The following is a 287,218-nucleotide window of genomic DNA, read 5'->3' as shown; positions in this document are numbered from 1 at the left end:
AATCCCTTACACCTATACCTGTCCTCATTTATCAAGCTTGCTTTCGCTGCCACCACAAAAGGCTTGCGTGTCCTCCACACATCACCGAGCACAAACAATAAGATGTTTGCCCGAGTTGTTTTCCAAGAATTTGGAGTCAGTTGTGTCTGGTTCAGGCTCCAGCCAGTTAAGGCTGGTTGGGTCCACCAAGCCTCCCACTGGGCAAGCACGAGTGTCCGCCTGGTAACCTTTGAGACATCGGAGCCCAAAAGGCTACCTTCAGAATCTGCTAACTGCTCCATCTGCTGAACAAGTGTCCTGTGGAAAAGCCCGCAGCTTAGTCAAGACCTGCTCAGAACAACAGTGAAACTCACCTTTTATTTCCCATCACCTTTCCCCTTTCCCCATGCCTCAGATCACGCTGCATCCTTACCCTGTGAATACCCCAGCCCTTCACCTTTGGGAAGGTAGAGTTCAAACGGGGTTGTTCTCCCTTTTCATGTCCTGGGGCTTGGCCCAAAGCAGAGGGAGCAAAAAGTAAACCTCAGGGAGAGAAACCAAGGCCAATCTCCAGGGCAGCGAACAGGGGAGTAGGTCACAAACATGGACTGTGGCCTGAGGCCTGCCGCCCTCTGCCCCTGAATCCTGCATCCCACAGGACCAGGCCCACAAGCTGACCTTGAACAGCCCGCTCTTACTCAATCTCTTGACTTTACAGCGGAGGATGGTCTTGTCCTCGGAGTTGGGTGGAAACCTATAGGTCACGAGGCAGAAAGTGGTTCCCGGTGCTTGTGCGAATGAGCAAAAACAAGTTTTGAGACCTCCAAAAGTTTCTGAAAAACTTTGAAAAGGATCTGAAGTTTTGGAAGCTGTGTTTTTAAAGGGTCCCCCTGTGGCTGTGGCCAGATCTTGGCCTCCAGCTTGAGTCCCGAGCTCCCCTGGGGCTTGAGAATGGGGCAGGAGGTGACCATGCTGGGGCCCTCCCCAGGGCGAGAGAGCCTGCCCCTGCAGGGGGGCGAAGTCCAGGGTCCTCTGCCCTCAGCTGTTCCCACCCCCACCTCAGCCCTCCCACTGGGGGAGTTTCTGACCTTTTCTCCTACGTCATCACTGTTTCTACCCTCGGTCTCTCCAGGGCACTACCGCCCCATCTTTCCCTCCTGGGACTCTGGTCAAGCCCACCTCTCCTGTGGCCTCCACCAGTCTTCAATACAATGAAAGGCTTGGGCACATGGATATCTCCAGGGGCCGGGTCATTTAGAACCACCGTCACAATTCTCTGGGTTTTTTGTACCATTCGCTACCTGCTGTTCTTTACTCCACACATTCTGCACTCAGTAAATGTATTTTAAAGGCCATGATTATAAGTGGAAAACCAGCTTTCCTCACTATAAATAAGAGGAAACAGTAACAATCAGCGTCCTGAAAGCAAAACACCAGGAGTAAGTCCTGCCCGGGACACTCCCCCTCAGAGGGGGAGGCCAACTCTCTCCTCAGCTACCTCTGCCAGGTTAGGTCCTCACACCACCTCGGGCACCATCAGGCCCAAACTTTGGTCAGCAATGGACTTCCTTTCAGATCTACCAGTTTAGGACTCCCCTGGAGGTTCAGGGGTTAAGACTCCGTGCTTCCACTGCAGGGGGCACCGGTTCAATCCCTGGTTGGGGAACTAATATCCTGAACGTGGAGCAGCCAAAAAATTAACAAAACAAAAAAAAAAAGCAAAGAACAGAACTGCTGGCTTAATTGTTTTTCTGTTTCTTTCTCTCCTCTCTTTCCCCCATAAAAATCATAACGTACATGTAAAGTACAATCCTCTGGTCTGAAAGTATGTGCTGAAAAAGTCTATTTTTTTTCTTTTTTCGCCAGCACCAACCCACAGAGCAAGACACCAGCATTGTCTGGGGAGCGATAATGGCTGTGTTTCCAACATCCCTGCCCACTGGCCCTGACAGATACCGCAATGGTTCCTGCCAGGAAATTCCCTGCCGCGTGGAAAACCCAGAGGAGGAAGCAGAGCCCCATGGACCTCTCAGGCTCCACCCAGAGCTGCAGGAGTAAAACAAGCCCATCATCTCGGGCTCGGGGATCCACAGGGACCTGGGAGCCTGTGACAAGACACACACACCACCAGGCCTCATGCGGCCGCCTCTGTGCCTGTTCTACCAGGTCCGAGGTGGTTTGGACCCTGTGTACCACTTGATAGAGCCCTCAGGGGAAAAGTGTTACCACCTCCATTTTGCAAACAAGAAAATCAGGGCTAAGATCTAACTTGAGGTCAGCACCAAGGTCAGCTTCTCTCCTTCCAAGGCCGCTGGTAAAGTGAGCCTGGGCATCTGGGGGGAGATCCTAGCACCCCCGGCCCACCCGCCAATCCACGGTCTTCCCTGGGCTCTTCTCCTGGTGATTGGGCTCCTCGTCCAGCCTTCTTTCCCCTCGAGGACCGTGACCCCCGTCATCGACTGGGCCACCGCCCCAGAAGGCAGCTGAGCCCTGGCTACAGGGCTGGGTCCTCATGTCAAGGATCACCTACCACCCAACCCCCATGCTGGGGCAACGGGGCTCAGACTCGGAGTGGGGGATGGGTGAAGACCCCCCAGACTTGGGCAGGGTCTCCACTGTGCTCTTTCCCAGCCTTCTCCGAGACCAGGTGGACTCAGGACGACTGGCCCATCGTCCTTATAAGCAGCAGGCAGAGCGAGCGAGGCTCAGGTCAGAACCTGAGTCCCACCCGACCCCAGGCTCTCACCCCCAGGGCCTGGGACCCTCCTCCTTCCTCCCCTGCTGGCCTTGCAGTAGAGGGTCTTGGAGAACCTCACATCAATGCTTCCCAACTCTTCTCCCCCCAGGACCCCTGTTATTCCCCAAATGGTGTTCTCACCGAACAAACCACAAGTGCTGCATCATGTGTTTTCCACATGTGGTCAGGGATGGGCGGCCACTCGGACGCACGCCCAGGCAGCAGGAAAACCTCACTGATTCCACCCTCAGGAGCTTGGGGGCCTCAACACACATTTGTGAGCAACTGCTGGACACTCGCAACACCCACCACCCACGTGGTCTTCAAAGCCCACAACGCTGAGAGTCCCACTGAAACGTCCTGTCCAGCTATCTCTGCCTCCAGCAGGATGAGTCCCCCATCTTTGGCCGGGGGGGCGGGGCAGTGCTCCAGTGGGCAGCCCCCTCTTCCAGCTCTCATCTATGCCCGGGTTTGTCCCCAGAACAAGGAGCTTTCAAAGTGGGCACTCTCTTGCATCACCAGAGCTGGACAGCACTCTGCCTGGAAATATGTTGTAAGGAGGGAAGGATGAGAAGATGAAGGAAGGAATCTGAGCTTCAGCAAGAGCCCAGCTCTCTGGGGGAGAACTGGCTCCTGTTTGCACACTTGGGGCGGCTCCGTCTCCTCCTGGGGCTCCTGTGACTGCCCCCTCCTGTCCTCAGACCCATGGCAGTGTGCGGCTCAAGGAAACGCTGTGGAAGGAATGAGTGAGCAAGTGAGCATCATCGGCACCCACGTGGGTACCCACCGCTCTGGATGCAGGAAAACTCAGTTTGCCGAGAGCACCTGCAACCCCCTCCCCAGATCTGACTTCCATCTGGGTCCCAGGTCAGCCAGGCAGAAAGACCGGGGCTCCAGGCTTGGCTTTGGGGAGCAAAGCAGGCGTGGGGGCTGCAAGTTGCCCAGGAGAGCACCATCAGCTCCCAGAGTGACTCAGACCTGACGTGGGCAACAGCGGCCTCCAGCCTGGGCCACGCTCACCACCCCAATTCTCCCAGTGCACCGCCCCCTGCCCAGCGGGGCAGAGGAGGCCTGGGCCGGGGACACTAGGCAGAACCGTGGCTTTGGGGGCAAATACGTGCTTCATTCTCTTCTCACCTTCTCACCTCAGCCACCAAGCACCTGCGTGCATGAAGCAGAGGGCCAAGCCAGGGACCCCAGAACATCAAGGACCCCTGGACCAACTGTGGGTTCAGAACATTGGGAGGGGCCACACGTGACCTTTTCCGAAGCTCTCCAGGCATTTTAATTGGCAGCCAACACTCAGAATCATGGCTTATAGTACACTCTGCTATCTTTAAGATGGATAACCAGCAAGGACCTGCTTACAGCACAGGGAACTCTCCTCAGTGTTAGGTAGCAGCCTGGATGGGAGGGGAGTTTGGGGGAGAATGGATACACGTGTATGTATGGCTGAGTCCCTCTCTGTTCACCTGTGACTATCACAACATTGTTAACTGGCTGTTCTCCAATACAAAATAAAAAGTTTAAATTAAAAAATAATTTTTTGCCCTTTGCCCTTACTAGACATGGCGCTGGCCAGCGTGTTGGAGAGGCCGCTACCGGTGAACCAGCGCGGGTTTTTTGGACTCGGGGGTCGTGCGGATCTGCTGGACCTGGGTCCAGGCAGTCCCAGCGATGGGCTGAGCCTGGCCGCGCCCAGCTGGGGTGTCCCAGAGGAGCCGAGAATTGAAATGCTTCATGGAACCACCACCCTGGCCTTCAAGTTTCGCCACGGAGTCATTGTTGCAGCAGATTCCCGGGCCACAGCCGGTGCCTACATCGCCTCCCAGACAGTAAAGAAGGTGATAGAGATCAATCCCTACCTGCTGGGCACCATGGCTGGGGGTGCAGCGGATTGCAGCTTCTGGGAGCGGCTGTTGGCTCGGCAATGTAGAATCTATGAGCTTCGGAACAAGGAACGCATCTCCGTTGCAGCTGCCTCCAAGCTGCTTGCCAACATGGTGTATCAGTATAAAGGCATGGGGCTGTCCATGGGCACCATGATCTGTGGCTGGGATAAGAGAGGCCCTGGCCTCTACTACGTGGACAGTGAAGGAAACCGGATTTCGGGGGCCACCTTCTCTGTAGGTTCTGGCTCTGTATATGCTTATGGGGTCATGGATCGGGGTTACTCCTATGACCTGGAGGTGGAGGAGGCCTATGATCTGGCCCGTCGAGCCATCTACCAAGCCACCTACAGAGATGCCTACTCAGGAGGTTCAGTCAACCTCTACCATGTCAGGGAGGATGGCTGGATCCGGGTCTCCAGTGACAATGTCGCTGATCTACATGACAAGTATAGTGGATCTACCCGCTGAAGGAGGATGGATGTGGCTGCTTGCATTTCTTGGGGGTGACTGTTGTTGGTAATAGGGTACAGTTCCCCATCCTCTAGTGGAGGGGATCCCCAGTTGTATCAATCACATTTTCTTTAATCTCTGGTGCATTGACCTCCATGTGTTACCAGCTGTTAATGAGCTACTGCAGAGGTAATTATTGGTTTTACTTTCTTGAATGTTAACATGACACTACTCGACCTCAAAAAAAAAAATAATAATAATAATAATTTTTTTGTGTGCAATAAAGTTTTATTAAAGTATAAAGGAGATAGAGAAAGCTTCTGACATAGACATCAGAAGGGGGAAGAAAGAGTACTCGCTTGCTAGTGTTAGCATATAAAAGGAATCATGGCTTATAGCAAAGGCAGGCTCCGGCTGGACCGACAGGGGTGACGTGGAAAGTTCCTGCCGTACCCTGGGGCGGGGACATCTAGGCGGGAAAGAGACCCAAGTGCCAGAGATAACAAACAGTTGCAGGTGAGCAAGAAGGAGCTTGCAGAGGCACGGGCCCTTTCCCAGGTTGTGGTAATGTGGAGCGGAGCATGGGAGGAGCAGATGAGGTCATCTGTGCTTGGGCGATGCCAGGAAGGAGGAGGCAGGCCCTGGCTTCTCAGATGTAGGGCTGTGCCTTCTGGACTGTGACCACCTAGCAGAATCTGGGTGATGGGGCCGTGTTCATGACCCCAAAGCACAGAACCTGGACGGGGTGACAGAGCAAATGGGGCTGGATAATTAATCTAGAGTGTTCCTGAGGACCTGGAGCACAGCTGAATCTGTTGAAAACCTGCTCTTCCCAACTTTGCAGGGGAAGAGAAGAGCATCGATCTGAAGTCTTATCAGCTGGAACCAGAGGACTGACATCCGGATTGTCATCTGTCCTGCCAGTTACCTGCCCTGGAATCTCCTACTTCCCTCCTCCACCGAGTGATGGTTAATTCTGTGTGCCATCTTGGTGGGGCTAAGAGATGCCCCAAGAGCTGGAGGAGATGTTTCTGGGTGCAGCTGGGAAGGGTGTGTACAGTAGTGATGGGAATTTGACCTGGTTCAGCAGATTTCCCTCCCCAGTGGCAGGGGGCGAGGGGGGTGCATCACCCAATCCATTGAGGGTCCAAGCAGAATGAAAGGCAGGGGAAGGGCGAGTTCACTCCCTGCTTTGAGCCAAGACCTCCATCTTCCCCCTGCCCTTGGACAGGGGTCTCCTGGTTTGAGCCTCCAGGCTGACATCAGGGTGTACCCCGTCAGCCCCCTGAAGCCCAGCCTTCAGGTTTGGACTGAACTCTCCTGGGCCTCCACCCACAGGGAGCAGGTCCTAGGGCTTTGCCTCCATAATGCGTGAGCCAGTTCCCATAACAAACCTCCCTGTGTCTCTACAGACCCTGTTGTTGTGTTCAGTTGCTCACGTGTGTCCGACTCTTTGTGACCCTATGGAATGCAGCACACCAGGCTCCCCGGTCCTTCACAGACACAACTTAGTGACTGAACAAAAACAAAAAGCATAATTCATTAAAATTAATACTTTGAAGGATTTGGGGGAATTTTTGCTTTAGTTGTGTGTCCCACTCTTTGTGACCCCAATGGACTGCAGCATACCAGGCTCCCCTGTCCTTCACAGACATGACTTACTGACTGAACAACAACAAAAAGCATAATTCATTAAAATTATTACCTCGAAGAATTTGGGGGAATTTTTGCTTTAGTTGAAATTAGTTTTGTTTTCACCAAAGTGGTTTCACCCCAGCCAGTTCCCATAGATGTGTCAGTTTAGCTCTGCTCAGCCAAATGTCAGTTTGAATGAAACGTGTGACTCACATTTCAGACATGAGCAATTATCAAATACTTAAAACGTATGCAAAATATCACTTTGATGGAGGCAGTTAACAAATCTGTAAATTGAAAGGAGTATTGAAGCAACAGTCTGTTTTGAAAATCTATTGGAGAGAAACCCACCCCATCCATCTACAGTTCTTAAGGCCAAGGGTTTAGCTACTCCATCTTCATAGGAATCAGTTCCCTTCCCCAATATACTAAAAAAGAAAGAAAAACCCAGAGACCACTCATCTCTGTCAGGTTATGGTTCAATGTTGATGTGAACTGACAGCAACAAAACCAATTTTCAAGCCACAAACTAAAAACTAAAATATCCAACTGAACAAAGAAAACTTCAGAGAAATATTTAGAAACTGCTCAGAGCATCTTATCCAATGTGAATCTCTAATCCTTACTGTTCTTAGAGATAATTGTTTGGTAAATTGGGGATGAACAGCAAATTGACAGTTTGCAGAACTAGTCTTAGCAAGTAGACTTTCATAAAAATGGCTTTTGGAGGCCCAGGTTTCCTGATGTGACCTAGAGCCAGGACCTTCCACCTGGCTCTGCAGTTCCCCTGGGGTCTAGACTGGGTGGGGCTGCTTCTGAAGGGGTTGGGTAAGCTGGGGTCCCCACTCCAAGGTCATTCAGGCCCCCTGGAGTCTATGTGAAGCCGTTTCTGTAGCCCCTGCAGTGTCAGGTGGAAGAAGAAAGTCACTCAAACGCAGGCCCACAGCTTCGAGAGGCTGGTCCAGCCTTGGTCCCCACCAGCCCACCCAGCAGACCCCGCCCAGGCCTACTTCCTCCAGGGGCGGGGCTGCCAGGAATCTCCATGGAAATCAGCTGTGCGCGTGGAACCCTGAAGTCCCTCCAGGTCCTTCTCTCATCAGAGCCCTGAAACAAGTCACTTCCTCTCCCAGACTCATGATTCCCTCTCTGTTCCCCAGGGCAACAGATGAAGAGAAACTGCTGCGGCTTTCTTCTTGTCTTGCGGCCCCAGCAAGCCCTTTTCAGCAACAGCTCAGCAGAGATGAGCCTCAAAGTTCTCACACCAGCCAGAGGCTGCTGGTGGCTTCATCTCTCTCTTTCCCTCTGAGAGCTCTAACCATCCATGAACTGCTTGCATTATTCTCAGTATAACATCTTTACACACACAGATATGGAGAGTAAAATAGCTTCCATGTATTAGCATCCTGGGCTTGCCCAGTGACTCAGCAGTTAAGAATCTGTCTGCCAACACAGAAGATGCAGGAGACCCGGGTTCAATCCCTGGGTGGGGAAGATCTCCTGGAGGAGAGCATGGCAACCCACTCCAGTATTCTTGCCTAGAGAATCCCTTGGACAGAGGGAGGGCTACAGCCCACAGGGTCACAGAGTCAGACACAACTGAAGTGACTAAACACACATGTACATTAGCATCCTAGCACCAGCCAGCCTAGGGAACTAAGTGCTTCCGGGTTCCCTCCTCCCTCTCCTCCTCTTTCCTCCCCACCCTTCTCCTCCTCCCCTCCTCCCCCGCAGTCCTGGAGTCTGCTCTTCCCAGGTATGAGCCTCATGCTTCTTCAAAGTCAGAAGAATTGTTTTTTTCTTTCTTTTTTTTTTTTTAAGGGAAGAAGGTCAGTTTTATGTGCCACAGGCTGGAGATGTTCTTCTCAAAGGTTGGGGCCTCACAGGACAGTAAGATGTCAAAATTAACATGGGATTCCCCATGTTTCAAAGGAAGTACGTGAAAGGGATAAAAAAAAAATCTGCCATCAGAGTCATTTCGTTAAAGAAAGGACATTTGAACTATAGAAAGAGCATATTCTCAGAACTTTAAAAACTAAATACATCAAGTTCATCCAAAACATCTTTATTTTCCTTGTTTCCACGCAGAGCCTGGAGCCCCTTGCCCTGGACCAACTTGGCATTTAGGAATCTCTCATTTAGAAACTCATCTTCTGTGACCTGCATCCCTAAGAGGATGGGGACTTTCTGGGGGGGGTCCACCCCCATCCTGGATGCCCCACTCCTGAGATCTCGGGAGGGGGGATCAGCCTCCGCCCCCTTCCTCATCTTCCTCTTATCTCCACCAGAAGCCACACCCGCTCACGCCCTGGGAAATCTCAGGGACCAGAGCTCCTGCCTCTCTTCTCTGTCTTCCTCCCCACTCTAGCCCAGGCCTGAGCAGGGGATTGCAGAGAGACCCCGAGGACAGGGCTAGGATGGACCGTGCAGCAGGTGTGATGTCACGGGGCCCCAGTGACCCACTGAAAATATCCCCAAGTGGGAATACTTCATCGGTGCTACAGCACACCCCGATGGCCTGGCCCCACCCCCTCTGCACGGGTACATTGCTCTGTCATTCACCCTCGAACAGGAAGAGAGGAGAGTAAAGGGCTGGGCAGGTATTTTGCAATAACCCCCCAGGTAGGCGGACTCTGTCTATCCCCGCCCTGCACTGAGAACCTCTGCCTTGGCTCTGGCCAGGATGGTTTTTAGAAACCTCACGGCAACACTGCAAAGATCCAAGTTCCGATGGCACCTCAGCGTGACCTCAGAGGGTGGAAGGGGGGCTGCTCCTCCCATCTCTGACTTCTGGCCTCTCCCCAGCTCCTCTGTGGGCACACGCACACCCAGGGAGCTGCTTCAGAGCCCCAACCCCAAAAGACCCCAAAGGGCTGGAGCTGAAGGGTTTAGGGGCATCTTCCTCCCTGAGCCATGTCTTTCTAGGATCTGATGGGAAACACCCCCCACCCCTCAAGTGTGACCCCCTCCCATTACCCCACCTCAGCATCTCTGGTCCTTCCCACTTCTTGACCATCCCGCCCTCCTTCACGTAAGGCAGGGCTGGTCCTCCAGGGCTCCTAACTTGGCTCTAGAATTCCCCATATCTCAAATGCAGGACATACACACATACACACACACACACACACACACAGTTTTCTTTCAGCTGGCTACATGCAAAGCACAATAAACATCACCAGTGGGGCAGGCGTGTCCCAGCCCTGGTCTGGACTCTGGCCCTAGGTTCTGATGGGAGCTCAGGCAGGCACTCGAGTCCCATCTGCCCCATCCCACCCATAGTGCTCCCCCCACCCTCCTCAACCATGGGCATCAAAGAGGGGCCTCCTGGAGTCCTAGGGTCCCCCACTAGGGCTGAGTGGAATGGGGAGAGGCTCAAGAGAACCCCACATGCCCCCGCTGGGGCCCTTCAACGACCCCACCCAACCCCCACCCTCCCCAGCCCACCTCTACCCCCATTCAAGCACAGCCGTACACCTTGGAGCTCACATCCCTTTATTCCAACCAGCGCATCGCTTTGGGTCTCCTCACAACAGCTCTGCAAGGTAGGGAGCACCCCCGTCTCTCAAGCACTCTCTGTCTGGCTGGGCAGATCAGACCCCAGGCCATGGGGAAGCCCCTCCCGCCTACCACCGACTGTCCCCACATGGAAGCAGGGCCTGACCCAGCAGTGGGACCAGAGTCAGGCGGAGGCAGGGGGTAGCAGAGCAGGCAGGGGGCGGGGGGCCTCAGTTCTGGGTGAGGATGCGCACAAACTCCTTGTAGTTCACCCGGCCATCTTGGTCCACGTCCGCCTCCCGGATCATGGCATCCAGCTCGTCCTGAGACATCTTCTCCTCCAGCTGGGACGTGGCCTGCCTGAGCTCATCCACGCTGATGTAGCCATCGTTGTCCTGGTCTAAGGCATGGAAGATTTCCCGCAGGCCCTCCTCCGTGGCCGAGGTCTGAAGCTCTGAGGCCATGGCTCCCAGGAACTCCTGGAAGCTGATGACGCCGTTGTTGTCCGTGTCCAGCTGGGCAATGATCCCCTTCAGCTCAGCCTCTGATGGCTTCAGTCCCAGCTCCTGCATCACGGTGCCCAGATCCTGCACATTGATGGTGCCGTCCTTGTCCTTGTCGAATCTGTCGAAGGCCTGCTTGAACTCCGCCACCTGCTCTTCGGACAGCTTTTCTGCCATGTTGCTCACACCTGCTACGGAGCTTGCCAGCTCGCTGTCAACCTGCTCGAGGGGTTCACGTCAGAGCTGGGACCAGCTCGGGACCAAGGCTGTGTGTGTCTGAGAACACAGCTCAGGCAGCAGCCTTGCCACTGCTGGGAACCCCCTCCTTTTCTGTGCATCCCAGCAAAGGGAGGAGGACTCTCCCCACCCACCCCACATCCCGGGGCGAGATCCTCCTCCCAGGGAGGGACAGCAGACTGCAGACAGACGAGAAATGCAGGAACTGGAGAGGCGGGCCCGCCCCAGGAGAGGCTGCAGAGAACCAACGTGGCCAGGCCTCGCCCACCCCAGCAGCAGAGCACAGTGCCCATGGCACTCTCACAGTCCAGCCAAGCTCAAGATGGGGGGCTCAAGACAACTTCTCCAAATTTAGAGACTGGCATGGGGAGGGGAGAGGAGCCTCCTACAGCCCTGAGGACCAGGAGGGCTGTGGCCAGTGTTCCTGTTCTCTCTGGGGCTGTCCAGCCCCCATCCTGCAGGGTGGGCTGTGGTGGTAGAGCTGAGTGGGATTCTCCCAGAATGCACTGTGGGCATCATCACTCTTCAGTCCATGGTGGCCGGCAGGTCCTCAGGTGGGGACGCATCTGCCTGCCTTTGGCTTGGAGAAAGGCGGACCTGGGGCGGGCAGAGCCTGCTGCAAGTACTGCTGAGATTCGTTTATGAAGTGAATGTTCGAAGTGTGATTTCAGAGGCGAGAGGAAGCCTCCAGTATCCCACAAGTTCCTCTCCTCTAGCTCCCCTCTAGCTTCTCTGATTCTGTCCCAAGTCCCGGGTTCTCTACAGAGACCCCAGGAAGGTGGGGACCCTTCACTTATAACTCCAGAGGGGTCCTGCCTGAGAGAGTTGGGCTGGATCGGGCAGCCCCCAAAGATGCCAGGGGCGGGAGGATGTAGAAGGGGTTGGCTGAAGCTGTGTACTTGGTCTGCCTCATGGTTTTATTAAGTCAGCCCTAAGCATGGGGTCGCAAAGAGTCGGACACGATTGAGCGACTGAACTGAACTGAACTGAAGCAGAAAAAGTCCCGGGCTGCATGGTCTTATCTGTTTCATCTCTGCCCACTGCTCTGAAGCAGAGTTTAGACCAAGACCTCAGGCCCTGGGGACCATACCCAAGTCCTTATCCCTGAGATCCAAGGCTGTAAAGGGACATTTGCCCTGGGGCCCCCATGGTAACTTTCTCAAGCAAATTCCCTCAAGATCCCTATAAATCCCCTGACTTGCCCCAGCTATGCCTCCAGGGGAGGAGCAGACTGCTTCTGTCTTCCTGAGAAATTAGTAAATTCCACTCCTTCTGGTTCAGCCCATCAGACAGCATTCTGTCCTTCCCTAGAGGGCAGCTGGGCAAATACCTCTCCACCTCTTAGCCCTGCACATCCACCCCCAGCCACCCTGAGTCCAGGGGACCCAGATGCAGAAAGAGACGGGAAACCTTCTGGTTGCCCAACTCCTCACATGAAGGGTTTCCCTGGTAACTCAGTAGTAAGGAACTCGCCTGCCAAGGCAGGAGACACAAGAGACCAGGACTCAGTCCCTGGGTCAGGAAGATCCACTGGAGGAGAAAGGGCAACCCATCCCAACATTCTTGCCTGGAGAATCCCATGGTCAGAGGAGCCTGGTGGGCTATAGTTCATGGGACTGCAAAGAGTCAAACACGACTGAGCGCACACAGACATCATGAAGACGATCACTATCTCATCTCAGAGCAGAAGATTGCAGAGGCCAATACATAATGAGCAATCAATTTCTCAATGAAACTGACGACTGTCTTGGGTGGAGGGTGTGGATTCTCCTGGGAGACCAGCTTCATAAGCCAGGTGGGGAGGGTGGGGCCGCTGGTTACTGGGACCAGCCCAGCTCCCTTGCTTATTTTTAAAGAATATTTGAAGATATAAATCTATGCTTTAAATTTCCTTTTCTTCTCATCTCGTTTACTCTCATCGCTGATTCTGCACTGTAAGTGGAAAGCTTTGCAGATACTGTCAGGAGACTTGAACTCTGGGTTCTAATTCCATCCTTGATTTGGGGACTTAATTTGTGTGTCTGTATCTTCAGCTATGAGATAGGATAATAAGTCCCTGTATCTGATCAGCCCTCTTAGGATCAAAGCTTGAAGCTTCTTTGATCAACGGAAGGTGCTGTTATTCCATGACCACCTTGTGTTTTTTTGTTGTTGTTTTTTTTTTAGTTTTTTTAAACTTTCTATTTTGTATTGGGGTATATAACCAGTTAACAACAATGTTTTGAGAGTTTCAGGTGAATAACGACGGTACTCAGCCATACATATCCACCTTGTGTTTTGTTGTTGTTCGGTCACACAGTCATACCTGACTCTGCAACCCCATGGACTGCAGCACGCCAGGCTTCCTTGTCCTTCACTATCTCCTGGAGTTTGCTCAAACTCATGTTCATTGAGTGGGTGATGCCATCCAACCATCTCATCCTCTGTCGTCCCCTTCTCCTCCTGCCTTCAATCTTTTTCATCATCAGGGTCTTTTCCAATGAGTCCAGCTCTTTGCATCAGGTGGTCAAAGTATTGGAGCGTCAGTTTCAGCATCAGTCCTTCCGATGAATATTCAGAGTTGATTTCTTTCAGGATTAACTGGTTTGATCTCCTTGAAATCAAAGGGATTCTCAAGAGTCTTCTCTAACACCAATTGATTCAAAAATATCAATTCTTTGGTGCTTAGCCTTCTTTATGGTCCAACTCTCACAGCCATACATGAAAAACTGGAAAAACCATAGCTCTGACTATGCAGTCCTCATGTTTGCATTTGGTGAGAACCAACACTTCTAGAAGTATTCACTGGAAGAGGATCCTGCTCTCAAGGCCAGTGGGTAAGGGGACAAGGATGGCCGCCTGGGAGGCTGGGGGCTGAGGATGAGGAGACAGGGGCTGCCACACCCTGGGCTGCCCTCAGGCACAGGAGGAGGGAGGAGGGGCTACAGACCCAGCAGGGACGCCATAGTCCCCACAGGGGCGCAGGATGGGGTGCCTGCTGCTCGGAGGGGTGCTCGGTCTGCAGAGGAAGGAGAGCCTGGAGCAGAGGGAAGGGGGAGGCAGAGGAGACTCCAGCAGGTGGACCAGCAAGCCTGCCCTCCAGAGCCTCGTCCACTCCTGCCCCCGACCTCTGTCTCCCAGGGACACTTGACTTCTCCCAACCCCGGTCCTATAGGAGGAAAGGTGATGGAGAAGGCTGGGACAGGAAGGGAACCTCTTCCAGGCTGGCCAGGTGAGTCCTGAGGCCCTCGGGGCAGGGAACCCGCATACTCAGTAGCCATAAGTGTGTGTGTGCGTGCATGCGCGTGCAAATGTATATGGCTGAGTGTGCGGGGGAGGTGTACAAAGCCAGGTCGGGGGTGGCTCCACTTCCCAGGGACCGGACACGGCGCCCCGCTGCTGTCTGGGTTCTGTGAGCAAAACACCAGGAACCTGCAGGACGGGTCTTGAGGCTCCTCTGCCTCCCAGACCTGCAGGGACCTGCCTGTCCGTCCGCCTGAGCCAGTCTCCCCGGGAACAGCCCTGCCCCGATCTTACCCAGGATACCCACTCCAAAAAGAGGGAAAAGACACTGTTTAGGGGTCACTGCTGCCCACAAGGCAATCCCCGCCCTCTGGCTCCAGCCTGCTGCCCCCACTGGGGCCCCACTGGGCCCCCACCCTGAACACAATGCTTCCACTTAGGCCACACGGCAGGGGATTGTCCACAGGTTTGGGTCCGGGCAGCAGGGGGTGTGGGGCTGGCCTCCCCACCAGCCTGGGGTGGGTGACTTCACCTCCCCAGCTCCAGGGGCCTCCCTTTAAAGGAGACGACACAGTGCCGGCTTTATGGGGTGTCGGGGATGTCAGGGTGACACGAGCAGACAGGAGGCAGTCGCTTAGAGCCTGGCATACAGAAGGCACTCAATAATAGGAACTGTGCTGTCCCTCGCTGCCCCATTACCCAAGTGCAGCTCTCCACCTGGCACCTCCACGCTTCCTCCCAGCATTTGCTTCCAGGCCAAAGGAAAGCATCCTTGAAGGGGACCAGGGTGGCTGTTCTAAGGTCTCAGAAAGTCTTAATCTGAACTAAACAGTTGGGCTCCCAGGTGCGGGGGACAGTATCTGTCCCACTTCACTCCTAGTGCTTCTATTGTTTGCTGTTCCTAGTAGCCCTCACGGGGCCAGTGCTCCTGGTGGAGGAGTGGATTCGCTGGATGAGCATATTCTACAGGACATGATCAGAGGCTGGAGGCCAACTTTCCAGGTCTCTGTTGCAGCAGATGTGTGATTCTGAGCCTGCCAGGGGGTGGACATCACATCACGTGTTTGCGTCTGATTGGTCTGCGCCCACAACTCTTTGCCAGACGGAGCTGCTGGGTTTTCAGGGCCCACAACTCCCCTGCACAGGGCAGGCTGGCAGGACTGTCCTCTCCCCTCTTTAGGGGAACTTGGCAGGACGCATGTCATGCTCCACTCACTGTCCATGCACACGCCTGACCCGATAACAGTGGACTTGTCTTCCAGCATTTTCTGTAAGAAGTGCTTCCATCGAGTGCTTCCAGAGGGCTGAGACTTATCCCAGGACACCGGGATAGGCACTTATCCTGGGAAAGGCGCTTTCACTTTACCATCCCAGGAGGAAATCTTCCTAAGGTCTCACATGTTTTATTTCCCATCACTGTAGAACTGGCTGGAACGTCCCTCCGGTGGTCAGAGGAGATGAGTGTGGCCATCAGCTATGTTGCAACGCCCTACTGCCCACTGGGACTCCGGCAGGGGTGCTAGCCACTTGATACACGGTCCTGGCTTGCTGTTTTTCTGGTTGGCCCTCCCCACTTTCCGCCTAGGGTCCCACGGCATCCTCTCCATCTCTGTTGGAGATCACTTGAGGAAGAGCCCGGAGTTGCCTGCAGCACGGTGGGCCTGACAAAGCAGAAGATGGGGGGCTTCCCTGGTGTTTCAGTGGTGAAGACTCTACCTGCCAATGCAGGAGACATGGGTTCAATCCCTGATCCAGGAGGATCCCATGTGCTGCGCAGCAACTAAGCCCGTGTGCCATAACTACTGAGTGTGTGCTCTCGAGCCCGGGAGCCGCAACTACTGAGCCCAAGTGCCCTAGAGCCCCTGCTCCACACTAGAGAAGACACAACTGGAAAGTAGCCTCCCCGCTCAGCAGCTAGAGAAAAACCTACACAGCAATGAAGACTTGGTGCTGTAAAAAATAAATCCTTCTTTTTAAAAAAAGAAGATGGGGACCCAGTCCCGAGCAGGGGGCACTCGTCTCCCTGTGCTTGTCTGGGGAACGCTGGCCAAGCCGAGCAGGGGTGCTGGTTTAGACCAGGTCAGGGCTGACGCCTGGGGAGTGGGGGCAGCTCTGCTCCAGCCACACAAGCACACAGCACAACCTGGCAGGTCACCTCTTGCCCGTGGCCAGGATGGCTCAGCCCGGGGCCCAGGATCTGGGTCAGCGTCCCTGCCCACCTCCTCCCTCATCACGGGATCCCGGAAGCCCTTTCTCTGCCACCAGAGCTGGGGTCTCACTTTCCCACAATCCCGTCCAGCCAACCAAGATTCCTAGAAACAGAATCTGTCTCTCAGACTGCTTCCTTCTTCAGGGAAATTGTTCTTTCCTGCTCTGGAGTCTCTGACAGACCCGTTGTCACCGGTCAACGGTGAGGAAGCATGTTTCTGTTCTCTTCTGCACCTGATTCCATATGGCCCCGGGACTCTGGCTGCCCTCAGCAATGGGCTGATGCGAACCTTTTACATCTGTGGTCAGCAGGGGTGGCAGCCCCAGCTTCACCCTGTCTCCAGCTGTCCCTCCACACCTGCCAGCACCTACTTGCCTGACCCAGTAAAGCCACGCCCACACCTGTGCCCCCCCCCCCGTTTACCTGGGGGAGAGGGTGATAGTCTTCCTCACACCTGTGCTCCTGTGTGCCAGGTGCCTTGAGAAGGGCTCTGAGGGTGACCTCATCTCATCCTCGCTGTTCACTCCTGCTCCCAGATGAAGCAACTGAGGCTCAAGAGAAGTCACAAAACGGGGTCATGGACAAGCCAGGGTTTTGGATCTGGGCTTGCCAGACCGTGAAGCCCGAGCCCTTCTACCTCTGATGGCATCCGTCCAGAGCGGAGCGCAGAGCGGCCAGCTAGCCCAGGCGCCAGGAGGACCGCATCTCTCCTCTGTCTGTGCTTACAGTGCTGATTCTGCCGGCATCTCATTAGTGAAAACAGACGTTCCGGTTCTCAGCCCCATCTCTCCCAAGAACTCAGTCCAGGCACGAAGCCTTTGGCCTGGGCGAGGAAGTAGAGGGTGGAGGGGATGGAGGAGGTGGGATGTCAGACCCTGAGGTGCTCTTACCCCTCCTTTCTCCTCGCCCAGGGTGGAGGGGGCGCACGGGGGACTTTCTGCTGGTGCTCTCAGAGCTGGGACTGCACTGATTCTCCCTAGGGTGCTAGGAGGTTGAAGTCACAAGCCCTTCCCCCACCTCATCCCCCCCACCACACAGGCCACGTCTGGCACCAAGGCCCCCCACTGTCTTCTCTCCATTTCACTCCGTCTTTCGCTCCAGGAGACTTGAGTTCTGTCCCAATGGGGCCTCCATCCAGCCACATGGCCTCGAGCAGAGCCTTCGTCATCCATTCAACAGACGCCCGTTGCCAGGTCTGGGCTTGACCTTGAGAGCCTCCAGTGACCAGACACTCTCCCCATCTCCAGAGGGGCTGAGGCTTGCAAGAGGGCCCCTCAGAGGCCAGAAACACCCTTGGGTCTATTCTCCAAGAACAACCGTCCTGGGAGGCACAGAGAGGACTCGCCCCGGAGCCAGGGGACCCTCCTATGAGGCACATTTTTGTCCCTCGCTCACCAGTTGCACAGTCCTGGGTAACCACTTACGTTTGATGGGTTACCAGGTCTGGATAATGAGGGCATTGCACTGGGTGGTGGCTTTCAGAATTTCATTAGCAGTGGAGCCATATTTCAAATGAAGCCTTATTGGTCTGAGAGAGAGCAGTTCATGTTCATTGAGCTCTTATGTTCCAGCTGCTCTCTGACCCTTCCAAGCATGAATGCAAGGTGCTCTGGGCCTCACTGCGATCAGTTGACAGGTGAGGCCCGGGAGTCAGGAGAGTCTGACTTGTCAAACATGAGTGAAGTGGCTAAAAGCAGGCTTTCCTGGTTGGTGGGGGGAAAGGAAGGAAGCAGAGTAGCTCCCGTTGGCTTCCTCCTGCTCCCTCGGCATCTCTGGAAGGACTTCTGCAGAGTCCAAGTGTCTCCAAGAGCAAGGTCAAATCCAGGGGATGAACGACCTTAAAGGGAGCTAAACTACTTTTCTCTTCCGATGCCCTGTCCAGGTACCAGGCTCACGCCCCAAGCCTCCTGCTTCAACCACACCTCACTTGCTCACCAGCGGGCACAAGTGTCCACCCATAGATGCTTGAACTTGCACGACACACGTTTTCCTGTGTTAAACGCAAAGGTTTTCATCACCACCATAAACTTTGGGCTTCCCAGGTGGTTCAGGGGTAAAGAATCCACCTGCCAAAGTAGGAGAGACAGGAGATGTGGGTTAAATACCTGAGGTTGGGAAGCTCCCCTGCAGGAGAAAATGGCAACCCACTCCAGTATTCCTGCCTGGAGAATCCCATGGACAGAGGAGCCTGGGAGGGCTACAGTAGGGTCGAAAAGAGTCGGAATTGACCAAGTGACTGACAACGCACCCCATAAACTTCAAAGGCTTAGAACTTGGAACCAACACCTTTCTTGCCTCTTAGTGAGTCCCAGACCCTCGGGGGAAAACAGCTTGTTCTCTTAAACATAATTACCACACCCCGGTGGTGACGAGGGCTCAACGGAACAGACGGGCCTCCTTAGCCACTTATCAAGTGCATCTCAGTATCAAAAGATCCGTAGCATGGAGTTCTGGCCCCTCAGCAACATTAGTCCCTGTAATACTTTGTCCATTTTTTCTCAAACCATCAAATGCAAGTTTGAAAGGGGGACAGTCACACACATTAGCCCTGCCCACACCCAGCCTGCTCTCCACTGGCCTCCACCCCAAGGCCAGCCTGGAACCCCTTCGCCAGCCCACAGCAGAGAGGAGGCAGTAAGTGACTGCGGGGTGAGCTACTTGGGAAAAGTTACCAAGTCCACAGGAATCACAGAAACCATCATTTCCCCAGGAAAGCAGGCAGTCCAAGAAGAGACTTTGTCTTGTTTGGCTACTTTTTCGTGAGCTGTAGCACTGATGTGTTTTGGTTTGGGTGACGGTTTAATCCTGAGTTAACCAAAGTGACTCTCAGCAATTAAACACAGGCCTCTATACGTTAGGGCCTAGACAGCATATCAAAGAGCAGAGACATCACTTTGCCAACAAAGGGCCATAATAGTCTAAGCTATGATTTTTTCAGTAGTCATGTACAGATGTGAGAGTTGGACCATAAAGAAGGCTGACCACTGAAGAATTGAAGCTTTTGAATTGCGGTGTTGGAGAACACTCTTGAGAGTCCCTCAGACTGCAAGGAGATCAAACCAGTTAATCCTAAAGGAAATCAACTCTGGAAAAACTGATGCTGAAGCTGAAACTCCAATACTTTGGCCACCTGATGTGAAGGGCTGACTCATTGGAAAAGACCCTGATGCTTGGAAAGATTGAGGGCGGGAGGAGAAGAGGGTGACAGAGGATGATATGGTTGGATGGCATCACCAATTCAATGGACATGAGTTTGAGCAAACTCCAGGAAACAGTGAAGCACAGGGAAGCCTGGAGTGCTGCAGTCCATAGGGTCAAAGAGTCGGACACGACCAACTGACTGAACAATATGTCACCTCGGATGTGAAAGCAGGTTGAGGCCCGCAGAGACACTGTGGGTGCAGGTAAGCTGCTGAGGAGCTGGAGGGATTAGAGGCAGGGGGGCGCCCGGGGGGGCACCCTCCAGTCCACCATGGAGGTAGACTTATAGACCAGCGACCTGGAGAAAGCAGCAGGACCTGCCTGGAGGACACGGCGGCCCAGGAAGACACAGGGAACCCTCAGAGCAACCTGAGCGCTGGGCTTCCTCCACACTCGGTGGACTTCATTCCGCAGGTGAGGCCTCAGATCATAAACACGAATCACCCCGGTAGCCTATGACCCGGAGCAGGAGGCGGGAAGCAGCGCCCATGTCCTGGAGGGTGACGCACCTGGCTGCTTATCAGGTTTTAATTAAACACTGCACAGCTCTGATCCAGATCAATGGTCGCCTCCCTGAACTGAAGGCACAGCCCAGGACAGGCCTGGAGGAGTCCTGATGACTCACACAAGACCAAGACCGAGCAAACATCCTTCCCAAGCTGGTCAGGCTCCAGGCTGCAACTGTCTTCAGAGGGAGGTGAGAAAGGACATCCCAGACCCCCACAGGTTCCCACAGAAGGCCCCCCAACTAGCTGCAAAGACCCTTTCCTGGCAACAAGAGCGACTAAGAAAGTGTTGCTTTTCCCACGGTCTCAGAAAGTTGAGCAAAGATGTGCTTATGTCACTGGTTCCTCCCAGACTTGGAAAGCAAGAAGCCCCAGAAAGCACTAGTCCAGACCACGTGCTTGGTAGAGGCTACTTGCTGTCCCTAGATGGGATTGAACTCAACTCTCGGTATCCCACAACCACATCCTGTGTTTGTCTGTGTCAGTGTTGTTACTTTTAGACTGTGAACTGCAAATATCCCACAACAACAGTGCATGCTGCGTGCTCTCTGCAAACCCAGGCATGTCTGCTCATTTCTAGGAGACTGAGTGATGGAAAGTCACAGGTAGGAACTTGACCTGTGGAGACCAAACACCCCAGAGACAGCCCGAGACGGGGACAGCCCTACACTGACCCTTGGACGCGTGTACTGGAACCGAGGAGACTCTGAGGGGCTGTTGGTCCTAAAGCCACAAGGGGAGAAGGTGGAGGCTCTACCCCAGGTCCTGGGACCACACTCCCCTTCCCAGGACTCTCCCTCACCTCTGTCCTGAGCCTCCCTGCTCCTCCTGCCTGGTCTTGCTGGGTTCACACCCAGACATTTGGCCTGCAGGAGAGAAGTCCTCCCTCCCCAGATCTGCCGGCCCGCATCACCCTGACTATGCTCGGGCCTCTCTATGAAGCCAGGCCAGCATTTCGCAATAAAGACCGAGTCGGATCAAAGTGCCCCAGGTGACCAGATGGCTTGCAGGGAGCTGGGAGATGAGTCTGTCCTCCTGAGGCCAGAACAGCAGGAATGCTGTGTGGGCGGGAGTGGACCTTTCTAGTAGTGCGGGGATGTGAAGCCGCAGAGAAGCCAGGGGTGTGAAGGCCAGAGAGTGGAAACCTCAGCAGCTGCTCCCAGGGATCAACACAGAGGTCACCCGCCCCCACGGAGCCACATGGCAAACCTGTGAACAGTGAGAAGAGATGACAGACCACACACATGGGTGAAGCGGGCACCTGGGCGGGTGCACCTGGGGGCACCCCATGGGGTCTGACCCAGAGGGAAGGGCTGGAAGGGATAACACAGGTCCAGGCCTCCCTCAGGTGGAAGAAGTCTGCCCAAGTGATGACCCGGCCCTCCACTCATTCAGCAAATGACATCTCCCGAGTGCAAGGCCCATCCTGTCGTGGAGGGCTTCTGTCTGGCTCTGTGTCAGTCACTTCTGTCGTGCCTGACTCTTTGTGACCCCATGGACTGTAGCCCCCCAGGCTCCTCTGTCCCTGGGCTTCTCCAGGCAAGAATACTGGAGTGGGTTGCCATTCCCTACTCCAGGGGATCTTCCCAACCGGGCTCTCCTGCGTTGTAGGCAGATTCTTTACTATCTGAGCCACCAGTGCTGGTCGTGGGGGAGATCAGAAACAGCCTTGAGACTTCCCAATACTTAGATCCTCTTCTAAAGGAATTGGTGGTGATATTGATGAACGTGGGGGCTTCCCCGGTGGCACTAGTGGTAAAGAATCCGCCCGCCAATGCAGGAGACACAAGAGGCCTTTATAATTTTTTTAAACTCTGCATAAAGTGATTCAACATTCAGAAGATCTGCAGAACTCAGTAAGCTAGTAGTTTCCAATTGGCTGACGCATGGCATTACCGAATCACAAGCCGGTGAAAGATCACTCAGAGCACAGGAGCAACCAGCGGATTTCAAGGGAACAGGATGAAAGTTCATTGACATGGTTTCCGAGTCCATACCACAGTGAAGGTTTAAGAAGCTACCACCTGTCAATTTTTGATGTGGTATCCAAGAAGAAGAACCACAGTTCTCTGTAAGGGTCATTGAACGTTCTCTCTTTGCCAGGTGTGCATATCATGTGAAGCTGAATTATCATATACTTCAAATCAAAACACCTGCCCACAGACCGAGTCCAGAAGCAGACAAGCTTTTATAAAGCCAGGCAAAATTATGGCAAAAATCTGGCAAAAAGACAGATTTGCAAAATTATGTTTTTTAGGTACTGTGATTCTTATTTTTTGTTTTGGAAATGTAATCATTTTTTTATGTTGTCGTTTACTTGCTAAGTTATGTCTTACTGTTTTCGACCCCATGGACTACATGCAGCCCACCAGGCTCCTCCGTCCATGGGATTTCCCAGGCATACTGGAGTGGGTTGCCATTTCCTTCTCCAGGGGATCTTTCTGACTCAGGGATCAAGCCCGCATCTCCTGTGTTGGCAGGTAGATTCTTTACTGTTGAGCCACCAGGGAAGCCCCTAATTATTTTTTATAAAATGACGCTATTTTTGTTTTTTCATTTCTTTTTTGCCTGTTTGCAGGGCAGGAATAGAGAGGCAGACATAAAGAATGGACTTGTGGACACAGGGTGGGAAGGGAAGGGTGGGATGAATTGGGAGAGTAGGCTCTGACATACACACACTACCACGCATAAAACAGATACTTATAGGAAGCTACTGTAAAACACAGGGAGCTCAGCTCGGTACTCTGTGACAAACCAGAGGGGTAGGATGAGGAGCGGTGGGGTGGGAGGGAGGCTCAAGGGGGAGGGGACACGTATATACTTACAGCTGATTCACAGGGTTATACCGCAGACACTAAAGCAATATTGTAAAACAATTACACTCTAGCAGAAAAAATTAAATAAAATTCTACATTCCTTACAAAAAGTTATGAATACATAAAATACATTTACATATATTAAGATTTTATTAGTTCTCATTTCAAACGCAGGAAATATTGATAGACATTTTTAAAGGCCCTTTACAGTCTCCAGTAATTCTTAAATGTATAAATGGGACTGAAGACCACAAATAGATTCTGCAGGGAAGGGAATCTCTGCCCTGAGGTCACAAGGGGAAAAACACACAGCTCAGGAAATTAAAAACATTCCCTCTGTCATAGTTTCCTAACCAGCAGGTTGCAACAATTCAGTCATCACAGTACTGTGTTCTGGGAGTCAGGCACAACTCTAAACCCTTACTGAGCTCCCTTTCAACTTGCTTTATGAAGAGTCCACGTAGGCTCTGATCCAGAAACCTGCAGACTCCTGCTGGCCACTTACCCCTTGCAGGTGAGGAGGGCGGGACACAGAATATAGCAGCCCATCCACCGGACAGTGTCAGGCACATGTGGCCCAGGCACGCTGGCCCGTGGTCCCCCCCGAAACACCGTGTCAGCTCCACACCCACGGCCAGCGCTTCTCCTGACCCTGCCCTCGTGGTCTTTCATGGACACATCCTCCCAATGTATGATGTTGTGGGGACACACATTCTGGCTATAGCACTTAGTTTATCAAGTCTTTCTTTCACAGGTCATCATCTAAACCCAACCCAAACTCCCAAGGAGGAGAGGGCCCGGGGCTGGTGGTTTTACTGAGTGTGGAAGGTATGAAGACTGGAGGGGGAGGAGTGGGAACTAGGCGAGTCCAATAGGCAAGCCCAGAACTCATCCCTCTCGAGGCTGTCCACCCGCCTCTCTGGAGCTGGTCTGCGGCTCCAGCCAGTGGGGATGAGGGTCTGGCCATTCCCAGAGCTGCTGCATCAGTGCAACCAGCTGGCCAACCTGCTGCCTGGTTCTGGACTCCTGTTCCAACAGGACCTGGGCTCCAGGCAACCACAGGGTGGGGAGCGTGCAAGGGGAGGGACAACCCAGCTGCTTTTAAGTGCCGGTGAAAGCTGGGGCCAGAACGCCAGCCGTGGGCTCATGCACCACCGCCACCTCCATGTGCTCTCAGCCACCTCTCCACACGCCTGGCCACCTCCACGTGCACAAGGCCATCTCCACGCACACACGGCCACCTCCCTGCAGGCCTGGCCACCTCCACACTCACAGCCACCTCCCGGCAATGGTCGTGGCCGAGCAACTGAGCAAGCAGCAAGTGGCTGAGTTCTAGGGGGCCTTCTCCCTGTTTCACCCAGACGGCAACAGCACCATCCCCATGCAGGAGCTCGGCACCATCCTGTGGTCACTGGGCCCAAACCCCACCCAGGCCAAGCTCCGGAAAGTGGTGGGTGAGCTGGACTGTGACAGCAGGGGCCCTATGGGCTTCCCCGAGCTCCTGGGCCTGATGGCCTGGAAGGTGAAGGCTGGGGACGGCGAGGACCACATCTGGGAGGCCTTCCGCGTCTTTAACAAGGACAGCAAGGTTCTGGTCAGCACAACTGAGTGGTGGCATGTGATAACCCAGCTGGGCAAGAAGCTGAACAACCAGGAGGTGGAGGAGATGATCCAGGCAGTGCACGTGGACGCAGATGGGCAGGTGAACTGTGAGGAGTTTGTGCACCTGCTGGTCTCGAGTGAGGCCGCTCTCCCAGCCCACCCCTGCCCGGATGTCCTGTCTGTTACCCCCGTCTCTCCAGGCACTGCTCCTTCTCCAGCTGGCTGACCGATCCAGGTTTCCGCCCTGACTCCCTTTCCTGGCTCCTGCCCACCTCCCCACCCTCTCCTCGTTCAGGATGACCCAGGCCACTCCCAAGACCAGCAAACCTCAAATGCTCAGTGCCTCAGGAGCAGACAGTTGAGGGGGGCCCTGGGTAGGGGTCAGAGGAAGACAGTCACAACCACACGTCCCCGGGGAGGGCCCTCCGCCCAGGACCCCTAACCAGCACCCCCATCCATCCACTCTGATTCAGGAGGAGGGGGTGGCCCAGGCCCTGGGCGAGGGTGCTGACCGGGGCTGACGACCAGGTTCCGGCCTCCCTTCCCCACGCACCCCCTGGTTCCTTTCTGTCTCCGCCAAACCATGGTGATTCATCTCTTGAAGCCAGGAGTCAGTTCCAATGGGTTTATATTTACCTTATTGGAAGGAAATTTTAATGAAAGGGAGAAAGGCTGCAGGGGAATAAAGAAGACACTTGCATTCCTGCCCTGTTTCTTTTTCCCTGGTTCAGACAGAAATGATCCTTGTTAGCTCTAAGAGGCAGCAATCTCTCTTTTTGTGCCTTTTGGAAATGTGATGAAATCTTGTACTGGTGGGCAGAGCAAAGAGAGGGCTCTCAGCAAGGTGAATCTTGAATTTTTATTTCAAATAAAATGGCTGAGTTGGCAGCAAAAGGTGGTTAGAAATCCACATAGAGCTCTAAGATCTGAGCGGATTACAGGGTGGAAGGAACACTGGTCTGTGTCCTTGGTTTCCCTGCATTTACTTCCCTGCTGGGAAGTGTAGAGTGAAGACTCCAGCACTGGAGAGGCCCCCGTGATGCCAGAGCAGTAAGAGACGTGCCTCCTGCATTAAACCCTGGCTCCCAGAGGCATCAGATGACCCTGAGGCCAAGGGGCTTGTCAGAGACAACATCAGTGTTTCAAGGGGTGGACGCTACCCCAGGGCCCATCAGGAAGGGCTGCCAGCCCTGGGAAGTCACAGAGCCGCTGGGCCATCTCCATGAGTCCTTTCCCGACACTCTCCCCACATGCACGGGTCCTCATATGTAGAGCAGAGCACACAGGCTCTGGGCCTGGTCAGACTGGCATTTCTGGCCTTCTGGTGGTTGTTGCTGCCCCCACCAACTGGGCCAAGTCACTCGTCCTCCCTGTGGGGACAGCTGAACTCTGCACCAGGTCCCCCTGTGAGCACACGGCCTGCACAGTAACTCACAGCCGCCCTACAAGAAGCCACCCTTCATCGCTTCCCCGTCTACAGAGGAGGAAGCCGAGACACTGAGAGCTTAAGAAAGCAGCTGAAAGGGCAGAGCTGGGAGCAGAGGCACGTCTGTGCCCCCGACCTCACTCCCGCCCTCCCCACCCATCGCCCCCGGGGCCTCCACGTGACCGTGCCTCCTCCAGCACTTGTGAGGATATCATCTTCTTAACACGCCTGGCATGCAGTAGGTGCTTAGTAAATGGCAGCTACCATTGTTATCATCCTTCCAGCCCCAACACTGCATGTCCACCCCTCGAAACTGTCCAAGGGGAAGAGTTGGAGCCTGGAACGGGAAGTGGTCCAGGCAGGACAACCACAGAGCCCCCTTCATGCAGGAAGGGGAGCTAGGGCTCTGACCATGGGGTCTCTTGGGCTCAGCCGCCTCCCGCCTCAACAGCCAGGGGTGGCTGAGCACCAGCAGGCACAGACTTGGGAACAAGCCCGTAAGAGAGGATGGCACATCCAGATGCCACAGATGCAGTGCCCGCAATGCCGTGGGCAGAGCCCAGTGCCCATCACCTCAGAGGCTCATTTGGGCACCAGGCCCCCCCCTGCCAAAAGAAGCAGTGACATCCCCCCCAGGGGCCTTGTGCCTTCCATGGCACATGCCCTCAGCACTGTTGGAGGAAGAGAAGCGGGGTGAGTGAGGGTCCCAAGTCTCCTTGCCCAGTCCACGGGTCTGCAGGCGCCAGCGTGGAGCTGGCTGGGGAGCTGGCATTCAGTGCCCCCCATCCTATGGGGTGCCCTGAAGTACAGGGGTTGTGTGCCTGCCCGCACCTCAGCTGGAAGGGCTGGGGTATTTCTGTGCCTGCATTTAACAGGTTTTAGAGCCCTTCGTGGAGACCCATGGGGCCAGGGCAGGAACGTGGCTGGTGTTGGAAAGACCTCCTGGTCCTCCCATGGGTGTGCTGGTGATGCCCAGAGGCTGGGCGGCAGTTGAGGGGTCCAGACAGGCTGGAACCACTGCCCCGTCCCCAGAGACAGCAGAGCCCTTCTGTTTTCATCTCACCTCTCATAACCTTGAGCCTCGGGGAACCAGCACACATGGGTTGGTGATGCATGGGCCTCCCTTCTGCCAGCAGGTGCGAATCCGGCATCAAGGTCGAGGGGGATTGTGCCTCGCTGGGTTTTGCCTTTTGACACAATGTTTAAAAATGTTTTCCACGGTCCTGTCTCATTCCAGGAGGATCATTGGCCAACTTGGCTGCCTGCTGGCCACTCTCCCCAACTACCAGGGTCAGAACAGGGATGCTGGCCAGAGGGGCACACAGAGGGTGGTGCTGTCTGAGGCTGGGGGTCCCCTGCCCTGGCTGGTGGGTCCACGCTGCAGTGGCCAAAAGTCCCTCATGATGGCTCACAGGTCGGGACCCCTTACGGCACCCACCTGCACGCAGGGCACTGACCACTCCCATTCTGAGTCTCGCCAAGGACTCGGGCTCCTGGACCACACCCACATCTGTCTTCAGTCTCCCCGCCCCCATCTTCTTTTCCCTCCTCCCTCCCCACAGCTCCAGGACCTGTCCTGTCCCCAGACACCCAGGTATTCATTTCACTAGTAAAATGCAGTCACCATATTTGTCAGGCGTGGGTCCCTGGCCTCGTTGAGTAGGGTGGGGTGGTGAGGGGTCCAGAGCATCAGAAAGGAGGCCCCAAGCCTTCCTGGATGGGAGGGAGGCCCCGGAGACGTGAGCGAGGAGCCCAGGCGTGTGGACCAGCCCGTGCTTCCAGAAAAGACGTGGAGCAGCCCCTCCACACCCTCGTTCCCTTTTCCTTTGGATCACTGAATAACTGCACTTACACCACCTCCCTTCATCCCCAAAAAGGTGCTTTCTGCTGCAGCTCAGAACATTCCATCCATCCTTAGGGAAGGAATTTATAAATATTACCTCGGCTTTCATGGGCTTTCAGCAGGCCGGTCATAAATCAGCGCTGGGCTCCTGGACCTCCCAGGCTATATAAAGCTTCTCCTCTGCCTCCTGTTTCCAATTTTAAATCAAACGCAGCCCAGCCCCGCCGGCTCCTGGGGATCCTTGTAGATTCCAAGGGCCCTTCAAAGGCGCCCCAAACTGGCTGGCTAAAAATGACTCCATTGTTCCACTAGAGAAATTTGAAATTAAAACTCACGTGTAGGGTGGAGACTGCCCATGATGAATATGAATGGGGAATACGAGGTGTGTTTCTCCACCAGAAAACAAAGCAAAAAAAAAAAAAAAAACACCTATCTCTGAGAAAGATCTGGGCCCAACTCACCTGCTAACCTCCCCACCATCTTCTTTGCTTCTATAGCAACTGGGGTCTCTCGGACAGGTGCCTGGGCCCGCCCAGAGAGGGGAAGCAAGTGGTCAGAGGCCTCCCTTGGCCTTCCGACCAGATGCCAGGAGCTGGGGACCTCCTTCTAAGTACAGGGGACAGAAATGTCAGGGGCTGGTCCTGGGAGATGCACTTGAGTTAATCCGGAAAGGCTGGGAGGGTGTCCATGCCCAAAGGAGACAGCGCCCATGCGGACAATCAATCAGTGAAGGAGTTTCACATGGTTCCCTCAACACCTTCTCAAGGCTTCCAATCTTTCTAGCAGCTTTGGAGTTTCCAGGGAGGGGAAGGAGCCAGGCACTCGGTTCAGAAGGAAGGAAGCATCCAGAAGCTACGTGTTAGACTTGAAGAATCCTAGGTCTGCACACCACCTCGGGAGTCATCTGGGCTAGTTTCCCATCCAGAATGAAAGGCCCAGACCTGACAGTGTCTGGAGAGAGGGCTGGTTTGCATCTCCTTGAACGTGTCCATGAGAGAGTTCCAGGCCAGTTGGCCAACAGTCGGATAATTCTTATCCTTAGAAAGTGTTTCCTTACATGGGTCTGAAATGTGCATTTCTTCCTTCTGCCTACATCCTGGGCAAAGAGGGCACAGCAGCCCACTCCAGTATTCTTGCCTGGAGAAACCCATGGATAGAGCAGCCCGATGGGCTGCAGTCTACAGGGCCTCAAAGAGTCAGACATGACTGAATCGATTTATCGTGTGCGCACACATACCCTGCATGGACCCCAGAGCCCTGCTTTCTCTGTCAGTTCTCTGCATAGCTGTGGAGTCCATCACTTCTGCCCTTCACCCTCTCATCTGCAAAGCACCTCTCACTCCCTGCAGGATCTGTGTGATGCGTGTTCAGGCCACCACACCCCTTGACACACTTCAGCTTTTCAAAGTCCTTCTTGGTGATGCATCACTGGACCCCAGGGATGACCAGCAATGACCAATGCCAATGAGAGTGGGGCCATATCCCCCTGTGCTAAATAGTGATGGTGGTTTAGTCACTCAGTCATGTCCAACTCTTTGCGACCCCATGGATTGTAGCCCACCAGGCTCTTCTGTCCATGGGGATTTTCCAGGCAAGAATACTGGAGTGGGTTGCCATGCCCCCCTCCAGGGGATCTTCCAGACCCAGAGGTCAACCCCGGGTCTCCTGTGCTGAAAACAGCATCTCTGAAAATAAAGCTCAGGGACCACACCGGACTTGTGTGCAAATGATATGCTGCTCATTCATCTAGCGTTGTTGACTGTGTGCATGCCTGTGCCTGTGTGTACGTGCTAGGCTTCAGGGGACACAGAGATGATTAAGACTCGGGACCTCATGATGGATGAAGGAAAGATAAGCAAGCAAGTGGTTACAAGACAGTGCCTGGGAGGTGGCGGGGGGGAAGTGGGTGAGTGGAGGAGGAGATGCCTTGCCGTCCAGCAAGTGGGGGGTGGGGTGCAGAGGGGAAGGCAGACAGGCAGTGGGATGAGGCAGGTGGGCAGGACTGGCTTGGCCATTCCTAGGTGTCGGGAACAGCATGGGAACAGACACAGAGGCACAAAGGAGCGACCACCTCCTGTCCATCCTTCTTATCAGATGCTCAGTCCTCCAGGAAGCCTGTCTTTCCAATCCCTGACTTCCAGGCTGGGTCAGATCTCTTCTGATCTGGGAGCTTCTTTCCCCAGAAAGCACCACTGAAACTCACAGTACTGAATGGGGGAGATGACTACCCTAAAGGTATCGGTCCCCGGGGATAGGAGAGAACCCAGACATGAATGACCCCACTTCCTTGCTCCCTCAGTGGGGGTCACTGGACAGGCCAGGGGACTGCCCTCAGGCCGCATCCTCAGTCCCCCCTTCCACAGTGGGTTGGAAGCCCCAGAATTTCTCCTTGGGCCATCTCAGCTAGGGCAATAGACCTGATTGGAAAAGAAGTGCTAACAGCCCAGAAAGTGTGATCAGCCTGGGGTCTCCCTTCAGCAACAGCACCACCAAAAGAGAGAAAGAAAATACCCCAAAAGGATTGGATTAAGGTCTTTCAATTCAGAAAGGGGTGGGAGGGGCAGTTAGGGGGCTTCCTTGGTGGCTGAGGGGTAAAGACTCTGCCTGCCAGTGCAGGAGACATGGGCTCGATCCATGGGGTCCTGGAGGATCCCACACGTCGCAGAGCAACCAAGCCCATGGGCCACAACTACTGAGCCTGTGCCCTGGAGCCCGGAACCTGCAACTTGAGAGTAGCCCCTGGTCTCTGCAGCTAGAGAAAAGCCTTCACAGCAATGAAGGCCCAGCATAGCCAAAAATAAAAAATAAGATTATTTTTTAAAAAAAGAAAGAAAGAAAGGGGGGAGGCTAGGTAGAAGCTGGTAAAGAGATGGTCTTCTAGGACCTCCCTGGTATTCCAGTGGTTAAGACTCCACGTTTCCACTGTAGGGAACCTGAGTTCGATCCCTGGTCGGGGAACTAAGACCCCACAAACCTCACAGTGTGGCCAAAAAAAAAAAAAAAAAAAAGATGATCTTCCTTTCCAGGAAGAATTGAGCCACAAGAAATGATTTTAAACATCCTCAGGGAACATTTTGATCTGGGTGAATCGGAGTTTCACAATAGCAGATTCTGAGAGGCCTACAGAAGACCCCAAAAGAGAAAATACACCAGTTCAGGATCACCACCTACATGGGAAGGGGGGCCCCATCCCTGTACCCCAAGAAGCCCCTCTAGCAGGCTCTGCAACAGGGGGTGGAGAGCAGAAGCCTGAAGCTATTCATGAGAGCATTTCTAAGACATCCCAAGAGAGACCAGCTGCATTTCCAAGAACCAGACTCTCCAAATAAAAATCTGGGTCCAAAGTCCTCTACGTAATTTTAAAAGTGGATTTTTGGTCCTTGGATCTGTAGTCTTTGCGGCCTTACCCAAGCCTCAGATTCTGCACAGTCACAGCTTCAAAAAATAATACCGTGTTCCCAGCGGGAATGCTCCGGGGCTGGAGAAGGACTCTTTGTAACCCAAAACCTGTGAGGAAACTTCAGTTCTGGTGCCAAGGCAAGGTCTCCACTGAAAGGGAACAAAAACAGGCAGGGAGGTTTTGCAACAAGCAAGTCCTGTGTTTAAAAAACTGCAGGGAATCAGGAGACTCCAAAGAACCAGATAAAAGCAAGATTTCTTTAACCTAGAACCTAGGGACTTCAAGGAGAATGAAATTAGGTGTTGGAATCTGGTCCTGTCAACATTCTCATGTCTAATCTCCATCAACCTGCTGGAAGGAGGGTGGTAGGAGGGGGACAGGACAGGTCCCTCATCCAGAACCACGTTGTCCTATAGATAAAGCTTCACTCACAGTGCCTGGAGAAGGAACTTTTTGTTCAGTCACCAAGTCATGTCCAACTCTTCGAGACCCCATAGACTGCAGCACACCAGGCTTCCCTGTCCTTTGCCATCTCCCAGAGCTTGCTCAAACTCATTTCTGTTGAGTCGGTGATGACATCCAACCATCTCATCCTATGTTGCCCCCTTCTCCTCCTGCCTTCAATCTTCCCCAGCATCAGGGTCTTTTCGAATGAGTCAGCTCTTCACATCAGGTGGCCGAAGTATTGGAGTTTCAGCAATAGTTCCTCCCAATGAATATTCAGGGTTGATTTCCTTCAGGGTTGGCTGGTATGATCTCCTTGCTGTCCAAGGAACTCTCAAAAGTCTGGAGAAGGAACTATCAAATACTGATTTCAGTGTATGTTTCATTCATTCATTTATAAATCTTACATCTATTTGTTGACTGCCTGCTCCGTGCCCGGCACTATGTTGTTTACTAGAAATGAGAAACACCTGCCTTCATGTAGCTACTGTTTAGCTAAAGCACCCACAGGTGGGCTGCAGAACTAAACCCTCTCTAGGACCAGAGACCCTGTGTCCCCCAGGGGATGTGGCTGCACCACACCCACACAAGCTACGTCACCATGTGTGTCCCTGACAGACAAGAACCTCAGTATCGATTAGGCCTTGAGAGGAACCAAATCCTTACTGTGTTACATCTGATAGTTGCAAGAATTTTTTGCAGCCAAGCCTCAGGCTCCATAAATGTGGAGCTTCATTTCTGTTCACTGCTCCGTCCTCCCAGAGCCCTGGCATCACTGGCGTCCTTCGTGTGGCTATAGGACCACAGGCCTCTGGTGGGAGGTGCGTCCCCGAGGCCGATGTCTATACCAGGACATGTGTGGATGGTGTAACTGTACACGGAGTGACCGCAACCTGCCTAAGTCAGGGGGGAAAGTGAGGGTGGCTGTGAATGGGCCCGCTGACAAATTGTCCATACACGCAGTCACGGGAACACCTCCCAGGGCCCCTCCCGGGCTGTGGAGGGGGTCCCACCCAGAGGGCCCAGAAGCAGAAGCTTGAGTCTCCTTTTCCCCAGGGTCAGTGCAGGTCTTGGGGAAGGTACATATGTAAGGATAAGTCATCTATGTGGCCAAGATTCCCAGGCCCTCAGGTCACCTCGGGTCTGTGCCCAAACACTTCAGTCAGGCTCTTCAGAAATGCCAAGAAAAGACATGGTGACGCCAACTCTGTGCCCTATTTTTAGCTCTGACCTCCTCTCTCCCCCCCACCACCACCCCCCACACCATGTGTGGACTTCTCTCTGCCAGACTTTTCATGTTGTTCTCTGCTTCTGGTCCTCACTGGGTTGAACTCGCTTTGTAAATCTTCCCATCGCCCATCACTTTCCTTCCATTCTTCCCTTTTTTAGACCTGTACTGTGCTGTCTTCTCTCCTGGTCTCTTTCTCTCTCCTCCTCTCACGTATTGTCACAGGCGTCTCTCTACATGGAGATCTCTACCCCCTCCATCCCTCCTCACTTTTACTCTGTATTTTACCTCGGTTGCTACTATCTCTGGTCTTCACATTCCACTCCGGACTCCCCACCCCATCTCCAGCTTTCCCTGGAGCTTCCACTACTTTGCAAATACAACCAACCTCCACCATCCTGGCCTGTCTTCTCCTCTCTGTCCGCTAGGTAAGAACTTGTTCTCAGGAATCAGCCTTCCTGCAGCCTGTCCTTCCTTCCTGCGGCCTGACAGCCCTCAGCAGCCCTTCCCTTCAGGCTGCAGGACGGGAGCCAGGCCAGAAACCGCAGGAGCCATTGGCAGTGATGCAGAGAAACTAGATCACACATGCATTGCAGGCAGGGTGTAAAGTGTGCAGCCACTCTGGAGAACAGGTTGGCAGTTTCTAAAGGAAAAAACTAAAAACCTAAACCTGCAACTACCACACAACACTGTAATTGCACACCTAGGCATTATCCCAGGGAAATAAAAACATATATTTAAGATTTCAGTACACATATGTTTATAGTCTGGAGAAGAACATGGCAACCCACTCCAGTATTCTTGTCTGGAAAATCCTGTGGACAGAGGAGCCTGGCAGGCTACAGTCCATGGGGTTGCAAGAGTTGGACGTGACTGAGCAACTAAACAGCATGTTTATTACATAGGGCGTAGCTTCATTACGCCCTAAAACTGTAAACAGCCCGATGTCCTTCAATGTGTGAATACATCGCTCTTCACACGTGGACTATTACTCGGTACTGAAAAGGAATGAATGATTGGTACATGCCACAACCTAGATGAATCTCCAGAGAAATATGTTTTGAGAGAAAAAAATTGAATCCCAAAGGTTGTATACTGTACACTCCATGTATAATTTGAAATGACAGATCAATAGATGAAGAGAACAGATTAGGGGTTACCAGGAGTTAAGATGGGAATGGGTACAGAAAGTGGGTTTAGCCCCAAGAGGGTATACGAAGGGATCCTGGTAGTGATGGAGCCATTCCATGCCTCATGTGTTAATCTCAGGATCCTAGTCGTGGTATTGTACTATCTATAGTTTTGCAAAATATTACCACAGGGAAAAGTGGAAAAGGGTACACAGGACCTCTCTACATTATTTCTTAAAACTCAGTGCAAACCTACAATTAAAACATTTTATTTTTTAATTAAAATAAAACATTTAATTTTTTAAATTAGAAAAAAATGTGAATCATACTTCACATATGTTTTATATTTTATTTTTAATCATCTATCATGAGTAGTTTCTCTAAAAGAGTCTTACATATTTGTTGACTGCTTATATTTCATTTGTGGATAGATTGGGGCTTCCCTGGTGGCTCAGACAATAAAGAATCCGCCTGTAATAAAGGAGACCTGGGTTTGATCCCTGGGTTGGGAAGATCCCCTGGAGAAGGGCATGGCAACCCACTCCAGTATTCTTGCCTGGAGAATTCAATGGACAGAGGAGCCTGGTGGGCTATAGTCCATGGGGTCGCAAAGAGTTGGACATGACTGAGCGACTAACATTTTCACTGTTTCATGGATAGATTATAATTTTTTAATTATTTGTTTTTCCTAGGGATTATTTTTAAATATTTTGCTATTATTATTTTAAAATGCTGAGAACAGCATCCGGGTGTCCATTTTTAAAAAACAGCTCTAACGAGATATAAATAACATACAAGTGACCCATTTAGAGTGTACAATTTAATGTTTTTTAGTGTTTTCCGTGTTGCACAATCATCACCACAATCTCATTTTAGAAAGTTTGTGTTCCCCCTAAAATAAGCCCTATATCAGTAGTAGCAAATCTCTATTCCTCTTCGATTGCCTGCCTCAGCCCTCAGCAACCACTAATCCACTTTCGTCTCTATCAATTTCCCTATAGAGACAAGTTCTGGACATATCATGTAAATGGAATCACACAACATGTGGTATTTCATGAGAGGCTTCTTTCACTTAAAATGTTTTCAGGAGTCATCTGTGTTGTGGCAAGTGTCAGGGCCTCGTTCCTTTTTATTTATTTATTTTTCAGCTCTTAGTTATTTACTTATATTTGGCTGTGCTGGGTCTTTCATACTGCACAGGCTTTCTCTCTAGTTGCGGTATGAGGACTTCTCATTTTGATGGCTTCTCTTGAAGTGAAACACGGGTTCTAGGCCCTCGGGCTTCTGTATTCACAGCACCTGGGCTCAGTAGTTGTGGCTCCCAGGCTCCAGAGTACAGGCTCTGTATTTGTGGCACGTGGGCTTAATTGCTCTGTGGGGTATGGGATCCTACCAGAACAGGGATCAAACCTGTGTCTCCTGCATTGACAGGCAGATTCTTTACCACTCAGCCCAGGGAAGCCCTTCATTCCTTTTTGTTGCTGAATAATATTCCATTGTATGAATATGTCATGTTTTATTTTTTCATTCAACAGTTGATAAACATTGGCTTGTTTTCATTTTTCGGGCTGATACACATAGTGCTGTGATAAACAGTCCCATACAACTTTTTTTTAATGGACGCATGTTTTTGTTTCCTAGAAGGGGCACTGCTGTATCATATGGTAATCCTGTGTCTAATTTTTTAATCTGGTGCCCATTTCTGATTATTTCTTGAAGGTACATTCCTAGCTCTGAAAATAATTTATCAGATCATAGCACATCTTTAAAGTTTCTGATGCATATTGCCAAATTAAACTTCTAAAAACTGTGCTAACCTCTGCCCTCACCAGCATGGCAGGAGGAGGCTTAGATGGTACAAATCTGGGTTCCAGGGGCCCTTGATGGATTGGTCCCACCATCCTCTGATCTGTCTGGAGCTGCAGGGACTCTCAAGGCAGCCCACCCCTCTCTTGGGCAAGGCTTGGTAGAAGGAACCAGAGGGCTTGGCTGCCTCTCCCAGGCCAGCTGCTTGCTGGCCGTGCAACATCCAGCAGATGTTTATTTCCTCTCTTGCAAAAGGAAGTTAATACTCACCTGCCTACCCCACTCAGCATTGGCGGATCAGTGTAGGAAATCAGTGTAGGAATGCTTCTGTAATGTGTACATACCCAGACACAAATGAGTCTGGCCAAGGGATCACCTTTTGAGAAGAATTCCTTAACTGGGTTGTCCTCTGAGTCATGAGTTTTGAGGATAACTTGTTGGTTGGGGGTCAGTAGTTGGTTGGCTCAAGACATATCTTTATACTTTAATAGAAGTTGAGGATAAATAAAGATTCCTTTTTTTAAAAAAAATGAATGTAATAGCACAGCACACTTCTAATGTGTCATTAAGCTAAACACACATGCGTGCTCACACACACACACGCACACACACACACTCCCAGCAGTGCCTCAGTTACAGAGGGGCAGAGAGGACTGAGGTGCCAAGGAGTCTGTACCCCGATTGTGGAGTTTTCTTCTTACTGATGGAAAATCCTTCCCTCCTTTGGGATAAAATGTGTCCTCCAGAAATCCTCACCATTAGTCCTTACTCTGCCTTCAGTCCTGCAGCATGGCCAGGGCAAGGCAGCCTTTCTGAGGGTCTTCCTACAAGCCCAGGGCCTTCTTCCATGGCCCAGCGATCAGTGGGCCCACACATGAGCCCACGAGGAGCTCTGCCTGGCTTTGAACAGGTGAGAAAATGGAGTTTCTAATGGGAAGGTGGCCAATAAACTCACAGGGTCCCCTCTGAGTCAAGACAGGAACTATACATATTCTTCCGTGTCCAACTTCTGAGCTCTCTGCCTCATCAGAGCACCCCGGAAACTCCCTCCTGTCTGCTCCCCGAGGGGGGTTCTCCTGTTCACCCAGCTCAGCCCAAGCCCTCCCACAGCCTCAGCCGGGGTGTCCAGAACATAGAAGCCCTTACTGGGCCCAGTGGTACTGGACTGTGGGCCTTAGGAGTCCCAATCTCAGGAGCAGATGCATAATTTCCCTCCAAGGGCATTGTTCCACATGCCAGAGGGATGAGTTAACACTACTGGATCAGCCCTGGAAGCAGGCCTGCCCTGTTGCGTCTCCCAGGTTGCGCACTGAACAACTGTAGCGGGTACCAGGCACACAGTGACCTGCCTGGAGGCATTTATGACGTCATGGGAATGAACAAATCTCAATGTAGATCTCTCTTTACTATCAACCAAAAAAAAAAAAAAAAAGGGTGGTAGTTGGGAACAAGCAGACTTGTTCACATCAGAGCCAGGAATGACGGTGGAGGACCACAGGCTAAGTTCAGGCCGAGTCCCAGGTGACCAGCTTCCAGCCCCAGTTCTGCCAGGGACCAGCTGGTTAACCTTCGGTGGGAGTTTTAGTTGCATCTCTGCCAACAACACAAAATGGGCACAGGTACTTGCAGACCTTTATCAATTCATAAGTATCACGTATCATTATTTGCAAAATGAAAATCCAATACTAAAGACCCCGGAAGTCCTTGCTGGCTGGGGGGGCCATCCGTAAGGCAGACGAGAGGGTTGATCGGTAGAGGATTCGGGTCGGGGTGGGGAGGGAAGCCAGGTGAGGCTGGTCTTACCTAAACACCAGGAACAGAGAAACCAGCACACACCCTCTCCCAGTTCTGTGATTTTTTTCACCCATTTCAGCTGGAACAAAGAGGCTTTTGTGAGTTCAGTGGAGCCTGTCTTAGCACACTTTTCTGTCTCCTTCTCCTTCTGTGTGAGAAAAAAACAAGCCGTTCCATCCGGGTTTGCTAGGTTCCTTTGAAGGGCCTGTGGCTTTGCTTTAGGCAAACAGGAACCTGGCTGGGGCCGCCTCGCCCTGGTAAGGGAGCTTTTTGGCAGGACTTTCTGGAGGCCTCCTGGGGCAGAGACTGCAGACGGGTGGGAGGAGGGGAGCCCGGGCTGGGCTGTGGGTAGAGCTGGGCAGTGGGCACCCTGCCAGGCAAGGTACCCGGTAGTTCTAGGGTTTCTGAACACCAGGTACTCAGCAGGCAGAGCACTGAGTCCCTTCTTGTCTGGTTGGAAACCACACACGTTAGCTCACTGAACCCCATGCCCAGGGAGTCTGGGCCCACAGCCTGCGGTCCACATCCCACATCAGGAACGGAAACCCACAGGGTGGCACGCCTTGGCCGGAGGCCACGGGGACCAGGTGAGCCCAACCCTTGGTCTTTGCTCCCTCTTGCACCGCCCGGTCCCCAGACAGCCCAGCTCCCCTCGTCCTTCCCAGACCCAGGACCAGGGCCTCCACGGAGACAGCAGACTAGCCAAGCCTGAAATGATGACTCCATAACTGCGGGGGGGGAAGGTCAGTTCCCCAGCCTCCGGGAGGAGAGGAGGCTCACTCTCAGATCCCTGCCCCCGTGAGCTCTGCACACTCGCTTCCAGCCTCAGGGGTGTATCCCCAGGGGTGTGAGGGTGGGGCCAGCCCGGCCTGCACCCTGCGCTCTCACACACCCACTCACACATATTCACACCAGCCCCCCCACACTCACCCACAGTCACACACACACCCCCCTCCCAGTGCACCTCGGGAAGGTGGCACACAGGCCCCTTCCCTGAGCACGAAGGCACCCCTGGGACACCATGCGGCTGAGCCCAGCTCAGCAGTTCACAGTGGGTAACTAACGATGGGCGTCAACCCTGAGGGAGGACAGGGCGTCGGGAGGAGGTATGAAGTCAGTCTCATGCAATTCCCCTCATCTGAGTGGAGAACCTGAACTAAGGGTGGGTAGTAAAGGCCCTTCCAGAGCCCACGTTTGGGGCAGGGGTCTGGGAGGGGCCCTTGGAGGAATCAGGGCCGCACTGGGAGATTTATTGAACCACCGCCCCGGGCCGCCAGCCTCACAGCTCCCAGCCCTGTAAACACACGCACATACACATGCATACACGCACACAGACGCACGCACGTGCAACAGGACGGCCTGGACCAACCCCCCAACACTGTGGGGCTGAACAGACAAAGAGAGTAGAAATTCTGACTGTCATCACTACAACCAGCATTCTCTGAACCCCGAGGAAGTGCCGAACTTTCTGCTGAGCTCTTCCCATGCAAAAAAGAAATTTCCAATTAATTCGCACCATAACCCAACGAGGTAGGCACCACTGTTCCCATTTTCCAGGTGAGGACACTTAATGATTTAGAGCTGGCAAAACTCCTCCAAGGCCCTGCTGCTGATCAGAAGCAGATGAGTCACTTAGTAACCAGCTCCTTCGACTCTCCCTGGTGGGGTCTCTCAGGCACCATCGAAGCTCCTCCTGGCTGAGCGCCTGCACTCAGGGGGACTTGCAGAGCAGAACTGGGCCTTTCTTCTCACTGGCCCTGCACTGGGCAGTCCAGGTGGGGACAACGTGGGAACAGAAGCCAAGGGTAGGGGAGGCCAAGAGACGTCATAGCTTTTGCTTCCCCAGCAGCTCCTGGAGATTTGCAAGGAGGAGGGAGTTAGGGAGTCCAAGTGATGAGGGGTTGGAGATGAACCCCTCAGCATCCCTGTAGGGGATAACCCCAAGGTGTCATCTTGATCCCAGGTCCTGGGACCTACTCACAAGGCAAAAGGGATTTTGCAGCTGTGACTAAACTAGAAATCTTGAGGTAGAGACACCCAGGTTATGCAATTGGATTACGTTCAGTGTAACCACAGGGTCAGGCTTCCCTGGTGACTCAATGGTAAAGAATCGGCCTGCCAATGCAGGAGATGTGGGTTCGATTGGAAAGATCCCTGGAGAAGGAAATGGCAACCTACTCCAGTATACTTGCCTGGACAATTCCATGGACAGAGGAGCCTGGCAGGCTACAGTCCATGGGATTGCAAAGAGTTGGACACAACAGTAATAACCACAGGGTCATCGCACGCCAGCCACTGTCCTCCCCACCCTCAATCAGCAGCTCCCTTGACTCTGGTTTGGACTGAAACTACGCTTCTCTCTCCAAGAGGGGGGCAGGAGGGTCAGATCAGCAGTAAGAGCTCTCGGAGGATGAAGGAGATGAGGAAGGGACCCCAAGCCACGGACGGTGCAGCCTCTAGAAAAAGACAAGGAAACGATTCTCCCTGGCTGCTGCTGTTGTGGCCAAGTTGCTTTAGTTGTGCCCAACTCTGTGCAACCCCATAGATGGCAACCCACCAGGCTCCTCCATCCCAGGGATTCTCCAGGCAAGGACACTGGAGTGGGCTGCCATTTCCTTCTCCAATGCATGCATGCATCTAAGTCACTTCAGTCGTGCCCGACTCTCTGCAACCCCAAGGACTATAGTCCCCCAGGCTTCTCTGTCCATGGGGATTCTCCAGGCAAGAATACTGCAGCAGGTTGCCATTCCCTCCTCCAGGGGATCTTCCCCACCCAGGGATCAAACCTGGGTCTCCTGCACTGCAGCAGTTTCTTTACCGATGGAGCCACCAGGAAAGCCTCAAGCCCCTGGGTTTGTAGTAGATCATTGTAGGAATTGCCTAATTCCTGGGAAATTAACACAGAGGGAAGCCAGAACAAGCTTTCAGAGAAGAGGCTGGGGCTGGGTTAGTCTGCTCCTGCCGCGACAGAACAGCACACGGGGCTGAGACAGCACACAGCCGCCCTCTCCAGTGTGGGGGCCGGTCCCCTTGGGGGCCCCTCTGCTTGCTGTGTAGACGGCTGCCCTCTTCACCTGGCCACCTCTCTGGGCGCACGCACTCCTGGCATCTCTCTGAGTCCTCACCTCCTCTTCTTGTAGGGACACCGGCCAGATTTACAGGGCATGTCTTAACATGTCACCTCTGTGAAGACCCTATTCCCAAATACAGTCAGGTTCTGAGGTGCTGAGGGTGCATAACAGGAAGTCTCCATGCCTGCCTCAGGCCCGCCAGGCCCTCATTTTAGGGCCCAGCATGAGCCCACACAGCCGTAGAACCAGTTGGAGCTGCTGGGAGAACCGGTTGATCAGGACAGACCAGGGGGACAGGATCCGGTGCCCAGGGTCCTAAGTTGGGCGTGGAATAACTCTGTCTCTGCCAGGCCAGACCCTGCAGCTCCTCTCTCAGTCCTAACGGGACCCCTGAAGGCACCGGGGGCCAGGCAGTGACAGTGGGCAGCTGGCAATGGGATTGGGAGTTAGGCTCTGTGGACCCGGCTCTCTGCAGGGATGTGGACAAAGAAAGACCAGGAGGGCCCGAAGCCTGTGGTACCCACACTTAACATCAGCCGCCCCCACCTGCAGCCTGGGACGGAGACAGGAGAGGTTTCCTGATTCCTCCCTTCCCAGCAGGACCCAGGCACCTGACCACACCTGGCCGCAAGTCCTCTGGCAGCAGACGTGATTCCCTCCTCCCTACCTACTTGCTGACCTGGGTCCTCCTGCCTCTTCTTGGCCCCCTGCAGCATCTCTCCGGTCACCTCCCCTCCCCAGCCCCCTCCTCGGGGCCAGGGTGGACTCACTCACTCCCCAAACTACCAAGGTGCAGGGCAGGGCTCAGACAGAAGACAGCCCAGGCCAGGTACTTGAATAGAGAAGATTCAATACAGATACTTGCCTAAGGTGTAAAATTGCAAAGCCGGTGACTGAAAAGGTCAAAAAAGAATTTTACAGAAACACCTCCAAAGCTGAGGCAGCAAAGGGAACAGCTGGGAATGGGAAAATGTGGACTTAGGACCCCAATCTCGGAGGTCTGAGGGGCCATGAAATCATTTTTACATGTGTCGGAAAAGCCACGAATGAATTCAACTCCCCTCCCTTCTGCCTCTGAGACTTGGAATATTTCTACCACTTCTTCATAAAAACACGACTCGCATTCACACGGAGAGAACCACATCCTTCCCCACTCCTTCCTCCCTCATCAGCTCGGCCTGAGGCTCTGCCAGGGGTGGAATGAGGGAGTCTGCTAGGGTGACCAAGGGGCCCAGCCCTGGCCCTTTTTCTCTCTCTCCGTTTGGGCTTGTGGTTAGTTTCAGGTGTCCCCGAACAGGCCGTGGGATGCCCCGATGGCTGGCAAGCTTGATTTCTGCCTGTAGTGTGAGCTTGTTTTCTAGAAGAGACTTGCATTGAGTCGACGGTGAGGGGAGCAGACCCCCGGCCCTGCAGTGTGGTGGGCCCCTTCCAGTCCTCTGCAGACCTCCATGGAACGGAAAGGTGGAGGACGGGAACTCGCTCCAGGTATTGAGCAGGGACGTCCGTCCACTCCTCCCCTCGGGCGAGAGCACTCCTGGCCCTCCTGCCCTCGGACTTGCAGTGATCACATGGGACTTCTCAGTCGCATAATCACGTGAGCAAATTCCTAGCATGAATCCCTTCTGTATCCTGTTAGAGAACCCTGGCTAATATGCCAACAGGGTCTCTCTGTCTTGATGACATTTTATTTTTAAATTGAAGTATAGTTGGTTTATAATATTAGTTTCAGGTATACAACATAGTGACTCAATATGTGTATAGATTATACTCCATTTATAGTAATAAAATAATGGCTGTATTCCCTGTGCTGTGTAACATATCTTCATAGCTTATTAATTTTATAAATAATAGTTGTATCTCATAATTCCCTACCCTTATTGTGCCTCTCCCATCTTCCTTCTGCCCACTGGTGACCCCTAGCGTGTTGCCTATAACAGAGTCTGTTTTGTTATATACACTCATTTGTTGTATTTTTCTAGATTCCGTATGTAAGTGGTAACAGAGTATTTGTCTTTCTCTGACTAATACCTAATACCTTCTAGGTCCATCCACGTTGTTGCACTTCATTCCTTTTTACAGTTGAGTAATATTCTATCCTGTATATATGTATCATATCTTCTTGATCCATTCTTCTATTGATGGAAACTTGTTTGCTTCCATACCTTGACTGTTGTAAATAATGATGCTATGAACATTGGGGTGCATGTATCTTTTCAAATTAGTGCTTTTTGGTTTTGTTTTTTGGATATATACCTAGGAGTAGAATTGCCAGGTCATATGGTAGTTCTATTTTTAGGTTTTTGAGAAGCCTCCATACTATTTTCCACAATGGCTGCACCAATTTATAGTCCCACCAACAGTGTAAGAGGGTTCCCTTTTCTCCACATCCTCTCCAATGTTTGCTGTTTGTAGACTTTCTGATGGTAGCCATTTTGATAGGTGTGAGGTGATATACTATTGTGGTTTTGATTTGCATTTCTCTGATTGCTAATGATGTAGAGCTTTTTTTCTTGTGCCTGTTGGCTATCGGTGTATCTTCTTAGAAAGATAAAAGATCTTCTGCCCATTTTTAATCAGATTATTTTGTGTGTGTGTTGAGTGTATGATCTGTTTATGTATTTTTGATACTAACCTCTTGTGGATCGTATCATTTGCAAATATTTTCTCTCATTCAGGAGACTGTCTTTTTTGCTTTGCTGATGGCTTCCTTTGCTGTACAAAAGCTTTTAATTTTAATTAAGTATCATTTGCTTATTTTTGCTTTTGTTTCTTTCATCTTGAAAGATAGATTTTTAAAATGTTGCTATGATGTATGTCAAAGAGTACTCTGCTGTTTTCTTCTAGGAGTTTATAGTTTCAGGTCTTAGCTTTGGTCTTTAATCCATTTGAGTTTAGTTTTATACGTGGTGTACATGTCTGCATAAACACGGGTCACTCACTATCCTCTCCAACCAGAGCCCAAGAGCAAGGGGTTCACTGAGGCCAGGATTGGGGAGGATGCAGGATGGACACAGAGGGGTGACCAGATGACACCCAGATGCCCAGGAGAAAAATCTACCCTTCTGTAAAAATTCCCCTTGGAAGATGGCAATGCCGCTCCAAGGTGACCTCAAGGGCTCTCACCCCAAAGGCCCTCCTGGACATAGGAAGCCCAGAGTCCCGAGAGGAGTCCTAGGGTGACAAGTGTGGTCTTAGGGTCTGAGAATGACGTGACCCATTCTGTAGGGATCTAAGGGTCCCCAGAGAGCCAGACCTCAGTGTTGAGATCTGGTAGGTTTTCCAGGCCTTATGGCCCCTCTCTTTCCAGTATATTCTCTGTGGAACCTTGGGATTTCCATGTTGTGTTAGTCACTCAGTTGTGTCCGATTCTTTGCTATCCCATAAGACTGTAGCCCACCAGACTCTGTCCATGGAGTTCTCTAGGCAAGAATAACTGGAGTGGGTTGCCATTTCCTTCTCCAGGGGATCTTCCTGACCCAGGGATCGAACCTGGATCTCCTGTATTGCAGGCAGATTCTTTACCAAATGAGCCACCAGGCTGCACTGATTTAAAGCCAGCTCTGAGATGACCCGGTGGGCCCACCACTCTCCTTGCTCCGTGTTCCTCAGTGACTCCCATGGACTCCCTTCTGAGCACCTGAGGCTCCTGCCCCCCCTCACACCCACAGCTGCTGAGGGAACATGGGTCCCGTGATTGATGGGGGTCAGCTCCCCGCAGGTCATCCTCCTGGAGACACTTTCCTCTCAGCTGGCAGTCCACACCCGCAGAGCAGCACCCCTCTCCAGAGAGGGGAGGTCTGTGTGGCCCTGCCCACCCCCCAGGCTATGTTAGCCAGCGCCCCCGCGTGTCCCTCGGGGCTTCCCAGATGCGCTCAGCACCGCCTGTCCAGGGCAAGCACAGGGCCCCAGCAGGGCCGCGTCTCAACCCCCTACCCGGTCGGCGTTCAGACTGGAGCCCAACACCCATGACTCAGTTCAGAACCCGAAACAGTCCTGCAGGAAAAGTCATCAGGCTCCGCTCTGGGCCGGCCCGCGGACACTGAGCCCTTGGAGGCTCACACAGATCATTTCTGCTAATTAAACAAATGTTTTTCCAGCCCCGTCTTGGTTTCCGCTGCTGCCGGCAGCCCCGGCTGCTGGCACGCCACTGGAGCCGTGCCCTGGGGGGCAGCACGGATCACAGGACAGACAAGATGTCTTTAGAGCAGAGTTGGAGTCCAGACAGAAGGGAGGGAGACGGAGGAAGCACCGGTGCCCAACCCCAAGCCACAGCCAGCTCACAACCGCCAGCTCGTGCACACACACACAGACTTACAAAGACACACACCACACACAAACACCACACACACACACCACATATATGACACACACACACACCCACACACACACACACCACACACAGAGACACACACACCACATACACACACACATACCACATACACACACACATACCACATACACAGACACACCACACACACACACACCACATACACAGACACACACACCCCACACATACCATAACACAGACACACACCACACACACACACCACATACACACACACACACATACATACCACATACACACCACATACACAGACACACCACACACACACACCACATACACAGACACACACACACACCATATACACAGACACACACACACCCCACACACACATGCACAAACACCACACACACACACCACATACACACACACATACCACATATACAGACACACCACACACACACCCCACACACACACCACATACACACCTCACATATACACATCACATACACACATCACATACACAGACACACACACCCCACACACACCATAACACAGACACACACCACACACACACAGACACATACACACCACATACACAGACACACCACACATACACACCACATACACAGACACACACACACACACACCACACACACCACATACACAGAAACACACACCATATACACAGGCACACCAACACACTGCACACATAGACACACACACATCACACACACACACCACACACATACACACACACCACACACACATACCAAATGTGCACACACACCACACACCCCACATACACACCACATACACAGACACACACCCCATACACATACCAAATGTGCACACACCACACACACACACCACACACAGAGACACCAAACACACACACACACCACATACACATACCATACACACAGACACCAAACACACACACACACCACACACATACCAAACACACACATACTCCACACACACATACCACATACACAGTCTCACACACACACACACCACACACACACACACACCACACATACCAAACACACACATACCAAACACACACATACTACACACACACACACCACATACAGTCTCACACACACACCACACACACACACACACACACACAGAATGCCCGATTTCCCTCCCTCCCTGAACCCCTGCCACCCCCCTGTAACCTCCCGTGGCACACAAATAAACCATCTAGTGTAGAATAAGGATTCCAAGTTCCAAGGTTGGAGGGCACCTTGATCCCATCCTGAAGGAAACACGTGGACAGCTGGAGAAGTTATGCAGAGAAAGGAACAAGGAAGTGGGGTTCAAGGTCTCCGTGTAGCCAACATCAGCAGGGGTTCTACGCCTTTGAGAGCGTAATTATCACAGTCACCCCCCACTTCCCGTCACCCGACAGCCCCCACAACCCAGCGAACTGTCCACACATACCACATTTCCGCACAAGGTCAGGAAGTGCAGGACTCTGAGACTGGCCAAGAGAGGACTGCTGATGGCAGGTCTAGAATCCCAGGGCTGAAGCGGTCGGTCCCTGATTGGGAAGCGGTTGGTCCTCTTTCTGTATCTGAGACACTGACTGGAAACGTTCAGCTCCCCGGGGTCCCCCACTGCCATGTCCTCACACACCCCAACTGCCTTTATACTTAGGACCCCTGGCTTCTGTCAGAAAAGCCTGGACACCTCACTGCCCCATCCCCACAGAGACCAGCAGGCCTGGCTGCTCCGAAGGAGAGAGGCCAGTGGACATTTTCCTCTCTTGAGCTCCAGAGTCTAGAACATGATGCACAAGCAGCCCTTGCAGGCCAGGTCTATACAGCATAGCAAAGCAGAAGCATTCTGGTTGAAGAGGAGGTGGGAGAAAGCCCCCATTGACAACCCCCCACCCCAAGGTCTCCAGGAAACACAGTCAGAAAATACTGGACTAGGGGACTTCCCTGGCGGTCAAGGGGTTAAGACTCTGTGCTTCCAATGTAGGGGATGTGGGTTCAATCCCTGGTCAGGGAACTAAGATCCCACATGCCACGCAGCAAGGCCAAAAAATAAATAAAAATATTTTTTTTAAAAAAAGAATAAAAACTAAATTTTTTTAATTACTATTTTTTAAAAAAGAAAATGCTGGACTAGCAGATTCCTAATGCCCTGCAGCCCAGGAAAGATATGATCCTATGTTTCCTCAGAGACCCTGGATCTAAAACACCCCTCCCCACCATCCCACCACCGGTCACTCATAAAACCAACACTCGCTTGACTAGTTATGCAGTCCTTTCCAGATCATTCCATTGCACTGATCCGATGAACTAGGCATGCTTCAGGACTCAATTCAGTTCAGTCACTCAGTCATGTCCAACTCTTTGCGACCCGGTGGACTGCAGCACGCCAGGCCTCGCTGTCCGTCACCAACTCCCGGAGCTTGCTCAAACTCATGTCCATCACATCAGCAATGCCATCCAACCATCTCATCCTCTGTTGTCCTCTTCTCAGGATGACAGAAGGCTTCAGGACTCAAAGGGCTGTTATTAGGTTAATGACCCAGTCCAGCCCTTGAGGGAGCCACAGTAATGAAGATTACTTTGCTCCAAGTGAGAAATGTTAAACTTTATTTTATATGTTGAAATACACTTTCTTCATTTTTTAAAATGTTATAAGCACCTGCTATCCTGTAGAAATCCATTGCAGGGCATCCCTGGTGGTTCGGTGGTAAAGAATCTATCTGCCAATGCAGGAGACACAGCTTTGATCCCTAATCCAGGAAGATTCCAGCATGCCACGGAGCAGCTAAGCCTGGACGCCTCAACTATTGAGTCTGTGCCCTAGAGCCTGTGCTCCACAACACAAGAAGCCCCCACAATGAGAAGCCCAAGCACCACAATGCAAAGTAACCCCCACTCACCACAACTAGAGAAAGCGCAAGCAGCAACAAAGACCCAGCACAGTCAAATAAAGAAATAAAACTTTTTAAATTTTTCTAAAAAAGCAAGTTTAAAAAAAAATCCACTGCAAGAGAGGTGAAAACTTCCTGTCCTTCCCCTCCAAAGCCAAGGCCTTGGAATAAAGCAGTCCTTGTGACAAGCGTCCTGCAGCCTTGGCAGGCCTCGTGATTTGTGCTGGGAGGACTGGGTACCCCCACCCACGGGGGCTCTGGCTGGTGCAGCTGCTGCTGTGGGAGTCTTTTCTGGGGGCTCAAAAAACACAGGGGTATGTGAATTCCAGCCCTTGCTCCCTGCACAAGCAGCAGCCTGTCGCTTGCTCCTGTTGCCTTCCTACGATAAAGGCTCAACCTTTATCTGACCTCACAGGGAGAGAACAGAGCCTTAAGAGCATCAGTCATCCCCTGGTGAAGAAATGATGGTCCAGCTCATGAAAACCACAGCGTCATGTTAAATAACCATCAGAGCTGCCAAACCATCAGGCGGCTCTGAGGTCTCTATAGACCTGTGCTTCCTGGAGCTTTGAATTTAGCAGGACTTACAAGAAGCATTGAGTTGTGCAGACTCTGCTTGAACACTTCTGGGGACGGGGAGCTCTCCACCGTGAGTTGGGAGAAGCTCCTGGTAATCAGGATGTCCTCCCTCACAGGGAGCCCAGATCCTACCCCCGGGCTGTGCACACCCCCTGAGGCATCTGCTGGACTCCCCACGTGTGGGAGTCCCCACGCTGTATGCTGACACCTCACCAAATAAAAAATGCCCATCAGAGAAACTTTGGTGTTATGAGTCACCCAGCGTCCTTCAGGCTGGATTTTACTCCCCTGATAACCAGACCTTCCCTGAGTTCAGCCAGGCCAAGTGTTTCATCTCAGCTCATGTCCTGTCAGAGCAGCAGAGGAAGCCCTGGGCATGTCTGATCTTGCTCATGGAGCAAACAATACATCAAAGGCGGCTCCTGAAGAAAGTAGCAACTGTCCTGCTACAATCCCCAACAAATTCAACCTGGTGTTCTAGGAGGAAAGCCCCGCTGACCTCTCCCTCCCCCAGATCTTCCAGTGCTCACCTCCCTGCCTGCCCCGTCCAGCCAGCGCTTCATCATGTGTTCTTTGCGGGTGTCTTTCCTCTTAGAGTCTGAGCACACAGAACGTTTCTCCTTCCCCAGCCCCACATCGTGTTCACAAGCAAAGTGAGGGGTCGCAGAGAACACCTCACCAAGTTGTTTGGCCGAGGGGTCGCACTCTGGATACCCTCATGGGGCCACCACTACAGTGTGGTCTTGGGGCCACCCAAGCCTGGGAGAAGATGGAACTCAGCGCCTGCCTGGGGGGCCTCCCCACAGGATCAGAAGCCGGCTAGCACATTCGGGTGGTATTTCTGCATCGTGGCCTGGGAGGGTGGCCCGAGGTTTCCCAGGAGCTGAGCAGACGAGGCAGAAGGACAGGCCCACCCGAAAGGGAGGCAGCTCCCGTGGGGAGCAGGGGTGCGGGGGGAGGTGCATGGCGGGAACAGACCTGGGAGAGGAGAGAGGAGCCTGGCTAGAGAAGCTGTCCCCGTGTCAGACAAGGCTGCAGTGCTGGCCACTTACCAGAAAACAAACGCACCCCCAGAGAAGGCCAGCGATGGTACCTGGGCAAAAAGGCCCTTTGGGACCACAGCACCGCTGCCCCCTGCATCTCTCATCTTCATCCCAACCTTGAGGAGCCCAGGGCCGAGGCAGGAAGCTCCAGTCAGAAGCTGGGAGGGCAGCGGCCAAGAATGAACAGGGCTTGACTTCGCTCCTATACTCTGGGCACACAAGCCCCCTCCATGACTGGATCCCCAGGTCCCCTTCCTGCGTGGGGACGGGCACAGTGCCCCCAGGAGCAGGCTACTGGGCAGAAACAGGGACGAGGCGACAGTCTCCACCTGGACACGGGAAGGAGACACCATCCCGATGGTCCATCTCCACACCCTGCGCTCCTCTCCAGGGGAAGTCGAAACCCGGTATGTGGGGGGTCGACTTCACTTTTAATTCCCAAAGTTCCTGTAGAAGAGAATGTCTGACACAAGGAAAATGCTTTCCAAGATGCTTTACTGGATCAAGCCCAGCATCTGCGGACAGTCTGGTATTTTCAACATCACAGAATTGGCCAGCTATCTGGTCCTTTACAAAGGACATGGGCATCCTGCCTGAAATCACCGTCTTGGAAGCGGGAGAGATTTTAGAGGATGGAGGTGTGGCTCCAACTCCAGATCATGGCAAGCTTCAGTGAATGGGGCCCCAATAAATCACAGGTGATACAACCCAAAATCCTCTCCCAAAGGTCCTTGTATGGGAGGTTTGTCCTACAGCCCTAACTCAATTTTGCATAGATGCACTTTGGCGGGGGGTGGCGCGGTAAGTGCATGAACTCTTTTATGGGTCTTCCCCTCCACTGAGAATGGCTCAGTGAAGTGCTTAATAAACAGAACAGCATGTCAGAAAACATTTTGGGGTGTCTACCCTCAGTGCAGTTTTGCACTGACCACAGCTATCGGTGAACTTTTCATCTTTGATTAAGTGAGCTTTCTTTCTTTTTTTTTTTTTCCTGTACTCTTCTCCAAGATCCACAATACCTCTGGGTAACCTGGACCATGTAAATATTTAATCAAGTGGCTCCACGTGGGATTTTCAAGTATGAATGATGCAATCTGCCTCGTAAGAAAAATCTGTGTTTCCCTGATTTGCAGTCATGAAGCCCCACACAAAGCCCCGCAGACCCCCACATGGTGCCTTTTTCTTAACACACACACAGTCTGGAGAGAGAGCCAAGGGCCCTCTGGGGAGGAAACTGTGAAGAAACAGAATGTCTAAATAAAGTCAAGACTTCTCAGAGCACCTCACAGTCTTTATTCAAAGGACATTTTACAGATACTCTCTCACTCTGGACAAAACGCACCTTCCTGGGTGGCTTGGAAAATGCCAGGCAGAGGGTCCTGATCAGTAGACATGCACGATCATAAACATCTGGTCTGTCAAGCCAGGCTCTAATATAACTGCAGCTTCGGGAAGGGAATGCAAAGAATATTTCAGCTTTAAACAATGACGCATCATCAAAGCAAACGGGCAAGAGCCAGTCGAATTCTCGTCTAAAATTAAATGCAGTGTTGTTTGCAGAACTTCACCTCAAGTCCCTTAAGTCCTTGCCTGGAATAGATTTGAGTCTCTGCCTCTTGCTCTTGGCTTGGTATCCAGACAGCGTGCATGGATGGGGAAGGTGGGGGGCGGGTTCGTGACCGCAAGGCTGGGGGTAATGGACTAATCTTGGCCAAAGGCTTTTTGGAAATGAGTTGGAAATGATCTTTTAAACAATTGGACGCCTTAAGAGAAACATATTCTGTTTTATTTAAAACAGTCTTTCAGGTCAAGCAATCCATCCATGGCTGTTCGTTGAGAATAGCAAGAAAATGACTCGCTGACACTGGCTCTCCAAGAACCCAGGATATGGTTTCCAGAGGTGAGGAGCTGAGTTTACTGGCCCTACCCCAAGAGGGGTCAGAGTCCAACTCTGCCATGTATTGGAGTCTGCGCCTCACTGCCAAGTTACTAAGATCCGGTTTCCTCGTCTGTAAAATGGGGATAAGGTTTGTTGGGAAGGTTAGGTGAGGAGGTGCCCAGGGCCCTGGCAGGTACCACTTCTTTCTAAAGGTGGGTTATTACTGTCACCCATAAATAACCCCCCAAGGCACCAGGTGACATAGCAAGTAAGTGACATCATGATTTGATTCACAGAAGCTCAGAGGTGGAGAGGGCAAGAGGCAAGAGGAGATCCACAGAGAAAATGTTTAGCTGTGACTACAGCTTCAAAGGTCTGGTCACTGAACTTCCCCACATTGATCCTCAGTGCTCTTGGGCCTGGTTTATTCCCGTCTTGGCCAAATGGGATGGCTGGAGGAAGGGCTGGCCAAGGGCCATGGCACACAGAGGTCAGGTGGAGGGTCAGGGGGAGGTTTATTCTCTCCTTTATTCAACCCGCTGGTTGAGCATCTGCTGAAAGGTCATCCAGTCTTTAGGGGATGATGGGAAAGGTGAGTCAGAGCATGTGTGGGCCCAGGGTGCTGGACTTTACTCGGTGGACAATGTCCCCTCTGGCTGCTTATCACATCAGCATCCCATCAGTGATAACGGTAATAAAAATAGTAGCAATACCTCTCATTGCCTGGGCGCAAAGCGAGAAGTGTTACTACTTGAAGCACTACTTCAGTCCTCACCACACTCCTTGGGGAGAGACTTCCACTTCACAGATGGGGAAATAGGGGTGCAGGAAGGTGAAGGATGCTTCAGAGGGGCAAAAGCTCCATGTGGCGGAGCGAGGGTCCCAATCCAGGCATCCTACCTCTCTTGATGGTCCCCTCCCAAGTCCGCGGTGCCTTCATGGCTCCCTCTTTGCTCCGGACCGTGACCACCGCCCTATGCTCCCTGACCCTCCACGGGAGTTCACCTCCACACCAGGTCCACCTTCACCGAAGCTGCTCTTGGTTGGAAAGCAGTAGGGGGCGGAGCTCCATGGCCTTTCCTGGTCTTCGTCGTGTCTCTCGCCAGGACCTTGGCAGCAGCCTCCGCCTGGTCCCCAGGCTGCATCCTGACCTGGCTCCCAACCCACAGGCAGCAAAGGGAGCCAATGAGAGTGCAAGTCGGTGACACAGGCCCCTGCTCCCAGGCCCTCGGGGTGTCCTACAGTCTCAGTTCCCAGTGGGGGCCCCCTCCCCTTCCTCCCAAAAGCCCTCCTCCGCCAGGCCCGGCACACAAGGACCCCAGAGAGCCTCTGCTCTGGCCAGATGGTGGCCCTGCTCTGGCCTCTGCCCTGGGCTCCCTCTCCCTCCCTGTCCCCAGCACCAGCTCCCCCATCAGTTCTCGTGTCCTGACCCCTGGGGCTGATTAAGGGCCATCTCTCCTCCGATGCTTCCGAGGTGGTCCACGCAGCGTTTTTCACACGGCATAGTTATTGCCGGTTTACCTTCCTGCTGCTACAGACTGACGTGGGTCCACCAAAAATCCAGGTGTCAGCTCCTAGCTCGCAAGGGGATCATGTCAGGAGGTGGGGTCCCTGGGAGGCGATGAGATCTTGAAGGTGAAAGCCCCAGGAAGGGATTAGTCCTTATAAAGGGACCCTAGAAAGTCCCCCGACCCTCCTCCAAGTGAAGACACAGCAAGAATATGCTCTCTGTGAACCAGGAAGAGAATTCTCACCGGACACTGAACCTGCTGGTCCCCTGATCTAGGAAGTCCAGCCCCCAGAGCTGGGAGAAATGAACGTCTCTTGTTTATAAGACACTAGCCTGTGGTGTGTTGTTACAGTAGCTGGAATGAATGGTCCCCCAGACTAAACTTGAAGCCCGGTCTGTGTTTACTTCACACTGTGTTGCCTGGACACAGAGCGGGTCGGGGGGGTGGGGGCACTCAGCACAGACCCCAAAGAGTCCTGGCAAGGAGCCAGTGCCCTTGGGGAGTCCCAGCCCCTAAACAGTTCCTCAGGGATCCTGGCTCTTTCCTCTCTGAAACCCTTGAGTGATGGCAGTCACGGTCCTGTGATTTTTCTGTACCTCTGTCCCCAGAGTCGGGCCCCCAAACCTCCTCCCCACCTGGGATGTTTCTGTAAAGGAATAAGGAGGCCCTGAAGGGGCAGTCCCCGACATCAGGAAGGCTGGGCATCACCATCCTGGTGCCCTCGGCCCTGAGGTTTGCGACCTCACAGACCAAGACTGGCCCCTGGGAGGAGAAGTCACAGGCATTTCAGGAGAGGACACAGGTATTACTGGAATCTCAGTGCAATGACCACCAGAGGCAGCCCCAGAGCTCACCAAAGAGACGGGGCTTTGGGGAGATCTGAGCTCTCACTGCATCTTCTTTTGGGCCATTTGTGCAGTGTATAAAATGGGTGTGATTCCTGCTGTATTAGGCCAAGGAACCACCAGCTGCTGTAACAAGCAGCCCCAGGAGGGACTAAATGCAGTGAAGCTAGCCCTTCTCACTGAAGCAAAGCCGTGTGATCCTCCACCCCACCTGCCACCCTAACCAGCCGACTAGGGGAGAGAGGAGGTCAGAGAGTTGCCCGAGGCTTGGGGGCTAGCCTGGAAGAAGCGTCCATCTCTTCAGCCACATCCCCCATCTGGGACCAGGGGGAGGAGAGGCAGGAAATGTGGACCACGAAATGGTCTGGAGAACACCCACACTGCTTCTGTGTCATCTACCTGGCAGAGTTGTGTTTATCAGAACCACACAAAAAGACACTGAACAGCTTGCTGGCCCATGTGTGGTTGATGCCAACATAATAAATTTCCTTCTTCCTATGCCTTTGGTGACTGGTTGGGGCTGCAAGTTTTCTAGAATGATCTCTGTATATAAAGAGCCCTAGGTCTTTTTCCAAGCCACCACTAATGAGACTTTCAGGGGCACTAGCCAGTCAGCAGAGGCCCAGGGGTGTCTGGGCGGGAAGCAGGGACTCACCCAGGTTTTCCAGAACATTTGGAAAGCTGTGCACTGAAGACCATGCTGATATGTGCCCCCCAACGCCTCCACCCACATCCATCAGCCACAGACACACGTCTGTCCTGCTCCAGAAGGAGATGGAGATTTGGGTGACTGGATTCTGAATTTCCTCAGCACAGAGGAAAGAGGCTTAAGGAGTCTGTCTGTGCGGATAAAGCCGAGGAATGAGGTGCCTCTGGCTGCGAAGGCGTGACTCAGGGTGGAGTCAGCTGTCCCCCCATGTGGGTGAGGCAGGCGGGATGAGACTGAGACTCTTTTCTGACCTCCCCTTCACCACTTCCTGCCCTCACCTGTGGCTTGCTAATGGACTGGGGGAGGGGACAGAGGGGGCTGCTGGATGATGACCCTGTGTCTTGGGGGCAGAGACAAGCTGCTGGTGAGGCTGGCTGGGCTACAAGGACTCCAACCTGCCTCCAGGAAGCAAACGGAGCTTAGCATGGGCAGACCATCAGCTGCTGGTCTGCACAAAAAGAGAAGCCTCATGACACGGTTGGGGTGAGGCGGGCAGGGGTCGCACCCTCACCGTGGCCCGCAGTTCATCATCTCTGAGAATCTTCCCGCCTGGCTGAGGGACCTTTCTGTGAGGTTCACTGGAGATGCTCCAGTGCTCCCACGTCTTGGTTTGGATCATCCCATTGCTATTGGTTATGGCTACGTCAGACTCCAGCAAGTGATGGCTGACCCCCTCAGGCAGCCGACCTCCTTCCTGCAGCCCCCATTCCCTGGGGACACACCACCCACTCATCCCCAGGTCCCTGGGCCTCTCAGTGGCTGCACCCATGGGGTCTCTGAACCCCTCGGCTCCTTCCTCCCACACCTGCTATTCACTCCCAGTGCCCTCCAGGAGAAGGGTGGGGAAAACAGTGCCCTGAGAATCTGTCCTCCTTTGGGATGACGGCTTTCCCTTTGTCTCGTGGGGGTTCAGAGGGTGAGGTGTGCCCACGATCTTCTACCTAAGAGGTAGAACCTGAGCGCCAGGGGTGGGAAAAACTCATTTCCTGCGGGCCATCTTCCTTTCGCATCTCCAGAAAAGCCGCAGAAAGCAAACACACACAGGTTCAAAGTTAATCTGGACCAGACCGTCCAGGACGCTAACAGAGAAGCTGGGGATGTGCCAGCAGACTCGACTCCTCACCTAGCTCAGGGCACCACCTCCCGACTCACTGTTGTGGTCACTGTACCTGGCTCTGGTTCCAGCCGGCGGCCAGTTATTTCAGAGGCTGGATTCCATAACCGTGTGACGGGCCCTCCTCCACCCGTCAGATACACCCCCTGCCTTTCCTCCCCTCCTCCTCTCACATCCACACGCTGCCTCCTTTTAAGACTCATGTTTCATCCTAAACCAGATTTCTCTTTTCTCTTTCATTTTGTTGACCAGCCATTACCATGGCAACCCTTCCCCCCACCCACCTCCTCTCAGGAATGGGCCCACAGGCAGGGGCTCGTCCTTGTCCTGAGTTAGTCAAAGTGAGTCAAAACTCAGCTCCCGCCCAGGATCATTGGGAAATGCTCCTTCCGTTTATTTCCTTGATGCCAGCAGGACTCCAGCACTGGAGAGCTTAGCTGAGGGCAGGGAACCCTTCCCTGGAGGGCAGGAAATGGGTTATTTGCCTTTGGAGTCTGCTCCTCCAGGGACCAAGTGGGGACTGTTCTGGGTCCCTGCACACCACAGAATCTACAAGACAAGATCATAAGCCATCTTAAATATACATTTTTAAGTAAATATTTTAAAATTTTTTTAATATTTATTTTTATTTATTTGTGCCAGGTTCCAGCATGTGGGATCTTAGTTCCCTTATCAGGGATCAAATCTTGGGTCCCCTCCACTGGGAGTGCAGTCTTATCCACTGAATCACCAAGGAAGTCCCCATAAATTCATATATTTTAAATATATATTTATATATATATACACACACACACCCTGGTGGCTCAGCGGTAACGAATCTGTCTGCCAAAGCAGGAGAAATGGGTTCAATCCCTGGGTCAAGAAGATCCCCTGGAGAATGGAATGGCAACAAGTTACAGTATTCTTGCCTCGGAAATCCCATGGCAAAGGAGCCTGGTGGGTTACAGTCCATGCGGTTGCCGAGTTGGACATGACTGAACAACAACACACACACTACATTTGACAGTAACTATTTGGAAGTTTTTCTCACACATATGATCAGAAACTGCTTTGCTGGGTGACTTTGCTCAAAAGTCAAGCCAGCCATAAATCCACAAAAGATGGGCAAGAACGAAAACCCTCTCACAAACCTTGCTGTAACCTGTGGGAAGCAAGCATACTGTGCACATTTGATGTCTCAAGATATTATCAGCATGTTTGTGAGGCCAAAACATTCAGAAGGTGTAGATGTAAATAAATTTTGTAAAAGTAACCATCCATGAACATTTGCTTAGTGCTAAGGGGGAACATTCCCTTGCTCAAGACTTATATTCCTGCAAGACTCATCTTCAAAGACTCAGCTAATTAAGTAATACCGACATTTTTCACGGCGATTAAAGGGAGTAACCCTCCTTTCCCAATCCCTGTGTGCGTTTTGTTTGGTTTGGCGATAGGAAGACTATCACATGAATTTTATTAATTTATAGCCATTTATTGAACCTAAACAGAAAAGCCACACCTGGCTGTGGCGTAGTAGGTGCGGTCTCTCCGACAGGTGAGGTCATACCTAATGTCCCTCACCAGGAAAAAGGAGATAGGTGGCTCAGACCTAAAATGATCAAGGGATCTGAGATCTAAAGGGATCTTGAAAGCTTGATCCAGTGATGACTTCACAGGGGTGTCCACATGTAGTTCATCAACCTGTGTAACTGTGGACATGTCACACCATATCACATCCCTGTAGAAAAACAGAATAAGTGCTCAGAGGGCAAACTGAGAGCATCTCAGTTCTGTTGGCTTCGACCACAGAGGTGTCAAAATACCACCCCCACCCCTGACCTGTGGAAGAGGCTAGAAGGGAGGAGAAAGGGCCCAGACCGCACACCTGTGAAGGAAGTGTCAAAACCTGTGAGGAGATGCACAGGGAGATGCGTGTGTAAGTAAGTGGAGATAGGCTAGGGAAGAGCAGATATAGGCTAGCTTCTCTCGGACTTTGTCAGCTGATTTATGTGTTTTGGACTCTCTCCATGTATGTTCTTTATTGCTCACTTGGTATCAGACAAAGTACTGCAAAATGCTGCAAGTATTGATAAGGTTACCAATAGATTTTAGCAAGTAGGTGAATTCACAAATACAGGATCATGTGTCATGAGGACCCACGGTACTGGTTAGGTGGAACTAGTGGTAAAGAACCCACCTGCCAATGCAGGGAGACACAAGAGACAAAGGTTTGAGCCCTAGGTTAGGAAAATTTCCTGGAGTAAGGAATAGCAACCCACTCCAGTAGTCTTGCTTGGAGAATGCCATGGACAGAGAAGCCTGGCAGGTCACAAAGAGTTGGACACAACTGAACAGCTGAGTACAGCACACAAGAGGAACTAAGGGGAAAACTATTGTCTATAACAGTGGTTACACAAGTTTACTCCAGTTAGAATCTCCTGGGGATCTTTTAAAACCCTTATTGGACAGACCACACTCCCAGCCAAATAATTAAGAATCTCTAGGATGAAAGCCAGGCATCAGTCTTTGCTGTGTTAGTGTTTCAGTTTCCCCAGGTGATGACAATGATCAGCCATGGTTGAAAGCCCGTGATCTTTGCTTGACCAAAATTAACGGGGCATGGCCCACGGACGGTTAGGATGATGCTAATGGTAGCTGCAATTAGAAGTCCCAAATGGCCATTAGATCACCCTGTATACATGATCTATTGCTCTATAACAGATTGCCCTAAGGCTTAGCAGCCTGAAAGGACAGTTACTATCTCACAGTTTCTGTGGGTCAGGAATACCGATGTGGCTGAGCTGGGTCCTCCAGGCTCAGGGCCTCTCACAAAGCTGGAAATGGGTGTCAGATAGAACTATGGTTCTTTGTAAAGACTCAGCTGGAGGGGGATCAGACTCTAAGTTCAGCTCAGCAATGTTAGGCAGGGGGCAGCTCTTCATGAGTGGGTGGACCAGGAGGCCCCATTTCTCATTGACTGGTTGTTCTTTGCTGTGGGGGCCTTGAGCTTTGCCTTGCAGATATCTGTGCGCACAGGATACATTCAGTCATCCCTGGGGTTGATCGGTTGGCTGAGATGACGTAACGAATGTCATCTCAGAAATTCACCTTCCCCAAGTCCTTTCTCCAGCAGCCTCATAGCCTGACATTTCCAATGTCAAGATTGCCAGTTCAAAGCTTGATGGAAATATAAGTATTTTAACAGGATTACAGATTATTTTAGCAGGGAAGGCAGAGCCTGTTAACAGCTCATGTTTACCCAGAACTCCTTTCTCTAGTCCTTCATCACTTCCATCCAAGGCCAGGCACATGGTGGGTATGCTCTGACTACCCAGCACTCTTTCTCTAGTCCTTCTTCAATTCCATCTGAGGACAGGCACATGGTGGGTGTACTCTGATGGGAAAGAGGGAAGAAGTCAGGGAAGGTCTGGAGTAGAGCTTCCAAAAGAGCTCCAGCACACCTGTTGTGAGGCTGACTGCCCCTCCAATGAGCGTGTTTATTCATTTTTGAAATGATGGTTATCTGCTGAAATGGAACATCTGATCCATAATGTGTAACCATGATCACATGTCCTCGGTGTGAGCTGGACTCCTGGAGTGGAAACCAGTATCCTTAAGCCCCTTTAGTCTGGGGTCAGATCAGTTCTGCATATCTATGGACTTACTTGCCTTTGTCACCAGGGGACAACCCCATTCTGCAATTCCTACTCTCCGTGTGAACATGGGAGAAGACTTTCATGCTCTAGTCTCTGTCTGACCTGGGGTGGGGGCGTGGGGCATCTCAATTCTACCAGCTGTGTCATCTGGACAAGCTACTCAAGCTCTCTGGATAGCGGGGCAGAGGCTCAGCAGGTGAAGGGCTTGCACGGAGCTCATCGCGCTGTGATAAAGTTCTACTTACCAATAAGGACATGGCTCATTCATCACCCATTTACACAAATATGCGATCGTGCCTGAGGGTGGCGTGTGGGGACATGCGCGCTCCCATGTGGACGCTGCCCAGACCTGTGCCCTTGGGGAACCCGTGCTCCTGAGTCACAGCTCTGTTCTCGGGACTTCTGGGGACATGGATTGTGCCGCCGTCACTCCTCAGGTGGCCAGTCTGGAAGAATTCTCGCAGCAGGAATCGTTCAACAGGTATTTATTGAGCACTTAGTGAGTGCCATGCATGTGATTTAGGATCTTCTTTAGGCAGATGGGGACAAAGTCAGGAAGCCAAAGTAATTGAAGCAAGATTTCCTTTTTATAAACATGATATCTATTCACACAACATATTGAAAGCTTGCTCTGTCTGGGATTTTGAAAGCAGAGGGAGAGGAAATCCAGCCGTGGGTATGACTGGGGCTGAGTTCCCACCAGCTCTTGCCCACACACCTATGGAGGTGGGCACACCTGCGGAGGGGGGCACACCTGCTCACACCTGGGGTCCAGGGGTAGGGGGAGAAGACCTTGCAGCAGGAGACAGTAGATTCTGCATGAGGGGGCAGGAGAGTGACCACAGAGCCGAAAGGGGTCCCGTCTGTGTGTCCCCTTCCTCCTGCCTCTGGCCGTGGACTTGGTAATGACAGGGCTTCCCTATGGCCTCCCCAGGGGAAGGACTCACTTCCACTGAATTGCTGCCCGGCAGCCTTGGCCTTGTCCTGGCAGGAGGTTCGAAGTATGTGCAGGGCCCCCAGCGCTCCCAGGCCTGAGGGGCTGTGTTCACCTTCTCCCCATTCTGTCCCAGCCACCCTTGCACTTTGCAGGCCTCTGAATGGGTGACCACCCTCCCTAGCTGAGCCAGGCCCAGAGGGACCAGGATTTGGAGCCACAAGCTCTTGGCAGCCCTGACCCCAGAGAGGGTGGCTTTGGGTCTCCCTAAGGAGAAGGAACCTAGCTCGCACCCCAGGGTTCCCCAGCCTCCCCCTGGTGACCTTGGCCGCACCCGCTGGCATTACAGCATGAGGAACCCAAAGTTCACAGAGATTAAACACAAGCGGATGACAGGCTTCTGAGTCACTCGGAGGCCTTACAAACATGGTTTCAACAAGGGCAGAGCCCAAAGCCAGGCCCCCGACGGAAATGAGATGGAGGGAGAGAGAAACCCTACAACAGGCAAGAGACTGGTTTCAAAGCCAAAGAATAAAGTAAGAGTCCCTAGGACAGCAAGGAGATCAAACCAGTCCATCCTAAAGGGAATCAATCCTGAATATTCATTGGAAGGACTGATGCTGAAGCTGAGGCTCCCATACTATGGCCACCTGGTGTGAAGATCTGACTCATTGGATAAGACCCTGATTCTGGGAAAGATTGAGGGCAGGAGGAGAAGAGGATGACAGAGGACAAGATGGTTGGATGGCTTCATCGACTTGATGGACATGAGTTTGAGCAAGCTCCAGGAGTTGGTGATGGACAGGGAAGCCTGGTGTGCTGCAGTCCATGGGGTTGCAAAGAGTCAGACATGACTGAGTGACTAAATAGCAACAACAAACTGGGACTCACAGCACCGCCCCTGGAACTCACTGCATCTGAGACACTTCCACATGCGGCAGGGACTTTCCAGAGGCCAACAGGGTAGGGAGAAGGCTTGGATGCTGGTGGAATACATCCGTGTATATTTAAGTCAGTGCGATTGGGTCTTCTGGTTGGAAAGATGGGGCGCTGTTGAGTGATCATTCAACCTGTCAGGACCTGTGCCAAGTGCTCACAGGATCCCCAGGAGATGGTGTGGTTGAGGACCCCAGGGCTCCTGGAGACTGGTTCTGGGTGGTACAGCAGCCGTTAACGACCCCTAGAGGCACATCTGGCCTCCACTGGGTGTCAGAGGCCTGGCCTCTGCATCTTTTCCAGAACATCCTGCCTCTAGCCTTACTGCAGCACCTGACCTGCACCACTCATCCCAGGTCATCCTCCTCCTGCTCCTCCTAGCTCCGAGGCCTGCCCGGAGGAGGCCAGGGACAAAACCCAACTGCTCCCTTGGGAGTGGGCAGCACACAGCATCCCCAGGCCTGACAAATCCACCAGATCTTCATGCTCTCACGTTATCTAACAAGGACAACTCCTGGCTGCCCACGCCTCTGCAGAGGGGGAGCCGACAGACGGGAGGCTGGCCCAAGGCCACACCTCTGGTTAAGTTCTTGCCCATCACACCCTCTATGCCTCCCACCAGGAGGACCACCTGCTTAATGACCGACACCATCTCGGGTCCAAAGTATGCGGAGAGCAAGGCCAGCGACCAGCTTACCAGCTCCCGCCATTCCCTAGACTGTTGTAAACATCCCATGACCATAAGGACGGTGGTTTGTAGAATCTCAAGCACTCTCCAGTCACACAACCAACCAGGTGGACGCTTGGACACTTCCTGCTCATGCCAGGTGTCACCCCACGTGCCCCTGGCTGCAGGTGGGTGGCTCACCATCCCCACCACCCACACCTGCCTCCTGCATGGCACCCACCACTGCAGGCCACCGCGGGCTGCCTCTGCTCCTGAAAAGCCTTCTCTGACTCTTCACTTCCACTTCCAAGTGACTCCTCTTATCAGGTTATCCTAAGAATGACAAAGTCAACCAAAACAGTATTGCAAAATCAAGGGATTAGAAATGAGCCTGCAGGGTGATGGGAACAAAGCAGAGGGCACCTAAAGAAGTGAGCCATGGGGATTTCCCTGGCCATCCAGTGGTTAGGACTCCATGCTTCTGCTGCAGTGGGCCCAAGTTCAATCCCTGGTCAGGGAACAAAGATTCTACACTCCATGAGTCCGACCACACACACACACAAAAAAAAAGATGAAAAAGTGAGCCCTAGTTTAAGCCTGTGCTCAGTCAAGGGGTCTCTGTGAGTACCTAGATGTACAGGGTTTTCCTCTCCAGTAATGAAAAAGAGCTGGAGCCGGACAGGCATGAAGTTTGCCTCCTGAGATACAGCTGCTGGGGATGGGTGGAGGGGCCTGCAGAGCAGAGAAGGGTCATGTCTCTCAAGGTCTTCAAAGAGCAAAGCCCCTCTGTTTCCCCAGGGAGGACACTCTCCAGGGGTCCTCAGGGATATCCCACCAATCTCTGACCTGGGTCAGATGCTGTTGGGACAGGCCCTTTGGAGGACAAAGTGCTGAGGTTACAGAGTAAACCTGAGCAGGTGGTCACCATCAGCCCCTCCCAAGGCCTCATTCTCATTTGATGTTTAATTTATGTCTTACTGTTTCAGTCTTTTGATGCTAATGTTCTCATACTTAGGAAAAGAGGGGGGAAAAGTCCCACCAGAGGGACTTCCCTGGTGGTCCAGTGGTTAAGAATCTGCCTGCCAGTCCAGTGAACATGGGTTCGATCTCTGATCCAGGAAGATCCCACAAGGCACGGAGCAACTAAGCCTGTGTGCCACAACTACTGAGCCTGCGAGCTGCAACTTCTGAAGCCCACATGCTCTAAAGCCTGTGTTCCACAAGAGAAGCCACAGCAATGAAAAGCCCAAGCACAACTAGGGAGTAACCCCCACTCGCTGCAACTAGAGAAAGCCCACACGTAGCAACCAAGACCCAGTGCAGTCAAAAATTAATTAATTAATTAATTTTAAAAAAAGAGTCCCAGCAGAGGAAGAAAGAAGGGGCTGATGGGACTGAAGACAGCCAGGTGGGAGGGAGGATGTGGACAAAAGAAAGGACTCCGCACGGCCAGGTGGACCCCTGATGCGCAGACACTCAGGGCCACCTGTCAGTGGGATGCAGCCGGGTGCTGTGCGGGGTGCTGGCCGTCAGGAGCAGGCTGAGGGACCCGATGCTGATGTTTGAGATGGTCACCTCTAAACAGCGGACCTGGCCTGACCCTTGGCCCTCCCCCTCCACTGCTTGACCTCTGGAGGCCAGGGCCCACTCTTTTCTGCACCCAAGGTTGCCTAGGCAACGACTGCTGCTGGCCCCTGGCCTTCCAAAGCCCCAGGGCTGTAATCCGAATCTCAGGCAGGCTTGTTCCACTCTACTGGCTTTGAAGAGAGAATGCTGCAGCTCTGGTTTCAGAACCTGCCCAGAGGACAACCCCCAAGTGAGGGAACAGGACCTGGGAGGGAAAGCGAAGAGGGGGACAGCTGGGAGAGGAGTCCCCCTGGGCAGGGCAGGAGGTGAGGACCTTCCCGAGTTCCGCCTTCGGATTCGTGAACAGAAGGGTCCACAGGGGCCTATCTGTGGTCAAAGACTGTCTTGGGCCCAGCCTGTCTTCCTTTGCTGTCTTAATCAGAGACTGGAATAAAATCATGCTGCTCAGATCCACAGAGGATGGCAAGCAGCAAGGCAGGGCTAACAGGCTTCAGAGGACTGAACTGGTAAAGGAGGCTTTCTTACATTAGAGTTATGGCCTGAAACCAGTCATTCTAAGTGATAACTTATGTCCAGAAACTGTCTGGAGGGTTTTGATTGCTTGCAAACCCCATGTGAGCAGGTAGGAACAGGACACCTTGGAAAGCAGAGGTGACCAGAGCATGCCTGTGTGCTTGCCTATCACCCATTCACCATGCTACCTAGAAGCTGGGACTCCCCCTGGCATCATATGAGGATCTTGGAAGTTAAGGTGACTGATGCAATGTGAACGCAGACCCCAGTGTTGTGTTTAGAATGCAAATAACTGTGCAACCCAGGAGCTGTTGAATGGTGTGGTTAAACTAGCTGGGTTGGGACATTCAGTCTAACATTTATAAGCTGTGTGTCCTTGAGGAAGTTATTCACCTTTCTGGGTGGCAGTGGTCTCTAAACCCTGATGGCAATAACAATCCTAGGATTTCAGCGCAGTTTGAGCCTGTCGTTCCGGGGGAACCACCTGGTCGTCGTTTCTAAGAGGTTGCTGCCGGTGTCGGTGACTCAGCTGCCTCATGCTGTCAAAGGGTTGACGAATTGCTTCTGCCTGAAGGGCCCTAGACTCCGAGTGCTTGGCCAGCCTCAATGCTCGGGCAACTCAACCTCCAAACCCTGGTCGCCCCTGATGCCGTCAGGCTGTGCCTGGTCCCTCCCGATAGCAGTGAAGTGGACACCCAGGTAGCCCCTGGGAACGAGTCAGTGAGAGATATCAGGGACTCCTTTCCCCAAGACAGCCTGAGGTTGTGAGCCCCCATCCCACGATGTTGCCCTCGGCGAGACTCACTGACAAGAGGGCTGTCCTTCCTGTGGCTGGCCCACAGGGACAGTGGGTGCTGGGAAATCCCATTTTCCACACATAGCCACAGTCAACCTATGCTGGAGAAGAGGGAAGCTGGCTTTCTCTTTCTATTCCTTCTCTAGCCAGTGGGGCTGTCCCCTTCCCACAGCATTTTGGGAGGATGCGAGGGGGATGGAGCCGGTGCAGATGGAACATTACATCTGTTCATCCACCCCTAGGTCTCGCCCAGTCCCTGGAAGACTTGCCTGTAATCCACCCACAACCCGCTTCCATCACTCTCCGAGGCCTGAACGCAGTTGCATCTCACATGGGACTCAAACCCAGCCGAAACTCAGAGTGGGACCTGAACCCCTGGGCTGGGACTCCAACCCACCATCTTTTCATTGAGCTCACACACCCGTCTCAAGACTTAATGACACTCAGGTTCTTTATGTCTCAGTGCAGAAAGAACTGATCAAGAGGCTGATAGGTAAGAAGCAGATTTACTGACAGAGAAACACACTCCACAGACAGAGCATGGGCCATCTCAGAGGGTGAGAGGCCCTGAGATATAGGGTGGACAACTTTTACGGGCTGGGTAATTTCATAAGCTAATGAGGGGGAGGATGACTCCAACTAACTGGGGGAAGAGGTGTGGATTTCCAGGCACTGGGCCATAGCCCACTTTTTGGCCTTTTGTGGGTGGGCTGGGATAGGTCCTGGTGTCCACAGGTGTGTTGTTAATGTGCTAATGCGTGACAGTGAGCATGTAACAAGGCGCCATGTCCAGAAGGCAAACCTTCTGCCCTCTTGGGCCTAACCAGTCCTAACCAGTCTCTGTCATGAACTCAATGGCTGTGTCATTCTTTTGAAGTTTGTGCCCGGCCTTCTTCCCTCCTGTCTCATTGGTGTTGATTTTGGGAGCCATCACTTGTGAGAGAAGTAAGTGGTTTACACAGCGCCTTTCGAGGGTGTAGGCCTCTGTCCCCAAGGCCGGCTTCTAGGCCTGGAGGCCATGTCTCTAAACGCTTATCACAAGGTTCAATCCCCAGGTGGATAAGATTGCCTGGAGGAAGAAATGGCAACCCACTCCAGTATTCTTGCCTGGAGAATCCCATGGACAGAGGAGCCTGGCAGGCTGCAGTCCATGGGACTGCAAGAGTTGGACACGACTGGGCAACTAGGCATACACTCAAGTTCCCTGTCTGGGAACCACCTCCTCACGGATCTCTCCACAAACCCAAACCAGATTCAAAGCAACTGAAACTAGGCTCTGTCTTAAAACCAGAACTCCGTCTCCCCTCTGTTCATTGTGGCCGCCTATGCTGTTCATTCAGTAACAGGTTATTTATTTTGCCAACACTGAGTGTGGGATGTGGGCGCCCTTCTAAGGGCTTTGCCAACAGTCACTCCGTGAACCCTCACAACAGCTCTGGAATGTAGATGCTCAGTCTTCATCCCCATGTGCTGGTACGGGTGAGGGGGACCTCAGCCCGGAGCAGTCCCCTATACGTCACAGGTGCACAGACAGTGAGCAGTTGGGTCAGGATTCAGACCAGGGTCATGAACTCTGGGGTCCCTGACCTCGCACTGTCTCATGGCACAACATGCCACATGGGTCTACACTGTCTGCAAGTAGCCTGGGATCTTCTAGAAGCAGAGACAGGGTCTTCATCAAAGGATCTTACAGTGAAGGCACCCAAAGATGACCTGTGATGACTCAGCAGTGACTTTTACTGGAGGGTTTCCCACCCACCCACCTACCCATGAGCAACATCAGCCCGGGAAGCCAGGGAAGCAACCCCTCCCACAGGAGCTGCCCGAGTGCCCTGAGGGGTGAGGATGGGAGCAGGGAGGAGACTCCAGAGGCCCCTGGCTGACCCCTCGGAGACCTGTAGCTACAGCACCCCCTCCAGCTTCCCCAAGGGGAAGATGGCATCTCCTCTTCCATTGTTCTCTGAGGAAGTCTGGCCGCAGCACAGACAGCCTGCCTTCCAGGCCCCACCTCCTGGAGCCTCACCCGCAAGAGTCCCCAGATGCCCTAGAGTCCCCACTGCGGCCTCAGCTCAGGGGCGGCCCTGACCTCGGGACTCGCAACCACAGTCGGACTGAGGGGGACCTGAGGGACCTCGAGAGGGGCCCTAGAGAGGGGCTGCCTGCACTCCAGGGCACTGAGTGACGGCCCCTCGCGGCACAGCAGAGACCGGGTAATGGAGGAGTGGGGAGCGGGGGCCAGGAGGCTGGGTGTCCCCAGTGGGCTTAGTGAAGCTATTCTGCAGCCAGTTAATGGGGCTGCCAGGACGACTCCCCCGTGGCTGTGTGGTGACCTGGGGCACTGGGTCCCAGGAGATGAAGGGGAGGACGGCTCAGGGAAGCTGGGTCAGCCAGCGTGGGGGCAGAAGGAAGAAGGAGGGGCACCTGGAGAGGTGACACTGAGGGCCGGGAAACGGGTGTCCAGGGGACCTCAGGGGCCTTTCACCAGGCTGCAGGCCAGCTGGCCACCTCTGGCTGCTGCAAGGGCTGGGCTGGGGGAGAGGGTGGGTTCCTCCACACAGGCAAGTCTGAGATGTCCCTAGCGAGTAGCCACTGCAAGTCTGTCCTGGGGAGCCAACACCCTAGCTGCGGGCATTTCCCACCCAGTGGCTGAAGCCTCTGACTGACCAGACACCTCTGCACCCACCCCACCCCACCCCTGCGCTCTGGGGGCATGGAAGTCCCTTGGCAGAGTTTTCCATGAGAACAATGCAGGTCTGAAGGTTCTTGTGCTCAGCCTGATCCCTGCTGGCCCAGCGCCCACCCTGAGATGCTTTGTGATGACAACTCAGAGTCTACTGACTCCATCAGAAACTGTTACAGGACATCCCAGAGCTTCAATCGAATAAGACACAGTCTCTGAGCAAACAGAATTATCATCTAGCTGGATAGAATACAGGAACAAAATTGTGAATGGTATTATAGCACAACCAATGGCAAGAATCAAAAAAGCCTCTATACCATAAAGGCAGGGCTTCCCCGGGTGGCTCAGATGGTGAAGAATCTGCCTGCAATGCAGGAGATGTGAGCTCGATCTCTGGGCTGGGAAGATCCCCTGGAGAAGGGAATGACAAACCACTCCAGTATTCTTGCCTGGAGAATCCCATGGACAGACGAGCCTTGTGGGCTGCACTCTGTGACCTCACAAAGAGTCAGACATGGCTGAAGCGACTTAGCACACATGCATGCATGCACGATAAAAGCGGCTATGAGAACAGAGGGGATTCCACAGTGCCCAAGTTTGGCCAGGACTGCATGGGATTTTGCTGATGGCCTCTCCATGACTTTTTGTTGCTGTTTAGTCACTCAGTCTTGTCTGACTCTCTTGCAACACTATGGACTGTAGCCTGCCAGTCTCCTCTGTCCCTGGGATTTCTCAGGCAAAGATACAAGAGTGGGCCACCAAGACTTGGCAGCCTATTAAACAACACCTTTGTAAGCAGGTCCATAAAGAGCAAGGCTGGTGCCTGGACAGGAGGAACAGGTTTAGGGGAGACTGCCCCAGCTTGACACCCTCCTTCTGTGCACGTGACTGGCAGGGGTGCTGCCTACAGAAACCAAGGATGATGGCAGAAGGAGCCCAAGGGGTGGAAGAAGAAGGGCCCCCACCCAGCAGGCAGACCCCAGCCCTGCACTCACCCTCCAGTGCCCAATTTCCCTTCGCCCACACTGTGTGCATCCAGGACAGGCCCACAGACCCTCTGAAGGGCCGACCCCAGGCTGCTCAGAAGCACACCTCTCACTTAAAGTTTGACCTGGTGCCGTGCGTAGCCCCACCAACCGTCTGTGCTTTCTTTCCATCCTTCTGTTCATGAACTGGGGGCAGGGCTTCCTGTCTCCAAAACTTGTTCCCAGTCTCCTACTCACTGTGACTCTGTTTCTCCTCATACTCACTGCTCCCCGTGACCCCTTCCCAAAAGATGAAGGAAAAAAAGTAATAAGGTGAAAAAGAGGTGACGTGTGTCTGAGCCATCAAAGCAGGCTGAGGAGGCGGGTGGCATGGCTGGCCATCCTTCCCAAGGGGGAAGGGGGATGCTGGGGGTGCAAGAGGACCAAACAGTGACTGAGGTCAAGGTTAGACCCCACCCCCCCACCCCACCCCAGGCTTAAGGGTCCCTCCAATCCATCACACCCCCGCACCTCCCCCACACGGCTTCCCTCATTAGGGTCCTGTCCTTCAGTCTCCCATGTTGGCTTTGTCACATTCAGCAAATTTATCCTGATGCCCTGAAGTCTTCATCTCACAGTTTCTTAGAATTCAGACAGGATGTGAGCAATGAGACCCAAACACAATTGCATTTTTCTTTTATTTCTCAAGGCTTCATACATACATAAAGTACCAAAAAACTGCTGGGAAGAACTCAAGAGGAAGACTCACAATGACCACTCCCAAGTGGCCCACTTGAAGATTTGGTGGTGGGGGGGTGGACACACAGAGGGACCTGACGCCACAGGTGCCCTCTTGGTGACAGGATCCCAGGTCTGGAGGCAGAATGCACCCCTTGACCTGTGGATATCAGGGCCCGCACCTGCCCCTGCCTTTCACCCGGCCCCTCAGGAGGCCCCAGGACAGCTTCCTAGGCCCGGACGTGGGGAACTTTCAAGGCTGGGTCTGGAGGGAGGTCTTTCCGGGTCATGGTCGTGCAGAGAGCTGGCCTCCCAACGCTAGCCGCCCTAAGCTGGAGGTCTGCGCCAGGCGAACGGGTGACAGGCGTAGCTAAAGGCTTCCTGGGACAATGAGCTGGCCTGCTTTCACCTGTTGTTCTTGGCCGACAGCTGTGGGAGACGAATGAGCCAGGGCTGGGCCAGCGGAGGGCGAAGGGGAGGCCAGCCTGGCCTGTGTGCCCGGTGCCCGCACAGAGAGCTGCCCACACAGAGCTCTGCCAGTGTGGCCCCTGGAATGTGCCCTAGACTCAGGCTGCGGCCTCTCAGCCGGGGCAGGACCCACAGCCTCCGAGCCCGACACCTCCACGGCCCACAGCTGTGCTTGTCGCAGGATGTGCGGCCAAGTCCCCACTGGGTGAGAATGTGGTGGTTCCAGGGCTGTGCTTTCCATCAGGGTCTGCTCTGGGAGCCCCTCCAGGCCACACCTGCCCCTCGACCACCCAGGAGCCAACGCAGTGACCCGTGACCACCAAGGCTTCACAGCCTTTCTCTGCACGCCTTGCCTGCTCACGGTGTCAGGGCCTGAAGTTCAGAACTCATCCCCTTCTCTGCCATATTCAGCAAACTTCTTCCAGATGCCTTAAAGTCCTCGACTAACAGATTCTCAGAAATCAGACAGGATGCTAGCAGTGCAGTTCAAACTCAATGGCATTGTGCATTTATTTCTCGAGGCTTCATAGAAAGGAAGCCCCAAGCTAGATCACTAGAAATAACATGAGTGCTAAAATGGGAGCCATCCATAGACAATTAGCATGACCCTGAGCAAGCAAAGATGACACACAAATTCATGAGGCATTCCGTGCTTGGTTGTAACTGAACTTATTGTCGTCATGATTTTGCTACACATACAAAGTCACTACTTGGTGCACCTTAAATTTACCCAGTGTTGTGTGTTAATTATAGCTCAATAAAACCAGAAAACAAAAGAGAGAGAGAAGGAGGAGAGGAAGAAAGAGAGGAAAGAAGACGGAGAGAATGCAGGAGGGAGGAAGAAGGAAAACTTGAGAGGAAGATGACACAGGTACCACTTTCAAGAGACCTGCTTGGAGATTTGGAGAGCTGAGGGACTTCCCTGGTGATCCAGTGGTTAAAAACTCGCCTTCCAACTCAGGGGTGTGGGTTCAGTCCCTGGTGGAGGAGCTAAGATCCCACGTGCCAAAAAACCCAAAAATATAAAATACAAACAATATTGTAACAAATTCAACAAAAACTTTAAAAATGGTCCACATCATAAAAAAAAAAAAAAAAACCTTAAAAAAAAAAAGATATGGAGAGACGAGCTTACAAATGGATCTGAAATATTACAAGGACAGCACAAGAAAGAATAGAGTACAGGGTGCCCAGACATGATGCAGAATTGAACTGAAATTGCTGTGGAAGCGGGGAAAATGCTCCCAGGCCAAGCAGATCCCACAAGACCCACTGTTTCGAAGGATGGAGTCATATGATCCTATGTGAGTGCTGATTTAAGAGGATTGTGTAGAATTGCCTGACCCCAACCAAGAGGGAGGGAGAGAGGTGCTTCTGCCCCTGGGGATGGCAGGAAACCCACAGTCCTGGGGGAAGGGGGCAGGACGCCCCCTATCATTCCTAAGTTACTGATTAAATGGGTTGAGTTTTTTTTTTCTTGAAATAATTCACCTGTGTTTGTGGTTAAAATATAGAAAATACAAATGAACAGGCAGAAGGAAAGGTAAGTCCTGGGTATTCTCACCACTTCATCCCACAAGTCTTTTTTCTCTGCACGAACACAGTTTTGCTAAATTGCACTTTGCTAAAGAAACCACTGATTCAGGACACATCTGTCTTAGTCTGTGAGTTGTTGGATGTATTCACAAGGGACTCATGAATGGTGATTCCTCTTTTTGTGTGCAGAGGGCTACAAAGAGCTCCTCTTTGGAAGTGATGGCCAATATTTGTCACCCATCGACCTGGATGGCTTTGGATAAAGAAACGCAAGCCCTCTACCTGCCAAGTAGGACAGCCTGTTACCAACCTTTTCTTCTTCGTTTTCCATGGCGTCTGTGACATGGTGAGGGGAGCGAGGCTGATTTCAAACTCTTCTAAATAATGCTCCTGCCTCTCACTTAACCCCTTTGGTTCTAGAGTACTGAACCCACAGCGGTAAGAAAATGTAGGAAAATAGCCGTGTACCCCCAGATGTAGTCCCTGACCTCCAGGAAGGGTCTACCATGGGAGAGGTGGCAGGTAGATTAAAAAACCCCCACATAGGACGACTTCCCTGGCAGTCCAGTGGTTAAGAATTCATGCTTCCACGACAGTGGGCTCAGGTTCAATCCCTAGTCACAGAACTAAGATCCCACATGCCTCACTGTGTGCCAATAAATAAGTAAGTTAGAACAGCCATGTGGTACACAACTGAACACACCCACGGGCTTGCACAATGGATGTAAGGGTTGGAGAGGAATTGAGAAATAGCCTGGTCCTCCCCCACCAACTTTGATACCACAGAGGAGGAAACCGGAAACCAGCTTGTCCAAAAGCCTCTTGCAAAGCCCCCAGAATGTCTGTTTCTGAGCCGTCACATAGTTTCTTAGCAGTTCCTGTGCTTCTGGTTGGGGCACATACCCATCAGACACGTTTTTGGTGGGCCTGCTGTAAATCACCGTAACTCACGCCATCTTCCTCCAAAAAGGCAGACTCACCCAGAGGGAGTCCATGGCCTTCCCTGGCCCCCAGACCACTCGCTGCACAGGGGCCAGTGATGTAAGTGCTGGTCCCACCGGTGCTGAGACAGGAAGAGAACTCAAAGGCTGTTTCTCTTCTCCGAAAGTCCCTCCCAGTGGAGTCGCTGGGGTTTTATAAACCAAATGTCTTCACAGCTGAAATGAATAACCATGACCTCAGCCATCACACACGCAGCCCCTGCTGCTATGCATTTAGCATCGCGGTCCGGGCGTCCTGTAAATAACCCGCGTCTGGGGAACATGTGGGGGACGAGCCCGCCGTCACGAAGGGTTCTCGCTGGAGGCCTGAGACAAGCCTGCGAGCCCGACCATCATCTGTTAGCGATTTCCCGCTCCCATTAAAGCCAGACGCTGGATCCGCTTGCGTCGTCCAGACCATCACCAGGGAATCGTCTTTATTACTTGGACTTGGGTCTTCAAACCACATCAATTATAGACCTTGGTGTTGCCAACGGGGTTACGGAGGAGGGGTGTGAGATGAAATGAGGACAGTCTTGCCGGGAACAATTCACAGATGTGTGGAGACGGAATCCTGTCTTCACAGAACACAGGAGGGAAAAAAAATCTAGATTTTAGGCAAATCAACCCCCCAAATATGATGCCTAACCCTCAAAGCTTTGCATTGGGGCATTTAGGCTGCATTTAAACCTAACTTTACGAGGGTCAGGCAACAGAGACCTAGGACCCAAATTTAAGGAGTAATTTTCAGAGTTACGGAAACAATATGCCATTATTATTATTATTTAAAGCATATGATAAATCGAGTTGCTATTAACTAGCCTTTTGGAAACTATAAAACACACAGTGGACCAGCCAGAGAAGACACCTGGGCTTTGTCCCGATTCCTCCATGAACTTCTCCATGACCTTGGGCACATCACAGACGTGGAGCCTCAGTTTCCTCTTGTCAGATGAAGAGTTTAAAAAATCCAAATTTCCTTCCATCTCTAACTAGAACTCGGATTCTCAGTGCCTTTAGGAGGTATGGAAATAAATCATTGGCAGAAAAACTCACGCCCAATATGAGAAGTCATTGTATAGTAGCCATGAGGGCTGCTGGACTGGCCAAAGCATATTAGACAGAGGGCTGGTTCCTTCCCAGAGTCCACAGTCCAAGACAACAAAAGTGCAGTCACAGGAGCCTGGGTCTACACTACAAAGCCCTGCGCCCTGGGGCCACTAAAGGCAGGCTCTCCAGCCTCTTGGCAACCATGTCCTGGCTTCCAGAAACGCTGTCCCCCAGAAGAGGCAAAATTATGCTGAGGGACAAGGGACCCTGGAAAGTGTAGGGAGGTTAGTCTTCAGGGAACTCCCACCCCTCACAGGATGGGCCTGACTTGGTCAAAAGCCACCCCAGCTCCCCAGGAGCCTCAATGGGCCATAACAGTTCCACTAAATCCTGGAAGGAAAGGGACATTTGCAACCAGGAGCTTGCAGACTGTCTCCTCTTTCACTCTCTTCCTTTTCCTGAGAGTGACTGATGGTGCCCTGGCAAGGAGGGGCCACAAGGGAAGTCATTTCCTCTCAAAGGCATTTCACTCACCTCTGATTCACCTCGAGTGAATCTGCTCAGAATCAGACACACCACACCATGGATTTTTCCTGAGCTCTGATCTGTTGTGGTTCTTGACTCGAGCCCCTGTCCTTCCACTCCATGTAGCTTGTGTAGGAAGCCAGGGTCTGTGGCCGGTGGGGCTGAGTGATAACCTCGCTTCTCTGCCCTGAACCTGGGGCAGCTTGGAAGGCATCCCTCCCATCTCCAGCTTCTGAGCCAGGGGAACAGGAGGATGAAGCTGTCAGACACAGGGGATCTAGGTCCAGCCGCAGTTGGGATCAGGCTCCCCTTGTCCTGAGAACACAGGAGACCAGGGGCCCTCGGCAGTTACCAGCGTGGCCTTACAAAGGAGTCCAGCAGCAGCTTTCACCAGGCTTGACATCCATGGAGGTCATACTCTAAGAAAAATGCAGAGACTATTTTCCACTTTGTTGCTGTTCAGTCACTTAGTTATGTCCGACTCTTTACAACCCCGTGGACTCTAGCACACCAGGCTTCCCTGTCCTTCACCAACTCCTGGAGGTTGCTCAAACTCATATCCATTGAGTCAATGATGCCATCCAACCATCTCATCCTCTGTCGTCCCCTTCTCCTCCCGCCTTCAATCTTTCCCAGCATCAGGGTCGTTTCAAATGAGTCAGTTCTTCGCATCAGGTGGCCAAAGTATCAGAGCTTCAACTTCAGCATCAGTCCTTCCAATGAGTATTCAGGGTATTTCCTTTAGGATGGACTGGTTTGATCTCCTTGAAGTTCAAGAGTCTTCTCCAACACCACAGTTCAAAAGCATCAATTTTTCGACCACATCAATTGTCCACCAGCCACATTTCTTCCAGACTTACCCCCAAGGCCTGGTGGAGGGACCTTCAGCTGACAGCCTAGGAGAAAAAAATGAGACTTCATACTGTGCCCCTCTTCTGTCTGTCGTGTGCCCAGGGACACATGATGTGCACACTCATACGTTTATAGCTAGTCGGGACCATGCGTTAGTAGCCCCATCGGGATGGGCAAATGAATGGGGCTTGGCTAAGACAGAGCCGCCCCGTGGGCTTCAGCTGATGGGAAAGGAAGGGGCAATTCCACCTGCATCCCATAGAGGACGCTCTCAGCCTGCATGGAGGTGAGCAGTCTCTGCCCATTCACACCTATCCTTCCATGAATCATCACAGACTCTACAAGATAGACTAGCCATATGGCAATGGCTTGGGCCTGGCAGTTAGCTCCATCAGACCGCAGTGGGTGCTTCCCAGAGGCACTGAGCTCATAGCTGACGCCACTGAAACAGGTGGGGCGGGTGGTCACCTGAAGGAGGACAGGGGCTGGGGAGGAGCAGGTGTCTCTGCAGGTTTTCCTGTCTCTGAGGGGCTGAGCACAGGCAGGATGGCGAACCTAGGGGCTGTGCAGAAGCTTCCAGAGAACTCACTGATTCTCACAATCTGCAGATGACCCCGGAGCAGGCTGCTCCATAGATAAAACACAGAGTGTGATATGAGAGAGAGGAGTGGTGGCAGAGGAGAAGCGGGCTGGGGGGTCACTCCTCAGCCCTGCACTTGGGCATCGAGGGGCCACAGAAGCAGCTGGTGACAGGGGGGTGCATGGTGTCATCCTCACGGGACATGTGGAAATGTGAACCCTAAAGGGTTTCTCTTCCTGAATTTTCCTCTCTCCATTTCAGACTCTTCGTCTCAACACCTCCCGAGTAAAAGCAGCGAGAATGGGAATAACAATATGCATCAGGTATTCCATGGATGTTGGGCACACTTAGTAACTCGCTTAATCCCAAGGTGGTGGCTTCCCTGGTGGCTCAGTGGTATAGAATCCGCCTGCCAATGCAGGAGACACGGGTTCGATTCCTGGGTTGGGAAGATCCCCTGGAGAAGGAAATGGCAACCGGCTCCAGTATTCTTGCCTGGAGAATCCCAGGGACAGAGGAGCCTGGCAGGCTAGGGTCCAGGGGTGTCACAAAGAGCCAGTCACGACTTAACAACTAAACAAGGGAGGCACAAGGTCAGTGGGAAACAGAAAGAGCCTCCACCTTTCTCTGGCTTTGAGTAGAGGATGGGAAGGAGACAAGGTCTTAAAGAAACTTACAGGGAGAAGGATCGGCCTATAAGGAAGGAACCAAGGAGAGAAAAAAGGAATGAGAGAGAGGATCATGGTTCCTGGGCAGAAGCCAGTGTGGCCTTGTGCCCACAGTCTTGGCTCCTCTGGAGGGGAGGGGGCAGTGGGAATAGGGGCAGACCCCCCTCCCGCCTCAAGCCTGAAGTGGAGGCGCAGGGCCAATGGGTCATTGGACTGGACAGTGAACATCTCCATGGCTCTGGTGTAGACTGGGTGTCAGGCCACAGGACTGCCCCCTAGAGCTTTTGCATTATGCAAGACCCTGGAAATATGCCCCAGTCTTTGGATGGAGGAGGGCTTCCCTGGTGGCTCAGATATAAAGAATCTACCCGTAATGTGGGAGACCCAGGTTTGATCCCTGGGTTGGGACGAACCCCTAGAGGAGGGCATGAAATCCCACTCCAGTAATCGTGCCTGGAAAATCCCCATGGACAGAGGAGACTGGCGGGCTACAGTCCATGGAGTCACAAAGGGTCAGACATGACTGAACGACTAAGCATACACAAAATATAACGGTCCCATGGTCGTCTACAAAGCCAGGCATGAAAACCATTTGCAAAATGTAGAATCACACCACTCTTTTCACTTATTTTTTTTAATATTTTATTTATGTTTATTTTTATTTGACTGTTGGGTCTTAGTTGTAGCATGTGGGACCTAGTTCTCTACTAGAGATTGAATCCAGGCCCCCTGCATTGGGGGCACAGAGGCTTAACCACTGGACACCACTGGACCACTAGGGAAGTCCCTCACTAAATTTCTTTTTGGGAAAACATAGTTATTGGTTATAAAATATGCTGTCTTAACAAGCAATGAGTTTATTCATGCATTTTAATGAATTAATGAATCATATACTTTTTTCTTTATTTTTTAATTGGAGGATAATTGCTTTACAATGTTGTGCTAGTTTCTGCTGCACAACAGCCCCACATAAACATATATGCCCTCCTGTCCCACCCCCATTCCACCTCTCTAGGTCATCACAGAACATCAAACTGAGGTTGAATCATACACTTTTAAACTTTCTCAGCTTTAACTGTTAACATAGGCACCCATCGAGAATTTGTCTACAACATAAATAAACAAAAGCTCTTGGGTATCCTCAGTAATTTTTGAGAGTGAGGGTGGTCCCGAGACCAAGGTCTTTGGGAACTGCTATAACAGACTTAGAGCAGGAGGGATGAGGTTGGCAGGGGAGGGGGGCCAACAGGAGGGCGGATCTGCAACTGACCTTCAGCCTCTCCAAGCTCATCAACCAAACGAAGATGCTGGACTGATGGGCTTCATCTTAACAGTCTCTAATTTTACAGGCAGAGGCAGAGATGGACACTGGAAAAAGTCAATGGGGCCCGCCCCAAAATTCTGACTCCCTCCAGTGAGCCATGGGAATGCCACGGGATGGGTTAGAGGCCAAAAATACTTGCCCTAAGACCTGGGGGTCAGAGGGCTCCTCCCAGAGCCAGAAGTGGGGATGATGTCAGTGCCCAGGGGCCAGCAACATTCCTGGTCACTCAGGTCTGTGGGTGATGGCTCAGGAATCCGCCATTCTTCTGTGATTCCAGAATCTCTGAGCCCAGAGTGTGTGTGTGTGTGTTTGTGTGTGTGTGCACATGTATGCCATGTGTGTATCTGTGTGTACACATGTATGCCATGTTATGTCTGTGTCTGTGTGTATATGTGTGCATGTGCATGCCATGTGTGTACACATGTATACCGTGTGTGTGTACATGTATGCCATGTGTATGCACCTGTATGCCATATTGTGTGTGTGCATGTGTATGCCATGTGTGTGTCTGTGTGTGTGTGTCCACATGAATGCCATGTGTGTGCTCGAGTATGCCGTGTGTGTGTGCCCGTGTACACCATCAAATGCTAGGAGTAATCCAATTCCGGCTCTGACGCCCTTTCAGGGAAGCCTCTGTGGAGGAACAAGCTTACAGCCTTGTTGCTCAGTCGCCCATGCCCCTCCCCGTGTTGGGGTCCCAGCAAGCAGAATTACTGAGGGTCGGTGGGGGTGACCCCAACAGCCATGACACCCCTTCCTTTCTACCACGTCCCTCGCCAGGGCTGGAACTCATGCTTCTTTGCAGGATTATTGGAGAAATGCTCCAAAACACTGTTATAAATACCCACTAATAAATAAACACGGGTTATTTCTGAAGTGTGCCCAGGAATAGCCAACTGCCCAAATAGCCAAGATTGTTCTTCAGATCCTGGGAAAAATAGAAATATGGGCATGGTTTCTTTTTCCATGGCCCAAAGCAGAAGCATTGAGCATACATGTCTAATTTTAGGTTTCTGTTTCCATTGCTTTTTTATCTTATCATCTTATAGCTTGGGGCAAGAGAGAGGAGGGGGAAAGAGAAGGGAAAACAGTAAGGAAGGAAAAAAACCAAATAGGCAAGGAAGATTCTACTCAGCTCTTTCCAAAACATTCAGAAAAACAAAATAGTCTAGGACTTCCCTGGCCATCCAGTGAATAAAAATCTGCCTCCCAATGCAGGCGATCTGGGTTCAATCCCTGGTCTGGGAAGAACCCACATGCCATGGGGCAACTAAGCCTGTGCACTACAGCTACGGCGCCCACATGCCACAACAGACGAGCCCACACTCTAGAGCCTGTGCTCCTCAACAGGAGAAGCCACACAGTGAGAAGCCCACGCACCACAACGAAGAGTAGCCCTTGCTCTTCGCAACTAGAGAAAGCCCTCACAGCAGTGAAGATCCAGTGTAGCCAAAAATAATTTTTGAAAAGGCATAGTCTAGGATTCCATGCTTCGTTGACCCTGCAGACATGAATGATAAAGACACAAGATGACAAGTGAGTCATAGAACGATGGTATCAACTTCCAGATCCCAAAAGAAACAGAAAAAAGACAGAAATCTGGGAGAAAGAGAAAGGCCACTATAACAACCAGTGTGACTTGAGGCACCAGAAAAGGAGTTTAAATGTAAGTCACCAGTAGTCACATACGGATGTGAGAGTTGGACCATAAGAAAGGCTGAGCCCCCAAAGAATCAATGCTTTCAAACTACAGTGCTGGAGAGGACACTTGAGAAACCCTTGGACTGCAAGGAGATCAAACCAGTCAATCCTAAAGGGAATCAACCCTGTATATTCACTGGAAGGACTGATGCTGAAGCTGAAACTCCAATACTTTGGCCACCTGATTCGAAGAGCCGACTCATTGGAAAAGACCCTGATGCTGGGAAAGATTGAGGGCACAAAGGGAAGGGGGTGACAGAAGATGAGATGGTTGGATGGCATCATCGATTCAATGGACTTGAGTTTGAGCAAGCTCCAGGAAATAGTGAAGGACAGGGAAGCCTGGCATGCTACATTCCGTGGGGTCACAAAGACTTGGACACAACTAAGCAACTGAACAACAACAACAAAATCCCATAAAATAACTAGGATTAAGCACCTGTGATCTGCCTAGCATTTTCTCCATGCGTCGTCTCATTTAATCACCGGTAAGCCTTTGCTCCCTGCACAGACTGAGTGGCCTCATCTCTCAGCTCTTGGTGGACTGGTGGGTGTCAGGATCCCTGGGCCTGAGGCCACAGCCTGTCCACCACAGTGCAGCCATCTGCCTTTCCCATCCGTCCCCTCTGGATGGCAGAGGAGCTCTCAAGGAGGGGCCCCGGCGTCAGTCAGGCTTGAAGCTGCCCCAGCCCTCTGCCCAGTACTCACACCACAGACCCGACAGCCGAGTCCAGCCAAGCACCACGCCGCCTCCAGAGTGGGGAGAGAAGCCTGGACAGATCCTCCCTCAGAGCCCGCTTCACTCAGGACTCCTCTGGGGAACACCTGAAGGTGAGTGGGAAACCAAGGCCTGGGGAGCGGGATGCCTGGAGCGGGCGTGGGATCCACATGCTGTTCCTGAGGTGGCCTCACCCCCGGAACCCAGTCAGAAACAACCCAGAAAGTCCCAGGAGAGGCATCAGCCGAACTGAGTGCCACTGCCTCTAAGACCTAATAAGTCATGTCTGTCTCCACCTGAAAATACAATCTGGCTTCAAAACCAGCCCACGGGCCTATGCAAGGTGCAGGAGCAGGGAATCAGCTCTGCCCTCAAAACCAAAATCACGCTGACGAGTGGGCACGGCCCTTGCAGGCAGGCCCTGCAGAGGTCCTGTCGGGCACACCAGTGTCCCCAGTATGAGCCCTGATGGCTATATCAGAACACGCCTCACCCCCTCGAGTTAAAACTGTCACATCTCTGCTTCTCTCACCTTCTTAAGGCACTTTTTAAAAAATATTTATTGAATTGGCTACCCTATCATTTCTGTTTTATGTTTTGGTTTTTTGGCCACAAGGCTTGTGTGAACATGGGGCTTCCCTGGTGGCTCAGAGAATAAAGTATCTGCCTGCAATGCGGGAGACCTGGGTTCGATCCCTGGGTTGAGAAGATCCCCTGGAGAAGGAAATGGCAACCCACTTCAGTATTCTTGCCTGGAGAATCCCATGGACAGAGAAGCCTGGTGGGCTACAGTCCACGGGGTCGCAAAGAGTCAGACACAAATGAGTGACCTCACTTTCTTCTTTCTTTCTTTCTTTCTTGTGGGATCAAACCCACAACTCCTGCATTGGAAGGTGAAGTCTTAACCACCGGATGGCCAAGGAAGTCCCCACCTTCTTAAAGCACCTTAAAGCAGATTCTCCCACAGTGGACAGGCTGTGGGCTCAGGCCCAGGGATCCCAATACCAGGCAGACCACCGGAACACAGTGGAAAGGGACCACGATGTCCCCTCCTGTGACAATTACTTCCCATCCAGCAGCCCGTGAGCTCCAAACTCTTTACCAGAGAGTGTGAAGAATCAGGTCTCAGAATCTGGAAATCTGTACACACCCCACATCCCCCCACCTTCTGACTTCAGGCCACAAGGACAGGTGAGAGTACATTACAACGCGATTGGACCGCCAGGAATCAGAAGTGATAAGACCACCCGGGCAGCTTTTGTTTTTCCCATGATGTGGCTTTTCTTGATCCATGAAGCACTCTGGTGAAACCATCTTTAGAAATCTTTGCTATTTGCCTGCATCAATTATTACATCAGTTATAAACATATCATGCTTACTTCAGGTCACTCCAAGGCAAGTTCTAATCCCTCCCCTCTAGCCAACTGCCCTACCAAGTCCCCCCGTGTGGGTATTCAGGTGCCACTGGGCAGGAACCTCTCAAATCTCCCATTGTGACATCCCAACTTGTCCCCATAACATGCTGAGGTTGTAGATCCTTGAGCCGAATGAGCAACATGATGAACCAAGAGATTCCAGGAGAAGTGTCTGGCGACATGGAAAAGCAGAAAAGTCCACTGGAAGGCAGCAGCAGTGATGGGGACGTGGAAGGGAGGAGAGTGAGAGACACGACTGAGGAGGAAGGGCCAATGGGGTTAGAGGGGCCAGGGGCCAGCAGGGGCCCCGAGGTGCGCAGAGTCTGACAGAGAGGAGGACATGGCAGGGGTGGGGGCTGCTGGTGTTTAGCGATTCAGTTAAACGACCCGCAATGCCTGCAGGAGTGGAATCAGGAAGCACCTATTTTGGTCTCAGATCATTTACAGTTTTGTTTTTGTTTGGCTTGGCGGGGTGGGTAGGATATTTATGGGAATGAGAGCATGAGAAACCACTGTTCCTTCTAGAGAGAAGCAGAGATGGGGATGAGATGGGCATGCTGGACAACCTGCTTGGCCCCTTAAAAGGTAAGTTCAGCTAAGAAGGTCTTTCCTCCTGGGAGAAATTTTAGAATAAGTGGAGTAGGTCGCCTGCCACACACACACACAATGAGATGAACTCCTATAAAGCGGCTGACGTTTGTTGGGTAACTAGACACAGAAAATATCCCAGTAAAATAATGTTTTACCATGAGGAAACAGCCCAGACAGATGAACGGCAGGGCTGGACTGCAATCGGGTCTCCTGGTCCCTGCACTAGAGTCTGGGGTCCTGTTCTGCGTCAGTACTGTGTTAACTCTTTCACTCTGAAAAGGGCCAGATGTGGACCATTGATTATTTGGTCCACTACCTCCGGGAAGGAAGAGTCTGGGTGCAGAGTCAGCAAGTCCTGTCCTTAGTCGCCGTGAGAGCCTAGAGGGAGACTGGGTCTGAATGGAGGCAACTCTGGGTTTGAGGACCCAGGGGGCTCTGTGTCAGGGCTGAGAAGGGAGTCCCCCCTCTTCGGGGATGCAGTTTGAACTTCTCTCTTTGCATCTGTAGTTGGTGAGTCACCTGAATGCCGGCTCACCCAGCGGTCTCCTCCCAACGACCTCCTGGTTCACTTCTGAACACCTGGCCACCGCTGTCGCTGTGGGGACCACGGGCAGCCGAGGGCATCTGTGCCCTCCCCACCGTCCACGCACACTCGTTTACACACTGAGCACACACTCAGTGTCCACAGGCTCCCAAGGCCTCAGAGTTTTGGGGAGCTGGCCTGGGCCGGCGGTGCCTGCCTGTGGTCACGGCTGTTTGCCAGTCGGGATGCACAGCTGAGGAGGAGGGAGAAGGCACAAGGAGGCTGGTGTGGTTTACGGTCACAGGGATGGGGCCATAGACCGGGGACAGGGTCCCATCGAGGCCTCATTTTTCTTCCTGGCAGCTGGGCAGTCAGCTCCCTGTCCTCACATCCCTGATGAGGGGAGGGGTGTAGCAAGACTGGTGCATCCTTTCCAGACAGGAGAAGACCAGTGATTCCTCCCCAAACAGTCCACTGGGCCCAGAGCTGAGGGTCAGGCCCAACATTCTGTGCCAGGACCTCCCCTACTGCCTGTCAAGGCCACAAGGCTTGCCACACTTGGTCCCTCTGCTCATGTCTGAAGACACTCATCTTGGTGTCCAGGCCGTGCGCCATTGTGAGCAGCCTCCCAGCAGCAGGATGGGGCAGATCTGAGTTCTCCACGTGCACCCCTGTGCTGTAACCCCGGCAATATGGAGAGAGGGGTCTGAGAGCGAATGGACCTTCAACAATCTTATGAGCCCCCTACTAAAATGCGTGTGAATTGTCAGAGTCACCATGAAAGCTGGGTGTTGGGCACCCCTGGTCAGTTCTGTTATTATCCCCAATAAACAGTGGAGAAAACTGAGGCCCAGAGAGGTGAACTATTCTGGCTCAGGTCACAGGGTTAGGCAGAGCTGAGATTTGACCCCAGGTGCTTGGAAAGGCAGTGATGCCCCACCGATGCCCCAGCACAGTCATTACACTGTCTCAGACCCAAAGAGGCATCTCCACATGACCTCCAGAACCCACACCTCTGTCCAGTGGCCCCAGTGTGGGGAGCAGGACCGGGGGAAGTTTACTGTCACCGCTTTGTCTTAGCGAGCTCAGCTGCTCAAACACCACACCCAGACCAAGTGGCTGATAAACAACAAAGTATATTTCTTACAGTTCTGGGGACTGAAGGCCAAGATCAAGGTGTGGCCAGGATTTGCGTCTGGTGAGGACCTGCCTCCTGGTTCATGGAGAGTGTCATCTCTGTACGTCCTCACCTGGAGAGCACTCTTTAGGGTCACTTTATAAGGACGCTAATCCCATCCTCAGGGCTCCACCCCCCGCCATGACCTCATCAACACCCAAAGGCCCCACCTCCTAACACTGTCACCTTGGAGGTTAGTGCTTCAATATATGAATTTGGTGGGGGACAAGCATTCGGTCTGAAGTACCCTTCCTTTCCTTTCCGGGGCCTTTCTTTGTGACCCCACCAGGCTTCTCTGTCCATGGGATTCTCTAGGCAAGAATACTGGAGAGGGTTGTCATTCCCTTCCCCAGGGCATTTTCCCAACCCAGGGATCAAACTCACATTTGCATTGACAGGTGGAATCTTTACCGCTGAGCCACCAGGGAATCCCTTTGATTTGGGTACATAAAAACATTTGTGGTAAACTCAAAATGGACAAGTTTTGGGGAAACGCTGGTGGACTGATGTGGGTGTAGAAGGAAGCTGACGTCCACTGTACCAGACTGATCATTCCTCAGTAAGTGACTGGTGATTTTTAACACATATAACTTCTGTGACTGCCAAGCAGACCCACTGGAGTCTCACATCCTCAGAGTTTTGTTAGCACTCTTGCCATTGACACATTTGTGGGCCTTCACATTCTTCAGTTCTGCTCACCATGCAGGAGACCCAGGTGACCAGGGTCTTTATCCCAGTCACCTTAGCATCACCAAAGAGAAGCAGCATCTCAGCAAATCTCCTGTCCACCTGGTCCCACCCTTCTGGACTCCCCAGACTCTGCTAAACCAGCAAGCTGGAGGAACCGTGGGGTTGGGGGGAAAGCGTTGTAGTATCAGCTTGGTGTGGGTGATCCATGCCCTCGGGTGTACAAGTTGCATGTGTGTATCTATGCATACGTGTCCAGCACCTTTCCTGGAAGGCCACAGCTCTGCCATGAGGAATGGGTGACTCATCGCCCTGCATCAGCCCTCACCAGCTCACAGGCCTGTCTGGAGCCGCCCAGAGCCTGGCTCTGATGGTGAAGGCTGTTTGGCTCACTGAAGGGCCATTCCCTGGGCCCTGCCCTCAACCATCTGTTTGGCTTTAGGCCACTGAGAAGAGAAACCTGCTATCTCTCTGGGTAATTCCCTCTCTCTTCAGCTTCTCAAGTAAACATTCCAGAAGGGGAATCAGTCAGGTCTCCAGGTAACAACAAAAAGAGAAAATGGTCCTGTAAACCTTCTCATCCAGCTCACCAATCCCCCGTCTCCTCCGCAGTTCCCCCACCTCCGGCTCTGCAGTTAACCTCCCTGTCCTCCTTCCTCTCCTCCTGGCATTTCCTGACTCTTACTCATCATTCACTCAACACTTCAGGAACACACTCCGTGCTAGATTTTATGTCTGGCCCCAAGGATACAAGGAGGGATCAGGCAGCACCCCTGCCCCAAAGGTAAAAACCGAGATCAGCCAGGAGAAAAAGCTTGCTCCCTGTGTTGTATGTGTGTGTTGGGAGGAGGAAGAAGAGAAACTGAGTCCTGGACCACTTCCCCTTGCAGGTGAGCAGTTCAAAGAGGAAAGTCTTCACCGCTTCGGGTCATCCTCAGAAACCAAAAGGCGGGGCTGCTGTGGGTATCTGCATTCCCAAACAATTGTGCCCTGTGGACCATGGGTAGTGACTCCTTTTCCTGACCCCGCACCCCTGGTCCCCAGGAAATACTCTCTTCAGCGTAGAATCAAAGACATGGCCTCTGTAGTTGGTCATGCACAACCAGACAGGGTAAAGATGGTGAAAGTAGGTCAGGATGGGCCTGGAAAGATCTGATGCCTCTGGGCAGAAGCAGGGGGAAAAAAACCACAGGTCTGGAGGCGTCCTGAACCCAGTCTCCCTTCATCCTTATTAAAGTCTGCGAGCCCAGCCATCTCATGGGGTGACCTGTACAGTCAAGAAGCAGAAACAAGGCCTGTGTTCACAATCCCCTTGGACCCACTGGCCAGGATGCAATGTTCCTCCCATGCAGGTCAGGTCTGGGCCATCAATATGATCTGTCTGCTGGTGCTTTTTGTTTGTTCGATGGTAGGGGGAGGGGAGGTAGCCTGGAAACAATCAAAAGGACTGTTGACCTTTCACAGTTAAGGTCCTAAGCGCCCAACACCCAGCGTGTGAACAGGCGGTGGAGGGTCCAGTGAGCCAGGGATAGGCAGACCCTAACCCCAGCCCCACTGACCAGGGAACAAATGCAGACAAACAAGCAATCCGTGACATCCTTGAAATGCATGTGGCAGGCTGAGGTCTCCAGTCCCAGCAGAGAGGGGGTGGGAGGCTGGGAGAGCCTTTCATCATTTCCAGGTCCCCCACCCAGAAGGTGTCTCTTCAGTGGCCCCTTCAGCAACCCCGAGACAGCACCTGAGATCTGTCAGGTTCTGGACTCCGCCTCCCTCACCCCTGCAAGCGGGATGAACGAGGACAAATGAGGTTGGAAGCTATACTGGGGGTGGTTAGGACCACACGGTCTGCTCCATCCTAGAGCTCCAGGTGGACAGCCCACCCTGAACTTTGGGATGCTTTGTAGCTGGAGGGGATGGACATGAGGCCCCAGACAATCGGATCTGCGATGGCGTCCCTGAGGATGCCCATCCAGTCTGTGCCAGGGCCAGGAGCCGCTGGGCTCACCCAGCCCAGGGAGCCACGTGGGGCGGGGAAGGGGACCAGAAACCTCCATGGTCTTTAGGAGGATCGCAGGTGAATCCATCAACCCCAAAACTTCTGCTTGTGATTATAGAGCAGAGGGCAGTGTATTGTGGCTTAGGGATCGCTTTGTGGCGCTTTTTCAGGAAATCAAGGTCTGCCAGGAACCTGGGCGTGTTGAGGTCCACACCCTGCCCTTGACAGTCATGGAATCATCCTGAAATCTGCCATGCCCGGCCCGCCCTAAGCTCCATGTTTTGGTTGGATTTGCTTTGCCCTGTCTCATCACTAACCCTGTGGCTTTCAAAGCCCTCCTCCCTGCCAGAGGTCCCTTGGTCCCCACAGAGGCGTGCTTCCCAGAGCCAGAATAGACAGTGGGAGTTAGAAAAGAGGAGGGTTGAAAGGCACCAGCTCCCAGGAGTCCCTGTAGGGTCTACACCCCCAAACACACACCTGCATTTCAGATACACGCCACGGCTGCCTGCAGCCCATCCTGCCCTAGCTGCTGGAACTCCATGAGTATCTTCAGGTGAGAAATGGAGTATTTCCTGCCATGGTAGTAAACAAGGAGGTCACAGTCAGACCTCCAATGTGAGTGCGTCAGCCCCAAGGATACTCAGGAAAGAGAAGAATACCTGCCATCTGCCAGCCATCAGATTACAGCCACACCCCCCGGTGAGCCCCAAGGAAGCTCAGGATGTAAAAACACAAGATACTGGCCCCAGATTGCTGAGATTCATACGAAAGGAATGGTTTCAGCAAGCCCAGACTCTAGCATCTTTCCATACACAGAAAAGCACTAAATTCCTTAACTTGGGATATCTGTGCATGCTAAGTCTCTTCAGTCGTGTCCGACTGTTTGCGACCCTATGGACTGTTGCCCAACAGGCTCCTCTGTCCATGGCATTCTGCAGGCAAGAATACTGCAGTGGGTTGCCATTTCCTTCTCCAGGGTAACCTTCCTGACCCAGGGATCAAACCCACATCACTTAAGTCTATCTGCATTGGCAGGTGGGTTCTTTACCACTAGCACCACCTGGGATATCTGGTTTTCTTTAATGAACAATAATATTTTGATGTTCAGACTACCTGCCCTTTGTTGCAAAACTTCAGCATAACCTAGCTTCCCCCTTGCCTTCTCAGAGCAGTTCTCTCAGGGTCCCTTGAGATGATACCACCCGGGCTTAAGTCCTAAAGCTTCCCACTGAATGAATAAATAACTCACAACTTTTAGGTTGTGAATATTTTTTAAGTAGGCAGCAGCAAAGGGAACCAGACGCTGCTGCTACCAGGGAGGACATCATGTTCTTATGTCTGCCTCAGACCACAGCCCCGGGACCACACACATGGAGACACTGATTTCTTCTTTCCCCCACCCGTCCCCAGTATGGGTACCTCTTGCCCCCGTGGCCTGGGAAGAAAGGAGAAGGCACAGCCCACACTCATGGGTGTGGCCTTTGGTTGCCTTGGATACAGGTTCTTCTTTCCCTGCATCCACAGAGGATGAAGGGCTGAGATGTCACAGCTCTCAGACTTCATAGTCACCACTCAGATGCAATCAGGACCTTCCTATAACAACCCCACTTGAGATATGGGATCTTCATGAAGCCCACAACTAATTCATCACAACTGAGACTCAAATAGGAGCCTGATTAGCAGTCGGTTTTCATTCTTCTTTAGGTATCTTAGCTCTTGTTTTTCTTTTACTCCCATTCTTTCTTTCTCCCTAACATCTCTAGGAGAGTTGGCAAGTAGTCTTCTCTGAACTCAGTATGGGGCAGAGACCCAGGCCCCAGGTCCCCCCAGAGGCCCAGGGGGGAGGGGCAATGACATCATGTCTGCAGAGGCCCCCAGCCCCTTGGAAGGTGATCCCGCTGTAATTTCTTGGAAAAGCCTGCTCCTTCCCGCAGTTTCTGCTCACACCAGCTCAGGTTACCTCCTCTGGCCGCCACTCACAGGAGCTCTCTGCTCTTGCCAAGTTTCCATTTGCATGCCCTCCCACCCTCTCCTCTCCTCTCAAGACCAGGTGCCCGTATGACCACAGCAGCCTGAATTTAAACTCGTGTGGTCTCCACCAGCTATTTAACCCTTCAGATCTCTCTAATGCAAGGTGTTTGGGGGAGGGAATATATTTCACTTTGTCGTTTCATTTTAATGAATTCCCTCACTCTGGGTACTGAAGTCTGGGGAGGGAGGAATCTGGGGAGTGGGTTTTCTCAGTAGGAGATGCTCACCTGTTGGAAACACAGTCATTTATGCTTGGAGGGTGCTCAGCCAGCTCCCTGGCTTGTGTGTGATGACTCCCCCTGCCCCTGCCATGAGTTTCTTTTCAGTGCCTGGGGTGAGGCAGGTGGGGAGGCCCTGTCCCTCCATAAACAGCTCCACCTGGGACACCATGAATCTAGGTTCTGGTTCTGCTTCTTTTTTTTTTTTTTAATATTTTTATTTTTATTATTAGTTGGAGGCTAATTACTTCACAACATTTCAGTGGGTTTTGTCATACATTGATATGAATCAGCCATAGAGTTACACATATTCCCCATCCCGATCCCCCCTCCCACCTCACTCTCCACCCGATTCCTCTGGGTCTTCCCAGTGCACCAGGCCCGAGCACTTGTCTCATGCATCCCACCTGGGCTGGTGATCTGTTTCACCATAGATAATATACATGCTGTTCTTTCGAAACATCCCACCCTCACCTTCTCTCACAGAGTTCAAAAGTCTGTTCTGTATTTCTGTGTCTCTTTTTCTGTTTTGCATATAGGGTTATCGTTATCATCTTTCTTTTTTTTTTTTTTTTTTGTTTCTTTTTTTTTTTTTTTTTTTAATTTTTTTATTAGTTGGAGGCTAATTACTTCACAACATTTCAGTGGGTTTTGTCATACATTGATATGAATCAGCCATAGATTTACACTTATTCCCCATCCCGATCCCCCCTCCCACCTCCCTCTTCACCCGACTCCTCTGGGTCTTCCCAGTGCACCAGGCCCGAGCACTTGTCTCATGCATCCCACCTGGGCTGGTGATCTGTTTCACCATAGATAGTATACATGCTGTTCTTTTGAAACATCCCACCCTCACATTCTCCCACAGAGTTCAAAAGTCTGTTCTGTATTTCTGTGTCTCTTTTTCTGTTTTGCATATAGGGTTATCATTACCATCTTTCTAAATTCCATATATATGTGTTAGTATGCTGTAATGTTCTTTATCTTTCTGGCTTACTTCACTCTGTATAATGGGCTCCAGTTTCATCCATCTCATTAGGACTGATTCAAATGAATTCTTTTTGACAGCTGAGTAATATTCCATGGTGTATATGTACCACAGCTTCCTTATCCATTCATCTGCTGATGGGCATCTAGGTTGCTTCCATGTCCTGGCTATTATAAGCAGTGCTGCGATGAACATTGGGGTGCACGTCTCTTTCAGATCTGGTTTCCTCAGTGTGTATGCCCAGAAGTGGGATTGCTGGGTCATATGGCAGTTCTATTTCCAGTTTTTTTAAGAAATCTCCACACTGTTCTCCATAGCGGCTGTACTAGTTTGCATTCCCACCAACAGTGTAAGAGGGTTCCCTTTTCTCCACACCCTCTCCAGCATTTATTGCTTGTAGACTTTTGGATAGCAGCCATCCTGACTGGCGTGTAATGGTACCTCATTGTGGTTTTGATTTGCATTTCTCTGATAATGAGTGATGTTGAGCATCTTTTCATGTGTTTGTTAGCCATCTGTATGTCTTCTTTGGAGAAATGTCTGTTTAGTTCTTTGGCCCATTTTTTGATTGGGTCATTTATTTTTCTGGAATTGAGCTTCAGGAGTTGCTTGTATATTTTTGAGATTAATCCTTTGTCTGTTTCTGCTTCTCTTATTGACTTTCTTGGGGAGGGACAGACAGAAACCCTCCCTCATCCCATGTTCTGAGCTTCTCGTCTCTGGGATGGCCTTTGCTGTCTGGCATCCACAGTTTTCCGTGGGGACACGGGATGGATGCTTAAGTGGAGGCAGAGGCTGAAGGAGTTTACAAGCCAGATGGGCGTGTGAGCTCTGAGTTCTCTAAAAACAAGGTAGGGGAACTTCCCTAGTGGTCCAGTTGTTAAGACTCTCTGCCCACAATGCAGGGGGCCCAGGTTCAATCCCTGGACAGGCAGCTAGATCCCACATGCTGCAACTAAGGGTTCACATGCTGCAACTACGACAAATATTAAAATATTTTTAAAAAATAAGTATTAAAAATAAAAGCAGAGGAGGCATGGGCTGACCGCCCTTCCATGCTGGAAGGTGGGCCAGGGTGGTGATTACAGGTGTGGGTTCACAGGAGGTACACCTCAAACTTCCACTATGCCATAATAAAGCCGGAAAACTGTGTGGGTTCTGGACTCCAACACCCAGGCTGGAACCTCAGCTCCACCATCAGGTGAGTGACCTTGTGTACGGTCCCTAACTCCTCTGGGCAGTCACCCTTCTTTAGCCAACCAGGGATCACGGTCCTAGCCACCCCATAGATGTAGTCTGGGGACATCACAGGATAATTCACGTGAACCCTTGGGCTGCACTGTGTATTAGAAGGCTTCCATAAAACGAACCATTATGAGGACCGTTTCTCCAGCATTTTGCTTTGAAATCATCCTGAAAAGATTAAATAATGAGTCTTTTTAGAATCTTGGAGGTAGGAACCACGATTCTCCTCAGTTTCCTGGTATGGAAGCAGCAACTCAGAAGGTTACATCCTGTTCGGCATCCCACAGGTGAACAGGGGCAGAGCGCAGCTGGAAGGCTGTTCCCACCTCCCGCAGCCTGGCTGGGAGCAGGGGTGGTGCTGGCCTGAGCTGCACACAGTGTCTGGTTCAGGGGCACAAAATGTGGGGCTGTCCTATTCTGGAGGGGCCCTCCCGGAAGGGGTTTCAAGGGCACAGGATCAGAGGAGGCGGCCGTGGAGGCCGGACCCTGGCCGGCCCCATCAGATCCCACCGGCACGCACTGCTTCCCAGGGCGTGGGAGCACTAGCATCTCCTCTTCCCGGCAAGAAAGATATCTGACCGGAGGCGGCGAGCTCTCCGAGCTAGGTAGTGGGTCCCCGCCCAGGCTCCAGCCCCGCTCCTGCGGTTTGGCAGCGAGGCCTCTCCAGCTCCAGGTCTGGCACTGGCACTCGCCCACCTGCAGAGAGCCGAGCAGGTGCGCGCCTAACGCGGAGACGCGTGGGCGGGCGGACGCGGGCACCAGCTGTCCACGCGGACGTCCCCACCCCGCGCTGTGCGGAAAAGAGGGGCCTGGAGCCTCACCAATCGTAGCAGCAGCAGCAGCAGGCTGACCGCCCGGGTCAGTCCCGAGTGAATGCTCGGGGCTTCCCCGGCGCACCCCCTGCGCCAGCGGCAGAGGCGCTTCGGTGACCAGACTCGGAGACCGAGGGCCTCCTGGAGGAGGTGAGCAGGGAGGGGAGGGGAGGGGAGGGGAGGGGAGGGGAGGGGAGGGGAGAGGAGGGGCCGGGCCCCCTCCCAGGGAAGGGGGACGGCTGAGCTGCACCGGGCCTGCGGCGGAAACACGTGGAAAGAGCTCGCAGGAAACTTAGGAGCCAGTCGCTCTGAGAGGCCCGGGTTGGCGGGGGTCACCCAGCGGGTAGATGAGAGCAGGTCTGACCACAGCCCGCTTCCTCCAGACCCCTGTGGAAGGAGGTTGCCCTTCCCTGCGCCCCATCCAACACCTCTCACCACCCCCCACTTCCCCACGACAGAGGGCTTTCTAGAGCCTCGCCCCGCCCCGCCCAGCCAAGCAGAGCCCTCAGCCCGCACGTGGGAGCCTTGTCACTTGGCTGTTTTATGTGGTTTGGAAGGGAATCTGCTTCTGGGTTTTGAGGCCAAGATAACTTTTTTTTTTTTAAGTTCCCCCCTTTTCTCTTTGGTGGGCTTGTTATGACTGATTTCAGAGCCTGGCTTACTGAACAGGGAGAGGAGGGTGCAGGCTGTGGGGGTGGCAGGGTCCTAATAAGGGGTCCCTGCCCTGCAGAGGTTGGAGGTTGGGCACCCCTGCAGGGGACAGGCCTGCACCCCAAGGCAGGAGGAGGGTCAGCAGGCTCACCCCACCTGGCCAGGGCTGGGTTTGGGAGATGGAGGGGGTAATGGAGGCAGCCCTCGGGTGCAGAGTGCTCTGTGATTGTGTAGATCGCTCTCTGGTGTGGACTCTTTCACCCGCTGGGGCAATCAAGGGGCAATCAAGAATTTGGGCTCTGGCCTCCAAGGCCCACCAGGAGGAGAAAAGCCAGAGGAGTGCCCTCAGCCAGCCTGGAGAGGCCGCTGGTGGCAGCCCAGCTGGCCCGGGCAGGCGCAGGGGGCGGAGAGCATAAGGAAGTTAAGGGGCGCCCAGCATGCGAGGCAACCATCACATTCCAGACTGACTGCAGCCCCAGACTAAACATGAGATGGAAAAGCCTGGCTCTGAAAAATGGCTATTTTTACATCCCCTTCCCAAAATTCCAAGGTGCTGAGATACAATTTAAAACAAAAAGAAACCCAAAAAAAGATAGAAGAAAAAAATACCCACTATGAAAATTATTCTTTCTTTCAACATTTCTAATGCTGATTTTGGGGCCCCACCCAGACCTACAGAACCCACTGCAGGCCTGGAATCTGCACCCAGCTGACTCCTGCATACCACTTTTGCTCATTGTGGGGACTGTGCCAGCCACCAGGCCAGGGGCTGAGGACGCTGGGTGTTCAGATACAGGAAAATTCCCAGCGCTGTGGAGACACTTCCCACAAAAAGCAACGACTCAGCACCCCTCATCGCAGTGGGGTCTAGGCAGAGCCAGTGAGAGCTCTTCTTGGGAGGGTCTGGGGTTGCTTCTGCACCCCCAGAAGCAACATTTCCTCCAGGCCTCGGAGGAAGAAGGCAGAGGTTCTGGTCTCCAGGTGTGGGCTGCCCGAGGGCCATGATCTGAGCCAGCATCCCGACCTTTCTCAGCAGAAGTCAGAGGTCACTGGGACACTCCAGACAGGCCGGCGGCTCCTTTCTTACAGCCAGTGAATGAGAACCAGAGAGGGAAAGTGACCTGGCCCAGGTCACCCAGCCAAGGAAACAACAGAGCAGAAATAGGAAACTTGCTTTGGGGCCCACGGCTGTTTGTGCAGCTAAGCTTTGGCCCGGTTATATTTCCCACAGAAGTAAAACCCGAGGGCAGAACTGATCTCGGGCATCCTCACCGTCCACCCTGAGTGTTTCAGTAAGGAGCCCAAGGCCATGGGGAAGGTAACATTCCTGCCCCTGGGGCCACACAGCCCAGCTGGAACTGAGTTGCCTTCAGTGTCCCCCCAGAATTACAGGGGTCGCTGAGGGTGGCAGGGAGAGAGCAGCTTTCTCGATGAATACCCATCTCCAGCCCAGGCCTGGCACAGCTCAACAAACCTGGACCCGGCCTGGGCAGCCCGTCAGCAGGCTGGACCATCATCTCCCCCTTGTGGCCAAATGTCAGAATGCCAGGCTGGGGACCCTCCACCTGGGATTGGCCCTGATGGCACCTTTCACCCCACAGGTGAGGCTTAGGGGTCTCTGTGTATGGAGGCTCCACCAGTGGCTGGCCAGAATTTTGGGGGTGAATGCTTAGTTCATCCTGAAAGCTGCAGACATGTAGAGGACCCCAAACTTAAAGGAGATTCCTGCTGAGGTTAAAAAGCTGGCTCAGGGGTCTCCCCTAGTTCTGGCCTCAGCACTTCCCCCAGAGCAGCCCCCCAGCAGCCCACCCAGGGGCTAAATCCCCAGCCAACCTTTCCAGGCAGAGACGCTGTGGTGCTCGGCCCCTGGTGCTCCTAAGGGTCTGTGAAAACATTTCAGCTCAAAAGTTCTAAAATTCGAAGGAAAAAATGAACATAATAATGACAAATGTATGAAAATGAATCCAGCTGTATTATAGTCCTCTGTGCCAATACAGCCATGAAATGTAATTTTGTGTGTGTGTTTTTTTTTAAATGGAGGAGGAGACCATGAATGCTAAAGTCCCTCGGGCCCAGGACAATCACCATTTCACCTGGAGGCCCTTGCCTCCAGAGAGTTCTTATTAAGGCAAAAAATAAAAAAAATTATTTCCAGAGAAGAAACACGATGATGCTATCCTTCTTTGTTTACATGGAGTGGATTGGCTCGTCTGTGCTCTGAGATGGACAGACAACCTTGAACAAGTGGTTTAACCTCTCAGAAACATCTCTCATCTGAAAAGCAGAGAAGGAATACATTCCCAATACAGCTCCTGTGACACATAGAAATGGGAGCTTAATAATAATGCCACAGACTGGATGTTTGTGGCCCCCTCCAAAAGTCCTGTGTTGATGCCCTAATCCTCACTGTGATGGTCGTGGAGGTGGGGCTTTGAGAAGATTAAGGTGCGATGAGGCCATGAGAGTCATGGGGTTAGTGTCCTTACAAAAAGGAAGAGGGGGCTTCCCTCGTGGCTCAGTGGTAAAGAATCCACCTGCCAATGCAGGAGACACAGGTTCAATCCCTAATCCAGGAAGATCCCTCGAAAAGGAAATGGCAACCCACTCCAGTAGTCTTGCCTGGGAAATCCCATGGGAGAGAAGCCTAGCAGGGTTGCAAAAGAGTCAGACACAACTGAGCGACTAAACAATAACAATCAACAAGAAGGAATAGACCAGAACTGCTTCAGTGCACCCCACAAGGACCCACGAAGAAGGCCACCGTCTGCAGGCCGGGAAGCGGGCTCTCACCAGGGCCAGGTCTGCTGCCCCGATCTAGGCCTTCCAGCCCCCAGGACAGTGAGAAATGACCCCGGCCTGCACTATAGTGTCGTGTTGTGCTGTGACAGCCCAAGCTGGCAGAGACGAATTACCTCCATCGTAATTCTTTGCAGGCCTAAGTACCCCGTGGGAGGAGAAACAGACTCATTTGCAGGGAAGAGAGGACCGGCCTTAGAGGGAGTCACAGAAGGTCCGAAGGGTCTACTCTGTGCTCTTCTGGGAGCCAGCCCATCACTGACCACCAGTGTGGTGGGACTGGCCGCTGATGTGGAAGCCACTGGCCTTATCACTGGTTTTTACTGACTCTCTGACTTGAGGACAGGGCACTGCAGCCTTTTTCACTCTCCAGGCACTGTGGGCAGGTCGTGAGGCCAGGCTGCTTTGCCAGGACACCCTGACCAGTGTTGGTTTGAAGATCGGAAACCCTGAAGAGTGGCAAAATTTGGGGCAGCTGTGGGAGACAGCTGGCATGGTCTGCGAGTTTAGGAACTGTATGCAGTACAGGATCACCTTGACCACGGCCCCTTTGTTTCTCAAATCTTTCCTCCCTGGCATCCTTTCTTTTCAACTTTCTGTGATACTGGGTTTGGCAGATTATGGTCCATGAGCCAAATCTGGCCTCATCCATTTTTGTAAAGTAAGTTTTATTGGAACACAGCCATGCAGTTCATGTGTGGCCAACCTTGCCCTGTAATGATAAAGTAAAGTAGTTGTGACAGAGACCGTACATTCCAAAAAGCTGAAAATGTTTACAGTCTTTGCAGAAAAAGTTTACCAACCTCTGCTCTAAACCACAGGCAGTACCTCTCTACCCCCAGACTTACCATGTAAAAATAATGAATCCTCTTGTGTTGAAGACATGCGGTCAGCTTTTTGCTACTCATAGTCTAATTGATGCAATAATACTTACACTTGTACATAGAGTTTTCACAGCTATGGGAACATAGAATAGCAACTTTGGGGAGATTAAGAAAAAAAGCACATCCCAAATTCTCTTTAGAAGAAGGAGCACAGTGATCAAATTGGACATAGTCCTACATAACTCCAGGAGGCTCTGTTCACACCATAGAAGAGTTGTGCAGTACACAGCCTGGGCAGCTGTCCATGGCAGCCCTGTAGCCCTGCCTTCATCTATTCATTCAGTCACTATGTGTGGATTATCTCTGTGCCAGATACTGAGGAAGGTATGGCCCCTGATCTTTAGAGTCTCACATAATAGAGGAAATAAGCTGAGTATTGACATGTTTAGGACAGAATTATATCTCCCTCCCCCCCCCACCCCCAGTTCATGTTGAATGTATAACTCCCATGTTACTGTATTGGGAGATAAGTAGGCTTTAGGGTAAGTGTCCTAGAGAGGCAAACACAGTTCAGCAAGTAGCTTAGCTCCCAGCCTGGGGGACAAGGATGTGCCAGGCCACCTGGCAAGCTCCTTCCCTACGTTCAGGTGGGTGCATCCAGCCCTGAGACTCTCCTTGACTGATGTGCTGTTTGAGAAGCAGGAACAGACCCAGGAGATGTGAATTCCATTACTCGGATTTCTTCTCTTTGGTCTGCATCAGAAAGCCCTCTTTGATCCATGATGCAGACCAAAGAGAAGAAATCCGAGTAACAGAATTCACATCTCCTGGGTCTGTTCCTGCTTCTCCAGGCTCACTTAGGCCACAGGCCTGAACTGTTCCAGGCAAAGCATGTTGGTCTTTAAGCTTCCATCTTCCTTTGAGTGTTTGATTTCCAGAGAATATGTCATTTCGGAAAAGAGTGTTTTCTTTGCCTTGGCTCAGACGGGGACTCTTTCTGCCTCCTCTCCCATCTCCCTGCCCCTTAAGTATTGGCGTGAGGCCACGTCCAAGCAAGCGTGGCCTCTGCTCTGCCCAGTGGCCGGTCCTCCTACACATCCAGTGTCCTCTGGGTCCAGGACCGAGTGTTGGGTTAGGTTATCCCAAAGGAGGACAAGAGAGCAAGGACTTAACATGTGGCTCCGAGAGAGACACAGACAAGCCTCGGCCCTCGTTGCAGAGAGGTCCTTACCTGCTCCTGTGGCCCCTGCACGGCAGTGGCCCAGGGCACCGATCCAAGCTGTAGACCAGGGAGCATCTTCTCGGCCAGCAGGACTGGGGCAGCCTCTGGAGGGAGGTTGGGTTTGGCACACTTTATCCCCAAACCTGTGGAGGGTCTCGTTCACGTGTCAGCTGGTCTTATGGGGACATTGCAGGGGGAACCAGGTCCTAAGCTGAGTGAAGGGGGCAGTCAGCCAGCTGCATCTAATGATCCCTTCAGTGTGTGTGTGTGAGAGAGAGAGAGAGAATGACCACTCTTTTCCCAGGAACTCAGGCCTAAATTCACAAGACCACCACCCAGACTTAATCCAGTCAATCCCTTAATATCTAGTCAGTCTCTCAGTCCAGTTGATTTTACCTCTGAGCTGTGGGCATGACCTTCACCACTTTCTCCCTTGCGGCCACCTCCCCTTCCCTTTCCCCTGCTCTGAGAAACTCTAAAGGGCCCTGGACCTCACACCTGCAGCCTCTGCTGTCCGTCTGTCTCCTAGCTCCCACCCCATTATCCCCCAACTAAAGTCCCTCAAAGGGTCCCCTCTGCCTCCAGAGTAAACCTCCCCCATCTTTACTCCTTTATTCTGCTCTTTTCAGAGGAGAAAATGGCAACACACCCTCTCCTTTACCTCCTGAAGCTGCTCAAGGGCAGAACTCTACCAGGGGCCTGGATTCGCTCGGAAATATTAAAAAAAAAAACACCAAAGGAAACCCAATCCATAGTGGCCTGCCCTGGTTCACTGGTAAGACAGAGATTTATCTATGTCTCTAGCTCTCTTCCGGTCATCCATCACCTCCTTCAGCCATCGGAACATCCCGAGGAAAGTAGTGATTCACTCTGGGCTGTGATTAGAACCATCTGTCAGCACAGAGTTCAGGTCGTTACCGTGTTCACTGCTGCAGTTCAGGCACTGGGCTGCAGCTGGAAGTCGATGCTGACGGCAGCAGGGAGAAACACAGCACTTTCTTTGTGGCCAGGAACCTTCGAAGCAAGATTCCCAGGACCCCAGCCCCAGGAGCCTGGCTCCCTATGATACCCCCAGGAAGCACGATGGGAAATGACCTCGGCTATGCCGAGCGTCTCAAGGCTCCATGCGTCTCCCTAAAAGACTACACGTTGAGGGTGATTTCACTGAACTGGGCCTCGAAACTAAAGTTTGAGAGCCTGGTGGAGAGGAAACCTCAGCTGGCAGAGCAGTGGTCCCCAGTGTGGGTCTTCCCGACACCCCCTCCAGCAGCCGCTGTGTCCCACGGAACACATGGAAATGCAGGTTCATGGGCCCCAGCCCAGAACCACTGAATCAGGTTTTCTTCACGGAGGAGGCCCAGCAGTCTGTTTTAACAAGCACCACAGGTGACTCTGTTTCAGGCAAAAGTTTGGGAACTACTGGAAGAGAAGTCAAGGAAAGTCCCATGTCCACCTGCATCTCCTCCTAGGGAAATCAGGGTGTGGGCCTGGATGCTTCAGATCCATCTACCCCAACCCTGGAAATCCCAGCCTGGCTGCCTTCCTACCCTACCCCTGTCGGAAGACAGTGCTTAGTAGGTAGCAGAGTTTGCTACGGGTTTTAATAAGTGCCAGATTTTAAGCCGCATTCTTGCTTGGCAAATGGTGGGTCCTAGGTTCATGTTCAGTAGACACCACCATCCACCATGTTGAATCACGACGGTCACATTTGCAAAATACTCCTTTCTTGTGTTAGTGAAGGTTCTCCTGGGAAACAGGCCCAGTGGGATATGCTTTCCCATGAATATAGAGAGGGGAGGATTTATCACATGGGACTCACTCCGTCATGGAGGCGGAAAGTCCCTCTATCCACCTGCAGCCTCAAGACCTGGGCACCTGCAGGCCTGGGGACGGGAGGAAGCCATAGTGCCGGTCCCAGTCTGAGGCAGGAGAACGCCCACATCCAGCTCGGTGGTCAGGCAGAGAGCAGACCGCCCCTCCTCCCCATCTTTGTTCTCTTCAAGCCTTGAGGGACTGGATGGTGCCCCCACATTGATGAGGGCGACCTTCTTTATTCAGTCTGCTGACTCAGATGCTCATCTCTTGCAAGGGGACCCTTAGAGACACCCCAGAATAATGTTTTACTTGCTACCTGGGCATCCCCTGGCCCAGCCAAGTTGACCCATAAAATTAACCATCACTCACTTCATAGCATCCCTTCCTCCCATCCCACCTAGAGGCATCCTGTCCCTGAATGTTACTCCAGGTAGTAATCAAGCTCTTGTTGTTTTTCAGTCGCTAAGTCATGTCCGTCTCTTTGCGACCCCATGGACTGCAGCACACCAGGCTTCCCTGTCCTTCACAATCTCCTGGAGCTTGCTCAAATGCATGTGCATTGAGTCAGTGATGCCATCCAACTATTTTATCCTCTGTCGTCCCCTTCTCCTCCCACCTTCAATCTTTCCCAGCATCAGGGTCTTTTCTAATGAGTCAGTTCTTCACATCAGGTGGCCAAAGTATTGGAGCTTCAGCTTCAGTATCAGTCCTTCCCATGTATTCAGGACTGACTTCCTTTAAGACTGACTGGTTTGATCTTCTTGCAGTCCAAGTGACTCTCAAGAGTCTTCTCCAGCACCACAGTTCAAAAGCATCAGTTGTTCAGGGCTCAGCCCTCTTTATGTTCCAACTCTCACATCCATACGTGACTACTGGAAAAACCATAGCTTTGACTAGATGGACCTTCGTTGGCAAAGTAGTGTCTCTGCTTTTTAATATGCTGTCTAGGTTTGTCATAGCTTTTCTTCCAAGGAGTAAGCATCTTTTAATTTCATGGCTGCAATCACCATCTACAGTGGTTTTGGAGCCCAGGAAAATAAACCAAATTCTGCTGGGCCAAATTTCCAACATCCCTTTCACCCCTGAATTGTTTTTTTCATCCAACTTGTGCCCAATAAGTTAACATTCATTTTCTTCTCTCTCATTATTCATTTTATCTTTCTCTCTCTCTCCTCCCATTTTTGGTGTCATACTGGTGTCATTTCTGTGATGCATGGAAATCCTAGAAGCACACCTGTGACAAGGTGAAGGTTTAAAGTCATGTCAGTAGAACAACCCACATTACAAACTTCTAAAACCAAAGGTGCCTTGGGCATCTCAGTCAAAGTTTCCTCCTCCTGCTTTCCCTCAAGTTCAATATAAACGAAAAACCTGTCTTTTCTAAAAAATAATTTTATTTATGTGTTTATTTTTGGCTGCACTGGGTCTTTGTTGTTGTGTTCTGGCTTTTCTCTAGTTGCGGCGAGCAGGGTCTCCTCTCTAGTTGTGGGGCTTCTCGTTGCTGTGGCTTCTCTCGTTTCAGAGCATGGGCTCTAGGACACCGGGGCTCCGCGCCTGCAGCGCCCGGGCTCTAGAGCACAGGCTCAGCAGTTGTGGTGCGCAGGCTTAGGTGCTGTGCGCCATGTGGGATCTTCCCGGACTGGGGATTGAACCCGTGTCTCCTGCATTAGCAGGCGGATTCTTTACTGCTGAGCCAGTAGGGAAGCCCCAGACTGTCTTTGAGATCATGTTTAGAATCAAGTGGATTCACATCCTTCACAATCCAGCCTTCAGGTCCATCATGCCTCCATTCAGGGGTGGTGACCCCTCCCCAAGCAGGGTCCCCACATCCCTGAGCCAAGCCTATGTGTGTGCGGTCAGCTGGCTGCCTGGCTTTGGGTTTTAGTCCTTTGTGACCCAGGCTGGCCCTCACAGGATGCTGCAACCATCATCACAAAGCAATTGATTAAACAGATTACACGTTTCTAGAACACAAAGGAATGTGTTTTTGTAGGCTGATTTGGGAACTCGTTACCTTTGTTTCCGTGAAGAAGTGTGTTCAAGTAAGAAGCCAAGTCCCCTGTCTCAGGTCACAGTTCCCTTGTGATTAGAAACGTCCTTCAGCTTTATCAAGTCTCCCAGATTGGGCAGCCCTTGCTTTAGAGGCGTGTGAGCTGCTCCTGGGGCCGCCTTCCAGGTGAGGCCCCTGGTTACAGGTGTGGGGGTGTGTCCTCCAGCCTTGCAGGTAACATTGCTCTGATCCGTTCTGTACGTGTCAGAAACAACGTCCTGCTCTCGGCCTGTCCCGAGAGGTCTGACCAGTCTCCCTGGGAAGAGGCCGCAGAGGCAGCTGGTAGAACTGGTGACCCCTATGGGCAGGACCCGGTACCCCGTGTTTCCCACTGGCTCCCCTCCACGTCCCTCCTCCAGCCGCTCACTGTGCTGCCCTTAGCCCCTGCTCAGTCGGCTCTTAAACAGAACTGAATCCTATTTTCCGCTGTATACACTCAGCTTTTTGGGGAGGCATGTGGCTTGTGAAATCTTAATTCCCCAACCAGAGATTGAACCCGGGCCTTCCACAGTGAGAAAGCAGAGTCCTAACCACTGGACCAGCAGGGAATCCCCACTCTGTGCTTTTTTTAAAAAAAAAAAGAAGCAAAGGACCCCTCCGACTCTCCAAAAGAAAGAGTGAAATAAAAGACTAATGATTAGACTCTTTGAAGGTAGCCTGTGATGATTTTCCCCCATGGCTCAGTTAATTTCAATTTTTAAAATCACTCACATGTGTTCTGGATGGTGACTCATAGGCAGAAGTTCTGGCTCCCTTCTCCCAGTTTGGCCCTTTGTAAAAGTCTCCTCCAGGCCTTTGGAAGCAGTAAGCACAAGAAATGTTTATAGTGAGTGCTTTACACGTGTAAAATCCCACGGGGTTAAACTTCACTCTCTGGTTTCTGTGTTTGGGAGAAGTGTAGGAAATGAAACAAAAGAGAAGCTGTATCAGTCAGTCTTTGGCATATTCACACTTGCTCCAGAAGAGTGCTGCCAATACTACAGGTCCTTATAAAGCTTGGTAAACTCCACAGCACCATGGATAGAAAAATGAATGCAATTGTCAACATTTATTTGCCCAAGACATGAGAAACGGAGTCAAGGTCATCTCTCTCCTTCTAAGAGCAAAGTTGGGCCTCCTTCCTGTTTGGAGCTCACGACCCCTTCCTGCCCCCGTTCCCAGATATACTTCCTATGTCTGTTCCCTGAGCAACAGACTCAGGTCCTTTGGGGCCAGGACTTGGGCATCTGTTTGGGGTGTCGGCTTTTGCTTTTGGTGGCATTACTGGTATCTTCGGTGCCCAGCGGAGAACCTAAGATAGAATAATCAGTTTGAAAAAATAAACAAAACAGGGCTTCCTTGGTGGCTCAGTGGTAAGGAATCTGCCTGCCAACGCAGGAGACATGCGTTTGATCCCTGGTCTGGGAAGATCCCACGTGCCATGAAGCAGCTGAGCCCAGGCACCTCAACTACGGAGCCCTGAAGTGACAACTGCTGATCCCATGCACCCTAGAGCCTCTGCTCCATGACAAGAGAAGCCACCACAAGGAGAAGCCCACACACAGCTAGAGAGCAGCTCCCGCTCACTGCAACTAGAGGAAGCCCCCGCAGCAACGAAGACCCGGCACAGCCAAAAATAAATAAAATAACTTAAAAAGAAGGGTAGATGGATGGAAGGAAGGATGTGTGGAAGGAAGGAAGGAAAGGGAAAGTGGACTAAGGGCCGAGAGGACATTCTTTGTCTCATTCATCCAGCGCCCTGTCTCCACCACAGCAGAATGAGCCTCCAGATTCGGTGAACACCGAGAAGCAAGGGGAAATTTCTCTGTGGATCGTGCAGAAAGCAGAGGGCTATGCTACTTGCACACCCAGCTCAGAGCTGTTGCCAGTTCTCTTCTCTGAAGCCTGTGGTTCATGAGAACCGCACACCTGGAGACCAGCTGCTGGAAAATCAGAGTCTGTATGAAGAAGGAGATGTGTGTATGCGAGAGAGATTGTCACGGGCCTCTCCTCCTTTATTTGTGGTTTTGAGACATTAGGCTTCTAGGAGGCTCCCTGTTTAGATTGGACCAACTTAAGACATATTTGCATTCAAGCTGCCAGAGATCACAAGACTTTTGACGCCAGCATAACATGGGCTTAGGTGTCAATGCCACATGGTACTCACACTGAGAAAGGAGGGGAAAAAAAGTCTGCAGGGTCTGGAAGCCTTTTCCAGGCCATCATGGAAAGGACAGTCAATGCTTCAGAGTGGAGAAGCAGGCAGCCTGCTGGCACTCCCGTGGTCAGCACAGCTGCTCACAACACGGGCCAGTGAGCTCTGCGATGGGAGCCAGGCTTAGGCTGGTTTTCCTGAATAAAGGAACTCAAATGCTTAGACTCGAAGGTTATCATGTGGGTTCTGCAATGTCACTGAACACACATATATCCTTAGATGCTCAGTATATCTTGTATTTCACTTAATACAAATGGGTTCATACTATACTTAAATAAGGTTGGCAGTTTTTTCTCATTGGCCGTTATAATTTTTAGATCTATTAGTGGTAGACCATGTAAACCATGTCCGACTCAATGGACATGAGTTTGAGTAAGCTCCGGGAGTTGGTGATAGACAGGGAAGCCTGGCATGCTGCAGTCCATGGGGTCACAAATAGTCTGACACAACTGAGCGACTGAACTGAACTGAACTGATGTAACTCTAATTCATCTTAACAGTCACAGCGCATAAGCATTAAGTGAATGTGCAAATTTATTCTACAGCTTCTCTGATGCTGAGGTCTTTCACTCTGACACGCATTGTGACCCTAAACATTGCCACTCATCTGCTTATGAAACACGTGAGGGTTCTTTCAGGTATATTTGCCAAAACAGAAATACTAGGAGGAAGGCATAATCAGATGAAGGTAGTCAAAAAAGGACAACTTCTAGGACTTCCCTGGTGGCACAGTGGATAGAATCCTCCTGCCAATGCAGGAGACACAAGTTCAATCCCTGGTCCAGGAAGATTCCACATGCCACCGTGCAACTAGGCACCACAACTACTGAGCCTGTGCTCTAGAGCCCATGAGCTACAGCTACTGAGTCCATGCCCTGCAACTACTGAAGCCTGCATGCCAAGAGCTTGTGCTCCACAATGAGAAAAGCCACCGCAGTGAGAATCCCGTGAACCAAAACCAGAGTAGCCCCAACTCGCTGCAACTAGCGAAAGCCTTTGCAAAGCAATGAAGACCCAGTGCAGCCAAAAATATTTTTTTTTAAAAAAGGACAAACTTCCAGTTACAAGATAAATAAGTGCTAGAGATGTAACACACATGATAAAGATAACCCTGCTATGTATTATATAAAGTTGTTTAAAAAGTAAATTGAGTTTCTGATCACAAGGAAAACAATTTTCTATTTCTTTAATGTCGTATCTATATGAGATGACCCATGTTCAGTAAATCTAAGGTGTTCATCATTTCACTGTGTGTGTTGTACACCTTAAACTCATATAGTGCTGTATGTCAATTACAATGCAACTAGAAGAAAAAAAAAACAGAAAGTAGAGCTACTGTACAATCATGGTATAAGCACTTTTAGCAATACCATCTAACAGCTTTCTAAACCACACGTACCAATTTATACCCCAGTTGGCTGTCTGAATTGCTATTTGCCCAATATCCATTTTCATTTTTGTTAAGATGATGGTACTTAACAGTATCATTTCATTGAAGTGTGTACTCACTAATGTGCATTTCCGTCATCACTACTGACCATCCTTTCCTGTCATGGGACATTTGAGGTTTCCTCTTCTGTAAATCTCTTGTTCATAGTCTTTGCCTGCTTTTTTTTGGGGGGGGGGAGGTTGTTAATCTTCCTCTGAATGATTTATAGAATATCCTTACATATTTTGATCAGTAGTCATTTATCTATATCACATATATTTTCTCCAAATCTGTCAGCTGCACATTGGGGTTTTTTTTTAAATTTTTTAAAGTAGAGTTAATTTACAGTGTTAATTTCTGCTGTACAGAAAAGTGACTCAGTCTGTATATATATTCTTTTTCACACTCTTTTCCATTATGGTTTATCACAGGATATTGAATATAGTTTCTTATGTGCACATTTTTAAAATGTAAATTGAGAGGTGTTCTAAGTAGATTACTCCTGAGTGAATTACTCCTGAGGTGGTCCTACCTCAGAGTCAGAAGAGAATTGTTTACCTGGTTGTAAGATGTGTGCATGTGCTAAGTCGCTTCAGTCATATCCAGCTCTTTGAAACCATATGGACTGTAGCCTGCCAGACTCCTCTGTCCATGGGATTCTCCAGGCAAGAATACTGGAGTGGGTTGCCATGCCCTCCTCCAGGGAATCTTCTTGACCCAGGGATCGAACCCATGTCTCTTATGTTTCCTGTATTAGCAGACAGGTTCTTTACCACTGGCATCACCAGGGAAGAGGTTTACACATCAACAAAGCCACAGTCATATATACAATAAAGTACAGTCATACATAAGACTTTAACATTTGAGAAGCACGTCATTGTTTTAAAGGCAACATCTTATTGCCGAATTTTGGCTTCATAAAAACATCTGAGCCTAACTGGCCTCGTAATTCTCATCCATGAGATTTGGTGGTTGATCATCATATCCTTTCAGTGATCAAAGTCTGATCTTTGATCCCTCTCCTTCAGCCGGGAAGACCCAGGCTCAGAGGGCTGAGATGTGTCTTCAGCCAGTCCTACGGAGGGGTCTATACTCATCAGTTACATCTCAACAAAGTGGGGGGCAGCTACAGGAAGCCCTGGAATGTTAGTCATCTGATCCTTTGGGCAGGGTCACCCCACACGCAGCGGCATGGAGACCAGCAACAGGAGAGGAGCAGCTGGAAGAGGGGTGAGGGAGACCCTCGTCCAGGACTGGCCGAGACCCAGGGGAGATGACAGCAGCCCTTCTGGCTCTCCCTGGATGAAGCCCACCCGGTGATTCTGCCCGCCCCCAATAAGAAGAGGGCCAGGTGCACACAAGGATGGACTCATCCCGACCACTTTTATTGAGCAGTGAGTGCGGGAACCAGGCTCTGCCCCCGGTGTCCCACATGTGGAAACATTAGCAGCTTTCACGGACCAAGGCAAGTTCCTGTTACAAAGATGAAAGGGCAGAACCCAGCGATTTGTGTGTGTGTGTGATTAGTGCACATGGATACACTGATTGACCCAGAACACATATCTACACCTGCAGCAAATGGGAGCGGCTCTTATCTCCTCGTACGAGGAAGCACCATCCTAACAGCCTGAGCAGTGGAGCTGAAAATACCCACGGCTGCCAGCACAGAACTTTCCACCACGTGTGGGCCCGACCCATGTAGCCCTGCCAAGAGGAGCCCCTGATCGTGAGCACAGCTGGCATGACCATGACCCACCAGGCTCATTCTTCCCCCCACACTATCCGGGGGAACCTGGTGAGGTCAACATTTCTGGGGACACTGGCTTGAGGCCTGACCCACAAGAGAGTTTACAAGGGGTACTTTCTCCATTGCCCCTCAAACCAAATAGACCTCAACTACTTATACAAATGTCCTCTAGTTTAACCCCTGAGATTTTAAATTGTGATACAGAATCTTAAGCAGACAGATACAGTTTGAACATACTATGTCATGGCACCTCATGGTTTATAATGTAGAATTACTTGCTTCTTTCTATTACTAAAAACAGACTGTGCAACACTTTCTCGCCCTGACTGGATGACGAGTCTGATTCCTGTCCAGCTCACAGCACCAAGGCAGTGCCTGAAGCTCAGATGTTCCTTAAGTGCCCACAAAAAATGTATGAATCAATGCTTGACCTGGCAGAGGGTGACACGACCTCTTCTGCCAACTGCAGAGCTTCAGGAAATTAGCAAAACTTGGGGTGGGCAAAGAATTCATTTAGCAGCTGTAGAAAGATGAAAAACAGTCTCTAAAGAGTTTCCCAATGGTGCTTCACATTGGAAATCACTACCCCAGGGAGGATGTGCTAAGACGCCTTCCTGTTACCTGTTGCTTAACAGACTTGTTAACGAAATCTAAGTGCTACAGCGCATGTGTCTAAAAGTTTTCATCATCTGCATATACTTTTTAAAGTATATGCAGACCTCAGACTGAAGAAAAACTTCCTAAGAAACACTGTGGGAATCAGAAGCCTGATGCTTCCCCACTGAGACCCGTATAAAGCCCCCTGAGTGATGGGCATACCTGGGCACAGGTGGGTCTCACAAGGTGCCAACCGTGGCTCCAGAAAACAGCACCCAAGGGGGCAGGCTGTCCCCAAAGCACTGTCCCGGGCCCGGCCGGGACCCACTCCCAGGGGCCCACCCCCTGCAGTGCAGGCTCCTCCCTTTGCACATCAGGGCCACCCGGTGTTGAAGGAATCAGGGGTGGTACCTCCCAGGTGTGTGGAATTGGAATCAGAGCCCTGGCCCCCCAGCCCCACCTGGCCCCCCCGTGCTTCTGGAGAGTCCATCCTGAGAGTCCCTCCGAGGAAGGTCATGAAGAGAGACACTGGCACAGCCAGGAGGAAGCCAGAGGAAGCTGGACTGAAGTCCAGGGAGGGCCAGCCCCGGGCCTTTCCCAGGGCCTTGGAAACACCCTCCAAGGATCTGCACAGAAGACGAGACAGGACGGCCTGGAGGGACTCAGGGTGCTGTTCTCCACAGCAGCGGCACAGTTTCCAACGTCGAGGGCAGAGAGCCCCCCTCAGCCTCAAGTCACCAGCCACCTGGACCTCGCACCTGAAGCTCAGTTGTAGGAGAGGAAGTCAATGAGCCGGGGAGGGATGTCCAGCCTGGCGATCTTCTCCAGCCCCCTGACGCCGGCCGCCCGCCTCAGGCTCACCCTGCAGAGCTGAGACAGGCTAAGAGGGGTCTCTGCAGAAAGGGACAGAATGTACGTGAGGTCATCTTGAGGAAGGAGAGCAGCATCCTTCAGCGTAACAAGAGCCAAGACAGAACTGCAGACACCTCCCCTTTCCTGCAAAAATGACGAACCCTGAATACCGTCTCTGGAAGGTGGCCAGGAAGGACAGCCAGGGACTGGGACCCAGGACAGAAGATCAGGAAATAGAATTCAGCTGATGGCCCCTGGGATTTCATTTTGTGGGCTTTGGGCTTTTGGGGGATTTTTTTTTTTTGGCTTTTGTGATTTTTTGGGGGTGGGGGCGCCAAAATGTTATAACTGAGCACATGGATTCGTCAGCAAAGCAGTAATCTGCAGCCAGTAGGCTTATTTGTCAAACTTCCAGACAGATGAGGGTTGGGCAAGGGTTCAGGCAGCCAAGGCTGGCTGCCCACCCCGGCAGTTCCAAGCTCCAGGGGCTCTGCTCTGTCCCTCTGCAGCCACAGGGACCCATGGAGAACTGACCCACAGGGCAAAGGGTCAGGACCACAGGCCTGCAGATGAAGCCTGGAGCTACAGCTCACGAGGGACACATACCAGGGCCAAAGAAGGAACATGCCTGGAGGCCCCTGACCGTTGGGCCATAGGAATGTGTACAGAGCAGAGCCTGGCCCCAACGGCTGCCTTTAGGACCATGAGTGTTTGATCAAAATATCAATATATATTAACCAAAGAGAGTATTCTCAACTTAACGAAATGTTATGAAAGAAAAACCTCTTTGAAAGGAAAATGAATTACTGGTGACATTCCTTTTCCCAGTTACTTCCTCCTAAATTATTTGGATGCAGGAAGAGAAAACGCCTTCTAGAAAATGTTTTCTGGACAGATGTGGATGATATTTGCCTCTCAATCCATGATGGATTTTGGTTGGGTCAGGTTGGCAAAATGTTTAATCAATGGGCTTTTTTTTTCCAATTGGTATTTGAAAGCCTCTTGTGACTGCAATTCCATGTAAACTCTTAAAAATGTGCCCCAGAGACGAGGCCTTGTCTTAGCTGGTGGTTTATCCTCTGTTGGCTGAAGATCCGGGCCTGTATCTGCATAATCGCAGGGACCCATCTGAGTAAAGGGACGACCGATCGTTATCATCTCAGAGGCTCCCGCAAGAGGTCCCCGCAAACCCAGGGCACGCAGACGCGGCGCCAGGAGCCACTGCGCACACTCACTCTCATAGTGCTCCAGGCACCTGGCGGGGGCGCTGCTGGCCCACGTGTAGTCCGATGGCTTCCGCCCCCGGTTGTCGCGCGCGTAGATGTTGCCCCCAAACTGGATGAGCATCTCGATGAGGTCCACGTTCTTCACCTTGGCCGCGTGGTGCAGTGCCGTCTCATGGAGCTTCGCCGCATTCACGTTGGCCCCTGCGGGGGGTCGGGAGTGGAGTCAAAGATCGCCAAGGAACACGGACACTAAAGCAGCAGCCCCTCCCCAGAACCGCAGTCAACGCTCTGCGGCAGCGGGCGGCGCAGGTGGAAACGCGGCTTTGCTGACCCCGGGGCTGGGGTGGAGGGGTCGGTGGCGGGAGGCTGGGGCGGGGGGGTTGGCACAAAGACTACGAACCCGCATTGAGCAGCACTTTGACGCAGTCCAGATGCTCGCGGGCGCAGGCAACGTGCAGAGGGGTCCCAAAGTGGCAGTCGTGCGCTTCCAGGTTGGCCCCAACGTCGATCAGAAGCCTCACACACTCGGAACTTCCTTAAAAGAAATGGAGGGAGAGGAGAAAGCCTCGTGATCACGCGGAGGAAAAAGCCGTGTGTATTTGAAGTAACAAGCGTGGCTGGAGCGAGCTTGGCGGCAGCAGGAGACAGGGAAGGCGGGCTGCAACCCATGGAAGCACAGGGTGGGCTTCCTTCCCTGGGGAGCTCGACGCCATCCCCCAAAGCCCGCCAGGCAAGGGGACAAGGGGAGAGCCACAGGGACCTGTACCCAGCGCTGGGAGAACACAAAGTTTGGGTCACCAGCTGTGGACGCAAAGCTCCCCACCCCTGTGGAGAGAAGGGTCTCCCCACCTTTGGTTGCTCCCCAAGCTGTATCTGAAAAGCCAAGCTGCCTGGATGAACTTCCCTAAACTTTCCTACCGCAGGGTTCCCTGCCCCCTCCCAGCTGACGCCTTTCTGGCCTCTTTCCTGGCTTTTCTCCAGCATCTTTAACTCAAGTTTGGGGTTGAGCTTAGGTCGGGCTCCATCCATCCCAGACTCCATCCTCTCTCATTTCTTGATCACGCCTGCTCCATCTCCACCACCAGGCTGTAGCCATTTTCATGTGGACTCGTCCCCCACGACCAGGTCCTCTCCACTCCCCAGCCAGCCTCCTCCTCACCCTGAGTTGACCTGGACCTTGGGCTGTCCTCTCCCCCACATCAAATCTAACCAGCCTCTGTCTGAGCTCTCCTGTGTGTATGTGCAGTGCACACACTAACTTCTGCTTGGTTTTCTCTTCTTAATCCGTCCCTTGTCCCTTGTCCTTCTCATTGGCAGGAGCCTGCCAGTGAACCTAAGATGAGTGAAGGAATAAAAAAAACTTCTCTTCCCCATGCTGTGCATGGATGGATGGCTGCTAAACGAATCTTTCAAAAATGTGTTCCTAGCATTCAGCATCCACTCAAAAACCTTCAGAGCTGCCTGAAGCAGTCCCAATCGACAAAGGTGACCTGGCGGTGGGATTCGGGGTGCAAGCAGCAGAGACAGGGGAGCCATAGAAGAGCCCAGGTCCCAACAAGCGCAGCGAGCCAGAGCATTGCGCCCGCCAAAGCCCAGGACAGGTGTGCAAACTTTGCTCTAAACAGTGGAATCCAAACTGCCTAGTCTAGTCTCTCAAATATTTCTGGCCTTCTGGTCTCACCCTAAATTTCCAGTTCTGCCTGTCATAGCTCCTCTCCTGGGCGTGTCTGACCCAGTGAGACTGGAGCAGCCGTGTCCTCCCATCCTCTGAAATCCACCCTTTCTCCGGGGGCAGCTAAAAACCACCAGTGCCCAGCTCCTCAGAGAGTATCTGCCTCGAGGATGCGTCTGGGCCTCCTCTTCCTGCCAGATCAGGGACTCTCAGGGCAGCCCACGAGGTGAGCGGCTGCAGGGGGCACCCCACTCCCGGGTGAGCATCTGAAAGGTGCTGACTGGCTAGAACCCTGCCTTCAGTCCGGGCGAGCACTGCATCTGCAGGAGGAAAAGCACTGCATCACCAGACTCCATGGCTTCACCAGCCATCGGACAGCTTCCCTGGCATCTAGGCCTCTGCCAACTCACCGCTCATGCAGGCCTCGTGCAGCGGGGACGCTGTGTACAGGGGCGGGTTGACCTTGGCCCCGTAGGAGAGCAGAAGCTTCACGCACTCGACACTGCCCGAGGCACAGGCATCACAGAGTGGGGTGCTGCCGTCAATGTTGCGGGCATCCACCTGGAGGGAGGGTAACAAGCGTCAGAGGGTGGAGGAGAGGGTGCCAGCCACTCACGCCCTGATGCATGTTCATCTCTGCAAAGACACTGTGTAGTTCTCCTAAATCCTTAGGTTTTCTATTACGTGTCTTCCCTAGTGGCTCAGAAGGTCAAGAGTCTGCCTGCAATGCAAGAGACCCGGGTTTAATCCCTGGGTTGGGAAAGTCCCCTGGAGAAGGGAATGGCAACCCATTCTAGTATTCCTGGAGAATCCCATGTATAGAGGAGCCTGGCAGGCTACAGTCCATGGAGTCAAAAAAAGTTGGACACAACTGAGTGAAGAACACCATTACGTGCTGAGGCACCGTACCAGGCGAGTACGTTCACAGACAGACCTCAGGGCGTGCCTATAGGCGCCTAAGTACAGCCAGCAAGCGATTTAGGGCTTTTCTTTCAACTCAGCCTCATTCCCTCCACCACCCCAACACCTCATTAGCACAGGCAGGGTAGGAAAACCGGCTTTAATTCGAGCCCCATCTAGGAGGAGTGCCCAAAACTGTCTAACCATGCCTCTTCTAGCTGGAAAATCACAGAGCAGGAAAAGGCAACTCCCCAAACTGGCAGATTCCGCTTAGAATTTGTCCAAATTCAGCTGTTATTTGGATTCACGCTGAAGCTTGTTCCATTTCCTCTGGAACTGCTGTCATAGCCAAATTCTGGGAAGAGTGAGCAGTGCACAGCCTTCCCTTCTTCCTCACCTCCCCCCATCGCTGTCCCGTGGGAGCCAAGCCAGCTCCTACCAGCCTGCCCAGCCTGCTGGTAAAGACCCAGCAATTCCGCCAGCCCGATGCCCAGTACGGCTGTGAGTCCTTAACTAGGGAAAGAAGTGAGTCAGTCTTGCTTTTGTTGCTTTCTACCTGGCCTTTCCAGAGCTGGTTTGCCAGCATCCCATGTAATCATCCTGCTCTCTGCACCCAAACAGCTCCTGCAGCCAAGGCCCCACCAGCCCCATAGGCAGCTGGCCTCTGAGAGGTGCACAGCCTGGCCCATCTGCAGAGCCAGATCTGCAGTGACCTCCCAGTTACCAGTGACCTCCCAACAGCCAGTCCACAGGCTTCCTCACCGGTCCTCAGGGTGTGGCTGCCATAGAGATCGGCCCCCTCTACAGCCCACTCTGGTTTCCTCCTTCCTTTCCTTCTCAGCCTCCTGCAGTGGTTTCCTTTCTTTCTGTGTGCTCACAGCACACAGAACACTATTCCCAAGCCTCTTTTCCTCTAGAGCTTGTCCTGCCATTCCAGGGGTGGGGGTGGGGGTCTGTGCTACAGGGTGGCTTACCTGGGCCCCAGCGGCCAGCAGCAGCTGCACGCACTGCACCTGGCCCTGCAGACTGGCCGCGTGCAGGGGCGTGATGGAGTCCACTGTGACCTGATTGACGCAGGCCCCACTCTCAATCAGCTGCTGCAGCTGTCGGGTCTCCCCCCGCTGGGCCGCCTCATGCACAGGGGTGCGCTCCACCCAGAAACCTGGAAAGGAAAACAGGTAATGCTAAAACCATGCCACTTCTGTCCAGGTCAAATGAACACATGTATGACCCCAGGACCCTTTATGAAACCTAAGCCACTGTATACACGAAAGTGTAATTGGTCTAGACACCCCTATTCAAAATCCTTGAGTGATCCCCACTGCCTGGGGGCAGAGTCCAAGTCTTTGGGGAGGCACCTCCTTGACCCCTCTCCTACCACTGCCCCCCACAAGCCTGTTCTCCAGCCACACTGCTGGCTCATCAGGTTCCCTGCCCTGGCACACCTGTGTCTCTGCATACATTCTCTCTGCTTGAGAAGCCCACCTTTGCCCCCACCCCAGCCATCCATTCTGCAGTCTCCTTAGTTTAGATGTTATGCCGTCCACGTGGACCCATTTGAAATATCTCCTTCACCAGGAAACACATCTTCCACAACCTTTGCACCTATATACTCATAACATGGCATTTATACTTCCCCTGTCCTTGCCTGGGAGAGTCTTCAAAGCAAGGACTTCTTTTTATTCAGTTTTATCAGATTCCTCAGGATTTCCTACAGTAAATCACGTCATCTGCATTCAGAGGTAGCTCTGCTTCTCCCTCTCTAATCTGGATGCCTTTTCTTTTTCTCACCTAATTGCTTTGGCTTGAATGTGCAGCTGCACATTGACAGAAGTACCAAAAGACACCTCCTGCCTTGTTCCTGGTCCTGGGGCAAAATTTTTGTCCTCCAGTTGTTAAGACTCCATGCTTCAACTGTAGAGGATGTAGGTTTGATCCCTGCTTGGGAAACTAAGATCCAGCATGCTGTGCATTGCGGCCAAAAATAGCTTTGTCCTTCACTACAAAGCATCACATGAGCTGTGGATTTTCATGGATGTCCTTTATCAGGTCAAGGATATTCTCTTCTATTTCTAGTTTTTTGAGTGTTTTTATCATGAGAGGGTGTTGGGATTTGTAAAGTACTTTATCTGGATCTATGGCAATGATCATGCTGGCTATTCTTAATTATATCAAAATGGTGTAATACGTTAATTGATTTTTAGATGTTCAACCAACCATGTGTTCTTGGGATAAATTCCACTTGGTCATGGTGTATAATCTTTTTAATATGATAGAGTTGGTTTATACGTAATTTTGAGGATTTGAGGGTCTATGTTCATAACAGTCACTTTTCTTGTGATTGATGTATTTGTCTGGTTTTGGGGTCAAAGTAATACTGGCCTCAGAGTATGAATTGGGAAGTATTCTCCCCTTTAAATTTTGGAAGAGTTTATGAAGAACTGGTATTAAGTCTTTAAATATTAGGAAAATTCATCTGTGAAGACATCTGGGTTTGGGCTTTCTTTAAGTTTTTTATTTAGAATTTTTTTTTTTTTTTCGAGTCAGTTTTGGCAGTTTGAAGTTTGCCTCTTTTTAGGAACTTGTGTACTTCATCTATGTTATCTAATTTGTTGGCATACAGTTTGTTATGGACTGAACTGTGTCCCCCAAATCCATATGTTGAAGCCCTAACTTCCAACACCTCAGAATGTGATGGTATTTGGAGACATAATTATAGAAGTCATTAAGTTAAAGCAGGCTTATTAGTGTGGGCCCTAATCCAGTATGACTGGTGCCCTTAGAAAAAACAGGACGTTAGGACACACAGATACCAGGGATCTGGGTGAAAGAAGCAAAGACCACATGAGGACATAGCAAGAAGGCAGGCGTCTGCAAGCACAGGAGAGAGGCCTCAGGAGATGTGAGCCCCACAAACGCAGAATCCAAGCTTGGGGCACTTTGTACTTACTGTCCCCGGAAATAGACCCCAGTATGTCTCCCAGTTGGAATGAGTGGCCACCCGAGTGCCTGTCTTTGGAGGGGGTAGGTAGTGGAAAGCGGCTGTGGATCACTTTCAGGTCAATCTCGGGGGAGCAGATTGAGCAGCTGCAACCCTCAGAAGAGAAGAGCAGGGTTTTGCAGGGCCCTGGGTTTTGCAGGAAGGAGGAAAGTGCAGCTCAGGAAGATGGGTGCAGGGGAGACCCGAGCATCCACAGTGCAGCCAGTGCAGGTAGATACAGCCTCCCCCACCATGGAGCACAAAGATGGAAGGACGCGACAGTGAGCAAGCAGTTCACCGTCATGGGCAGGGGGTGGACAACCAATTCAAAACCACAGATGACTGCAGTACTGGAGAAACAGGTCAAGTTACAGGAACTTAGAAGCAAGATGACCCGTGTCCGGGGTGTCCAGGGCCTGTCGGGAAGGCATCACAGAGGAGGTGGGGCTGTGGCCAGCCTGCCGGGCGTCACCTGCTGGCTCTATTCCCAGGGCTTGGCACAGTGTGAGGCCCCACAAAGGCCCTCACATGACTTGCTTGTTGAGTGAATAAGGGACGAACGAATGGGAGGAACTACTATTATGAATTATAAAGCCTGGATATAAAATTTTTTATTTTTTTATTTTTTTAATTTTTTTATTATTTTTTTATTTATTTATATTTTTTTATTATTTTTTTATTATTAGTTGGAGGCTAAGGATATAAAATTTTTTAAAGAAAATCTAACTGTCTCTCTTTCTGACCAGTCTACAGGGGAAGTGAAGCTTACTGGGAACCATATTTTCTAATGAATAAACAACGGCTACATTTGTCTTAGCAGCAGCTGAGGGCAGAGATCAGAAGCAGCAGATATGATTACAAAGGAGAGAATTTATGTGTCTTGGGGGCCACAGTCAACAGTGAAAGGCACCGATGGGAAGGGGGACTGTATATATCAGAATAAAGAATGCATACAACTCAACAACATAAATAACCTGTTAAAAAAAGTAACGAAGGACTGAGATATTTCTCTAAAGAAGATATACAGATGGTCAACAGGCACATGAAAAGATGCTCACCACCAATTGTCAGAGATGCAAATCAAAACCACAATGAGATACCACCTCATGCCCATTAGGATGGCTACTATCAAAAGAACAGAAAATAGATATTGGCAAAGACGTGGAGAAATTGGAACCTTTGTGTGCTGTTGGTGGGAAAGCAAAGTGGTGCAGGCACTTTGGACAGGAATACTGCGGTTCCTCAAAAATTAAAACAGAACTACCAGACAATCCAGTCATTTTTATCCAAATAAACTGCAAACACTAACTTGATAAGATATAAGTACCCACGTTCACTGCAGCATCATTTACAATAGCATGATACGGAAAGTACCTGAGTGCCCATGGACGGATGAATGGATAAAGAAGCTATGATATATACATACCATGGAATATTACTCAGCCTTAAAAAGGAAAGAGATGCTGACACAGGCTGCAACATAAATGAACCTCGAGGACATGACGCTCAGTGAAATAAGCAAGTCACAAAAAGACAAATACTGTATGATTCCACTTACGTGAGGTTCCCAGAGTCAAAGTCATAGAGACAGAAAATAGAATAGTGGCTGCCGGGGGGAAAGGGGAAGGGGAGCAATGGGGAGGTGAATAGGTGCAGAGTTTCCATGTTAAAAGATGAAAAATTCTAGAACTCTGTTATACCAAAATGTGCATGTAGTTCATACTACTGAACTGCACAGTGAAAACTGACCATCTTCACCATTTCTATGGGTTTTTTTAGCCAGAGTGAAAATTTAAAAATTCTTTCTTAAGGGAGTAACAAAGATGGAGGAGGCCCCAGCGGTGGGGGAGGTGTTAACCACAGCTGGTACCAACCACAGGGTGTCATCAAGAGGGGACAGCTTTACAGCAAGGGGGAGCCGGGGGGAAGTGGCAGTTTCAGTGGTCTCTGAAGACCCCTGGAAGCAGACGGGAGGGGAGAGCCACCCCAGAGAAGAAGAACACGGGGTGCCTCGTGGCTGAAAGGAGGTGCAGCTGCAAGAAGGCGCACTGGCTGGCAGTGGGAAGCTCGGCGGCCCCCACCCCTCCCCCTCCACCACTGCATGCGCTCCCTCACCACAGTGAGAAGGTTGGGAGGGTTGGAATATACTCATCAACCTTAAAGCAAAGAGCCTGCAGGGAAGAGAGGCAGGAAGACGCCATGCTAGTGGACCCACTGAGCTCAGGCTGTTTCCAGCCCTGTGCCTGGACCCCACATATGACGGGGTGCCCCCACCCCTGGAACACTCCCCTGGGAGAGGGTCAGTCAGTCAGTTCAGTTGCTCAGTCGTGTCCGACTCTTTGCGACCTCATGGACTGCAGCTCGCCAGGCCTCCCTGTCCATCACCAACTCCCAGAGCTTGCTCAAACTCATGTCCATCACATCAGTGATGCCATCCAACCATCTCATCCTCTGTCGTCCCCTTCACCTCCCGCCTTCAATCTTTCCCAGCATCAGGGTCTTTTCCAATGAGTCGTTTCTTCGCATCAGGTGGCCAAAGTACTGGAGAGGGGCCACCCTGGAAACCTGAGACCCTCCCTCTGGGATGAGACTTCCCCTGAATCCCAGCCCTACCATATAATCAGTCTCCTGGCTCCCCATTCCCATCAATCCCTCCCTCCTATCACACCCCCTCTGGTCTTCCCCTCCCCACTTCCCACTTAGCACTTAGCACTCCCCACTTAGCATTAGCAGCTATGTTATCAGCAGGTCATGGCGGGGCCTGCTTCAGACCCCTTGCTCTTGTCTCTGAAATAATCCACATAATCCACATGCCTTTGCAGGCCAGGAATACAGACCCTCCAGGATGGTGTCCCAGCCCCTTTTTCCAGGCTCCCCCCACCCCCTCACATCCTCCCATCTCACCACCCCCACACACACACCCTTGTCGCCAATCACACGGAGCCTCAGGTGGCTGACGGAGGGTCCAGTGATGGAGGGTCCAGGTGTGCTGTCCCCCACTCAGCCCCACTGCTCCCCACTGAGGCTGGGTCTCAGCTCCTTGAGGGAGCCTTCCAGCGTGCAGCCCTCCACCCCCCGTACACACACCTGCCCCTGACTCCCCTCCTCCCCTTCCACAAGCATCTTCATGGCAGGACCTCAGCCGCCCACCTCCCATTCCATCACCATACCTGACACACAGGTATCGAACAAACACATTCTCTCCAGGAGCCTGTTCTACTTGCCAGACTGAACTTCCCCTGCTGTAGCCGGGTCGGTCTCCCACTGCCAGAGTAGACCCCTCGACTGGCCCATCACAGGCCTGCCCAGCCCGGACACTGACCTGGGCCACGCCTGTGGCCTCGACCACTCTAGCCATGCCACATGCCAGGGCATCAGTCAGACGGGAGTCTGTTGCAAGAGAGCCAAGGCCACAGTCCCCGGAAGACACCGCCTGCCTCCTCTACACACTGCCCAGGGTTGGGTGTTCGAGACCCTCCACCCAAATAGCCAGCAATCTGGCCGGGGCGGAAGCCTCTGGGAGCTGGAGTTAGCACGGGTGAATATTTACACCAGGGGAAGCAGCAAATTAGAATAGGCTTTTCCTTTTGTTTGTTTTTTTTTTCTTTTTCTCCAGAGAGCCAATTTACCAGTATCCCGCTTAGTCATCCGGAGCCCGGAATCCAGCTCTTTGAGCCCAAACAGCAGCCCTCAGCCACGGGCCTGCCGGCCCCCCCGAGAGCCTGTCCCTCTGGCAGGCACGGCCTGCCAGGCCTCTGGCCCACATGCAGAGCAGAGCTCCCATTGGCCCTACCCGACTGTCCGGAGTCCAGAGCCCGGCCCCTGTGCTGGCCCTGACTCTGACTCTGACCACTCCTCCCCAGCCAGGCAGCCCCTCCATGCAGCAGCTTCATTCTAACAAAGAGTGTTTTCCAAAGACCACAGAGAACACCTCCATCACAAGCGGATCCAACAGCTCAGCATCCACCAGGCACCCTTCAGTGTCACTTGGGCCATAATCTGGCTCCAGGTCTGTCATGAAGGGCAGCCTGGGACCCTCACTGCAGAGATTGAAATAAGCCTTCTCCCCAAATATCCCAGTAAATATTCTTGAAATGATGACAGGTAAGCTTTCCCTTACCCCATGCACAGCTGCAGGGCACCTTTATGGGGATATAGCCATGGTGAGCGGTCACTGAAGCCACAGCGGAGCTGGTGTTCCAAGGCCTGCTCTCAGCAGGCTCTCCGGAAAGTCAGGGGTCCCCAGCGACTTGTCCCCCAAAGTCCCAGAAGGCCAAGGATTTGTGGGTACAAAGAAAAGATGAACTGAAGAGCTAAAAGGACCTAGAAATCATGGCAAAGTGTACCCACCCATCTAATAGTAAAGGAGTGAAAAAACAAAATAGGGCCGAAGACCCAGAAGGACAGAGAGACCACCGCCTGAGAATGGTAAACCTCTCCGTGAGATGCCTTGGGGACCAAAGACACGTGCATGCAGATAGCTGGGCACAGGTGGTGCTTATTAAATGCTTGATTATGACCACACATCTTACAGAGCTGTCCGAATTCAAGGTCAGTGTGCTTGAAACTTGGAGAAGGCAATGGCACCCCACTCCAGTACCCTTGCCTGGAAAATCCCATGGACCGAGGAGCCTGGTAGGCCGCAGTCCGTGGGATCGCGAAGAGTCGGACATGACTGAGCAACTTCACTTTCACTTTTATGCATTGGAGAAGGAAATGGCAACCCACTCCAGTGTTCTTGCCTGGAGAATCCCAGGGATGGGGTTGCACAGAGTCGGACATGACTGAAGTGACTTAGCAGTAGCAGCAGCAGCAGTGCTAGAAACGACCAGTCACCTTGACTCCAAGGGAAGACAGAAATCTTCATTTTCACATGTATTAATAGAAACCTTTACTTAGCACTTGGGGCTGAGAGTTTTGTTGCTTTTGAAGAGATTTTTTGAGCAAGGTCTTTTTTCAGTGTTTTCATTGTCAGTACCCCAATATTGTTTGTTGGTAAACTTGAGGTCAAGTGGCATACCTCATGGTTTTTATAATGTGTTAAATTGGGTAAAAATTTTAAAGCAAAAAGGTTTACATTCCTACAGGAACAAGACAAAGTTTAGTTAAGAGGGAAAACGAAAGTGAAAGCAAAAAAGTGAAAGCAAAAGAGACAAGTGGGAAGAGGTTACAGAAGCAGTGGAAGACAGCCAGGGAAAGGGAGGGAAAGAGCTTCTTTTCTTTTTATTTATTTATTTATTTTCCATTTATTTCTATTAGTTGGAGGCTAATTACTTTACAATATTGTAGTGGTTTTTGCCATACATTGACATGAATCAGCCATGGATTTACATGTGTTCCCCATCCCGATCCCCCCTCCCGCCTCCCTCCCCATCCCATCCCTCTGGGTCTTCCCAGTGCACCAGCCCCGAGCACTTGTCTCTGAGAGAATAGCACTGAAACAAGTATACTATCAAGGGTGAAACAGACCACCAGCCCAGGTTGGATGCATGAGACAAGTGCTCAGGGAAAGAGCTTCTTAAACACATTTTATGAGAAACGCTGGAATCAGACCCTTGCCCTCCCTCCACAACCTTCCTGACCGCTCATCCAATAATCTGCCACCCCAACCCCTCCCCTACAGTGCTTAGGACTCAGGGGTGTGAGCTGGGGAGGACGGTTATACCAAAAAATCAAAACTCCTTTGTACTGCTGTAGTTGGCAGCCACTCCTGGCCACAGTGAGTGCCCAGAACACCAACTGGTATTAAAATCAACCTAATTTCCTTCAAACATTTTTATTAGTAGTGTAATGCATGGCCCAGAGGATTCTCCACTAACTAGACACTTCTAGAATGCAGCCTTCTCTAAGGCAGAAATAAGACGCACAATTTGAGAAGATTTTCAAGGAAGTTGATCTCCCAGCCAGGGCACCGATTATCTAGATCTCTGAAAGTACTTTCACTACAATTCTAATTTTAGAAAATGAAATCCCTGAATTCCCTGGCAGTCCAGTAGCTAGGTCTCAGTGTTCTCACTACCAGGGCCCTGGGTTCAACCCCTGGTTGGGAAACTAGGATCCCACAGCCATCCAGCAAGGCCAAAAAAAAAAGAGAGAGAAAACAAACAAACAAACAAAACCCATCGGATTCTGCAGACTCAACAGAAGGGTGAACTTGGAGACTTGAATGGGGAAGCAGATTGACCTACCATCCTGATTGTGGACACCCGGAGGCGAAGATGTTTCTCAGAGCCTGAAAGGGACATCATGCAGAGATGATGGATGGTAAAGGTGCTCCCCAGCCCCCTGAGAACCTGCAGCGGACAACGTGCATCCATCCCAGTCACAAACCCACCCAGCACTACACATCGATTACAGATGATCTTATCTGACAAAAGATACATGAGCCTTGTAACATAAAACAGGCAAAACCAAAAAGAACTGCTTGCATTAAAACCTCAGCTTTGTGGACTCTCTTGGTGGTCCAGTGGCTAAGACTCTGTGTGTTCCTAATGCAGGGGGTCCCGGGTTCAATCCCTGGTCAGGGAACTAGACCACACATGCTGCAACTGAAGAATCTGCTTGCCACCACTAAGACCCAGCTCAGCCAAATAAATAAATATTAAAAAAAAAAAAACACTCAACTTTGTGACTTCCTGGCTGTGTGAACTCAGTTTCACCTCTAACTTATGGATAATGATGAGTGTCCTACAGCCATTGCAGGGCTCATAGTCAGTGCCCGGCACATAGCCGAGCAGCTCAGTGGCTCTCACTGTGGTCCCAGGGTATCTTGGACCCAGGGCTGCCTCTCCCTTTCTCTCTCCATGCCACCTTCCCAACACCCCAGAGGCTGAGGATAAGCGAAGAATCCTTTCATCTTCTGCCAGCCTCTAGCTTCCAAGTCAGAAGCCCATGAGTACAGATGCTGAAATCAGGAGTCACTTTTTCAACTTTGCAACAGACAATGATGTGAATTACATTTGCTAAGGAACAAAGACTGGATTCACTTTATGATGGGACTGGCCCTAAATTCTTGGTTCTTATTGTATTGGTAAGCCCATATTATAGGACTGCTGCCTTTACCTCTGTGAAGTGTTATAGTGTTATATTAAAGCTACATGGTTTGGTTAGAGTATACCACATACACAGAATTTGAGATCAGAATATTAACATGAGTTTAAGTTCCTATGATGGTCCTCTGCTTCTAATGGGATGGTAGCGCTCTTTTGGATTCAACACATTGAGTTTATTCATTTGTGTTGAGAATAAAAATGTCAGCAGGATGAAATGTATTTTGGAAGAAATACATGACATAAAACCATGGGGAAGTCAAAAATAGCCATGAACCCCAGAAACTGTGCATCCTCCATTAGTTTAGAATGTTGCTGTTCAGTCACTCAGTCGTGTCTGACTCTTCGCGGCCACATGGACTGCAGCATGCCAGTCTTCCCTGTCCTTCACTATCTCCCAGAGTTTCCTCAAATTCATGTCCACAGAGTCAGTGATTCTGTCTACCCATCTCATCCTCTGTTGCCCCCACTCTGCTCCTGCCCTCAATCTTTCCCAGCAACAGGGTCTTTTCCAATGAGTTGGGTTTTCCTATCAGGTGGCCAAAATATTGGAGCTTCAGCACCAGTCCTTCCAATGAATATTCAGAGTTGATTATCCTCTAAAGATACATTCCTTAAACTGTACAAAAAACATACCCAGGCATGGAGGAGCCAAGATGGCGGAGGAGTAGGACGGGGAGACCACTTTCTCTCCTACAAATTCATCAAAAGAATATCTGAACGCAGAGCAAACTTCACAAAACAACTTCTGATCGCTAGCTGAGGTCATCAGGCGCCCAGAAAAGCAGCCCATTGTCTTCGAAAGGAGGTAGGACAAAATATAAAAGATAAAAAGTGAGATAAAAGAGCTAAGGACGGAGATCCGTCCCGGAAGGGAGTCTTTAGAGGACGTTTCCAGACACCGGGAAACCCTCGCACTGGCAGGCCTGGGGGAAGTGTTTCAATCTAGGAGGGCAACCTGACTGGGAGGGAAACAATAAATAAAACCCACAGATTACGTGCCTAAAAGCAACTCTCAGCAGAAAAGTACCCCAGACACCCGCATCCGCCACCAGCAAGTGGGGGTCGCACAGAGAGGAGCCGGCGGCATTGCTTGGGGTAGGGTCCAGGCCTGAGTGCCCTGAGGACAATCGGAGGGAGGTTTTGTGAGTTGCCAACTTGAACTGTGGGAGAGCAGGGAAGAGAGAGAAAATTAACCGGCCCGAACACGCTGCCGGCCGTTCGCAGAACAAAGGGACCGAGAAAGTTCAGAGAAGAGCTCGCAGACTGCGGACCGGCCCAGACCCGCCGGAGGCGGGCACCCGACCAGTGCGGGCGGGGACTGGGGCTGGGGACGCGGAGGGCAGAAGGCGCACGCACCCGACTGGCGCCGGCGGAAACCGAGATTGGGACCGTGGAAGGGAGTGGGCGCACCGCACCTGGGGAGAGTGCGCCTGTCAAGCTCCTGGCTGCCTGGACCGCTCTGACGGGGAAGGCACAAGAGCGGATGCAGCCTTTTGTTCCGTGCTTTTGTGGAACACCCGAGGGCTGGAGCTGCGCACAGCGCGCGGCACGCTCCACATAGAGCAGCTGGGATACTGAGTAGCGCAGACCGAGAAAGCAGCGCCAGCCTCTCCCCGCAGCGCCAGCCCCTCCTAGCAGCGCGACAGAACTAGCTACCTGAATAAGAGTCCACCTCCGCCCGCCTGTGTCAGGGCGGAAATGAGGCTCTGAAGAAACCGGCAAACAGAAGCCAAATAAACAAAGGGAACCGCTTCAGAAGGGACTGGTGCAACAGATTAAAATCCCTGTAGAAAACACCGATTACACCGGAAGAGGCCTGTAGATATTGAGAAGTGTAAGCTGGAACGAGGAGATATCTGAAACTGAGCCGAACCGACACTGACCGCAACAGCTCCAGAGAAATTCCTAGATATATTTTTACTTTTTTTTTTTTTAAATAAGAAAAAAAAAATTTTTAATTTTTTCTTTTTTATTTTTTCTCTTTTATTTTCCTTTAAAATTCCCTATTACTCCCCCATTACTCCTTAATTTTCATTTTCCTAGATTTTTACGATTTTTTTAATTAGGGAAAATTCTTTTTTTTTTTTTTCTCCTTTTTCTCTTCTATTTTCTATTTTTCTTTTTCTCTTATTTCTTTTAAAGTCCTCTAGTACTCCTCTACTACTCCTTAATTTTCATTTTCAATACACTATAACCTTACCAAAAAAAAAAAGAAGAGAAGCCCTATTTTTTAAACTGAACTTCATATATATTTTTAAAATTTTTGTGTGTGTGTTTTGGTTTTTATTTTTAATATAGTATTTTTAAGAGTCTAATCTCTACTCTAGATTTTTAATTTTTGTTTTTCAATATATGATATAAATTGTGAACATTTAAGAATCCAATATTCAGTTCCCATTTTTATTCAGGAGTGTGTTGATTATTCTCTCCCAACCTTGACTCTCTGTTTTCTACCTCAGAACACCTCTATTTCTTCCTTTCCCCTTCTCTTCCCAATCCAATTCTGTGAATCTTGGTGGGTGTCTGGGCTACGGAGAACACTCTGGGAACAGACAACTGCGTAGATCTGTCTCTCTCCTCTTGAGTCCCCCTTTTTCTCCTCCTGCTCATCACTATCTCCCTCCTCCCTCTCCTCTTCTTCATGTAACTCTGTGAACCTCTCTGGGTGTCCCTAATGGGGGAGAATCTTTTTGCCATTAACCTAGAAGTTTTATTATCAGTGTTGTATAGTTGGAGAAGTCCTGAGACTACAGGAAGAATAAAACTGAAATCCAGAGGCAGGAGACTTAAGCCCAAAACCAGAGAACACCAGAAAACTCCTGACTACATGGAACTTTAAGTAATAAGTGACCGTGCAAAAGCCTCCATACCTACACTGAAACCAACCACCACCCAAGAGCCAATAAGTTTTAGAGCAAGACATACCAAGCAAATTCTCCAGCAACGCAGGAACATAGCCCTAAACGTCAACATACAGGCTGCCCAAGGTGACACCTAACACATAGACCCATCTCAAAACTCATTACTGAGCACTCCATTGCTCTCCAGAGAGAAGAAATCAAGTTCCACGCACCAGAACACCGACGCAAACTTTCCTAACCAGGAAACCTTGACAAGCCAATCGTCTAACCCCACCCACTGGGTAAAACCTCCACAATAAAAAGGAACCACAGACCTCCAGCATACAGAAAGCCCAGTCCAGACACAGCAATCTAAACAAGATGAAAAAGGCAGAGAAATACCCAACAGGTAAAGGAACATGAAAAATGCCCACCAAGTCAAACAAAAGAGGAGGAGATAGGGAATCTACCTGAAAAAGAATTTAGAATAATGATAATAAAAATGATCCAAAATCTTGAAAACAAAATGGAGTTACAGATAAATAGCCTGGAGACAAAGACTGAAAAGATGCAAGAAATGTTTAATAAAGACCTAGAAGAAATAAAAAAGAGTCAATTAAAAATGAATAATGCAATGAATGAGATCAAAAACACTTTGGAGGGAACCGAGAGTAGAATAACAGAGACAGAAGATAGGATAAGTGAGGTAGAAGATAAAATGGTGGAAATAAATGAAGCAGAGAGGAAAAAAGAAAAAAGGATCAAAAGAAATGAGGACAACCTCAGGGACCTCTGGGACAATGTGAAACGCCCCAACATTCGAATCATAGGAATCCCAGAAGAAGAAGACAAAAAGAAAGGCCATGAGAAAATACTCGAGGAGATAATAGCTGAAAACTTCCCTAAAATGGGGAAGGAAATAGCCACCCAAGTCCAAGAAACCCAGAGAGTCCCAAACAGGATAAACCCAAGGTGAAACACCCCAAGACACATATTAATCAAATTAACAAAGATCAAACACAAAGAACAAATATTAAAAGCAGCAAGGGAGAAACAACAAATAACACACAAAGGGATTCCCATAAGGATAACAGCTGATCTATCAATAGAAACCCTCCAGGCCAGAAGGGAATGGCAGGACATACTGAAAGTAATGAAAGAGAATAACCTACAACCTAGATTACTGTACCCAGCAAGGATCTCATTCAGATATGAAGGAGAATTCAAAAGCTTTACAGACAAGCAAAAGCTGAGAGAATTCAGCACCACCAAACCAGCTCTTCAACAAATGCTAAAGGATCTTCTCTAGATAGGAAATGCAGAAAGGTTGTATAAATGTGAACCCAAAACAACAAAGTAAATGGCAACAGGACCACACCTATCAATAATTACCTTAAATGTAAATGGGTTGAATGCCCCAACCAAAAGACAAAGATTGGCTGAATGGACACAAAAACAAGACCCCTATATATGCTGTCTACAAGAGACCCACCTCAAAGCAAGAGACACATACAGACTAAAAGTGAAGGGCTGGAAAAAAATATTTCACGCAAACGGAGACCAAAAGAAAGCAGGAGTCGCAATACTCATATCAGATAAAATAGACTTTCAAATAAAGGATGTGAAAAGAGACAAAGAAGGACACTACATAATGATCAAAGGATTAATGCAAGAAGAAGATATAACAATTATAAATATATATGCACCCAACATAGGAGCACCGCAATATGTACGGCAAACACTAACGAGTATGAAAGAGGAAATTAATAGTAACACAATAATAGTGGGAGACTTTAATACCCCACTCACAACTATGGATAGATCAACTAAACAGAAAATTAACAAGGAAACACAAACCTTGAATGACACAATGGACCAGCTAGACCTAATTGATATCTATAGGACATTTCACCCCAAAACAATCAACTTCACCTTTTTCTCAAGTGCACACGGAACCTTCTCCAGAATAGATCACATCCTGGGCCATAAATCTGGTCTTGGAAAATTCAAAAAAATTGAAATCATTCCAGTCATCTTTTCTGACCACAGTGCAGTAAGATTAGATCTCAATTACAGGAAAAAAATTGTTAAAAATTCAAACATATGGAGGTTAAATAACACGCTTCTGAATAACCAACAAATCATAGAAGAAATCAAAAAAGAAATCAAAATATGCATAGAAATGAATGAAAATGAAAACACAACAACCCAAAACCTATGGGATACTGTAAAAGCAGTGCTAAGGGGAAGGTTCATAGCATTACAGGCTTACATCAAGAAACAAGAAAAAAGCCAAATAAATAACCTAACTCTACACCTAAAGCAATTAGAGAAGGAAGAAATGAAGAACCCCAGGGTTAGCAGAAGGAAAGAAATCTTAAAAATTAGGGCAGAAATAAATGCAAAAGAAACTAAAGAGACCATAGCAAAAATCAACAAAGCTAAAAGCTGGTTTTTTGAAAAAATAAACAAAATTGACAAACCATTAGCAAGACTCATTAAGAAGCAAAGAGAGAAGAACCAAATTAACAAAATTAGAAATGAAAATGGAGAGATCACAACAGACAACACTGAAATACAAAGGATCATAAGAGACTACTACCAGCAGCTCTATGCCAATAAAATGGACAACTTGGATGAAATGGACAAATTCTTAGAAAAGTATAACCTGCCAAAACTGAACCAGGAAGAAATAGAAGATCTTAACAGACCCATCACAAGCAAGGAAATCGAAACTGTAATCAAAAATCTTCCAGCAAACAAAAGCCCAGGACCAGATGGCTTCACAGCTGAATTCTACCAAAAATTTAGAGAAGAGCTAACACCTATCTTACTCAAACTCTTCCAGAAAATTGCAGAGGAAGGTAAACTTCCAAACTCATTCTATGAGGCCACCATCACCCTAATTCCAAAACCAGACAAAGATGCCACAAAAAAAAGAAAACTACAGGCCAATATCACTGATGAACATAGATGCAAAAATCCTTAACAAAATTCTAGCAAACAGAATCCAACAACATATTAAAAAAAATCATACACCACGACCAAGTGGGCCTTATCCCAGGAATGCAAGGATTCTTTAATATCTGCAAATCAATCAATGTAATACACCACATTAACAAATTGAAAGATAAAAACCATATGATTATCTCAATAGATGCAGAGAAAGCCTTTGACAAAATTCAACACCCATTCATGATTAAAACTCTCCAGAAAGCAGGAATAGAAGGAACATACCTTAACATAATAAAAGCTATATATGACAAACCCACAGCAAGCATCACCCTCAATGGTGAAAAATTGAAAGCATTTCCCCTGAAATCAGGAACAAGACAAGGGTGCCCACTCTCACCACTACTATTCAACATAGTGTTGGAAGTTTTGGCCACAGCAATCAGAGCAGAAAAAGAAGTAAAAGGAATCCAGATAGGAAAAGAAGAAGTGAAACTCTTGCTGTTTGCAGATGACATGATCCTCTACATAGAAAACCCTAAAGACTCTTCCAGAAAATTACTGGAGCTAATCAATGAATATAGTAAAGTTGCAGGATATAAAATTAACACACAGAAATCCCTTGCATTCCTATATACTAACAATGAAAAAACAGAAAGAGAAATTAAGGAAACAATACCATTCACCATTGCAACAAAAAGAATAAAATACTTAGGAGTATATCTACCTAAAGAAACAAAAGACCTATACATAGAAAACTATAAAACACTGATGAAAGAAATCAAAGAGGACACAAACAGATGGAGAAACATACCATGCTCATGGATTGGAAGAATCAATATTGTCAAAATGGCTATTCTACCCAAAGCAATCTATAGATTCAATGCAATCCCTATCAAGCTACCAACGGTATTTTTCACAGAACTAGAACAAATAATTTCACAATTTGTATGGAAATACAAAAAACCTCGAATAGCCAAACTAATCTTGAGAAAGAAGAATCGAACTGGAGGAATCAACCTGCCTGACTTCAGACTCTACTACAAAGCCACAGTCATCAAGACAGTATGGTACTGGCACAAAGACAGAAATATAGATCAATGGAACAGAATAGAAAGCCCAGAGATAAATCCACAAACTTATGGACACCTTATCTTTGACAAAGGAGGCAAGGATATACAATGGAAAAAAGACAACCTCTTTAACAAGTGGTGCTGGGAAAGCTGGTCAACCACTTGTAAAAGAATGAAACTAGAACACTTTCTAACACCATACACAAAAATAAACTCAAAATGGATTAAAGATCTAAATGTAAGACCAGAAACTATAAAACTCCTAGAGGAGAACATAGGCAAAACACTCTCCGACATAAATCACAGCAAGATCCTCTATGACCCACCTCCCAGAATACTGGAAATAAAAGCAAAACTAAACAAATGGGACCTAATGAAACTTAAAAGCTTTTGCACAACAAAGGAAACTATAAGGAAGGTGAAAAGACAGCCCTCAGATTGGGAGAAAATAATAGCAAATGAAGAAACAGACAAAGGATTAATCTCAAAAATATACAAGCAACTCTTGAAGCTCAATTCCAGAAAAATAAATGACCCAATCAAAAAATGGGCCAAAGAACTAAACAGACATTTCTCTAAAGAAGACATACAGATGGCTGACAAACACATGAAAATATGCTCAACATCACTCATTATCAGAGAAATGCAAATCAAAACCACAATGAGGTACCATTACACGCCAGTCAGGATGGCTGCTATCCAAAAGACTACAAGCAATAAATGCTGGAGAGGGTGTGGAGAAAAGGGGACCCTCTTACACTGTTGGTGGGAATGCAAACTAGTACAGCCGCTATGGAGAACAGTGTGGAGATTTCTTAAAAAAACTGGAAATAGAACTGCCATATGACCCAGCAATCCCACTTCTGGGCATACACACCGAGGAAACCAGATCTGAAAGAGACACGTGCACCCCAATGTTCATCGCAGCACTGTTTATAATAGCCAGGACATGGAAGCAACCTAGATGCCCATCAGCAGATGAATGGATAAGGAAGCTGTGGTACATATACACCATGGAATATTACTCAGCCATTAAAAAGAATTCATTTGAACCAGTTCTAATGAGATGGATGAAACTGGAGCCCATTATACAGAGTGAAGTAAGCCAGAAAGATAAAGAACATTACAGCATATTAACACATATATATGGAATTTAGAAAGATGGTAACGACAGCCCTTTATGCAAAACAGAAAAAGAGACACAGAAATACAGAACAGTCTTTTGAACTCTGTGGGAGAAGGTGAGGGTGGGTTGTTTCGAAAGAACAGCATGTATATTATCTATGGTGAAACAGATCACCAGCCCAGGTGGGATGCATGAGACAAGTGCTCGGGCCTGGTGCACTGGGAAGACCCAGAGGAATCGGGTGGAGAGGGAGGGGGGATCGGGATGGGGAATACGTGTAAATCTATTGCTGATTCATGTCAATGTATGACAAAACCCACTGAAAAAAAAAAAAAAACATACCCAGGCATGATGCAGTGCTATTGAACCTTGTTGTTATTGTTGTTTGGTCACTAAGTCATTCCTGACTCTTGTGACCCAATGGACTGTAGCCCACCAGGTTCCTCTGTCCACAGAATTTTCCAGGAAATACTGGAACTGATTGCCATTTCCTCCTCCAGGGTATCTTCCCCACCCAGGGATGGAACCTGCATTTCCTACATTGCGGGAGAATTCTTTACCACTGAGCCACCAGGTAAGCCACTGAACCTTGTACATGAACAAAAATACTAAATTGTGTTTAAATAGGTGTCCGTGGTCAGCTGTTCATTGCCTGTTTCATTGAACCAACCAAACACAGCTCACACTGGCAGGGTCAAAGTCCTGTGCTTGCCTAGGATGAGAATGCCAAGTAAAAACAGAGATGCTTATTAAATGACTGGTCTTGCTGAAGGTGGCTGTTTTGCAACATCATTAAAATATCTTTGCTTTGCTAGTACTGCAATTCCTCTTAAGCTAAATTTACCCTTAAGACTTCTCACTTTTATTCGCACTACATTTTTTATGAGCATAAAAGGACTGTATAGATTTTTTCTTTCCAGGCTTTCAAAGTGTTTTCACTGCTCATGTCATTTGCCCCAGAATTACTCGATAGGCAGGGAGGCTTGCTTCCCCTGAGAATGGCCCTTTGCCCTCGCATCCATTTTATTCTAGGGAAGGCTCAACCAAGAATCAAGGTCGCATGTCTCACACAGTGCGACACGGGCACACGCTCCTTCTTGATCGGATTCCTGGGTGTCTCCGTAGGATGCTAACGACCCCGCGCACAACCCTCCCACTGGGTGCCTGGAAGGCAGTCTGCTCCAACCCTGGTACCACGGCTGCCCTACCAGCGGTCCCCCGCGGGCACTTCCTAGGTTCTCCTCGGAATCTGGCAGTGACCACGCACAGCCCCGCATCCTCCCCAGGTTGCTGGGCGCTCGGGAAGCGGGGCGGGGGGGCGGGGGTGGTTTACGTCTGCGGTTCTGAAGTCACAAGGATGACCAGCGCTGCGACGCGCGGGCCGACGGGGGAACCTGGAGCGGGACGCAGAAGCCGCGTCTGAGCTGCACGGGACCCCCGGAGCTGCTCCTTTAAGGGCACGGCCCTCCCAACCGACCCAGTCCCGGCCAGACGCCCCTGACCACCCCTCAGAGCAGGACGCGTCCCCGCTGGGGGCGAATATCACCAGATGCAGCTCTCGGTCCCCGGAGCCGGCGCCGGCCCCGGCCCCCAGCGCCTCGCACGTACCCACGTCGCCCAGGAAGCTACCGTCCGAGGCGCGGGGCTCCATGACACCGGCTCCCGCGCCCTAGTCCGCGGCTCCGCCACTCGCACCGCCGCGGGAACCTGGGCCGGGAACGCGCCGCCCGCTGGGCGGGGCCGTTCGGCGTCGCAGCGCGTCCGGCCGATGGGGCTTAGCGCCGGGAGTTGTAGTTCCCCGCCCCGCCGGCGCAGCTCCTGGACGGGCCCCGGGCCAGCGCCACGCCGCGGCTACCTGCGTCCGACTCCGCGGTCGCCGCCTCGGGCTTTTCTGGACGAACGTGCGTTCGAGTGCAAAATATTTGTTCGTGTGCAAACCGTGCCATGTGTCCATGTGCAGAAGGGATCAGTGTGCAAACCTATACGGGCGTCCTGAAAAACACGTGTCCGGGTGCAATGTATGTCCACATGCAAAATATGCCCGTTTGTCCATGTGCACAGCAGTCCGTGTCGGTGTGCAAAACGTGTCTAAGTGCAGAACATGTGTCTGTGTGCAAAGCGTTTCCACATGTCCAAGAATCCACGGGCAAAACCTGCCTCGGAAAGCAAAAGATGTGTGTGCTTGCAAATTGTGCCCACATGTCCACGTGCAGAACATGTACATGTGTCCCTGTGTAAAAAGTGTCCAGCTGCCACAACTCACTACCTTCCTATGCACTGATCTAGCTAGGCAACTCCAGGGACAGGGAAGCCTGGTGGGCTGCCGTCTATGGGGTCGCACAGAGTCAGACACAACTGAAGCAGCAGCAGCTAGGCAAAGCTCATCCCGCCCACCCCCACCCCCCATGCTTTCGTTTTAAAGACGTACCTCCTACCAGAGCTGGCATGCTCCTGGTTCTTTCATCTTTCCAGAGAAATCATATATTCCAAATTGTTCACATCACACACACACCATGCTTTTTGAAATCTCCTAACAGAAATGAAGGACCTGTTTACAGATTCCAAGTAGGCAATTGAGTAATTGAACTTTTTTTTTTTTTTTTGCAAACAAGCTTACAAAGTTGAGGTTTAACCTTTCCAACGTTTGTTGCAGTCACATCACTAAGACCTACACTGAGCCTAAATGCAGAAGTTAGTTTGAGCTGAAAAGTAAACATATCAGGAATGATCCTACCTGGAAATGCATAAGGACTAGCACACAGCTGAGAGACCTGGGAGGAGTATCCCCTGAGACTGAGTCTTTACCTCCAGTCTGGACCACTGGACCTGTATCCGCAAGGGTTTGAACCCCATCTATCCAAATTCCAAACTCGGGGAAATTCCTTGCCCCAGGTCTGGGAGTGACATTTCAAGCCTATTTCCATAAGATGTTAAGGAGAAAGATCTTTTTGGCCAAAGCAATAGTATAGCCATTTCAGTTTTCTTATGGATGAATATATGCCTATACTTTTAAATATATTTATATCTTTGAATCTAAAGTGTGTCTCCTGCAGATTACAGTTATATCATCTTTAAAAAAAAATATTTATTTGGCTGTGCCAGGTTTTAGCTGCAACATTTGGGATCTTCTGTCTTCCTTGAGGCATTTGGGATCCTCAGTTGTGGTATGTGGGATTTTCTTTTTTCAGTTGAGGCATTTGAACTCTTAGTTGAGGCATGTGGGATGTAGTTCCCTGACCAAGGATGGAACCTGAGCCCCCTGCTTTGGGAGCTGGGAGTCTTAGCCACTAGACCATCAGGGAAATCCCATTATATCATCTTTTAATCAATTCTATTGATTTCTCTGCTCATCTCCATTTTGGTTTGTTTAATACATTCACATTTAACTATATTTATATAGTTGGATTTTGTAAGGCCTCCTCAGAAAACCATTTTGCCTTTTTGTACTTCTTTTTCTTGACAATGGTCTTGAAAACTCAGCAGTGACCACAGGACTGGAAAAGGTCAGTTTTCATTCCAATCCCAAAGAAAGGCAATGCCAAAGAATGCCCAACTACTACACAATTGCACTCATCTCACACACTAGCAAAGGAATGCTCAAAATTCTCCAAGCCAGGCTTCAACAATACATGAACCGTGAACTTCAAGATGTTCAAGCTGGATTTAGAAAAGGCAGAGGAGCCAGGGATCAATTTGGCAACATGCATTGGATCATCAAAAAGCCAGAGAGTTCCAGAAAAACATCTACTCCTGCTTTATGGACTACTCCAAAGCCTTTGACTGTGTGGATCACAACAAACTGGAAAATTCTTAAGAGATGGGAATACCAGACAACCTGACCTGCCTCTTGAGAAATCTGAATGCAGGTCAGGAAGCAACAGTTAGAACTGGATATAGAACAACACACTGATTCCAAATCAGGAAAGGAGTACGTCAAGGCTGTACACTGTCACCCTGCTTATTTAACGTATATGCAGAGTACATCATGAGAAACGCTGGGCTGGATGAAGCACAAGCTGGAATCAAGATTGCCGGAAGAAATATCAATAACCTGAGGTATGCAGATGACACCACCCTTATGGCAGAAAGCAAAGAAGAACTAAAGAGCCTCTTGATGAAAGTGAAAGAGGAGAGTGAAAAAGTTGGTTTAAAGCTCAACATTCAGAAAACTAAGGTCATGGCATCTGGTCCCATCAGTTCAGTTCAGTCACTCAGTCACGTCCGACTCTTTGTGACCCCATGAACCACAGCACACCAGGCCTCCCTGTCCATCACCAACTCCCGAAGCACACCCAAACCCATGTCCATTGCGTCGGTGATGCCATCCAACCATCTCATCCTCTGTCATCCCCTTCTCCTCCTGCCCTCAATCTTTCCCAGCATCCGGGTCTTTTCAAATGAGTCAGCTCTTCTCATCAGGTCACCAAAGTAATGGAGTTTCAGCTTCAACATCAATCCTTCCAATGAACACCCAGGACTGATCTCCTTTAGGATAGACTGGTTGGATCTCCTTGCAGTCCAAGGGACTCTCAAGAGTCTTCTCCAACACCACAGTTCAAAAGCATCAATTCTTTGGCACTCAGCCTTCTTTATAGTCCAACTCTCACATCTGTACTGGAAAAACCATAGCCTTGACTAGACGGACCTTTGTTGGCAATGTAATGTCTCTGCTTTTTAATATGCTGTCTAGGTTGGTCATAACTTTCCTTCCAAGGAGTAAGTGTCTTTTAATTTCATGGCTGCCATCACCATCTGCAGTGATTTTGGAGCCCCCAAAAATAAAGTAAGTCACTGTGTCCACTGTTTCCCTATCTACTTCCCATGAAGTGATGGGACCAGATGCCATGATCTTGGTTTTCTGAATGTTGAGTTGAAGCAAGCTTTTTCACTCTCCTCTTTCACTTTCATCAAGAGGCTTTTTAGTTCCTCTTCACTTTCTGCCATAAGGGTGGTGTCATCTGCATATCTGAGGTTATTGATATTTCTCCCGGCAATCTTGATTCCAGCTTGTGCTTCTTGCACCCCAGCGTTTCTCATGATCTACTCTGCACAGAAGTTAAATAAGCAGGGTGACAATATACAGCTTTGATGTACTCCTTTTCCTATTTGGAACCAGTCTGTTGGTCCATGTCCAGTTCTAACTGTTGCTTCCTGACCTGCATATAGGTTTCTCAAGAGGTGGGTTAGGTGGTCTGGTATTCCCATCTCTTTCAGAATTTTCCACAGTTTATTGTGATCCACACAGTCAAAGGCTTTGGCATAGTCAATAAAGCAGAAATAGATGTTTTTCTGGAATTCCCTTGCTTTTTTGATGATCCAGCAGATGTTAGCAATTTAATTTGCATTAAATGAATATTTTCAATTGTAGCATTTTCATTTCTTTAATTTTGTTTATATTTAGTGTTGCTCTAGGGTTTACTATATATATTTTATCAGAATAAGCTTCAGATTTATACTAGCTCAATTCAGTGACATATAAAAATGTTATACCTATTAAGCTCTAATCCTTTCCTTTCTTTTTGCAGTGTTATTGTCATACATATTACTTCTACTTATGTTACAAATTCAACAATACTTTCTTATAATTATTACTTTACCATCTGTTGTCATTTCCTTAACCCAATGGAGCTTCACCCCCACTTACCTCCTTTTTTCTTTTATTAGCAAATGTAATATACATATATTTCATGTCTACATGTTAAACCCCCAATAAGCCCAATATTACATTATCTAAATATTATTCCATGTTTTTTAAAATTAGTTATTAGAATAAAGGAGAAAAATAAGCATTTATATGTTTTTTTAATCTTTATGTAATTAATTTTACCAGTGTTCTTTGCTTTTTCATGTTGATTCAGATTACCATTTGTGGCCACTTAGTTTCAATCTGAAGAATTTCTTGTAAAGCAAATATGCTAGCAAAAATTCTTTCAGTTTTTGTTTATTTGGGACAGTCTTGTATCCACTTTCATTTTTGAAAGATAGATTTGCTAGATATAGAACCCTTGGTTGGCAGTTTTTTTCTCCTCTGAGTACTTTGAATATGCCATCTCACTGTCTTCTAGATTCCATTGTTTCTGCTGAGAAGTCATCTGTTAATCTCACCAGGGTTCTCTTGTAAGTGATGTTATTTTGCTGTTGCTGCTTTCAAGATTTTGTCTTTGAGCATTTTTTCCCTATGATATGTATATTTGTGACTCTGAATTTGTATCACATGGAGTTTATTTGAGCTTCCTAGATGTGGATATTATTTTTCAACCAATTTGATGAGGGTTTTTTTTTTATTATTTTTTGAAATATTTTTCTTCTCCATTTTTTCTCTCCTCTCCTGCTACTACCAATTTTAATCAGAGTATTTTGGAAATTAAAAGATGAGGGAATACTTAACCAACTCATTCTGTGAGCCTAGAGTTACCGATACCAAAACTAAGATATTATGAGAAAAGTAAACTGTGGACCAGTATCTCTCAGGAACATACATACTAAAATTCTTAACAAAATACAGCAATTCATGCCCAATGATATAGAGAAAAGATAAGGCATTCTAAATAAACTTTGTTCCTCCCAGGAGTTCAAGGTTGGCTTAATGTTTGAAAATAAATTAATGTAATTTATCATATTAGTAGATATTTTTACTGCACAATCCTCTCAATAGATGCAGATAAAATTCAATATTCACTTATGATAAAAGTTCTCAGAAACTAGGAACAAAAGGGAAAGTCCTCAACCTAAAAAAGGACAGAAAACACCAAAGGAAACATTATACTTACCTTTGTGAAATATTGAATGCTTCTCCCCCTAGATCAATGATGTTTGCTCTCACCTCATATCTTTATTGCATTTGAGGCCTTAAACAATGCAATAGGGAAAAAATACAGATTGGGAACAAAGTATTTTTATTTTATCATACATACACACACAAATAGCTATTAGCTCTAAAAAGTGAGTTTAGCAGTTGCAAGATATAAAGTTACTATGGGAAAATCAACTGTATTTCTATGTGCTAGCACATAGCCATTGTGAATTAAAATTTTAAAATACCATAAAATTATAAAGAGAGAAATATAAGAAAATGTGCACAAGACTAGTATGCTGAAAAATATAGACGTTGCTTAGAGAAAACTGAAATACCTAAATAAACGGAGATATCATGTTCATGGATTCAAAGATGCAATATTAAGATGTTAATTCTCTCCAAACTTATCTATATACTAAACACAATCCCAGACGAGATCTTAGCAGCTGTGGGGTTTTTTGGAGGGCTGTTTGTTTTATTTTGAGGTAGAAAATAAGCTGATTCTAAAATTTATGCAGAAAAATTCAAATAACTTAATATATCCAAAACTATTCAAATATCGAAAAAAGAACAAAGTTGGAGGCAATGCAAATTCAAACCACGTCATACCCTTCAGAGTAGCTAAAGTTAAAAGTATTGGCCAAGATGTAGAGAAACTAGAATTCTCATACATTTCTTGTGGAAACGTAACTTTGTAAAACCAATTTGCCAAAAGTTTGACTTGATCAAAGTTGACCATAAGCCTTCTTTATTGCCACAGTAACGCTATATAATATACTACCCCAAACTCAGTGACTTAGGACAACAGCATTAATTCTCATACTCACCAATATTTGGGATGTCTTTTGTGTGTGTGTGTTCAGCTGTGTCCAACTCTTTGTGACCCCATGGACTGTAGTCCACAAGGCTCCTCTGTCCATGGGATTTTCCAGGCAAGAATACCGGAGTGGGTTGCCATTTTCTCCTCCAGGGTATCTTCCCCCTCAACCCAGGGATCGAACTCACATCTCCTGCATCTCCTGCACTGTCAGGCATATTCTTCACTACTGTGCCACCTGGAAAGCTTGCGCTGTCTAGTTCAGTTCAGCCACTCAGTTGTGTCCAACTCTTTGTGACCCCATGGACTGCAGCACCTCCCTGTCCATCACCAACTCCCAGAGCTTGTTCAAACTCACATCCATCAAGTCAGTGATGCCATCCAACCATCTCATCCTTTATCACCCCCTTCTCTCCTGCCATCAATCTTTCCCAGCATCAGGGTCTTTTCTGATGAATCAGTTCTTCACATCAGGGGGTCAAAGGATTGGAGTTTCAGCTTCAGCATCAGTCTTTCCAAAGAATATTCAGGACTGATTTCCTTTAGGATGGACTGGTTTGATCTCCTTGCAGTCCAAGGGACTCTAAAGAGTCTTCTCCAACATCACAGTTCAAAAGCATGTGGGATGTCTAAGGTTATGATAATAAAGATGGGTTTGGCCTACAGGTTGAATTCACATCTGCTCCATAAGTGCTTGTTCTGAGTGCCCAGAATGAAGGGGCAACAGCAGCAAGAGACTTCAATCTCCTCATGTGCATCAGCTACACTCAGGAGCCAAATAAACTATGCAAGCACACTTAAGACTCCTGCATATGTCATGTCTGCTGATATCCTATTAATCAAATGAATCCATATGACCAAGAACAGTATAAATGGGTAGAAAAGTAAACCTTACTAACAGTAGAAGAGGGAAGGAATAAGTATTGCTGAAGCAAAAATCCAAATTATCATGTCCAGCATCTCCATCATGTTATATACCCAGCATAAACGAGGCCCATGTGTACAAAGAGACATGAATAAGAAAGTTCAAGCAGTACTATTCATAAGAGCCAAGAACTGGAAACAATGAAAATGTCTATCTACATATCAAAGAAAATGTATTACATCCAGACCTACATATATAGCAATGAAAATGAAATAATTGTGCACACAAAAACGTAAGTTTCACCATGTTACTCCAAAGAAACCAGGCACTAAACCATTCAATTTATATAAAATTCAAACTACAAGCAAAACTATATGATAAAGTTTAGGGGTTGCATATTTACACAGTGAATCTACTAAGAAAGGAAAGAAGATATTACCATGGAAATTAAATTGCTTGTTAGGTTTGCTGGTAGGTAAGGGGAGTGGGTATTGATCCAGAGATATCACAAGAGGGAGCTCCTGGGGTTTTGGCAGTGTTCTATTTCTTGACCAGAGTGGTGGTTTCATGAACATTTGCTTTTTGATAAACCAGGCACTTGTACATGCTGATTTTGTGTACCTTGAAAATATCAGTTATATTTGACTGCTTCTTAAAGAGATGGAAATACCAGACCACCTGACCTGCCTCTTGAGAAATCTGTATGCAGGTCAGAAAGTAACAGTTAGAACCGGACATGGAACAACAGACTGGTTCCAAATAGGAAAGTGAGTATGTCAAGGCTGTATATTGTCACCCTGCTTATTTAACTTATATGCAGAGTGTATCATGAGAAATGCTGGACTGGAGGAAACACAAGCTGGAATCAAGATTGCTGGGGGAAATATCAATAACCTGAGATATGCAGATGACACCACCCTCATGGCAGAAAGTGAGGAAGATCTACAAACTTGATGAAAGTCAAAGAGGAGAGTGAAAAAGCTTGCTTAAAGCTCAACATTCAGAAAACTAAGATCATGGCATCTGGTCCCATCACTTCATGGCAAATAGATGCGGAAACAGTGGACACAGTGACTTACTATATTTTTCTGGGCTCCAAAAAATCACTGCAGATGATGATGGCAGCCATGAAATTAAAAGACGCTTACTCCTTGGAAGGAAAGTTATGACCAACCTAGACAGCACATTAAAAAGCAGAGACATTACATTGCCAACAAAGGTCCGTCTAGTCAAGGCTATGGTTTTTCCAGTGGTCATGTATAGATGTGAGAGTTGGACTATAAAGAAGGCTGAGTGCCAAAGAATTGATGCTTTTGAACTGTGGTGTTGGAGAAGACTCTTGAGAGACCCTTAGACTGCAAGGAGATTGAACCAGTCCATCCTAAAGGAGATCAGTCCTGGGTGTTTATTGGAAGGATTGATGTTGAAGCTGAAACTCCATTACTTTGGTGACCTGATGAGAAGAGCTGACTCATTTGAAAAGACCCTGATGCTGGGAAAGATTGAGGGCAGGAGGAGAAGGGGACTACAGAGGATGAGAAGGTTGGATGGCATCACCAACTCGATGGACATGGGTTTGGGTGGACTCCAGGAGTTGGTGATGGACAGAGAGGCCTGGTGTGCTGGAGTTCACAGGGTCGCAAAGAGTTGGACAGGACTGAGCGACTGAAGTGAACCGAACTGACAGCCAACTTTCCTCAGTTCTTGAACATAATTTCACTTTTAGGGTTTTTGTACTTGCTTTGTCTTCTGCTTAGAAAGTTCTTCCTCCGCATCTTCCAGAAAGTGATTTGGCCTATTTTCATTATTGAGGTTTGACCCCAAATGTCCTTTATACAGTGAAATGTTGAAGGTCTCCCTCCCCAGCCTCCAGGCTCCAACCCTATCCTCAGCATTTCTGGCTTGTTTTCACAGCAGTATTTGTAAATGAAATCTGTTCTTGGGATGGACGTAGTTTGTTACTGTTTGTCATTCACCTCTAGAATAAGCACCACAATGTGCAAGGTCCTTGTTTAGCTTACTCACAACTGTAATCTTAGCGCCTAATTTAGTAGCCGGGCACAGCAAACAATTTAAAAGGTGCTACTGAATGAGTGAGCCATTCCATTCCCAACACGATGAGGTCCAATGCCTGGTTCACAGTTAAGTGTGTGCAGCACTTAGTATCTCTCATTGGTAGAAGAACGCTAAAGCTGAGCGCTGAAGAATTGATGCTTTTGAACTGTGGTGTTGGAGAAGACTCTTGAGAGTCCCTTGGACTGCAAGGAGATCCAACCAGTCCATCCTAAAGGAGATCAGTCCTGGGTGCTCATTGGAAGGACTGATGCTGAAGCTGAAAATCCAATACTTTGGCCACCTCATGCAAAGAGTTGACTCATTTGCAAAGACCCTGATGCTGGGAGGGATTGGGGGCAGGAGGAGAAGGGGACGACAGAGGATGAGATGGTTGGATGGCATCACCGACTCGATGGACATGTGTTTGTGTAAACTCCGGGAGTTTGTGATGGACAGGGAGGTCTGGCGTGCTGCGATTCATGGGGTTGCAAAGAGTTGGACACGACTGAGCTTCTTAACTGAACTGAACCCTGCACTGATTTATAAACTTTCAGAGGTGCTTTCCCTGAGAATCAGCACATAAAAGAAATATTCCATGGAGCAACGTTTCTTAAACTGCAACAAAGGTGTGATTCCGTAAACGTCAATTCAGGGTAAGACAAAACAAGCGTCGGTGCGACAGCTGGAGGAGGAGATTAAAGGAGGTAGACTCCCAACCGTGAGGCAAAAAACATCCCACAGCGCGTGCGGGGCCATCGACGCCGGGATTCCACTGTTCCTCTTGCGCGCCTTCCGCTTCCGGTGACGCGTCCTCCTCGCGAGACGCCCCGCCACGCCGCCGCACCCGCCAGAATCCGTCATCCAATCCCGGGCCGTGCTGAGGCCTCGCGCCTGCTCAGAGGAGAGAGGCGAGCGCCGCGTGGACGCCGGCCGCAGCCCGCGCCTGCGCATCGGCTTCTCCTCAACGATTGGCTCCTGCCCCCAGGAGGCCGCCACAGTTCAGTTTTCACTTTCTCTCCCCCGACAGCTCCTCTTCCTGTGGGCGTGGGGTTTTACTTCCGGGTTCCAGCGTCAGTCTCTGGGAAAGTCGACATGTTCCCTCAGGGAGTGGGGCGCCTTGGGGTCCGTGCCTAATGACCCTCTGCGGGCAGGGACGACGCTTGGCTGACCAGCGCCGGGGAGCCTGCGGGCTCCGAACCTGGAACCCCGGGCCCGCGTCCCTCCCGCCGCCGCGTCGCGGCCGCCCAGCGACGCCCGGGCGGCGCTCCTGACAGGAGCGGAGAAGCAGGACGGGCTGCGACGTGTAGGGTCCCGTGCGCCGCTGACGAGCCTTTTCTGACGCGGGCCGCGTGGAAACCGGGAGGAGGGGTAGTCCCGGCCAGGGGCGGCGGACGTCTCCCCAGCCCGGGAGGCGGCCCGAGCCCCGCTCGGTCTCGGGGTCCGACGGGATCTGTCACGCGAGGCCGGGAGGGGAGGAAGCGCGCGTGGAGGCGTGGACAGCATCTCAGCATGAGGAGGAAACTGAACCCTGAGGTCCCTGAGGTCAGGTCCGCCGGGGCGGCGGCGGCGCAGAGAACAGGTGAGGCCGCCCCTCGTGGACGCCCGCCCCGGGGGACGCAGCAGGTGCGGGTCCTTCGCGGCTGAGTGCCCGGCGTGACCGCTCGGGTCGCGGGGGTATATGCAGTAAGAGAGCTCGCCGTTGTCACGTTCCGTTTTGTTCTTTTGGAAAATTAAACTGCTGTCCACTTTGCATGCTTCTCGCGGCTGCTGTGTTGACACACGCCTTCTTGGCTTGTTGGCGTTCCTCGGGGTGAGCGGGGCGCGGGGCGGTGGTTGCAGAGCCGCTTTTGTTGGGCTGCCTCTGCGCGGACTCCCAGCCGCCGACACTCGGGTCTCCACCTGTCTCCAGGCGCTCGGCGTCCTCCGGGTGTGTGGCGCTTCAGATTTCCTCCCGCCCCTCTGGGAGGCGTTGTCTCGGGCGGCTTCGGCGCCTCCTCGGGGTTGCCTGTCAGAGGACCGCGGCATCCTCGCGGACGCCGTGAGAACTCTGAGTGGAGGCGTTGATCTTCCGGCTGGGACTGGCTGGGAAGCACTTTCCTCAGGAACCCTGGTAAAGTCCGCTCCTCCGCTTCGTTTCTGTGGACCCTTGGTGGCCCTGTGTGACCTCTTCTTTTTAAGGTAGACGTAAAAGAAGGAAGAGGTCTTTCTTCAGGGAGGCTCCTTTAGCTGAAAACTGAAGTATCGCGTCACCGTAGGTTGGTCCATGCAACCCAGCAGTTTGAAGGTGGCACCAAGCAGTATTTGTGGGGGACGTGGCATGCCGTGCCAGGTCACTTCAGTCGTGTCCGACTCTTTGCGACCCCGTGGACTATAGCCCGCCAGGCTCCCCTGTCCATGGGATTTTCCAGGCAAGAATCCTGGGGTGGATTGTGGGGAAGATCCTTCGAAAAGCCTTGTTTCACTTAATCACCGCTTGCCTATTTGAAATCTAAAAACCTAAACGCACCTCTCTTACCCTTTATTGTTCCTCAAAGGGAGAACGGTTAAGGTTTTTCAGAATATATTCTAGACTTAAGGGTTGCTTAGCATATGGTGTTAGTTGCAGTAACGTTGGTGATCCAAGGGCCAGTGGTGGTCCCCTTCAGAAGCTTTAGAAAGGGATAGGGGTGTAGATATGATATTTAATATTATGGGCTCTGAGATTGGTAATAAGCCTACTCAGGAGATTTATAACAAAGCTGCTATTCCTTAACAGTGTAAGAATACTTTTTTGTTGAAAAAGATGTTTTCTATAATAGAACCAGATAGCTCTATAAATATGTTCTATACATCAGTAAATAACTAACCCAGTTTGGAGAAATTTGTGTTTGTTCACAACTGTTTTGAGGAAGATAAAGAGCAGTATTTGAAATTTTGTGTTTTAAAAAAAGCTGTATCAGGGGCATCTCTTGTAACACAGACATAGTTGCTTAAATGATTTAAAATCTACAAAGTGTCTAAAAGCTTGCCTGAGAGGTAGTGTTTGTTAAATAAATGCAATGTAGTATATCTATTTAGTATCATTCAATAGATATGGTATCTATTTATCCAATAAGTCTTTCATTCCTCTATTGATGCACATTTATTTTCAAGTTTTCCCTATAACTTAAATGCTGCAGTTATAAGCGCTGCTTCATCTGCTCATCAAAGTATTTTTATGAATCATAGAATTGATTCCTTCTGAGGATGATAGATAATAATGCTATTAAATTACCCTCAAATGATTGTACCCTTTTATATTCACTCTCTAAAAAGGTGTGTTTTATCTCCCCACTAGCCAGATGGTAATATTTTACTAACTTTCTAATATTTGAAAATAACATCTCATTTAAGTGTTTATCTTCCTTGGGTAATAAGAATGTTAAACATTTTTGGGTAACAAACATATCCTTTGCTGTTTTGTTTTAAGTTCTGACTTTCTTATTTGACCCATATATCTGTTACTGCAGTGTTTTAATTACTGTAGCTTTAAGATATATTTTGGTACTTCCTTTTGAAGAAAAGCTTTGGGCTCTTCTTTTGCATTTTTCTTCCAGATGAAATTTAGAACCATCTTTTCAAGTTCTAAAGAAAATCTGGTTGCGATATTGTTTGTGATTGCATTGAATTTGTAGATTAATTTGAGAAGAGACATTCTTTTGAGTTTTTCCTTCTAGGATAATAGGTATGTCTCCTCATTTCTTATATTAAATTTTTTTGTAATGAAATATGCCATTTATATGTACTGTTAAAAAGAAAAGTGTATCTGTATACTCTGCTTGATAGAACATTACAAGTACTGGGAAGCTTTTGATGTGTGCCTTTCCCCAGAAACAAAGGATTCTCTGCACCCATCCCCATGGTCATCCTGAATGGTGTTAATTATTCCCTTGCTTTTCTTTACAGTTTTAGCAACTGTGTATGTATCTTTTCCCAACATACTGTTTACTTTCACCTGTTTTTGAACTTTAAGTAGAATCATATTGCATATTCTGTGAATTACTTTTGTTAAACATTATGTTTCTGAGATTCATCCCTGTTGAAGTGTATACCTGTAGTTGAGTTCAGAAACTTTAGGACTCCTTTACAAGTACTGAAATTATTGAAGACCTCAAAGATCTTTTGCTTATGTGGATTAAATCATGTTAGATATTGAAACTAACCAATTTTAAATATAGGTATTGGTACATTTGCTTATGCCAGTAAGCATATGGTATATTGATAGCTCTAAAAAATAGTAATAATAATAGGAAATCTTAGACAACATTTTTAATGAAAAATAATTTTTCCAAAATAAGTTAGTGGCAAGAATGGCATTGTTTTACAGTTTTCCCAAATATCTTTCATGACCAGAATCTCATGTTTGTCTCTACATTCAATCTATTGCAATATATTGTTTTGGTTGAAGTAGATGCAGAAAATCTGGCCTCACCGAACTATACATTTAAAAGAAGGAGGAGTATGTTGATAATCTTTTAAATAGTTATATTATTCTTTCAGTTCAGTCGCTCAGTTGTGTCCGACTCTTTGTGACCCCATGAAGTGCAGCGTGCCAGGCCTCCCTGTCCATCACCAACTCCTGGAGTTTACCCAGACTCACGTGCATTGAGTCAGTGATGCCATCCAACCATCTCATATTATTAATACACATCAAATCCCAACAGTTTCTGAAAGGTTAGCCACAGTGTAGAATTTGAAATCAAATAACTTCTCAAACTCTGTGACATTAAAACCTGTTAGTCTAGCTTGGATTTTAAAGAGATGTTTTAAAAAATAAAAAAATAAAAAAAAATAAAGAGATGTTTTACCCATGCGTTGATCGTGTGAAAGATACTAATTCACTGAATTATGTAGATTTCCCAAATGATGACACATTTCAATATAGAATATCAAAAAATCACCTACATTATCATCACCACTTTAGTAACCACTCCTGTGATTCATTCACTTTTGTTGAAGTATAATATTTTTTATAAACATACTGGTTAGTTCCACCACTGGGCTACAATAATTAGTGGTGCTATAAACATTCTTGGTCATTTTTTCAAGTGCATATATACAGTAGTGTCATTTAGGCATATTAGTAGTGGAACTGCTAGATCCGTTGGGAGGATATGTGCAAGTTCAATTTCATTAGATAGTATCTGACTTTTCCCAAATGATGACTCTGATTTATACTCCACCGATCGTGAATGAAACCTCCCTTTGCTCTCCAGGCTCTCTACACCTGGCATTGTCCAACATTTTAAAATTTTGCTGGTCTGGTGGAAGGGAAATGATTTATTACTATAGTTTTAAACTGCATTTCTCTGATTACTTCTGACATTGCATATATCTGTTCCTAATTCCCCGCCTCCCTCTCTGTTAATTCATCTTGCCTGTAGTTTTTCAGTTATATTAGCCTTTTCTGGAGTCCTTTTATGGCTTTGTGATTATCTCTATCATATATTTTTTATTTTCCATTTTTCATTTATTAAACTATTTTGAGGTAACTGTAGATTTGTAAACACGTGTATTTCAGACATGTTTCTTTTAAAGAGCATATGTTGGAATTTTAATGCAATTTTAAAACATTTTTAGCTGGGATACACAGTCTATATTTGCTTAGTTGCCCTTTGTGCTAGTTGTCCTGACTATTTTATATTTCTTTTTTCTCTGTTTTTGTTATTTTAAAAAATAATTATTTAATATCTTTTACCACTTCATTTTTCCAAAATACTAATTTGGAAGTTTTATACTTTTTTTATTGTTATCCTACAAATACCATGCATCCTTGATTTTTCAAAATCTAAAAGTAACCAATATCTTTACCTTCCTCTTAGATAATAAAAAAATCATAGAAGTTTAACTTAGTTCAACCCCTCATGACTTACATTTTTTATCATGTATTTTAATTTTTAAAAAAATATTACCAAGGACTTCCCTGGAAGTCCATTGGTTAAGACTTCATGCTCCCAATGTAGGATGCATGGGGTTCAATCCCTGCTTAGGGAACTAAGATCCCATATGCCATGCAGTATAGCCAAAAAATAAATAAAATAAAAAATATTCTTACCAGAATAGGAACAAGAGGACCCATTTAGAATTATTGTCGTGTCTTGCAGGCAGTGTATTTTTGCTGCTTTCTCTGTTGTTCATTGATTATTTTATCTTTTAGACCATTCATCTAGGGCCTTTTCCTTCTGCTTAAAGTATATGCTTTAGAATAACTTACTGAAAGTCTGTTGATGACAAATTTTCTCAGTTTGTGTTCACCTGAAAATATCTTTGTTTTACCATCACTTAAGATGTCTTTGCTGAATATAGCAGTTTAGGTTGGCAGTTGTTTTCTTTTAGCACTTTAAAGATCGCATTTCTCTGTCTTTTGGTTTCATTTTTGCTATTGAAAAGTCAGCTGTCAGTCTCTTAGTTGCTTTTCTCGGACTGCTTTGACATTTTTCTCTTTGTTTTTTGGCTTTCTGCCCTTTCACTGTTATTTTTATCTTGTTTGGACTTATTTGCCTTTCTTAAGTCTGTATTGGAGGTGTTTTGAAATATGTTTATTGGTTGTTTATAATTCCTAGACTGTGGGTTTCCATTTTTATATTGATACATTTATCTACTGTATAAATAAATGTTTTATAACTTTCATAGTAAATATTTTCTCCTGGCCTTTTACTTCTTTTTCCCTTTGTTTTCCACAGTTTCCCCAACAGACTGCATTGCCAAACTCGTGGATTTTTGTTAATCTGAATAGTGAAAAGTGAACTTGACAATAAAACTCGGAAACTGGTCTTTGGAGAGGAGTAGGACTGCAACTACTCTTTCCATTTTTTCATCATCATTGGTTTATTCTGATGTTTCTTCCATTTAGACCAATGTTAGTAAATTATATTTTCATGATTTTCAAATTTAGTGATGTAAATAGCATGTGATAATTTATAATTTTAGACATTTCCCCTATGTTTGTGGTTAGCCTCCTTTTGTTGATATTTTTTTTCTTTTTATTGATTATATTTGCTAAAGGTTGTCTATTCCAAAAGAATCAGCTTTTGGGTTTTATTGATTAACTCAGTTGGCCTTTTGTTTTTTGAATTTGGTTTCTCTTTTTTTATTTACAAATTTTATAAGAAGTGTCTGGTGCATACTTTCTGTTTTCTCTTGATGAGATTCTTTAATGAGATTTTTAACACTTAATTGGGTAACTAAATCCCTTGGCAATATTCTGTGTTGAAGACTCTGCCTTCCCTGGTATGGTGAGATAGACCCTGTTTAGAACCTTTGGGTATACCTGTTCCCTTATTAAGAGAAAGAATATTCACAACCCCAACTCCTGAGACCTGTTTTGACCAGTTAAAGCACCTGCTCAACCCTGTGGTTATCCCCTACTTCTCTGTGAGCCATCATTAGTGAATAGTCCTGTTCTTTGCCCAGAGCATTTTTGTGTGATTTATCTAGGGGCGGTCGCAATTAAGGATGAAAAAAAAAAACATTGTTATGGCATAAATTAAGTATCACTTTCCCTTTTGTTATATGTAATAATCAAAATAATCCAAAGCGGGTCTTAAAATGTCATTGACCCTGAAAGAAATTTATTCTTAGGATTTTCTTGTCAGGACAAAACTACTTAACAGTATCCTTGTAGTAAATACAGTAATGAGTTTTAATGCAGTCATTTCATTGCAGATTGATAGCTTAATATTGAAGCACAAATTCAGCTTAATTTGATGAACCAGAACAAACATCAGTTTCCTTTATACAGATGTCTGAAAATGGCACTGTATAAATTTTGAAGTGATTCCAATAAAAAGTGCATAATCTTGACTATGGAAAAGTGTCCTCCAAAAAATCTGTTGACTTTACACAGCATAGCAAGGAAGGGAACAAAATTTGAAAAATAGAAGATTATAAGCATCTGTTTGATAAACAGAAATCCTTTTTTATTGTAGGATTCAATTTTGAAAATGTTAATCTTCAAAAACAATATTAAGTCTAAAAGTAAGTCACAGTTAAATGAAAAAATCATACTGCCAAGCCATAACTTTTTTTTGCAGTGGGAGTAATTTTTTTTACAAAGAAGGCACTTGTGCTCTCATTGCATATATTAAATACCCAAAGTTATTTTGCTATTTTACATAGTAATTAATCTACATAATTCTTTATGAATTTAAGTAACTTGCTTTGTGAGCTAAGGTTTCCCTGTATGCTTTCTATTTGTACAGTACCATAGCAGTAATGATTCTATAGGAGCTCCTGGTTAGTTTTTCTCTAGCAAATGCAGATATGGTCCGGGAAATGCATATGGTTGTATTAAATTACTTGATTAAAACATGAGCCAAAAGTAAAAGATGTCCTTAGACCAGGCCAGACACTTGACACACACATACACCAATTTTACTTTTAGTCCATGTTGTTAGGGCTGCGGTGGCTTAGTGGGAGGGACAAGCACCCCCAACCCTGACCCTGGGGTGCTGGAATCAGCATCTCCTGGGCATATATGGAGTATCCATAAACCATATCCAGTAGACCGTTTATTTTTATCAACTACGCAACAAAGCCCGGTGAAACCATAATCAGTGAGTTTACGTAGACAGTAACGGGAAAGGTTTATAGCAGCGATGAGTTAAAATAACTTGGGGTCACTGTAGTGAAAAGATGTGGATTTCAGGTTAGGTCTGCGATCTGCAGTCCTGAATAGTTACTGAATAACCTGTGGGCGAGACACCTTCGAGGCAGTTGAAGCTTGGAGCGATCATTGTAAAATGACAGTAAAACTGTCCACCTAGGAGTTCTGGGAGACGGCAGACAGAGGACCGAGGGAGCCCTGCTTGCTTGTCCGCACTCGGCCCCGACCCGCAACTCCCACCCGCTCCCGGCAGCCGGTGCGGGTGTAGGTTGGCGGTTCCGCCCCGCCCGGTTGACTTTTAAAGGCGCGGTGCGCGCCGCCCACCACACTGGCTTTCGCTCGGAGGGGGCGGGCGGGGCCGGCGGGGCGGAGGGAAGCCCCCTCCCCCACGCATCATGAGGTGAGGAGGAGGGGTCGACGCCCACCTGGGGGTGAACTGCCTGCCTGCGGGTGCCGCCAGGATCGCAGAGTGCCTAGTGGACTGGGAGAAGGGTCGCTCTAGGTGTCGCACCCTCGGCGGGCTGTAGGGAGTGAAGCTTTGGTGGTGCCGCTGAGGTGCTAGGGCTCAGGAGCTCAGTCTGTTGAGCTTATTGCCACCCGCGTGGACTGTAGCCCGCCAGGCTCGTGTGTCCATGGGATTTTCCAGGCAAGAATACCGGAGTGGATTACCATCTTCCTTCTCCAGGGGATCTTCCCAACTCAGGGATCGAACCCGCGTGTCCTGCGTTGGCAGGCACGTGGATTCTTTATAACTGAGCCACCTGGGAAGTCAGGTTTACGGAGCATCTTTGCTGTAACTGGTGGAGTTCTGCCAGCACGGTAAAGGGGAGACCCTTGCCGAGCTGCTAGAGAGATGGCAGCACTCCTCACATCGCGTGCGCGTGCGCGTGTGCGTGTTGACATGTAGTATTTTAGGGCATCCTTTGAACTGCGTCCTTTAAAGCAGTGATTCCAAATAATAGCAAGAATACCTTGGTTTTTATTCTTTATCTGCGTGATTATCTTGACGTTAGAAAACATTTAAACTTTTGTGCATGGCAGACTTTTTTATATATTTTAAGATTGTTATGAAAATCATATGTCTCTCATTCTATGGTAGTTTCTGTTTTAAATACAGGAGCTTTGTCTAATGGGTCTCTTACTGTTTGGGCTTATGGGAAATGCTATTTCCATTTGTTTGCTTTGTCTTCATTTTTTAAAACTAATTTACTACTACTTAGGGCAATGGGAGATCTTTTTTTTCGAAAATGAAAATACCTTTATTTCCCCAGATTATATTTATGCTTACATAAAATTTCAGGTAATACATAAAGCTGTAAAAAAAAAAAATGAAACAAAAATTAGCTGTATTTGACCCACTCAAAGGTAACTTGGTAGAGTATTGGGTACCATGGTCCAGGAGCTCTGCTGGGTACTGGGGGGCTTTGTGAGCAAAATAGTATCTACCTGTGTGCAGCTTACATTCTGATGGGGAAGAGGGACACACACCTCAAAAGTAAGTTGACAAGATAGCTGAAGTAGTGAATGCTTCAAAGAAAATGCCTACTTTAGGTGGGGGTAATCAGAGGTTTATCTGAGGAAATAACTTCTAGATTTCAGTAAAAGAAGAGAGGGAGCTAAGCCACGGGCATAACAGAAGACCCAACATTCCAGTCAGAAATAACAGCAAGTGCAAAGGCCTGAGAAGAGCAAAGAGCTTAAATGGAAAGACCAGAGTAGCTGGACCTGAGTAGAAAGCCAGGGGAAGGTGGATCACGTAAGGTGGAGGGAGTAAGCAGGGGCTGGATTTCACAGGGCCACCGAGCAGAGTGTGCAGTGGGGTCTCAGGGCTTAAGTAGGGAAATGAAGTGATCTGGAATATGGGTTGATTCACTGGTTATGTGGATGTTTATTGAAACCTAACTGTACCAGGCACTGTTCTGGGCACTGGGAACAGCATGGAAAAAGATACCCTGTATTCACAAAGCTATTATAATAATCTAGTGGTGGGACCATAATCAAACAAGAAAAAGATCGGATATTGGTAAGTGTAATACAGATGATAACCACCATTTAAATCATGGTATATGTTCTTAAGGCCTTATGTGTGTGTGTGTGTGTGTGTGACACACACATATATTAATACTTCTTTGTAATCAGCTTTTATTTCCTCTAAACAGTTTATGGTAGGACATTTTCCTCTGTTACATTAAATGAATAGATTTATTTGGGAGCGTCAATTTGGTTTTTTTCTTTTTTTAGGCTAAGTATGGCCAAATTAATACTACATAAATGAAAAAATACTGGGTATCAACAAAAATTTGTGTAAGTCATCTGCTTGGAAAGAAGTATGCAGTAACTTCCTTTGGACACACTGACTTATGGTTCTCCTCCTTCAACCCATGCTCCAGCAGCCCCTCAGGATAATTTTGACTTATTAGTGTGGTTTGTCATACACTTCAAGAATATACCCTAATTAACCTCTGTTGTCATTCTAGTTCCTCATGGATTCTCTTTGCCAGTACATATATTTTAGGATTTTAGTGTTCATGAGAGGAATGCAAGGAAGTAGAGGAAAAGAATAGAATGGGAAAGACAGAGATCTCTTCAAGAAAATTGAAGATACCTAGGGAACATTGGAGAAGGAAATGGCAACCCACTCCAGTATTCTTGCCTGGAAGATCTCATGGACAGAGGAACCTGGCAGGCTGTGCTCCATGGGGTCACAAGAGTCGGACACGACTTAGCAACTAAACCCCCACCACCAAGGAAACATTTCATGCAAGGATGGGCACAGTAAAGTACAGAGATGGTAAGAACCTAACAGAGGCAGAAGAGATTAAGAGAAGTAACAAGAATACACAGGAGAACTGTACAAAAAATGTCTTAATGACCTAAAGAAACATGATGGTGTGGTCACTCACCTAGAGTCAGACATCCTGGAGTGTGAAGTCAAGTGGGCCTTAGGAAGCATCACTACGAACAAAGCTAGTGGAGGTGATGGAATTCCAGCTGAGCTATTTCAAATCCTTAAAGATGATGCTGTTAAAGTGCTATACTCAGCATGTCAGCAAATTTGAAAAACTCAGCAGTGCCACAGGACCAGAAAAGGTCAGTTTTCATTCCACTCCCAAAGAAGGGCAGTGCCAAAGAATGTACATACTACCAGATAATTGTGCTCACTTCACATGCTAATAAGGTTATGCTCAAAATCCTGAAGCTAGGCTTCAGCAGTCGATGAACTGAGAACTTCCAGATATATGAGCTGGGTTTAGAAAAGGCAAAGGAATCAGATCAAATTGCCAGCATTCATTGGATCATAGAAAAGCAAAGGAATTCTAAAAAACATCTGCTTCTGCTTCATTGACTATGGAAAAAGACTGTGTGGATCACAACAAACTGGAAAATTATTATAAAGGGATGGGAATACCAAACCACCTTATCTGTCTCCTTAGAAATCTGCATGTGGATCAGAAAGCAACAGTTAGAACCTTACATGGAACAACAGACTGGTTCAAAATTGGGAAAAGAGGATGTCAAGGCTGTATATTGTCAACCTGCTTATTTAATTTATATGCAGGGTGAAAGTGTTAGTTGCTCCGTCGTGTCCAACTCTTCTAACCCCATGGACTATAGCCCACCAGGCTCTTCTGTCCATGGAATTCTGGAGGCAGGAATACTGGAGTGGGTTGCCATTTCCTACCCCAAGGGATCTTCCCAACCCAGGGATTGAACCTGGCTCTCCTGCATTGCAGGCGGATTCTTTATTGTCTGAGCCATGAGGAAAGACCTAGTGCTCATGATATGCAGGGTACATCATGCAAAATGCCAGGCTGGATGAATCCCAAGCTGGAATCAAGATTGCCAGGAGAAATATCAACAGCCTCAGATATGCAGGTGATCCCACACATGGCAGAAAGTGAAGAGGAACTAAAAAGCCTCTTGATGAGGGTGAAAGAGGAGAGTGAAGAAGCTGGCTTAAAACTCAACATTGAAAAAACTAAGATCATGGCTCCAGTCCCATCACTTCATGGCACATGGATGGGGAAAAAGTTTGGAACAGTGACCAATTTTATTTTCTTGGCCTTCAGAATCACTGTGGACAGTGACTGCACCCATGAAATTAAAAGATACCTGCTCCTTGGAAGGAAAGCTGTGACAAACCTAGACAGCAGGGTTAAAGCAGAGACATACATTACTTTCCCGACAAAGGTTTATCTAGTCAAAGCTGTGGTTTTACCAGTAGTCATGTACAGATGTGAGAGTTGTATCATAAAGAAGGCTGAGTGCTGAAGAATTGATACTTTTGAATTGTGGTACCGGAGAAGACTCTTGAGAGTCCCTTGGACTGCAAGGAGTCAATCCTAAAGTAAATTAACCCTAAGTCATCGTTGGAAGGACTGATGCTGAAGCTGAAGCTCCAGTACTTTGGCCACCTGATACAAATCGCTACTCATTGAAAAAGACCGTGATGCTGGGAAAGTGGTGAAAGTGACATCACTCAGTCTTGTCCGACTCTTTGCGACCCCATGGACTGTAGCCTACCACGTTCCTCCATCCATGGGATTTTCCAGGCAAGAATACTGGAGTGGGTTGGCATTTCCTTCTCCAGAGGATCTTCCTGACCCAGGGATTGAACCCCGGGTCTTCCGCATTGTAGGCTGACGCTTTACCATCTGAGCTACCAGGGAAGTCCATGATGCTGGGACAGATTGAAGGCAAAAGAAGAGGGCGGCAGAGGTTGAGATGGTTAGATCGTATCACTGAGTCAATGGACCTGAGTTTAAGCAAATCCTTGGAGACAGTGAAGGTCAGGGAAGCCATGGGGTCACACAGAGTTGGACACAACTTAGTGACTGAACAACAACAATTCATAAGAGATAGATCTGTAATTTCCTTTCTTACGTGTTTTCTTTGTCAGATTTTAGTGTTTGCTTTATAAAAACAAATTGGGAAGCTGTGCTCCTTTTTCTGAATTTTGGAACAGATTAAATTGCATAAGTATAATTTTTCCTTTCAGTTATCAAATGCATATTTACTAAACATCCACTATGTGCCAGGCATTGGGCTGATGCTGGGTAATCAGAAGTAAATAAAACAGACATGATTCCTGTCCTCATAGGGCTTGACTTATTAGGGTAGTAGACATTGGTGAAATAATTATGATTATGTAATTATAAACTATGATAAGTACTCTGGGGGGGAAAACAGAGTGCTTTAAAAGAATAGTATTGATGATCTACTTTGTTCTTTTCATATATTTGAGTAAATGGTTATTGAGTTCATATGCACTAAAAATTAATTCTTTTAATATTTGAAGATATGTAATTAGGTCTGTGGTAAATACTTAAGTAAATAAAATTAAGTCTTCATAATTATAAAAGTGGAAATAAAAATAATGGTAATAGTAGCTACTATGATAGATGGTATATTGCACATTTTTTGTTGAGACATATTAAGTAGATACTTCAGTCATGTGACATGTCCAATTGTTCACCCCTCTGGAAATCCCACTAAGATTATAGTAAAAGAATAAAGATAGAAATCCACAAAGATCAAGAGAATGAGAAAGGAGAAGATAAATCAATATTTGGGAAACTAGAAAGAAGATGTTGTTGTTTAGTCTCTCAGTAGTGTCCAACTGTTTTGCGGCCCCGTGACTGTAGCCTACCATGTACCCCCTGTCCATGGGATTTCCCAGACAAGAATATTGGAGTGAGTTGCCATTTCCTCCTCCAGGGGATATTCCTGACCCAGGGATGGAACCTATATCTCCTGCATTGCAGGCAGATTCTTTACCATTGAGCCACTTTCTATGGCGAAGCTCATGGAAAGAAGGTGGTTAAGTACTAAATGATTTAGTGGATTAGGCAATGCTGAAGAGAATAAGCTAACAAGAGACGCAAGCTGGTTTCCTTCACAGAATCTGGGAAAGGATCAGGATGTAGAGGTACCAAGCTTTTCTCAAGGTAGAAATACCGGTGGAATAGAAATAGAAGTGATTGATCCTCTTCACTCCACACACCCAGATAGCCACCTTCTTTCTACCCTGACAGAAGACTGAAGGTTTATAGTCAGGAGACATGAACTAGGCAGGCTCTAGACAACTGAGGTTGGGGTGAAGATCCTAAATAAAGATAAGGATTAAGTGAAAGTCAACATATGGAATGGTGAAACCAGAGCTGTCTTTTTCTGTGTGGTTCTCAGAACTAGTAGTCAAGCTTTTGTGTGTTATAGTGTGTTAATTGCTCAGTCACGTCAGACTCTTTGTGACCCCATAGACTGTTGCCCACCAGGCTTCTCTGTCCATGGGATTCTCCAGGCCAGAAGACTGGAGTGTGTAGCTATTTCCTTCTCCAGGGAATCTTCCCTACCCAGGGCTCAAACCCTGGTCTCCTGCATTTCCAGCAGATTCTTTACCATATGAGCCATTTATTCTTCCCCTGAACAAGGTATTAAAGGATTCTTTTCTGGGGAGACTTTTCAACCCACAACAAAATATTTAACAGATAGGACTTTTTGAGTTCACTTGATTAAACCAGCAGCTCCATCACCATCAGATCTGCAAGAATGACAGCTGCTGGTCAGGAAGTGGTGCTCATGCGTTAGACTTTCAGTCAGCTTTAAGTGCCTCACAGTTAAAGGTAAACAGACAGCCAAGGATCACCAGTCATTTGCTGGAAGTCTCTAACACAGAAGAGACTAAGCAAGAATAAACAAGTAGAAAATTAAGGAGCTTGGTAGAAATTAGATTTACTGCAGGTAACAGGAGAAACTTTAACAAAGTGGAACAGTAGTATCTTTAAAGAGAAAAAAGAAGATACAACTTACATGAAAAAAGAGATTCTATTTTTTTAAAGAGGAATTGTTCAGAAAACAGGAAGAGATTAGATAATAAAGCTGAAGAACTCTCCTAAAAATAGCCACATCAATTAGAATCTGGAACACCATACAGTGGGTACATAATGATATAAACAGCCACTGTCATTGAGATGGGACATGTCATGAAATGTTTCGGAGAGGCACTGATACTTGAAATCTGAGCACCTATTCAAATAATAAGGAAACCAAAAAAGGGGGAGTACTAGTGTATACATTTTCAAGGCAATAGAAGTAGGAGCAAATGCAGAGATAGAAGCACGATACTAATGAGAAACTGCAAGCAGTTCATTATTTGGGAAATTCAATATGCTTTACAAAGAAAATAACATGTATAATTACATATACTTTTTTTCAAAAAGGATTTGAAGTTGAGTTGTGTGGATTTATTTAAGATTCTTTAGAAAAGTAGCAGTATTGATGATATCCATTCATTATTTATATCAAGAGGAGAATTAAGTTGTGAGTCAGGAGACCAGGATTCTAGTGCACACCTACCACTGACTTGTTCTAAGACCTTAGTGTGATGATGTCAGTGACCACCTTCCAATAATTATCTCCCCTTTTCTTACCTTCCCCCAGATCACAGTTTTGCCTAGATTTGGGGGGAATCTGATGCTTCAGGAGTGGCATGGGAGGATGAGAGTGGTGGGGCTGTGTGAATATTAGTTACTCTAAGCTCATTACGCTAATTCTTCTCTCCGTGGTTCGTGGCTGATTTAGTAAAAACATGTGACTCAGTTCTGGCCAGTGAGGTGAGACTGGCCACCTGCAGAGAGAATTCTGGGAAAGTTTTCTCACAACGGACAAAGGAAAAGATGCTGTCTCCCTGCCTTCATCTTATTCTAGCTCTGAAGATGTGTTTGAGTTCAGTGTAGTGATGCAACAGAGCAGTTTTCCGTCTTAAGAGTTCCTTCCTTTGCTCCTTCATCCAAGGATTGTTTTTTTCTTTTTTCTTTCCCAGTTATTTTTATTAGTTGGAGGCTAATTACTTTACAATATTGTAGTGGTTTTTGCCATACATTGACATGAATCAGCCATGGATTTACATGTGTTCCCCATCCTGAACCCCCTTCCCACCTCCCTCCCCATCCCATCCCTCTGGGTCATCTGAGTGCACAAGCCCCGAGCACTTGTCTCATGCATCCAACCTGGACTAGCAGTCTGTTTCACCAATGATTGTTTTTTAAAATATGGTGCCTTTATTGCTACTCCTCTTGTAACTTGCAAGTGTAATCTGGCTTGGGAGGGTCTTGACTTCCACCTCTTTGAGTTGGAAGAAGTTTCCAACTCAACTGGTTTCCTCTTTGAGACCACTATCACCAGAAGACACAACCCTTGCTTCCCAAAGGTCACTCTAGGAATATTTTGTGAACACATTCTAAGATCCCTGGGTTTCACAGGCACTTTCATTGTAAACACTTTTTCAATGAGACACTTTCATTTGTCTCATGAAATCCAAGGTACAGCATAGTACTAGATACATAATAGTCAGCACTAACAGTTTCGATTAATGAAGATTGAATCATATACTACTAATTTAGGGGTGGAGAGAGGTTTTATTTGTGTTCTGTTTGATTTTATTATTTCCAATCAGTAGAACATGGGTGTGGTTCTATAATCTCTTCACTTTGAGAGGTTTTTTCCCCCATCTAGGACTGTACCACCCTGATCTTGTCTGAAAGGTTTTTTCAGTAAGGCAAAAGTGATTCCTATTTATTTCTGTGAAGAAAATTTCCTTTAGAAATTAAAGGACTGGAGAAACAACATTTCAGTTTATGTGTGTTATTACTTCCTATAGAGCAAATCAGTAGAACTTTAGCCTTTAGCTCTGGAGACTTGACAAAGTAAATATTACAAAATTATACCTAATGCTCAGTAAACATTTATTTATATAGTAGATATGCCCAAAATAGAACTACTCACTTTATGATTTAATTTTTTCTTTTTTTGTTTTAGCATTTATGACATTAACAGAGAACAGGAGTATGTCAAGAATTCTGGGGGTATACTTGGTGAAAATGAATTAAGACCACCCTCCCAGCTGCAGCCCCTCTTAGAGAAGACTGAGACAGGGTTCATATCAGAAAAGAGTGGGTATTAAACAAATGGTCTAAGTTATTGCTAATGAATCCAGAGTTGAACAATGCAGTTCTTAAAATTTTAATTTAAATCATGTAAATGAAAAGACTTTTTTAAAAATTTATAATTTCCAGTAGCTGCAAAATTTTTGTAATTATTAGTCCAAAATTGATAGGTAATTAAGTTTTCAAATTGCATCAGAAAAGTATGTGTTCAAGAGAAATTGTCACTCTGTATTTCTTTGAAATTATGATTTATTTTACTTGATTTTAAGTTGAGATATGTTAAATAGTAGAAGTAATACATGCTTATATAAGAAAAATCTAAATTGTAGTAACATATGTAAGGTAAAAGTACAAGGTCTCCTTTTTGTCCACTCCCCACTCACCATTAGCATAAACACTGTTGACTGTTGGATTTCCCATCTCTTTCTAGATCTTTTTCTGTATACTTTCAAACACATAATTTTTTTTATGAAAATAATATTATATAATGCATTTATTCACTCAACAGTATACAGTAGATATCTTCGTACATTAGTATATACAGATTTACTTTGTTTTTATTTAATAGTTGCAAGGTTGATGTTGCAAAAGTTGCTATTGATGGCAGTTTAAGTTATCTCCAAGGCTTCCCTGGTGGCTCAGTTGGTAAAGAATCTGCCTGCACTGTGGGAGACCTTGGTTTGATCCCTGGGTTGGGAAGATCCCCTGGAGAATGGAATGGCTACCCACTCCAGCATTCTGGCCTGGAGAATTCCACAGACTGTATAGTCCATGGAGTCGCAAAGAGTCCAGCACGACTGAGCAACTTTCACTTAGGTTATCTCCATTGTTCTTCATGTTACAGATGCTGGTGTGTGGAACATCCATGTACATATCACCTCTGCACTTAGCTAGTATTTTTGAGAAATAGATTCCCAGGAATAAAGTGGTTATTTGGTATGCCCATATAAGTTTTTGTTCAGTTCAGTTCAGTCACTCAGTCGTGTCCAACTCTTTGCGACCCCATGAATCGCAGCACACCAGGCCTCCCTATCCATTACAAACTCCCGGAGTTTACTCAAACTCATGCCCTTCGAGTCCATGATGCCATCCAGCCATCTCATCCTCTGTCGTCCCCTTCTCCCCCTGCCCCCAATCCCTCCCAGCATCAGGGTCTTTGCAAATGAGTCAACTCTTCCCATGAGGTGGCCAAAGTATTGGAGTTTCAGCTTCAGCATCAGTCCTTCCAATGAGCACCCAGGACTGACCTCCTTTAGGATGGACTGGTTGGATCTCCTTGCAGTCCAAGGGACTCTCAAGAGTCTTCTCCAACACCACAGTTCAAAAGCATCAATTTTTCAGTGCTCAGCTTTCTTCGCAGTCCAACTCTCACATCCATACATGACCACTGGAAAAACCATAACCTTGACCAGACGGACCTTTGTTGGAAAAGTAATGTCTCTGCTTTTTAATATGCTATCTAGGTTGGTCATAACTTTCCTTCCAAGGAGTAAGCGTCTTTTAATTTCATGGCTGCCGTCACCATCTGCAGTGATTTTGGAGCCCAAAAAAATTAAGTCTGACACTGTTTCCACTGTCTCCCCATCTGTTTCCCATGAGGTGATGGGACCAGATGCCATGATCTTAGTTTTCTGAATGTTAAGCTTTAAGCCAACTTTTTCACTCTCCTCTTTCACTTTCATCAAGAGGCTTTTTAGTTCCTCTTTACTTTCTGCCATGAGGGTGGTGTCATCTTCATATCTGAGGTTATTGATTCCCGGCAATCTTGATTCCAGCTTGTGCTTCTTCCATCCCAGCATTTCTCATGATGTACTCTGCATAGAAGTTAAATAAGCAGGGTAACAATATACAGCCTTGACGTACTCCTTTTCCTATTTGGAATGTCCAGTTCTAACTTGCTTCCTGACCTGCATATAGGTTTCTCAAGAGGCAGGTCAGGTGGTCTGGTATTCCCATCTCTTTCAGGATTTTCCACAGTTTATTGTGATCCACACAGTCGAAGGCTTTGGCATAGTCAATAAAGCAGAAATAGATTTTTTCTGGAACTCTCTTGCTTTTTCAGTGATCCAGAGGATATTGGCAATTTGATCTCTGGTTCCTCTGCCTTTTCTAAAACCAGCTTGAACATCTGGAAGTTCTTGGTTCACGTATTGCTGAAGCCTGGGTTGGAGAATTTTGAGCATTACTTTAGTAGCGTGTGAGATGAGTGCAATTGTGCAGTAGTTTGAGCAATCTTTGGTATTGCCTTTCTTTGGGACTGGAATGAAAACTGACCTTTTCCAGTCCTGTGGCCACTGCTGAGTTTTCCAAATTTGCTGCCATATTGAGTGCAGCACTTTCACAGCATCATCTTTCAGGATTTGAAATAACTTAACTGGAATTCCATCACATCCACCAGCTTTGTTCGTAGTGATGCTTTCTAAGGCCCACTTGACGTCACATTCCAGGATGTCTGGCTCTAGGTGCGTGATAACACCATTGTGATTATCTGGGTCGTGAAGGTCTTTTTTGTACAGTTCTTCTGTGTATTCTTGCCACCTCTTCTTAATATCTTCTGCTTCTGTTAGGTCCATACCATTTCTGTCCTTTATTGAGCCCATTTTTGCATGAAATGTTCCCTTGGTATCTCTAATTTTCCTGAAGAGATCTCTAGTCTTTCCCATTCTATTGTTTTCCTCTATTTCTTTGCATTGATCACTGAGGAAGGCTTTCTTCTCTCTCCTGGCTATTCTTTGGAACTCTGCATTCAAATGGGAATATCTTTCCTCTTCTCCTTTGCTTTTTGCTTCTCTTCGTTTCACAGCTATTTGTAAGACCGCCTCAGACAACCATTTTGCCTTTTTGCATTTCTTTTCCATGGGGATGGTCTTGATCCCTGTCTCCTGTACAGTGTCATGAACCTCCGTCCATAGTTCATCAGGTTCTCTATCAGATCTAGTCCCTTAAATCTATTTGTCACTTCCACTGTATAGTCATAAGGGATTTGATTTAGGTCATACCTGAATGGTCTAGTGGTTTTCCCTACTTTCTTCAATTTAAGTCTGAATTTGGCAATAAGGAGTTCATGATCTGAGCCACAGTCAGCTCCCAGTCTTGTTTTTGCTGACTGTATAGAGCTTCTGCATCTTTGGCTGCAAAGAATATAATCAGTCTGATTTCGGTGTTTACCATCTGGTGATGTCCATGTGTAGAGTCCTCTCTTGTGTTGTTGGAAGAGTGTGTTTGCTATGAACAGTGCGTTCTCTTGGCAAAGCTCTGTTAGCCTTTGCCCTGCTTCATTCCGTACTCCAAGGCCAAATTTGCCTGTTACTCCAGGTGTTTCTTGACTTCCTACTTTTGCATTCCAGTCCCCTATAATGAAAAGGACATCTTTTTTGGGTGTTAGTTCTAAAAGATCTTGTAGGTCTTCATAGAACCGTTCACCTTCAGCTTCTTCAGCATTACTGGTTGGGGCATAGGCTTGGATTACCGTGATATTGAATGGTTTGCCTTGGAAACGAACAGAGATCATTCTGTCGTTTTTGAGATCGCATCCAAGTACTGCTTTTCGGACTCTTTTGTTGACTATGATGGCTACTCCATTTCTTCTAAGGGATTCCTGCGCACAGTAGTAGACATAATGGTCATCTGAGTTAAATTCACCCATTCCAGTCCATTTTAGTTTGCTGATTCCTAGAATGTTGACATTCACTCTTGCCATCTCCTGTTTGACCACTTCCAATTTGCCTTGATTCATGGACCTAACATTCCAGGTTCCTATGCAATATTGCTCTTTACAACATTGGACCTTGCTTCTATCACCAGTCCCATCCACAACTGGTTATTGTTTTTGCTTTGGCTCCATCCCTTCATTCTTTCTGGAGTTATTTCTCCACTGATCTCTAGTAGCATATTGGGCACTTACCGACCTGGGGAGTTCCTCTTTCAGTATCCTATCATTTTGCCTTTTCATACTGTTCATGGGATTCTCAAGGCAAGAATACTGAAGTGGTTTGCCATTCCCCTAAGTTTTTATTACTTCCTGACAAATTGTGTTCTGAAGAAGTTGTATTTATCTTAAACTGACAGTCCTTTGATATCTTAAAGGTAATACATTTTCAGATTAGGTGATTAAGGACTGTTAATCACATAAGGCTGTTCCTTCAACAACTATCAAATGACCTACTTAGAGGAGATAAACTATATAGGCATCTAGAGTGGAAATGCTATTGCTTAATCACAGACAGGATAAGTCCAGGGGAGTTGTAGAAGTGGTTAGTTTCTATTAGAATTATTCTGACACCTAAGTTGTTGCCATTTGCTCATCTCATTATTTGCTTTCAGACCAGATGCTTATAAAATGGAAAACAGATGCTTGTGACATAGCATGAGAAATTGGTTTATAATTTCCTTGTCTCTCTTATTAGAAGTTAGAAAGAGAAAGAAGTGTCCCTCGTGTCAGTCACTTAGTATCCCTGATGGAGTTTGAGATGGGGTAGATGATTCAGGGCACTGTGAGCAGAGTCCAACTTCTTGTGTCAAGCTTGACCTAACTTTTAAGATAAAATCCACAAATAGCAGAGCTGCTGCTGCTGCTGCTAAGTCACTTCAGTCCTGTCTGACTCTGTGCAACCCCATAGATGGCAGCCCACCAGGCTCCCCCATCCCCGGGATTCTCCAGGCAAGAACACTGGAGTGGGTTGCCCGTTTCCTTCTCCAATGCATGAAAGTGAAAAGGGAAAGTGAAGTCACTCAGTCATGTCCGACTCTTAGAGACCCCCTGGACTGCAGCCTACCTGGCTCCTCTGTCCATGGGATTTTCCAGGCAGGAGAAATGTACCCAAAGCCAGGTGCTACAGTAAAGAACATTAACTCAGTTTTTACAGCCATTTGGATTGAACTTAAATTTTTTCCATGTGCACTCTGTTTGTCACTTAAGCCTTAAGGGACACTCTTTACACTTTACAATCAGATATTTTTCAAGTTACCCTCTTAGATGTTGTTTAAATTTCTTTATAGAATAGCCCCCTCTTCTTTCTCTTAATATTTGATACTCTTGAATGGTTTAAATAAAGCATGTGTATTGCTCAGCAAAAAAGATAAAACTATCCATTTATTTAGTGCTCCTTGTTTTGTACACTTGTTAGGTGATTAAATGAGAGTGTGTTGTGTGGGCAGAGACTTCTCAATAAACATTCTCATCTATCTCCTTAGATATAGAGCAGGAAACTTGTGCTTTCTTGAGAGTATAATCGAGGTTATTTATTATGAAATCATAAAAGATTCAGGATTTACTGTGGTTTTCCATTAACTTTTCTTTTGATATGCTTTTCCTTCTGTCAACTGTAAAATTATTACTTTTATAATGTATGGCTATTGAGTGCTAACCTAAAAGGGGAAGCATTTTTAACCATAAATAGTCTTAGAAATTATAGTATGAAAGTACAAAATAAGTCATTTCTTACTTGTTCTGCTTTGTTTATTTTAAATCATTACCATTAGTCATAGCTTTATTGGGAACTGTATTCCCCACACTGTGTTAGATAGGTTTTTGGGTTTTTTTTTTTTTAATTGCATTATTTCTCCCAGGTTTCAGCTTCTTATTGTGCATTGACACTCAAAATTGGGGAAATATGTAGTATTTACTACTTCTGAAATTTAAAATCTGTGCCTATCTGTTAACATTGTGTACAGTTTAAGATAGTTGGTAATCATAGTTTGTTCATTTCCAGAACTACAAGAACTTTTGTATCTTGTAAGCAAAATCTTTCACAGATATGGAGCCTAAGAGTATACTTAGATTTTTAAAATACAGTCTTTTTAAAAATATTAAATATTAATACTGGGTTCCCGAAAGTATGCTTTTTAGGGGAATCTTGATTTTCATTTGAGCTAGCAGTATAGATTATTTGTAAAATGAACTTGTAAGTGCGTAGGCTTCGCAGTTTGTTTTGAGTTATTAACTGAACAAAGCCATAGCTTTTTAATTACTATCACTGGCGTTTTGCTATTTGAAGCTCTTTAGAATAGCCTTTTCTTTCTTTTTTTTTTTTTTTTAAATAGCACTGGTATATTGATCCAGTATTCTTGCCTGGAGAATTCCATGGACAGAGGAGCCTGGCAGGCTAGAGTCCATGGGGTCACAAAGGGAAATGACTGAGCGACTTTCGCTTTCACTTCATTATATTAATGTTGAAAGAGAGAAGATGAAACTGAGGAAAAATAAAAATAAATGTTTTATCTTTTTTTCCTTCCTTGCTATTTATAATCTTTTATTTTTGATTCTAGGAAGTTTCATTATTAAAAGTGTTTTCAAATTACCTTGTGAATTAAAGTCCTAGGACAGTTTAGTCCAGATTAATTTTACTGAAATGTTTGTTTTAATTTCTGTAATAGTCTAGTTTTTTTTTAAATCTGTTGTTCATAAATTATTTAAAAAGCTTATATTTTCTTCAGCTTTTGAACTTTAATGTAATTGGCTGAGTTCTGATAAAAGTAGGAAACCATATTAACGTACTTATTTATACTGTAAGGTCAAAACTTCCAGTGTTATATACATTACTCTGTTCTCTTTATAAGTAATCTGTGTGTATCCTTTTCCCCACCTTGTTAAAGAGAATAGAGGATCCAAATAGAAAGGAGTAAACAAAGCAAATAGTTAAATGTTATGAGACTTCATTAGTCTCAGTTCTTGCTGAGTGAGGACTCGTAAAAAGGACAAAGGCCCAACCAGGAGAATTGCTTGATTGGGTCATCAATTCTCAATTATGGGAAACATGGCTTTCACGGGAGAGGTAGCCTAGCATCTCTCAGATAGTACATGAGTATGGTTTGAAAAAAGCACTTTCAAAAAAGTAATAACTTTTTATTTTCATAAAATGATGATTTTGTAATACAATCCGTAAGAAGTAAAGTTCAGTAGACATTTCTGGGCTGGTGAGGAAGGCTCAGAGAAAAACAATCTCTGATGTGTTTGCTGAGAGTGCAGTTCAGTTCAGTTCAGTTGCTCAGTCGTATCTGATTTTTTGTGACCCCAGGGACTGCAGCACGCCAGGCCTCCCAGTCCAACACCAACTCCCGGAGTTTACTCAAACTGATGTCCATTGAGTCGGTGATGCCATCCAACCATCTTATCCTCTGTCGTCCCCTTCTCCTCCCACTTTCAATCTTTCACACCATCAGGGTCTTTTCAAATGAGTCAGCTCTTCACATCAGGTGGCCAAAGTATTGGAGTTTCAGCTTCAGCATCAGTCCTTCCAATGAACACCCAGGACTGATCTCCTTTAGGATAGATTTGTTGGATCTCCTTGCTGTTCAAGGGACTCTCAAGAGTCTTCTCCAGCATCACAGTTCAAAAGCATCAATTTTTCTGTGCTCAGCTTTCTTTATAGTCCAACTTTCACATCCATACATGACTAGTGGAAAAACCGTAGCTTTGACTAGATGGACCTTTGTTGGCGAAGTAATGTCTCTGCTTTTTAATATGCTGTCTAGGTTGGTCATAACTTTTCTTCCAAGGAGCAAGTGTCTTTTAATTTCATGGCTGCAGTCACCATCTGCAGTGATTTTAGAGCCCCAAAAAATAAAGTCTGTAACTCTTTCCACTGTTTGCCCATCTATTGGCCATGAAGTGATGGGACCAGATGCCATTATCTTAGTTTTATGAATGTTGAGTTTTAAGCCAACTTTTTCACACTCCTCTTTCACTTTCATCAAGAGACTCTTTAGTTCTTCTTTGCTTTCTGCCGTAAGTGTGGTATCATCTGCATATCTGAGGTTATTGATATTTCTCCAGCAATCTTGATTCCAGCTTGTGCTTCATCCAGTCCAACATTTCTCATGATGTACTCTGCATAGAAGTTAAATAAGCAGGGTGACAGTATACAGCCTTGACATACTCTTTTCCCAATTTGGAACCAGTCTGTTGTTCCTTGTCCAGTTCTAACTGTTGGTTCTTGACCTGCATACAGATTTCTCAGAAGGCAGGTCAGATGGTCTGGTATTCTCATCTCTCGAAGAATTTTCCACAGTTTGTTGTGGTCCCCATAGTCAAAGGCTTTGAAGTAGTCAATAGAGCAGAAATAGATGTTTTTCTGGAACTCTCTTGCGTTTTTGATGATGCAGCGGATGTTGGCAATTTGATCTCTGGTTCCTCTGCCTTTTCTAAATCCAGCTTGAACATCTGGAAGTTCATGGTTCATATTCTGTTGAAGCCTGGCTTGGAGAATTTTGAGCATTATTTTGATAGCGTGTGAGATGAGTACAATTGTTCTGTAGTTTGAGCATTCTTTGGCATTGCCTTTCTTTGGGAGTGGAATGAAGACTGACCATTTCCAGTCCTGTGGCCAGTGCTGAGTTTTCCAAATTTGCTGCATATTGAGTGCAGCACTTTCACAGCATCATCTTTCAGGATTTGAAATAGCTCAACTGGAATTCCTTCACCTCCACTAGCTCTCTTCATAGTGATGCTTCCTAAGTCCCACTTGACGTCACATTCCAGGATGTCTGGCTCTAGGTGAGTGATATTGCCATCGTGATTATCTGCGTCATGAAGATCTTTTTTGTATAGTTCTTCTGTGTATTCTTGCCACCTCTTAATACCTTCTGCTTCTGTCATGTTCATACCATTTCTATACTTTATTGTGCCCATCTTTGCATGAAATGTTCCCTTGGTGTCTAATTTTATTGAAGAGATCTCTAGTCTTTACCATTTTATTGTTTTCCTCTATTTCTTTGCATTGATCACTGAAGAAGCCTTTCTTATCCCTCCTTGCTATTTAGAACTCTGCATTCAATTGGGTGTATCTTTCCTTTTCTCCTTTACCTTTCACTTCTTTTCTTTTCATAGCTATTTGTAAGGCCTCCTCAGACAACCATTTTGCCTTTTTGCATTTCTTTTTCTTGGGGATGGTCTTGATCACTGCCTCCTGTACAGTGTCACAAACCTCCGTCCATAGTTCATCAGGCACTCTGTGTATCAGATCTGATCCCTTGAATCTGTTTGTCACTTCCACTGTATAATCGTAAGGGATTTGTTTTAGGTCAGACCTGAATGGTCTAGTGGTTTTCCCTACTTTTTTCAGTTTAAGTCTGAATTTGGCAATAAGGAGTTCATGATCTGAGCCACAGTCAGCCCCCTGTCTTTTTTTTTTTTTTCCCCTGTCTTGTTTTTGCTGACTGTATAGAGCTGCACCGTCTTTGGCTGCAAAGAATATAATCAATCCGATTTTGATATTTACCATCTGGTGATGTCCATGTGTAGAGTCTTCTCTTGTGTTGTTGGAAGAGTGTGTTTGCTATGACCTGTGTGTTCTCTTGGCAAAACTCTTATTCACCTTTGCTCCCTTCATTCTGTACTCCAGGGTCAAATGAGTGTGCAGTAGTAGCCCCTTTCCAAGGAACCTCACAGACTTCCCTGTGGATTTGGTGAGCCACTGGGAAGGTTAAGTTTATCAAAATGTGGCCTAGATTTACAAAAACTTAGGAACAAGAAACATTGATCTAAGCAGTCGCTGACCTCCAGCTTGACACTATAGATGCATCTGCTTTTACAACCTTGGTTGCAGCACCCAGCTTTAAACCTAAAAGGATTTACTCTTGCATTAAAAGTAATTCATCCACTATTATAATCCATTTAGGTTATTTTTATCCAGTATGAGGTCTTTGAAGATAATCCAGATATGGTAGCCAGAACATAATGAAAATGTCTTAGTTGTGCAGGAAGGAAATGAATGACTTCGTCAGTGATATTTAGTGTGTCACTTTCCCCAGCCTTTGATTATCTTAAACAGTTGCATTATTTTTGTGTTTTACAGTTTTTGAGACAGTATCCTTGAGTTCAGACTCTCTCTTCCAGAGGACAGTTTCAATTCTCCATACTTCTTACTTGGACTCTGCATCTGAGCATGGTTTTCAGTACAGTCAAGTGACTTTGGTGAAAAATGACATTTTCTTAAATGAGGTGAGGTGCTTGGTACACACTGTGTCTGTGGTTAGTTTTATTTTAGTTCTAAAGAAATAGACCCATTATTTTTTATATTTGAGCCTAGTTCTTTTTAACTATCACATTTTAGCAAAATAAATGATCCTTGGTAATAATCACTTGAAAGGTAATTATATGTTCTAGGGAATAGAAAATTAAATTTCATTTATCTTTTAGCAGGAGGAATTCAGTTAATGCATTTTTAAAAATTAATTTGCAAGGCAAAATAAAATGTTTATAACATTTGATTATTCTCTCTTTATACAGTACAAAACTTTTTACCAAGAAAAAAAAGCAAATAACTATACTGACGAAGAACTTCAAGAAACTTATGGGTTTCTTCTGTTTGAAACTGAAAGTCAGGTAAGGAAATTTGGTCTTAGAAAATTAATTTTTTTATGTTAAGGTACAAAATGAATTATCTCATTAAAGTTAAACATTGATTCTATAAAATTTATAACAGTACCAGTTCATCAGTCTTTTTTGGATAGCAGTGTAAATGACGATGAAAGCTTCTCATGAAAGAGATTTCATTTCTACAACTTTTTAAGGTTTTCTTTAGTTTTATCTTAAATACATTTGTAAGCTTGTAGTGAGATTTCGATTAATACAGACTTCTTAAGTCTTAATAATGCCTTTTAATGGAGTGAATGGATATTTTTCCATTCTGGATCATTGTTTACATAGATATCTTCTATTTCTCATGGAAGTTTTTTCAAGTTTAAATTACATGGCTTTGGGGATAAGATGAACACTTTCAGCATTCTAGTTACTCGGAATTGTTTCATGCTGTTTTGAAAATTGAACATCCATATTGTTGCTTATACCTAAATTGTGGAGAAAGAAACTGCTGTGTGCAGGTATGTCTCCAAAGATGTGTGTGACTTCTAGATACACTTTCATCAGTGCCAGAGATCTGTGATCCAGCTTAAAGTAATTCACAGATAGTATTTTGGTTGGGATCATGATTTTTAAAGAATGGGGGTAGATTTGCTAAAGGAGAGTTAACATTAGCATGTACCTTATGGTTACATAGTAATACCAGAGAGTTTATTTCCTTAGTTGTTGACTTCCAAATAAGATATGTTAGGGGTTCATTCTTTAAAAAAAAAATAAAGGTCATCTGGGGGTAAGGCATTTTCAAATTTCATGATTCCCAAGCTGTAATTGAAAAAGAAATCTTCAAGGAAGGACTAATCTGTGAGCTTGTTTAATTTGGTTTTGCCAGTGACATTTTCGTTAGCAGAAATGGTAACGTTTCATGAAAAAATTTTAAACCGAAAAGAAATAAAAAGTTTAAACTGTTCATTTTAACTGAAACACAATTGCCTTATAGAAACGTGCTTTATACCATGAATCCATATAGTGTGCAGATTCTGTATTGAAAATTTGTATGTAAATTATAGAGTTATTTCATTGACTCTCCAAAACATGATAATAAGCAAAGACCGATCTTTTGTTTAAGGCGAAGTTGGTATGTCAGCATGGACTCTGTGTGGGCAGCAGTGCTATCACCACTCTGGGGGACCCAGCGAAAGGTACGGTCTATAAGGAAGGAGAATTTCTTTCACAAGGTGAAATGGGATTTAGTTAATTACATAAGAGCCCTGTATTAAAAGCTAGTTTCATTGATGGTAAATAATCTTTGGAATCAGAACTTTAAATATATACATGAGCTTCGAATCTAAGAACTTAAGGTTTTCTATTAGGAGTTCCATCTTTTAAAAGATGATTGGACTAGAAGATATCTTTCAGTGCCAAGAGGTCAGTGCTATCATCTGGGGCTAAGCAGGCTTTCCTCCTAACTATCATTATGGCTATAGGAATAGAGAATAGATCGTACTGACCAAAGATGCCAACTGTGGGATGTGAGAAGTAGAGAAAAGAAATAATCAAATATAAAGTGTTAAATTTACACTCCATTGATATTATCAATAGAGGAGAGATTTTAGATAGGCTGATGAGTCACAGGAGAAAGGTAGTCTTATCATTAAGAATGTGCTTTAGCCCTAATTTCTTTAAGCTTCACTTTCCTCATCTGTAAATAGATAAAACTATCTTCTAGATTTGTTGTGAGGATTATGAGACTATGTAAAGTGCTTAGCATGGAGCTTACACCTCTTGCAGTAAATGAACACCTCCTTCAGTAAGCTATTTGAGAAACAGTAGGTCATCATAAGTGTTCTGGAAGCTATCCTGCTGGTGGTGAAAACAGTTGGAAGAGGGATAAGGACTAGAAGTTGGGGCTCAAGGTGGCAGAGGGTGCATGTTGTGAAGTGAAGGTGCTCAGTCATGTCCAACTCTTTGCAACCCCATGTACTGTAACCTACCAGGCTCCTCCGTCCATGGGATTTTCCAGGCAAGAATACTGGAGTGGGTTGCCGTTTCCTTCTCCAGGAGATCTTCCCGACCCAGGGATTGAACCCGGGTCTCCCTCATTGTAGGCAGACGTTTTACCATCTGAGCCACCAGTGAAGTCCTAAAGATATTGTTACATGGGGCAGCACAGATGGTGAAGAACAGAACTTTTATTTAGATGGTTATGGGACCAAGGGATGGGGACATGGAGCGAGGACAGGAAGAGGAAGAGCTGAGAGCAGTCCAGTGGATGAAGAATCTGGAGGTAGAGTCTCACAGGAAGCAGGTGTCCGGAGGGGTGTTAGCAGTGTCAGATGCTGTAGAAGTTGGAGATCAGGGGTGAGAAAGACTATGGGGCTTCATGGCTAAGTTCTTGTTGGCCCTTTCTTTGTAATAACAGCTTTATTGAGATAAAATTCACCATTCAATTCACCCATTTGAAGTATACAGTTCGGTGTTTTTTTTTTAGTGCATTCAGAGTTGTGCAGCTGTCAGCACAGTCAGTTTTAAATGGTTTTCATCAGTCACCTCCCCTCCCACCAGCCTGGTCAACCACTGCTTTCCTTTTTGCCCCTGTGGGTTGACCTATTCCAGACATTCCATATAAATGGAATCATATCTGACCTTTTGTGAGTAACTGTTTTTTTACTTAGTGTTTTTGAGATTCATCTATGTTGTCGCATGTACCTGATTCACTTTTTGACTGAATAATATTCCATTGTAGCACTTTTTCTTTATCCATTCAGCAGTTGGTAGACACTTCGTTGTTTCTATTTTTTAGCTATCATTTTAAAAAGTTATGTATATTCTTGTACATATGGTCTTTATGTGGACAAGTATTTTCATTTCTGCTGGGTTTATACCTAGGAGTGGAATTGCTGGCTTGTATGGTAACTCTGTGTGCAGCAAATGTTTTTAAACTTCTATTCAGCTCTCCTAAAGGACATGAAAGAGGATAAGTTCACAACTCAAATAACAGTTTACCTGAAACCTTTGTTCCTTTTCCCCTATTCTTCTTAACATCTCCTTCTTTTCATTATGCAAAATGCTAATGTAGAAAAAAAGTAGCATGGTATGATATACCCATTGCCTACATTTACCAGGTAATGTTTTGCATTAATTCTCTTCGTCTAAAAACATTTTTTTTTTCCTGAAAAATGTGGAAGTGAGTTACAAGCAAATGCCTCAACTTATACCTCTGAAAATCAAGGTCATTTTTCTACATGACAGTTGCATGAGTTTATTGTTGATGTTTTGAGAGCCTGGTTTCAGTAGGTAGAGTAGAGGTTGCGTTGTTCCTACAAATACACATTCTTCTTCACATGCTGGGGGTGATGATAAGACAGCACTACTGGATATGTATGTTTATAGTTTTTGGCTCAAGTAAAATGAATGAAATATGAAAATAAGCCTTTATATTATTATAGGGTATTATAGTTTTAAAGGTTTATGGATCTTTTTAAATCTTCCTAAAAACCTGTGATTTCTGTATCTGTGACCCACACCCATCCTCTCTGCTTAAGTGACGTACTACTCAGTCATGTGCTTAGTAGTAGTAGTAGTAGTAGTAAGTAAAGAACTTGGAACTGGAATCCAGTCTTCTGACAACATGTCTATAACTCTTGTTCATTCTATCCGTGTTCTCACCATTGTCTTTTCTATTTCACAAGTGATGCCTCAGTTCAGGAATATCCCTGAAATGGGTTCTTTCCTCTGTTTTCTCACTGCTGCTTCTGTGTGGGGATCATCCTCTCCTGCCTCAACCTACAGGAGTCTCTCCCCTCTTGAGACTCAACTTCTGTTTTAAACAGCAATGGTCTGTGATGAGGCTGCAGTGGTGAACAAAAAAAAAAAATCTAACCTCTGCTGACTGGAATTCACAGTCCAGCAGAACACGCTGCTTAAAGGCAGGGATCTTGTTCTGTTTCCCTTTGTGTCACTGCTCCCTGGCACAGACCTGCTGTGTAGTAAACCTCAGCACACATTCTTAAATAGGAGCACTTCCTGAGATTTTCTGGAAAAAATAACTTGAGAATCAGATTACCACAGGCCTTTTCACTAAAAGATTGCATGGAGAATAAAACAGACAAACAGAGACTTTTCCAAAATTGTGATACATTCATCCCTTTTCACTTACTGTACCCAAATAGAAAGTTGGTTGTCAAACAGATATATTTTATCTTAGCTCTGATGTTTCCATACCTGTAGAATATCTCAAATAGATTTTAAAAGGTAAGCATTTTCAATAGCTTTTTTAAGGTTACCTTTTATTTGTCCCTTTTGTCATCTTGTTCAGTTTAAGTAACCCATGTATAAACAGTCTTCTTAAAGTGTAAATTAATCTATTTTTATACTTTTATAGGTGTGTACATTTCCAAATATTCAGACTATCTTCATGCAAGACCTTGGTATCATGGGAAGTCTGGTTATGTTGTAATTTTTAATATAATTAAGGTAAAGCCTAAATTTGCTTCTGTGTAATTTTTTTTAATGAAAGTTTATCAGTCTGTGATCATGTTTTTTGCAGATCATTTGCTGAACATAGTCCTTGCCAAAGACAGCTGTTCAGAATCAGAAAAAATAACTGCTCCTTTTGCTTTCGTTTAAGGACAAAGCTTTCTTTTACTCATTTAATAGATATCTGTGAATTTTTTTTCTTGAAGAAAGCTTCTAAATAGTACAGCAGGCATTTAGTGAGAAACTTTCCTCACCCTGCTCCACAATGTCACTTTTTAAACATTAAATAGTAGAATGAGTAACTTGTTTATAAAATATGATTTCAGCTATAACAGATGAATTTAGAAAGCAGCATTCATTGTCTGGTTTAAATTGTCAAAATGAGAAATCTTTATGCATTTTTGTTACCCCTAAAACATTGAGATCTTGTTCATAGCTTCATGTGATACCTATAAATAATAATCTCAGAAATTTTTTAATTCCCTTAAATATTGCAGTATAAGTGAATCACACAATTAGAATTTTCACTCAAATAGTAGGAAAACTAATTTTAGAGGTCAGGGGGTTTTTTGAGGATGTATTCTGTGGTCTCGTTTTGTTTTTGCTTTTGTTTTAGCATTCCTACTAAGTTCTTCGGTTATAAACCTAACACTACTGATTTTTTAAGAGTGTGAATTCTCCATATTCCAAAATTTATCCCCAAGAACTGAAAGGAAAGTAGCATTCATTGGCTCCCAGCCGCTGCTTCTCCCTTTAACATCTCCCTCTCCTGCTCTGTGATAGGTACTGTGGTTCTGCTGTAGCCCACATGCCTGTCAGCTCAGATACCAAGTTTTCATGTCAGATTGTGCCTCACCGTTGGTTTCATGCCCCTACCCTGCCTGGCAGACCCTGCTGTTTAGTTTTGAGTTTCTGGCAATGTGCTCTCAGTCCTCCTTATTTCACTGCTCAGAAGCCAGCCCTGCCCAGTGTGATGGGGAGAAGGATGCAGGCTCTGACTGCTCACTGGAGCACCACTCATGTGATTAGTCTTCTGAGGATTGTTCTTGGTGGTCCACATGCTGAAGAGGAGGGACCTTAACAGCAAGCATATATATATATATATATATATATATGTGTGTGTGTGTGTATATATATTTAAATAGTGCATCTTGTAAACATAAAAATAAAAGTTGCCTATTATTTTGCACCTCATTTTGGTACCTATTTTGTGTATTTTCATTTTTGTCATGTTATGTCATTATGTTATTCAAGATAGGTTTTAAAATCATTGTATGACCTTCTGTTGCATAATAAACTAACTCAACAGTTCTCTTTTTCCTTTTTCTGGGAGATACGTACCCCTTGATGAAGAGATTCCATAGTGAAAAATACTGTCAGCTGTTGAGTAATCAGGGCTATTGGCCTGTGAAGTGCTTTACTGGGCTTTTGCTCCTTGCTGGTTTACTGAGTGCTGGTGGAACAGGAGTATCTTGGTCTCTAATTTACAATTCACGGAGAAGACAATGGCACCCCACTCCAGTACTCTTGCCTGGAAAAATCCCATGGATGGAGGAGCCTGGTGGGCTGCAGTCCATGGGGTTGCTAAGAGTCGGACACAACTGAGCGACTTCACTTTCACTTTTCACTTTCATGCATTGGAGAAGGAAACGGCGACCCACTCCAGTGTTCTTGCCTGGAGAATCCCAGACGCCTGGTGGGCTGCCGTCTATGGGGTCGCACAAAGTTGGACACGACTGAAGCGACTTAGCAGCAGCAGCAATTTACAGTTTATAATTTAATACTTCAGTTTGGAACTCATCTTTTGACATTTTAGTTTTTTTCTTCTTTTATGGTATAGTCATTGAAGAGCGAGTCTGTTTGGTGGACTATGTAATTTCTCTTTTAAAGAAATAAAGTTAAGTTAACGTGTTAGTCAGTTGTGTCTGACTCTTTGTGACCCCATGGACTATAGCCCACCAGGCTTCTCCGTCCATGGGATTTCCCAGGCAAGAATACTGGAGTGGGTTGCCATTTTCTTCTCCAGTTGAAAGGCATGGTTCTCCTAAATTTGGGCTAATTCATGTACTCCTTTAATACTATGAAAAAAGCTGTGGATGTTTGCCTAAGAAAGATGCCAAATTATACCGGAGTTTGTGAAAAAAAAAAAAACAAAAAACTTTTAAGGGCTAAATACAAATGTAATGGGGTTCATGGATAATTAAAACTATTGTTGGTCTTAAGATAATTTTTTAAGAGCCATAGTTCTTAACACAGTTTACTGTTAGTCAAAACACATCCACATCTTTATTTAGACTAAAAATAAATCCTAGAGTAAAATTATTCCTATTCAAAGATATTTGATTAGTCTTAATATTTTCATTCTAGGGAAAAGTCAAGTTTGTGCCTGAGAATTATACAGCTAACTATACTAGCCCATCTTCTGGCTATGATTGCCATGTGGCTGTAAATATTAACAAGATTTCTCACAAGACAAGTCATTTTCGCACCTTTGAACTGAGTCAGGTATAGTCTTCTGGGAATAAATCATTTGCAAGATACTTTTCTGAATCTAATGAGTTAAATTTGGAGGTTGGGTAGGGTTGAAGTAGTGCTATCCTCATAATACTTTTCTTCTTTCAGTATTACCTCTATGAACTTTCAGGCAGCACTGTTACTGAGCGACCCAGACAGATCTGTCCTTACCTGATTGTAGCTTTTCAGTACAGGGAACCTAAAAAGATGGCAGCACCAGCCCATGATCATAAAAGCATGTAAGTAATTATGTGCATACTTTGTTTTACTGGATTTGTTTTCTTCACTCTTATAAAAATGCTTCTTTTTCCCCCCTAGACTTGAACTCAGAGAAAATGGTAAGAAATTATTTAATTTTTTTTTTTAGTTTTTTCTTTAAGTAAATGTTTTGTTCAAAAATAAAATAATCAGTTTCTTTCTTAACCTCATTTCTTACAGTTCTCATCTCTCCATGGAAAGGGAAATTAATTATACAAGGCTGTCTGATGTGTGATATAACTCTTTGGTCTTCCTGTGGTACAGTGGTTCCAAAACAACTGTAAGTGTTGAATTAATGCCCTATACTAATGCTTCTCTAGCTTTTCATTTCTCATTTTGAGGTCCTTCTTGTTGGCACTGGTGTGAAATATACCAGCTGTACTTGGTTTTAGGTTATTCTTCGGGAGATGTATAGAGTACGGGGCCTTGACACAAGAGACCTAAATTCAAATCTAAATCTGACCTTTGCTTTGGAATAAGTTAGTTTTATGTTGCTCAGTTGCTAAGCTGTGTCTGACTCTGTGACCCCATGGACAGACTTCCCTGTCCTTCACTATCTCCTGGAGTTTGCTCAAACTCATGTCCATTGAGTCAGTGATGCCATCCAACCGTCTCGTCCTCTATCGTCCCCTTCTCCTCCTGCCCTCAATCTTTCCCAGCATCAGGATCTTTCCAGTGAGTCGGCTCTTTATATCAGGTGGCCACAGTATTGGAACTTCAGCATCAGTCCTTCCAATGAATATTCAGGATTGATTTCCTTGAGGATTGACTGGTTTGATCTCCTTGCTGTCCAAGGAAGTCTCAAGAGTCTTCTCCAACACCATAGTTGAAAAACATCAGTTCTTTGGTGCTCAGCCTTCATTATGGTCCAGCTCTCACATCTGTACATGACTGCTAGAAAAACCATAGCTTTGGCTATATGGACCTTTGTTGGCAAAGTGAAGTCCCTACTTTTTAGTTTTGTAATCTTTGATAAATCACCTTTAAAATTTTAGCATCTTAATCCATTCGTGGAAAAATAACCTCTCGGGCTAAATTAACTTACTTAATGCTGGAAGTTTGACTTTCTGTGAGAAACAAATTGTACTTGCCTAGATAACAGATGCAGATTATAGCCACTTAATTCTATTATAGTTTTTATTAAGATATGCAGGATCTAATTTTCTAATTTTCACAGGATTTTCCCAGAGTAGTATTAAATAGAGGAGCTGTTACATGTATTTATATTATAATGAATTACAGTATTTTTTTCTGGGCATCTTGTGATACTTTTTTATTTAATCTACTTAGTTTGCCCCCAAACTTCTTGAAAGTTAGACATGCTTTAACTGAAATAAAAAGTGAAAGTTAGCGTTCTATTAGAAATAATTTTTTTATTGGCTTTTTTTTTAAGTTTTGTGTTTATTTCTTTAGACTGCATGAGCCTTCATTGCTTTGTGCAGCTTTCTCTGGTTATGGCGAGTAGGGGGCTACTCTCCATTTGCAGTGCTCGGGCTTCTCATGGTGGTGGCTTCTCTCGTTGAGAAGCACAGGCTTTAGGCATGCAGGCTGCAGGAGTTGCAGTACACAGGCTCAGTAATTGTATAGAGTACAACTAGGAAGTGTAGAACCCACTCTAGTGTTCTTGGCTGGAGAATCCCAGGAACGGGGGAGCCTGGTCGGCTGCCGTCTGTGGCGTCACACAGAGTTGGACACTACTAAAGTGACTTAGCAGCAGCAGCATTAAGTGTAGAAAGAGTGATGAAATTAGTATATCACATTTTGGCAACATCATAATGATCAATGGAGGCTTGATAAAGTAGGTGGAAGTTTGATGGAATTTACATATCTCATAAAGCAAGGAATGCAGACTTTATAATAGAAGAAGCTGCAGATACCATTTTAACTCAGTGGATAAGTTCACATCACTAGGAAAGAAAGAAACGTCAGGAGCTTCCTGACACGATGCACAGAGAATGACATGTCATGTCTGTGGTGTTCCTGCCAGTCTAATCAGGAGGAAGCATTAGACATGCCCAAATTGAGGGACAGTCTGCAAAGTAAATGGCCTGCATTATTCAGAAATATCAAGGTCAGTGAAGATGAAGGTTTTGCAGGTTGAAGGAGATGAGAGAGACATAAGTAAGTGTCGTGTGTCATCCTGGATTGGATTCTGGACCAGAAGCAAGCAGCGCCTTTTGTTACCAGACCTTAGTGAGTGCTGTAGATTAAAGAACTGTACTGTATCATTGATGTCTTGATTTTGCTAATTGTTTTGTGGTTATATCAGTTCAGTCGCTTAGTCATGTCCAACTCTTTGCAACTCCATGGACTGCAGCATGCCAGGCTTCCCTGTCCATCACCAACACCCGGAGCTGGTCCATTGAGTCAGTGATGCCATCCAACCATCTCATCCTCTGTTGTCCCCTTCTCCTCCCGCCTTCAATCTTTCCCAGCATCAGGGTCTTTCCCAATAAATCAGTTCTTCGCATCAGGTGGCCAAAATATTGGAGCTTCAGTTTCAGTCCTTCCAGTGAATATTCAGGACTGATTTCCTTTAGGATGGACTGGTTGGATCTCCTTGCAGTCCAGGGGATTCCCAAGAGTCTTCTCCAACACCACAATTCAAAAACATCAATTCCGAGGTGCTCAGCTTTCTTTATAGTCCAACTCTCACATCCATTCATGACTACTGGAAAAACCATAGCTTTGACTTGATGGACCTTTGTTGACTAAGTAATATCTCTGCTTTTTAATATGTTGTCTAGGTTGATCATAGCTTTTCTTCCAAGGAACAAGCGTCTTTTAATTTCATGGCTGCAGTCACCATCTGCAGTGATTCTGAAGCCCCAAAAAATAAAGTCTCTGACTGTTTCCATTGTTTCTCCATCTATTTGCCATGAAGTGATGGGACCAGATTCTGTGATCTTAGTTTTCTGGATGTCGAGTTTTAAGACAGGTTTTTCACTCTCCTCTTTCACTTTCATCAAGAGGCTCTTTAGCTCTTCTTCACTTTCTGCCATAAGGGTGGTGTCACCTGTGTATCTGAGGTTATTGATATTTCTCCTGGCAATCTTGATTCCAGCTTGGGATTCATTCAGCCTGGCATTTCGCATGATGAACTCTGCATAGAAGTTAAATAAGCAGGGTGACAGTATACAGCCTTGACATACTCCTTTCCCAATTTGGAACCAGTCCATTGTTCCATGTCCAGTTCTAAGTGTTGCTTCGTGACCTGCATACAGGTTTCTCAGGAGGCGGGCAAGGTGGCCTGGTATTCCCATCTCTTTAAGAATTTTCCACAATTTGTTGTGTTCCACACAGTCAAAGGCTTTGGAGTGGATAAAGTAGTAGTAGATGTTTTTCTGGAACTCTTGCTTTTTCTGTGATCCAACAGGTGTCGGCAATTTGATCTCTGGCTCCTCTGCCTTTTCTAAATCCAATTTGAACATCTGGAAGTTTCGGTTCACATACTGTTAGATGATTCACGTACCAATCTCATTTGGAGAATTTTGAGCATTACTTGCTAGCATGTGAGATGAGTGTGATTGTTCAGTAGTTTGAGCATTCTTTAGCATTGCCTTTCTTTGGGACTGGAATGAAAATTGACCTTTCCTGGTCCTGTGGCCACTGCTGAAGTTTTCCAAATTTGCTGGCATATTGAGTGCAGCACTTTAACAGCATCATCTTTTAGGATTTGAAATAGCTCAGCTGGAATTCCATCACCTCCACTAGCTTTGTTCCTAGTGATGCTTCCTAAGGCCTACTTGACTTTGCACTCCAGGATGTCTGGCTCTAGGTGAGTGATCAAACCCTCATGGTTATCTGGATCATTAAGATCTTTTTTTGTATAGTTCTTCTGTGTATTAGTGCCACACCTTGATATCATCTGCTTCTGTTAAGGTCGATACAATTTCTGTCCTTTATTGTGCCCATCTTTGCATGAAATGTTCCCTTGGAAAAAAAAAAAGAGATGTTCCCTTGGTATCTCTCATTTTCTAGAAAAGATCTCTAGTCTTTCCCATTCTATTGTTTACCTCTATTTCTTTGCATTGATCACTTAGGAAGGCTTTCTTACCTCTCCTTGCTGTTCTTTGGAACTCTGCATTCAGACAGGTATATTTTTTGTGTGTGGCGGGGGGGTTATAGAAGGAAATGTTTTTCGTAAAAGTGCACACAGAGAAGTATTTAGGGGGAAAAGGAGGTATCTGTAAGTGTACAAGTATTTCTAAATAAGTTTTAAAGAAGGAAATGGTGCTAGTCTAGATGTGGTTCTTTCTGTGGCCCTGCATGGTAGGCAGTCCTGTATTGTCGAAAGCTTTCAACTCTTATGTGGTATAATTTCTAGAAGATTCTCATTCCATTCCAGAATACATAATTCTTCCACACTTCTGGATATTTTGGTTATAACAAAATGCATGCATTCAGTTAATGTGAACATATTTGCAGACCATGGTTTATGAGGTGTTAGTCCTCAGTCATGCCTGACTCTTTGTGACCCCATGGATAGTCTTGTCATGCCCGACTCCTCGTGACCCCGTGGGCTATAGCCTGCCAGGCTTCTCGGTGCATAGAATTCTCCAGGCAAGAGTACTGGAGTCGGTTGCCATTCCCTTCTTTAGGGTATCTTCCTGACCCAGGGATTGAACCCAGATCTCCTGCATTGCAGGCAGATTTTTTATTGTCTGAGCCACTAGGGAAGCCAATTTATAAGCTCATATACCCAAAAATCTCTAGTATTTATGAATATATCCATTATTTGACTTAGAGTTTATAGATTTAAGAATTTTTGTGATTTTAATAGTTTTGTTTTCGTTTATATTAGAAAATCAAAAGTTATGAAGCTCTAGTTTCAATGTTTATTACATTACATGGTATTGTTTTGTTTTTTAGACCACATGAACTAGATTTTAAGTATGTAATGAAAGTGTCATCTTTGAAAGAGAAACTACCAGAAGCTGCTTTTAAAAAACAGAATTACATGGAGAACAAAGGTCTGTTCAGATGTTATGGTACACTGCATGTCCTGAGCTTTGTTCCAGTTGTTTTCCACTCTCTCTTTCATACACACACGTGTGTGCACACATACTTTCTCTCCCTCCTTACTTCTGTTTTTCCCATAAGTGGTTCTTAAAAGGGTCTTTTGTGAAAGGGATAGAGTAACCATGTGATTCAGTTCCTGGGAGGCCAGCTCAAAGTGATGAACAGTAGTTTTCATTTAATATGGCAGAGACTAGCGTTAATATAGAATACTGAGGGAATTAAGCAGAGATACACTTACAAACAGTTGGAAACTCATAATCATTACTTTCAAGGAGAACAGAGGTTTTGTGGTTGTTTTTATTTATTTACCACTGACTCTGGAACAACACAGGTTTGAATAGCTTAAGTCCACTTATAAGCAGTTTTTTTTTCTGTAGTACATATTATAGTACCACCCAATCCATGGGTGTGGAATCATGATTACCCAGGGTAATCATATATTGGAAATAACTGACTGCCCAGAGGGTTGAGGGAGAGGCATTCAAGGGTCACCTATACTTTTAAATGAAGAAATAAAGCAGCAAACATGAGAAGGAAAGTTCTTAGTCATTTAGATTAATTCATGGTAACATTGATGTTTTTATTTATATATATTTATTTGTCTTGTTAACTTTATATTTGTGTAGTATAAATAAAAGCATTGTTTTTAAATACTGTATACAGTAACTTTTTATTAAGGGGTTTTATAACCAAGAACATTGAATGATCCATGTTTTTTGAATAGTATTCCTATTTCTTCTTTTAAAATATAAAATGAATAAATCAGTTGTTAAAAAAAATAAACATCATAGTATTTTAAAATAAGAAATGTTCTGTTTCTGATTTTTTTCCACAGTCTGTTGCCAAGACATGTGCTTCAATATGTATGAGGTGGAGCTCTCAAACAAACAGGGGGAGAAAGTGGATAAACTAATAGAATACATTAAAAGGGAACAGTTGGTAAGAGTCATCCATTTAACATATAATTATTATTTTCCCTGAAATTGAGAACTTGATACACAGAGACTGGGAGAAACATATGGAGATGCACCATAGTGATGGTTCCTGTGGGTGGCGTTCTAATAAAGAATTAGAAGTCTTTTTTTCATACTTGAGTTGTTAGTGAATGATTTATTAATTTATCAGATTTGTAGGCTTCTGACCTGACAATTTTTGAAATACAGTATTTTATCGCTTCATGAAGTGGTATATTTATTCTGTTTTTTTTAACTCAGTGATTATTATATGAACATTGGATTTTGTCTTTGTTATGTGTATATAGGCTTTTGAAATGGTGAATAATGGGAAAGAAGAGCTGCATTTTCTGTCTGCATTTCTTATTACCAGGGACCTAATGATGTTATTGCCTGTTATTACCCATCTCCTAGTGTGCTGTGGAAAGGATTCCTTTAATGGATGATATCTTCCAGTTTTTCTAGTTGCAGGATTCTGTGATATGTTTTGTGTTAACATGAGCTTATTGATGTTAATCATAGGTCTGACTGACCTTGAATTTGTAGTGGCTAACGGGAAACAGAGCAGCTACTTGCACAGCAAATGTCAAACATGACAATGAAAAGAGTTTCTGATTGATTTGTTACATAGTTGAACACTATCCAAAAACTAACCCTTGATGTCCCAGTTATTTATTATATGTAGCCCTAACAAGGCAAAGATTATTTGAGCAGCAAGGGACTTGAAATTTCTGATACTGGGGACAAAATTGTTCTGCTTCCCATAAATACTAACAGTTCAAGAATCTTTTTCCTTAACTTTTCATAAGGTTAAAAATCTATGAAGAATGTGGTAGAAGGAGGAGGGAATTGAATCTTCTTTCTTGCTTTTTTATGTTTAAGGCAATAATCAAATGCTTAGAAGATCGAGAATTTTTCATTTTACTTACGTCATCAGCCTTAATGTCCGAAACAGGTAAGGACAACTTTTTTGAAAAAATGTTTTCCAATATGTTTACTTTTATCAAATCAGCAACCTGATTTTCTTCTGATTCTCATTCTGTGTAGGTTTTGGAGAGGAGCAGACAGGTCTACATGGATTGCATTTATTCCACTCACCTCCATCAGCAGCAGGTAAGGGCATAGGCAGTCCACGACAGCTGTGGGCCACGTTTCAGTCCTCATCTTAAACCCCAAGCAGCACATGACTCTGGAAACTGTTTTCTTCTCTGAAATAACTTTCCCCCTTTACTCTCCCTGGTCAATCCTTCATCTCTACAGGCTTATCCTTGCAAGTCTACTCCCCACTCAGGTATCCACCTGCCTATTGACATCTCTTTCCATTTAGGTGTCTCAGATGTTACTCACATTCAGCATGTCCAAAACTGGATTCAGTTGTTCTTGAAGAGCAATAGCCAGGAAGTAGTTTTATCCTAGTCTCCCTGTCAGTAGGACTTAAGGTCTTCACAGAAGCACTTGCCTTTGTCTGGACTGCTTGTCTCCTTCCCCAGGACCAGGAATTGTCTATTAGGGGCAAAAAGTATTGCTCTTGCAGGATATAAATAGATATACAGTAGATCGGTGGTATTAGAATTTCAGAGGGCAGTTAGGAAACAAAGTCCAGAAAGGCTCTGGTAAGGGGAAATAATAAGTAAAACTGGAGAATAAGCACAGTCTAGCCTCTCATGCAGAGCTGTCAGGTGTCAGCCTGATTATCACTTTAATGAGTCCATCACCACTCTTCCTTCATTGAGGAACACAGACTAGTCAGTCTAGTTACATAATATTAACTTGAGGGTTACTTAGGGGTTTACTTTGTTTGAGTTCAGTTGGTTCCCATCACAAGGAAAAAAATTTTTTTACTTCTTTAATTTTGTATCTACTGATATGATGGATGTTCACTGGACTTACTGAGGTAACTGTTTAAATGATGTATGTAAGTCAGATCATTATGCTGTAAATTCTGAATGTACACAGTGCTGTATTTCAGTTATATCTCATGCTGGGAGGGATTGGGGGCAGGAGGAGAAGGGAACGACAGAGGATGAGATGGCTGGATGGCATCACTGACTCGATGGACATGAGTTTGAGTACACTCCGGGAGTTGGTGACGGACAGGGAGGCCTGGCATGCTGCAATTCATGGCGTCGCAAAGAGTCGGACACGACTGAGCGACTGAACTGAACTGAACTGAAAGCTAGAAGAAAAAGGAAAGTCAAAATGCGAACCAAAGGACGTTTGCACCTTTGGCTACCTTGTTAAGAGAGTTTGAAGTAGGTCATATAAGGTACAGATAAGAACAGAAAAGCAATTCTGCCAACTCTAAGAGCCGGTGCTATTTTTCGGAGCTGGAGCCAGGCCTGCCTTCTTCATTCTCATCTTATCATCCCTCCTGAATGACTCTGTTTTGATTCTGTGTGTATGTATTTTCATATATATGAAGATAATATATATTCATTAAGTGCATTCATAAACCTTCTATTAATTGCTATTTAGATTACCATTTGAAACACTGCATCGTATTTAACCATCCTATAATTTTGTAATGTAAAGCATTTTTTTTCTGCATGATTTTTGAAAAAAAAAAAAAGAACTTCAGGTTTTTAATACACGCATATATATTTTAGGTCTGACAGACTTGAAAGTTGAAGATGACATCTCATTGAAGGTGGTGCCTGTTTTGCCTGCCCTCAATTGTGCCCTGCTAGAAGCAAAGAAATCACTTTCTGAAAAAAGAATCTCTCTAAACACATTAGTAAAGCATAATTTCCAAGACTTGTCCAAGGTGAACAAAAGCCCTCCACTAACTGCTGCTTCCCAGGATGGATTTAAAGAAACCGGCTTCTCTGGCCAAGTGTCCAGTGCTTTTGACTTGACTCCTCCAGCTGAAAAGTGCCCTTTACAGTCTTTAACTCAGCTGAAGTCTTACTTTTCAGATGCGAGTGGGTACATTTTGGGAGTGTCTACTGTGTTAGGTCTATTGGCAGAGCGTCCTCAGTCTCCTTGTATTTCAGATGGGATTTGCGATACAGGCTTTTCTTTAGTGATGACTCCAGATCCTGAATTTCACGATTCAGAGGCAGAAGGAAGAAAAGATACAGAAACTGGAAATAACTCTGAAGATGTGTTTCAAGCAAGACAGGGAGCTCTGGTCCCGCTGAGCCTAGCACCAAATCTGAGAGTGCAGCCCAAGAGAAAGGCGAGCACTCTGCCCGTGGTACAGAGTAAAAGGGTGAACTTGTACCGACCCTTCCCCAAAAGGACTCCTGCTGGAGGAAACAAGGGTCCCGCCTCTACCACAACTCTCAAGCTAGTCAAAGGACAGTTTCCTCAGAGGAGAAAAAGAGGTAAGCACATCATGTGGGTTTTCAAACGTTGTGTCTCCATCCTGTCCCTGTGTGACCGTCCTGGACCATAGCTTGGCGACATCTGTGAGTTTTCTCCCGGTGGCTTGTATGCGCACTAGAGCTGGGGAGCACTGATCTAGCTGACAGGTGAAAGTCAACAGGACAAGAGCTTGCCCACCAGAAGCTCCTAGTCACTTGTAAAACTGCTCCAGTTGCCACTTAGTTACTTACTTACCTTTTTAAGAAATAAGGTCTTTCAGTTTCTGAACTGCCCTGGGACAGATTGGACAGGATCTCCTAACATCAGGCACACTAAGAGCAACTGGTAGAAAGTTTTGAGTGACGGCCTGAGCACATCTAAAGAGGGTCCACCTGGGCCTCCACAACCAGAGTACCCTGGGGCAGAGTTCTAATCTTTGGTGTATTCTAAAGGTGGTCACCTGGACCTGATGTCTGGTACAGACCTACTGAAACAGTGTCCAGTGGCCTGGAGAAGTATGTAAAGAAACAGTTCATAAGTGGTTTTATTGTCCCTGAAAACTGAGTAGGAGCCCGCATCCAGAGCCATTTAAGCATTAGTCAAGTGCGCTTGAGCCAGCAGAGCACAGCAGACAGCACAACTCTGGCTTAGAGCCCCCTCAGATATGTGTAGTGTATTTGTTTAAAACTAGGGTACTTAAAGGAAATCAGTCCTTAATATTTATTGGAAGGACTGATGCTGAAGCTGAAACTCCAATACTTTGGCCACCTGATGTATAGAACTGACTCATTAGAAAAGACTCTGATGCTGGGAAAGATTGAAGGCAAGAGGAGAAGGGGATAACAGAGGATGAGATGGTTGGATGGCATCACCGACTCAATGGACATGAGTTTGAGTAAGCTCCAGGAGTTGGTGATTGACAGGGAGTCTGGCATGCTGCAGTCCATGGGGGTCGCAGACAGTCGGACACGACTGAGTGACTGAACTGAACTGAACTGAACTGAGGGAACTTACGCTCCATGTTCCCTTCGAGAAGGGCGAGCAGACTGTGGCCAGGGCCCCTCAGGCATTTCCCCATCGTCTCTGTACTTGACCGCAGGCAAAGTGGGAAGGTGCTTATGAGCATGTGCCTTAGCCGGCCCTGTCTGTCATGTTGTAAATTTAACACTTTTGATGCCTAAAGAAGAAATACTGGAGATGTGTGGATCCCCCAGGATCCTAGATAATTAAGATTTTACCCTTCGGTTTAACAAATAGTTATTTCTGACCAATTATAGTTTGAGAAATGGTGTGTGTGTTTAGGAAGGTGGTGGAAAGAAGGGAAGCATGAAGCAGCCACACACACGCTGTTTCTGCACACATTCCAGGCCAGCCGTATTGGCTTTCTTCTCTATGTGAATATACTTAAAGGTATTAAATATAGTATCTATAATTCAACATATATGTTGTCACTATTTCTCAAAATGTTTTAAATTTCATCCACTGTAAGAAATATGTTTTATGTTTTAGTCCAGTATACGCAAATGCATACATACTGAAACAGAAATTTCAGAAAACATTTACCCTAACTTTGTGCAGTATAATCTGATATATTCTGTTTCATTTAATAAAGAATTCTGGTTGCAGCCCACTGGGTTTATTTGACAGTCCACCCATGGGTTATTGTGCACAGTTTGAGAGACGTGCTGTTGAGTGATGCAGATAAGCAGGGTAGTCCCTGCAGGGTCATGTTTCCCCTTTTCCTCCCAGGACCTGGGTCATGAGAGGTGTTCACTTCCTACCCGTGCAGATCTAACACGTCCCCTCATCTTGATAATCTCATCTTGTTTCCTTTCTCTTCTCAATTTAATATTAACCATTTTCCACTTTTATGCAGGAGACCTGGGTTCAATCCCTGGGTTGGGAAGATCCCCTGGAGAAAAAAAAGGCTACCCACTCCAGTATTCTGGCCTGGAGAATTCCATGGACTGTATAGTCCATGGGGTCACAAAGAGTCGGACGTGACTGAGTGACTTTCAGTTTCACTTTCATTTTCCTGCTTGATTTATATTTTGCCTTTTTTATGGCAACATTTTTTAAAATTGTAACTGATGTAGAATCAGAAGTCTTATTCTGGAAACAAAAATATGCTACTCTGTTGCCTTTATTAGTTTAGTAGGGAAGAAAATAATTAAACCCAGGGAAATGTTCAACATTAAGAGAGCCTAAAAGCTTTTTAAAAAACCACTTATTCCTCTAATTTTCAGAAACATGAAGTTGGCCTCTTTTTTACATTTCACTAATAACCATCACATTCTTATACTGTTTATTATCATTTTTCTGTTAGCAATTAGAAACAGTATTTTCTATATGATGTGATTTTAAAATATTTACACACATTCACAGGTATGATAAATTTATATACACAGTGTGGAAAACAGTTTTCGCAGGTAACAGTGTGGAAAACAGTTTTCACAGGGAACATTTATTAACATTTTTTTTTAAACTCTTAAAGCACTGAAACACTTGCTATGTTTGATACAAGCAGGTCATTAATAGTTTTTTTCTCATCTCCCTCCACCTTAAGCTCTTTCCTTAAGAAGTAAACCTGAGCATTTTGTAAGTTCAGTTCGGTTCAGTTGCTCAGTCGTGTCCGACTCTTTGCAACCCCATGGGCTACAGAACGCCAGCCTTCCCTGTCCATCACCAACTCCCGGAGCTTATTCAAACTCATGTCCATTGAGTCAGTTCTGCCATCCAACTGTCTCATCCTGTGTTGTCCCCTTCTCCTCCTGCTTTCAATCTTTCCCAGCATCAGAGTCATTTCCAGTGAGTCAGTTTTTCACATCAGGTGGCCAAAGTATTGGAGCTTCAGCTTCAGTCCTTCTAATGAATATTCAGAGATGGTTTCCTTTAGGATGGACTAGTTGGATCTCCGTGCAGTCCAAGGGATTCTTGTCTTCTCCAGCACCACAGTTCAAAAGCATCAATTCTTCGGCACTCAGCTTTCTTTTTAGTCCAGTTCTCACATCCATACATGAATACTGGAAAAACCATAGCTTTTCTTCCAAGGAGCAAATGTTTTTTAATTTCATGACTTCAGTCACCACCTGCAGTGATTTGGGAGCCCAAAAAAATAAAGTCTGTCACTGTTTCCATTGTTTCCCCATTTATTTGCCATGAATTGATGGGACCGGATGCCATGATCTTAGTTTTCTGAATGTTGAGTTTTAAGCCAACTTTTTCACTCCCCTCTTTCACTTTCATCAAGAGGCTCTTTAGTTTTTCTTTGCTTTCTGCTATAAGGGTAGTAGGTTGATAGGGAATTAAATCAGATGAGGACTTTGTTCAGTGTACCTTCCTCCGTCTTCTCTTAAGAGGTGATTTTTCAGGCAGGTGTTAAGGCTTTGGTATTAATATTTAGGTGTAGTGAAGAAAAACATGTAAGGTCTTTGTAAATCTGCAGTCTCATCTCTGCAGTGTGCTTACGGTTTCAACCACGTCACTTCATGGGAGCTTTGTTGCTTTTGTGTAAATTGAGTTATTTGTCCCAGTGCTGTGAACTAGAATATTCAGCCTTACCTGTCATACCAGTCAGCAAAGATTATGGAATTTTTACAAGAACTGTTGTTTTATTTTTATAAAGTTATTACTCTGATATTTTCTTCTAATCTGGATAGATAGACCAAACTTAACAAGTTCATATTTTTATACTTATGTGAGAGCTTTTTAACTCTTGCTTTGTTAAAAAAAAAATTGTTAATGAATTATTCCAAATTTTATATTTTATTCCCCATTACTAAAGTTATCCCCCACCCAACATAAGAAATCAAAGGAGAAAGCTATGCTGATAAATATGTGAGCCCCCACCTCTTAAAAAACGGTGTCTTTTCTGCATAAGGTGCTGAAGTGCTGACTGCACAGTTTGTGCAGATAACCAAACTGGATAGGAAAGCCCAAGAAGCTCCTAGTTCTAAAGATGTTCCAGTGGCAACGAATGCTAAAAGGGCAAGGAGACGAGAGACCTCTCCAGACACCCCTGTTCCAACGGCTAAGCCACCCACGAAGAAATCTCCACAAAAACAGAGGGTAAATATAGTAAAAGGCAATCAGAATCCAAGACTCAGAAAACAGCCACAACCTGGTAAGAAACATACTTCCTATATATCTCAACACCACAATACAGACTAATCGAGATTGCAAGATAGTATGTTGACCAGTATGAGATCAGCTGAAGTCTGTCAGGTTCTTGCTGTCTTCTGTAGTTCAGACTCTGACAGGACAAGTAACTTGGTTTCCTGTCGTGAATCAATTAGGAAGGTGTGAAGATTCATGCCTTTACTAAGTAAAACCTACTTTTCAGTTTGCAGAAAGCCTGAACAGGAACAGTTTACCAGAGTTAAAGTATAAATGGTCTTTTTAAGTGACTAAATTCACAAGCAGGTAGCATATGGCAGTACTTTTCTGGACCATAATCAGTTATAAAAAGGAGAAGTTAAAAGTCTGCCCAGAGGGAACTATAAAGAGGTGGTTCAAAGCAGTCAAGAATCCAGAATGCTGTATTTGGTCTTAAGAGGCATTAAGTTTATTTACTTCTGCATTTGTGGAAGAGGATAATGGAATCTCCTTATGTGAGCTTCTGTGTTCCACCTGCTGGAAGCTCCTCATCACTGGAAAGTTCTCAAGTCATCATGGCCTTGGCTCTTCACCTTGCTGCACGCCGCTCTCATGCCCATGCTCTCTGAGTGCAGTGCAGCCCCCACCACTTGGCAAGACCTGTGCCATTTACAGGGTCTTCAGTCTTGAGTCCTGTTGTGCTATATGGTGCTGTTTCTTGTTTAGAAAAACCTTCATTTCCTCATACCTTTGTAATCCTATCAGTTTTCTGTCTAATCTCATGATTCTTCTTTCTCTCTTATCTATCTTTAGACTTTTAAAAAATCTTAGGTGGAATTCAGGGAAGGAAACTTTTGTTGATGTGATGGTGTTACCGATGAGCTTGGTTTTTTCTTTCCTCTTTTTTTTTTTTTTTTTTTTCTAAAGTTTTCAAGTGCACCTCACTGCAACAAAACCCGTGATCCCACATTGGAGGCACGGAGTCTTAACCACTGGACCTGTAGGGAAGTCCCTTTCCTCAGTTTGTTTAAAGTTGTTTATGACTGAAGATGTCCTGAAATATCATCACTGTACAGCCTATAGAGAGTCATACCAAACGCTGACTCTGCTTGTCACCCCAGGCGATCACAAGGTAGTCTCCCCAAGGCTCCATGTCTCTCCCCTGCCGTTTCCCCGTGCCAGGCTCCCACACTCCACATCTGGGGTCACTGCTGTGCATCGCCTGTGCTCAGCTCAGTCACATGGAGGCGTTTCCTGGGGCTCTGATCTGCACTCATCTCTCCTTTCTTTCAGTTCCTTTTGGGCTTTTGAGAACATACTGTTCCAGTCATCTAGTGTGTCTTGGTCCTGTCTTTCCAATTAGTTTATAGACAGGATGAGCATAGACACATACATAATGCCATGTCGTTAGAATTTCTTGTGCTGAACTGGCCTCCAGATACTTGCAGGCTAGTCCATTAGTGGAGGTGTATGATGGCATTGGCAGCAAATGCAAAGTTTTCACAATGTGCATTCAGGAAAAGGCTGATTTGTATTGCAAATGTCTGTATACATCCTGCAGCCATATTCCAAGTTAAAATTGTAAGATTACCACCTTTTAAATAATGTCTTAATTTTTCTTTTATGTCTTAATCTGCTTCATTTCTTTTACTTGAAATATTAGAAAAAACAAATAAAGAATTTAAAAGAAAAGTAACACTGAAAGAAAAAAAAAGAAATATTAGAGTTTAAGAAGGCTTAGTCATTTTGTTACTGAAACTAGTGGTTTTCTGTCCTTTTTAAAGTTTTCAGTATAGTTTTTATTTATTGAAATCTCTATATCTTTATAATTCATTTGGCATCTTCTTATGTATATTTCTTAAAAAGAGATAATCAGTATTGTATTTTTAATGAATTGAAAATGTCTAACAAGTCACTTAAGTGATTTACCTGAAATGCTGCTGCTGCTGCTAAGTCGCTTCAGTCGTGTCCGACTCTGTGCGATCCCATAGACGGCAGCCCACCAGACTACCCCATCCCTGGGATTCTCCAGGCAAGAACACTGGAGTGGGTTGCCGTTTCCTGCTCCAATGAATGAAAGGGCAAAGGGAAAGTGAAGTCGCTCAGTCGTGTCTGACTCTTAGCGACCCCATGGACTGCAGCCCACCAGACTCCTCCGTCCATGGGATTTTCCAGGCAAGAGTACTAAAGTGAGTCACCAGTGCCTTCTCTGTTACCTGAAATGACACATACTTATTAAAATGGACTCTTTCGCTTGATTCTATACAGAATGGCACTCGGTGTAAGAGCCATGGTATTAAAGGATAGAATGAACTGTCAGCAGACATATCGATCCTAAAATGGATTTCATGTTTCCAGTACACCCAGGGGGCTCATGAGACAACTCTCTGGGTCACTTTCTCCCACCTCACTCCCTTGGAGCTTTGTATGTTAAATACAAACTGGGCAGTGCTTGATTAATTCCACCCTACTCACCATATTCACACTCTCATCTTTCTGTTTGATGACCTCATAAGCCAGAGTTTCCTATGTAAACGTATTGTCACTGGCCTTTGGAGACAGGTTGGTAATTCATGTCAGACCTGCTACTACTAATTATAAAGAGGGGGGCACAGTTGGCTTTTCTGTCCATCCAGCCACCTGCTACAGGGACTTACTGCCTAGTTCTGTTGTGAGCTTTGTCCTTCGTGATAACCGCTTTTAAGAAGGCAAGTAAACCACCTGAGCATGTGTTTTCTGACCAGAGGCACATGGGGAGATTTGACTACCTGCTGAAAGAGTTATCAGTAGGTAAAGAGATTTGCTTTTTTGCAGAGCAGAGAAGAAATATTTTCAATGTTAAAACTGAAGTTTTAAAACTTGAAGTTAATTGGCAATTCAGAATATTCTTAAAACAGTTCTCATGTTTTATTCTTATCATAACATTATAATTAAACATCAGTATGGTTAAAATCGTCTCTATTTTGAACTTAGGTGATTCTGTAATGACTTGTGAAATGATTTCTAAGGAAGTACGTTAAAATTCTATAATATACACTTTAAACTTAGAAACTCTTAGATTCTCACTAGACTGTAAGCCGTCTGAAGGCAGAAGTCTTGTTTTCTTGTTTTTGGGGTTTTTTTTTTTTTTTTGTCTTTGTATATTTCTCTAGCTGAGCAGTATGCCTTGTGTGTAGATCAGTACATGCAGTTTCAAAGGGTGATTTCTTTTTAAATTAATATGCATACTCCTTAGGGCTTGTTCCTCTGGAAAACACATTATAAAGCCTCAGGGAACTGGACAAGACCTCAGTCTGATAATAAAAACTTAATACAAACCTTGCAACATACTAAGAAGTTTTTCTTGAATATGTCCCCTTAACTGTTCACTTTCATTGAGCCATAGTAATACAACAAAGAATTAGTTCTATGGAAATCAAATTTTATTTGTGTTTTTTTCTCTTACACTGAAGCCAAAGGAGAAACTGCTTTACAGCTTCAATCAGAAATTTCCAGTGGTCAAGATATTAGCATAAATACAGCCCAACCAGAACATGTCACAGTGGCCCCAAAAGCCCTGACTGAAACCTCTGTTGTCGGCTGTGACTCCCAGGCCCTAAACATGCTGGCCGACCTGGCTCTGAGTGCTGCTACCTCCAGCACGCCATCCCCCGAGCCCAGAAACCTCCCCTGCTCCCTGGAGCTGCCGCAAAACAGTGTTCCACTTTCTAAAGAACAGCTTTTGCATGGGACATCAGACCACGAATACCACAGAGGAGTTAAAAGTCAGAAAGGTGGGCCGTTACCCAAGCCCTCCTCTGACCAGAGTAATCTGTCTTCAGACCCCATGGTCAGCCCAGAGGAAGAGAGCGTGGATCCTGGCAGTTGGGCCCCTGCAGAAGCCCAGCCAGCACTTCCCAAGGAGACTCATGAGAGTTCCAATGCAAGCCAGACCTCTTTCGTGGCTGCGGAGCATTCCTACGCCCTGCTCCTCGCAGAACATTCAAAGAGGGGGGGCCCAGGCTTGGCCTTTGCCAAGAGCAGCACCAAAGGCTCTGACATGGGGACCCCCGTGGGGAAGGTTATACCCTTCCTGCGCCCGACGATGACGTCCCCGCTACAGAAGCTCTCCATGGCCCTGGCCTTTAGGCACAGGGGCAGGTTGCTGCCCACTGGCCCGCAGGACTTCTGCTGCTCCTCGCACACGGTGTTCTGCTGTGACGGCTCCTTTAAGGTCACGTTCACATGCGAAGCAGATTACTCTTTCAGCTTAGACAGCAAGTACACCAACAACCCGCTGGAGAAGACTGTGGTCAGAGCACTGCATGGGTGAGTAGGGGCGACACTGGGTAGATACCTCGATGCAGGGAGAAGGGATGCTGTGCTCAGTCTGAGGAAGGAGAAAGAAGGGTGTAAAATCCAGTAAATGGGGATTAATACTGAGAGTGGATCACTGAGATGCTCCTTCATGAGTCTTTCTGGTCCTTGAATTGTAATATGAAATAAGATCTTGGTGGAAAATAGTGAGGTAAGGGAGTAATGCTTTGCAGACTGAATTGCAGAAGAAACATTTAAAGAATTACTTGGGGACTTCCATGGTGGTCCAGTGGCTGAGACTCCTCCTTCCCCAAGCAGGATTAGGATTAGGTTCAATCCCTAGTCAGGGAACTAGATCCCATGTTCTTCAACTAAGACCCAGTGCAGCCAAATCAGTAAATAAATAATTTAAAAAACAAAACAAAACTTGTAGCTTGTCAGGTTGGTCACATTGCTGTGAGTGAGCACATTTACATGGGGTTGTTCTAGAAATCTTCCTTAGGGACCAAGGCAGAATAGCGGAGAGCTAAGAGCACTGGCTTTGGAGCGTGGACCAGCCTCCGTGTGGAGTCAAGGCTCCCCCAGCTCTCAGAACAGCACTTCTGGCCCTTCCTTATACTCAACCTGGGAGCTCACTGAACTGTGGGTTCTGACTCTGTTTGGGGTAGAGCCTGAAGAGTCTACATTTCTCACCAGTGTCCAGATGACAGCTGGGAAGGGTGACAGTCTGTGGGCAATGCTTTTAACGAGTTTAGTAATAGCCATGTGATGAGGGTTTGCACGGTGACAGGCTGGTACTGAACAGTGACTACCGCTGTTAGTAGTGAGCATTGGCCTGTGACCTCAGCTCCTGGCAGGGGGACAATGCTTGTGCGGGGCCCTGAATTCCGTCGGACTGCTCTCCTCGCTCCAGGACCAGCTCACACCTAAGAGCCTGCACTTACTCAGGAGGGTCACTTCCTTTCCCTGAACCCTGCTTCACTGAAGCCCCGCTCTGTAACCCCTCTGACTCATTGCACTCACTCTGCTGTTCTTTGGCCTGGCACATTGCCAGAAGTGTGTTCTGTCTCCTTCTGGTTTCAGGAGAGTCTTCAAAGCTGGGATATGAAAATAGTGCAGTTCTGCTGAACTACCTGATTACTTTAATCTTCAGACTTCCCAACTGTTAGACATGTAGAATTAGAAAAGAAATGAGTTGGCCAGACTTTCTGGAAGCCAGGAGATAAGTATTTGGGAAGTCACTGAAGCCATTATTCACATAAGGTGTCTGTTTTGTCCCAGGAGAGCTCGCATTGAACCTGGGGAGAGCCCCAGGCTCAGAGTGGGAAGGCCTGTGTTCTTTTTTTTTTTTAGAGTTAATATTCTTTTTTTTTTTTTTCATTTATTTTTATTAGTTGGAGGCTAATTACTTTACAATATTGTAGTGGTTTTTGTCATACCTTGACATGAATCAGCCATGAATTTACATGTGTTCCCCATCCCAAGAGAATAGCATTGAAACAACTATACTATCAAGGGTGAAACAGATCACCAGCCCAGGTTAGATGCATGAGACAAGTGCTCAGGGCTGGTGCACTGGGAAGACCCAGAGGCCTGTGTTATGATCATGGTTCTTCCACTCACAGAGTTTGTGTTTTGAAAGAAGTCACTTAAAACTCTGATTTCCAGCTCCTTGCTCTGTCTCTGTAAAAAGAAGGGATGAGATGCATTGTAATTATTTGTTAAATCAACTTCGTTTTTGTCTTATTTTTATTTCATGCTCATGTAACTTTTAAAAGAAAACTGAACATAAAAACTAAGGTTAATAATGAAGGCACTTGCTTTATGATATGACAGTCATCTAAAAGAGTCATCTTCAATGATTTTCATTTGTTCCTTCTTTAAACCCTCAGGCCCTGGAATACTGATTTACCGGATAACGTGGAAGAGGTGAAGCTTCTGCTGCATATGTGGGTGGCTCTGTTCTACAGCAGACAGAACAAAGTTGTGCGGTCATCCCGGAAAGTCGTAGAACACAGCAACCCAGCAAAATATGTGTCCATAAATAGCCCACTAGAGTCATTTGAGTTTGGTGAAATTGAGGAGCCCTCCGGGGTAGAGAGGTACTCCTTAGATCCTCTGCTGGAGGCCAGCGAGGCTCCCAGAGGCTGTGCAGCTGAGGTGTCCTGCCCTGGCTCCAACCCCATGCGTCCTTTCACAAAGCTGCCTCCCGTGAGAGGCCTGGAGCTCTGGGTGCAGAATGAACAGAAAGAAATGTTTGCAACAGTGGGTCACCAGGAAAGCCCAGAAAGCCAGAATTTCATCTGTTCTTGTAATAACGAGGTCAGTAAAGCTGAATACTAAAAATGCTGTATAACTTTTGAAGAAATTTTTTTGTACATAAAATCACTTTCAAAACAAGGTATTGATTTCTTTTAGGAAAGTGGATTCTCTAACTGTGTAGAGAATTATAAGGCAAAAAACTTTAAGTTTTCAGACTCCATGTTGTGTGCTATTGGAGCTTACCTACCATCCTGATTGAAGAAATGAAAGTAGGAAAAAAATCATAAGGGTCAGATGATCTAGGAGCCAGCCATAATTATGTAGCTTTTTAGTAGTATGATTTGGGGCCAATTACTTATTCTCTCTGAGCTGAATAATACTTATTATGTCTTACCTAGAATAGTGTTTATTGGAGCCCTTGTGTGTGTGTGTGTTTAAAAAAAATCTCTCTTGGGTGTATTTTAAGCCTATGTAAGAAGAGAGGAAAGAGAGTGCTTGATTTCCACCCAGTGAAGATTCAAAAGGACAGAGCTAGCTAAAATCGTTGTCTGTTCTTCACATATGTAAATTCTTTTTTAAAAACTATGTATTTTAGAATCTTGGTTTTTTTTAAATTTATTTCTTTTGCTTTAATCATTTCAGATAATTAGGGGGAAAGCTGAACAAGAGTCATCAGGTAAACTGGAGACTTCCAATCTTGTGCCTCCTAGCATTGGAAGCAGTCAAGCTAATGGACCTTCTGTTGCTGGTGAAGATAAAACCTTTGAGCCTCTTAATAACACACAAGTGACCTCTTGTAATGATACTGCCCCACAAACCACATTTGCCAACAAGACTTATGATGAGATCAGCAGTCCATCAATGATTTGTCAGAAGTCTGTGTATAGCACCCTTGAGAGCAAAGTTGATATTTTTCATGCACAAAGGGAAACAGAAGCAGATGCTCTGCAGGGCCTTATCCGGTGTAGCAGCCCCATAAACAAAGAATGTCAGCCGTTGTTGGAGGGGAAGGGTGATATGGGATACGTGATGATTAATCTGGAACCAGTCACGCTCACTTTGGAAAAAAGTGCCTATGTGCCAGTACAGACAGAAGCTGTCAACAGAGCTGACAAACCTACAGCCTTTAACGTGGAGTTGACTAAACAGGTGTCACCTGCTGCAAGCCTTAGACATCCCGTGTCCACATTTGAAAAGTCACAGATGCAGGCCCTTGGGGACAACCCCTCACTGGCAGTGTCAGGACAAAAGGGCACTCAGTACCTCCATGCCTCATCAGTGTGTAGAGAGACACTTGCTGAAGAAACATGTTCCTTACAGAAGGGACAGGCTATGGCAGGCTCACTTTCACCATCTGATAATCCCATGGTAACAGAAGCGTTACCATTGGCTAAAAGTTCAAATTACTCGTTACCCAGAGGAGAAATGAAACTCTCTCAAGAATTCCTTCTCCCAACACAGAATCTCTTAAGCATCTCTTCAGAAGAAATAATAGAGCCGTCCCAGGTTGAGGTAGTTCCATCGTCAGCCTCTGCCCCCTTGGGAAAAAAGGATTCCCTTAACTACATCGCATCAATAAAGAAGACTCTGTGTGGCTCTTCAGAACTAAAGAAGGACAAGAGTGGTCTAAACAGTGAAAATATTAGTTTTCAATCATTTAATTCCACATTTACCAAAGAAGCAGGCCTGTCTGTGAATAGAGAGGAGGTCAGCCTCAAGGTATCAGAGGAGGATTCCAACCTTGACCTCACTCTCACCCTATCACCACCCATGAGTCCTAGGGAAGAAGCGCCCATTGGTGAAGTGGAGCAACTGCGGGAGGCCCCGCTACCCCGCGTAGGCCTTCAGGAGATGGCAGAGGAAATATCTGTGCCCGAAGAGGTTCCTTCCATAGAAAACAGAGACGTGAGCTCTGCTGCTAACACATGTGTGAAACCAGCAGAAAACAAAGAGGGAAAAGGTGGTGATTTACAGACAGTGGCTTTCATACTTTCTAAAGAAACGTGTACCCTGGAGGTTGCGGAGGAAGTTCACCTTGCCTCTGACTTCCCGTTCAGTTCCTTGATTGAAGAAGTGTCACCAGCTTCCAGCCCTGACCCCCAGGCACCAGTGGAAGAAGCACCACCAGCTCAGGCCACATCTCCACGTGGTCTGAATCACTGTGATGCGCTCGGTGAGAAAAGCGCCAGGCTCTCCAAGGTCGAGTCAGGAGATTTGGCCGTAACAGAAAAGGAAAGTTCTCTTGTTGCTGCCACCTGTCCAATGGAACAGGATAACTCAGCTCAGGTACAGCAGATGCAATTTTCTGCTGAAATGCCTCTACGATTACAGAACCACGCAGGAAAAAAAGGTAGATTCTTAATCCTTCCTGGTGACATCACTCAGGAAACTGGCCCGAGTAAATGTGGGGAGGGCTTCTCTCTCTCAGGAAAGAGGCCAGACTGCGATGCCATGGTAACCCAGCCTGCCTGCACTGTCACGTACGGAGGTTCTCTAGAAAACCTGGTATCGTCAGGACACCCACTGCAGCCCACGGGTGTGGAGACCTGCAGCCCCCACCCATATCATCGTGTCCTGGAGACCAGTGAGCCTTTCAGTCCTGCAGAGATCCCTGAAAACAAGTCTTCTGCTGACATGTATGTTTCTACAGCCACACCAAGTGCTGTGGTGACCAGCACTCAGAGCCTTCCTGAAGACGTCTTGAGCAGTGATGTGAAAACACACGAATGCTGTTACATCCTGGTTAAGTCCTTGCGCTCCGACCCAGTTGCTGGAGCGGAGGGTGCACAGACCCACGGGCACCCAGAGCTCCCCAAGCCTACGCTCCCCTTGGGCGGGCCCACTGCAGCCCACAGCGCAGGCCCCAGCAACACGGGGACAGGGTTACCGACCCAGGAAGTCCCTATCGTCAGGATGACCCATCTGCTCGACAGTGAGAATAGTGGAGCCGAGTTACAGGGAAGAGCCGTGGATCCTGGAGGTGCCGGCCCCCAGCTGCTCGCCACCTCTCCACAAGGCAGACAGGAGCCAGCCTGCCCGCTGCAGGAGGGGTCCCCGTGTGCAGTGTGGGATCTGCTCCGTGGCGGACTTCTCCCCACGTATCTGCAGGCTGATGCTCACCCGGGTACTGCAGGCCATGGCGAGAGTGCCGGTCCAGAGCCCCCTGCGTCCTTTGCTCCCCGATCTGGCGCACCTCCCGCTGGTGGGGTCTCTGAAGAGCAGTTGCAAGGTGGGAGTGTGGGCGAGGCAGGCACAGGTGGAGGCATGGGTGTGGGCGTGCTCTCTGACATCTACTATGAACCCCTTTCTGGAGACTCGGATCAGGACTCTCTGGGTGAGTATGGACACCCCAGATACAACACAGAAGAGTCCTGTGCTTCACAATATGGCCACACCGGGAAAAGAGAAGGTGCATCCAAAGACAGTTACAACTCTTTCCTGAGCCTGAACACCAGTGATCACAACTGGGGCTACGCAAGCCAAGTTCCAGGGCTGGAGAGCAGCATTCCTCCCAGAAGTCGGCTGGGTGGACTAAAGAAGGAAGCTACGTGTATGCCCTGTTACGTCCAAATCCGAGATGTCTGTGGGGTCCCCAGGAGCTACGCCAACTTCACTGTGACCAGAAAGCTCAGAGACACCCCAAGAACCCTGCACGGCTTAAGGCGGCGCCCCACCGGCACTGCCCCGTGCGGCTTGCTCAGCTCCTGGGCAGACGCCTGGCAAGGGGCAGACGATCTCACCCAGAACACTTTAGATCTGGAGCACCTGCGTTTTGCACACAAACTGAAACAAATTGTGAAGATGGGAGCCGCTCGGCATTCTGTCCTTTTGCCCGGCACCTTTCCAAAGGAGCCCCCAGCCCAGGTCACCACAGGGGCTTTCCATGGGACCCCAATGCCCACATGCCCGGGGCTGCCTCCCGCCTCCCGAAGCAGGAGTCCTCTCATGGTGACGATCGTGCATCAGATGCCTAACCATGTGGACTGCCCCTCCTCCTGGAAGAAGAGGTGTGGCCACAGTAGAAATCACCTCACAAACTCAGACCAGAATCAGACAGCGTCCTTCCACCTCCACAAGCTGAAATACAACAACAGTACATTGAAAGACTCGCGCAACGACATCGCTGTCATTCTCAGCGAGTATGCCGAGTTCAACAAGGTGATGCTGAGCAGCCGCCAGGTGGTCCAGGACACGGAGCCGCCTGTGGCTTTGGGAGCAGCCGTTCCCCGCGAGCTGTGTGTCTGCGGCCCGCAGCCCGCCTCCTATGAGGACCTGGTGGCCGACCTGTGCTCCAGCCTGCGCGTCAAGCTGGAGCGAGTGGTGAGGGAGGCATGTTCTAGCACCTTCCTCTTCCACCTCGTGGAGACAGAAGACAAGTCCTTCTTTGTAAGAACAAAGGTAAGATGCGAGATTTTTCTCCAGTTTTTATTATTTTGATTGCGGGTCCAAGTTTTTGTTTTTGTTTTTTAAATAATACAGCATTCTCGGCTTCAGAAAGCCACAGTGTGGTGTTTCACCTTCTCAGCTCAGTCCTTCCCTGTCCCCGAGGCCGCCACAGAGCAGGGCAAGGTCCTGTATGCCTGCCCCCTGGGCGTCCTCCCCGTCAGCCTAGTCAGTCAGTGTGGGCGTGTCACAGTCACTGAGCACCTCTGGGCCTGAGGAGGCTCCCCAAAGGGTAGAGGGGGCCTCCCAGAGTGTAGTGGTCACCGTCGGGTCAAAGGATCACACAGCAGCACTGAGACAGCCACCCCAGGCCCCTGGAAGGTGCTGAGAAGTGCTTCTGAAAGAGCAGCCACGCTATAGAGAATGTCTCCCCACCGCCAACGCCCAGAGGGTGGCTGAGTGAGAGAGAGCAGCCTCACGAAGCTCCCCAGGTGGCTGAGCCGGGAACAGTGTCCTGGGAGACGCTGATGGCTCCAATTTTGTATCATTTAAATATGATTTCGAAGTATTTATTTTTTCCAAATTTGTGAAATCTGATCTTCTGTGTAACTGGTATTTTTCCCGACCAAGGCTCCTCTTGCTGTCCATGGTTTTTCACAGATGGCTGCCAGATGTGGTCTCCTCAACCCCCATCATTGCTCCCATTTCCACACCATTTTGGGAAGCAGTTTTGTTGAAAAAAATACAGCGTGAAATGGCCTTCAGTCTTTTTTGGAAGGTGTTTCACCTCCAAAAGTAATCTGGAAATAATTTTTTTTAACCTTGAATTAGAGTTGATTTTCTTTGGCTGAGTGCATAGCCGTACCTTGACATGTGCTGACATGAGTCAGGGCCAAGTCCCTGTTCTGCCACAGTGAGAACACTTACTTTCTTCTTGCTTCCCTCTCAAAAGTAGCAGTCTAATATCTTGGTTCTTATGTCCTCAGCAGAGCGCAAGTGACGCTGGTTTCCATACGGGAGCAACTGGAAGAATGTTAGTTTATTTATAGCAGGAATACTTCTAGATAACACACTTGTTTCAACAGTGACTGTATTGTTTCATGGTAATATTTTGTCACATGACCACTACTTACAACAGAAAATAACAAATAGTGTGTTATTCAAGTGAGCAAGTGGACACGTTGTAAAATACATTAGCGAATAAAGTGTAATCAGGAGCAGTGTTTGTACCTCAGAAAGCTCTCCTGGAAAATTCGTGTGTCCCAGAGCATCGATGGAGTGTCAGGCCCCATTTACTCCTGAAGTGATGGATGATATTAGCTACTTAGATATTTTAGTGAGCTCTTTATTAAAAGAAATCTTGTCTGTAGGAGTATTTTTGAAAATACATTGCCATACTTTTTTTCATTTTACTTTTAGATTTTTATTGGTGTATAGTTGATTTACCTGGAGGGAGGGCATGGCAACCCACTCCAGTATCCTTGCCTGGAGAATCCCATGAACAGAGGAGCCTGGCAGGCTACATCAGGTTGCAAAGAGTTGGACACAACTGAGAAACTTAGCACATGGTTGATTTACAGTGTTGTATTAGCATCACCATACATTTTGAAAGAATTGAAAGTCAAAATTCAGGGTGACTTGAGATCCAATGGAGACTGACCAAAGCAACACTTTATTTTTATAAAAGAAATAACAAATGATGGACAGTGTTACTGGCAACCCTCCAGAATCCTCCAGACAGAAACAGCATCAAAATCAGAGAACAAGGTCGAGGAACTTCTTTAACTACACGGGCTTATCCTCCCAACAAAGCTTACTGCAGAGCCATTCTGTGGGATACAGCCGTGCCCCTCACCCCCGGTAACCAGACCCAGTGTAACCCCAACCTCTCCCACACCCCAGAGCCTACACCGTCCAAGTGTCTGCCAGATTCTCCAGCATCCACCCTCGCTAGTGATACTCAGAGCAGTGCACAGGCATCAGGGCTGGTCAAAGTCTGGGAAACACTGACTGAGGCGGCAGTTTTAAAGTAAATATCTTCATCCCCAGGGTGACTCCCTTCAGAGGGAGTATGTGTATTTGATGTTTCGGAAGAATCAGCCTTTGATATGGACATAAAAGACTCATTATAAAGTGCTCATCTAGTAGTAAAGACAAACTGCCATTTATGTGCCTTATTAGGACATAAATTAGTAATTAAGATGTGCTTTCTTATATATCTTCTGTCAGCAGTTTTGTAACAGTTCTGTGCAAGTACCTTTCTTAAATAGCAGCTATCTGCAAATCTTTCAGAATATCCTGAGGAAAGGAGGTCACACAGAAATCGAACCTCAGCATTTCTGTCAAGTATTTCACAGAGAGAAAGGTGCACTTTTAGTCATCATCAGAAATGAAGATATAGCATCCCACCTGCATCAGGTAGGTTTGGAGGTCACCTTCTTACAGAGAAATGTATTCCGAGCATTTTTTATGTTATTCTGAAATTAGCCTCATCACTGCCTTTTTATTTAGGGGAGAGGTTAAAACCCGATACTGTTGAATCTAAGTGGGAAGATAATGGGTTTGAGATACCGTGCTGCTGATACTAATGTTGTCATTTACTAAGGTATTCATCAGGCAAATTATGTTTCCAAGTTAGGAACATCTTCACAGTAACTAAGGGAGAATGTCAATGAAGAGAGACCGATTTTCCACCTGAAATATAAATCTGCACCTCTGGATATCTAACAGAACCAAGTCTTGCTTTAAAAGGACTTGTGAAAATTTTCTTAACTCTCTGTTACCATGGTTACCTATTAATTGAATAAAAGTAATTGTGCCAGGTCGAGCCGACAAGCACAGTCCTGCATCAGTAGGACCTGATGCAGTAGGACTGCAGTAACTGAACCCACAGCAGACACTGAGCTGGAGACAGTGGTGAGCCTGCCACCTGCTGATACACTTCCCAAACCTCAGGTGTCCCAAACTCCATCTCCCACCTCTGGAGTTGAGACCACTGTGTAATTAACGGGTCAGTCGTCAGGGTTAAAGGTATTTCCAGCTGTTCTTGAGGCCGGACGCCCTTGGGTAAAAGTGGCAGAAGTGACCCCATGAGTCTGTCTTCACTGGGAACCCTCTTATGTTACAGATCCCTTCTCTGCTGAAGCTGAAGCACTTTCCCAGGGTCGTCTTTGCCGGAGTCGACAGCCCTGAAGATGTCCTCAATGACACCTACCAAGAGCTGCTTCGGACAGGAGGCTTTGTGGTATCAGATGACAAACTACTAGAGACTTTAACGTTAGGTGAGTCTCTTATTTTCCTTTCTTTACATAGTCAAATCAGTTTCTCCTTGCCCAGTGACCCAAATATTTCATCAAATAGAAATTATCGACTTAGAATAACATCAGTCACCATATACTGAGGGCTTAATTTCTGCCATATGCTGTGCTAAGCACTGTGCTCTTAACATCTTTTGCATTAACCAGTCAGACCACTCAGTAATACAGCTAAACTATTCCTATGCATTAGAGATTGTTATATTCAATTTCTCCCTTTGGCAAATCGTCAGCTACATATTTGTTTAGAATGAGCCCTTTTCCCTCCATTTCTGTTGCCATCAACGCTCCCATCTTGTCAATACCAGAGAAATCTAAAAACCACTACTCAAGTCTGCTCAGTTACCTGCTTGAACACTCGTATCTGCTTTCTCTTGGAGCAGTGACTGACACAGAAGGATGTCAGAGCACAGGGCAGCACTTTATATACAGTCGAAGTCTCTGCAGCTCTGATGGCACATGAGAACTAAATATGGATACCACTTCTGCACTGAACCTTAACTTAGACCATCAATGTTGCAAATATTTATAGATTGTTATGAAGCCTGCTGCAGCAGGACCCACTTCTCCATGTCCATGGTCAGTATGACTGCAGCCCTTCCTCTACTCCTCCCTTGCAGCAGCATGAGTGGGCAGGGCTGGGTTGACAAGCCTGCCCTGTGAAAGAGGGGGCAGTGATGGTGAACACACAAGCACGGGGCCTTATTTCTTAAAGGTAAATCACTGGGCTTTGACTAGACAGCCAGCAATCCTAAAACACATCTTCTCTTGTTAAACTTGTTCTATCTCTAGTTCAACTGAAGGAAATTGTCAAAATCCTAGAAAAACTAAATGGAAATGGAAGATGGAAGTGGTTGCTTCACTACAGGGAAAATAAAAAGCTAAAGGAAGATGTGAGGTAAGACCTTCATGGAAGGTGAGGCCTGGGGTGGGTGGGGAACCACTGAGTTCACCTGGAAGTGCTCCCTGAGCTCTGGACCAGCTCTGGTCAAGTGCTGCCACAAGGTCATAGACTTGCACAAGATCTTGAGGGGAAAATGGCTGAGCACAGAGGTTGGGGAAAGGTGTATACTTAGTAGAGGAACCAAGGGAGCAGACCTGAGAGTCAGCGCTGCCAGGGCGGGGCAGAGCACTTCAGAGGGGAGGTGAGGAAGGTTCAAGATCAGGAGCAAGTGGAGACCAGATGAAAGGGGAAGGAGTATGACTGACTATAGTGAAGACAAAAAGTCTAGAAATAAAACTGAAAATTAAGATACAGGAAAATAAAACCTTTCACAAACTTAGACTAATCTAAATTTAACATTGTATTTTTCAGAGTGGATTCAATTGCACATAAAAAGAACTTAATATTGAAATCGTATCAGAGTGCAAACATCATTGAGCTGCTTCACTATCACCACTGTGACTCTCGACCATCAACCAAAGCTGAGCATCTGAAATGTCTGGTGAACCTGCAGGTTCAGCACATCCACGCCAGGTTTGCCGTCTTCCTGACAGGTAATTCACAGCCTTAGTGCTACCTGATTGTCATCAGCCAGGAAATGGGTCTTCCAGGTGGAGTCACTGGCAGCCTGAACACACCACACCTACTGCTGGGGCGAGTAGAGCAGATTTTATTTCCTTAGATAAAGGTCTATTAAGTGAAACCATCTATGGTTTTAAAGTCTTAAGGAATGAAGGCCCATCAATGGTTTTAGCACCCCATCCCTGAGGCAGCTGACCCCAAAGTTTCCAACTTTGTTCTTCATTTGACACAGGCTCCTTCTTCCCCTCCCATGTAGTTTTTATAAAAGGGACTCTGCTACTTTAAAAGCTGTATACACATTAATGAACTGTTCACCAAAACAGTTATTTTTCTTTTTACAGAAAAGCCTGTGGTCTCCAGAGAAGTCTTTGAAAACAGTGGCATCCTTGTGACAGATGTAAATGACTTTATTGAAAATATACAGAAAGTAGCATCTCCATTTCGGAGTAGCTACTGGTAAGAACACTTCCCAAACACTCCCATGTGAGCCGGAATTGACAGGAGTAGATACCGACATCTGTGTCTATGAGAAACCATTTGCTCAGAAACTGTTTTGTATGTTACTCATCATGCTGTAAATTTAAAGTGTTTATTTAGGGGTGGAATTGCTGCTGGTTTGGCATAAAGGGGACTTTCAAGTATCACTAATGAATAACTACTTTCTAAATGATGAACGTTTTCACTTGCAGACAGAAGATAATGTAACCTAGACTCCTGGATATCTTCCCCAGTAGATAGCATCCTACTTATGGAACAGTTCTTGGTTATTTTGTTTTAAAGACAGAATTATCAATTTTGTATTTACCCAGGTGGCTCAACTGCAGCTTACCTAGACATCGACGATGCCGACAACAAATTAGTATTTTCCCTTTTCTTTGAAAATCTTTGAAATCTCAAATCAGTGTTTTGCAACCTGGGGAAATGTTTTCCTTCATGTTTTACACGTTGCTAGAACGACTTTGTTCACAGTAGCACTGTACTTACTCATTAGCTTTGGACTGCAGTGTTCAATATTATTTTCATTTTGAACAGAATGCTTTCAAAGCTATTAATTGAACTTAACATTAAAAATAAGAATTTTACAAGTGTACTGAATTGTAGCAAAAAATACACCTATACACCAGTAGCTCTGTTTTTGCATGTTAGGGTCAAAAATGCATCTGTAATGCATGTGACAGTCTGTTTTAAAGGTTTTACCACATACAGTCTTAAGTGGTTATATTTCCTGTTAGTCATGCTACACTACATGAAATTATAGTTTTTTCCTAAATGGTACAAATTTATGAACTGTCACTTTTCACTTACTCAGTTTATGTAAATACTGCACTACAAAATCAATCCTCTGAGGAAGAAATAATCTTTTATTTATATTAGAAATAATTTCTACAATAATCTTTAAAACTCAAAACCAAGCAAAAAACATTTGTACGATACATAGTATCTATTTGGAACAAAGATTTTTGTAACTAATTTTTTTTTTTTTAATAAAGACAACCAAAAATCATTCAACTGCTTCTGCAATGACTTTATAGTAAAAAATGTTAGGGAAGATTTATAGCAGTTTAAACTTTTTAGGCCACTTAGAATAAGCTGCTTCCAGAGGAATGCTCCCACTTACCTCACTGTGGCCTCACTCCTTTGGCCTCATCCCCACAGACCTGCCTGGTGCTCCCCTATCCCAGGTGTAGGCGGCCAGAGCAGCAGGATCCAGCAGAGGACAGCTTGGGACCGCCCCCCGCCCCACCCTCAGGCCTGCCTTCTTGGGGTCACGCTAGGCCAGTCCCTTAGGAAGTCCTTTACCTGCTTGATATCCTGCCCCCACTAAACCCAACGTGCCAATAACTTCGCTTGTTGTCTTCCTAGGAGGAGGAATACAATCGAATTTTAACTGTGTTTACCCTAGCTCTTACTTAGAAACCCAACCAGTTAATTTTTACCCCAGGGACAAGAATCTAGTAAGAGAACCATAACTGAATTAGGTACCCTGAATTAATCAGAAGTCACTACAGAAAAGGAGAGCATGTGCCCAACACACCTGCCACCTGCCCAGCATGGCACCTGCCCTGCCACCTCCTCTGCTGAAGACAGAGAGCGGCCCACAGGCGCCTGCCAGGCCATCTGTCCTGTGACTGAGGGCTGAGCCAAGCCGAGAGGGTGGGCACCCCAGGCTGAGCTCCGGTACAACTTCGCCCTCAGCAACCCTGTACCCACTGGCCTGGCACCAACATGTTACTGTTCAATAAATACGCTGAATGCAGAACATGAAGACACGCTGGTGCTCTCTGTCTTATCACTAGGCCAGCGGGCACCTCTGCTGCATTAACAGTTCGGTGTGAATTACTGTGTGACAAGGGGGTGGCCTGTAGGAATTTTAGATAATACTCTTTAGAGAGGGCAGAGGTTTCAACTGGGGTGATCGGGGATGTCATCCAAGGAGGTGCAAACCGTGTGCAGGACAAGCCCCCCAAAAGTGGGCAGTGTGAGACTGAGAAACTGAGCTACAGTAACCACCTGGGTAATCTAAGTTGTTATTACCCTAAATCCTTTAACAGAGCGGAGCACCTACCTTAGTCTGTGTCCTTCAGACTCATCTGTAAGAATCAACACTCAGACCGAGAGAACAGTCACAATGTCCTCATTCCTCTGATGTAGTAACAACATAAAGTGAGGCTCGAACTATCCAGAGGAAAGGGGGTACCACTGAAACTGTGCAGCTGCAATCTGAAATAAATGGAAGTATTAAAGCACCTACTCCACTTGGCAGGGTCCACTACTCTCTCGTGGAAGAGTCTGTTTCTAAACCACTACTTGGGATTCCTAGGAGGGTCTAATAAGCATTGTGTCAGGATGTAATTCAGGGTCTACTCACAGTGCAGCCTGATGGCGGCGCTCCACCGTCTACGGGGGGTCTTCGGCGCTCGTCCCCACGTCTGATTCCAGCTCTAGTGAAGGAGATGAGCAGCTTGTCAGGCCAGTGCAGTACTCACTAGCTCTGAGTCGTCAGGACACAAAAGACCGACAAGAGGGAGATGGTTTCCAGAGTTTGGCTTTATTTGCAGTACAGAAATCATTTGGAGACATCACTGAAGCAGAGGTTCTGTCAAATCAATACTGCGCTGCAGCTTGGTCCGTTGAAGAAGCCACACCTGGGATACAGAAGAAGCTCCTACATTTACCTGCTTTATGATGGGTTTCTTTCCCCTCTGCGCTCATCAGTTTTAATAGGTTAAAACACCGCACACAGGCTTCCTCCAAAAGACTCTCCAAGTCTGGAGTTTGGTTAGAACTGGAGGCCCACGTAAAACCAAGCTTGTGGGCTGGGCTGGGTGGGCACTGTCCTGACACATGACGTGAATGGAAAGGGGTGGAGAGGCGTGAGGGACGCTGTCCCCGGTTACAGACATTCAGTTCTGAACCTCCTTACCGTCAAGAGGACAAGATGGCACGCAAGCTGCACTGACCCAGCTCTTGAGCAGCGGAAGCTCATAACTGCAAAGGCTACACTGATTAAAAGATACAAATACTGTATCAAGTTCTCTGTATCAGTATCACAAGGTTTTAAAACTGATCCTTCACTAGAAAACACAAGCCAGTATTGGTTAAATTGAACAGAACATGGGAACCTGCCAATTCGGAAGAGCCACTCCATGAAAACAAGTTAATACATGATATTAGAAAGGGGAGGAATATTTACTGGTACAGTGTTCTGCAATCTCTCAGTTTTGATTACAAAAGCAGGCCTTACAATACTGATTTCATACAATATGCATCATTTGCCAAATTTTAAGTTTGTCCTAATTAGATGATAACATGTACTGCTGTTAGTCTTCCCCATAGATGTCATTTTTCTTGCGCTTCATTTCCTCAAAGTCAAACTCAGATCCCGTCATCCTCTTATAGATGTCCTTAATGTCATCACAGGTCGTCTCAAAGTGAGTTGTTGCATCATAGGTACGGGATATAAAGATCTGGAAATGAAAATCACAGAGACTTGAGACTTATCTGGTGACATCGCCCAATGAAGCCTGGTAATTACCCTTTTCAGATAGCCACTCACCTGGCTTTCTGTTCCCAAGTCTTTTGGTACAAGGAGGTCACTGATGCTAACGAATCTGGAGGGGAAGAGAGAACTCAATCAGCAAGGGAGCTGACACGCCCCTCACTGCTGGGCCTGACACTCAAAGCCCAGGCAAGGAGGCTGGGAAGAGCCGACGGCTGCACTCACTGTTCTCAAGGGTTCAGTTCACCAGAGAGCCAGGCGGTCCTGGGTGTGAGCTGGCATAAATAAACCCAGCACTTACTTCTGCTCAATTGGTTCCAAGAGCTCCAGGGCTGGTCTGATTTCCTTCTCGGGCTCCTTGGTCTCCACCGTTGTGCTGGCGATGGCAATGTACTTGCCCTGTGCGGCCACGTTGTGTGCTGAGGAGATCATGCAGACGTAGATATCTGGAAGCAAGCAAAGCCACTACTGTCAGGCCCTGTGGACATGGGGCCTGGGTGTGCACTCAGTTTCACCCCAACTTTAGCAAGCTGTGAGTTAACATTACTTGGGACAGACTATCTTCTGAGACAAGTTCTATATGGAGGCAAACACAGTCAGTTGTACACAGAGGATGCAAGTATTCAGCCACTTTGAGCCTGCTGGAGATGAAGGAAGGGGTCACGTGGCGGGGAGTGGTGGACGTGAACATGAGTCTGCCCGGCTGCCACAGCTCACTGTGGAAACCTGTCTCTCCTCTCTGAACCCTGCATTTAGAAAGGTTCTGACTAGCTAAGGTGGGGTTTAACTGATTTCTCATTTTTTTTAAGCAATATAAAATTGCAAACAGCATAAGCTGTCTTATGTTGACATAAGCTCATAATAATTCCATACTTGTCTGTGTAACACTAAAGTAACTACATAATTTCCAATACAGAGAACAATTACCAGGCTCCCCTTACTCTTTTTTTCTTATTTATTCTTTTGGCTGTGCTGGATCTTCACTGCTGTGCTCAGCCTTCTCAGAGGCTTCTCTTGTTGCTGAGCATGGGCTCAGTTGCTCTGCAGTATGTGGAATCTTCCCAGAGCAGGGATCAAACCCATGCCCCTGCATTGGCAGGGGGATTCTTAACCACTGCACCAACACCAGGGAAGTCCTCGCCTTGACTCTCTCCCAGACCCTGAGATTTACTGGGAACCCTTGAAAGATTACTTTAATCCAAGTCCCTTTGTTTTAGTAATTAATAACCTGTGATTTGATTTCTTATATGGAAAAAAAGAATACAGTTGGCCATTTAAAGGTTAACAGTTCCTTTTAAGTTGAAGTTTTTATAAATAAAAGCTTCAGGGCTCTAACTGAAAGGAAGACGGGAAAAGCTACTAGATGAAAACAAATGGCTAAAGCAAACAGATGCAGAATTATGATTTCAGAGCTAAGCTGTGATCTTAGAGAAATCAAAGTTGTTTTCTAGCACACTGCTAAAGGCAAATACAAGTATAGATATTGACAAATCATGACATAAAAGTAGTGCTGTCATCAGCCTAAAAGTTACAGTGAAATCAGGTCAACTAATAAGCATAAACTCCCACAAGCATACAACGCTCAGACAAGAGTGACAGCACACTCATAGGGTCCAGCTCTCGATTCTACAGAGGAGGGAAGGGAGGCCCCAAGAGGTGGGTCCAAGTCAAGGCGGGGCTCCTGGCCTAACATATCCATTTCAAAGTGATGGTTTAGGAGTTCTATGAGCTAAAAGGGATCCATCACATTTTCCATGTGTAAACTAAAGTTTCTTCACTCTAATAGAACAGATAAAAGCTGCAATTTATGCAGACATTGCCTGACCGCCATAACGTACCTGACTTCCGGTTGACTTGGTTCTGTGGAATAATGATCTGGCAGGAGTTGGCATCGTTGGTGTTTTTGATGGGGTGGCTGAGGATACAGATGACTCTGATCACCTGGCCCACTTTTTCTACTCGATCTTTCACATAGCTGGGATCACAGATGAGCTGCTTACAGCGGGCAATCTGCAACAAAACATATTGAAGACTTTCTAATACTCAGTGTTCACCACTGTTTTTAGAAGGTATAATGATGCCACTATTCTCTGAACATCATCTGTTATCTTCATCAAGTTAACCACAGGTAATTAGTGAATTAGAGATAACTATTAAAACTAGCTTTGCTAACAATCCCTAAGTTCTCCTGGAGCAAATCTATGAATTTTAAATCTTATTCAAATAGAGAAAATGTGTTGCATGGTGTTCAGACATATAAGCTTTAGAACTAGGCAGAAGAGGGCTCACATACTGCTAGAATTAAATGAAACTGTTCAAGGAATGTCATTTTATGTGAATGGACCCAGTGAGAAATAAATGCTTTATAAATGGTACTAATATTACAAACAGACCATAATCACTCTCATTTTAAGACTGTACTTCCTAAGTAACATTTAAGTTGCAAGATAATTTATTATATTGCATTATTATATTACTGCATAATAACAGTATTGTATTATTATAGTTTTCCTCTTCATATCAAAGCACTGAAATGTCCTAAGAGGAAGCAGTTGCCTAAAACAAAGTAGAATGAATAAAAAGAACCTGAGATATCAGATTAAAATACTCACCCCTATTTCCTAAACATCTATGATGTGTATGCTGAAAGCACAAGATAGTTACAAAAGCTCTGCAACAATGAAGGGTCAGAGGGTCAACAGTGAGTACAGATTATATGGTCTGAACCCATGGAACACCATCAGGAATCCCAAAATATTTTTTTTAAACATAGTTTTTGAGTTTTTTTAATAATTCTATTTGTAAAAGTTGATGGTTCATGCAATATGGTCTGGTTTGCAGATCAACAGCAATGGCACCCCCTGAGAACTTGGAAGAAAATGAAAACCCACCACAGAACTACTGAAAAAGAAATGTACTTTAACGAAATTAACAATTTATATTCAAATTTGAGAAACACTGTTCAAAACTCCTGGCCAGTTCCATGGCTAAACCCCAAATAATAAATGTTCATGGTAATTATTATTGACATTATTAATTGTATTAATAATAAAACAATAAAACAGTATTGGCCAAGCCCCATTTAAACCAATAAATTGTAAGTGGCACAAATAAAGCTAAATTTAAATGAAAATTTGGGAGATAGGCCCCAACCCACATCATATAAATAAAACTTACCATTTAGAGTGCATTTGTAATTTCTGTTTTAGTATTAAGCAACAATCCACACAATAGAAAAAAATTTTTTTAAACAAAAGCACACCTGTAATTAGTTTTCAGTCATTATGAACACCCAGTTACCATAAAGAAAACATATGTGGTCTGAAATCCGGGATCAATGTCCATACCAAGTTAAGTACTTACTAGACAATAAAGTTTTCTTTATAAGAATATGATATTTTTTTAAATTGTAAAAGCTACTTACCTCTCCTTCAGATTTTACACCAATCACCTTTCCATTCTGCATAATTATTTCTTCAATTGGTTTATTCAGCATGTAGGTACCTCCATAAATAGCACTTAGCCTAGGGGGAAGAAAGTATTTACAATTAGTAATTTATAACTGTTTAAACTACTAGTCTCCTTTCTTAGACTTTCATGAATAATAGGCAATATTTGTTCAATTTCCTTCCAAAAAGCATTCGTTTAAGTCATTAAAGCATCACTTCTAAAACAGTCAAAACCATGCAAATGGTGTCTCACATTCAGTTATGAATGTAATAAAAAAAAATTAAAAAAAAAAACCCCACACTGACCAGTAACAAGAGAACAGCTTTATAAGTCTATTCCTCTTGCATATAAATAAAACTCTGAACAACCAAAAAACGATCAGGAAGCACTGGATACTGACTAAAAACAGGCAGAAACTAGACAAGAGACTTGAAAGGAAGCAACTGCATGAGATCTTCATGTGGTCTGTATGGCTCTTCCCCTGAAAGAACCAACCTCCCAGTCCACAGGCTTACTGATTTAAGTTGCCATAGACAGAATGTGGCCTGCACGAGGAGATAAAAATTGTGGGGAAAAAATCTTCCAAAATGGGAAGCAGCCAAATTACAAAATCTCTTCAAATCCTTAAGTAACTCCAGAAATGCTTATACACATGACAGACTCCCAAGGAATCCATTAAAAGCAACAGCTGAAAAGCAAAAAGACCTGAGCAGAGACCACAGCTACAGGCCATAAGGATAAATGAGTTTGATAATGCCATATTAGAAGAACTTGGTACATTTCTTGCACTTTCCAATGACATCACGAAAGGACCACAACTAACTATGTTAGGACTAAGGATTCAGCCAGATAAAAGATCCCCCCACCAACAAAGTATAAAATCAAGCCTCCAAAAGTTCAAGATGAATGGTCAATAATTTAACTGCAACTCAAAATCAACTCATCACAGAAAGAATACAGCATCTCTACAATGTATACCAATCAGTATGTGAAATATACATATTATAAAATATAACTTTTTTATATAAAGATTACTATACGCATGGAAAAAAGCAATCAAAACAGATGCCCAAAAAAAAAAAAAAAAACAGATGCCCAAATTACCGATGTTAAAACATGCAGGGAGTTAAATGCAGCTACTTTAAAAATGTACAGGGACAAATATCCTTGTTCAAAGATCTGTTCAAGAATATTACATATTCATGAGTCAAAATAAATAAACAGAAAACCTCACCATAAAAATGAAAACTGTATTTTAAACATGGAAATTCTAGATCTATTGAAAAAACTTTAAAAAAATTTTTAAAATTCACTGTGATTAACAGCTAATCAGAAATAACAAGATGTGCAAAACAAATGAACCCACCACAAAATTACACAAAACAAGCTCATGAAAAAGTGATCAACATTAGTCCTCAGAAAATGCAAATTAAAATTATAATAAGATAGCATTTCACACCTGCTGAAAAAGACTGACAATACTGAACGCTGGCAGGGGTGTGGAGCAACCAGGACTCTCACACCGCTAAGTGTAAGCAAAGTGCTACAACCCCTCTGGAAAGTTGTTAGCAGTGTCTCATCAAATGAAACATATATATGCCATATCAACCAGCAATTCCACGCCTGGACATGTATGTACCCAGAAGTGGCAACTGAGGTCCACACACACAGTTACACAAAAGTTCATAGTAGTTTCATTCGTAACATCCCAAAGCTTTTTGAAAACTACGCAGATGTCCATTGACAGGACAATGTGGTACCTTCACACAGTTCACATAATGGAATACTACTCAGTATTTTTTAAACAACTACCAGCACATGCATCAATATGGATGAATCTCAAAAATACTGTTAAGCAAAAGCCAGGTAAAAGTGAACACATATTCCTTTTATATAAACTAAAAGGAGACAAAAGCAATCCTTGGTGATAAAAATTACAAATGCAGCTGTTACAGTGGGGGTTGGGGTGACTATGAGGAGATACAAAGGAACCTCCTGAAGTCCCACACCTTGATGGGAGTTTCGGTTACACAGGTCTATGTATATGTCCAACTCTTTTTTTTTAAACCACAGATCTGTGGTTTCATTGTATTAAGTTTTACTGCACTAAAAATAAAAAGCACCTCCCTACCCACAGATACCTTGTCTCATTACTCACAACCATGTCTCGTAAGCTACCATTTAAGTTTAAGAGGCAGTTCAGGCTCAGAGGGGTTTCAGCACAAGGTTCTCTCACCGTGCAAATCCCTGTGGCAGTTCTCCAAGGCCGTAGAGTGGATAAAGGTATGGGCTTTTGCCATATCTTGCCAAAGATTCGCTGTAAAGTTTAATCCTATTAATGGTTTCACAACATGGCTGATCTAAATAGCTAGACAAAAGGAAATGAACGTTAGAAAAGTGCTCTGGTTTGCATTCCTCTGCTCAATTTAAAATCGTTTTCTGAAAGGATTTCAATTCAATACTTCCATATTTTACTTAAAAGGCTCTAACACTAAACTGAAGTTAAAACTTCTTTTTCATAGTATAATATAGCTACGTACTTGTTTTGTTAGAATTTCCACTCTGCAGAATTGGGAAATTCAGTGAAAACTTTCAAGAAAAATATAAATCTAAAAACCAGAAGACTTACTCATCAGTTCTGTAAAGTGCCAGGGCATGACCAGTAAAATCTATAACATCTTGGCCCAAGTCGAATTTCTTATACACCTCTCGCATGGATGTCTTCTTAGGATCAATGCCCTCAAAAGTTCGAGGATCGTTCTCATCAAAGTTGGCAACATATACCAGGAATTTTCGGAATCGACGTTTTTCAAACAGCCCCATGAGGCCTAAAAAAGAATTTTTCAAAAAGACACACTCACAACAGGACACTGAGGAAAAGAAAGTGTGAGAGCAAAGTCTAAATATCCTATGTTGCTATCTTAGGCTCTTGCAATGCAATGTGTAATTTAAAATACAGGAGTTTGGAACCTTTAAAATAAACTGACAGTTTCATAACACTAAACTGTCATAATTAGTCCCTAAACTGTGTCCAACTCTTTTGTGACCCCATGGACTGTAGCCCACTGGGCTCCTCTGTCCATGGGATTCTTCAGGAAAGAATACTGGAGTGGGTAGCCATTTCCTCTTCCAGGGACTCTTCCCGACCCAGGGATAGAACTAGAGTCTCCTGCATTGGTGAGCGGATTCTTTACCACTGAGGCACCTGGGCTTCCCAAAATTACAACAGATCAGCTATTAAGTTTTCAATTCTACAATACAATTACAAGTAATTATAACCCATAATTAATTAAATATAACAAGTTTAATTATATTTATTAGATACAAATACAACTTTGAAAAACTATTACTCGTGAAGTAATCTACCTGAATGTTCTTTTCCACAACTCTGATCTGTACTCCAACTGCCTAAAATTCTAAATGCTCATTTTTTTCTTTTTCTGTATGCTAAGATACACTCTGGCATTTAATAGAAAAGCAGCTTAGATACTGAGAACAAAATGACCTCAAAGAAATTCAGATGTTGGTTACACTTCTAGTCACTTTAATGAAGTCCTAGATAGATAGGCAGCTCACTGCTTTTTACACTAAAAAAGGTGAGGAGATAGCTATGAGCCACCATGTAAGAAGCCCTCAGCTCCTCCTACCAGTCAGGATTCCCACTGCTGTGAACAGCTGTTGGAAAGACAAGGTCAAAACAGAAGAAAGTTTCCTGGGTCCCTCTCCTGCTGCCCCTTTCTTAAACCATACAGCTACTTTAAAAACAACTGGAGCTTTACATAAAAATTCTTAACCATTTCTTTTATATCCACTGACAGTTGAATATTTTGATACTTTAAACATTTTCCCCCCAAGACAATAGTTGAAATCAACAAACCTGAAAATTAAAATGATCATGAGACGATTTATGACACCTGACTACATTTAACCTTTTTAATTAATACTTATAACTTAGCTTTTAAATTTTAAAAAATGGACAGAATGCATACACAGTAAAAAGCATAAGGCTAAAAAGAAATAGTCTATTAAGCTACTTAAGACACAAGTATAGCCGTCAGGGGAAGGCGTGAGAGCCAAAGAAAACACACGTCACCACGCCAACGCACTTACAACTCAGGAGTCACTCTGGTGGACGCATCTGTTGGAATCTAGAGCTCTTACCAATAGCTAACTGTGGAGTTACCGCACAGCATCTTTTAAAATAAAAATGAAAATCTACTGTGTTTCCCTCAGTTCCCCATTCTTTTCTTTTCTCTTCTTTCCTCTTGATTCCTCTCCCCGCCTCCTCCAAGCCTTGAGCCTGACAGGACCCTCTCCCAACACAAAGGAGCCTCTCTAAGCTGCTCCTCCAGTCCTCACGTCAGAACCAAATCCCCGTGTGATCGCCAACATCTGAGAGACCCGAGGCTCACTCTGAAAAGGTCCTAATTTAAAAGATTCATGTACTGTTTCCTACAATGTAATTTTTATAACAGCTCCTTCTATATGATGACGCCTTCACTGGTCACCCTATTTAAAACAGCAGACCTGCCCACACCCTCTCCTTTCATCTCCACCACCATCTGATACGCTTTTATATCTGATTATATCACCAGCTGAAATGCTTTTCCTTATCATGCACAGCCAGCCTCCCACTAATGGAAGCACAAACGGGAAAGCACTTGTTTACTTTATCTTCTCTGCTGCACCTTCCCTACCCCGGACCTTCTTAGTCAGGTACCTGCTGTGTAACAAGTGCCCAATAAATATTGACTCCAACTAACGTATGTCCAATGAGAGTGAATATAAAAGAAGTTGACATTCATATACTGGACACACAATATATAAAGAAAATACTCAAAAAAAAAAAAGAAAATACTCAAATCATATGATAAAGAGACTACAAAAACTCTTTTTCACAATTAGTCCGTTGAGTTGTGCATTCACTTCATTTCAAATGGGTTTACCTTCTCTCATGCACTTGCACACTGAGATTTATTTACCAAAACAGACAGCTATGTCAAGACAAAAGCTACAAAAATCTAGAGCAGTTAGTTTCAGTAAGAGAAAAGGAAAAAGCATTCCAATTAACAGGTGTAACATTTGACAAGAGAATTAAAAAATGGAGTAGAATGAATGTCACAGGAAAAGCACCGAGACACAGCACACGATGCGTCGTTCCAACGGTGGACTTCCACAGCTTCACCCCAGGTTGCAGCTGGCCCTGCGGCAGGCGTACCTCCTGACCACCAGGAGCCCCCAGTCACTTGGATCTGTGCTGTCAAAGGTGCCCCCGACAAACAGATGCCTCACAGCAGGAAGAGTGAGAATAAGCAAGCTAAAGATTCAACTGTGGACACGAGTTTCTGCTGGGCACATTTCAAAGCTATTCAGGAAAAAAATGTCTCAAACTTTTCTAAGTATCTGTGTTCAACATTACTCTAGAGGCCAAATATCTTTCTCGTTTACTTGATTAAAACATTTGACCAATGAACAAATACTTATTGGAACCTTGAGGTTTTAGTTGGCATCATGACCTACCACAAGAACCAACATTATATACAGCTCCTTAAAAACCCAACAAAAACTGAGGCTTCTTGTTGTTGTTCAGTCGCTCAGTCCTCCTTGACTCTCTGCAACCCCATGGACTACAGCATACCAGACTCCTCATCCTCCATTATCTCCACCTAGGCTATGTTAATGGAAATATATTGGCCAAGGAAAGTAAAAGTTCCACTGAAACTGAGTCGGCATACAACATTTGAAGCATCAGGTCTGGTCTGGCTCAATTCTGTCATATATATGGTAATCTTGGCAAGTCAGAATTTTCAAAGAAAAGTGGCCAAGAGAACTAGACAGCATATTATATGAGAAACAACCACAGGCACTGGAAATGTGCAGCACAGTGCAAAAAAGAATTCGAGGGTGTGTGCCAGTTATTAAAATATCTGAGAAACTATGTATTTACAAACTACATGGACTTCCCTGGTGGCTCAGATGGTAAAGAATGTGCCTGCAATGTGGGAGACCTGGGTTCAGTCCCTGGATCAAGCAGATTCCCTGGAGAAGGGCATGGCTACCTACTCCAGCATTCTGGCCTGGAGAATTCCATGGACAGAGGGAGCCTGGCAGGCTACAGTCCATGGGGTCATACAGTCCATGGAGTGCAACACAGAGGAAAAAGAGAATTAAGAGGTTGAGCGGCAGCTGTTAAGATATCTGAAAAGCTATGTATTTACATACCACATAGTTCAGTGGTTAACTGTGGGGTTCCTGAGTCAGACAAATGTGGCTTCAAACTAGTTCTCACTAGTCATGAGCTATGAGATTCATGGGTTCTTTCACACCTGTATACCTCAGTGTCCCCTCATGTATATGCCAAGGATAGCACATCTCAGAGGGCTGCTATGAAAGGCTATGTAAAATCAACTTTGACAATACCCACAAATAATTAGTGCACAAGTGCCTGTACATAATGTTAGCTATTATTAAAGGATAAACAATGGTTTTATCTTTCTCTTGAACTTCCCACCATCTACACGTTTCCTATCCTGTTTATTCATTCTGCCTAGAACTGTCCTTCCTGTCATTCCACCTTCAAAATCCTATCCATTAATACAAACAGTTGACAAATAAGACAGCGATTTAGCAAAAATTCATAATAATCTATGTTGAAACAGGTAAATCCTAATTGTACGTAAATTAAACCTCAACAAATCTAACCTTAAAAATACACAGATGAAATAAAAAAACATATATATAGATGAAATACATTTGCTTATTTTTGCAAAAAGAAACACAAGGATAAGTCAGAATTAAGTAAAAATGACCACCTAACAAAGTGGAAAGAATGGAATAGCAAAGCTAATAACAAGACTCTAAATTTATCTTTTAATATAACTTTGACTTTCAAGTCATGTAATTGTTTTACATATTTGAAAATATTAAATCAAAAGGGAAAAATAAAACTCAAAAGGTTAAATCCTTCAACCTTTTTTAAATTAAGGAGGTGGCTGAAGCTATTAATATAGGTAAGAGCTCAAGAGAGTGTAAAACTTTTAAATAAAAAATCATACCATAAACGGTGTTTAAAAGAATCTTCAAAGTCTTGGTCTGTGATTTCTATGAGGACAGTTTATTTACATCAGATGCGCGTCACTGACAAGACTGATTTCTAACCCAGGCTCACAGCAAGGACTCCGTCCACTCAACCAGGAGCAGCTCCTTCCTCACCACCTGTCACTCTCAACCCAGCTACCATCCTTAGTGCTAGTTTCTACTTTCTAGCTAGAGTGTCTTTCAACACTTTAAGCCCAATATTTTCTCCCCTAATAGTAAGAAGTAAACAAATGGAGTTAGAGGAACTGCCAAAAAAACAAGGTTTTTTAGGTGAGAAATCTTTCCCACTCTTAATGCCAAAATAATTCATGGAGAATTTACTGGCACTTTTCCTGTTCTCCAAATCTTTCCCTCCTCTGAACTCCTACAGCACTTAGAAAATTTATCTGCCCTTTAGTTATACACATTTATCCTTCCTCAAACTGCTCATTTCTCATGGCAACAAAATCACCTTAAAAGGACAGAAGGTCTTTTCTAGGGGTGTTTGCTATTTAATAAGACTCAGAACAGAAGATGTTAACTCGGAGTCTTTCAAGAGCCAGCAGAAGAAGTGATTTGGGGCAAGAAACAAAATCACTCCATCCTCACTGGGAACTCCTAGGAACAGAGGTGCTGGAAGAGGGGGCACAGTACCAGGGACGAGACATGCCCCCAGGACAGCAGGCGGGACAGCGGCACTGGCAGCCAGCACAGACAGCCATCAGCTCACGGGCTCTGCAGCATCCCACCAGGGTCCCTGTGCCTTTGGGCCTCTCACTTCCTACGTCACTTCAGGCCTGAGGTTTCTCACCTATAAACTGGAAACTCTACCTCACGAAGGCTTCACAAATCAATAAGAATGTGAAGTGTCTCCCACAGAGCCTAGCACACGGGAAACACTGCCAGCGATGCGTATGAACTCTTCATCTGAAGAAAGACCCTAAACCCAGGAAGGCCCAGCTTCACCAGCAACAGGCTCCCAGATAAAAGCTCTCCAGGCTTCAAAGGAGAAGGCACTTTTGAACATCTTGTTTACGGACATATTGTCAACTGCTGAGAACAACATCTGGCACGTAACAGACATCCAATGACTGTGCTGACTGGGCGAGTGAGGGCATGGCCAATGCAGGAGACTGAATTTTCTCCCTAAGATCCCTTTCCATTATAAAGTCTTAATATTCTGTGAATATGAAATTACTTACTAGATGCCAGGGCTTCTGCTTCAGTGGAAGGAACCTTGTAGATCTTTCCTCCCTTATAAACAAAGCTCCCTTCAGTCACTTTGAAATCCAGATAGCGAGTGACCTCCGTAAAAAGCAGCATCTTAACCAGCTGACCTGTAGGAGTCACATAATTCAAACTGTTACTTACATCTTACTACTTTCAAAAGTTAGCAGAAAGAAAAGTAGTTTACTGATACTAATGGCTTTCCAATTTTTTCTTAGCATCGTCCATTAGCTCCTACAAAAGTCCCCAAAGCCATTTCTAATAGGACAATCAGAATGCAGACCTACTGTTTGGCAAATTTAGCCTTTTTTTAAAATGTTACAACTTCAAGATGAATAACTTTATCAACTTGCTTTTGTAAAAATTATACAATAATTATTAGAAGTATGAGGTTTAGAATTACAGTACTATTACAATTAGGTCTGGGTTTCTTTAAGGTTCCTACTGCATATTAGAGAGAGGCAACTCAGGCAAAGTTTTCCAGGAATTTGTGTTTTTCAGTTTCTAAGTCAATTTATATTTATTAAAATGAACACTAGTTTTGGATCAAGAAAAATCTAGGATAAACCAAAAAACATTTTGGTATACTAGAAGTAGTAAACTTCTTTGAGAAACCAAACAAAATTATTTTTAAACTCATTTGAAAGGATAAACACATAAGGACAATCAGAAAAATTTTTTTGAGAATAAAAAAGAGTAATGAGGAGAACTTTATGCAGTCAGATGTTTCAATATACTGTAAATTAATTAGTCCATAAATCAGTATAAAACAGAGACTCACATGTAAGAATTTAATACATGATGAACATTTCCTAATCAGAGTAGAAAAGATATATGATGCTGAGCGACAACTGATCAGTCAATTTGAAAAACAAATTTCTATCCCTACTTCTCAAATAACGGGGTAATAAATTTATTCATTCAGTAAAATAGATGAACTTATACAGTGGAAAAAAGAAACCATAATACCATTAGAAGTAGCTATCCAAATTTGAAATTTTAAAGATAGCCTTTCAAATCAAAACCAGTAACAGAATGATCAACCAATGACTGCATGAAAACTAAAAGATTTTGTACAGAAGTAAAACACAAGACTTATATGTAAGGCCAATGACAAACTGGAAAAGATACTTTCAACATACTTTAAAAGGGCATTTAACAACCTTTATAATGAGCTATTTTATGACATTAATAAAGAAAAACACAAAAATATCTATAGAAAAATGTGCAAAGCAGAAAGCACTAAAGGGCATGAAAGCCAATGAACTCTAGAAATCATTTCACTCTCCAGTAAGCAGATATATATTAAAAATCCATTATTCCATCTTTTAGTATGACAAAATTCACAAAACCTAAAATGAATCACATCTGGGCATGGTAAAGGTACTGGAGAAGCGGCAGTCACAGTCTACCAGCGAAAAGTAAAATTTGGCAATATAAAGGAAATGTCTTAAAAGAGCCCTGCCTGAATACCCATGCTATACTTCCTAGAGTGGACAATGAGACTTCTCTCTTTCATCCCCCCCACCACCCCACCCCACTTCCATCCCTCCCTCCCTCCCTCTCTCTCAAATATTCACAGTATAATGATTGAAAAAGATGTTAACTGGGAAAGGGGGAAAAAAAACTGGTGGATTATACACCAAAATATTAACCATGTTTCAAGATGATAAGATTTTGCTTATGCAAATTTTATTTCCTTTCTGCTAATCTGTGTTTTCTAATTTTAATTATTTAAGTAATAAACTTTTTGTATTTACAATTAACCTCAAGAAAATATTCAATTATTTAACTTTAAATTCAAGATTAAATTCAAATAAGATCTTTCCACTGAAACAAACTATAGAACACAAATTCCAAGGGGGAAAGGGTGGCACAAACATTTTCATGGGACATAGACTACAATTTGGCTTTTCAACCTCTTAGAAAAAGATGCTAAAATCACAGCAATTTATATATACTTAGCTGCTCTAATTAAAAATATCAACAATTAAAATGAAAAAATAACAGTGAAAGCCTACAAACTAGAAAAATATTAAAATGGATGTTTCTGAAGGCCCAGTTATCTAAGACTGTCACCAAGTATCAAAGGAAAGTCTGTTATAAACACAATTTTGACGGGTATGATGCCAGAGCATAATTTTGTTTCTCCAAAACGAATTACTGGTAAGTCAGTGCCTCCTCCCTCCATTCTTAACGTACTGACCCTTGAAGTCTTTAACAGCCCCTATTACTCACCATACTGTTCCATTCAACAAAATCCACTTCCACCTACCCGGAATAATACTCTCTTAAAGAGTCAACAGCTACTTTCTACTTTCAAATCAGAGCCAATGTCCTGTCACAAATTTAAGTTGGAATTCTTTACCATTTGCCATAAGGAACTTGGGGATTAAGTCAACATTCCAGTCTCTTCCTCTGCCCATGGATGCTGGTGGAGCTCCGGGTATCTTAAATCTTTTGTATAACTAAAACCAAAACAAAAACACCCATAATGTGACAAAATTTAACTTTCATTATGCAATTATTTTTGATGAAGTGATTCTGATATAGCTAAATACCACCAACATGAGGTAAAGGACAACAAGGGCATTTCATTTTTAATCAGGCCACGTAGCCTGATTATTCTAACACATCCATAAATTAAATACATTACTAAACTAATAAATGGTAAAATAAATATTGCAGAGCTGGTGTGTGTCTGCTTTTTACTGGCAAGAATACAGAACAAACTGTTACTGAAGTATTGGTTCTGCAAAGTTTGAGGCTCTAGATAAAAAGCAGCTTGCAACTTAAAATTTAATATTCACTCAAACTCATGAATCCTATTGCTAAGGTGGAACAAAATAAACAAAAAAGTTTCACTCAATAAAAACCCCAAGTGAGGGTGGCGGGGCGGGGGGGAACCCAAGTTCTCACATGTATTACAAAAGAGATCAACTCAATCAAAAAATGGACAGAGGATATGAACAGACATTTCTCCAAAGACACAGATGGTCAAAATGTACATGATAAGATGTTCAACAATCAGAGAAATGCAAATCAAACCTACATGAGGTATCATCTCACACTGGTCAGAATGGCCATTATCAGTAAGTCTACAAACAATAAATGCTGGAGAGGGTGTGGAGAAAACAGATTCCTCCTACACTGCTGGTCAGACTGTAAATTGGTAAGGCCACTAGGGAGAACAGTATGGAAGTTCCTTAAAAAACTAAAAATAACTACCACAAGGTTCAACAATCCCGTTCCTGCCTTTTCTAAATCCAGCTTGTACATCTGAAGTTCTAGATTCTCGTACTATTGAAGCATAGAAAAATGTGGTTAGAAAGGATACATTCACCCCAAAGTTCCTTATACCATGACTTACAATAGCCAGGACCTGGAAACAAATGTCCATCAACAGAGGAAAGGATAAAGAAGATGTTTTACATATACCTGATGGGGTATTATGCAGCCATAAAAAATGTTGTTGCTAACTGTTTAGTCATTAAGCCATGTCTGACTCTTTGCAACCCTATGAACTGTTCTTTACTATCTCCCAGAGTTTGTTCAAACTCATGTCCAATGAGTCAGGGATGCTATTGAACCATATTCTACCACCCGCTTCTGTTCTTGCCCTCAATCTTTTCCAGCATCAGGGTCTTTTCCAATGAGTCAGCTCTTCACATCAGGCGGCCAAAGTACTGGAGCTTCAGCTTCAGCGTCAGTTCTTCCAGAGTTGATTTCCTTTAGGATTACTGGTTTGATCTCCCTGCTGTCCAGGGGACTCTCTAGCATCACAACTGAAAAAGAATCAATTGTTTGGCACTCAGCCTTCTTTACAGTCCAACTCTCACATCCATACATGATTACTGGAAAAATCATAGCTTTGACTATATGGTCCTTTATCAGCAAAGTGATGGCTCTGATTTTAATATGCTGTCTAGGTTCATCATAGTTTTTCATCCAAGGAGCAAGCATCTTAATTATGTGGCTGCAGTCACCGTCCCCAGTGATTTTGGAGCCCAAGAAAATAAAATCTGTCATTATTTCCACTTTTTCCCCATCTATTCGCCATGAAGTTAGGACCAGATGCCATGATCTCACTTTCTGCATGTTGAGTATTAAGTCAGCTTTTTCATTCTCCTCTTTCACCTTCATCAAGAGGTTCTTTAGGGCCTCTTTGTTTTTATCATCAAGGTGGTGTCATCTGCGTATCTAATGTTATTGATATTTCTCCCAGCAATCTTGATTCCAGTTTGTGCTTCATCTAGCCCAGCATTTTGCATGATGTACTCTGCACATAAATTACATAAGGCGGGTGATAACATACAGCCTTGAGTACTCCTTCCCCAATTTGGAATGTCGTTCTGTGTCTAGTTCTAACTGTTGTTTCTTGTCCTGCATACAGGTTTCTCAGGAGGCAGGCAAAGTAGTCTGGTATTCCCATCTCTAAGAATTTTCCAGTTTGTTGCGATCCACACAGTCTAAGGTTTTAGCGTAGTCAATGAAGCAGAAATAGATATTTTTCTGGAATTCTCTTGCTTTTTCTATGGTCCAATGGATGTTTGCAATTTGATCTCTGGTTTCTCTGCCTTTTCTAAATCCAGCTTGTACATCTGGAAGTTTTTGATTCTCGTACTGTTGAAGCGCAGTTTGAAGGATTTTGAGTATTACCTTGCTAGTATGTGAAATGAGGGCAATTATACAGTAGTTTGAATATTCTTTGGCATTGCCTTTCATTGGGACTGGAATGAAAACTGACCGTTTCCAGTCCCACGGCCACTGCTAAGTTTTCCAAATTGCTGGCACACTGAGTGCAGCATTTTAACAGCATCATCTTTTAGGATTTTAAATAGCTCAGCTGAAATTTAATGAAATTTGCAACAACATGGGATCAGCCAAAAAATAAAATAAAGAAAATATGAAAAAGAGTATGTGCCTATGGATATAAACATATGTGTAACTGAATCATTCTGCTGTACAACATAAATTAACACAACATTGTAGATCAACTATATTTCAATAAAATAAAAGGGCACTAAGCTTTGGAGTCATATAACCTGGGTTCTCTCAGCCCAGCTCTGTGATTGAAAACCCACAGAAACTATTTGCCATCTGAAAACACAAGGATAAAATCTTTTGAGTGGCTGTGATCAGCACTGGTGTGTGTCAGGTCTTCATCAAGAAGTAGCCCCCATGCATCCCATCCAGTCTATACTCTATTACCTCCAAGAGACAACAGGTACCTGCTCTGACTGACAACAGAGGTGACTATGGAACATTTCTTCTACAAGCCCCAAATAAGGAGCTCCCAGAAATTATGACGCTACAGATAATCTATTAAAAAAACAGAACTGAAATCATCCATAGAAAGTAGAGATTCACGAGGAAAAGACTCAAAGCACAAAAGGCACCTTCATTCACTCTAGTACTTACATCTTCCAGCGGTGTTATAGATGCACTCTCTCCTCCATAATACGGGTTTCTATCCATGTGAAGAACTTTCTTCCCATTCACTGACATTATACCTGACAGGATACATTCCTACAGGGAAAGGATAAACATCTTCAAAGGAAGGAAAAGTGCTGTAGCATGTTTCAAACATAGTTTTTTTAATAACCCTGTCATTAAACATTCTTTTAGTAATTAATGCTTTTTGTACAGGCAATGTCTGATGTAACTTTAAGGACAAACCCCTAAAACAACCAGACTTCAAAGTGTGGTCAGTGGACTCCTCTGGGTCCCAAGGTTAAAACTACTTTCTTAGCAACACTAAGACATTATGCAGTTTTTCCCGCTGGGTTACATTTGCAAGAGCAATGGTGGATAAAATGAAGGCAGTGGCTCCAACTGCACTAGTCATTATATTCTTCACCACAAGGTACTCACAGTTTAAAAAAACAAAGTCTGTTTCACTTAAGACTATCCTTAAAAAAAAAAAAACAAAAAAACAAAACTATCCTTGATGAAGCATAAAAAGTCACCTCTGTTAAACAACACCCTCAAACACCCATCTTTTAAATATCCTGTGTAGCAAAATGGGAAGTATATATAAAGCAATGCTGGGTCTAGGAAAGCCTTTTGGGTGACTGATTTATAAGTTGAACTAGCTATGTTTTTCATGGATCATCATTTTTACTTGGACAAATAACTGACTGACAAACTATGATTACTCAGACTTAAGTACTGGGCAGACATTTTCACAAAAATGAATGTCAAAGAAAATTAACTGATCATGTTTGCTGTCAAAAACAAAAGTCAAAAATCTTTATTGAAAATTTGAATTTTGGGAAACTTATATCCATACCACGGGCACGTCAGACCCTTTCAGACAACATCAGTGACACTGCATGCATCCATGCTAAGTCACTTCAGCCGTGTCTGACTCTTTGCGACCCCACGGACTATAGCCCACAAGGCTCATCTGTCCATGGGATTCTCCAGGTAAGAATACTGGAGTAGGTTGCCATGCCCTTCTCCAGGGTCAGTGACGTTAACAAATATGAATTTTTGATATTGCACAATGAAATGTGTCAACAATTCAGAAGATCTGCAATACTTAGTAAACTAGTACTTTTCAAGTGACCAATGATGTTACAAAATCAAACAGTGGGCTAAAAGTGGAATTCAAAGTTCAAGCTAGATTAATGTATTTTAATCTAATAGAGTATACAATGTTCACTGATGTGGTTTCAAATTTCATATTGCAAATTAATCTTTAAAAAACTTGCCTCTCATGTTTTGGTATAAATCAAAGCATAGCCACAACAATCTGAATGGCTATTAAAATACTCCTCCTTCCAACAACACATCTGTCTAAAGCCTGATTCTGTTCATGTCTGTGAATGTTTAAGTCACTTCTGTTATGTCAGACTCTTTGTGACACCATGAACAAAAGCCCACCAGGCTCCTCTATCCATGGGATTCTCCAGGCAAGAATACTGAAGTGGGTTGCCATGCCCTCCTCCAGGTGATCTTCCTGACCCAGGGATTGAACCTGTGTCTCCCTGCATTGCAGGCAGATTCTTTACCACTGAGCCACCAGGGAGGCCAAATTTTCTTCCTATACTTTAACTAAGACAAAAACCATGAAAAGACTGAACACCGAAGCAGGTAAGACGTTTTTTTGTTTTAGAAAAGTTATACTTCAAAATACTGTTTTTCACATTAACATATGATGAGTTTATCTTTGCTATCTTTAAGTGAATTAATAAAAATTTTTTAACTTCTCAGCACTGATTTCTAATAGGATAAATACTGAGAGATACTCTTACAAACAAAAGCTCATCAGGGTCCTCAATTTTTAAGAGTAAGTAGATCCTGAGACCAAGAGTTTGAAAACTAGAGCTCTAAATGAAGCATCCAGGAACCATCCGATTGATTAAACGATCACTCTCAGAAAAAAAGGTAAATAAAGCATGAGTATACTGAGACATATCAAATCAAGATGGGGGGAGATAGATTGAGAAAGAATCCAATTAATGGATTAATGAGAAGAAACAGAGATGGGATACACATTCACTCAAAACCATTATACCAGAGTTTAGGTGACAGTAGCTTTTTTTTTTTTTTAAAGGACAAAGGTAATCCCCTGTAACTTTATAAATCCTAGTGCTTCTCAAATTTATCCAAGACTCCAGACAACAGGGAACAGTCTCTTCCCCCGAGAAGCCTGATTCAGAAATCTTTATCTTAAAAAAGTCATACACATTTCAAATTTTCCTCCATAATGTACTATTCATTTTACTATTTTTAAATATTTTAAATTAGTTACTATCAGGTTCAAATTTTACTCCAGGAGAGTGCATCTTTTTATATTTGGATCAAGAACCAATACATTTTGAGTACCGCAGTAGGCCACGTCTAGCCACAATCACTTCTCAGCCTCAGCCATGCTCATGACTTTTAAGAGCAAAGATTTGTTTTTCCAGAGTTTCTGAACTCTGAATAAATGAAATCTTGTAGTATACATCTTTTAGTCAACATCCATGATTTACCTGCAGTCTAAGTTTTCTTACTCTTGCTATACAGCAGGGGTCCCCCAGGACAGGAGCCAAACCCAGCCTGCAGGCTGTGTTTGTAAGTGAAGTCTTCCTTACACCCGCGGCCATTCCTTTATGTACTGGTTGCTTTCAGTGTACCACAACAGCACTGTAGTTGTGTTGAAAACCACAGGGCCAGATAACCTACAATTTGACTTTGTGGACTTACACAGGTTTGCCTAACTCCACCAGCAGGGGATCTCACAGCGTGCTCCTGACTTGGTCATCACCCGTGAATTTGTTAGAAATGTAAATTTGAAGCAGATTCTGAAAGTTCACTTTGCACCCATATCACCCTAAAGCTTGTTAAAAGACTGCAAGGCCCCCCACCCCCGCAGAGCTTCTGAGCCAGCAGGTCCTCATGGAGCCTGAGAATCTGCATTTCTCACCAGCTCCCAGGTAAGGTTAATACTGCTGCTCCAGGATCAATGTCAAGAATCCCGAGGAAAGCACTGCTGCTCAAACTTCATTATTAAACACCCAGGGATCATGTTAAACTATAGATTTTGAATCTATGTATTTCGGGTGAGGCCTAACCTTCTGCATCTCTAGTAAGTTCTCAGGGGCTGCAGCACGGAGCACGCTACGGTAACAGTCAGAGGATCTACTGAACGACTACTCCTCACAGACACGCTGCAACTACTCCTCCAGGCTACTACTGATGGACACTGGGACAGTTTCCAGTTTGGGGCTGTTACAAATAATGCTCTATCAACATTCTCAGTGTCTTTCTTATGCATGCACTTGTTGGATATGTATCAAGCAGAGTACAAATACTGCCAAACAGTTTTTCAAAATGGTTCTACTTGTGCAAACAACATATGAAAGTTCCTGTTGTTTCATATCTTGCCCAACACTTGTGTTAAGTGTCTATTCATATTATTTGCCCATTTTTAAAATGGGCTCTTTTTTACTGTTATATAAAAATTCCTTATATACTCTAGATAGTTATAAATGCTTTATTGGCTGCATGTACTGCAGATACCTTCATCCACAGATTGACTTTTAACTTTCTTAACTGAGGTCTTGATAAACAGAACTGAAGGTATTTTAACTGTAAAATTTAACTCCAGCATTATCCAAACCAAGTCCCTTGCTTAAAAATCGAAAGAAGCACTTAAATATGATTCAACATATTATATGAAAGTAGATGTAATATTTACAATCTCAGAAACAGATAGTAGCATCAACAGAGGAAAACCAAATAGTCACATTTCCAGTTGACAAAAGCAGACTTCATGGTTCAACTTTCGGAAGCAAAATCACAGCAGCAACTTTGAGAGTTGCAGAGCTTCTATATATAACTTTTCACACTCCACTGCAAGTAAGCATGACCCACTACCTGCACCATGGCTCTAAAACAACCTCCGGAGACTGAGGCCTAATAAAGAACCCAATAATATAAAGATTCCACAGTCCAAAGAGCTGATACTAATTACCTTTAAAGAGCCTTGGAGCAAACATGATAAAAGCTAATTAATAAATTTGCAGGTTCACTGATTCTACTAAACCATCAATAAAAGACTGCTTTACACTGCCAAGAGAATACATAGTAGCACAAATGTAATACTTTAAATTTTACAACATGGAATGAAATCATTAACTCATTGATAAAACATGAATCATATCTGAGTATAGGGTATATATTCAGTTCAGTTCAGTCGCTCAGTCGTGTCCGACTCTTTGCGACCCCATGAACTATACAGTCCATGAAATTCTCCAGGCCAGAATACTGGAGTGGGTAGCCTTTCCCTTCTCCAGGGGATCTTCCCCACTCAGGGATCAAACCAGGAGAATATACAGAGACTCATCCAAAATAACCAGAACTAAAAACCATCTTCAGAATCCAAGTTTTTGTTTTTTTGGTTTATTTGTTTTTTGCTATTATGCCTTGTTTATCTTTTACTTTTAGGGCTGAGAGCATGTCAAGTACTCAATATGCATAAGTGAATGAATGAAAGCATGCATGCACTAATGAGATGCACACGGCAATCTCAGGCAAGGTTATTCATCCAAACTGGGCTCAGGCCCAGAATCCAAGTTCTTTATGATAATGGCATCTTCATGCTGTCCTACATAAAGAAGTAACCAGATTAAACAAAATGGTTAAAGTTCAGCTGCAGCAAAATTCTAGTCTCTGTAGATGTGTGGGTGTGGTGATGGCCAAGAAGGACCAATTAGTTATACTGCACGCAACCCCCACCCCGGCCGCTTCCTACTTAAGGGCAACCTAGGCTTGAAGAGAATAGAGCCAGAATACATAATATTTTGATACAACTTCCAAGTGACCAAACTAAGCTCCATGAACACTCTAAATCCTCCTGCATTTTAAATTTCTGGTATAATTAAAGGGGAAAAAAAAAACAGAAAGTAAAAGCAAACAAAAATGTGACCTGGAAAACAAGGTACCTAACAACTCATGTTAAAGAAAAGTGCCTTTTGAAAACTACTTGTCTAGAAATACAAGGAAAATGTACTAACCAGAAAACTTAAATCAGTTCATCTCAGTGGTATGTATCTTACAGCAATAACATAATAAAAATGAATGCCAGTGTTTAACAGAATGTTTCTTCAAATGTCTGTAAAAAGTTAATTTATCTTGAAATTTGGTTCTAATTATATCATTCCTGCTCAAATCCTGTCTTACTGGCTAGAGGATGAAATTCAAACTTCTGAGCCTACTGTCTTCAACATCCTTGGTGACATGCCTTCTTCCCAACTCCCTCATCCCCTAAACATAGATTCTCTTCTAATACTGACTTACGCTGCTCTCTCTGCCTAGAAAAATCATTCCTTGTGTTCAAAGCTTACCAGTATTTTTAATTTTCCAGTATTGCTCTAATTGATTTACGACACTGTAAAGATATAAAGCATAATGCTCTAAATTACAAACATCTTGAATTGAATACCACAGTAGGCTTAGTGAACATCCATCACCTCATGTAGATACAACATCAAATAGAAAAAAATTTTTCCTTGTGATTAGAATGCTTAAAGATTTACTCTAACAGCTTTCACTTAACATGTACAGCCGTGGTCTCTTTATCATGTTACCCATTACATCCCTAATACTTAATTATCTTATAACTAAGTTTGTACCTTTTGATTACCTTCATCTAAACCCCCTCCCCACTCTGCTTATTATGTTTTAAAGTCAGTTTAAATACCTCCTTCTTTATGCAAGTTTTTTATTCCAGTATCAGTATTCTCCCACATTTGAACTCTCTTAACAGCACTTTCTCACATTAACTCGTATTATAGCTACCTCCCATATGACAAGAAGCTACTCACAGACAGGTGTGTTTGCCTTTATATTGACCAGAAATGAGCACAATGGTCATAGACATGTGAGCCACAGGTTTACCCAGCGGTCTTTCCAACCAATGTCTCACTACTGCCTCAAAATGCTGATATATGTCTGATTTACTTCTACTCTACTGGACCAGTATGCTTAAGGCTGATTTAAAATACAAACTGCCTACACAGTATTTATACCTTTCAAAAATAAGACAACTGCATATATTGGTCCTGTGATCATTACTGCAGTGGACAAAATGTCCTTTGTCCACAGAACTCTAACAGCAATGGCAAAGATTTTCAAGGAGCAAATACAAAACGGCAATTCAAGATTTTTTTTAAATCAGGTACAAAAACTCTTTGACATCACAAATTTTAACACAGAGGAAAGAGGAAAAGTATGTCTGGGATATAAAACAATGTTTTAAACAAATAATTCTGAGAATAACCTGGTTAGAGATCACTAAAGTGTCTTCTTTGATTCACAGGTCCTTACGAAAATTACCATGCAGAACAAAACACAAAATAGCGCTGGGAAGCACAAGCAGCTGTGGAGCTAGCTGCCCTTGTTTTATTATGTGTTACTATTTCTAAGACTAAGCACACAATTTCTAAGATTCATGAATTCATTGCCAAGCCCAAAGTCAATCAGATACAGCAAATTAGTGGTCAGAGGATATCCATGGTCCCCAGTCTACCCACCAAAGTAAGCAAAGAGGGGAAAAAAGGAAAAGCAGACTGTAGAACTAACTACCAAAGCCCAGCCATCTAAGAGGACTTAGTAAGAAGGCCAAAGTTCCCACAGAGCTCAGGAGGCCTCAATGGCTCCATTGTGTTACAGCAGTACTCAGTAATTAACCCTCCCGGTGTGAAATCTTGTTATCAGGTGTTCATTACATTCCCTAGTCTGTTAAAGAAGCTGTGATATCATTTGAAAGCTTTTTTCTAAAAATTATGGTTCAAGCGCCTTCTTAGCACAGTGGGCAGCGCATCAGTCTCATAATCTAAAAATTATGGTTCTTTTAATTTATCTTTAATCCCCAGATCAATTCAACTTTTCCACTGTGCTGTCTTTAAACTGCTTCGGCTGATTGGGGAAAGTGGTATTTCCCAACTGTTTTATGGACTCTGGTTCTGAAAAGGCGCTTCTATGATTCAGTACATTTACAAATAACATTCCTCACTTACTATACCTCAAAAAAAATAGTTACGGGTCTTTAAAGGGAAAATCATCAATTACTTAAAAAATTCAACTATATAAAACATTGCATTTCTTGAAGATTTTGCTCTAGTTTATAGCAAACTGTTTTAACCCTTCTTTAAAGTTACTGTCAATATTGGTGCACTAATATGACTTCATTTTAGACATAATCCATAAAAAACAATGGCCACATTAGAAAACCCCAAAACTTCCTTACACTTTAAAAATAACAAGTTAATTGCACTAAAAGTAATTAACACACAAGAATCACATAATATTTGGTATCCATAACTGATAACATACGCCTGTTTTCAGGTTCTTAAATCTCAGGCACTAAATATAAGTCTAAAATTAAGTAAATAAATGTTATGTTCACACCAAATACTCAAATTATAAATTGAGGGTTTTTAACGTTGGTGGTCTCAAGTAATCAAAGTTCTCCTATCAATAAAAATGAAGGTAAAAGATTTATCATTATTAAAATCATCCCATCATCACTACTACCAACGACTGTAATACAACAGTAATAATATGACTGCTCCGAATTGATACAATTCTCAAAGAATATCTCGCAACAACACTCTAGGAAGGTTCACAGGAAATATAGCTATCACAGCTATACAAATGACAACAGAAATTGCTCTGATTTCTAAGTATGCACCGACCATTCATCAAAAAGGTCACAATTAATCCAAATGAAAATGTAAGTAAGGTGCAACTTGGTTGGTATACAGTAAGACTGTCTGCTTTGATACAAAGTGATCCTTCTGAGCTAGGTATGTAGAAACCAGCAGGAGGGGAAAAAAAGGAAGAGGAGAAAAAAAAAAAGAAACAAACCTGCATGAGGAAGGATTTGCACTCATTTGTCCATATTTAACTGACCTAATCAAGAGCAAATCTGAAAGACCAGCAGTTACGGTAGAAACACAGTGGAACTAACTGGCTCTAACAAAAGAGCTGGTAGCAACAGTGCCCATTCCAATCGGCAAACTAAACTACTAAGCTCAGCTCAGAATCCCAATTAAGCACTTCGGAAGTGAGGGGGGGGGGGGGGGGGGCGGGCGGGGAAACCAACCCTGCAGTGGGTAGGCCTACTCATTTAGGCATCCAACGCTCACCAAAGAAAGTCAACCCAATATCTCACATTCCATCACTCTCATCTACTTTGTACAATTTCCCAGCCAGTCCCGTCTTTTTCTGGACTGGTCAAACATAGTGAAGCATTCAGAAATGAGTATTACCCAACAATCATCATAAGTCACCATAAACAGAAAATAACATGCCAGCAAAGTATCACTGTAAGTTTCCAACAATTTTTTCATAAAAATACTAGCCAAATGCAAGTTTCACAATTTTCTCTTGTCCAGAGAAATCTAAAATAGTTATTCTGGAATGCTACCTGAAAAAAATTTTTAAATCCTGAGAGATTACAAAGCGTTTCAACACATTTACATCAAATGACTCAGGACTTTGAGATCAGTTCATACGGAAAACACAAGATCAAAATCAGGGTTCATCTTCTAAAACGAAGCAGCCAGCCCATGTCAGTATTTCAAATTTCCAAAAACTTTTCATAAATGGAAAAACTTTTGATAAATGGAAGACATTTCCTGTCTTCAAATGGAATTCTTTTGCAAGATGAGCTGTCTTCATTTTCTTTTAAAAAGCACAGAAAAGAAGTACAACTCCTGCCTGCGTTATCTGCGGAATATCACCTGAAGTCCTCTGAGCAGACAGCTAGGAAAATACATTTACCACGGTGACAGGAACACCTGGCCTCTAGCAACCAACCAACTCATCACCAACTCCTTTTCTCAGGGGAAAAGGTTCAGAAGAGCCGAGGCGGGCAAGGACAGACCACACATAAGGCTGGCGAAAGCCAGGTGAGACCCATTTGAAGGAAAACTCATTTCCAATCCCGTGGTCGTTCAAGTGGGATTGGGAGAGTGATTACACAGGAATGGACAATGCTTCTCACTTGGGGTGGGGGAGGAAGCTAAGAAAACCAGTTTTCTAAAAAAAAAAAAAGTTTAAATTCACTGACATGAATTACCTACCTAACAGCGGTTACCTGTGACTGGTCACCGAAACTGACTAGCAGCGGGGCCTGGAGACAGAGGAGGAAACGCCACCGAGCTAGGCTTCACCCTCCCCCACTCCTTTCCGTCTCCAGAGGAGAGAGGCCCTCGACCGGCAAGGGAGGCACAGCGACGCCGCAACCGGGGCTTTCGCGGCCTCGCCTTCCCCAGCGACACTTGCTCGGCCGCCCCAACCCGTCCCGGCACCGGCCCGGGCCGGGCTTTTGCACACCGCGGTGTCCCCTCCCCGCAGGCCCCGCTGCAGGCCCGGCCCGCCCGGAAAGACCCCTCCGGGTGGAGACCCCCAGCCTCGCGGCGCGCGGGGGGGGGGGGGGGGCGGGAAGGACGAGGCTGAGCAGGGCGAGCGGGCCGGCCCCCTCCCGGCTCCAGGCCTCCCGGCCCTCCCCGCCCCGGCCGCCGCCCCTCCTCACCGTCAGGCCAGTGCCCAGCACGATCACGTCGTACTCCTCATTCATGGCGGGGCCGGGCGCGGACGGAGACCCAGAGAAGGCTCAGAGCTCTAGGGATCTGGGGCTGCGGCTGCCCCGAGGAGGAGGCGGAGGACAGGGGGGCGAGCGCTCAGGCCGGAAGGAGCCCGAGGGAAAAGGGAAGCGGGGGCAGAGGATACACGGAGCTGGCGAGCGGAGAGCCGGCCGCCACCTCAGACGGGAAGAGAAGAACGGAGCGGGGAGGGTAGGGAACGCTGCGAGGGAGAGAGAGGCGGGCTGCGACCGCGGCCTCCGCAGCCGGGGCGAGGCCGGGAGGAAGCCGTCGATCACGCCCTTCCCGCTCGCTCATTGGCTACGTCTCCGTCGCCCACCCGACCCGCTTCCCCTCCCACCTCTCGCGAGAAAAGGGCGGGCCGAGCCCCTGGTGGATTTCGGATCCGTTCCCAGAGTGCTGCCGCCGTGGTTGGGGGTGGGGGGGCGGCCGCGCGCGGGCCTTCGAGGGCGGCGGCGGGGTCGAGCCTGTGGCCGACGCGGGGGCAGTTGTCCGGTTTTTCACTCCCGCTCTCCAGAGGGCTCTGGGGCGCGCCTGCCGCTGCCCTTGGACTTTGGGCCCGCAGCGACCACGTGGCTGGGACTGCCCCCCCCCCCCACCCTGCCCCGGGACCGCGGGCGGCCTCCCGCAGCCCCGCAGACCCGGAGCTGACGCCATGCGGCCCGACTCCGGCTGCGTCTCGGCCCTCTGCTCGCCTAGCTGGTCCTCTGCAACTTGTCTTGGTTTTCTTTTTATTCAACCTCCATTTTCTGAAGGAAAAAAGACCCAGTGAATTTTAAGGAGTTCAACTTCCCTCCCAATGTCATTCTTGCTTGATGCATTGCCCCATGTGCAGCCTTTGGAAATAAGAATTAAAAAAAAAAAAAAGAAGACCTCTCCTTTTGAAAAGGAAACTTCAGCATATAGGGGAAGGGCAGATTTGATCGGAAGCAGGTCTGCGCCTACTGAGAGCTATAATCTAAAACAGCTGTAAAGATAGCTGACCAGCACGTGAACGGATTTAGGCCACAGAGTGTAGGAAAAGAAAAAGATTCCCTGGTTTTTGCCTTCCATACCCAAGCCGGCCCAGCCCTGCAAACACAGGTTTTTTCAGGTTTCTATTTGGCAATCTCCAGCCCTGGTGGCTTATGTTCTCAACCGAAAAGAGCAGATCCGGTGTTTTCAGCCTGAGTATGCAGACAAAAGAGTTGGTGTTTCCTTGAAGATTTATTCTCAAATAAGAGGTATTTAAAGTGAATCGTGGGAGACAGACCTACCTTCCTTCACGTTTAAATCACTCTGATTCATGACAGAATGCAACAGTTTTTTACAATGTTTCTTCATCCCTACAAAGAGTTTAAGAGGGTATATTATATAAGACAATGGGCCGTTTGGGGGGAGGGAAGAAGAAAACTCTTTCAATGTACATCAGTCTTAACTGGATTTGTATACATTAGTGGCTAAATGAGTTTCTGTTGTTCAGTGGCTAAGTTGCCTAGGTCTCTTTGTGACCCCAGGGACTGCAGCACTCCAGGCTCCTGTGTCTTCCACTATCTCCCAGAGTTTGCTTTAATTCAGAATGAATTTTTACAAGTAGACAAAAATCGAGTGCAAAGTTACTAGACTAGTGAACAGATTGTATAACCATGTTAACTGACTTTGGCTAAACAGGTGATGCCTTAAGAAAGTCCTGCTGTTGCTAAGTAATTCAGTGTCATATATATCTAGTATGTTTACAAACAACAGAAATATATGTCTTACAGTTCTGGAATCTAGAAAATATAAGGTCAAAGTTTGTCTGTTGACAAACTTCCTGGTTCACCCTGTCTTTTCACTGTGCCCTCACATTAGGAAGGAGACAGGGATCTCTCTGGGGATGCTTTTATCAGTCGGTAAAGAATCTGCTTGCAATGGGAAGATCCTCTGGAGAAGGAAATGGCAACCCACTCCAGTATTCTCACCTGGAGAAGCCCATGTTCAGAGGAACCTAGCAGGCTACAGTCCATGGGATCGCAAGAGTCGGACACAACTTAGCAACTAAACCACCACCGCCACCACGTCTTTGAACTGACCAAAAATATTGACTCATTAAAAAACGAAAGAAAGAAAGAAAATGAAATCGCTCAGTCGTGTCCAACTCTTTGTGACCCCATGGACTGTAGATTGCCAGGCTCCTCTGTCCATGGGATTCTCCAGGCAATAATACTGGAGTGGGTTGCCATTTCCTTCTCCAGGGGATCTTCCCAACCCAGGGATCAAACCTGGGTCTCCCGCATTGCAGGCAGAAGCTTTATCCTCTGATCCACCAGGGAAGCCCCCTAGAACCTTTTTCATATATTGCCATCAGCCTCTACATATTGAAGAAGATTTTACACATATCTGCTGACTTGTGTTGCCATGCCTTATGTGAAGGAAAATTTATTGATATTCACATGGAGTTACTGAAAGACTCAAAGGTATTGGAGAAGGAAACAGTATTTAAGGCTAATAAGGTTCCTCAGTCTGATCCCTTATACTTTAGTTTTGTTGGTAGATAAGTCCTGTGGCCCTGCAGAAGACAAAAAGAAAAAGAAAAAAATGCTAACCTTCAACAGACTGAGTCCATTCAGATTCCACCTCACCTAATCCAGTTGCCAAGGAATTTGGGAGACAACAAATATCTATGGTGAAGTGGTTTAAAAGCCACTAATTGGTTCAGTGTCTCAGAGACCACAGTCGGCAGTTCCTGATGGCAGGAAACCTTAGGTTGGGGGAAGCAGGTTAGTGGAGAGGAGTGGAAAACACCATCAACCTTGAAAGTGTTTTCAAATCTTTACCCAAAGCAAGAGGAGTCCGGAGACAGTCTTATTTATTTATACTTGGTGCTTGGGAATCATTGTTTGCTGATTTCTGGTTCTGTTTCTCCAAGAAACAGAAACATTTTCATCATCTGTTTCTCCAAGCCCCTGCCTACACTTTGCAAAGGAAGAGATAAGAGTCCAAGGAAAGGAAAATTATAGAGTGAACCTTAGTCCAGGTCATCTTTCTCTGTCCAAAACCACAACAGTTTCTCACTCACTTTTCCCCCTCCTGAATATTCTGACGTTTACCTTCTTAAGACATGAATCAGCATGTCCATGCTTCTGCCTGTCTTTTGTACTTAGAATAAAATGCAAATCCTTGAATCGAACTAAAAGGTATCCTTTAATCTGCCTCTCACCTCTGTCCAACTGCATCTTGCTGTACTTCAGGCTCACTTCACTCCAAACACACTTGTCTTTCAGTTCCTAGAATCTGGGGTAGCTTTTAACCACCCGAGGGCCTTGCACTCTTGGCGGTCCTGTGGTTACCGACCCTCACTTCCCCCTCCTGCACCTCTTCCCATGGCTGTTCTTTCCACTTCCTTAAGTTTCAGCTTAAAAATCTTCCCTCGCCACTTTATTTAAAGCAGGTTCCCCTCAACTTTTATTCTCTATTGTCACTCTGCTTATTTCTTTCATTCCTTTTTTAAAATCAAATTGGTGACCATTTTCTTGTTTTTTGCCTGCCTGTCACTCAGAATGTAAACTCCATGAAGATGGGGACGTTATCTGTCTCGTGCGCAAGAGAATAGTGCTGAGTCCCTGGCAGGATAGGTAAATATTTGGCGAATGAATAGAGAGACCTGGAAGTCGATCCCTACATCTACAAGGACTAAATGTGATGAAATAGGTACAAGTTCCTCTTGAGACTTTTGAGAAGCACAGCTTTTCTTACAGCAGAAGATGCTAAAGTTCATGTTTTAGAGGGTCTTAAAGGTAGGGATCAGTAAAATATAAATCTATTTGAAGTCTGGATGGCTAATGGTGACGATAAAACACATCAGGGTCTAGAAAAAAAGAATTTCCTAAAATATATATTTTCTAGTATATGAGAGATCATTTACTCCCCCACCCCCACCCCCTACCCCCCAAACTGTTCATCTGCCCATGGTCTCCGTCTCAGCAGTGATGCCTCCACCTTGGCCCCAAACCAGAATTCTAGATTTTATCCTCATTCTGTCTTCTTTCTCCCCTTCCACACCTACTCCTGTTTTCTTTGGCTGTGTAACAAACCACCCTAAAATTTAGTGGCTATAAAACAAATAAACCTAGTAGCTTAAAGCAGCAATGTATTGATACTGTTATCTCTTATGGTTCTGTGGGTTGAATGGGCTCAGACATGTGAGAGTTGTTTGGGCCTGGGGCTGGGGTCATCTGAAGGCTCGAGTGTCCTGGACATCCACAATGGCACTCATGTGACTGACTGTTGACACCAGCTGCTGGCTGGGGGCTTAGCTGGAGCTGTCAACCAGAGCAGCATCATATGTGTGACTTCTCCATTTGGCTTGCACTTCTCAAAGTATGGCAGTTGCATTCTAAGAGTAGAAATTCCAAGAAGCTAGAAATTAAAAAGTAGAAGCTGCCGGCCTCTTAAGATCTGGACCTGGAAGCTGCCACCGTGTTCCTTCTGTTCAATTCTTTGGTCACAGTCATTATGGAGCACACCCAAATTCAAGAGGAGCAGCTAGAACCCAGCTGTAAGTGTCAATGAATCTGCAGCCACCTTTAGTTGGCACAATGCCCCATTATGTTCTGGCCATTCCACCTCATAAAGAGCCTTCCAGGAACTTCCCTGGTGGCTAAGTGGTTAAGACTCCATGCTCCCATTGCAGAGGGCCTGGGTTCAATCCCTGATCAGGGAGCAAGATCCCACATGCTCTAACCAAGAACCCGCCCTTGGCAACTGAGACCCGGCACAGCCAAATAATTGTTTAAAGTAATTTATTTATTTTAGCTGTGCTGGGTCTTCCTTGCTGCACGGGCTTTACTCTAGTTGTGGCAAGCAGGGGCTCCTCTCTAGTTGTAGTTCATGGACATCTCATTGCAGCGGCTTCTTTTGTTGCAGAGCACACAGGCTCTAGGGCACACGGGCTTCAGTATTTGCGACATGTAGGCTCTAGAGCACAGGCTCACTAGTTAGGTGCATGGGCCTAGTTTCTCCATGGCCTGTGAGATCTTCCCGGATCAGGGAAGATCTGTCTTCTACTTTGGCAGGCAGATTCTTTACCACCAAGCCACCAGGGAAGCCCCCCAAATGAAACTTTAGAAAAAACAAAGCCTTCCAGTCCCTTCTCTTCATCCTCATGGCCACTACCCTAGTACCAGCCACCATCAAATTCTCTCCTAGATAAATGCAAAAGCTTCCTTCAGTTCAGTGGTTTCTGTGTTATAACTCAAGTGATCTTCTTGGAAAGTGACTGAGTCAACCATGACTTCAAAATCTTTCACAGATCTCCATGGCTCTTAGCATAAAGTTCAAATGCCTGGTCATTTCCTAAGAGGAGGAGCCTGAGTAGCCTGGCCCTCAATTACCTGGTCAACCAAGTCATCACCCCAGCTCTCCTCAACCATCTTTTCTGCCCCATGGCTGTATCGGTCAGTTTCCAGTCACAAAGACAGAGTTGCTCTAGGTATTTTGAACAGAGGCAGTTAAATGTAGGGAACTAGTTTCAAAACTTATACAGACTGAAGGAGCAAAAAAAGGTTACCCAGAGGTGAGGAAGCGCCTGGAGCACTAGGCCGGAGCAGGAGGGGAGTGTGTCACCTGAGCCTGGCTCACGGTGGCCAGGCCATCTGGCTGACCCGCCACAGTTACTGATTATGACCGCTGCAGAGTCACTTTGCCACCTCTGCCCCAGGAGCCCAGGAGTCCTCTCCACTCACCGGTGCTGCTGCTGCCCTCCCCGCAACCAGAGATGCTCTAAATTCAGGGAACATGGCTCCTCCCTCCCTCCCTCCTGCCTCCAGTCTTCCCCCAGGCATCCCACGGCAGCACCTCCCCAGAAGCGCCAGAAGTGAGCTGGCACAGGGATGTGGTTGGTGTGATCAGTTGACTCAGCCTTTGGCAACACAGAGAAAAACAGACATACAGCTGGGAACCGAGAGATGGGGGTCAGAGCTGCTCTAAACACTTCCGCATTTCACGAGCTCATCAGGCTTTTTCCCTTCTGGACAAACATCCAGGCATTCCTTCTGTCTGGAATGTTCCTCCCTTCTCCTCCTACTTGACCTTGCTTGTTAGGATCCTCAGTGCAGATGTCACCTGCTCCAGGAATCCTTTCTTAATGCTCCTCTGGATTAAACTCCTCTATTCTGAGCTACCATGGTGTTATCACTTTCTCTTGGCACTTGTCACCTGGTCATAGATGGGTGTTTACTGCTCTGTGGTCCATGTTGTGTTCCTCTCAAGAGTACAACTCTCTCTTTTCATTCTCTCATTCCTTACATCTGAATCGTGTGTGTGTGTGTGTGTGTGTGTGTGCGCGCGCACATGTGTGTGTTACTCGCTCAGTCATGTCCAACTCTTTGCAACCCCAAGGACGGTATCATAGTAGGCACTAAATAAATATATAAGGCAGGTCTCATGATCTGAGGGGTAAGTATGAAGGCCTCTCAGTGGTCTGTGAACCCTCACATTTGTATGTAAAATATAGTGCCCATGTGCATTTTTCCAGAAAGAGGATCCACCATCAGATTTCCACAGGGGTCAGTGATGCCTAAGAAACTGTATATGTGGATAAATGAATGAATTCATAGCTTTCCTAAAACATAAAGAAAAATATAGCTTCCAGGAAGAAACAGTTTCAAAGACCATCTCAGTGATTTAACCTAAATCATAATTTTTATTGAATTCCTATAGATAGAGAAGTAAAAATCAGTCCCAAGACTGATGATGGGCATGGAGATAACAAAAAAATATGCAAAATAGACCTCATTAGCAAGTGTAATCAGTAGCAGCTCTATGGAGCTGCTCCATGTACAGTGACTGGGAGTTGGTGGAACTGGGTGGGGCTCAGGGTGGGGCTCAGGTGTGGTGGCAGAGCAGGTAAGCCAGGTGTCCTGGTTCCCAAAAGACTCACAAGTACAGGGAAGGCACGTTGTAAATGCCATTGCCCTTTAGAAAGACTCACTGTAGCACCTAACTGTAGAAACCTCATGGGATGAAGTAATGATAGTTAGCCATTTCACTTTACATATTTGTTTCATTCTAAAAGACTGGAAAGATCTTTAAGCTACCCAAGCTTCAATGTTGCTTAGAGCATTTTAAAACCATTCACTTGAATGTTTCTTCTATTAACTTAAATTACTTTGATTTCAAGTATTAAAAACCATGTCAAGCTACCTTACGTATAAAAGGAGAATATATTGGGACTTCTGTGGTAGTCCAGTGGTTAAGACCGAGTTTCCAATGAAAGGGGGTGTGGGTTCAATCCCTGGTCAGGGAATTATGATCCCACACGCCACACAGCGTGGTGAGATATATATATATATATATATATATATATATTTTTTTTTTTTTTTTTAAAGGAGAATATATTAGAAAGACAAAGGGGCAAAAATGTAGTTAGGAGTCTGGAAGGAGCAGGAATCAGTAACTGGAAGGCTGTCTCTGAGCTCAGCTGCTCTCTGTCTGGCCTCTCTGCTGTCCTCTCCCGGTGGGTCGCCTCTCCCCTGGGATGTGCAAGGGAGATGCTGGCTGGCAGCCCTGGTCTCCTCAGTTGCCTGCTGCCTGTTCAGAGGTCATGGGAACAAGAGTTCTCCGCTACACGGTGTGGACTTTAGGCAGCTGATTCTTTGTGTTGGGGGTGGTTCTGGGCACTGGAGCATGTTTAGCTGCATCCCTGGCCTCTATGCCCTTGATGCTGGCAACATCCACCCTCTCCCCCAACCCCAGCTGTGACATCAGAATGTCTCCAGATATTGTCAGTGTTCCCAGGGGGTGAAAAACCGATGTGAGTGAGAACCTCCAAACCAACTAGACTATCTAGTTTTTCATAATTCAGTATCAGATTTCCAGAAGTAGAGAATCTGGTTGGCTCAGCTTGGGTCTCGGTCCAATTCGATCCAATTAACTATAGCCAGGGCTTCAGGTCACATGGCAGAATCTGGCTGCCAGGAGGAGGGGGTACATCCTGCTTCCAGATAAGAGGGATGGACAGATATTATAGGAGGGTCTTTCCACTTCCTTAACCCCAGCAAGCTATTCTGGTCTGACTCTCTGTACTGTATTTGTAGGAGGTTTAGGGGGAATTTTTCTCAGAGATATGTTTATGATATCTCTATACCTTTCATATTAACCCCAAATCTTCTACTAGAAGGCCTTTGAAATAAAAATACCTTAATTGTTTTCAATTTTCTCCTCTGAGGCAGGCGCTGTGTGAGGCCTCAGTGAGCTTAGATTGGTCCTGTCTACCCAGAGGTATATTTTAATTCCAGACTGATGTAATAGTAATAATAGTAGTAGTATAGTCCTACTTTGGCTTAGTATTGCTTTTTTTTTCAAAGCCGTTTAACCTTTGATATCTAATTATTATTTTAAATGTTAACATTTTAAAATCAGTTCTCTTCTTTATATGACTAGGGATTATCTGCATGTCAGACTGGAACATTGGACTGGGTCTTCTCAACAGGCATTCATGAACAGATGCCTGTGTTTTACTGGAATACTCACAGTTTGTCACAGTTTGACCACTGACTCTCAGATGCTCATCGTCCTGGGAAAAAATTCTGAGGTCAGTCTTGACTGCTACCAAAAGGAAAAAAAAAAAAAAACTCTTAGGAAGAACAACTTGTTTTTTCTTAGATAACAGAAAAAGCAATTATTGGGTTATCTGGCAAATAAAGATCCACTATGCAGTGATAGCTATGTAGAGTAACTCTGTTAAGATTAAAAGTGAGCTGAGCTTACAGCTATTAATCTCTCCCCATCTCCCCAAACAGTGTACTGCTCCCCCAGTCCCTCCCAGTCTACATCAGCATCTCCCAATGATGCTGGAAACTCAAGATGCTTTCCCCGGAGAGAGGTCCTTATAAGTTAGAGAAGCACTGCCTTCATACCCTCTTTCAGGAGGGCTCAGAAGTTCTCACTGCCATAGCCATTTAGGAAAGAATACAACAGTATTTAATAAATTCAACATGCGGAAACACTATGTCCCAGCTTTCTACTCCTGAGTACATATCAAAAAGAAATATTCTGGTGTATGTGTCAAAATGTTCCTTGAATTCTAATATGTGGCAACAAAGAGTTAAAGGTAAGCTCCCAGCAGCAATCAGAAGGATTAAACTACAATGTAGCCAAGCCAAGGAGGCCAAAGACAGACTGAGCATCCCAGTACTATGCCTTGACTGTATTGTAAAATTGTAGAATATATGCATCTTATACATTGTTCCAAATATACTTGGGTTTAAATACTTGGATTGGAATTGTATGCATTGGAGAGCAGGTACATGTCAGAGATGTCACCCAGTCCAATCTCATGCTTCTCAGCGCATAAGAAGCCAAGACAAGAGAGACAATGTTTTGGGGCGAGGAACAGCGACTTTATTCGGAAAGCCAGCTGACAGAGAAAATGGTAGGCTAGCATCCCAAAGAATCATCTTCTTGTTGTTTTTCAGTCGATAAGTTGTGTTTGACTCTTTGCAACCCCATGGACTGCAGCATGCCAGGCTCCTCTGTCCTTCACTATCTCCTGGAGTTTGCTCAAATTCATGTCCCTTGAGTCAGTGATGCTATCCAACCATTTCATCTTCTGCCTTCCCATCTTGTTTTGCCTTCAATCTTTACCAGCAGCAGGGTCTTTTCCAATGAGTTGACTCTTCACATCAAGTGGCCAAAGTATTGGAGATTCAGCTTTAGCATCAGTCCTTCCAGTGAGTATTCAAGGTTGATTTCCTTTAGGACCGGTTCGATCTCCTTGCAGTCCAAGGGACTCTCAAGAGTCTTCTCTAGTAACTTACTATCTTAGCCAAGTTAGAATTCATCCAGGGCTCCTTTTATACTAAAAAGGGCAGGGGACTTGCTGTGACTGGTTGTTGCTAACATCTTAGAGCCAGAATCCTTTGTTCTTGGAGCTGTCCATGTAGGTCTTGGTCACAATGTTGCTATAAACCTCCAATAAGACAAATGTTACTGTCTGTTCTGCAACTTCTTATCTATGAAAGGGAAGTGTTACACCTTTAAATGTCAGGACCTTGAGAATGAGCTATCCTATAAATTTCTGGCTACAGGCAACATCCTCTTAGCATCATGGACTCAATACACATGAATTTTGAGCAAACTCCTGGGAGACAGTGGAGGACAGAGGAGCCTGGCATGCTATAGTCCATGAAGTCGCAGAGTCAGACACGACTTAGCAAACGAGCAACAACAACAGGCAATGTTCTTTTACAAAGATGCAGAGCCAACATGGCTAAGTTCAGGCAACAAAGCACAGAGCTGGAGCTAAAGGAATAGATCTAATATGGAGTCAGGCTTGTTCTCTGTTACAGGGGAGCAGAGTGGGGGACACAATAATAAAATAGAAGGAGGAACCTGAGATGATATTTCACAGATTGAACACATGCCTTTAATTTGACTCCTTCCTCAAAGTTTGCTAAAAGGGCATTAAAGGAATAAAAAAGGATATAAACCCATAAGTTCAAAGAGAATAGAAAAAGAGATCAGCCATTGAAAGAAGCTGATGGAATTTTTGAAGAATGGAAAGCAGATGGGCAAACCTGACTGACTTAACAGTCCAGAGGAAGCCGAAGCTCTGTGTGTTAGGGACTGCACAGAGTTAAGGCATTAAGAAGCAAATTCATTCAGGCTAGAAGACTCCAGAAAAGACAAGAAGTTAGGGGAACCTCAAAGGCCAGGTTGTGAGCAGGGGTGAAAGCACAGCTGGCTGGAGGTCTCCCCGCTCCGTTGCACAAAGGCAGGCAGTTGAGTCAGAAAGGCCCTGGTTCTGGCACACCAGGCATACAAACATGCCACAGTCAAACAAAAGGGATTCTGGGCACGGTGCCCAGAGTGGGGGAAGTGAGGGGTATATGGGAAATCCCTGTATCTTCCACCCAATTTTTAAAAATTAATTATTTAAAAAAAAAAAAAAGAAAAAAAAATGGATGGAACAGCAGATGGAACTGGGTAAGGTAATAAATCGGGTAACTAAGTTTGTACAAGAAAGGGTGCCGTTCCCCCTTGGGGAACAGATTCATGAGTTTACACTTGGTGACCAAGTATGGGTCAAAGATTAGAAACATGATTTGCTAGCCCTTTGGTGAAAGGGCCCTTATGTTATTCTAACTACCCCTACTGCAGTTAAAGTTGCAGGTATTGTCCCTTGATCCGTCACACCAGAGCGAAGAAGGCATACCACGCTGACCCGGAAGACGCTGAGTGGACCACCCAGAAGGACCCCACCGACCCACGGGGAACCAAGATCATTCTGAAGAGGAAGAAGAGAAGGAGATCCCGGACGAGCCCTCTACAGGATGGAGCTGGGTAAACGACTCCTGCTGCTCGGCCTCTTCAACGCAATCCTGAACCTGACCAGTGTTCCTGCACAGGACAACGTCTTCATCTCGTGGGCACATTCTTACGCGAACTTCCACAACTCCTCCAACTGTTGGGTATGTGGGGCCATGCCCCTGTCAGTAATGGACGGACTCCCCTTGTGGGTATCGCCACTCCGTTATGGGGACTTTATACCACTGTGTTCCTTCTTAGAGCAACAGAAAGGAACTTTTCTCTCTCTCACCAACCATAACCTTTCTTTGCTCTCCTGGTGTAAGAGGAAGCCATCAATGGGCCAGGGACATAGGGTTACATTTAACATGAACACCAGCCTTATGGAGATAACAAAGGCTTATACCTCATATATGAAAATTAAAGAGGAAAAGGGCTCCCTTAACAAAAGGGGGACAGGCCTCCCGGTACCTTGAGCAATACTGCCAGGTCTGGGATGAATATTTCTGGATGACTCCTGAGAAAGGACAGTTGATTACCCCTGCTACTATTTGCTGGGAACAAAAAGAACAGAAACTTGTATTTGGAGACCACCCCCTAGACCCAAAAGAATTAAAATATATGGGTTATTTGCCCCCTGAACAATGTAAACAAATCTTGGAAGTTACCTATCACCCCAATCAGTCTGTTCAGTGGCCCGGTTCCGACTGGAAATATAATCCTGGAATCCGCTGGGTAGCCCCCAATGGGACCCAGTGGCTCTGTGGGCTTAACTTATGGCCATGGTTACCAGTTGGCTGGGTGGGGCGTTGCACATTAGGATTTGCTTTCGCCCATGGCAGTATTAAGCCTAGCCTATACTAGCCTCCAGTAAACCTGCCTTATCTGCATGCAAGATGGACACGATCTGTGTTCCAATGGTATGACTATCTTGCTGCCTTGTTTATACCCTCTGTAGGGACAACGGATATCATGGTTAAGGTAGAGGCCTTAACTAATTTCATTAAACAGGCCCTCTTAGACAGTACTAAAGCCACTCAAGCTTTGAACGAAGAACAGATTCAGATGAGGAAGGCAGTAATTCAAAATAGGATGGCATTAGACATAATCACAGCAGCCCAAGGAGGGACTTTGGCGAATGGTATGTACATCCCTGACCTGTCTGAAGATGTATCTGCTGCCTTGGAGGATATGCAAAATCAAGTGAAAGCCATGTCTAATGAATTGTTGTTATAGTAATCTTGATCATACTGCTTTGTGGACCCTGCTTCCTACAATGCCTTGTGAATTTTGTAACCCAGAGGTTGATAGCATTCTCTCATGTGGGTGGCAGGAGGGCTAAGGTACAATATATCTCAATAAATGATGCTCGTTATGGAAACTAAGAGCATCAAGAGGGGGGAATGAAGAAGGAATTCATAGGGCCTGGACTCCATCTCAGGCCTGTCTGTGCTGATCGTGCGCGGCCACCTCTCCAGTGGACTCTGAACTCTGTGCTTAGCGCCTGTGGGAATGACAATGGAAGGATAAGACCCCCCTCTGGGCAGGGGAATCTTGAAGAACAGACACTAATCACCCCTGCCTCCGGACACTATCTATCGGAATGTAAGCACAGGCTTATCAGTTATTAACTATTTGGAATGTAACTGCGGGCTTATTGATTATTGACTGTTTGAACACATAACACGTGAATGATGGGGTTATTGTAGTTGTATTTACCCTTCCTTTGTTTATGTAAGTCTCAAGGGAATTGGGGTAATGGGTTTGGACACATGGGGTATAAAAGATTTTCACAAATGCTGGTCGGGGCCCTTGGCTAAGAGGAGACTCTGCCTTGGGCCCGCCGGTGTAATAAACTGCACTCCACTAAAAAAAAAAAAAAAAGAAAAAAAAAATTAATTATTTATTTGGCTGTTCTGGGTCTTAGCTGTGGCATGTGGGATCTAGTCCCCTGACCAGGGATCAAACCTGAGCCCCCTGCACTGGGAGTATGGAGTCTTAGCCATTGGACCACCAGGGAAGTCCTCTTCCACCCAGTTTTGCTGTGAACCTGAAACTGCCCTAAAACATAAAGTATAATAAAAAACAATAGTAATAATAATAAAAAAGTTTTTTAAATGCTTTGGGATAGAGTATCATTTTACAAAAATAAAATGTAGCCTTTTCACTTTAGAACATAGAAAGAATCCGAACGGCATTTGTTGACTGAGAAAGCTGAGATTCAGGGAGGACCATCTCTTCGGTGATGCTCTGGGGGGATGGTAGATGCTTCCTGGGCCCCTCCCCTGCTCCACACAGCACTGCAGGTTCTAAGTGACCACCAATCACACGTCCTGGCAGCGATGGGGCCTACAGTGGTCTCACTGGTTCCTCTGGCTTTTATGGCCACAGGGGTTTACTGGCTATGGTTGCACATCGAAAAACAACTGGACCTTTCCTCTTCTGTGGAAATAAAAGCAGCTTCCAAACAAGGACAGGGGCCTGTGTTGATGTGTCCATCTGTGGATCTGAGCTGAAGTCATTTCACACTTGATCTTAGCCAAAAGGCCGAGAAGCGATGAAGTCATTTTATTCTTGTCATATTTCACACTCAGATGAGCTTGTCATCATGTTTATCTCATTTCTGTTCCGTCTTAAAGCTTTCAGGTCTCTGATGTTGAAGGCCCCACCCTCCTCAAACATTATAGAGTCGCCGGGTTCTAGAACAGATGCGAAAAGACTTGGGAGGGCCCACGAAAGCTCCCCATTCTATGGATGAAGAAACCCACACCTAAGAAAGTCTAGGTAGCTTGCACCTCTAACCACCATCTGTCAGTTAATTAAGTTAAATTTCTCTGGCAGTGGAATCCCATTAACATTGTGTGTGTGTTTTAATTTTTTTCCCATGAGACAAAAATAATATTATTTTCCTAGCATATGGATATTGATGTTGTATCTCCAAGCTTATTGTTTTTCAGATTTCAGGAGTAATATGGTGGAAGTTTGTAGAGCTGCAAGTAATAAGTGAAGTGTGCTGGGATATTAAAAATAGGGAATGATGAAGGTTAAGAAACTAGAGAGGCAGTGCTTGGCCTACAGGGGATGTGTGTGTTTTAAGCTTTTCTTTTTTTTGAAGTATGGTTAACTGTCTCTCTGTGTCTCTCTGTTTCTATTTCTGTTTCTTTCTCTGTCTCTCTGTCTCTCTCTGTCCTCCTAGCACTATCAGGTGGTGGGTTTCTCAGGGCTCTTCTCTTTGGGGTCTTCGTTCACTTCAAGATGCAGAGTACCAGGGCCTGGGATGTGGATAGAGGCCATGGACACAGAGAGGGAGCCCCTTCCTGTTGCTCACCCAGCTGCATCCTAGAAAACTGCTCTGAAGATAAGCATGTTGGTCAGACAGCTTTATGTGCACATTGAGGTCACAGGCACCAGTCCCCAGGTGGGAGGCACGGGGGGACCCTGTGTTGCACAAGGACTGTCCCTCTCTTCCTGTGACATGTGGACCTGGCCTTGACCAACTCTGCAGCTCAGCTGGTGGGCAGGAGAACTCCTCGGGTGTGGACCTTAGAGCCTAGCGTTTCTGTGGTGTCAGAACACTTACACTGCAGTTCACCCTTAAAAAGCCAGTGGTATATATTTTTATTAATTTTTTATTTAAAGATAACATAGTTTAAAAAATAGTCAAATAAGACGAGTATACAATGGAAAGTAGCATCTGTTCTTTCTGCCCCAGACCTCCACGCCCCTCTCTTAACTTTCTTATGCATCTTTCCAGAAACATTCTCTATATATACAGGTGTAAACTCATATGTTCATGGTAGTTTATTTAAGGTCCAGGAATTAGAGAATTTTTTTTAAGGCATAGGCCCTGCTCTTCAGGTTCTCTCTACCTAGCAGAGGAGGCAAACAGGTAAGAGATTGAAATGTGTTAAGAGCAGCAATAAAGACATACGAATGCCTCCAGGGTGTGTAACGAAATCTCTCCACTCAACAATAAAAAGACAGAAGACTCCATTTTTAAAAAATGAGCAAAGGACTTACATAGACATTCTTCCAAAGGAGATATACATGGGGTTAACAAGCCCATGAAAAGATGCTTAGCATCACTAGTCATGAGGGCAATGCAAATCAAAATCGTGAGATACCAGAACACACCCCTGAGGATGGTTGCTGCATTGAAAAGCGAAACAACGGGGGTGGAGACACAGGAGCCCTCACACATCGCTGGCAGAAATGTAAGATGGTGCAGCCACTGTGGAAAACAACTTGGCAGGTCCTCAAAATGTAAACAGAATTAACCAGCAATTCTGCTCCCGGGTTTGATCCCTGGTCAGGGAACTAGATCTCACCTGCTGCAACTAAAGATCCCACGTGCTGCAACTAAGACTTGACACAGCCAAATAAACAAATATAAATAAATAAGATGCTTAATTTTACATAATGTGAATTTCACCTCTGTGAAAAACAAAAGAAAAACGCCTATGAAATTGTAGGTAAGTTAAACAACACGTAGAGGACTCAGGCCAGAGGAGGAGGAGGGGTGATTAAGTGTCAGGTAGCGTCTGGAGAGCCGTCTGGGCACAGATTTCCCCTGGGGAGATAGATGCTTTGTCTGAGCAATGGAGCTGAGTGCAGCTGTGTGCAGGGACCCATGGTTCCGTTTCCTTCCAGTTTACAAGAAGGCTGGGGCTGCTCACCAGGCAGACAGGCCTTCACTGCAGGGCCATCCGTGCTGCTGGAGTTGTTTAGAGCTTGCTTGTCCAGAGGCGGGAGGCGGGGCTGTGCTCCAAGGACCCTGCCCCATCAGGGAGGTTGCACAGCATCAGGGGAGGCAGTGCGATTCCTGGACAGGACAAAGCCACCCTTGTGTGGGTGAAGCAGAGTGTACAAACTACATTCTCCTCTGGGGGTGAACTGCCACCCTGCGCGGTGTGAGGTTTCTTTCCATTGCACAAGCCACCTCATTTTGTGTCTGAGGGTCCCTGGGCAGTCCTGCCCATCAGGTCTGGGCTGAGTGCTGCAGAGGGTGGGGACGGGGGAGGCGAGGGGCCGCTGCCTGGATGTACCTGATGATGGAATCAAGCAGAACCTGATGGCAGGTGTGGCCCAGGAGTTAATGCAGGTGTGCTCCCTGAAGGTTCAGAACACATACAAAAGGTAAAGCATCGGCACCCCCCATTTCCCCTTGTGTTAGGTTTCCCTCCCCATTTAAGGCCCTTTTCTGAGGCCAACCAACGCCATGTGCTCGGTTGTGTCTGACTCTTTGTGACCCCATGGACTGCAGCCTGCCAGGATCCTCTGTCCATGGGATTCTCCAGGCAAAAATACTGGAGTGGGTTGCCATTTTCTGCTTCAGGGGATCTTCCTGACCCAGGAATTGAACCCACATCTCCTGTGTCTCCTGCATTGCATGCAAATTCTTTTCCCACTAAGCCACTGGAGAAGCCCCCATGCCAACCAGACCTTTCCTTTAATTAATAGCAGACCCCTGCTTCTCTTCCCCATGAATTCTCTTCCACCTGTCCATTCCTTCAAGGTCTCAAAGATTCAAGCCACTGCTTTGTGCTTCTGCTTTGGCAGGGCACTGGCTAGTACTCACCATAAGCTGACTCATTTAGCCCTCATAATTACTACATAATGCAGGAATTACTAGGTCTGCTGTACTAATAAGGAAACAGACTTAGGGAGGTTGGTATTTGGCCAAGGTAAACACCTGGTTAGTGGCAGGATAGGATTCATCAGTTCAGTTCAGTACAGCCACTCAGTCGTGTCCGACTCTTTGCAACCCCATGTACTGCAGCACGCCAGGCCTCCCTGTCCATCACCAACTCCAGGAACTTACTCAAACTCATGTCCGTTGAGTCGGTGATGCCATCCAACCACCTCATCCTCTGTCGTCCTCTTCTCCTCCCGCCTTCAATCTTTCCCAGCATCAGGGTCTTTTCCAATGAGTCATTTCTTCACATCAGGTGGCCAAAGTATTGGAGTTTCAGCTCCAATGAATATTCAGGACTGATTTCCTTTAGGATGGACTAGTTGGATCTCCTTGCTGTCCAGGGGACTCTAAAGAGCCTTCTCCAACACCACAGTTCAAAAGCATCAATTCTTTGGCGCTCAGCTTTCTTTATAGTCCAAGAAAAACTATATATAAACTATACTGGAAAAACCATAGCTTTGACTAGATGGACCTTTGTTGGTAAAGTAACATCTACTTTTTAATATGCTGTCTAGGTTGGTCATAGCTTTTTTTCCAGGGAGTAAGTGTCTTTTAATTTCATGGTTGCAGTCACCATCTGCAGTGATTTTGGAGCCCCCAAAAATAAAGTCTCTCACTGTTTCCATTGTTTCCCCATGTATTTGGCATGAAGTGATGGGAGCGGATGCTATGATCTTGGTTTTTTGAATGTTGAATTTCAAGCCAACTTTTTCACTCTCCTCTTTCACTTTCATCAGGAGGCTCTTTATTTTTTTTATTATTTTTTTTTTAGGAGGCTCTTTAGATCTTCTTTGCTTTCTGCATAAGGGTGGTGTCATCTGGGTATCTGAGGTTATTGATATTTCTCCTGGCAATCTTGATTCCAGCTTGTGCTTCATCCAGCCTGGCATTTTGAATCATGTATTCTGCATATAAGTTAAATAAGCAGGGTGACAATATATAGCCTTGACGTACTCCTTTCCCTATTTGGAACCAGTCTGTTGTTCCATGTCCAGTTCTTTTTTTTGATGTCCAGAAGTACCCCAGTCTGAAGAGGAGGTTGTCCAGTTCTAACTGTTGCTTCTTGACCTGCATACAGATTTCTCAGGAGGGAAGTCAGGTGGTCTGGTATTCCCATCTCTTGAAGAATTTTCCACAGTTTGTTGTGATCTATACAGTCAAAGGCTTCATACTCTAAATTTATTTATTTACTTTTTAGGTTTTAATATATGTTTATTCTTGTAAGATCAACACCCTAGTAACACGGCCATGGCTAAGCTGGTGCTGCTGGAGGCACCACCTAACCTCTGGGCTGCAGACCAGCTATAAAGGCCCCTGGGCCACAGGCCCGACCACCCCAAGGCCAAGAGACAGCAATTTGAATGTCACATGTTGGCAAAGTCTAATCTTTTTTCCTGCACCATGTGGCATGTGGGATCTAAGTTCCCCAACCATGGATTGAACCCATGACCCCTGCGTTGAATGCACAGAGAGTCTTAACCCTGGACCAACAGAAAAGCCTGGAAAAGTCTCATCTTGACCACACTTTCTGGTAGAACTTGATGTCCTTGGAGGGGACCCTAAACTTTTGAAGGCAGGCACCAGGGATGCATGATGCTGTTGATGTGGGTGATGCTATTGACATGCAAGGGTTCAGAAAGAGGAGGAAGGAGGCCATGGAGTCACTCCAGAACATCAGGGTGAGGCCTGTGAGTGTGACCTGGCTCCTGAGAAGGTCAGGAAACTCAGGAGCCCCACGAAGGAGAGGGCAAACGAGACGAGCACAAAGGTGGAGCCCACAGCCCACTTGTGCTGTGACAGGGGACCCCTGCACACCTGGGACACTATGAGGAGCTCCAGGCCAAAGATGGTGACCACCACTGCCAAGGTGGCCGCAATGCAGGCCACCAGCATGCCTGAGACCAGCCTGGGCACGTGGGCCTGACTTGGGTCTCAGAGGCAACGCAGCCCAGAAGTACCCCAGTCTGAAGAGGAGGTCGTCGGCCAGGAGCCACTGCCAGCACAGATGGAGACAAAGCAGAGGACCATGGCCCGGAGGCACACAGGATGATGAAAGCTCGGTGAAGGATTACAAGAAGGATTGGTGGGGCCTCCTTTGGCCAGCAACCTCTGTGTCTGGACACAGGGGGCTTGTCCAGAGGGCTCTTCATTCTATCCTGCCTTGCTGCCTCCATGCCCCCTCGCTCAGATCTGCTGGGTCTAAATTTAATGTTAATAAACTGCCCACTACTATAAACCAGTTATTGAAGAAATGACATATAATGTCATGTAATGAAAAATGACCCTCCTAAATGACGTAATGTCTCAACAGAGTAAAAATGAAATTTTTGCAGTAGCAACAGTGTGTTTACAGAAAGATGGGAGGTATTTGGGTGTGTATTTTCTATGGGGAGGAAATTTCAAATTAAAAAAAAAAAAAGAACAGACCAGCAGGTACTTAGATTCAGGAAGGCCATGGCACCAGAGAAGGCAGTCTTAGCATCAAAGAAGGGCCAGCATTAGTCCCAGGAAGACGGGCATTTAATCTTTATTTTTATCATGGGTTGTCTTTATTTCTGATCAGTGTGTCCTTTTCTTTAATAACTAAAGCAGATGTACAATGTCAGTTTGATAGACCATAAGCAGGCTATTTTAGTTAGCATAAAATTCGAATTAACTCAGGGATAAGCCAAAATGACTTCCCCATACCCCAGCAGGTGAACATTTCTTTTATCAATCTGTTCTTGAGTTTTCTAAATATATAAACTATTTAATTCCTTAACATAGGACACATACTTTCCCACAAAAGAATGAAACTTATTACCTGCTAGGAGTTTCACATCTCTGCTCTCATAATAATCCAAGTCCCTGATTCTATCTTTATTTATTTTTTAAATTAATTTTTACTGGGGTATAGTTGCTTTGGGGGGCTTCCCTGATGGCTCAGCAGGCAAGAATCTGCCTGTCAATGCAGGAGATACAGGTTTGATCGCTGGGTTGGGCAGATTCCCTGGAGAAGGGAATAGCAACCCACTCCAGTATTCTTGTTCTGGAAAATCCCATGGACAGAGGAGCCTGGCGGGCTATACAGTCCACGGGGTCGCAGAGAGTTGGGCACAACTTAATGAGCAAACAACAACATAGTTGCTTTATAATATTGTGTTTGTTTCTACTGCACAGCAGTGAATCAGCTATGTGTACATGTATTACCTCTTTTGGGGATTTCTTTCCCATCGAGGTCACCACAGAGCACTGAGAAGAGTTTCCTGTGCTATTCAATAGGTTCTCATTAGTTATCTATTTTATACATAGTATCAGTAGCATATATGCGTCGATCCCAATCTCCCAATTCCTCACCCCATCTTTATTTTTAAATAGTGATGTGTTTGTAGCATCTACACCTGACAAGTCTTGTAGGGTAGCAGTATCTCAGATGATCTGCAGGAAAAAACAGTTCACTTCCTGTCGGGCCCCAGAGGAATTGAGAGCACTGTGAGGTAATGTTTAGTTGCTCAATTGTGTCCAGCGCTTTGCAACCCCATGGACTGTACCCCACCAGGCTCCTCTGTCCATGGAGCCCATTCTCCAGGCAAGAATACTGGAATGGGTTGCCATGCCCTTCTCCAGGGGATCTTCCCAATCCAGGGATTGAATTTATGTCTCCTGCATTGTCAGGCAGAGTCTTTACCAGTGAGCCACCAGGAAACCCTGAAGTAAAGTTACCAGTTGGCTAAATGTTGTCACAAACCAACGGACACCACACCCAGCAGAGCCCTCCACACCCTGCCCCTGGGATTCCCAGATGCTGTGACAAAACAGACCCAGGACAGAGAAAGGGAATTCTGCCTTTATAAAAGTATTTGACAGAAATGAAAGCCTTTTGCTTTTTCAGGAAGGTATTTAAAATGTGTACAAAAGGCCTACTTATATTTAACTGTAAGAGGGTTTTAACAATGACATGTTGTCTTGACACATTTGCTTGTTTAGTCATGCCCATTTCTTAGGACCTGGCAGCCCCCAGCAGCCCTCAGTAGCAAGGATTCCATGGGAAGTTCTGGGTTAAACGAACAAGTGATGAGAAGTGTGTGCAGATGGACAAAGGCAGGAAGGAAACAAGAATAAACGGCAAACACTGTATTTATGTAATGAGAGTACGATGACATTGAAGCCCTTGAAATCGCCTTTTGGTATGACTATAATGCTATTAGATAAATTTAGGGTTAAAGTATTCACCTGCAATTATACCTGCTCAGTGAAACCTTGTGTAGCAGTTATGTAGTATACAGTTTGTCTATAAAGAACTAGTATGGAAGGATGTCCAAGATGTAGTTATGAGAAAAAAGAAAGTGAACTCCCAAAAGAAAGTATTAAATCATGATCAGATTTTTGTAAAACTCCCCCCGCCCCACAAATGTATACCCTCCCTGGTGGCTCAGTTGGTAAAGAATCTGCCTGCAATGCAAGAGACCTGGGTTCAATCCCTGAGTCAGGAAGATCCCCTGGAGAAGGAAATGGCAACCCACTCTGGTATTCTTGTCCTGGGAAAGAAATCTCATGGGCAGAGGAACCTCGTAGGCTACAGGCCATGGTGTCACAAGAGTTGGACATGACTTAGCAACTAAACCACATAAATGTATATATTTGATTTCACATATACAGAGAAAAATCTGGAAAACTGTCCACTAAATCATTTGCTCTGGTTGGTTCCAGGAAGGCTATCCGGGAACTTTCATTTTCTGTGTTTGTAGTTCTGTATTGTTTGCATTATTTCTGTGCATACACTTTATTTTCATAAACATTTAAAATCTTAAGCCTTTTCTTCTCTTTTATGTTTCCCTGCACTTGATCATGTCTTAATTTTGTAGTTAGGAATAAAAAATGCAAATCACCCATTTTATTTTTAGTGTATTTTTTGAAATATAGTTTTTATTTTATAATAGAACATAGCTGATTTATAACACTGTGCTAGTTTTAGGGTTTACAGTAAGGGATTCAGTTACACATATACATCCACTCTTTTTAGATTCTTTTCCCATACAGGTTACTACTACAGAGCATTGAGTAGAGTTCCCTGTGATACATAGTAAGTCCTTGTTGAATAAATCACCCATTTTAGCTATACCTTGTTTTTTGGTAACTGAATTAAAAAATAGTCTAACCCTTGGCACTTGGGCTCACGCTGAGGACAGCACAGACTTGATTCTAAACCAGCACTGTATTTAGCTTTTCACAAGTCACTGGGCTCTTGGGTGGGAAGAGCAGCTGTTCTTCCTCGTGCAGTGAAAATGTGGAATCACCAGCTATTTTCATCTGTGGAAGTACTAATTTCCTCCCATAGCTGCCTTCTCTCTCTCCTTTCTCCTTCCTGTTTATCTGGGTGGAAGCTGGCTGTGCTTGTCTAGCATGGACTCAGGAAGGATGGAGACCACCTCAGAGGGGATAAACTAGAGAAACTGGACCTCATCACTGGTCTTATCAACACTTATCTGTGAGATCTCCCTCCCTCTCTTTCTAAAAAATTGTTTTTAATTGAAGGATAATAGCTTTATTACCCAACAATATTGTGCTGTTTTCTGCCATACATCAGCATGAATCAGCCACAGGTATACATATGTCCGCTCCCTCCCACTTCCCACCCCATCCTGTCCCTCTAGGTTGTCACAGAGCTCTGGTCTGAGTTCCCTGAGTCATATAGCAAATCCCCACTGGCTATTTGACAAGTGGTAGTGTGTACGTTTCCATGCTGCTCTCTCCATCTCTCCCCTCTCTCTTTCGCCTCTCCTCCAACCCGGATCCATATGTCTGTTCTCTATGTCTGCATCTCCATCCCCGCCCTGCAAATAAGTTCATCAGTACCATCCTTATAGATTCCATATACACGTGATTTTCCTCTTCACTGTGAGTCTTTGCTGGTCCAGGAATCCCACAATTCTGAGCCTGGGGGTTTGTTTCTCATCTCACACGCAGGTCAACCCAAAGGAGCCCCTGCCTCCAGCAGCCTCCTCTTCCCTCCTGGAGGCAGTAATGGCTTCTTTCTCGGGGAGCACCCTCTAAATCTCACATGAAACACACTAAATCACAGCCTCAGCATAGCCTCCTCTTACTTCACTCAGAGGTATTTTTCGAGTCTTCCTGCAGAACTGAGTATTTCACTTATAATGCAGCCTTGGACCTATCTACTCTTCAGCTCGCCGGGGGGACCATCTGTCTTGAGATTTGCTCTGGTGAAAATACCTAGAGAACTGAGTCTTGTTACTAATTTGAAAACCACTTGTAAAGAAGAACTGGTTCCAGGTGTTTTGTGGGTTGATCTTTTTTTTTTTTCTTTTTCTGTCCCTCCTTTGTCCCTGCCCCTCACACTTCCTCAAGGGCTAATCCTTTCAAAGGATGTTACTTGCCTACAGATCCAGGAGATGAAGGACAGGGAAGCCTGGCGTGCTGCAGTCCATGGGGTCACAGTCAGACAGGACTGAGCGACTGAACAGCAGCTTGCCTACAGAGAGCACCACCCCATCTTTGGATTAAGAGAAGAAGGAAGATTATTGTTTATCCCTGAGCTCTGGGGACCCCTGTCCCATCTCTGGACTCTGGCGAGTGGGTGAACCAGCCCAGGCTGTTGCAGTGGGTTGCAAAGCTGGGACGTTTGAGAAGTGCAGTCACAAGCCGCTGCTTCTCTGCCCCTGCCCCCATGCTACCTTGACATCTGGAAAAAATATGACGAAGATCAATTAACCCCAGCGATGATGTGAGTGGTGGAAGAGTGCCAAGCACACGCCCTCAGGCTCTGCAGCTTCCCCTCCTGTGAGCGCCTTTGATTTGGAGAAATGACACTGAGGTGAAAACCAAAAGGCAAAGCAGGGGAAGTGTGGCCGGGCTGCTAAACTGTCTTGTTGTTAGCAACCCACTTTCGGTCTAGATTGAAGCCTGGATAGTAAAAGTGTTTGCTTGTTATGTTCTATGTGCTGAAAAAAAAAAAAAAAAAAGAGTAAGATCTGTGTGTGTGTGTGAAATTCACCGCACCAGGAAGTCAAGCTCCTTACTGAGGCCAGTGAGAAGAGGTCAGATAATTTCTCAGGTTTTTCTTTCCCTGGATTATATTCAGGCAGCTGAAAGGGAAACTGAAGTTCCTGCCTTGGCACAATTCTCACTGATATTTATTTATTAAAACTTTTTACTTATTTATCTTGGCCGCACCAGGTCTTAGTTGCAGCATACAGGATCTAGTTCCCTGACCAGGGATTGAACTTGGGCCCCTTGCCTTGGGATGCAGTCTCTCAGCCACTGGACCAGCAGGGAAGTCCTTGTCACTGATGTTTAAAAGAGAGAAAACCTCTCGATTATTGGAAAGAAGCAGTGATGCACTCTGATGCCTTCAAGAGCTCACGTCTGGCTGATTGGACATGCACGGAGCATCAAGCCTGTGACTTAAGAGGGCAGGGGGCCAGCTGGGTTTTCAGATGCTTGGCTGAAGAGCAGATAAGTTATTGAACTTTGCTGAGCCTTGACTGGACTGAATGGACTCTTAGACTTAAAACTCTAAGAAATTTTGATAATACTGTTCTCTGTTGCAATTGGGGAAACTGACACCACATGACAAGCAGTGGCAATGCTTTTAATGACAGGTTACAAAGCAAATAACGGATGTCAGAGAGCCAGGCCTTCACTTAGTGCTTCCAATGTGCCAGGTGCTGTACTCGGACCCTTCTGGCAGGTGGGCATCGTGGCCTTTCTACAGATGAGAACATTGAGTCACTTGGTCTGAATTCTCCTTAACGGGGAGATGCAGGGTTGTTTCTTAAACAGAGTTCTCTGCCGCCAAAGTCTGCTTCCTTCCTTTTATCTTACACACTTGCCCTGACTCAGCAGCGGTGAGCTTGGGGGCACCTGAAGACAGCATCACCAGGGCAGCAATGCCCAGAGGAGCCATGTGACTTTTCACGTGACAGGTCTCTGTCCCTGGCTTGTGAGATGGGAAACAAAGGCACCACTGTTCAGCAGAAACCCACTGGGAGAGGCAAGTATTCTCCATGAACTGGGGTCTCATTTAGGGTCGCCAGACCTGGCAAAATCTGGGACACCCAGTTAAATCTAAACTTCAGATAAGCCACTAATGCTTTTCAGTGGAATTACATCCTGTGAAATATTTGGGATGTATTTATAATAAAAAAGCATTCGTGGTTTATCTGAAATTCAAATGTAACTGCATCTTCTCTGGCAACCCTGACCTCGTTGTATCACATCCTCGCTGTTGACTCTGCTCAGGAAACCCTTGCCCACTGTCTCCAAAAATCAACATGATTTCCGCCTTTCCAGGCCCAGCCCAGATGCCATGTCTTCCAAGAAGCCATCTCCTCGCATGGCCCCACCACACAGAGCCCTGACGTAGTCACAGAACAAGCCCTGCTCCTGTTGCAGATGTCAGCTTCCTGAGGGCACAGTCTGGTCCCCTCTTCGCTGCCCCTCACTGACCCTTCACTCATTCCACAAAGACTTATGTGGGGCCCACCTATGCCACCTGGAGGAGGAAATGGCAACCCTCTCCAGCGTTCTTGCCTGGAGAATCCCATGGACAGAGGAGCCTGGCAGGCTATAGTCCATGGGGTTGCAAAGAGTCAAACACAACTGTAGCGACTTAGCATGCATGCATGCACCTATGTCAAGTGCAAAGCAGGCGTGGACCCTGATCTTGTTGGTTTTCATTTTGCAGAAAAGCCTGGTGTTCTCAGGCCAGTTATGAGCAGTTGTGTGAAGAGATGGAACAGAGTGTGGCAGAGGGCTGCTCTGAGGCTGTCGGGGGCCAGGATGAACAGGAGGAACCCACAGGACAAGTCAAGAGAAATTTCCAGAAGACACTGAAGTGTAAGAAAGTCTGGTCAGTTTGGGGAACTGAAGGCAGGGAAGTGGGACCCAGAGAAGGTTTTCTATGTGGTGGGTGGGAGGCAGGGGCCCGCAGGCAGTGTGGGACTGTGAATGCTCCACCCCAAGTGGAGACGATGAGTCTGCAAGCAGGGGAAACCATCAGATGTGTTATCAGCTTTGGGGGCTGCTCATGAGAGTTACGTGAAGGGAAGCATAAAAGTGGAAGAAGCAGGAGCAGCCAGAGGCCGTTATAGGAATTCAGGCCAGATAGATGTAGGGGAGGTGGTGTGGACAGGGGCTCTCACAGCAGTTCCAGGCCCACCTGCTGTCCCACTTGGTCTGGAACTTGTCCACCCTCCCCAAACCCGTTCTCCCGAGGTAGAGGCTGTCTGCCTTGCCCGAAGCTGGGCAACACTTCCCCAGCCAACCCTGACTGATGACAGATGGGGAAAGGCAGTGTGAACTCTCCCCTCTCTGGACACTCACCTCTGGGACCTCATCCCCCACCCCATGAAGATGCTCACACCAGCCCATAGTAAGAGGCCTCTGAGGGAGGCCCCTGCAAATACCTGAGCCGCCAACCAGCAGCATTGATGCCAGACGATCTCTGACCCACAGCGTCCATTTGACTCTGGCTACACTGCAGCCCTTCCTCAAAGGGGACATGACTCCTTTCATAGGCTGGAGAGCAGGCTTAGGGCCTGGACCACTGGCACCGGGGGTCTGCCTGTCCCCAGCTGTCCTAACTCACCCTGAGCTGGCTTTACCCAGGCTTTTACTTGGGGCAGAAATACATTTGTATGTATGCAACTGTTATTTTGGATCTTAACTGTGGGAGCAGAACTGATATCCTAACTAATGGAGGCAACAAGGGAGGTGTGGATAGAGTGGACGGAAGCTCTGAGAAGGAACAGTGATGTGTATGAACGTTTTATTGATCTGCCTTCCCCACGGGCACGTGTATAAGGTCAGGAAGAGGGAGGGTTTTGAGAGTATATGGGATCCACACTCACGGAGCAAATGGTTCCTTCTTTGCTTTTGGAGGACATGTTTTTCTTGACCTGCAGACTTTTTTTTTTTAATTTATATTTTAATTGGAGAATAAATTGCTTTACAGTGCTGTGTTAGTTTCTGCCATACATCAACATGAATCAGCTGTATGAATACATATGTTCCCTCTCTCCTGAACCTCCCTCCTACCTCCCTCCCTAGCCCACCCTCTAGGTTATCACAGAGTACTGGATTTGAGTTCCCTGTGCTATATGGCAAATTCTCACTGGCTATCTATCTTATACATGCTAACATATATGTCTTAATGCTGCTGCTGCTGCTAAGTTGCTTCAGTCTCTCTGCATGTGCCCTGCCCTCTTCTTCACCTGCTGTGTCCACAAGTCTGCCCTGTCAGCTTGCAGACTTTTCTCACTGAGTGATTTTTGTTTCAGTCGGGACTAGATCTGATAGACAGAGAGCCTGATGAACTATGGACAGAGGTTCGTGACATCGTACAAGAGACAGGGATCAAGACCATCCGCATGGAAAAGAAATGCAAAAAGGCAAAATGGTTGCCTGAGCAGGCCTTACAAATAGCTGTGAAATGAAGAGAAGCCAAAAGCAAAGGAGAAAAGGAGAGATATTCCTATTTGAATGCAGAGTTCCAAAGAATAGCCAGGAGAGATAAGAAAGCCTTCCTTAGCAATCAATGCAAAGAAACAGAGGAAAACAACAGGATGGGAAAGACTAGAGATTTCTTTAAGAAAATTAGAGGTACCAAGGGAACATTTCATGCAAAAATGGTCTCAATAAAGGACAGAAATGGTATGGACCTAACAGAAGCAGAAGACATTAAGAAGAGGTGGCAAGAATACACAGAAGAACTGTACAAAAAAGATCTTCACGACTCAGATAATCACAATGGTATGATCACTCACCTAGAGCCAGACATCCTGGAATGTGAAGTCATGTGGGCCTTAGAAAGCATCACTATGAACAAAGCTAGTGGATGTGATGGAATTCCAGTTGAGCTATTTCACATCCTGAAAGATGATGCTGTGAAAGTGCTGCACTCAATATGCCAGCAAATTTGGAAAACTCAGCAGTGGCCACAAGACTGGAAAAGGTCAGTTTTCATTCCAATCCCTAAGAAAGGCAATCCCAAAGAATGCTCAAACTACCGCACAATTGCACTCATCTCACATGCTAGTAAGGTAATGCTCAAAATTCTCCAAGCCAGGCTTCAGCAATACGTGAACCAAGAACTTCCAGATGTTCAAGCTGGTTTTAGAAAAGGCAGAGGAACCACAGATCAAATTGCCAATATCTGCTGGATCATCTAAAAAGCAAGAGAGTTCCAGAAAAACATCTATTTCTGTTTTATTGACTATGCCAAAGCCTTCGACTGTGTGGATCACAATAAACTGTGGAAAATTCTGAAAGAGATGGGAATACCAGACCACCTAACCTGCCTCTTGAGAAACCTGTATGCAGGTCAGGAAGCAACAGTTAGAACTGGACATGGAACAACAGACTGATTCCAAATAGGAAAAGGAGTATGTCAAGGCTGTATATTGTCAGCCTGCTTATTTAACTTCTATGCAGAGTACATCATGAGAAACGCTGGGATGGAAGAAGCACAAGCTGGAATCAAGATTGCCAGGAGAAATATCAATAACCTCAGATATGCAGATGACACCACCCTCATGGCAGAAAGTGAAGAGGAACTAAAAAGCCTCTTGATGAAAGTGAAAGAGGAGAGTGAAAAAGTTGGCTTAAAGCTTAACATTCAGAAAACCAAGATCATGGCATCTGGTCCCATCACCTCATGGGAAATAGATGGGGAGACAGTGGAAACAATGTCAGACTTCATTTTGGGGGGCTCCAAAAGCACTGTGGATGGTGACTGCAGCCATGAAATTAAAAGACGCTTACTCCTTGGAAGGAAAGTTATGACCAACCTAGATAGCATATTAAAAAGCAGAGACACTACTTTGCCAACAAAGGTCCATCTGGTCAAGGCTATGGTTTTTCCAGTGGTCATGTATGGATGTGAGAGTTGGACTGTGAAGAAAGCTGAGCACTGAAGAATTGATGCTTTTGAACTATGGTGTTGGAGAAGACTCTTGAGAGTCCCTTGGACTGCAAGGAGATCCAACCAGTCCATCCTGAAGGAGATAAGTCCTGGGTGCTCATTGGAAGGACTGATGCTGAAGCTGAAACTCCAATACTTTGGCCACCTCATGAGAAGAGTTGACTCGTTGGAAAAGACCCTGATGCTGAGAGGGATTGGGGGCAGGAGGAGAAGGGGCTGACAGAGGATGAGATGGCTAGATGGCATCACCGACTCGATGGGCATGAGTTTGAGTAAACTCCGGGAGTTGGTGATGGACAGGGAGGCCTGGCGTGCTGCAATTCATGGGTGGCAAAGAGTCGGACACAACTGAGCGACTTAACTGAATGTTAAATGATTAAACTAAGCTAGCTAAGCTCTTATCAGCAGGGAGAGCAGGGAGCATGTGAGAGACCCAGAGCTGTGGACTAAGGGACAAGGTAACCAGCAAGCTGGACTTTGTTCCTAGGTGTTTCATGTTCATCTGAATCTTGGTTGATGATGGATTTTTCAATGAAACGGGGAAAAATAAAGCCCATCCATGCTACAAGCTGGGATAGGAGAGTGCTCTAGAGCTCTGAGAGCTGCTCTGAAGTTATCAGAGACTAATCCAAACAGACATACTCCAGTGCATTCAGGCTGTATCTGTTCACTCAAGGCTTCTAGTTAGTCTCTTAACTGCTGGTGCTGCTGCTGCTGCTAAGTTGCTTCGGTTGTGTCCGACTCTGTGCGACCCCATAGACGGCAGCCCACCAGGCCCCCCGTCCCTGGGATTTCTCCAGGCAAGAACAATGGTATGGGTTACTATTTCCTTCTCCAATGCATGAAAGTGAAAAGTGAAAGTGAAGTCGCTCAGTCATGTCCGACTCTTAGCAACCCCATGGACTGCAGCCTACCAGGCTCCTCCGTCCATGGGATTTTCCAGGCAAGAGTACTGGAGTGGTGTGCCATTGCCTTCTCTGAGTCTCTTAACCAGTGAACCTTAAAAAAGCCTGGGAGAATAAAAGCAATATTGCCCTGGCCCGCCACCTTCTGGTGGCTCTAGGAATAGCAAGCTGGATAAACTGCCACGGGCACAGTGCTCTCATTTTCTGGGTGTGAGTTTTGCACTTTCTTTTCCCTGTTGCAATCCCTTTAAACTTTTTTTTTGTTGTAAATACTATCTTGTATATATACATATACATATATATATTTTTACACATATATATGTAAAATGTGTGGAGTCCCGGCTATTTTCAAATGACAAAACTGTACCTCTTCCCAGCCTCCACCCTGAAATTTCACGTGGGTCAACTCTGCTCTCAGAAGGACTGCCTGTGGCCTCAGGCTGCTGGTCATTGGTGGGGTGCTGAAAACCCCGGGGCAGGTGGCGGCATAGGGAGAAAGCATCAGCGGTCAATGCACTGGGTCATGGCAGAGCTCCATGGGTGGGTCTGAGGGACTGTAGCAGCGTCAGTCAGGGTGCAAAGCTGAAGCCGGGACCAGGGAGTCACTGTGAGGTGGAGTCGACCAGACAGCCAGGCCTCCTTTCTAAGGAAGGCCCCAGGGAGGCCAGGGGAGGGGTGGTGTGCCGCCTCTGGAATGAATGTAGGGAGTTTGGGGGAGCACAGGTCTTCTTTTGTTTACTTTTTATGTTATACTGGGGTATAGTTGATTTAAATGTTTTCAAATTTTCTGATTTTATGGGTAGGCTAGGTTTTAAGTGAGCTGGATGTGGGGCCGACATGCAAAAACGTACAGCCAGCAGCAGAGGCTCAGGGCTGGAGGGACTCGTTGGTCAGGGGCAGTGGGATGAGAGTGGGTGAGACATGGCCGTGAAGGACGGAGCAGGGACAGAAGCCCTTACAGGTCAGGGCCTGATGGAGACGGGAAAGGAAACAGAGAGCAAAGCCCAGAAGCAGGTTGTTGGAGGTGACAGGAAACCAGCTTCCAGAAGGTGGGAGTGATTGCTCATTGAACTGAAAGCCTCAGGAACAGGAGGGCCAAAGGACGTCACCTGAATTGGCAGTTAGGTCCCTGTGAACTAGAGCAGCAGCTGGAAGCTGGTGGCAGGGACCAGCAGTGCCGATGAGCAGGGGACCAAAGGCAGGTCGGGATGAGAAAGGATGCTTGAGACCGCGGATGGTCAGGAGGGCTGCACTGCGGAAGAGCCAGGGAAGGACGAGGCTGGCTAGGAAGGGTGCTCAGTACAGCATCCAGGATGCAGTGCTCAGGACCATGGGAGTCATCCTCCACTCACTGACCGTATCCAGATCACACGTACCAGGGCTGTTCTGGGCCCTATAGATACAGTGAGTGAGCAAGTCACACAGAAACCTTGGCCAAGGAGCTTACCTTCTAGCTGAGGAGACAGAGGGTAGACAAAAGAAACAACTCAAGTTGTATGGTGTGTTCCTTAGTGGTCAGGGCTATGGAGAAAGCATAAACTAAGGGAAGAAGATATAACGTTAAAGGAGGGAAAGGAATTTTAGATCAGGTGGCCAGGGAAGGGCCTCATTCAGTGAAGACCCAAAGGAAGTGAGAAAAATACCTACAATTAGGAAGTGAGGGAATGATGCCAGTGATCACCACCCCTGTATTAGCATTCTCAGTGCATCACTGTTGCAGGAACAGGTGTAATTGTATCATCGCCCTATCTTTGCCAGTGAATGGTACCACTATCACTGTCCTCTCTGGCTCCCCAGTGGTTTTGGCAGCACGTCTGACGGCCTGGGTCCAGCTACAGGAGCCTCTCCGATGGAGAGCCGCGTCCTGGGGAACCAAGTGCAGCCCCACAGACGAGCGTCACGGTGAGTGTGTACATCAGGGGCACAGCCCGGACGGGAAGGCCCCTGCCCCTGCGAGCAGTCACTGCAGAGGAGAAGCTGAGTCACGGGTGCACCGAGGGGTGTCGGGCAGCACCCGGCGGGCTTCCTGTCCCACCTGCAAGTAGGGGTCCTCCTCATAGGCCACCCTCAGACCAGAGTAGGTGACACAGAGACACCTCCGGGGCAACAGGAAAGGTGCAGCTCGAGGAGGTACAGGTGGAGAGTGTGTGACTCAGAGGTCACAGTCGTGTTCCTGTTGTTACTGTGTTAGTCACTCAGTCGTGTCCGACTCCGTGTGACCCCATGGACTGTATCCCGCCAGGCTCCTCTGTCCATGGATTTCCTAGGCAAGAATGCTGGAGTGGGTTGCCATTTCCTTCTCCATGGGATCTTCCATACCCAGGCATCAAAGCCACATCTCCTGCATTGGCAGGTAGATTCCTTACCACTGAGTGACGGGGGAAGCCTGTCATGTTTCTACCAGAGCAGGTATCTGGTTGCTAGAGATAAAAATCAGCCAGTGCCATCTGGGAAGAACGAAGAACTGGACATTCTTGCCACGTCTGTTAAGTTCCCACCACATTTACTCTGAACGAGGGGACTGAGTTGCTTGTGATTGACACATACATTTTTCTTTAACAGATTGGCTGGGACTGATAATTATTCTTTGCATTAAAAAAAAGAAAAAGATTCCAAATGCTGGAGGCCTCCTCCTCTCTTCAATCTAAGTTGCTACAGAATTTCTTAAAGTTATGATGTCAAGTGTCTCATTTATTGGAGACTTACAAATCACTTTCTGTGGGCAGGACACTCGACTTGTGGCTTCAAGAACACCATCCTTCAAACATGGTTATTAAAAAGGTTTGAAAATATCTTCGATGTATTTTTAGATGCATTTATTATCCAAAGCAAGCCACTACAGAATTGTCATTAAAAAAATAATAACCTCAGGATTAAAACATTAAAGTTTAATGTTTTAATTAAACTTTAAATGTTTAATTAAATGCTTTAGTGCACATTAAATGTTTTAATGTTTAACATTAAGAATCAGAGTTTAGAATACAGAAGCGTTTCCATTAACTGCTTGTAAACATCTATGTAAATAGATCCTAACATTTCCTTCCTGGCTTTAAAACCAAAAGCTAAACCGCTGTAATGACCAATGAAAAGCCTGTGAAAGAAGAAAGTAAACAGGCCGGTCATGTTTTGTGGCTCAAGGCAAAGGCAAGTTGCTACATTCTAAATATCATCATGGCCCTTCCACACGTGATTTATTATAAAATATCTCACACATAACAGTCTGCACACTGGATTTTCTTATTTAAAACAACTATTTTATTTTTGGCTGTACCTCGGGGTGGGCAGGGATTGAACCTGGGCCCCTGCAGTGGAAGCGCAGTCTTAACCACTGAACCACCAGGGAAGTCCCCACCCTGTATTTTCATGATTCTCTAAGGATTCCCAGTGCCGACATCATCCCCATCATCGACTCCACTCGAAGGTAGGAAAAGTGAATCAGAGACCCTGAAAAGAGTCCGACTGTGCAATGGGCTGTCATCAAGCCGGGAAGCCAGCCGCCTCATCCCAGAGGGGCAGTCCTCCACCCAAGGGGGCGTGCAGAAAACACCGACTCCTGGCCTATTTCACTGCACCTTCTGGCAACTGAAGTAGCAGCACACGTGTTCCCATGGATTCACTGTCTATCTCTGGAAACGCCCTCAGCCATTGCGCTGTGGTCGAAGCACTGAATGACGTCGGGTCTCCGTGTGAGATGCTGAGCCAGGGCGCCCGAGACGTCCAGAGAGTCCTGGAGCCCGGAGCTCAGGAGGAACTGGACACAGGCCGCATGCTGCCCCGCGCAGGCCAGGTGCAGGGCTGGGTGGGGACAGAGGACCCAGCTCAGGGCTTCACCCACAGCAGTACAGACAGGGGAGCCGGGCACCCCTGATAGAAACTCTGGTTCCTTCAGCTGCACAGATTTCATAGTCTTGTATTCATTCCTATGAGTCTGTCTATTCTAGATCCGAACATTTTTCCTTTTAACCTGATTTGGTCAGAAATGATTTTAAAAGTAACAGAACCAATTGGGGAGGATTTGAGACTTGTCTAAAACACAGAAGTAAGTTCATGAGTCATGTCTGACTCTTTTTCAACCCCACAAACTGTAGCCCGAGTCAGGCTCTCCTGTCCATGGGATTTTCCAGGCAAGAATACTGGAGTGGGGTCCCATATCCTTCTCCAGGGGGATCTTCCCAACCCAGGGATCAAACCTGGTCCTCCCACATTGCAGGCAGATTTTTCACCATGTGAGCCCCCAGGGAGCCCAGGTGGCCTAGTGGTAAAAAGAATCTGCCTGACAATGGAAGACCCACTGGAGACCCGGGTTCGATCCCTGGGTCAGGAAGATCCCCTGGAGGAGGACATGGCACCCCACTCCAGTATTCTTGCCTGGAGAATCCCATGGCCAGAGGAGCCTGGCTCGGGCTACAATCTAGGGGGTCACAAAGAGTCGGACACAATTGACACGCACACAGCAAATTAATGAGAACCAGGAGATTTTAAATGGTACAGAAGGCGTTTTCAAAGTTTTGTGAATTCACTGTCTAAGTTAAAAATATCACTATGAGTAAGAAAGATGTAACGGAAAGAAAAACTGCTGACACGCCTTCCCACTCTGGTTAGAAACTGGCACTGAGGGTTTGCAGTCTGCTTCCTGGGGGATGGAAGAGCCCAGGTCCTGCTCTCCTGCCATCAGGAGAAAGTTTGTGTGCCTGGACTCAGTGGCCTCCATCTGCAGCCCTGGAGTGAGGGGCGGGTTACCTGTGAGCCTTGAAGCATCACAGGTCAAACTAAACACTGGCAAGATGGTCAGTGGTGCACAGAATGCTACTGAGAAAATTTATTCCAAATCCCAAGGCTAAGGGGTTAGGTCTAAAAATATCTGAGCCTCAAATCTAAAAAATTACAGTGATTAAGGTTTTAAAACACATTCCAAGAGAGACGGCCTATGAGGAATCCACGTGACACCCTGGGGGCTGGTGTGATCACGGATTAACACAGAAAGTGCTCTGACACAGGGAACTCCGATCAGCGTTGTGCACCAGCCTGGATGGGGGAGGGGGGAGGTTTGGGGGACAATTGATGCATGTGTATGTATGGCTGAGTCCCTTCACTGTTCACTGAAACCATCACAACATTGTTAATCGGCTATACCCCAAGACAAAACAAAAAGTTGAAAAAGAAAGTGCTTGGATGTCACATATGTTAAGTGGTTTAAGCTACTACAAACACAGTAATACTAGCCGCAGTAAAGTATGATTGCTGCCATGGTAATAGCAATAGTTCTATAGCTTTGCAAATGGATATGTTATTTGAATTAAAAGGTACTGAGCTATTAGAGGAATAATATTAAGACTAATTTTTCAAACATAAAAGTTCACTGTTAATTTTGTTTGGTGGTGGTTTCATCGCTCAGTCGTGACCAACTCTTGCGATCCCATGGACTGTAGCCTGCCAGGCTCCTCCATCCATGGGATTCTCCATGCAAGAAGACTGGAGTGGGTGCCATTTCCTTCTCCAGAGGATATTCCTGACCGAGGAATTGAACCTGGGTCTCCTGCATTGCAGGCAGATTCTTTACCAACTGAGCTGAGGAATAATATTTTAAGACTAATTTTTCTAACATAAAAGTTCACTGTTAATTTTGTTTACATTCAGCTTACTAGCAATTTTCAAAGTCCATGTAAAATGAGATCATACCTGATCGATTTCTTTCGTCCTTGGCGTTGATGTCAGCACCCAAGGATAAGAGCGTCTGGACTGTGCTCACATGACCTTCCTGAGTGTTGAAATAAACGTGTTACCACTGCAGTGATGACAAAAGCAAGCCTTAAACACAAACTCTACTGCATATTAGGTGCTTTTTCTAAAGTTGTTGTTCAGTTGCTCAGTCATGTCCAATTCTTTGTGACCCATGGACTGCATCATGCCAGGATTCCCTGTCCTTCACTATCTCCTGAAGTTTGTTCAAACTCATGTCCATTGAGTCAGTGATGCCATCCAACCATCTCATCTTCCGTCACCCCCTTCTCCTCCTGCCTTCAATCTTTCCCAGCATCAGGCTGTTTTCCGATGAGTCAGTTCTTCACATCAGGTGGCCAAAGTACTGGAGCTTCAGCTTCAGCCTCAGTCCTTCCAATGAATATTCAGGGTTGATTTCCTTTGGGATTGACTGGTTGGATCTCCTTGCTGTTCAACGGACTCTCAAGAGTCTTCTCCAGCACCACAGTTTGAAAGCATCAAAAGTACTTACCTGCTAAAACTGAATTTTCATATCTAAAGGAAGGCTCATCACATTACTATCAAAATCCAGTGTCAATCATTAAATAAAGATGCAGGTGGTGTTTAGTTATTAGAAGAGAGACGATCACTTTGAAGCCAATTTATTGACCACTATCGTTGGGTTTCTGGGGAAGTAAATGGCAACCCACTCCAGGCTTCTTGCCTGGAGAATCCCATGAACAGAGGATCCTGGTGGGCTACAGTCCAGGGGGTCGCACAAGAATCTGATATGACTGAGCACACACACAGTGGCGCACAGCTGGGTTTCATCTCAGTGTAAGGAGTTCAAATCTTGTGATTTTCTTAGAAGACACAATTCTAAATCTTCCAAGCAAACACGCTCTTTGCTAACCCCTTAGGGGAGAAAATAGACTACACAATGTAACCTCCCCGGACAGGATTCTCACAGCTGGCACCATCCTTTGTGAAGCAACTGACACATCTTACGGCCGGCCAGTCAGCCCATCAGTACCTGCTGAGGTGGAAAGCGAGGCTGCTGGTTCAATCTTCCCACTCGCTTTTGTCCCCTTGTGGCCCCAGACCACACACTCAGCCCACTCTCAACTGTATACCCATGTTGTCAAAGGGGAACATAGGTAGGAGAGTGCAGGCCCCCAGAAGAACATCTGTTCCTGAGGTTAGAAAACAAGGAAAGGCAGGCAGCCAATAATGTTAAAGATTATACACAAAACACTCACACCTTGTGAAAAAGGAGGGTGTAAGCCAACTACTTTCCTAGCAAAAAGTTCTGGACTCCTTTAACACTTCATGCATCAGTTGTGGTTGTTTAGTCATTGTGTCTGACTCTATATGACCCTACGGACTGTAGCCCGCCAGGCTCCTCTGTCCATGGGGATTTCCCAGGCAACGATAATGGAGTGGGTGTCAACTACAAATTGGCACTTACCAAGAGCACTGACAATGAGTGAACAACAAAGACATTTGCCATCTGTCTCTATGGAGATTGAACCCCATGTTGCTATAGCTATTGACCTTCAACAACCCGAGGGAGTTCAGAGTGGAGTGAGGCACTCTGTGCTCCAGGGAGTCTGGTGGGACAGGTCTTTATAGATAGTTGGATGTTTTTAGGAACAGATTTTATGATCTCAATCCTTGTATCTCCTCATATCTAGAGAAGCACTAAATCCCTTCATGGTGACATCAGATCTTCATGACTAACAGAAAAACCTTTTGTAAAATGAGTATTTTATGGTATGGAACTCCCCCTTCACCAAAACCTTATGTATATATTGGCCTTCCCCCACTGCTGCTCTGGAGCAGTCTCCCAGAGCTATCTGAGATGCTGCCTCCCGGGCTGTAGTCCTCATTTTGGCCCAAATAAAACTTAACTCGAAAGTCTCAAGTTGTACATCTTTTTCAGCTGACAGTAGCCATTTCCTTTCCCAGGGGATCTTCCTGACCCAGGGATTGAACTCGCATCTCCTTCGCTGGCAGGTGGGTTCTTTACCACTGAGTCGCCAGGAAAGCCCTTCATATATCAGAGAGCCCAGTAAATGCAATTCCCTCGCCTTAGCTAAAGAAATCTTCTGAAATCCAGTAAAAGGATAAAGAGCTAGGAATTTTCATACAATGGATTTTTATGGCTTCAAATAACATTATTCCTGAAAACAAAAAGGGTGGGAGGGAACACCTAGCGCGGGCATTACAGGGAGTAGAGGGCTTTTCTTTTTTACCTAGAAACAAATAGAGGCAGGTTTCTATGTAAAGGAACCCAGGGCTTCAGAATCAGGACTATTTCAAGAGTATGTTATGGGCAAATTCTTTCTTCCAAAGAGATGGAGCAGAAGAATCAGGATTACAGGTTACTCATCAACAGGGTTCGGCAAGCCCTTATGGAGCTGGAACACCATTCTGGAAAGAAACAAACCTTAGCTGCAAAGTGAAGTGCCGTAAGATGGGTGGATCCTGCTCTTGCATCAATGTTGACGCCAAGCTCCGAGACCAGGAATCGGATGGCTTCATCCTGCCCAGTGACCGCTGCCCGGTGGATCGCCTGGGCCCCCAGTGAGTCCTCAGCAGACACGCAAGCCTAGGAGGTGAGGAAGGACATGAGCAAAAGAAGCACAGACACTTGGGTCCACAGATCTTCTGACGTTTTGGCAAAACTCTGCTATCTACATATGTTTTTCTGTGTAGGTCATACAGAGCTTTTGTCGGATTCTCAAAGGATGCTCTAACCAAAGAAGTGCTTAAGATTCAAAGCTAAGGTGCCAAAAAAGTAGAGTCAATAGGGAGAGTCTGTTGTTATTATTACTATGAAACAGCTGCTGTTTATTGAAGACATTTTGCTAACTGCTTTCTGTATATTTCATTATTTAATCCTTACAATAACCCTGTGAAAAAGTGAAACTTGTCTGTTTTACATATGGAAACACTGATGCTTAAAGAGGTAAAGGGGGCCTACAGTGGGGAAGGTGGCAGAGTTGAGATCTGAACCCACCATCTGAATCACCATGCTTCCTGTTTATCCCCTGGGCTAAAACTTGTAGGAACAACCGAAGGGAAAGAACCAAACCATTTCTCTACCTTGTGCTTTTCGAGGAGCAGCCTGGCCACGTCCGTGTGGCCACACTGAACGGCGTCCATGAAGGGCGTGAGGCCACACCTGTCTCTGCAGTCCGGTTCGTACTGGCACCTGGAGCCCAGACCCAAGGCAACAGCTGAGAACAGTCACCGCTTCAAACCCGACAGTGCTGACTCTGGCCCACCTGCCTTACAGAGGATCCATGAGGACCTGGTGTGCTTGCCCTGTGTCCCCGCCTCAGCGTCTGGGGAGCACGTTGGTGTCCCAGCAAACCTGCTCCTCCCCCAACTTCCCATCCCATTTTAGGGATCATCATCTTTCCAGATTCTTATGCAGAGCTTTATAGTCGCCCCTTATCACTCACAAAACCTCTCAATTCTCCAGCCAGCATGTGAAACAAATTGGTATCCTTCTTTCCAGCTTTGTCTTCACCCCTCAAGATGGAGGCAACAGACAACAACCTCCTACCTGTTTTTCTCTCTTTAGTTCTGCCCCAGCCATTTTGTTCTCACCACCAATGGAGTAATCTTTTCACCACATATTTAGGTTATGGCCACTCCTGGTTAAAACCTTTAACTGCTTCCTAATCACAAAGGACAAAGTCTACAAAGCTCAACATGACCTTGTAGGTCAGGACTACGTGGAACCTACTTACTTCTTCAGGTTCCTCGGGCCTCTCCTCCCTGTGCTTAAGGAGACCCCCTTCAGCCTGGTCTCACTTCTTGGTCCCACAGCCCATCTGTCCTCCTTCCATTCCTACCTTCTCTTCTTGTTTCTACTTTCTTCATGGTCCTACCTATCTCTCCTTCTTCTTGGCCCCACTGCCTACCAGTCCTACCTTCTTCCATTCCTACTTCTCTGCTCCCACCTTTTCTGTGGTCCTTCTTCTTGGCCCCACCTCCTACCTGTTCCACCTTCTTCCATTCCTACCTTCTCCTGTGTTCCTATCTTCGTGGTCCTACCTGTCTCCCTTTTTTCTCAGCCCCACCTCCTAGCTGTCCCATCTTCTTCTGTTCCTACCTTCTACTGTGTTCCTATCTTCTTTGTGGTCCTACCCAGTTCCCCTTTTTCTCAGCCCCATCTCCTACTTGTCCCATCTTCTTCTGTTCCTACCTCCAACAATCCTCCTGTCCCACCTCCTTCTGCTCCTCTAGCTACTGGCTCTTTGCTGCCTTTGCCCTTCCTGGACCCTCTGCCTGGAACATCCCAGTACCATTCTTCACCTTGCCACCTCCGAGGCATCCTTTGAATCGTAGCTTCAAGGAGACCTCACAGAGTTGTCTTCCCCCCAGATCTACAGGGACAACCCATGCTCCTGCACAGAACTGTGGACTTTCCCTTTGCAATATTATCACAATTTGTACTTTTATGACATTTCTGTGATGGTGTGTCTATACTCGGCTTCCGCACTAGCCTGCAGGCAGTCAGGGAAAGGACTGTGTTGGCTGCTTATCGCCTAGCGCCTAACACACAGGAGGCACTTAGAAAGCGCTGGTTGAATGAAGTATTTATGACTGCAGACAAACGTATGTCCCAACATGCAGCAGGTGAGCCCTACACAGCGACGCTCTCAGGGCACTGCATTCGGCCTCCTCTTCTTCACTCACCATCTCCTAGGTAACCTCTTCCATCCTCTGGATTCAATCGTCACTTCTACGCCAAAGAAGCCCACTCCTATATCTCGGCCACACCTATTCTCTGGGCCTAGATCTGTGTCTAACTGCCCGCTGGACAATTCTTCCTGGGTGTCTCACAGGTACATATAACTCAATGCATCCAAAACTGACGTGAAAGTGAGTGAACAAATGTTTGTTGGGTGAACAGATAAACGGATAACTTCTCCCCAGGTTTGTTAGCTGTTTTTGCTTCACCTTCTTTATCTGCTTATGTCCTTTCTTCATTTCCCTCTTGGTACCTTAGATTCTTTCTGAACAATTTGCCTGAGCTCTTTATGCAGCAACTCTTTATGATACTGTCAGAATTAGCATATATTGTCCTCAATTTGCTGTATTGTTCTTACCTCTGAAGAAGCACCTCTACTGCCTCTAAACATCCATGCATTGCTGGGAGGAGAGAGTTGAGAATGAGAGCTTTTTAGTGCAAAATTAGAATGCCTCTTCCCTCCTGGCACCTCTCTCTGCCCTGGCCCTGTAGCTGCGCCTCCCAGGAAGGAGTATTAGGTAGGCTTGCTGCTACCGCCCCCAGAAAAGGACAGATTCAGCCGGAGGAGTGGGGAAGAGTCCTATTTTCACCTAACGGGTACAAGGCCACCCCTTTATCATCCTGTCTTTATGAGACTTTCATGGCAAACATTTAACTCTAAACCTCCATCCTCATCCTCATGCTACAAATCCCTAGGGCCAGGCAGTTTTTGCCTGGGAAATGTAAAACATTGTAAGAGTAATCTATGACAAAATAACCAGGAATTTAATTCTGCTCCTAAAAATAACTATCCTCCATAACAAAGATTTTTGACTCTCTGTTCTCCACTGTTTTGTGTGAATGACTGGGTGCTGACTGCTCCTTCACAAGAGCGGGGGAGCTCATCAAACAGTTTATGAGCAGAGAAGCTTTTCCACTCATATGCAAAGTTTTTTTCTTTTTTTGGGGGGGGTGGGGGGCTGTGTTGCAAGGCATGTGGAATTTTAGCTGTCCAACCAGGGATCGAACCCATGCCCCTTGCAGCGGAAGCATGGAGTCTAAACCACTGGATCATCAGGGAAGCCCCTATGTTCAAAGTTTTAAAAGGATACCTTGGTTCCTAACTGCCCCCAGTGACCAGAACAACTGTGTGCCTACCTCTCAATGATATCATGTCACTGGTCTTGACTTCCGAGAAGTCTAAAAGCCCTGTATTCAAGTTCAAGGTACTGCCCAGTAGGCTACCAATTACGGTCTAAACGTCTTTATTTGGATTCCTGGGCTGCTTAATGCCCCTTTCATCTTACACTGCTACACTTTCACTTTTAACTAATTTAAGATAATCTACAAATATTTAGTCCAGAGTTAAGGATAATTACTCCAAACAATCAAAACAGTGGCCCAGAATTATATTCGACCTTATCACTGGATGAGTCACAATCCACTGGGCTTCGGGATTTAATTATAAGCACCCGTGTGCTTCCCAGGTGGCGCTAGTGGTAGAGTCTGCCTGTCAATGCAGGAGGTGCAAGAGACATGGGTTCAATCCCTGGGTCGGGAAGATCCTCTGGAGGAGGAAACGGCAACCCACTCCAGTACTCTTGCCTGGAGAATCCCATAGACAGGGGAGCCTGGCTACAGTTGATGGGGTGGCAAAGAGTCAGACACGACTGAACAGACTCTCGTTTGTTATTTAAATGGACAGCACCATGGCAGGTGTAGCTGAAGATATGAGGGGACAGTCCCCTTTCCTTCTGCTTTTAATAATCATCATCATCAAAATGATGTGAAAACAGCAGCTGTAGCCATCCTGAGCTCACTGTGTGTGGAGCGCTATGCTGAGTGATGTGTGTGCACCTTAATCCCCATGACCCTATGATATGGGCTTCATTGCTGCCATTATTCTGTGGCTAAGGAAACCTGCTCGAGAGATTAATTTCCTTGCCCAAGGTCAGAGACATAGTAAGGAACAGAAGCAGCCCACCATCTAACTTGTGGATGGCAATGGAAAGCCACTCCAGTGTTGTTGCCTAGAGAATTCCATGGACAGAGGAGCCTGGTGGGCTACAGTCCCTGGGGATCTCAAGAGTTGGACACAACTTAGTGACTAAACCACCACCACCACCATCACCATCTAACTAACTGGGGAGGAGAAGACAGAAGTGAAAAGTCACCTAAAACAAGAAAGACGTGCAAGCTGAGGACCGAGTGACATTGGCTTTGGAAACTGTTTGCCAAAACACCCCAAAGTAGCTTGTATTCCCTGCCCCCTACTTCCCCTGTACCACCCCCGCCACAGGGGACATCCTGCAGGTCTGGACCACACCTGCCGTGTGCAGTGGGGTCCTCCCGATCTTGCTCTCTGTCCTCCAGGCAGAGGGGCAAACTGTGAGCAGGTACTGGAGGATCAGAGGGTCGCCTTCGCGGCTGGCGATGTGGAAACTGTTCCAGCCATCTTTGTTCTTCAGGAGCGGATTGGCGCCGTGCTCCACGAGATCCCGGATCACCTCGAGGTTTCTCCTTGTGCAGGCCATCATCAGAGGAGTCCTAAGGCCGATGGGACAAGCTGTCAGGTGGAATAGCAGCTGAGACCCTGGAAGCCCGGGACCGGGGCTTCAGAAAAATGCACACCCATGGCGGAGACAGAAGACATGGAGGACTCAGGGGGTCTGGGAAGCAGGCAAACAGCTTTGGCTGGCAACTTCCCTGCCTGCCGTGAGGAAGCTGGGAGAAATAACCAGGGAAAAACGACTGTGATATGGGTGCCCCTGCAAGTGGGAAACACAGAGCAGGCAAAAGTGCTTCTGAACTAGTTTTTAGTATAGCATTGAACTGGGACAGAACCCATCAAAGTTACAGTTTGTGCTGAATATCTGCAAAAGAGGCACTTTGCAAGATCATCCCATTCACTTCAATCTGTAACCCTTTATTAAACTGTGGTGAAAGAAACTTTAAAAAGAGCATTTGATGGAGAAGGAAATGGCAGGATTCTTGCTTGGTGAATCCCACTGACAGAGAAGCCTGGGGGGCTAAAGTCCATGGTGTTGCAGAGTCGGAAATGACTGAGAGATTAAGTATGCACACACAAGCAGGGCCAAATAAATATTTTAAAAATAAGTAAATAAAAGAAAAAAGGAGCACTTGACACAGCGCCTTGCTGAAAGGAGCCTACACTGGTAGAGCAGGTGGAACAGCGGTATATTTCGGTAAGTTCCTGACTTGATATGTGTCCACACTGGGGAGACTGAACTACATCACTGTTAACTCCTCTCCTCCCACCAAAGTGATTCTGTGCTTCTGCTTCTCATCTGCTCCTGTGTGTGTGCGTGCTCAGTCAGTCATGTCCAACTCTTTGACACCCCGTGGACTGTAGCCCACTGGGCTCCTCTGACCGTGGGATTCCCGGGGCAAGAATACTGGAGTGGGTTGCCATGTCCTCCTCTGGGGGATCTTCCTGACCCAGGGATCAAACTCATGTCTCTTGCATTGTCTGCATTGGCAGGGTATTCCCTGAGTGACCTGGGAACCCTCTCATGCCCATGACCCCTGGAAAGCAGGGTAGACCCTGGTTACCTCCTATCCCCAGGGTCTGGCCCAGACGGAGCTCAACACAACTAGATGGGTCTCAGCCAGGATTTGTCCTGAGACTGCCTTGGTATTACCTAATCATCGACAATTTTGTTTTCATCTTTTATTTTGTATTGGGGCAGAGCAGATTAACAATGTTGTGATAGTTTTAGGTGAACAGTGAAGGGACTCAGCCATACATATACATGGACGCAATCTTCCCCAAACCTCCGCTCCCATCCAGGCTGCCACATAACATGGAGCAAAGTTCCCTGTTCTATACAGTATGTCCTTATTGGGACAGCTAGGGCATTTGAGATGGTCATGTACACACTGCTACATTTAAAATGTTTCATTTTTTTATTTCTGGTAATGTAGTAATGAGAGTGAATGAAAAATCAAGAGGGAGAAACCTGGATGAATGAAGGCTGGAATCTTCAAGAAGGGGCTTCACAGAGGGAATGACTCCAGGGAAGAAGGGACTTGAGAAAGCCAGCAAGGTGAGAACAGTCAAAAATGTCTCTCTGTAACTGCACTTTCTAAGCCCACAATCAAGTGAAACTTGCCCTTGTGATGGTTGTTTGGGGAGGCTGTTTCTTTATCCACAGTTCAGTTCAGTTCAGAGATCTCTAGTCTTTCCCATTCTATCATTTTCTTCTATTTCTTTGCATTGATCACTGAGGAAGGCTTTCTTATCTCTCCTTGCTATTCTTTATGCACAGAATTGTTTTAAAAGAGGTAATATGCCTCCACTATCTTTAGACCAACTTACTAGCAGCAGAAGAAAATGTCTTGTGCTTGCTGCTGCTGCTGCTAAGTCGCAGCCAAAGCGCAAACCTCAAAACATAAGGATGCCTATTCCCCCATGCCAGTGGGCAAGATGTACTTTATTAAGCTATATGGCTGTCTGATGCAATTCTTTTTTATATAAGATCAGGGATTCCTTGTGGATTCATTCAGGAACTTCATTATGTTATGAACCTTCAGGTGTTCAAACCTCTAAGCCCATGGACAGACATAGTGAGGATGGAAAACCATGTGGATCTATCAAGAGAATGCAACTACTTCATGTGATGGTTACAGGTGTGGTGTTGGAGAACTCTTGAGAGTCCCTTGGACTGCAAGAAGATCAAACCAGTCAATCCTAAAGGAAATCAGTCCTGAATATTCATTGGAAGGACTGATGCTGAAGCTGAAACTCCAATACTTTGGCCACCTGATGTGAAGAACTGACTCACTGGAAAAGACCCTGATGCTGGGAAAGACTGAAGGTGGGAGAAGGGGACGACAGAGGATGAGATGGTTGGATGGCATCACCGACTCAATGGATGTGAGTTTGAGCAAACTCTGGGAGTTGGTGATGGACAGGGAAGCCTGGTGTGCGGCAGTCCATGGGATCCCAAAGACTCGGACACGACTGAGTGACTGAACTGAACTGACAGACTAGAGGTGAGCACTGTGCCTGTGAAGGTGGTCATGTAATAAACCACACAGAGCACCCCACACACTTACCTGTGCTCACCTGTATAACTGTGAAATCTGAGTAAGTGTCCTGATTGTAGCAATGTCAGTTTCTCCTTTTTATTACTGTACTCCCCCTGTAAGATGTTAACTTTGGGGCAAGCCTGGGGGAAGGTGCATGGAACTTCCCACTTGTCTTTGGAAATTTCTGAGAAGCGATAATTAGGAATTTCATAACAGAAAGTTAAAAAGTGTCATGGGTGCAGTAATCATTTAGCTAGATGTTCCCAGAACATCCCATCTGGGGCCCATGCAACACGCAGTACCTACAGGCAAGTCGTAGTTCGAGTCTATTCTATCTGAGCATGCTCCTTACTGCTCTCTGCTCTATCACGGGAGGCAGTCTGGAGCAGAAGGCTGCAACAGTTAACCTCACAAGGGCAGCAACGATGCTCTGCTCTGTAGGGGAAGGCTGACCGGCTACGGTGTGGAGGCCGACCAAGAGTAGGAATCTGCCATCAGCAGGGAGGGGAGGGAGTCTCTCTGCAAGGCCCACCACTTACCAGTCGGCCTTCTTCAGACAGTCAACCGCGGCCCCCCGGCCCAGCAGGTACCGCACGCAGTCCCGGTGGCCCATGGAGGCAGCCTCGTGCAGAGGCCGCTTGTAGTCCCGGTTGGCGGCTTCGATGTCCAGGTTCCAGGCCTCGACCAGATAGGCCAAGACGTCCCGGCGGCCGTGGCGGGCGGCGCAGTGCAGGAGGGTGTCCCCGGCCGGCCCCGCGCAGCCCGCGTGCCCCGCCGCCAGCAGCTCCCCGCGCAGGGCGCACAGTCGGCCGTCCTGCACCAGCCGGCACAGCCGCCGCGGGTCGGCGGGCGCGGCCATGGCCGCGGGCTCGGGCCAGCCGGGGACCACCCGGGACCCTCCTCCGGGCCCTCCCCGCCTCCGCCGGGGCCCGCCTTCGAGATCCTCCCCCGGGACCGTCTGGACCCTGGGGACCCTCTTCCGGACGACCCCAGCCTCCCAGACCCTCAGGTCTCTGGCTGACTACGCGCCCCGCGAGCCGCCGCGGACGCCGCCGCCCGCACTAGTTTCACTTTGGGGCGAACCCACTGGACCGCCGCGGAAGGCCTGGGTCACACGCGCCTCCGGCCCGGGCCCCGCCCAGACCCCGCCCTCTGAATACAACCCCGCCCACAACCTCGACCCCCGCCCACCCGCGCCGGCCGCTGCCCTTCCTTGGGACCCAGAGCCTCGAGGAACTCTGGTAAAGTTTCTGCTCGCCTCTTCCGCGCTAGCGGAAGCTCGGACTGGACGAGGCCCGCTAGCGGGGTTGGGGGAGAGTGAGGATGCGCATTCCCATTGGCTGTTAGAGTCGTCCGTCAGCGCGCCCCCTCCGTATGCGCGCTATGATTGGCCGGGGATGCGTTCCGTCAGTGTCGCCGGCGGGCTCTTCTCCCGGCGGCTGCGGCGGTGGCGGAGGTGGCGGAGCTGGTGAAGGCGGTCGGGGGACTGCTCGGTGGGTAGCTCTTCTCGGGGACGCCTGTTGTGCCCACGGCCCGTGGAAGCGCGGCCCGAAGCGGAGGACGGTGTGCGGCGGCGCTCCGCGCAGCCTGGAGCTCCCGACCAGGAGGTGGAGGACATTGGTCGGGACACCGTTCCTAGCTCTCCCTGCGGGCTCCTTGGGGTCCTGCCCCGAGCCGCATCCGCAGCCCGCTCACATCTTTGCCTTTCCTGCGGGTGGAAGCCCTCTCCTGGAACCTGAGCGTGTGTGCCCCTCTGGAGGAGGGTCGTCAGTGATCCGCTGGTAAGGAGCGCGCTGCTTGTTGTCTGAAAGTGAAAGTGAAGTCGCTCAGTCGTGTCACCAGGCTTCTCCATCCATGGGATTTTCCAGGCAAGAGTACTGGAGTGGGTTGCCATTTCCTTCTCCAAGTTCTCTCTAAAAGTGCCCGGCGCCGCCTCGCTTAAAGCGTGCTCCTGACGGTGGCCTTTCCTCAGAAATGTTCGTGTCCCGTTGTCCTCCGAAATCAGATCCCAACCCCTGGAAGCACCTGAGATCTTTCTGTGCGCGTCTCAGCGTGTTGTTTATTCTTCCCGACCATCCCTGTATTCTGTCCATGGCAAACGATGTGCTGCCTCCCGGCTGTGAACCGTATGGTACCTTCCTTAGCTTGGTCTGATCTGCACCCCACGTCCAACCAGCCCAAAGGGCCCCCTCATGTCTCTGTGGACGTCTCACCCCTTCCAGGCTCCACTCCCCGAGTAACTCCTCTGCTCCATCCCACGGACTTCACCCTGTCTCTCTTCCTTGTGCCGCTATAGCGATTTACACCTCTGTGGGCTTCCCTCATAACTCAGTTGGTAAAGAATCTGCCTGCAATGCAGGAGACCCCGGCTTGATCTCTGGGTTGGGAAGATCCCCTGGAGAAGGGAAAGGCTACCCACTCCAGTATTCTGGCCTGGAGAATTACACGGACTGTGTAGTCCATGGGGTCTCAAAGAGTCGGACATGACTGAACGACTTTCACTTTAAAGCCTGTCACTTCAGGTGTGGTCTTAGAGAGGCTTCCTCCTTCATTTGAGCTATTAGAGCATGGCTGGAGGGCTGGTTGTCCTGTTTGTGCATTCTCCATTGGATCTCACGATATTTTGTTGTTAAATCGCTTCAGTCCTGTCCTCTTTGCGACCCTACAGACTATATCTTGTCAGGCTCCTCTGTCCATGGAATTCTCCAGGCAAGAATACTGGAGTGGGTTACCATGCCCTCCACCAGGGTCTTTTCCCCACCCAGGGATCAAACCCACATCTCTGCTGTCTCCTGCATTGGCAGGCAGACCACCAGGGAGGCCCGATATTTTATATATATATTAATAGGAGGTGATTACTGAATGAATGTTGTGTGTAGTCTCAGGAGTACCTTCTGAGGATGACACAGGGGGCAGCCCCGTGCTCTCAGAAAGGATTTCCCAGTACCATTAGCCCACAGCCTATTTTTCCCTTAATCGTTATACTTACCAGGTTCACGTCTCCAGGAAGTCTGAAGTTGTGAGAATGTTCTGCTTAACTTGTATGTCCCTTAGACCAGCCATTGGCAATAATCCAGAGGTGCAGAATTTAACCCATTCTTCAAATGTATTGAAGTTTAAAACCTTAGAGATTGAGGGCAAGATGGGTATGTCAAGGCTCAGTACATTTCTCTTTCAAACCCAAAACATTTTGGAGGAAATTTCACATCGCGCTTGCTTCGTTCTTTGCTTGGGGTTTTGTCTCCTACCTTCAGAGAAATATTGTTCTGTTTTTAGTTGTGAACTTTGTTTTGGGTTAGTAAATCTACCCACTTAATTGAGATCTCTGATGGGAATGGGAATGTGTGAGGGTTCCCTCCACTCTGCTTGAGAACATTTTGGGAACATATCTCAGCTTATCTTTACCTCTTGAAATGTTAGAACAGTACTCTTTTTATCATTGTAGCAATGACATGATGGAGTTACTTTCAGTGACCTTGTCACAGCTCTCATTTTATTTCTTGTGGTGTCTTTGTCTGGCTTCAGTATAAGGTTATGCTGGCCTCAGAATAAGTCTGGAAGTGTTCCCTCCTCTTCAGTTTTTTTTGGAGAGTTTAAGGGGGATTGACATTAGTTCTTTAAATGTTCAGTAGACTTTTTCAGTGAAGCAATCTGTTTCTGGACTGTTCCTTTTTGGGAGGCTTTTAATGACTGATTCAATCTCCTTACTCATTATTGGTCTGTTCAGATTTTCTGTATCTCCATGATTCAGTCTTCGTAGGTTGTGTGTTCCTGAAGATTTATTCATTTCTTCTAGATTATCCATTTGATTGACCTGCAGTTGTTTGAAGTATTCTTACAACCCTTCTTATTTCTGTGACATCAGTTGTAATGTTTCCTTTTCATTTCTGATTTTAGTTATTCAGCTCTTCCCTTTTCCCATTATATATCTAAGAGTTGTCAATTTTGTTTTAAAAAAAGAAAACTTTTAGTTTTATTAATTTTTCCCCATATTTTTAAATTCTCTATTTATTTCTGCTCAATAGTCTTTATTGTTTCCTCCCTCCTGCTAGCTTTGGGTTTAGTTTGTTCTTTTTCTCGTTCTTTCAGGTGTAAAGTTAGCTTGCTGATGTGTGGTCTTTCTTATTTTTTAAAAATAAGTTTATTTATTTACGATCTGGCTACACAGTGTCTTAGTTGCAGCACATGGGATAGAGTTCCTTGACCAGGGATGGAACATTGGCCCCCTTCATTGGAAGCTTGGAGTCTTAGCCACTGGACCACCAGGGAAGTCCCTGTGATCTTTCTTATTTTTTAATGTAAGTGTTTATAGCTATTAACTTTTAGCATTGCTTGCATTTCATCCCATACATTTTGGTATCTGTGTTTTTATTTGTCTCAAGGTATTTTCTAATTTCTTTGTGATTTCCTTTTGACCCATTGGTTGCTTTAAAAATGATTTTGTTTTTAATTTTCACATATTTGTGAGTTTTCCAGTTTTCTTTCTACTACTGATTTCTTGTTTCATTCTTAGTGATTGAAAAACATACTTTATATAATTTCAGTCTTTTAAAATGTGTTAAGACTTCTTTCGTGGCCTTGCATGTGATCTATCCTGGAGAATGTTCTGTGTGTACTCGCAAAGATTATATACTGTTGGGTGGAGTGTTCATTATATGTCTGTTAGGTCCAGTTGGTCTAGTGTTGTTTGTTCTATCCATTCTTGAAAGTGGAGTATTGAAGTCTCCTGTTATTATCCTGTTGTCTGTTTCTCTCTTCAGTTCTGTCAGTGTTTGCTTCCTAGATTTAGGAGCTCTTCTATTTGGTATGTGCATATTTATAATTGTTATATCTTCTTGGTGAACTGATCTGTTTTATCATTTTATAATCTTCTTCTTTGTCTCTTGTAAAATTTTTGACTTAAAGTGTGTTTTGTTTAATGCTATTATAGCCACAGTTCTCATGTTGTTTAATCCTCTTTGAAACTCTGAGTCATTAGTGTCCCAACAGGAACTGGACACTGTTTCAGATAGGAAAATTGAAACACTAGCTCTTCACAGATTCTGTAATAAGTTGGTGTTGAAACCAAAAGTGAACCCCCACCCCTTTCCTAGTTTTCAACTAAAATTTGTGTAATGTTTCTGCCCTTTTCTCCAGCTTTTCAGTTGTTGGCTCTAGTTGTTTTTTAAACAACTATCTGTATGTTTGTAGCCTGATCTGTGCTCTAATAGCCATTGCCTGCATGCTCTTTTGGATTTCTTAAACATCTAGTTCATTCCTTAGAAAAAGTTGTATCGCCAATACCTGATGAATGAAGAGCAAAGTATCAGCAGGGTGCATGGCATCCTGCTAAGCTATGGCATAGAGGAGGAGTCAGACCTGTACATGCTGAACCTCATCTGGTAAGTCACCGTCTCCTGGGAGGAAGTTGGTTTCTGAAGTCCTTTCCGAGATGTCAGGATTTAATGGATCATCTTTCCCACGGACGCTGCTGTGAATGTCTTACAGCTACACAGACACCACGAAGTGCTCCCTGAGTGTAGACCCTGGACAGGTGTTGTGGAGTCTGACGGAGCACCTCCTTACCGAGGCAGAGGCCTACGTGTGCCAACACCTCCCTGACCTCTACGCTGCCCCTGCCGTATGTGAAGAGTCTGTGGGGAGGGCTGGGGAGGTGTCACCTTTTCTCTTTGGAAGAATGTGTCTTGGTGGTCAAGTTTGGCTAAAAGTTATTTTAGATTTATTTTCAAAATCTTCCTTCAGTCTCTGCTTTGAAGCCTTAATCTTTGTCATTGGTCCCTTAGAGAAATAAAAGGCCACAGATTCTTTAATTTGGAAGGAATTTTAAAAAGCATTTCACCCAATTTCCCCTTCTGTTGAGCAGTCCCAACAGAGGATGGTCATCTAGCTTCTGAACACTGATCAGTAAGGATAGCTTTACAAGGCAGACCACTGTATTGGTAACAACTTGGGTTATTTGAAAGGACCAGAGAAATGAAGGGCTTCATGCTGACACACGGTGAGTTAATGAGAAGCTGGAAATAGTCCTCTGTGTTCTGCCTCCATCTTGTAGAATCTGTCATCAGGGGTTCTTAAATGTTGTCTTGGAAGCCAGGAGCAACCCCAGCCTCATTTTGGTAGTTTATCATCTGATCTTTTCAATTTCTTGCTCTTTCCCTAATTTCTCTTCTGTAATGATTACAGCAAGAAAACTACCATCCAGCTGACATATGAACAAACAGCTGATCCTAAGCCACGAAGTGGAGCCTCTCCAGGTGGTGAGAATAATGACATTTGCAGGTAAGGGGCTGCCATTCCTGAAAGACTTCTCGTCACTGTGTCCCCATTCCTGCCACCTGCCGGAGTGTCTTTACCATAATCTATTATTGAACTGTTGCAATTAAATCACCCAAAAAACAGTTGTTAAGGAATAATTGCTTTTTCTTACCACTCCAGGGACCATCCACCCTGGATGGACAGATGGCCCCATCTGGTGGGGGTTGATCCAGCCTGTTACCTATCAACAGGTCTGCTCATACACGGATGGCTGTGGGGTGGCTTGTCATGTGACTTTCCTGTTCAGACAGTGTCAGGAGCTCTTGGGTATCTGTACAGTGAAGCCTAGAAGGGCCTCCCACTTTCTGGTCTGAACGTGCATCCCCAAATACAATGTCTAGTGTTCTGCCGGGGTTAGCTAGTTGTGTTGCCTGGCTCCTAAAGTGCTTAGTCACTCTTTGAGCTTTGCTTATACGGCGTGTTCTCCTTGTGTGTTACAGGCACATGGCTGAGGAGGAGACTGAAGCCCAGGGAGGTCAAGGGGCCCCTCGCTGGAGCTGCCAGGGCCTTGACACCAACCCAGGTGGCTCTGCCTCCACTCTGCTGTTCCCTTCACCACGTGGTGTTTAGTTCTCATTGGTACTAAGAGTGTGCCACTGTCGGGTGCCTGGCTGGCGGCGAGATGAGCATGGGCAGATCCTGATTAGGGCACCATGGGAATGCATCTTCCTGTTCAGAGGTGACCCCCTTCCTCTTGGCATCTCCAGGCACTGGGAAGACCTCCACCCTGGTCACATATACCAAGAAGTGGTCTCAGAGCAGATTTCTGTACGTGACCTTCAATAAGATCATCACCAGGCAGCCAGAGCTCATCTTCCCAAGCCACGTCATCTTCAAGACATTCCACTCGGTGGCCTGTGGTCACGTCCACTCTGTGGCCTGCAATCACATCGGGCTCAAGTGAGCTTCCTGGTGCCGCTGTCACGATCATGTCC

At 46.5% G+C, this 287,218-nt stretch overlaps 7 protein-coding genes across 22 annotated transcripts; 2 read left to right on the top strand and 5 right to left on the bottom strand.

Annotated features, from left to right (window-relative positions):
* Positions 1–4,271: 4,271 nt before the first annotated feature.
* Positions 4,272–5,224, top strand: LOC122682009 (proteasome subunit beta type-5). The gene has a single exon (XM_043884666.1). The coding sequence runs from the start codon at positions 4,285–4,287 to the stop codon at positions 5,074–5,076; it is 792 nt and encodes a 263-aa protein (XP_043740601.1). The 5' UTR covers positions 4,272–4,284; the 3' UTR covers positions 5,077–5,224.
* A 4,941-nt stretch (positions 5,225–10,165) lies between these two features.
* LOC122682106 (calmodulin-like) lies at positions 10,166–11,055 on the bottom strand. Its single transcript, XM_043884863.1, has one exon. It carries the CDS (start codon positions 10,863–10,865, stop codon positions 10,416–10,418), a length of 450 nt encoding a protein of 149 aa, XP_043740798.1. The 5' UTR covers positions 10,866–11,055; the 3' UTR covers positions 10,166–10,415.
* A 94,310-nt stretch (positions 11,056–105,365) lies between these two features.
* Positions 105,366–130,767, bottom strand: ASB13 (ankyrin repeat and SOCS box containing 13). 2 transcript variants are annotated; one of them, XM_043884349.1, is made up of 6 exons: positions 130,627–130,767; positions 111,970–112,157; positions 110,506–110,656; positions 108,824–108,958; positions 108,433–108,624; positions 105,366–107,238 (listed from the first exon to the last, which is right to left on the bottom strand). In XM_043884349.1, exons 1-6 carry the CDS (start codon positions 130,667–130,669, stop codon positions 107,111–107,113), a joined length of 837 nt encoding a protein of 278 aa, XP_043740284.1. In that variant the 5' UTR covers positions 130,670–130,767; the 3' UTR covers positions 105,366–107,110. The 2 variants fall into 2 exon arrangements, with proteins under 2 accessions (XP_043740284.1, XP_043740283.1); XM_043884348.1 differs by lacking the exon at positions 105,366–107,238 and having other exon boundaries at positions 107,247–108,624.
* Positions 130,768–140,988: 10,221 nt separating this feature from the next.
* On the top strand, positions 140,989–205,324 carry TASOR2 (transcription activation suppressor family member 2). 7 transcript variants are annotated; one of them, XM_043884681.1, is made up of 26 exons: positions 140,989–141,130; positions 143,127–143,254; positions 146,253–146,428; positions 156,992–157,125; positions 166,914–167,059; positions 167,348–167,443; positions 168,546–168,618; positions 171,801–171,892; positions 174,263–174,400; positions 174,518–174,648; positions 174,728–174,747; positions 174,848–174,947; positions 179,540–179,640; positions 180,525–180,628; positions 181,525–181,597; positions 181,690–181,755; positions 183,249–183,968; positions 187,829–188,071; positions 191,496–192,351; positions 194,232–194,661; positions 195,244–198,999; positions 201,277–201,402; positions 202,112–202,265; positions 203,091–203,196; positions 203,614–203,795; positions 204,165–205,324. In XM_043884681.1, exons 3-26 carry the CDS (start codon positions 146,406–146,408, stop codon positions 204,281–204,283), a joined length of 7,989 nt encoding a protein of 2,662 aa, XP_043740616.1. In that variant the 5' UTR covers positions 140,989–141,130; positions 143,127–143,254; positions 146,253–146,405; the 3' UTR covers positions 204,284–205,324. The 7 variants fall into 7 exon arrangements, with proteins under 7 accessions (XP_043740616.1, XP_043740619.1, XP_043740621.1 ...); XM_043884683.1 differs by lacking the exon at positions 140,989–141,130 and adding an exon at positions 141,201–141,661; XM_043884684.1 differs by lacking the exon at positions 143,127–143,254.
* Positions 205,325–206,853: 1,529 nt separating this feature from the next.
* On the bottom strand, positions 206,854–235,198 carry GDI2 (GDP dissociation inhibitor 2). The gene is made up of 11 exons (XM_043884689.1): positions 234,612–235,198; positions 224,999–225,106; positions 221,946–222,045; positions 219,553–219,687; positions 213,903–214,101; positions 213,510–213,641; positions 211,248–211,347; positions 209,662–209,833; positions 208,125–208,269; positions 207,881–207,935; positions 206,854–207,791 (listed from the first exon to the last, which is right to left on the bottom strand). The coding sequence occupies exons 1-11, from the start codon at positions 234,654–234,656 to the stop codon at positions 207,645–207,647; spliced, it is 1,338 nt and encodes a 445-aa protein (XP_043740624.1). The 5' UTR covers positions 234,657–235,198; the 3' UTR covers positions 206,854–207,644.
* On the bottom strand, positions 234,956–240,071 carry LOC122681079. The gene is made up of 3 exons (XM_043882801.1): positions 240,033–240,071; positions 235,737–235,933; positions 234,956–235,430 (listed from the first exon to the last, which is right to left on the bottom strand). The coding sequence occupies exons 1-3, from the start codon at positions 240,069–240,071 to the stop codon at positions 234,956–234,958; spliced, it is 711 nt and encodes a 236-aa protein (XP_043738736.1).
* A 947-nt stretch (positions 240,072–241,018) lies between these two features.
* LOC122681220 (ankyrin repeat domain-containing protein 16-like) lies at positions 241,019–281,088 on the bottom strand. 9 transcript variants are annotated; one of them, XM_043883034.1, is made up of 7 exons: positions 280,508–281,088; positions 277,243–277,463; positions 275,296–275,338; positions 273,278–273,386; positions 272,619–272,780; positions 270,149–270,227; positions 241,019–243,246 (listed from the first exon to the last, which is right to left on the bottom strand). In XM_043883034.1, the coding sequence occupies exons 1-7, from the start codon at positions 280,825–280,827 to the stop codon at positions 242,972–242,974; spliced, it is 1,209 nt and encodes a 402-aa protein (XP_043738969.1). In that variant the 5' UTR covers positions 280,828–281,088; the 3' UTR covers positions 241,019–242,971. The 9 variants fall into 9 exon arrangements, with proteins under 9 accessions (XP_043738969.1, XP_043738970.1, XP_043738977.1 ...); XM_043883035.1 differs by having other exon boundaries at positions 241,019–243,243; XM_043883042.1 differs by lacking the exon at positions 241,019–243,246 and adding an exon at positions 244,345–244,652 and having other exon boundaries at positions 280,508–281,084.
* Positions 281,089–287,218: the final 6,130 nt, after the last annotated feature.

This window comes from Cervus elaphus, chromosome 23 (assembly GCF_910594005.1).
Source record: "Cervus elaphus chromosome 23, mCerEla1.1, whole genome shotgun sequence".
Taxonomy (NCBI): Eukaryota; Metazoa; Chordata; class Mammalia; order Artiodactyla; family Cervidae; genus Cervus; species Cervus elaphus.
The sequence above is the reverse complement of the archived record's forward strand: the minus strand, read 5'-3'. Positions and strand labels throughout refer to the sequence as shown.

Bases quoted from the DNA above. Each gene is read 5' to 3' on its own strand.
- LOC122682009 (XM_043884666.1), top strand. From the start codon at position 4,285: ATGGCGCTGGCCAGCGTGTTGGAGAGGCCGCTACCGGTGAACCAGCGC.
- LOC122682106 (XM_043884863.1), bottom strand. From the start codon at position 10,865: ATGGCAGAAAAGCTGTCCGAAGAGCAGGTGGCGGAGTTCAAGCAGGCC.
- ASB13 (XM_043884348.1), bottom strand. From the start codon at position 130,669: ATGGAGCCCCGCGCCTCGGACGGTAGCTTCCTGGGCGACGTGG. The intron at 110,657-111,969 runs GTAAGCCACCCT...CCCTCCCTCCAG, and splicing joins TGCTGGCCGCTGGGGCCCAG to GTGGATGCCCGCAACATTGA. The intron at 108,959-110,505 runs GTGAGTTGGCAG...ATTTCTTTTAAG, and splicing joins GCACGAGGCCTGCATGAGCG to GAAGTTCCGAGTGTGTGAGG.
- TASOR2 (XM_043884684.1), top strand. From the start codon at position 146,406: ATGTTTCTTCCATTTAGACCAAT. The intron at 174,401-174,517 runs GTATAGTCTTCT...TTCTTCTTTCAG, and splicing joins GCACCTTTGAACTGAGTCAG to TATTACCTCTATGAACTTTC. The intron at 203,197-203,613 runs GTAAGACCTTCA...TGTATTTTTCAG, and splicing joins AAGCTAAAGGAAGATGTGAG to AGTGGATTCAATTGCACATA.
- GDI2 (XM_043884689.1), bottom strand. From the start codon at position 234,656: ATGAATGAGGAGTACGACGTGATCGTGCTGGGCACTGGCCTGACG. The intron at 219,688-221,945 runs GTAAAGAATTCC...TGACTCCTACAG, and splicing joins CAAGTTCCTTATGGCAAATG to GTCAGCTGGTTAAGATGCTG. The intron at 208,270-209,661 runs GTACGTTATGGC...GCTTGCTTCCAG, and splicing joins CCAAGTCAACCGGAAGTCAG to ATATCTACGTCTGCATGATC.
- LOC122681079 (XM_043882801.1), bottom strand. From the start codon at position 240,071: ATGGTTGAGGAGAGCTGGGGTGATGACTTGGTTGACCAG. The intron at 235,934-240,032 runs GTAATTGAGGGC...GAAGGAAGGTAG, and splicing joins GTGATGACTTGGTTGACCAG to GTCTGTCTCCCACGATTCAC. The intron at 235,431-235,736 runs GTATGGAAGGCA...TTTTTCCTTCAG, and splicing joins GCAGGGCTGGGCCGGCTTGG to AAAATGGAGGTTGAATAAAA.
- LOC122681220 (XM_043883034.1), bottom strand. From the start codon at position 280,827: ATGGCCGCGCCCGCCGACCCGCGGCGGCTGTGCCGGCTGGTGCAGGAC. The intron at 272,781-273,277 runs GTAGAGAAATGG...CTCACCTCCTAG, and splicing joins TGCTCCTCGAAAAGCACAAG to GCTTGCGTGTCTGCTGAGGA. The intron at 243,247-270,148 runs GTATGATCTCAT...TCCTTTTGGTAG, and splicing joins GGACGAAAGAAATCGATCAG to CAGTCAAGACTGACCTCAGA.